The sequence below is a fragment of the Myxocyprinus asiaticus genome, chromosome 20 (assembly GCF_019703515.2).
Source record: "Myxocyprinus asiaticus isolate MX2 ecotype Aquarium Trade chromosome 20, UBuf_Myxa_2, whole genome shotgun sequence".
NCBI classification, from domain to species: Eukaryota; Metazoa; Chordata; class Actinopteri; order Cypriniformes; family Catostomidae; genus Myxocyprinus; species Myxocyprinus asiaticus.
In genome coordinates, this window is record NC_059363.1 from 20278246 (window position 1) to 20566603 (window position 288358).

Below are 288358 nucleotides of genomic sequence, written 5' to 3' on the forward strand. Positions count from 1 at the left end.
ACATACTAAATGATGTTTTATTGAAAATGTAAAAATGCAGAAAGTTTTTTGTTAGGGTTAGGTTTAGGGGTAGGGTTAGGGGATAGAATCTATAGTTTGTACAGTATAAAAATCATTATGTCTATGGAGAGTCCTCATAATGATAGCCGCACCAACGTGTGTGTGTGTGTGTGTGTGTGTGTGTGTTACACTATTTATAGAGGTAGATTGAGGAATACTAAAGAGGAGTGTGCACAAATCCAAAAAATGCATGAGGTACAGGGGGTGAAATTAGGTTTTTAAAGACCTGATGTACGCATTTAAGTGTTAATGGGCACTCAGTTCTGGAACAATGCTAATTCAGCTGGGTTTTTTTTTTTTTCTTGATCCAAAGCGTGTTAATTAGAAACAAACAAAGAAAGAAAGAAATCTCCAAAAGAAGTACAATAAACGATAGTAGTGTTTTTGATACTGGGTAGATAAATATCTTTACCTGCAGTAAGGAGTCATTCATAAGGAGTCATCTGTGTAAGCTGCATGTGCAGGTGTTGAGAACTTCTTCATTCCTGACAAATGATAGGATGCATTTTCAGATTGGGGGTCAGATCTCATGTACGGCTGCTTAGCTGCCTGATTGACATGCTCCTTTGAGGCCTAATAAAATGAGTGTGTGTGTGTGGATGGCTCTGACTAATACATGTAATAAAATGCTGTATCTTTAAATTCATATTCTTTCTCCCTTTTCTCCTTCCATCCTTCTCTGTATCTTTCCATGTCTCTGTTCTCTTTTCAGATCGTCTGGTTGCCTTATGCAACCAGACCACGTATTGTAGTCAGCACACGTTGGACTTTCTATTTGTTCTGTTGTGCATGTGTATGTGTGTGTGTGTGTGTGTGTGTGTGTCTGTCTGTCTGTCTGTCTTTCTGTCTGAAACAAAGACTGGGGAGTGTTATGGAAAGAAAGGCTCATCCAGAAAGAGAGAGAGAAAGGACAGATTGATCTAAAAATTAACAAGGAAAGCAAGTGAATTATCACTTCTATGGACATATGAAGAGAGCGTTTCTGCACAGTGGATGACAGCAAAACCAGGCTGGATCGGCATGGGAATTCATGCTGGTCTTTTCTGCAGGCTAGCAGCACAGGGTGAGCACAAAACAGGGTCAGCAGAGCAGGTCAGAGCTCTTTCTTTTCATGCTGCTAATCTCATGGATTCTCACTAATAATCATGGCTTTTTTTTTTGTTTGCATATGTTCTCTCTGTTATATCTAATGTGGGTAGTTTGAATTCTGCAGATGAGCCTGTTTATCACTATAAATTATAATATGTGTTATTTTCTATCTGTTTAGCCATCATTTGGAAAAACCAATGCTTGACTACCCTTCTGATCATACCGTCATGCTGTTTTGCCAGATACTTCATAACTAATGCAGTGTGAAAACAGGTGTTAAAAGTGGAAGGCATTTATAACTAAAGGAATGTGAGTAGCCACAATATGTTGGTGTGGCAGAGTTTGTTCTGTTTATTTTTGTGTATTCCAGTCTGTCCTTTATGTGTTTGTTTTTTGGGTTTCCATGCAACAGAAGTGACTGGATCAGGAAAAGACTGGAAATTGATGTGGTGATAGATACCATAATAACATCCTCTTAGCACATACAGTGATTGAGCAAAGTGTTATAATGTCACGGCAAGCAGTGTGTGGCAACGTGCACCCACCCCCCTCTCTGAAATACTTTTGAAGGTGGTTTTCTAGAGAGGTTGGTTAAGAAATATTCTGGGTTTAATGCAAATTAAGCTCAAACAACAGCATTTGTGGCATAATGTTGATTACCACAAAAATACATTTTGATTTTCTTTAAGAAAACAACATGACAACAACAGTCGAGGTTACAGTGATGCACTTGCAATGTATGGGGCCAATTTTTGGAGGGGTTAAAGGTAAAGAAAAGGTTAAGATGAAGCTTGTAAGTTTAAAAAAGTGCTTACATTAATTCTTCTGTTATAAAAGTTGTAAAACTTAATACGAGGTTTGTAAGCAATTTTATCACACTAAAATCATGTTAACATGCATGTTGTTTATGTCTTGTGGCCATACTTTGAAACAGGGAGTATTTAAAATTTTTCGGATTGGCCCCATTAACCTCCATTGAAAGTGCCTCACTGTAACCTCGATTTTTGCTTTTTTAAAGCAAAGGAGGGACAAGTCCAAATCATTTTTTTGTTGTAATCAACATTATACCACAAATGCTGTCGATTGATCTTAACTTATATTTAACCTGGAATATTCATATAATGACCAATTATACTTTGCAGATTCTCTTCAGACTCTTGTGGAAGAATTTTAGGCATGTGTAGAGTGTTCACGCATTAAAATGCCCTTTTTATTGCAGCACGTCATTCGACAGCCTCTTTTGTCCTTGTCTTCTATGAATATAAGTGAGTGTGTGTGAGACAAACATTCAGCTTGCTCCCAGACGTCTGGCTTCCTGTCTACATATAAAATGTCCTTCAGACTACTTAAAAAGGCATCCAATACCCAAAATCAATATTAGCTTCTATGGCAACATGCACACAAACCTACATTCAACGACCCAATATCATCAACGTATTTATGGTTACAAAACATCTAATCAGATTGCACACACACAACACACACACATACCTGTAGCTGATAGCCCTAGGACCTATTCAGCTGTACCACAAAAGATGCAACCACAGGATCGTCCAGGTTACTGTCTCCTAGCAACAGATGGGCATTCACCTCCACTGTGGTGGTTGCTAGGAGTGACGAAGCTTCTTAGATTTCAAAGGAGAGTCATCGGCTAAAAAGACATGCATGTATACATACAATCTCTTTCTCTCTTTAGATCTAACAGACTGCGTAACCAACAGCAGACAGAAACCTTGAGTCTGTTTCCACCGATGTGTAAGAGAGTGGATTGTACGTCTGTACTGTGATTTTTATGGAGTGAATATTCTAGAATCATGTGAGTAGAATCTTTTATATCAAATGTTATTTAAATCTGATTCTTTTCAGCAGATTCTAAGTGGTGGTGCTCAGCTTCACGTTTAACATCATCCCTAAAGACAGTCGGCAGCGTCTTGTGGCCATCCACTCAGCTGTGCATCGCAAAGGCTGGCCATTGACACGATGCACACTCCTGTGTCCATACTGATGGGGGTGGTGTTTGCACCCTTGGGCCTTGTGCTGGTATTCACTGCAGCGATCACACCTCAGTGGAGGGAAGGACAGGCGCGGTTGGGCGCAGCAGAACGGGGCGGAGCCACGGAACTACTCCTGCTCCGTTCAGATGGCCTATGGGAGAGCTGCCTGCAGGTGGTGCACTCTGAGCTGAAAGAGTGCTGGCCAGTTTCGGGCTCCTACCAGCGAGATGCACGGGTTCGACTGGTTCAGGGGATGGTGCTGTCATCTCTTTTCCTGTGCGGTGCTGGGATTGTGCTCGCGAGTGTGGGTGTTCGCTGTTGGACTGATATCCCTCTCAGGAGTGTAGCAGCTGCTGGTGGCCTGTTGGTGGTGCTAGCGGGCATGCTCAGTCTGGCTGCGTTAGGGGTGTACACTCGCCACCTCTCAAAGCTAGGGATCGAGGTAGACTCAACTGTATCTGAGATGCAGGAGCTGAACATACACAATCCACCTCGACTAACGCTACACCCGGCCGGGTCACTCTACTTTGGGTGGGTGGGTGCTTGGGTGCAAGTGCTGGGAGGGGCTGCACTGCTGTTTGGGTTCAAAAGTGTGCAGTGTCCATCCTGTCCCAAACAGAACCTCAAAGACAGTGCCGAGATGTATGAGGTGAACTGTTAGATCGTCAACCCCAGTGGGACATATCGAAGAGTTCATCCCTTAAAGGAAAGTTCATGTAAAGCTCAATTAACAGCATTTGTGGCATAATGTTGATTTTTCCAAAAAAAACAAACAAACAAAAAAAAAAACATGTCAACTAGTCCCTTGATAATAAAAAAGAAAAAAGAAGCAGCAAAAATTGCGGTTACAGTAAGGCACTTACAGTGGAAATGAATAAGGCCAGTGCATAAACACTAATTCAAAAGTATAGCTATAAAACCTAAACTTTATCATGCTAAAATTATGTTAACATACTGTTTATGTGTTGTACCTATACTTTTGAAACTGTGTGTATTTTAGAGCTTGGACGGCCCCTTTTACGTCCATTGTAAGTGCCTTACTCTAACCTCTTTATATATATATATATATATATATATATATATATATATATATATATATATATATATATATATATATATATATATATATATGAGGGTTGAGTCGAAATTATTTTTTTGGTAATCAACATTATGCCACAAATACTGTTGATAGAGCTTAATTTGTGATAAATCCAGAACATTCCTTTAGACTTTAGTTTACGTGACAGCCAAAAACCACGATTTGCTACTTGCTAGTCAGTTACAGATGGATTTTGGAGGAGGGACATTCTCATTCTAGAGTGCATTTGATTTGAGAATAATCTGTGTAGTGCAAGATGAGTCATCAATATTTTTGGACCATTTTCTCTGAAAACCAAAAAAGACTGTAACTTTTAAATCTGCTAAACGTTAACTTTGTCAACTTTTAGGAGTACACTACCATATTGATCAAAACTCCAATTTTGATTTTATGGCCTTTTCTGGTTCTCGTTTGTGGTGTCTCTATCTGCTTTGACATCGCTCAGATTTTACAGTTCATCATTCTTTTCAAAGCTATCATAAAATGAAAGCAATGTCACAAGCCTGTTGGCATTTTGCCTTTTCCCGCTAGAATGTGAGACATTGTCATATGTGATGTCACTTAAGGCTTATAGCTAATAAACATCTTTAAACTTGGACATAAACCAGCAGTATTTATTTATCTGTAATATAATGTGATATAATCTGTAATTAATAACTGTACTTTATAAATATTACATTGTAAATATGTGTAATACCTGGATATGGTCTGTTTTTCTGATTCAGTGTTTCAAAGGCTTATTTATGCCATGTGAAAAGTCAGACTGCTTGTAATATTTCAGTCCTCACATGTCTGTACTCTATGTATGCTACGTGTCCTGCTAACAAATAATGATTTTACGCTAAACTGCTTGTTTGGGTAAATATGTAGCTGCTTAGGAATCACCTGTACATTCCCACATTACAAAGAGCTGGGATCAGTTCACTTCACTGTGCAATGTCATATGAGTTTGCCTTTTCTGATAAAGTTTACCTTTTAACACCTGAGCATGTTTTGAATTGAATTTTTTTTTTTTTAATTATGCAGAATTAGACATCTAATCAGGTAGAACATTTGATAGATTTTTTTTTTTTTAGCAGGTTTCTAAAAAAATTGTGATCAATTAAAAAAATATAAAATTGCACGAAAACAGATGTGCAGCAGATATGTATGTCAGTAGGAAAACCTTAAAATTGTGTTACAGTTTAACAGCAGAGCAGTATTAATTTGCAGTGTTCGACTAAACAAATGTAGCTTTTTGCTAACAAATTTAATGACCGTTTAAACAATTTGCAGACTGACAGTCGTGGTGAGATGGTGAGGGTTTTACGCTGCATGAAACTTGCATCAATTTTACACTTTATTACTACATGGATACCTGTACAAGGCAAATGACAAATCCCATTCTAGACTGTTTCTTTCTCTAGCAATTATATTAATACAGCCTTACAAATTTTTTCTGACTTTATAGTTACGTATGCTTAAACTACTACGTATACATTGTACATGCTCTTTGTGAGTGAACAAAACAAATTGAAAACGTAAATAAATTATAATGGAAGTTTGGAATTCAAATTTGTCTAAAGAAGCATAATGACAATTGTGCATGTGCACACAGACAAAAAACATTTAACACTCTCTCTTTCTAGAGGTAAGTTCATCTCTTTAGGTTCTGTTTAGAAAAAAAAATGGCAGCTCATAAATTTCCCTTTTAAATTTTTTCATTATTCTAATTGTACTTCAAGCTACAGTATTTGGCCGGAGACTCATCAGAAGAGAATAAAACAAATCACACATTTCATCCAACAGGAAAATAGGGTTCGATACAGCAGCACATACTGTATAAAGTCAGCCATTACATGGCTAAATATACACACTCTTGGAATAAAAAACATCAAGGAAGGAACAGGTGGCCGGCGCATGCTACACCTTGTGAAAAAAACACAGGGCACCACTGTGTGGCAAGTCTGGGGAAATGACCATTGCTGGACACTTACTGTAATGCAAAGGCTCCTGTTCTATATCCATGCAAAATGAGGTACCATTTTCTTTTTCTTTTCTGTAAAATATATAGTTTTTGAGCTTGCTGAACTTGTTTTCAGGTTCTGTATTTCCACACAGACACCTTCATTCATAATAAAAAAAAATAGATAATTATAAAAGCAATACTTGCATGTCTCTCTGAGCTGTCTGAACACACCAAAAACATTCATAAAACCTTTTCTGACATACCTGATGAACAAACAAATATGCATCCTATAAACATAATTCTTGTACGATGTCTATTTAAAAGTACATACATCAGCATAACCATTGTCCTTTAACAAGTGTCTAAAGTTTGATTTGTTCTTTTCTCAGTAGTTCAAAATAAATTCAGTGATTGTTTATATTGAATGTACAGCAGAAGTAGGACAGTTGTTCTTGAAAGCTCCAGATGATTTTCACTTTTGACAAAAACATATTAAATATCAGTTCCGGTGACACAGCCAGTGCTCTGTCCTAGATGTGCAGCATTTCTGATCCAGACATTCCGATTTTCATTTCTCTAAGCTGTTTTAACACCGTTCAGGACTGAGCAGAAGGTAATGTGTTTGTTTCATATGTAAAAGTAGTTCTCTGTGGGTGTGGCATCACCCATTCCTGTAGTATGTGTTTGCATCTGCACAGTTGCATCTACAGGGGTTGTGCCTCCATCGTCAGTAAGCTCCGCATCTACCAACTGTTCCCCATCGCTCAGGCTCATTCCGCTTGCCTCATCGACACCAGTGGAAACGGTCTCTGTTTTGGGTGAGGCTATCTGTTTGTTCTCTCTCTCATTAGCCAGTTTTTCAATATCCTGAAACAGCTCTTCATTAAACTGCTTCCACTCACGGAACTTCTGCGCCGAAAACGTGGAATCTTCCAGGATCTTGTTAACAAGGTGCAGCTCCGCCTCCTTTGCCTAAAAAACAAACAAACAAAAAAACAGCAGCAAATGTGAAATACTGAAACCACCCTGAACCTTTTACCAATTCAGAGTAAATGCATAGTATTATACACTGTGTGCATCTATTCATGCAGTGTTATATTGTACTGATATGAGTTAGAATTAACTCAAATAAGAGTTCATTTTGGGTAAGTAGTGTGGACATACACTGGCCCCAGAAAGTGTTTGGACACTTAAGGGACACTTAAAAATGTCATTGCATTATATAACAAAACATCTAACCAAGTGGCATTTGCAAACAAATTAGGCTAGCCCTTCTCTTAAAAATAAATAAATGTCTTCACTTTCTGAACCATTTTTGCAAAGACTTTAAACCAGTTGTTCCCATGGCAATTTTGAATGGATGTAAGTTCACACAGATGTCCTAGCAGAGTAACTATGGACATGGTCAAAACAAAAATATATTTTTAAGTCTTTATTTTAAATAGTGTATCTATTGTTTTATAATTTCAAACCTAACAGATTTCTTTTTGTAACATTTGTGGTTTGAAAAGTGTGCTAGTGCTGTCTTAAAAAAAATAAAATTAAAAAACCAACCTGGTTTGATATTTTATAATCTAAAGCAATAACATGCATACATTTTTAAGTGTGGCGTAAGTGTCTAAAAATTTTGGGGACCACTGTGGTTACTTGTGACTATGTGTGTTTGTGTGCATTTGGTGTGTGTGAATACCTGACCTTGAGTGTGCTCTGGAGTGCACGAAGGGTGTGTATTTTATCGTTGATGACAGGGTTTTTGTTGCGTTTGATGAAGGATTTTCGGAGCTGGTCGTGAGTCACTGGCTGATTCTGACCAATCAGAGACACTCCTCCTTTCTTCAGGCTATGAAACATTTCATCCATCTCATCTAGACTTCCTGAGAGAGAGAGAGAGAGAGAGAGAGAGAGAGAGAGAGAGAGAGAGAGAGAGAGAGAGAGAAGGAAAGCGAGAGAGCTATAGTGTAATGATCAAGTTTGTTTTAAAAGTCCAGAACCTGTTGTATCTTAATAAAAGGCATTGTAATTAAAACAACTCTCCAATGGCTGTATGGATTTAAGGATACAAGATCTCAAGAGGCTAATAGAGTCCTCAACATCAGTTATGCTACATTATACCATCTTACCTGCAACTTTACTGCCCCCTGCTTGTGAAATGGTCATTGGCTCTGATGCTGGCGTTTTCTTACCCTTCGTTCGAGGGAGTGTATTTGATTCAGTTTGAGTTTTCTATGACACAATAAATGGAAAAACTCTGTTAACCATTTTTTGTTTAAAAAAGAAATAGAGGTACAAACCCATTTTTGGTTAGTTTATGTAGGTTAGTTCTCATCTGTTTTTGTGTTTGAATATATGAGGGCTTTAAATGTGAGTCTATGCATATGTGTGTGTGTTTATCCTTACTGTAACAAGCTTCTTGTGGTGAGGGTGAGGTGAACGAGAAGTTTCCTCCTCTGATTCTGTTTCACTGTAACAGTCTGACAATAGAAACACGTCTCATTAACCAGCATTGCCTGAACCACATCATAATCATCTACGGCCATCTTTACATTGCAAAGAGAGCACATCTGAAACAGCATACAGTATGTACCAGGGCTACTTAATTTCAGGGGCCAGATTATACAGATGCAAACTTTAGGGTGCAAATTTTTGGAGTAATCTTAGTCCTTTCAGTTCAATTGTAAGTAATATTAACATCAATTAACATGAACATAAGACAAAACTTAACCTTAATAGTCTGTGTTTATTAATTATTTTGTTTTATTTTATTAAATCAGGGGTTGTTTAAGGTCTGGCCATAAATCCCTTTAAAAAGGACTGACTAGAGTAAGCATGACATGCTTAAATAGTTAACAACTAGCCAACAAATAGTTTTTGTTAAACTAAAAAAAAGCAATGAGCATTTTAACATTTTAGAACTATTGTTTACAAATTAGGAATCCTAAAGAAAATGTCTATTCTTCCTGTTTCTCTATAATCCTACCATTCAGTTTGGAAAAATGAGCCTTTTCTTGTCCTGCCAATTTTTTGAACTTGCACACTAGTTGTTGTTGTTGTTGTTAAACTCATCACTGAGTGTTATTAAATTCACCAATGAGTGTCATGAAAATTACAGCTATGAATTATTAAATCTATAGCTGAGTGTAATGAAACTCACCACTGAGTGTTGTTAAATTCCCCACTTTGGACTGAAATCTTGCAATTACACAGACATTGCAGAACAGAGGTGGAATAATTGTATTTACACAATGAAATCACTAAAACAACGAATCACACACTCAAAAGCTGATTCTCAGGCACAGGCCACAGAAAACAGATGTACAGGCACACTCAGTAATTCTAGTGTTTATGTCATTTTAGGCTTACACTGACACCTAGGGGTGTGAAGACAGCATCAGTCAAATGCAATAGTTTTCAGTTACTGACGCCATTGTAGAAATTCACTATTCACAGTCAGCCATCATTCATTTAATCCACAACTGAAAGTGTCCAATAACAGGGCTGTTACTGAGATTAAGTCAGTACTAGTATTCAGCTGGTCATGTGATCCTAACATGGCAGCCCCCATGAGGGGACCTTCTCCATGTAGAATAAAGCTTTTATTAGGTTACTGATATCTCATTTGAGTGCTCACGATTTTACACGTTTCAAAATTACAATTCATTTCTTTCAGGAGTAAACCTTTTAATGAGGAAAACATTACTGAGTGCAACTTTAAGTGCATTTAATTTACACAGAACCAAAGCTGCATAACAGCTGCCTCTGGGTCAAGGGGTAAGACGCGTCACATCTTGGATATTTTTACAGCATTACACACTATTACTCATATTTGCTTTCTTTAAAAAAAAAAATAAAAAAAAAAAAATAAACATTTTAGCCTTTTTTTTCTTCTTTTTTTTCTTCAGATTTATGCATTTCAATTTCATACCAAAATAATAACTAAATTGTGTAATGTTTAACCAAATTAAGCAGATAAGACTTAAAATATTTTAGTATTTATTTCATTACAGTTTATTCAATTCAATTTGGCTGAATTTTGTTATGAAATTGAAATGCATAAATCTTAAGATTATTTTTTGTGTGCATCTTCAAATAGAATTTGGAGCCCAAATAGAGCCGCCTTAATTTGGCAGTGTATTGCCACCCTTATAATCCATAGAGCAAGCTCTCATAAATACTGTAACTGAAATGTGTTATTTCCCTACCTTCTTCACTGTCTTGACTTTGGGCATATTTCTTGTGTTTCTGAATGGCTGTGATTAAATAGTTAATCCATCTATTGAGACAGAATGAATGAGAGAAAAATATAGAGGTACAGAAAAAGTCAAAAACACTGATTTTTCTACAATCTACTGTATATAGGATCTAAGCAGTCCACAGTAATTGATCAGTGTAAGATTACGGCCAATAGGGGGCAGAGGTGACCTTTGAGCAATCCCAAATGCATAAAAAAACTAATGATGCAAGCTTGTTTGCTGTAGTAGAGAGTGATAACAGGTAGAGGGGATTCACATCTTCTCTAGTGCTGGAGACAGATCGACCCTGTTAACCTGTATGTCTGACTCTGAATGTCTGCTGACTCACTGCTTTACTGCAGTTCCTCTGGTCAAGTGCTGTTCAACAGGTCAAAGTCATTATGAGTCATTTCAGCACTGGGATTTCAATGCTCTTTAAACAGAGGCTGTCTGAGTTTATTCAGTGCAACTTGGCAACAGAATAACTGTACAATCTTGCCCAAATATAGTTCAAATGATTAGCACAAATCTCTTCAGAAGAGACAAACTTTACAACTTCAGAAAATGGAATACTTGATTGTGATTGGTCAATTGCAAGTCCCAGTAGTCAACCTACAAAAAGCTTACATACAGTTGGCTTTGCACATTAAACTGGGATAGGAGAAAGTATTTTAAAACGTTACACATTTCACCTTTATTATGGTATGTTACAGCATATAACACCTATTTACATTCAAAGGTCAAAGCACAATTATTTTGTGCATGAGGAAACATGATGAAACTGCAGGTGTGCAGTAAAATCTAATCATTGTGACATTTTGCAAATCGATGCTTGGTAAAATTCTTTCTAAGGTATAATGTCATGATTGAATGTCAGTAATATTTGTGGTCAGAGATGCTGGAAGAGAAAATGTGATTTGTTTATATGGAGCCACACTCACTTGCTCATATCGGTTACATTATCAGCAGCGAAGAAGAAATTTGTAAAGCGTTGATGGCGCATTTTAAATACACTATGAAAAAAACAGAAAGAGAGAAAGACAAAGAGAAAGAGAGATGACAATAATCATTAATCTTAGGGCAGAGGCTTCAGCAGCTTAATGAAAAAATGAAAACGTATTATCATCATGTTGGCAGGTTGTGCTGTGTTTGTGGGCTGTGGGGGAAGATCTGAGGAATGAAAAGTGTAATTGAGTAGTTCACACATCTCCAACTAACTGTCCTTTTGCCTCTGACACTCACACCCCTACAGCCAACCACAAACACTGGGACCCGAGGAACACAGTGACTTCTGTTATGTTTTAAGAGTGTGAACACCAACAATCACACTGAAAGGAGTTTAATGTCATTCAGTCCAGATACGACACTTCCTTTAAAGGAATATTTTACCCAAAATGTAAAATTCTGTTATTATTTACTCACCTTCATACCAGTCCAAACCTGCATGCTAATTATATACTGTTGAACATAGGAGACATTTTTGAAGAGACATCATGCAGCTCTTGCCATGCAACAAGTCATCGTGACCACATCTGTCAAGCTCCAAAAAGGACAAAAAGCACCAAAATAGCATCATAAAAGTACAGTTGTAGTCCATAATACTATGTGGTATATTACAAGTCTTCTGAATCCATACAATACATTTGTGCAAGGAACATACCAAAATTTAAGTTAAATAAATGAAGTTGAATTAAAACTTACATTTCTGTCTGTTCCTCACACACAGCTATATGCCTTCACAGACTTGGAATATAGTGTCTGAGTCCTGTGGACTTCTTTTATAGTGCCTTTGTGGTGTTCTTTGTCCTTTTTGGGGCTTGACAGCCGTGGTCAGCAGTGATGTTATACTTGAGTCCAGGACTCGGACTCAAGTCCCTTTACAAAAAATCTAAACTTGCCGCAAACTTGCCGCAAATTTGCCGCTTGTTATTTTCACATGCAAATGAGCTTTTGATTCGGCATAAATGTTTGCCAGAAGTTTACAGCTCTTCGTCGGTAGTGGTGCACCTCCGGCAAACCTTTGGCAACAATGGACAATTTGCCGCAAAGCTCATTTGCATGTGAAAAATTATCAGTGGCGAATTTGCTGCAATTTTGCCATGAACTCTCGTAAGGGTCTGACTCAGGTTGCGATATTCATGACTCATGACTTGTCTCGGACTTGAACACTAATGACTCGAACTTGGACTCAAGCATTGAGTACATTTTGACTTGGAGAAGAGAACATGTTACAAACATTGACTTGTGTGTTCTACCCAAGTTCACATCTTGCCAATAGTCAATACAAAAAAACGCTCCGTTCTGCCACTTCCGGGTTCTTTTCGCAGCCGAGAAAAGAATTGCGTTCAATGGGTGCGTCGCTTAATTTGAACAAAAAACTGAAAAGTGTTGTTTGTGAGGTTAAAACACCCAGTTTCCTACAGATCATTGGAGATTTGGGCTTCTTTAAATTTCCATTAGGACCGTTGGATCATGATAAACTCATCCGTCCCAGAGCCAGCGCTTGGAGCCTCGTCCGTCCCAGAGCCAGCGCTTGAAGCCTCGTCCGTCCCAAAGCCAGCGCTTGGAGCCTCGTCTGTCTCAGAGCCAGCGCTTGGAGCCTCGTCCGTCCCAGAGCCAGCGCTTGGAGCCTCGTCCGTCCCAGTGACAGTGCTTGGAGCCTCGTCCGTCCCAGAGCCAGCGCTTGGAGCCTCGTCCGTCCCAGTGCCAGCGCTTGGAGCCTCGTCCGTCCCAGAGCCAGCGCTTGGAGCCTCATCCATCCTTCCCAGAGCCAGCGCTTGGAGCCTCGTCTGTCTCGCCCTCTGATCCTCTGCCTCCTGCAGCCTTGCCCTCTGATCCTCGGCCTCCTGTGGCCTCGCCCTCTGATCCTCGGCCTCCTGCCGCCTTGCCCTCTGATCCTCGGCCTCCTGCGGCTCCGTTCGCTCCGCCTCCTGTGGCTCCGTCCGCTCCTCCTCCTGTGGCTCTGTCCACTTCTCCTCCTGCGGCTCCACCCGCTCCACCTCCTGAGACTCATGCAGCTCCGCCTCCTGTGGCTCTGCCATTCCATCCCCTGAGCCGCATACTGCTCCGCCTCCTGAGGCTCCACTTCCTGAAACTCCATTCCCTGAGCCCTCTGCGACTCCACTTCCTGAGCCGCATACTGCTCCGCTTCCTGAGGCTCCATCCCCTGAGCCTCCTGCGTCTCTGCTCCCTGAGCCCCATATTGCACCGCCCCCTGCGGCTCTGCTCCCTGAGTCTCCAGCAGCCCCGCCCCCTGAGATTCCAACATGCCACTCTGCCTTGTCGGGCCCTGTTCCACAGACCAGGCCTCCTCCCTGGCCCCCGGACCCCGGCCCCTTCCTGGAACTGTCTCCCTGGCTGCCAGACCTCACTCCCTTCCTGGAGCCACGGCCTTGGCCACTGGACCCCGCCCCTTTCCTGGATCCTCCTCCCCGGCTGCCGGACCCCATTCCAACCTTTGGGCTGCCCCATTGGTTCCCCCGCCCTCCCCCACTTGGCATGTTCACCAGCACTCTAATCAGCCACACCTCATTCACTCAGTGTTTATCGAGTCACCATCCCTCATCGCACTGCTAAAATCCCCTATATGTTAGTTGTTGTAGTTGTTCTTCTTCATTTTGCCTTCCAGTGTTATTCGTCTTTGTTTTGCCTTTAATAGTGCTCAGTGTTTTCTTTGTAGTTTTGTATATGCTTTTGTTTTGTCATTAAACACATTGCAGTTGGGTTCACTCCAACTCCCGTCTTCATCTCTACTTCCATCAAAAGCATGACAATTAGACCCAGTTGATCTGCAGCTGCTCTTGGTATATTTAAACTTTTCATGAAAGAATCACAAACTCTGATCTCAAACGGATGTTTTTATTTTCCAAAGTGCAATCTCTGTGACAGATATGAGGCCAAATATGATCTAACAATATATGAACACGACCCATGTAAGGTCTAACAGGAAGATCGGGACCCTGTCTGTCTCCACCACTGCAGTGCACAGGTTACTGTTTGTGAAAGGATATGTGAATAAAAATAATGTCACACTGCTAAAATGATGCCTTTGCATTGTCTTTGCATTTAAGTAACATGTTCAATCGAAAATGGCTATTATTAAGTTTGAATATAGAATGTTATATTGAAGTCAAATTACATTACTGTATGTGGGTTAATAATGTAAGCAGAAAAGATGCATACTGCATGTCTGATGGAAGCTTTCATTTTTATAAATATTTCTCAGGCTTTTTAAATATTACATTTCTCAGGCTTTAGAAGTGTGTTAAACATGTGAGGATATGTAATTATCATACTTTAATCATAATCATACAGGCATATTGAACCAAGTTAAAACTTGTTTAGCCAATCATTCAGAAAGACCCCACATATATTTCTTCACTGTAAACCATAGATATACATTTATAGTAACTTTTATTTTTAAAAGCGTATTTTACGACATAGATAAGGACTCGTTACTCGGATTTGTACGTAGTTAATGGGGACTCGACACGGACACGATATTGGTGACTTGGACTTGAACTCAGACTTGGGAATTGACTCGGACTCGAGATCTAGTGACAACACTGGTAGTCACTATAAACTTATTGTATGGCAAGAGCTTCACAACAATTCAACTTTTATGTTCATTAGATAAAAATAACAGCATGTGGGTTTGGAATGACATGAAGGTTAGTAAATAATTACATAATTTTTATTTTTGGGTGAACCATTACATTAAAGGAATATTTGGGGTTCAACATAAGTTAAGCTCAATTGAAAGCATTTGTGGCATAATGTTGATTACCACAAAAAATTATTTCAACTTGTCCCTTCTTTAAAATAAAGTGTAATTCAATGGGGCCAATATCTGAAGGGTTTAAAGGCAGAAATGTGAATCTTATAATTTTATAAAAGCTCTTACATTATTTCTTCTGTTAAAACTTGTGTATTATTTGAGCTGTGAAGCTGTTTAAATTGTTGTTTTTGCTGCAGACTATTTTTCTAGACGGACGAAGTTCTTGTTATTTGTGACCGACGTTACATTATCATGGCAACAAATTTGTAAAATTGGATATAACTTTGTCCAGAGAAGGTTTGTAAGTGATTTTATCACATTAAAATCATGTTTACACATATAATATTTACATCTTGTGGTTATACCTTTGAAACAGGAAATATCTGAATGTTTACAGATTCGCCCCATTCACTTATACTGTAAGTGCCTCACTGTAACACAGATATATGCTTTATTTATTTATTTATTTTAAAGAAGGGACAAGCTGAAATTATTTTTTGTGGTAATCAACATTATGCCACATATGCTGTCGATTGAACTTAAACCCAGAATATTTATTTAACTGTGAGTAATGCATGGCTTACCAGTGTCAGTAAAATGTATGTTGTGTTTTCTGTAAGGCAGAAGATACTCACTATTTCCTCTTGTGTTCTCCTGCACTCTCAATACTGTAGCTGCCAATCTTGAGTAACCCCTCAGCCTTCTCCTCCTGTATAACAACATGGATGGGATACTTTCATTAAGTAAAACTATTTCACCAGTTTTTGTTTCACACTATCAAGCATTGGATGGTTTCTACTTTCACTCTTAGCATGATACAGGAAATACCACCACTGTACAAAATGTTGATTTAAAGAGGGTTGAGCATTTTTAAATCATTATGTACATCATTACACATATCCAGACTGCTATCTAAAACTATGTTTACACCTGACACATACTTTACGCTGCAAACACAACATTGTTCCCCTTAAAATTAACGGAGCTGTCTACACTTCAAGCAACTGATACAGAGCCGGCAACCTTTTGAGGTGGTCTGGAGATTCTTTAAAGCTTCAACCGCAAGTGTCACGGCAGTGTAAACCTCACCAGAGGAGTCTCATTTAAAATACTTAAATTAAGACATTTAAAGATGTACCCACAAAAACATTCTGATAAATTAATCTAAGCTGTGCTGTTGGTTAATTTTCCTATATTATGCCAACCTCTTTATAAGTAAACTTGTACTAACCTGTTGACTGTTATACCAATACAGTGTTGGACCTTTTAGGACAAACCAAAACCTCTGCCATTTTTGAGTCATGAAGACATTTGCTTCTTTTCTCTTTTTCCAGAGCCAGCCATCACAGTCTGGACGGCCAAGCTCTCGGCAGGACACCCTCCTTCGGCTCATTGCTGTTCGTGTTCCTTGAGTATGCAGAGAGATCAGGTTATAGAAGTCATCATTTTGCAATTGTTAAAGGGATCGTTCACTCAAAAAATGAAAATTCTGTAATCATTTACTCACACTCACGTTGTTCCAGACCTTTATGGCTTTCTTCTGAGAAGCAAAAGGGATGTTAGATTTAGTCACCATTCACTTTCAATGTTGAAAAATAAAAAATGCTATTGAAGTGAATGGTGATTGAGGCTAACATTTTGCCAAACATCTCCTTTTGTGTTTGATGGAGGAAAAGTCATACGTTTTGGAACAACATGAGTAATGAGAGTTGGGTGCAGGCCCGGTTCCAGATCAAAATCACTGAGGGTGTTTCTGAAAATTGTGAGGGTGCTCTGTATAAAGTGGAGATGTATCGTAATTACAAATTTTTAAAATCTATTAAATCATGTTTAAATGCTACTAAAACAACATAAATAACGGTTTTTTATGTACAAAACATTTATTGCTTTGTTTTTTTTCGCATGATCTGTCGCTGAAAATGACAGCAAAATGCTGCGCCTGCAGATTAGGACAAACTGATTTGCACAATCATACATGTTTAAAAGTTTTGATGCAGCATTTTGTGTGTTCACAAACTGCAGGGATTTTTGTGTGTTTGCTGGGATTCAAGGAAATCTGCTTGCCAATTTACAGTATTAGACTTAAATATTCAATTGAGCAGAGGTGTGCAACTGTTTTGGTACAGGGGCCACATCAGCTGTTAAGTAGAATATGGAAGAGAGAAGATAAAAATTTCTACATAGTTGTATCTTTTAATCCCAGAAGTAGTAGTGCACTCATGCACTCAATGAATGATGCACAATTTTCTGAAGTGTATTCTGATGGGACCATTCTGCGATTGCTTGAAGTTTTGCTGCTACATTTCTATCACGTGTTAGTAAAACTGAATTAAGACTGAGTATAATTATTAATTGTTTATTTTACCATACTTCAATGCAGTGGTAATTTAGTATTCAATTTAACACTCTACATCAGGAGTCTGGTTTAATAGTAAAATCAATGGTTTGTTTGGCATCCCATTCAGCACACAACTGAATAAAACAGGCTGCATGACACTGATAAATGATTACTGCCAGATTAACATTCACATACTGGTGTGAGGGACTTCAGCATTTTACAAATAACACAAAGAACAAACATTTTCCTCTCTCACTTGGATTTGCTCGCGTGTTCCCTCCGCGTGCGAATGATGCGAAGATCTATTGGGATTTTACTAAAGTTCATCACTGAAAATGTTTGCTCGCAGACTTGGCACTAAACAGCACACGCAGCATCACGAATGGACACGGAGTGGCTGCATCACACTTTTCTTTGAGAATAATATTGCAATATTGAGCTCTTTAATGTTTTTTTCCGAAGAGGAGAGAGAGCGCATGCACTCGCATGCATGGTTGCCAGATTGCCTAAATTAAGTATGACATAAGGCAAAATATTTCCTATTTGTGCATGTATAAATCTCTGACTGGGGTGTTGCATCTATCATCTGGCAACCCTTAGCATATTAAAAGCTTGTGGATGCGCGATAGGTCCCAAAGCCAGATAAATGAAAGATCTAATAAAAAACGTTCATGATAAATTGACCCGCGGCAGCAGTTTGCCCTGGTCTACAATTGAGGGTGCTCTAAGGTTCGTTTGAGGGTGCTTATCACCCTCAAGCACCCCCATAGATCCGGGCCTGGTTGGGTGAACTATGCCTTTAAAATAATGTCTATGAAAAGACTAACTGTGAAAGTCAAATGAATAAATCCATGTTGTACCTTTAGTTGAGCTCTTCTTGTTCTCCTTTTCATCCTGTGGTAAGAAGAAAGTTATCACTATCTTCTGGTGTCATCTGATTTGCCACATTAACAACACTTTATTGTGAGATGCCTGAACAGATGCTTTTCTTAGCCAAAGTGACTCATAGTACACTCAAGTGTACCATGCTCAAGGGCGATAGATCATCTTAATAACTCTCCACATATAACAAGGGCTTGGTGCAAAAATGGCACTGAATGTTACAAAAATGCCCCAGGTTTTCTAACATTTGATATTTCATAATATTCTATTCTAGACCTATCCAGTTATGGCTTTAAACATTGCAGTGAGCATTTAACTTTGATTCATGACCTATTTAATTTAAATAATTAACAACATGCTTTGTGTTATTTGTTATATGTTTGTTTTATATTTGTTTTATTTGTTACATCATAAAAATATATTATATAGCAATCATGATATGAAATATGCCCTCATTAAAGTAAAAAAGAACCTGAAAATCAATTCTGGGAGCAAATTTCCTCCAATAAAAAGGTAACACTTTACAATAAAGTGCTATTCGTTAACATAAGTTAATGTTAGTTAATATTAATGCATAATGTTATTTAGTTATGCATTAGGTTTCATGAACTAACAATGAACAATTATTTTTATTTTATTTTATTTTTTATAGCATTTATTAATCTTGATTAATTTATATATACATATATATATATATATATATATATATATATATACGTAAAACTCTTTTTCCTTGTTAGTTCATAATGCATTAACTAATGTTAGCATCCACAACTTTTAAAGTAGTACATTTATTTGTGTAGAAATGTTATGTGGAAATTAATATTAACCAAGATTAATAAATGCAGTAAATGTATTACTGACTATTAGTTCATGTTAGCTAAATGCATTAACTAATGTTGACACATACAACCTTATTGTAAAGTTTTAGCCTACTAATAAAAAAAGTTATTTTCTGACACTGCTTGGAGGCTACAATCTTTGTATTACAAGCGAAGACCCTTAGTTATTACACCATTAATGTGTGTTTAATGTCAGTTAAATGAGTTTGTGTGTTCTTACTCTTAGTCCTGCCATGTCAGGAAGAGAGCTGGTGCTGGCTCTGTTGAGCTCCACGCCTTGTGGGGAAGGACTCCTCCTGCCTGCGGATGAGTCCACTTCCAAACTGCTCCTGCTTGAACGCTGAGAGTCTGCACCATTAAAGACAGATTTACACATAGTCTGTAAACAAAAGAACAATCCTACATGCTCTTTTACACAGAAAAAAATACCAAGAATCTATCCCCACTGAAAAGACCAGATTAGACCAGCATGACTTTCTTTCCATGCAAGTCCAGGCTGGTTTATGCTGGTTTAGCAGTTGCACTGGCATAGCCATGCCGTTAACTAGGAAAATTTAGCTGGTGAAGTTGGTTCTCAGGCTGCGTTCTACTTCAAATTTTTATGCACTTCCATTGCTAACTTCCCTACGTCTTGTGAACTCGGATGTACGTACGCTGAGCGAGTGACCACTACTGATGGAACCTGTGCAGTGGGTTTAATTAGAACACCCTAAACCCTTGAGCAAGTATTGACGTTGACTACCACCCCTGGAGCCGTGAGTTTGATTCCAGGGTGTGCTGAGTGACTAAGTGGTGTGAATTGGGCATTCCAAATTGGGGAGAAAAAGGGATAAAAAAATAATTTAAAAAGTGAAGTAGAACGCAGCCTCAGTGGGTCAAGGAATGGATGGTTGGCATGGTCCAGCCATGGCTCCCTTGTTGGTAGACACCATAATTATACCATTCTCCGGGCAATAAGCATGTTTCTCCAATGACTGCCTTTCAAAAGTAGTGTTGTTTTGGAGGGCTCTTGAAAGTGTGAAATGGATTTATATTTTCCAAGAGTAGATTACTGCTAGTAGATGACTGCTACTAGGTTTTAAAAGCTCCCAGTTGTTTTCTGATCGAAATGTAGTCAAAAGTTGGACAGTAAGTTACTTTTACCTGTCCCTGGCTGTTGCCGTTTTAAGGTGTTTGACTGATGTCCATTAGAGCTTTGATCACTAGAGAGCGCTGATTTATCCCGTCTGAAATGATGTGTGGCGTCTGGTCCTGATCTATGACACACACACACATACACACACACACATGTTGGTACGGCTATCCTTATGAGGACTCTCCAACGACATAATGATTTTTATATTGTACGAACTGTAGATTCTATCCCCTAACCCTACCCCTAAACCTAACCCTCACAAAAAACTTTCTGCATTTTTACATTTTCAAAAAAAAAAACATAGTGTAGTATGTTTTTTAAGCGAATTATGGGGACACTAGAAATGTCCTCATAAACCACATTTATAGCATAATACCCTTGCAATTTCCAGTTTGTAACCTTAAAAAAAACCACTCAAACCCATACACACACACACACACACACAGAGTATGAAGCAACATACAGAAAAATTTATACAAATATAGACACCACACTCTATGTGTTGCAGTGCTTGATAGTGAGTGCTAAACAGATGTAGCTTTAATGCTATGAAAGCTGACCCATACACACACATACTATAGTCTACATTCAAGTCCATTTCACCAAGGTACTGTACACACACACATACATACACGCACACACAAACAGACCTGAGATAGTAAAGTGCACTTACTGTATGTCCTCACTGTAGCTCATAGAAAGCAGTTATGAAACAAGAATTCAGTTTATGAAACAAACAGGCAGAGAAATGGAGACTTTCACTTCTTTAAGTAAGTTTAAAAGAATTATGAATCAGAAATATCTCAGCAATAAGCATCATGGTTTGTCTGAGAAAAGCAACCAAAACTATGCGAGACTTCCAAACAGGTTTGTTTATCTTGTTTATTTCACGGCTCTCTGGAATACTTAATACCGATTGGTCAAACACAGCATTCTGGGGTCATTTGTTTTTGTATAATGACCGCTAAACTGTATATTAGTACCTGGCAACTAATCTCCTACTGTGCTAATTTCATGTCTCTTATTGTGTTCTCTTTCTTCTCACATAATAACATTTTAACTCAAATCAATACTATCCATGTAAGTGTACATGTAAGTAGCCATGTAATAAGCTACTTACAGTCAGCAGGTCAATATCGCATAATAATGATGATACAAGTTCTTAACACCCTGCGTGCAATAATGACCGACTGACAATACATTATCCCTTACATAAGACCTGTAAATGCCATAATTTCTTTCCCCTCAACAATGATTCTTGAACAATGAACATCATATGAGAGGCTTTAAATGGCTCAATGATGTAAATGGCTGAAATGATGTAAAGTGAAAAGAGGAAATTCAAGTGAGATGTCCAAATTCACCTGAAAGACAGAGAACGGACAGAGGCCGCCACCCTCCCTAAAATAGAATGTCTCGCTTTCTCTTCCTCCTCTTCTTCCTCTTCGTCCTCTCTCTGAAAGAAAGAATCTTTGTGTGAGTGTGTGAGTGTGTGTGTGTTCACAGCCCCGTGGATCAGTCCCTCAGGGTCGCCAAGAGACTCAATAATTTGAAAAGCTACATGACTGCTCCATCACATATTCCCCACTGGTAACACACACATAGAGAAATACACACGCACATACAACAGATCAAAAGGCAAAAAGATCCAAACAAAGATGGTATATGTGTGTATGTTAGTTTGTTTATGTAAGTGTTTGCTGTCACAGGAGACTTGAAGAAGTGTCTCTTGAAAATGGTTAGGAAGACACTGTTGTCATGACAATGCTCCCAATAGACAAAAAGTTCAAAAGAAAATCAGATTGTCTCTTTATTTGAAAATGTTGGAATGGCCCTGATTTTAAAAAAGGAAATCACAAAGATGAAATGTGTGCATTGCTCATCAAACAAGTAAAACCATGTGTCGTCAATAAATCTGTTGTAAAGCAACCGCTAAAAGACCCAAGAGTGTAAAACGCTGGCAGCATCTCATATGAGGCTCATGTGTTTATTTGTAGTCTATTGTAGACTACCAACCACTGATGTTTTTAAAACACTTTGAAATAAACCTGCAGGATACAAAATTGGCTGCAACTTCATTGAGATAAACTGCCAGTCTAAAATAAATTGATCTTTAAAAATCTTATCATTCTCCATGTTTAAAATAGAAAATATATAATTAAAAAAATATAGATTTTGGAAATGCTTAAATGGACTTATTTTGAAAGTATAAAGGATGAAACTCCACAGTTCACACTCTGTACCTCAGACTTGGCTCTGCTCTCTTTCTGTTTCAGAGACCCTGGATACCTCCTCAGAACCAGAGTTACTCCATTTGGATTCTCCTCAAGTTTTTTAACAAGGTTTGTTCTGGTCCAGCCAACCTAGAATTTGAAGTATCAATTACACTGAATGAAATTTTTCAGGAAACTATTTATAAACTATTAATGTCTGAGTGTGTTTCGTCAATTTTTTTAGCATTTCATTTGACAAAGTTACTGTTGAACTTTATAGAAATCATATTTTCCCACTTCAGACCCAAAGCAAAAGGGCCATAACCATCAAAGACATTGGGAGACCACCACAGGGCGACATGTTGCCCCCTAATATTTAGATTAGTGGTCAACAAATATGGAGTTTTCAATAGCTGATTCTTTAAAAAAAAAAAATGTATCCCCTTTTCTCCCCAATTTGGCATGCCCAATTCCCACTGCTTACTAGGTCCTCGTGGTGGCGCAGTTACTCACCTTAATCCGGGTAGCGGAGGACAAGTCTCAGTTGCTTCTGCTTCTGAGATAGTCAATCCGCACATCTTATCACGTGGCTGGCTGTGCATGACACCGTAGAGGCTCATGCTATTCTCTGCAATCCACGCACAATTTACCACGCGCCCCACTGAGAGCGAGAACCACTTAATCCCAACCACAAGGAGGTTACCCCATGTGACTCTACCTTCCCTAGCAACTGGGACAATTTGGTTGCTTAGGAGACCTGGCTGGAGTCACTCAGCACACCCTCAGAACTTGCGACTCCAGGGGTGGTAGTCAGCATCAATACTCGCTGAGCTACAGGCCCCCCTCAATAGCCGATTCTTAAATTATTATCCCCAATCCTAAATATGAGGCTACATTAAAAGTATCAACTGTTGCTGAGTGACTCCAGCCAGGTCTCCTAAGCAACTAATTGGCCCGGTTGCTAGGGAGGGTAGAGTCACATAGGGTAACCTCCTCATGGTCGCTATAATGTGGTTCGCTCTCGGTGGGGTGCATGGTGAGTTGTGCATGGATGCCGCGGAGAATAGCGTGAAGCCTCCACACGCGCTATGTCTCCGCGGTAACACGCTCAACAAGCCATGTGATAAGATGTGTGGACTGATGGTCTCAGGCACGGAGGCAACTGAGATTCGTCCTCCGCCACCCAGATTGAGGCGAGTCACTACGCCACCACGAGGACCTAGAGTGCATTGGGAATTGGGCATGCCAAATTGGGGAGAAAAAATTTAAATTAAAAATGTCAATTGTTGTACTGTATACTATTACTAACTCGGAGCCTAATGCTAAAGTGCTACATTATTGAAACCCTGCCACAGTAAATTTGAAATTTGCACACTTGGAATTCAAATGTTTCAAAATTGGAATTGGAATTCTGGTAGAACAACGCAGTTTTGGTGTGCGTTGTCACACATTATAACTGAAAACATAATCTTTCCAAACATGTTTTGTGCCAACCCTGTTACATTCAAAATGTTTCAGGGTTCAATGTCAAAAAGCATTAAAGTTACATTAGTCTTTCTCTGAAGAATCAGTAATGTTTAGTAATTATAGTTCAGTAATAATAGTAATTATAGTACACCGGGCCACAAACTATTGACAATCCAATTTCATGGACAAAAGACAGCACGAAAGTTGAGCAACAGCGACAAAAGACAGCAACAGCGGGCAGGTCATCAAATGGATGGAAGTGACTTGTTGTGCTAAGCAGGGGTTCAGCCCATCTCATTAGAATCAAGTCTAGCTTTCTTTCTTATAGCAGTCTTTATGCAAATAACACAACATATCACTATTGGTGCTGTTAACCATCATAAGCACTGAATTGTTGACACTCACCACTATCTGGCCGTTGACCTGAATGACCTCATCTCCCACTAAGATCTTCTCACAGAACTCTGTGGGAGACTGCAAGACAGGATTCATGGTTATACAATACAACATAAAAGTATTAGAGTAGTATTTTACACACACACACACACACACACACACACACATACAATAAAACAGAATAAAACCAAAGGAATGTTTTGCAGTAAGAAGCTGCCCAGTAGAAGTTATACAGATAATTTGTCCCAAAATTTGTCCACAGAAATTTGCTACATTTGGTGACATCGATGATACCCTATATTCTATTCTTCTATTTAGATAGCTAAATAACATTTCTTTATTTGTGTGTGTGCATGAGTATTTGTGGGAAAAAGAATGGCTTTTTAGCAAAAATACTTTTTTTCTCCTTTTTATGGTCATTCATTTAGGAGGTCAAATTGAGCAGGAAATGTGTAAAATATATCACTCAAGATTCTCGTTTTGAGTCTAGACACCTTTAACCTAACCCACTTTATCTATAGGAAGTTATAATAGCATCTTCAAATTTGACTGAAATATGTGTGCTGTCAGTTCAGCTAGTTAGGGTCAATTCTATTTCAAGTCAGCTAATTAAAGAGATCAACTAAAATTCCCTGCAGACTTCAAACACACTGTTTTTTAAGGGACGATTTAAGTCTGTTTGTGCCTGAACAACCTTAAATTACTCCCTGAATAAAAGTACATTGAGAGAACAACATGATACTTTTCCATCTTGGTAAAAGATAAGAAGTGCTGGGTACCATCAACCTGTCCTACCTCAGCTGCTGTTCCAGAGAAAAAATTATTTCTGGATCCTGTGGTGGTGATCTCAATTTCCCATGTGAAAGAAATAATGTGTATGTCAAGCCAAGAATATCTAAACCTTAGTTAAACTGCAATTTAATAGATTGATATTGGGCCTTCTAAAGGAGCTAAAAATCTGGGCTGCTAATTGCTCTGTGGGCACTGCTGGCCCACTTCAATATGCCTGTGTAGTTAACACGCTAACATTTAGCCCTCCTGCCACCTACTGTAGATCAAATTGCCTTAAAGGGAATTCAAAGAGAAAGCAGAATTGAGGAAACATGCAGGAAACAGCAAACCTGCACTGGTCAATGAATCGACCTCAGTATCAGATGTCATCATACTGTAAGCAGGACATGAGTAATATTGATTGAGCTGAAAATGTACTGTAAGTACAGACCTCCTGCTTAAGGGGGAAAAAGGCAGTATTGTCAAACCTCAAGTTAACTGAATTGGTAGCCCTAATTGCAAAGATAATGATCTGTCATCATCAATGATTGTCAAAATGTGAAAGACCTTATCTCTCTTCAAAAAATTCACATACAACAATTTAAGTCTTCAGTCCTACTAAGGTTTTCATATTGTGAGTTCTTAAACAAACCAGGGCCAATTTAAACTAATTAAACAATTACAATTGAATAATTTATCAGTCCACAAACACCTTACAGAAGCACTTGTCTGTAGTAGAGCTACTTTGTGTTTGTGTCTTTGGTAATGAAAGGAAGACCTTTACATTATTAAAGTCTCTTTAAATAGCTCTAGCCACAGCACAATATCAGCTGAATAAAATACAAAATGCAAGCATGGCCTTAGATGAAATAGGCTGTTCTTTGTTTAGAGAGCAAAAGAGAGAGAATAACATAGAAAGATGGACAAATCAGAGTAATGAGCAAGCATTTTAACACAACGCCCTTTATACCAGTGGCGAATTCTCAGGGCCAGCAAAGCCTTCTGTGCTGGCCTAACATGCCAAATAAATAAATCTTTTTCATCCTTTCATTCTCAGTCACCTTTTTGCCTATGTATTTTTAATCGCTTTCCACTCTTAATTAATCTACAAACAAATAGAGAAAAACGAAGTTTATCCAGTCAGAATTTATTCCTTGATGCTTACAAGCAAAGTGTGACAACTGTTTCACAAACTGCATGCCCGAAGCAGCGTGTGAGTTTGAGCTCCACCCCCTCAGGCCTTCAGAATTTATTCTGAATCCCTCAACAGTGCAAATGAATAGGCAACTAAAGTCAGATTGTCAGATTCATCAGCCAATCAGATTGATTTATTTGTTCTTGGTGGGTGTGATCTTTAGGATATGTCCCGGTTGTGGCCTTCAAGCTGGCCTTGAGTGACGCAATCACGCTTTAAGTGATGTACGTAATTTGAAAATAAAGAGCGCGAGATCTTGCTAACAGTCGGCTGTCATTACTGCCGTTATCGCCATTGAGAAAGAGATCCTTATGGATTTAAAAACACGAGATGTTCTGCATGACCGTGCGATTGTTTAATTTATTAAACAGGAAAGCAGGACTGATTTTCACTTCAAGTAAATTGGTAAGTGCTTTTTGCATTGTTATAGCAACATCAGGAGTTTTTTAAGTGTAAACTAGGCTGCTTGAGCATTCAGTGTCGGATCAAGTTTTGAAAAGTAGTGCTGCGTTCCATTCAACTCGGAAAGTCAGATTTTACAACTTCCTGCTAGGAAAAGTGCAATGGAATGCATCTTTAAGTCAGAATTACAACTTGTAGGCTCGTGCAGAAATTCTCAACTCCGATTTCACCGAGATGCAGGGGCATGATGTCACACAAACATGTCGACACTCAGGAAGATATACAAAGTAAGTGATAAACATTCACTTTATTAAGTAATATCGATAAATGAGTTTGTTTCAATATTACATGATATTAAAGCTTGTTTAACAAACGCCTGCAGAAACAGGTGTATAAAACATTATAATCTCTTTTGATAATCGTACACCTGTAGCACAAATGCTAGCGCTGCAGCATTGTTTATCAGTTGGGTTGCTTGGAGACATCTCTAGTGAGAGTCAAACCCCTGCTAAGCTAACGGGAGTGTTGCAGTTCCAAATATCGGGGAATAGAATGCATTTATGGTTGGAGATATCAAGTAGGAATATCCCACATCCAACTTGCATGGAACGCAGCATAAACGTGTACCCTGACGAAACGAAATTTATTGCAAGCAACATTTAAATCGCAAATATTATTAGATAGATTTTTCCAGGTATTATAGACCTCCTTAGTAGATTCATATGAAAAATTATGATTTTTGAATGTCTGGTCGGGAGACGTTCATTTCACAAAACAGTCATGCTGCAGTTAAAATTAGGCTTGCTTGAGCATTAAGTGTCGTTTCAAGTTCTGGCTTTCGTGCGTGGACGTGTTTTTAAAATGTCAATTGGTGTTACTGGTTAGCTGCGATATAATGTATGGTGCCCAAAGGCATAGAGTGTCTTATTCATTGTGAAACTGTGTTTTCTTAATGGCATGAATCACACTGAAGGCCTAGACTTTAAATGTATGCCCCGCCACTGCTTTATACTAAGCATGATTCGATTTTATGACATTTGTAAAACTAAGCCAATTAAAACGTAGCAAATGATTCAAATTTCTTCTGATTCGAAAGTTCAGAAAATTACATCAATATTTTACTTTTGAAAGTTGGAGAGTAAAAGGGTAGGGTATAGGATGACGTGGAGATAGGGTGAGATACGTGGAGATGAATTAGTGTACAAAAAGGGAGTTATAATTGATAAGAAGCATTACCACGTGGTCTCCTGGTGAGGTTAGGTCCAGATCAACACTTTCCAGCTGTGCAGTATGGGTAAGAAGAGACACTGGACTGACAGTCAAAATCTCATCACACACTGATACCAGCTGACGACACTGCAGGAGAGAGTGATGGAAAAAATTTGAGAAAAAACAAATCTTATCATCAGGTTATTTGAATTGGCACACCTCTTCTAAAGTAACGAAGCTCATATGTAATATTATATTATTGAAGGTTCTCTATACATTTCACAGTGTACTGTATGTCATGAGAAGTCATTTTACTCAGAACCACTGCATTGAGATTTTACTGTAATAAATTTTATAATGTATTCACAAGAATAGTAGAACAATGATATGCATTACGATTGAAAACAAAACAAAAAAATACAAAACTATAAAGAGTTTATGTGATAAAATATAAAAATAATAAACAATCAAATAAATATATTTATAGAATCAAGAGATACATAGGCTACGTTCACACAGTCTTGAATGGGAATGAACTGCATTTCCTAACTCACATTGCCTCTGTAAATACAGCAGGAGACAGGAGAGAATAATGCCTGTACGAACAGGTAAAAAAGTCAATCCCATTCTCTAACCAGCAAGTAATGTAACTATAGTGACAGATTTCATGACAGTAAATATCAAGACTTTGTATTTTATCTTTAAGGATTTAATTGTTATTCTAGACTATTCTGCATTTTGGGATGCTGCTTTCATTATCTCAGATTTCTGGTCACAATCTTTCCTCTTTAGTTTTTTCCTTGTTTTCCCTTCTCCACTAAAACACTTGACAGGAGTTATGTCTCACCATACGACCACACAATATCCTAAATTATTGCTATTTTCTATAACCTGAGAGAGGTCGACAGTCCTAACGTTAGTGACTGACAGCAAAAAAATAAGCCACAACTTGTACTTTTGTCAGTGATGTGACAGCTCTCGAATGCAGTTCTGTTCATACAGTACATATTTAAGGAAGTTAAGCTCAAGCCTCATTTTCTTAAAAAAAAAAAAAAAAAAAGCAAAAATCTAGTTTTTTTACAGTGAGGCACTTACAATGGAAGTGAATGGGGCCAATTTTTCAAGGGTTTATAAGCAGAAATGTGAAGCTTCTAATTTTATAAAAGCACTTGCATTAATTCTTCTGTTAAAATTGGTGTTATTTGAGCTGTAGTTGTTGAAATTATCACTTTTACAATAGCTTTAGGGTTTTGGGGTTTGTTGACATTATATTGTCATGGCAATGAACTTGTAATATTAGATATAATTTTACACAGAAAAGGTTACTAAGCGATTTTATCACACTGAAATCATGTTAATACACATACAGTATTGTTTACGTCTTGAGCATATACTTTTAAAATAGCGAGTATTTTAATGCATTTATGGATTGGCCAAATTCACTTCCATTGTAAGTGTGACTGTAACAGATTTTAGATTTTTTTTTTTTTTTTTAAAGAAAATAAGGGGACAGGTCAAAATCATTTTTTGTGGTAATCCATGAATACCATGCAATTACAAGGAATGGGGACTGGAGCTCTGAAGTTTCAAAAAGGATGCAAAACCACCAAAAAAGCATCATAAAAGTGGTCCATACAACTCATCAGCTATATTCCAAGTCTTCTGAAGTCATATGATTGGATGAAAAACAGACTTAAAATCCAAATGCCAAAAATTGAGCTTAACTTGTATACTTGTATATAAAATGTGGTTGTCACTCTCTTTCATTACTGAACTTTGTGTGAACATTTAAGAAATATCACTGTCACAATAATGCTGTTGTACTGAAAATCAGTACGGCTGCGATTAGCCCACAGGCATGAGGATTGTGCGTGTGATATTGCTCATATACAACAGTTAAACAAGAAGTTTATAAAGTGTAACTTACATTTTAGACACAGTATGGCCAGTTATCATGTCTATTTTGCTCTAAATAAAATATTTTTAAATAGTTGCAAATGAAGCCAAAGCAGGATCAAAGCAAACCAAAGTAGGATATATGTTGAGGAAGCACAGACAAGCGGAGTGATGCAAACAGTGAAGCATCCCAGAGGTGTTATATTTAATATCAGCACTCTTGGAATGACACTTGTGCAATCAAATTCAAGGACCTGAACTAAATGGTGTATAAAAGGCTCTTTAGCACTCCAAACAGGACTGCCAATTCCATTCTACTGCTGTGTGAACGTCGCCATAGAAAGTCAGAGTTACAACGGAAACCCATAATCCCTTACAATGGAAATGATGTCCTTCTCCTTTTCATACACAGTGGTTTCCTAGAAGGGAAGAGAGACAGAGAGAAATGAGAACATTTACTATAAATGTACAGTAAGTGTTCGCTTCCACTCGCTTAGGAGTTTGTTTTGGTAGTGAAGGGAGAATCCAGAGATATCCACACAAATCTATTAAGGCAGAAAGGAGTTCTTCCAACCCTACTCACTATTGGGATGATTCAGCTCTTTAGGTCTCTCAATTAAACACTTCCTTAAACAGAGTGACAACTACACATTGCTAACATTTGTTCGCCAACAAATCACAACCCGTTTAATCCAAACTGAACTACAACAAGTGCCGAACGAGACACAAGAACAAGACTGCAGTGCATTGTCTCTTCCTTTCTCATACACTCACACACAAGACTGGAACATGTAGATCATGGGCTACTTAAAGGATTAGGGTGGACAGACTCCACTGAGAATCACTGGCAAACAGATAGGTGTTGAACCGATTAACCAAATCTTATGTAACACTACTAAAGATAAACACAGATTCTCAGTCTGCCAGACCACCAACAGATTCACTTCAGCCAATACAATATTCACTCAGCAATGAAAATAAAAACGAAAACAAGTAGAGGATCATATCCAACCTCAGATCTATTTGAATCAGCTGAATGAAATCAGAGTTAGTCCATCTTGGCATAAAATTCACAAGTACATACTTATCCAGTGAAGCTGATAGCAGTTCACCCCGGCTTTAACCAAACTGAACTCAGCCATGAAGGTGTGCTGGAAAGAATGTGACATAACACGCATCTGAAGAATTTTGTGGGAGGTGTGTGTGACACTGATGGCTCACTTCTCATTACACTGTCACTTCCCCTCTCAACAGAAATACACACACACAAACGTTTACTTAGCTATCTAAATGGGCACACCCAATCGATTTCTATTGTTTTTATATAAAGCTATTCACTATTACCACAGACTAACCCTAACCCTAACCCACACCGTAAACCCTTGAAAAATTGTACTTTAAATGAGAGCAATTATCTGCTTTGTTTGAAATGATTGGATAAGCATATGGTTATGCTCCCCGGGGGAAGGTGCCGTTACTATGGAAACGCATATAAGCGTTTAAGTGGATGGAATAACAGGAGAAAGGTCAAACACACAGTGTTCATGTCATTTTTAAATGTATTTTAGTATAATATCTTCTACAGTGATTCATTTCACATTAGCACCCTGTCAAAGAAAACTGTCAGACTATCTAATTACAGGTCATTTTGGTACTGTTTAAAGCACAGGTCGCCCCTTACTGTTAATCTGAGATCCGACCCACTGATATAATATACATTTTCTTATCTTAAACTGAATTAAATCTTAATCAAATTATGTAAAAGATGTAAGCTATAAAAAGATGCCCAATCAGGGACATCTGAAGCCAAAGACAATACTTGAATGAGTTAAAGGTATAGTTCACCCTAAAAGGAAAATTCACTTATCATTTACTCACCCTCATGCCATCCCAAATTATGATTTTTAGAAGAATATTTCAGCTCTGTAGGTCCATACAATGCAAGTGAATGGGTGCCAAAATGTTGATGCTCCAATAGGCATAATAAAAGTGATCCATACGACTCCAGTGTTTTAATCCATATCTTCAGAAGAAATAAGATAGGTGTGGGTGAGAAACAGATCAAAAAGTCATTTTTTGCTTTCCCTGCCCAGTAGGGGGCGGTATGCACGAAGAATGTGAATCACCAAAAAGAAGAAGAAGGTGAAATTGATCTGTTTCTCACCCATACCTATCATATCGCTTCTGAAGATATTGATTTAACCACTGGAGTCTTGTGGATTAATTTTATGCTGACATATGTGATTTTTGGAGCATTTGACACCCATTCACTTACATTGTATGGCCCAAAAGAGCTAAGAAATTCTTCTAAAAATCTTCATTTGAGTTCACAAGATGAAAGAAAGTCACACATCTGGGATGGCATATGGGTGAGTAAATGATAAGAGAATTTTCATTTTTGGGTGAACTATTCCTTTAAGAGAGAAAGAAAGCAAAACCCAGTGAGAAAAATTAAAATAGTCCCCACACAAAAGGAGCTTCATTCAGCTCAGAAGCCTTTATCTTGTTTTCCTATTAGTTCTCTACAAAGCTCATCATATCACACTGGTAATGATCATTACCTTTGTTTTCAACACTACAGAGAGATGGAGAAAGACAGACAGTCTTTCTCTGTGACAGAACAGATCAGCTCAGCTGTTGTTTATTTAGTGTGTACACATTTCTTACTTTTCCTCTCCCTCTCTTCTCCTTCCTCTTCTTTCAGTTTCAGTTTTTATTGCTAGAGCAAACCAAAGTATATCTTTCTGCCTCTATGCAGAAGTACGAAGCTAAATCAAATGCTCTTTTAGTGGGTCACAAGGCCTTAAGCAGATCTGAACAAACTAAAAAAAGATCTGCCTTGCATTCTCCATGGATCCATTTACACCTCTCCTAATATTCACATAAACAACACACACACACCCACGTACCCACACAATCAAACGTTTTGTTACTCCATGAGGCTACATTTGAGGCCACAACTGATTTTATTCAATTTAGTTCAATTTGACTGAATCAACCTGACAATATTAGGTCCAGCACTTTTAAAGGGTCACATAAGGTCAAAATAGCTCAGTCTCAATAACACCCTCAGAGTGACACACTGTGTTGGGTTAATCATATTCCAAGGATATATAAGCAGCTGCTTCCCTCACACCACTGACAATTCTTCTGGCATCCCTCCATCTCCCCATCTCCACCTTTAGATTTTATAACGTCAATACCAATTATTTTTCAAAATTGTAACTATATCAACCAGTGAACTCATGAAACGATTTTTATGTATGACATTGGCAGGTTGACAAATCTGTTTAGATTTGCCACACCAGAGAAACCTTTACTTTTATTCTACATTCTAGAGTAAATTTCCAAGCACAAAAATGGAAATCATGTTCATATTTTGGTATAAACTCTGCTATGGGGTTTAATATTTCTATGTCTATGTCTACCTCTACAAGTTCTCTCAATATAACATCAGCTATACAAGTCAGCAAACTGAACTTAAAAACTCAGAACTTAATTCCTGTGGCATGGGCTCTAGAGGCCGTCTACTGGGAGAGAGGATTTCTAAAATTCCAGGAAACAGACTTTTCATTAAATACAACATTAGAGAAGCTATTTCCTCTCTATACACAACAGCAAATATTGAAATATTATAGTAAGAATTGCTGAAGCAATAAAATAAAAATAAATAAACAAAACATATAGAAAAAGAGTATTAAAGGTAAAAACAAAATATAAAAACAGCACACACAGTACCTGTCTGATTGAATTGATAAAGTGGTGAATGTTTTTTTCAGTACCTCTGTGTGTGTGTGTGTGTGTGTGTGTGTGTGTGTGTACATGTTTATACTACATTGTGGGGACCAAATGTCCCCACAAGGATATTAAAACCTGAGATCACCTACACTGTGGGGCCCAGCCAACGGTTCCCATGAGGGAAATGGCTTACTAAACATACTAAACGATGTTTTTTTGAAAATGTAAAAATGCAAAAAGGTTTCTGTGAGGTTTAGGGTTAGGGGATAGAAATTATTGTTAGATCTGTATAGAATCCATAAAATGCATGGAAGTCTATGGAGAGGCCTCACAATGATATAAAAACAAGTGTGTGTGTGTGTGTGTGTGTGTGTGTGTGTGTGTGTGTGTGTGTGTGTGTGTGTGTGTGTGTGTGTGTGGGTGGGTTTGGGTGGTTTACGAGGACATTTTTTTAGGTTACAAACTGGTAATTACAAGGGTATTATGCTATAAATGTGGTTTATGAGGTCATTTCTAGTGTCTGCATAATTCAAATCGCTTAAAAAAACATACTAAATGATGTGCAAAATATAAAATGAATGCAAAAATGCAGAAAATTTTTTGTTAGGGTTAGGTTTAGGGGTAGGGTTAGGGGATAGAATCTATAGTTTGTACAGTATAAAAATCATTATGTCTATGGAGAGTCCTCATAATGATAGCCGCACCAACATGTGTGTGTGTGTGTGTTTCTCCTTTTGCTCTACATGCATCCCCAGCTCTCTTTTTCTCTACACCTCTTTAATCCATCCTTTAATTAAACTTTCACTCCCTTACTTCTTTTTCAATTCATTACTCCTCTCTCTCTCTCTCTCTCTCTCTCTCTTTCTCTCATGTGGATAACGTCATAAACTGACTGCTAATTATTCTACACTCCCTCACAGGCACTGCTACCAATACAGACAAATCCACATAAACACACATGTACAAACACAATCATATCTTTAATATAAAGATCTTTCTTAATATCTGGGTCAACCCTGGAGACACAGAATAAAATTCTCGCACCCCGCCACTGCCTTCCCATTTTCATCTACTGTCAATGCATACATGAATGACTGGTGTTGAGTTAAAGGAACAGTTCCACAAAATAAAAATGCTGTTATAATTTACTTACTCTCGTGTAATTTCAGTTGTACTCATATGACTTTTTGTCTTTGGGCATGCAATTACAAGGAATGGGGACTGGAGTTTCGAAGTTTCAAAAAGGATGCAAAAGCCCTGGAAAAGTATAATAAAAGTGGTCCATATGACTTATGCACTATATTCCAAGTCTTCTGAAGTCATACGATAGCTTTGGGTGAAAAACAGACTGAAATTTCGGTCATGCAGATTTGGAAAAACATGAAGGTGTTAAAATTATGACAGAATTTTCATTTTTGGGTGAAGTGTTCCTTTAACCACAACACCAGTCATTCATGTATAACACACATATGACACATAAAGTCACATGAATATATGATCAGAAAGATTTGCTTGATATGTTGACCTTTGGCTTCAGGTGACGATGGTTCATTTAAGATCAGGGGCCCACCTGCCCCCTAATACCTGTTCCAATGCTCACTTTTAGTGGCAGAGCACTTCTACAAATGTCAAAAGTTTATTAAAAGTTAGCAGAATGCACACTTTATTCCCAGAAACCTTTGAAATCTGTTGTGTTAAGATGAAACTCCCACTGTAATGATTAACAGAGAGTGGAATGATTTGACTTCAAACATGTCACCTTTTCTCTAAACTGTCTTCAGCTGTCCTGGGAGTTCATATGGTGATCTTAACACATAAGCAACTCAGTCAGTATCCCGATTGAATGGCTGTCGTTAGTACCCATATATCACGTCTAAACCAGCCTAATTAAACAGGGTCACCTTAAAGGGATAGTTCACCCCAAAATGATAATTCTCTCATCATTTACTCACCCTCATGCCATCCATGATGTGTATGACTTTCTTTCATCTGCTGAACACAAACAGATTTTTAGAAGAATATCTCAGCTCTGTAGGTCCATACAATGCAAGTGAATGGTGACCAGACCTTTGAAGCACCTAAAAGTACATCAGCATAAAAATATGGATATGACTCCAGTGGTTAAATAAATATCTTCAGAAGCGATATGATAAGTGTGCGTGAGAAACAATCCTCCCAAATATTGATTGACCCAATCAATATTTAAGTCCTTTTTTACTTTCAATCTCCACTTTCCCTTTTTCTTTCACATTCTTCTTCTTTTGTTTTTGGCGATTCGCATTCTTCGTGTATATCGCCACCTACTCGGCAGGGAGGATAATTTATGGTAAAAAAGGACTTAACTATTGATCTATTGAACTATTGTTTCTCAACCACACCTATTATACCGCTTCTGAAGATATAGATTTAACCACTGGAGTCTTATGGATTATTTTTATACTGCCTTTATGTGCTTCTTGGAGCTTCAAAATTTTGGTATGCTTTCAATTGTACTGTATGGACCTACAGAGCTGAAATATTCTTCTAATAATTCTTCGTTTGTGTTCAGTAAAAGAAAGGAAATCATACTTTCTGGGATGGCATGAGGGTGTGTAAATGATGAGAGAATTTTCATTTTTAAGGTGAACTATCCCTTTAAGACTGACTAGTCGACTAGTCATTCAGACAATCCAACAACTAGTTTGAAAATATGTAATTTTGCACATCAAGATCTGAGAACGAACATTCCAATAATCACTGATTGTTCAAGTATATTACAAGTAAGTTGGGAAACACATTCAATGTAGAAAATTCAAAACATGAATACATTTTTGTGCCACTCAAAAGCAGTTTAGTTAACTTCCCTAAAAACGAACAGTTGCTCAGTTCTATAATTGACTCCTGTATTGTCTAACCAGAATAGAATTGAGTCAGAAACATACTCTCATACTTTATTGACATTTTCTGTTTACCAGATACAATAGTGTCCAAAAGTCTGAGATCACATAAAAAATCTGAGATTCAATAGCAAATTTAACTTGGGAATAAACAGAAAGTCTCAGGATTTTAAACAGTTTGAAACAAAGAAAGGTTCTGACATAAAATTAATAAGAAATATTTAATATTCTGCTCAGTTACAATCAAATAAGCAGATTAGTGACATTGATCATGTTAACTCCTTTGTACAAAAGGTCAGATTTTCTTGCTTTCCACTGAAGCACACAAGATGCTCTTTGAAACATTCTCAAATCATGTTGGGATCACATGGATCATCAGGTTTTGTGATTATATTAAATTAGAAAAAAGCAAAATAGAAGCATTTACACTAGTGGTCTCAGACTTTTGGACCTGTATGTAACCAGACAGTCCAGGTTTTATTGTCTGAGAAAAACAAGACTCAGAAAGGAATAGTGATCCACAACAGCACTGGAGTTTGTACATTAACTTGTATTTTACTGCCGCAGGTCTTTCATTAAAAGAGGCCCTGACGGCTGCATAGGAAAGAGTTTACACACATAATACACACAGCATTTTGTTTGTATTGTGCACAGGAAGTATGCCAACAATGCACTTTAACTGGCAAAGATGACATCAGCTTTAGGAAAACGAACTTGCAGACAAAACAGCAGGAGACAGAAAGCAACTCTGGTGATTTACAATGTGTGTTTATCTGTGGATGCACAACAACTGTGTGTTTATGTGTGTGGGACAACCGACAGAAATGAGCTGATAGTATCACTTGCCAACATTCTTAGCGTGCACATTATGAATAAAACACACTTCTCCTTATTTCCACACTTTCCTTCCCCTATTAAGTAATGCTGTTTTCTTCTGTTGAAGAATGAGTCACATCATAAAAAATTCAGATTATTTTCTATTGTATTCCAGTGTGCACATAATCTAAAATAGGAAACATCAGAGGATGTATTATGGAAATTTCCCAACTCTTAAAGGTATAGTCCACCCTAAATAAAAATCATTTACTCACCCTCATGTTCTTCCATACCCATATGTAAAACAAAAGATGTTGGTAAGACCATTAGCCTCAGTCACAATTCACTTTTAATGCATCTTTTTTCCATACAATGAAAGCGAATGGTGACTGAGGCTGTCAGTCCTAAACATTCTACTAAATATCTCCTTTTGTTTTCCATGGAAGAAAGAAAGTCAGACAGGTTTGGAACAACATGAGGGTAAGTAAACGATGATAGAATTTACATTTAAGGGTGAAATATCCCTTTAAAATTTAAAGGCAGAGGTATGTGTTTTAAAAATTGCTTATCTGTTTAGTAACTATAGCGATTTCATTTACAAACACAGTACTTGTCAGATAAAATTTAATTAATATCACCAAGGTTGAAATAGAATCTACAGTACATTCTAATGACACAGCGATTAAAGTGAGTCAGTGTGTTGTGTCATTAGTGCGTGTGTGTTTGTGCACCCAAGTAAAGGTGACACAATGTTAAACTTGTAGACTTTTCTGGGTACATTTAAGTCAAATGAATGAGTGTGGTAGAAAGAGAGAAAAGTTATTTCAGATCAGAAGTTAAGAAGAAAATAATCAAATAGACTAAAATTAATATCCTACCGTTCCTGGTTCAGAAAAGATACTCTTCTGATAGAGTTATTATCATGTGACTGTCCGTAGTGCAACCTCCTCTCCTGTGCGATCACCACAGGTGAATAACACACGGCCAAAATGTCTTTCAGTTCCCTTAGACTAACTTTTAACGCCCCTCCTCTCTCTCTCTCTCTCTCTCTCTCTCTCTCTTTCTCTATCTCACTGTCTCAGCCCTGACTTTGTTGAGTCCAGTGCACACACACACACATAATGGAAAACATGTTTTTGTCAGCTTACAGGGAGTGTGGGTATATCAGGACCAGAACAAACAAACAAAACAATTATTTAGGCCAGCACAGAGGTAGACCTTCATATAATTTCCAGTTATGTATCAATGACTCTCACTTGGCCCACAAGTTTCCCTGTAGGTGTGTGTTCAGGCCTCATGTCATCTTTTATAGGAACAGTTTTGCATTTTTGGATTCTCTATTCCTTTAAACTAAGCAATATAATGCAATCACACTCACCTTGTGCACTGTGGTGTCCAAATCTTTACACAGAAAGATGAGTTTCTCATTCGGTGCATATCCAGTCTGCAGTGCGAACTGATATCTGTAAAAGACATACAACGTTGTAAAAAGACATGGATGTTGAGGCAGATTTAAGTTGGGTATTCATTGTGGATTGTTTTCATGCCTTGCTCATTATTTGAAATGCTGAAGTGTTCATTAAAAGCAGAATGTAAAACAGACACGATTAAAATGTTTTTGAGAACTTCAGTACCACAACAATCAAATCAATGAGCATCTGTATTGGAGAAATATTTGATACCCCCAGAACAAATGACTAATTTCCACCCTCCAAAAAATTGGAGAGAAATACCTTAGTTACAGCATTCAAACTCTTAGATAAACACGCCTGTACACTACTTTGCGCTCAAACTCATGGCCTGTATACTAACAGACAGTTAAACATTGCTCTATGTTTAAGACTCTTAGCCTGTAGATAAACACACACAAACTGTAGCTGTGAGTGATTATCACCTGTTGAGCAGAGACAAAAGTCCCTTGGCTGCTGTGATCACATCCACCACTGCTTGCAGAACGTGTTGTAACAGCTTGGTGGCGCTCTGTCCATCACTGGTATTAATGCGCCAGCGACCCTGTATGCTCATCTGCAGAGTGTGTGCCACCGCACGCAGTTTCTCCGTCAAACTGCGCAGGCAATCACCCCCAACACTGTATGTCTGCGCAGATACAGGAAAGAGGATGTTAGAATGAAACTTTTTATAATGGCATATGTTTTGAATGAAAGCTGCTTTTGCAAAAGAATATATAATCACAGTTTCCTTTCATTTCTTACATCTTATGCCAAAAACAATGTTTTTAAAGAAAAAATGTAATATTTACTTTTCTTATTCATTCTTCTCTGGAATGTCTGGCATGTCCCCCATCCCTCTTACTGTTCTCTCTCTCTCTCTCTCTCTCTCTCTGTCTTTCACCCACTGCATAACTAAGCTTCACAGATCTCTCTAAATCCTCAGTAACCTTTGGTACGAGTCTGCTTATTATGAAGTCTGCAAATTGTTCCTGCAAGAAACAGATTCAGTCCAATAAGCTGGGCCTGACGTTTGCTGTTACGACACAAGAAGGGAGTCCTGGCACCATCAGATCCATATTAATCCTTCCAGCAGGCAAAACATTTACAGTACATGGAGTACATCCACTGTCAGCTAAGTAAAAGCTCAAAGTCTGCAAACCAGCAATTAACACATTTATTTATGATCTGAAAATTATGTCAAATGCATTTATGTCTACTAACTGCACATAATCTACTAGAAACCCCTGACATTATACAGCTAAAATGCCAGTCTTTGATATATCTGTAAGGTCCATTGTTGGAATTTTAAGACGTATCTAGTCTTTTTTATCAAATACATGGTATAAGTACACTGTAAAAAAAAAGTCTATTGAGGTAACTTAAAAAATGTGCTTCATCTGGTGTGATTTAAAAAAAAATTGTGCAACATCTAAATGAACCATTTTTATTCATTCCAAAATTGTTGATTAATCTGACTAAATCAACATGACAAATTAGGCTGCAAAAATGGAAGTAATTTTTATGAGTTAGATCAAGTATAAATAGATAATTGAGGTAACAACTGCAGGTTGCTACTTTGTTCAGTGTATTATGAATCATAAAAACCACTGGACAACTTCTCTAATACAGCCCAGACACTGTTAGTAGGAGAATGTTCTCTGAGATTTGGCTGGCTGTTTTGTTAGTGTTAAAGGCCTCTGAGAATAGAGCTCTAAATTCAGCAGCATAAGCAACTCTCATAGACGTATTGGAATTCACAGAGGCAGAAAGAGAGAAAGAGAAAGAAGGAAAGAGAGAGTGTACTGTACAAAGCACTGCAGTGATCCTATGACTGGTTTAATAATGATAGTGTGACAGAGTCTAACTATTTCCTACCACTAAAGGCCGATTTATACTTCTGTGCCGAAACCTAAGGCATAGGCTTGCTAGGGAAAAAAGTTCTGGAAACAGAACACTTCTAATTTGTCAGCAAATTAAAAAGCACCTGGTAAGAGTTGGTTATATTGCCTATATGCATTGTAAAGTCTTTAAAACAACACCCATTTTGTGTTATTCGGGCAAGTAGTTATTTATTTATTTATTTATCCCCTTTTCTCCCCAATTTGGAATGCCCAATTCCCAGTACTTAGTAGGTCCTTGTGGTGGTGAGGTTACTCACCTCAATCCAGGTGGCAGAGGACAAGTCTCAGTTGCCTCCGCTTCTGAGACCATCAGTCCGTGCATCTTATCATGTGGCTCGCTGTGCATGACACTGCTGAGACTCACAGCATGTGGAGTTTCATGCTACTCTCCGCAATCCACGCACAAATTCCCACGCGTCCCACTGAGAGCGAGAACCACTAATCATGACCACGAGGAGGTTACCCCTGTACCTCTACCCTCCCTTGCAACCGGGCCAATTTGGTTGCTTAGCAGACCTGGCTGGAGTCACTCAGCACACCCTGGATTCGAACTTGTGACTCCAGGGGTTGTAGTCAGTGTCAGTACTCACTGAGCTACCTAGGCCCCCTGGGCAAGTAGTTATTAATCAATTTGATTATTTCTTTTTCAGCACGAAACGTCAAAAGCATGCCAAAATATTGATGTATTATTAGTTAAGCGACTCAAGAGCAAGCATACAGGCAACATGTATAATAAACAAAATATACCTAAATTTCAACATGTTCACATACTCATTTTTTGATCAACAATAATTTAATCAAATAATTTTGAATCCAGAAATTACATTGCTTGCATTGCTTTTGTTTATTTATGAAACATATAGTTAGCATTTTGGCTGTGTACTCACAGAACACCGCAGACACACCGATGCAGAACTATAAATGCAAACCAACGCGTTGGTCGCTATGCAGAGCCTATGCCATAGGTTCGACGCAGAAGTATGAATAAGCCTCAATTAATATCAGATTAGAAGTGTATCATACAATCAAATACACACATACTGTAGTCAAATACACAGATACTTACTCAAGTTAATAAATACTGTCATGGCTAAACTCAAGTCAAGTAATTTATATTTGTATAGCACAAATCATTTAGCAGCTTTACAGAAAACTATGCTGTAAGAGAAGATGATGCTGTAATGTCTGTCATGTCTTAAAGTCCTCATTGTGTGGTTTACAAAAAGAACACGATTGAAAATCATGCCTTAAAAATTATTGCCTTCAGGCCCCCAGTGAGCAAGACAAAAGTGACAGTGGCAAGCAACACAAAACTCCATTAGATATTAGTTTATGGAGAAAAATAGCCTAGAACCAGGCTCAGCTGGGGGAGCCAGTTCCCCTCTGGCTTGGCCAATCCAAATGTCACACAAGCACACAAACTTTATCCTTATGGGGAACATTTATATATACTGTTTATAATATAGACTAATAATAATCAGACTAACTCTAACACTAGACTAAGCCTTTAGGCATTTTTACACACACACATACACACACACAGTGCTCTAGAGTCCTACCAAAGCACAGAGTTTTTCCACAGATTCCAGTATGAGCTCCTGATGCCCGATTTTTTGCACTCCGAGTTTCGCCAGCCTGGCAGAGGAGAGCTGCAGCAGATCAGAGCCAGAGAGCTGCCACTCAGAGAATGAGTACCGCTGTAGAGAAGCATCTAGACCTGACAAACACAAAAAAGGCATTGCAAAGTTACTGATCTATAAACAGCAATATCTACATTTACTGTATATATTCTGTATACTCTAATCAGCCTGATCTCACATAAAATTTGGCAAGTGTGTGCCGATTTTGCTTTAACTGAAATCGGTATACGTTGACCGAATTTGAAAACACTGCCTTCAGAGGCTAAAGTGGTAAGAGCATATAAACAAGTGTGACATCCATTTATATTCAGGAGAGGTCCCAGAAGCCAGTTGTAAAAAAAAAAAAAAAATTCAGCTGAACAGGGTGTAAAACAGTGAAGAGAAATGCTTATTTTATTTAATCAACCCCCCAACCAAAACCCAAATCTAACCCTAACCATTAGTAGAGACAAAATGCAATGCAATTATACAGATGTGATTACTTCCTTGTTTGAATGGGGATTGAACTGTGGTCTCCCATGCAACTGACTCAACGTGCCACAAGGGAAAGTAATTGCGTTTCTCTTCACTGTTTTACACCCTGTTCAGCTGAAAACAATCCTTTTTACAACTGACTTCTGGTGACCTCTCCTGGATATAAATGGATGTCACACTAGTTTATATGCTCTAAAACACTTACCGCTTTAGCCTCTGGAGGCAGTGTTTTCCAATTCGGTCAGTGTATACCGATTTCGGCTAAAGAAAATCGGCACACACTTGCTGAATTTTTTGTGAGATCAGGCTGAAACATTAGTAGAGACTAAATGCAATGTTAGGGATAAAAATACAACCTCCTTATCACACTTGTGATTGTTTATACAAACGTGATTAATTCCTCATTTGAATGGGGATTGAACTGTGCTTTCCCATTGCTGCTGACGCAGCGCGCTACCAGTGAATGACTGTGAATAGTGAATTTCTACAATAGCCTCAGTATCTGAAAACTATTGCATTTGAATGATGTTGCAACCACAACACTAGGGATCAGTGTAAGTCCAAGATGACAGGCATAAAACAATGACTGAGTGCACCTTTAAAGAAAAGTAGTTTGTGATGCAGTGAGTAAGAGAAAGATGACAACAATTTATGAATAAAAGGAAACACACATAAATACCTTAAATACCATAAATACCATTATAATGGAAGGAAATGAATGGTGTAGCATGACAGTGTCCAGCACACTGAAGCTGTGCAGCCAGCTGTTGCTGCAATTCAAACACACACCTGCCGTGTATTTACTTGACAAAACTTTGGGATTTTTGCTTATTTTTGACATGTATTATTATGCTAATTTTGGAATGATTCATGTGAACATCTAGCTGAAGGATGCTGGTGCTAAATGGAATCTTCTTGTCTGTATATTGCTGTGTAAACTACTGTGTGCTCATACACACAAACAGACCAGGCTCAAATGGATCAGCAAATGTTTAGGGTTTAAGCTTATTTCTCTGAGCTGGTGAAACCCAAGGATTTTGTGCCCTGAAGGAAATTCCTTTGAGTTTGATTTTTATGCAACATCAACCAGTGCCAAAAGATCTGAGGCTCATAACCATCTGAAACTAGATTTTAAACTTTTCTAGATTTATAACACATGCACTGTATTATCTAGTATCATGAAACCAGTATACTGAAAACTCATAATAGAATCCTTTTTAATTAAGTGTAAACCAATAGCAAGCAGTGAAAAGATTTAGATAGCTATAAAAAATAAAAAATAACATTTTTAAAAAGAGGCAGTTTGGCTGTATTATACTAATAGAGAGTTTTGAAATGGGATTTGAATGATTTACCAAGATACAAGCTGATATATTTATATATCTATCATAGTCTAATTGATTAAGGACTTCAAAAAATAAATACATTCACTTAAAATGTACATACATGTATAATTGTAGCCCTGATTCATAAACGGCATTCATTCTAATACTTTAAGTTTTAGTTAATGCTTGTATTTCCCTGTATATCAAAGGCTTAACATTTACTTAATTGTTCCTATGAAGGCCAGGAAACAATTGAAACTATGTTTAGATCTGTTTGCAAAACTCCTCTTAAGAAAAAAGCAAGGAGATTTGATATTATGCAAGAAGTGTGGAATTCCTTGAGCAACCGGCTGTGAGAAACAATCAGTGAATCACAAAACTACTGTGAAACCAGTTGAAAACTAGTTATTGGAAGTTATGAGATATAGATATACAACGAAAACATTTGAGGGGGCGGAGTTCTTCCACACTATGACATACTTGATAGTATCAAGTCATATCTAAGACCATAAGATAATAGAAATACAAAGTAAAAACACAATTATGTTATCTAGGCTGTTGACGAATGTGCCAGATGAGGCAAAAGAATAGTAACTCTGCGTTGCATTCATAGTTACATTATTCACTTTGTTATAAACATTACATTACTAATGAATTACTATGTTAATAACAATAACAACGAGTACTGTACTCGCACAGAGAATGACAGCAGCAGATTTCAACAGTTTGTGTACGAGGAAACGAGAAGACGCACGGTGGATCTACACGACGTCTGTTTGTGAAGTATTTTCTCTCCTGTGTTCACCAGCTGAGATTTAGTTAGGAACAAGCGCATATCAACAAACAAACGCGCTTCCTGATTCCACTTCACACCTTGTCCTCCATAGGGATTTTTGTTGTTCCCGTTTTATTCGGCCATATCTCTTTGCCTACTGATAGAAAGTTACCTGTCGGTCGCTAACAGCACAAAAACAAACAAACACGCGCTGTTACCTTTGAGCCACTCGCTAACTCTCTCGGCACTCCAAGACGTTACAGACTCCATTATCTATTCAAATCCCTGAAGTGTCCTGAACTGGATCAAAAGAAAGAAAAGTGCATCCTGTAGCTGGCACACCTTCCCTCAGGTAAAGGCTGCGCAGTCAGCCAATGAAGTGCGGAGCTGCTGTCAGGCCGTGATTCTGACCTACATACTGCACCTTTCTAGGTTTGCAGGGAGGGGTTGATGAAACTGTCAATTTACCTAACAAAATGTTAACAAAAAGTCAAAATGTTGACTTTTGTTAGGTAAATTTAGTCAGATTGAATATCATTTTTGATGGAATAAAAGCAGTTAATTTAGATGCCAACGCATGATTTATTTATTTATTGTTATTTTATTTATTTATATATTTTTTTGGTGCAATAACAACGTTTTTCTTAGTTCTTTTTGGAAGTGTTAAGGGCCGTTCACAACAAAAACGTGTTTGTATCCGTCTTTCTAGGTAAATTTACATGCGCTAGGCTAGATGGGCGTCTTTGAATGTCGCGTCGCGTCAGGTAAAAAAAGAACACCTGCGTTTTGTTAAACGCGTTGCGCTGCGTCTAGGTTTTTTAAGAGCGATAACGCGTTCGGTGTTAACCGCCCCTTAAACAAGGGCGCAGATTTGGCTTGAACATTGGTGGGGCATTGTGAAGCATTTACATGATTCCATTGATCATGGTATAAATATGGGGGTTGTAATTGCTTGTTTTAGCACTTTTAAGGGAGAACAGTCATGATGAGTGGCGATCAAAAAGTGAGTTCCGAATGACCCTTGTTTTAAGCCCCGCACCATTTAGCCCTCCAAAGCTCTTCGAAGGGAACAGAGTATTGGCATGATCACTTCTGAATGGAATGCACCCCTGGACAACCCCAAAGCGAGGCAACTTTCCCATAAACATTGTACTGCGCTCTAACGCCGCCTACTGTTCGTGTGTGAAATGAGAACTTTGGGATCTGTTTTGCGTGTTTGTGTGAATGCATAATGTTTTACATAATTGTTCGCACATGATAAGTCATGTCTTAAAAATCATCATGCAGTCTTGGGTCAAATGGACTATATAATTTATGCCTCCCATTAAAACCCAGCATGTTGTTAAGAGAGTGCATCTCTCTGTTTATATGCGGTAAAATAAGGCTATAGAGAGGATATGGAATAGTTGATAGTGACTGCTGAAACATAAAAGGACTGCCGCTTCAAAAGCACAACAAGTGTATGATTTTATTTGCATTCTATTGTAGCGCAAAGAGGCGGATGAGCTTTGAGTGGCCTTATGAAATATATCCTTAAAGCTCTTGAACTGTTTGACAATAGTTTCACTGAGATATGGTGGCATTATGTGTACTGGGATGACCTGACCTGGAATATAATTCAAAATCCCCTGTTCTTTACATGTTACAAAGAATTAATAATAATAACAATAATAATAAATAATAATAATAATAATAGTATGGTAATGGTTGAATAAAATTGTTTAATGAAAGATTTTACTAATACAATGTTTGAATGTAATATTTATTTAGTATTCGGGGGCCTGGGTAGTTCGCTAGTTCGAATCCCAGGGCGTGCTGAGTGACTCCAGCCAGGTCTCCTAAGCAACCAAATTGGCCCGGTTGCTAGGGTGGGTAGAGTCACATGGGGTAACCTCCTCGTGGTCGCTATAATGTGGTTCATTCTCGGTGGAGCGCGTGATGAGTTGAGCGCGGATGCAGCGGTGGATGGCGTGAAGCCTCCACACGCGCTATGTCTCCGTGGCAACGCGCTCATCAAGCCAGGTGATAAGATGCGGGTTGTTGGTCTCAGACGCAGAGGCAACTGGGAATTGTCCTCCGCCACCCGATTGAGGCGAATCACTACGCGACCACAAGGACTTAAAAAGCGCACTGGGAATTGGGCATGCCAAATTGGGTGAAAAAAAAAAAAAAAAAAAAAAAAAATGATATATATATATATATATATATATCAAGTACCACATTTGCCAAGTGTATTGGTTCTCAGACCTCTGTATTTAAGTAGGCCTACAGTGTAAATCTGACAGATTCAGTCCCTGAGGCTGTCATCCTAACTCTCAAGCTCTAGATGGGTGAAAGAAATAGCCAAATACCATTCAGTCTTTTGCGTGCCTGAACACATCAGGTTCTACATGTTGACAATGGTAAATGTAAGAAAAGAGAATCACTTTTTTCCAGCACTTTTTATTTTTTTATTTTTTTACCATATTTTATAGAATTTTAGATTGCTTTGCCTATAGCACAACTGCATGAGACTTACTCTGTCTAGAATTAGACGTACAATTTGTTAAAGCGTAAATTTGTTACATTTATTTATTTATTTTTTAGGCTCAAAGTGATCTTATATTTTCTGTCTTCAGTCCTTTTCTTCTTTTCCATGTACTGTATCATTAAACAGTAAACTCAATTTCCATCCTTCCTTTTGTATGTTGCTCTTGCTTTATAGATGTTTGCTTTCATTTAGATGACTTCTAACAGGGCTCTGATCCTATCCGTTTTTTCATAATTAGATTTTACTGGTTATATTTCTCAAGGTGGATGCTAAGAAAAAAAAAATAATTATGAAACTCAAATGGAAATGAATTCACACCTGGAAGAAAGACAGAGTTTACGTCAAGTAATGCATATTCACATCAATCAAGCACTCTCTCCCCTCTTCCCTCCCTCACTCTCTGTCTCTCTAAAAGATACTGTGCTATTTCATTTTAATCTACATTAATGTATTCAAATGTGCTGTACAGTCCTTTGCCATTTCTAGTTTTGCATAAGATTTAAAAGCAGCTGTCTTGTGTGTTTTGCATACAAAATATGTTTCATGCAAATGGCTCTGAGATGTTTGAGTATATTTGGAGACTTTTCCATCCGTTTTCCAACAAAGGCCTCTTTAGCTTAAAAACACATTCAGAATGGCATACTATTTTTGAAAGACAGTAGTGTGCAGTATGTATATTTTGCACGGCATGCAAAGTTTCTGTATGCATGATTTATGGCAAATGACAATTTGCCAAATGTGTAGTATACAACTCGAGCACAACGTATTGAATACTGCATCCCACAGTGAAATTTAACTTGACCTTTCATTTGTAGTGGACAAATGAACCAGAAGCATCTCCTTCATGACTCATTATTTGATTGGATTGCCAAACGTTTGGATTGCCAAATCCCATCCCTAAACCTAACCCTGAGCAGAGTAAAAATTTAATCTTGGAGTAAAAAATGCAACCTTCGATTTTTGCTCAGCATTAACTCATGTGTGTGTGTGAGAGGCTGCTGGTGCATCAATAGTAACACAGGAAAAGGTAAATGCATTTGAACTGATGCAAAGATGTCTGATTGGAGATGGAGCTTGTCAGTAACTCGGCAGAATGGGGTCGATGTCAGGGAACTGGAACATTCGGTAGCAACATGTTGAGTTCCTGTGTGATCATGTTGGTCATACTGTAAGCAATATCAGTATACACTTTGTACTGCATACTACATCAATTGTATGCTACTAATTACTAATTTGTCATTTAGCTGACTTACACTTCCCATATTACTCGGATAAACACTCTAGAGCAACCTGAGGATGAGCGTATTTGTCAAGTGCACAAAGAGTTCATCCCTTCTTTTCAGTTACCGTCTCAGGCCAACCACAGTTTACTTTATACTGTCTACTACTTAAAAATGCTCAACACTTTACTTCTTATTCTTTCAGTGTAATATATGTACTGCCTACTACACTAAACAAGAGATGAACAGATTACATTGTAAGAAATAGTACCAAGGCTTGTCAGTGCCATGTACATAATGCAATTGTTGTCATTTAAGAATGAGATAATATACAGTATACAAAGTAAACAGAAAATGTACATACTGTGCAATGCCTGTACACCACATACTTAATTCCATTAAAATGAAGTTTTGAAAATAGTGTGAATTTACTGTTTCAAACACAGTGATTGACCATACACACATTATTATAGTTAATGTACATGTTCATGGAATTACAGGACTGGCATTATGCCACTCAGAACTGCCATTAAGATTTTCCTGTCGTCCAGTGATTGTTCAGCCCACAGCAGCTCTATGGCTGCTGCGGTCTGCTGCATGCCTTGTTTCACACCCACACACACAACCTACTGATTGTCCAACAATTCACATATGAGCATGGGTGTGTGTAATGTTGAGTGTTGGGAGGCGGGCGGGCCGACATCCTGGTGAATTGTGTGTGTGTGTTACTAAGGAGTCAGGGAGGGGAGCATATAGTTGTAGTAATTCAAGAAATAATAATATGAGCAAATGGTGAGAGTTTTGCATGCTTTTGCATGTGTAAGGCTGGGGGTGTATAATTGTAGTGTGTCTAAATGTAACATGCACAGCTGCAGTGTAATGTGTTAAGAATGAGTCATCTTCACATGATCTTTTATGTGATCCAGACAGGGACTCCCTGAGGTTATCGGGGGCGAAGTGATGCAGCTCTTTGGCTGGAAATCAGATCACAGCACAAAGCACACATTCTGAGCATCACTGAAATGCTGGATTCTCACAGCTAGTGGGGTCTGAATGAAACAGTAAAAGGTTTCGATTTTATGTAACAATTATATAAAATATTATATTATATAACATTTATGTAAAACATCTATTTTTGCCATATACCACCTAATTCTTGTAAGAAGTGTGCAAAAATGGTAAGAATGAACATCAAGAACGAGAGTTGTTTTTATAGCTTTGCAGCTTTGGAGATTTCTAATACTAATTCCATTAGTCGGTAGATTTAGCTCAACAATGCCACCTAAAGGCTGGTGATATATCGATATATCTGGCTTGAGTGGGTCTGGAATCTAGATGATTTGTATAGAGTTGCTTGAGATCTTATTGCACTTTGCTTGCTTTCTTCTGACACCTGTTGTGGACCTGTTGACATTGTTTATATGTCATTCCTGCCACAGTGCACAGATTGATGTGTTCAGATGTGAAGTTTTTTGTATATGTGAAACTGATGTTGACGTGACAGCCTTACGAGTCAAGAACATGCCAGTCTGGTTAACTGTTGGCTCCTTCCAAGTTTAAAAGAGTCACATTTAGTGATCAGACATTAATCTATTAGCTAATCAATTAACGAGCTAAAACCACTCTGAAATGCAGCTCAGATGGTACAGATGTAACGGTAGCCAGCTAGTACGTGATAGCTGCGTAAATAAACCTCACTCTCCTGGTGTTAAGAGATGCACTAGCCCAGGGGTGATGGCGGGAGCTGTGGCGCATAAGCTTCTGCTTTACGCAGATGATATTTTATTATTCGTCTCTGGCCCTACTAGATCTATGCCTTGCCTCCACGGAATTAATAATTCCTTTTCTAAATTCTCGAGATACAGAGTTAATTGGTCTAAATCCGAAGCTTTGGCTCTGACAGCGTACTGTCTGATAACGGCCTTTCAGCCGGGCACCTTCCAGTGGCCCAAACAGGGCATTAAGTATTTGGGTATTTTATTTCCAGCAAATTTGTGTGATTTAGTTAAGAGTTATATTTGACCCCTTAATAAAAAGGTCTTTGAGTGATGTGGGCAGGTGGGCTTCATTACATTTATCGATGATTGGGAAGGTTAATGTTATTAAAATGAATTGTATTCCAAAATTAAACTACCTGCTACAGTCACTCCTTATAAATGTCCCCCTCTCTTATTTCAAGCAATTTGATAGCATAGCGAAGTCCTTCATTTGGAATGGGAAACGTCCCAGATTACATTTCGGTAAACTGCATAGACAGATTGACAAAGGTGGGCTAGGCCTACCCAAGATTTTGTTTTATTACTATGCATTCGGTCTCAGACATCTGGCTCATTGGTCGCTTTCACCTGAGAGAGCCCCTGACTGGTTTTGTATTGAACAGGAAGTTCTTTCCCCTATTTCGCCATTGCAAAGCCTTTCTATCAAACTAATCGGAGAAGTTAAGTTACACCCCGTTATCTTGCATTTACACTCAGTATGGACAAAAGTGTCCAGAGTGTTTAATTCGGACATTTATTTAAATGTTGCCTCAAGCATATGGATGAACCCAAAAATATGTATTAATAAGTCCCCTTTCTGTTGGTCAGAGTGGATTGTGAGGGGGGTTTCTACGCTCGGTGACCTGTATGAGAGTTGAGTGTTGAGTTCCTTTGAAAATCTGGTTCAACAATTTGTGATCCCCAGAGATTTGTTTTTAGGGATTTACAGCTGTGACACCTGCTCTGAACTATTTTTGGGAGTAGCATACACCCCCCTAAAGTGGCAGATACTCTGGGAGTGGTGATTACTGCATTTGGAAAAGGTCATGAGGCATCAGTGTATTACTCCCTGCTAATTCAGAGTCTGGAGGACAGAGCTTCAACCTCTCTCAAGAGATTATGGGAGAAAGATTTAAACTTGGTATTGGAGGAGGGAGAGTGGGCTAGGATTCTAAAAAAATCAAGTCTGCATCTAGAGATGCAAGGGTGCACCTTATGCAATTCAAGATTTTACACTGATTTTATTGGACCACCTCTAGATTGTATAGGCTTGGTCTTAAAGACACACCCACCTGCTGGCGATGCAATCAGAGGATGAAGACATAACCCATGTCTTTTGGGGTGTGTTAAGATCCAGGAATTTTGGTTGAAAGTTCAGAGTCTTGTATGTGATGTATTGGGCACTCGGATTTCATTTTGCCCCAGACTCTGTATATTGGGCGATGGTGTGGTCATTGATGTTGAGAATAGGCACTTAAAGAGTTGGGTCCTAACTAGCGTCATGATCAGACAGGTTCTTTTTAAGGGGTTGGAGGTCTACTGGAGTGCCCTCATTTCATGAGTGGTGCTCAGAGATGGGGAATAAGCAGAAGCTTATGCACCACAGCTCCCGCCATCACTCCTGGGCTAGTGCATCTCTTAACACCAGGAGAGTGAGGTTTATTTACGCAGCTATCACGTACTAGCTGGCTACCGTTACATCTGTACCATCTGTGCTGCATTTCAGAGTGGTTTTAGCTTGTTAATTGATTAGCTAATAGATTAATGCCTGATTACTAAATGTGACTCTTTTAAACTGGGAAGGAGCCAACAGTTAACCAGACAGGCATGTTCTTGACTTGTAAGGCTGTCAGGTCAACATCAGTTTCACATATACAACAAACTTCACATCTGAACACATCAATCTGTGCACTGTGGCAGGAATGACATATAAACAATGTCAACAGGTCCACAACAGGTGTCAGAAAAGTGCAATAAGATCTCAAGCAACTCTATACAAATCATCTAGATTCCAGATCCACTCAAGCCAGATATATCGATATATCACCAGCCTTTAGGTGGCATTGTTGAGTTAAATCTACTGACTAATGGCATTAGTATTAAAATCTCCAAAGCTGCAAAGCTATAAAAACAACTCTTGTTCTTGATGTTCATTCTCACCATTTTTGCACACTTCTTACAAGGATTAGGTGGTATATGGCAAAAATTGATGTTTTACATAAATGTTATATAATATAATATTTTATATAATTGTTACATAAAATCTAAACCTTTTACTGTTTCATTCAGACCCCACTAGCTGTGTGTATCCAGCATTTCAGTGGTGCTCAGAATGTACTGCATTCCTTAAAAAAAAAAAAAAAAAAAAAAAAAAGCCATCTCTCCATTTCATTCTGTTCAAGGTCAGATAGGCTGAATTATCAAAGATTTGATGTTGTGGAACAGGTAACAGTTTGGGAAAGGCTCTAAGAGTTTGAAACCAAACATCAAGCATCAAGTGGGTTTTGTGGGTTTTAGTTTTTACTGTATGTCTGGAATAGAGATGGACGGCTGTACAGAACAGATACAGCAGTGTCAGTTTCAAGTATTTCCCTTGCATTATGTATAGAGGTATGCAGCTTTGAAGATAACGCTAACTTTTTTTTTTTATCAATGTGGTGGTACCTTTATATATCTGGTAGTGTATATTGAGGCTCTTGTAAGCAAGAATAAATCATATGGAGAGTCACCTTTAATGAGAAGTCATGCAATATAAGCATTAGCAGTGCAAGGACTATAACCGAGCACTAGCTGTTCTAGAAGACACTTTTCACCCAAAGAAATGTACAGCACATCAATTGTAGTGGCAGGCTAGCAGGTAGATTGCTAGGTCGTCACTGTAATAGCCCACGTCAGCAGCGACAGTAAAGTGTAAGACAATCGAAGCCAGCAAGGACAGCTAAGAATGGAGAGTGTATCTGATATCTATGTTTTGTACATACTGTAATAGCTGTTTGTAGACCACTGTAGCTCCGTGCAGAATACACACTCACCAGAGGGAGTGTTTTTAATGTCTATGAATGATTATGTTAGGGAAAAAGATAAATAAAAACATACTATTTAATATCAAAGCCATGATACATTTAGCATTTAGCAAAGACTTTCCAGTCTTCTTTCGTTACTATTTAAAGAGATAGTTCATCCAAAAATGAAAATTTTGTCATCATGTAGCCTGATCACCCTCGAGTTGTTCCAAACTCGTATGACTTTCTGTCTTCCGTGGAACACAAAACAAGATATTAGGCAGAATTTAGGCCTCATACACCATTCAGTATCATTGAATGAAAAAAAAAAATGCAATGATAGTGAATGGTGACTGATGATGTCAGTCTCTAACATTACCTTTTGTGTTCCACTGAAGAAATAACATCATGCATGTTTGGAACAACATGAGGGTGAGTAAATAATGACAGAATTCAAATTTTTGGAATTTTAATTCTTTAAGGCTGCCACTCTTTAGGATTTTTCATGTCTTTGTGTTCCATTAGGGATCTTACTCTTGATGTCTTTTAAAAATGTCTCGCTTAACACAGTTTAGTCTGACATGCCCTGCCTAATTCATTAGTGGATTTGAGGGCCATTAAAAAACATTTTTACAGAAAAGCTTTGCACTATCATTAGACTCAATGAAACAGTCCTCTATCATGCACACTCCATATCCACCCACTACCAGCTCATAAAGAAGACCATTCATACCCTGTTTTACTCTCCTTGCAATATCTGGCAGCAGATTCACCAGCACGCTGGCAGATGGTCTCTGGTTGCTAGTGGTAACCACTCTCAACGAGAAGCAACAGTTACTCTTCTCTGCTCCCTTTGAGAGAATGACGAAATCAAGAGGTACTGGCATATCGCAGCCTTTGTCAAAAAATGGGCAAGCCTGCAAGAAAATTCCAGTTAACATGACTGCACAACAGTCTTAGCATGATGCAAAAGAATATATTTGTGCCATCACTGGCCAATGCTTGGTTGCAAGTACCTATAAGTAAGTATATCGTTGATTCTCACAAAACCTGTTAAGAAAATGTCCTGGTCACATTTAACACACACAAAACAAACAAACAAACAAACAAAGAAACATTGTATTTGCCATAAAAGAAAATTAAGCCTATATGCAGGGTCATTAAGATTATTTGCATTGTGACATTATTTTAAGGAAACATTTTACTCCCCAATTTTCATTATTGCAACTTTTTCGGATGATTGACTTATACTTTGTTTTCAGTGATGATTCTCATTACAGTATTACAGTATAAAAAATATGCAGTTGTGCAATGATTTTAAAATATTAATCAGCAAAAATGAAAGGCAGTACCAAAGCAATTCCACTATGATGTATAAATACTTTACAATTTAATAATCTATAATTTTTTTCACATTGCAGTAAAGAGAAATTGGGTGGTAAAATGTGCAAAAATCTTAATGACTTTAAAAATTGGCTTCATTTTTGTACAAAATATACTTCCATACAGTACTTGTGTTTTTTGATTTTGTAGTAAAACTGGACGAGGACATTTTCTTGACAGGTCCACCTTTATCTGTTGCTGGAATTTTTCTGGTAAATAACACTTGATATCCACTGAATGATTTGCATTCTTTCTCAAAAGTGGCAGAAATGCCACCTAAAATGACCTAAATGCCCCACATAGTATTTAAAATGTGAAGGCAAAATATGCCACTGTGGTGAATTAATATATATTTTTTAAATTAATATATAATAGATTATCATAACTACATCAGTTAACACGAACACTGAACAATACGTTTTAATATTTCTTAAAGGTGCACTCAGTAATTTGTTCCTCATTAAAAAAGATTTACTCCTTAAGAAATGAATTGTGATTTTGAAATATATGTCTAAAATCATGATCACTCACATGAGATGAGGACTTCAGTTATATCAGTAACCTTATAAAAGCTGTTTTATTCTACATGGAGAAGGTCTCCTCATGGGGGCTGCCATGTTAGAATCACCTGACCAACCGAATACAACTTCCTTTATTTCAGTAACCAGCCTGATATTGGACACTTTCACTCATGGATTAAAGTAATCAAAGGTAACTGTGAAAAGTGAATTTCTATGGACCTTATTCACGCTAGCGCCATCTTAGATTTTTAACGGGAATGACAACGAGGGTGTGAGGGATAGACTTACCATCTCTTCAATAGGCACACACGGGATAAATCTGTAAAAATCTCCTTGATCACATCCGATTTTCCACAACTCATGTAGTCTGGAGTTTTTTTGTCTACTGAATGCTCTTAGAAAGATATTTTTTCAATGTGTTGTTCGATGCAAAAACACTTTAAATTGTAGTACAGCCCATTGAAGAGACTGTAAGTCTATCCCTCACAGCCTCGTTGTCATAACCATTAAAAATCAAAGATGGCGCTAGCGTGAATAAGGACTATATTGGCATCTGAAACGGAAAACGAATGATTTTGAGTGCAGTGCACCTTTAATGTTAATTTCAACATAGCCTACTGTAGAACATTTTAACATTAAATGTTGTATAGAAGCCTACAGGCTGCATATTACCATTAGTTAATGCATTGTGAACATGAAACATGTTAACTGTAAATTATTAACTGTAAATATATAAATTAACATTAAACAAGATTAATAAATGCTGTAAAATCATTGTTAGTTAACGATGCCTCGTGCATTTACTAATCTTAACGATTAGAGCCTTATTGTAAAGACATAAAGTAGTTGATTCCTCTCACTGGTTGTGCCCTTGCTGTTGTGAGCTTGCAGTAAAAAAGTGTCCAGACAGGGGCGTCAGCGGAGGGTAGTTGTAGAAAGGGAGAAAGGGGCTGGCCGAGGAATGTCTTCAAACCAATGACAGGCTCGAGCTCAGGCGCTTTACGCCGTGGATTCGAGTTGGAGCGGAACGCACTGACAGCAGCGGCTTCGCGTCTATGCCTATTCTTGCAGAAATCAGTCAAGAAATCTGCCGAGACATCCGCTGCATTACAACAACATCCGTTTTTAATTTCCTCGGAAGAGACGCGTTGCATCGCCACGACCGCAGATGTACTAACGCGAAGCACTTGTTCCTCTAAACCCGAGTCCACCTGAGTGTGTGAGAGTGGAAGAAAATTATTTATTTCCAGCAACGGACTGTGCTGCTCCTATTCCACACCGGGACCGGGAGGGGAACCCAACCACGTCATTTAAACAGGAATAACAGCTTTTATTTGTCTACGGCGCGGTTGTGCGCGTGCAGTTTGGACTGTAAAGTCGGGTCCGAAGGGACAGATTGTGTTTTTCCATTTCGAGCTCGGAATTCACGGGTTCAGAAGAAATTCCCGTCCACATCTGAGTAGTTTGGAGAGACTGAAGGAGCGCGCACCATGCCACTTGCTCAACTGGCAGAACCATGGCCCAAAATGGAGCTGGTGCAGTTGGAGACGGAGGTGAGTGGTGGTGAAATCACAGCTCTAAAATGAACTGACTTTCACTGATTTAATGTGCGACTATAAGGATTTGTGACTTATAGATATTTTCAAACGCCTTAAACAGGTTATCTGTTTGTAATCTCAAATCACAGTGGTACAGAGTTATGTAGGCATGGTTGGCACTGGCAGTCTTCACTCAATGCTCTGTTTGAGCGCGAGCTTTACGCGCAGCGCACTGAAGTCAGCGCAGGTCAGATGTTTTGTAACATTGGAGCTTGTATCATCCATATGTCAACACACATCCTCATACTGGCATTTAATAAAACTCCAATATAGGAATAGGTTTTTTGTTTTTTGTTTGTTACCAACTGCTCAGTGAACCGGCCCTTTCCCCAATCTCTTCAGTGTAATTTGGCTTCTCTTGGGCAGGGTACATGTGAAATGTTAAAGGAATAAATATAATTTATCTATTGTTGACATGCATGAGCAAACTTTTTAAATCACTTACACCGACTGAATGGGCATCAGATGCATCTGTCTGTTCTTAACACTCAAGGACTGTCCATGAAGATTGTTTCCTCTTTTATTTCCACATTGTTATTGGGATATTTTTTTATTTTTATTATTATTATTATTATTTTTTTTTTTTTTGGTGAACACAGTTGTTAAGGATAAATCTCCATTCCACAGCATAGAGAATCTAGTCTCCCAATAACAGTCTCATGTTCGTAATGATTCACATGCATCAGTACGCTGAGCTTAAGTAATAAACGTTGGGGTTTTGCAAAGTGTGATGTTTTTTTTTCTTCAAAACTTTACATTTCCTTTCTTTTTGATGCATGCAAAGATACATCTTTGGTTAGCTTGATCTATCTTTTGATCATGCACATACAGACAGACTGCGGTGTTAGCTGCACTAAACAGTGTACTTCTTAGTTACTTTGAGCCTAGTAGTACAGTAAACAATCTTAATTCACGTTTATTTTCATGAACAGCAGTGGAATTTGTGCCACTAACCTCACCCAGTGGCCCAGATTTATAATAAGGCAAGCAGAGACAGTATTGCCTGAGAGATTAATTGAAATGGACGGATGAAGATTTGATTTGTTATCTTGCTCTCAAACTGATTCTGAGCTCCTTTGAGATTCACATTAACAGGCAAATTGTTAAGATTGCCACAACTCTTTTGTTTCCATCGTTGTAATCTGTGTGATTCTGAGCACAAATGGACTTTTAACACAATTTCCTCCTGGTCGCTCAGCCCCTGTAATGGGTTCACTAATTAATCAGCCTACAGCAGGTTAGCTGCAGGAAGGAACATTTCTTCTCAGAACTTTGAATGAGGCTCTTTTTGCAGACAAGAGTGAAAGAGAAATAAATAGAAAGGATGAGAAAGTGAGGGTGAGAGAAAGAAATTCAGCAGAAACTAGTCTAAATTTTTTCATTTTGCAAGTGTACTGGTAGGAATCTTGCGAGAGCATTTAAATAAATCCCACAAGACTCTAAAGAGCTTCCCTAGACTATAGGCCAAGAACATATGCTGCACTATGCTGCATTTTAAAGGAATACATCACCCAAAAATGAAATTTCTCATCATTTACTCACCCTCATGCCATCCCAGACTTTCTTTCTTCAGCAGAACACAAACGAAGATTTGTAGAAAAATATCTCAGCTCTGTAGGTCCATACAGTGCAATTGAATTGTGACCAGACCTTTGTAGCTTAAAATTACATTAAGGAAACATAAAAGTAATCCATATGACTCCATATCCATATCTTTTGAAGCAATTTAATAGGTGTGGGTGAGAAACAGAGCAATATTTAAGTCCTTTTTTACTCTAAATCTCCACTTTAACTTTCATGTGAAAGTGAAAATAAACAGGCACCACATGTGACTTTCAAATGTAAAAGTGAAAGTGGAGATTTAGAGTAAAAAAGGACTTAAATTTTGATCTGTTTCTTACCCACACCTATTATATTGCTTCAGAAGATATTGATTTAAACACTGGAGTCTTATGGATTACTTCTATGTTTCTTTTATGTGATTTTATTTTTTATTTATTTTTTTTTTAGATATTCTTCTAAAAATATTTGTTTGTGTTCTGCTGAAGAAAGAAAGTCATACACATCTGGGATGGCATGAGGGTGATAATGAGAGAATTTTCATTTTTTGGTGAACTATCCATTTAAGTCATGTCAGAATGATCATATTTTCAAGTTGAATGTAAATTAACACAACCATAAAGTCATAATTACCAGTGGGAAACTTTTTTATTTATAATGATTACAGGGGGTTACTGAGATAAAGCGAGTAGTGTGAATGCTATTCTGAGATGCGGGTTGGTGCTGTTTTGGTGGCACGAGGGGGGACTTACACAATATTAGGCAGGTGGTTTTAATGTTGTGGCTGATTGGTGTATGGTCATGTTACAATCATAGCGATTCTAGGGACTCTGGGGGCCCTAGGCAAAAAAAAAATGGGCCCTTCTGCAACCCCCAGTGGTGAAATATCAAAGCTGGAGATTAAGCCTTTCTAATGATGTAGCTATATTTTGTTGTGATTAAATAAGAACTGTATGGAGAATAACATGCAGTGAATGTAAACAATACCCATCATGACTCACATGGCCGTTGACAATCTTTTCATGAGAAGGGATAATTCAGTAAACATTACAGATTCTGTACCAGTCAGCACTGTCATGCCTCTCCTCCTCTTTTTTTTTTTTTTTTTTTTCCCTCTCTTCTGACTCCCAGATTAGTACGTCGGACGTCCTCTTCATGATGCCTGCATCCTGCTCTTACTTGAATTTGATCATAGCTAAAGGGATGGGGCCCCCTAGGGGGGTTTTCAAAAATGTCATTCTAGTGTACTAAGCATTGCCAATCATTGGTTTCAAGTGTCGCTGCTGTGAACTACTGTAACACACTATCAATACAAATAAGGGGAACATGTTATTTACTGTATTTATTTTCTCAATGTTCTAACACTCCTCAAACAACAAAAGCGCTGTAGAAGAAAACAAAAACATTTGTGCTAGAAAAAAAGAAAAAAATTACATCTCGCCTTCTTTGTGGGTCTGGCCATAAGACTGTGGCCTATTTATAGTGCTCAAGCTCTGATTTGTAGGTGAACTCATTATCTAAAAGTGTTTTCACATGTGTCAGTGTGGCATAAGCACTGGATGTCAACCCATTTTATTTGTCTGAAAAAAAGAGAGAAAAGACTGTCACTTCCTCACTCAAAATGCACACTGCATGTAGCTACCAGATGCCCAGAAAATGTGAAGAACTACTGCAATTTAACAGAATAGGATTATTTAGGACAAACCACTGAAAAGAGTGAAACCAGAGGACTGTACTACTAAAAATCAATCCAAGACTTACACTGCAGATGTTTTATTCAAAGGGGTCATATAATCATAGATTTTTTTTCTATTATTGATTTTCTTTTCCCGAGGTGCACTTATATTTTAGCAAAGTTTTTGCACCAAAAACATTTTCTGTTTTTCACCCTTTTTCTGACTCTTAAAATTAAACAATTAAAGGTGCAATATGTAACAATTTTCATGTAATATTCACCTTTTTTTTTGCCAATGTGTGAACGGCTTGTAACACAACTTAAAAAATGAGCCCTTCCAGGACTTCCTAGGTTGCCTATTAAAGCCTGTAGACTGATTTTCACGCGAAGGGAGCGGGTCACTTTTCCCGGAAAAATCCAAAGGATGTGACGTTTATGCGCGCTCCCGAGAGCCTTACCTCAGTGCGTCTCTTCCGCTATTCAACAGTGACAACAAACTGCAACATTAGGTAAAGTTATCTTAGAGATGGAATCCAGCAAGCGTCCGGCTCCCAGCACAACACCGACTCCTACACAACTCTGAGTAAGCCAAAAAAAAAAAAAAAAACAGTTATCTACTGAATCCCATCTGGCCAAACGGGAACATGGTCGAGCGAAAACTAGAGTGAACATCGGCAGGGCATTTGATTCCTGGAGGGACATTCGTTCGGTTTTGGGGATCAAAACCGACCTTGAATTGGCGTTCTTCTTATTAGACAGGTAAGCTTACATTACTTGTGTAATATAGTGCCATAAGGATTGATCTGTGTAATTTTAGCTAACTTGATCTTGCCTGCTAACGCTGACGAATTGCAAGCTACCTTACTTCGTAACTTTCAAATAAATTCAACGATATTCTCTTTATACTAAAAGTCAGGTATACAAGATAAATTTAAGCAAATAAGCTGGTTTCTTATTCGTAGTACAACATATGACATACAAAACATACAATAGTGCAACAACTGCAGTGCAACAGTAAACTGTCTGGTATAGTTCGGTAGTATGTAGCTGTATGTGTGTATCAGTATGCTATGTTAGCTAATAAGTAGTTTTAGTTTAGTCTCAAAGTTTGTAGTAAAACAATCATAACTGTTTAATATTAATTATGCTACCTCATCTGTCAGCATGATGCCGGTGGATCACGTTCAGCCTCTTTGTACGTTACGTCATTGTTTTGGCTGATGCTCACTCGCGTCCCAGTGGAGTGTGTGGATGAGCGTGAGTACGAGCAACAGGTAGCTGGCTGCAGTTCACTTAACAGCCACAGGTGTCATTAATAACAAGGGTTTCTGAATCTTACATACTGCACCTTTAAGAAATAACATAACCTTTTTTTTTTTTTCTTTTTTTTTCTTTTGTTTTTTGGTACCTTTCGAGTTCAGTGGAGTTTTTAACTGACCCATCCTTTAATCTTTGCAGAGCCTACATTACATTGTGACAGGTTCACAAAAAAGCCATTCTGAAATGTGCCGCTGAAACTGGACTGAAATGATCCGGGATCTTTAAAATAAACCTCAGCCATTCATTTTCTAACATTGGGATTCTGCAGAAGCATAGACATAGTGGCAGGTGCTACACACAACTAGGAATTGCACAAAGTTTAAGAGATTACTCTTATCATTCATTTTAAAATTAACACTGGTACAGCTTCAGTGAAACTGTAATAACACTGTAAACTAAAAACATAAAACGAGCAATAATGATGGGGATAAAATATACTTTATTAAACATGAAAATAATATGATTAATTATGCAATATAACAATTACAAGAAGTCAATTTCAGAAGTCGTACATTTAGTAAACATGCACAGTAACTTCATAGCACAACGTAGATACATCGCGATCTGTAAACACACATGTAATGTTAGTTTCATAAAAGCATGACAACTCTACCAGACAAAATACTGTTTCCAAGCATTATAGCAGGTAAACAACTTCGCCAAACGGATAACAGATAAACATTCATCCAACCTGCCATGATGCTGTCCTGAACTGTGTGACTGTGACTGACTGAACTGAACTGAACAGCGTCCTTAGCCAGAACATAAGACAGCTGGTACTTCTTTCCTGTATTTACGGACATGACGTAATGACGCAAAGAGGAACGACATAAGCCAACGATTTTCCACCAAATCCGACCCGACATCTCAAAATACACATTTTTTTTATTTATAGGCTTACTGTAGTGAATTGGGGTAAGGTAAGGACATTGTTTTGAACACTGATTGTTGATGTACTTAATCAATAATGGCAATTTGTTCATTTTTAACCAAAAAAATCGTACATAGTGCAGCTTTAAGTGCAGAATAAGCTGGTTTTGCAGCTTAATTGAAATAAATTGTCTTTTTTCACTGAGGAAGTTTTGAGTTCTGAAAGTTACAATATGTTGTCACAGTACAATTAATTGTTTAATTTAATAGATCAAGGAAAAATGTATTCCACCTGCATGACCCCTTTTATCTTCTGATAAGGTTTAGCATAGCGCTGTGACCCATGTGATGGCTGCCTTGTTCACTGGGGCTTTGCAGTGATTGTGTTTATAATCATTAATGCAGAAAAAATATAATTGGTATTGTTATATCAAAACCCTGCTGCTACATGGAACCTGGAGTCAGTCTAACAGAGACTTCCAACCTAACCCTTTCAAGAGATTACACAAAGTTTACATTTTCAGTGTTGTGGAGAACACAGGAAAACACATTTTAGACTGTGTGCTTCCATTAAAGGACAGGAAGGCCATGTAGGTAGTGTTCCATGAGCTCCAGGAGTCATGGATTTCTGTTCTCACTCCATCTCAGGGATTTACTGGCATTAAAGTGTTTACCAGATTACAGGGTTTACCGTTATGTCGTCATGACAACAAAATCGTAATTGGAAATAACACATAGTCTTTTAAAGGAATGTAAGCAAGTTATTACAGTTTGATTAAAGATTACAAAGACAGACATTTTTTATTTGGAATAATGTGCTCACATTACTCATTCACAATATTGTAAGACCAGGAACATGCAAGATAGTAAATAGGATCCATTTTGATTTCATGTTGTCTTTAGTATCTTCTTGCTTTAAATATCACATACACACTGCGTCACATTGTTCCAGCAATTTACTTCGTAAATATCAAATGTTTAAAATGATCAGTTTGTTTCTGGTCTCATCTGTCAGTGTGTGCAGTGGTTTGAAATGAGAGAAGGCATAGTGCATGATGGGAGTAGGGATCTGGAGATATTATGATCCGGAACTCTGAACTAAGAGCCAGATTTCCTGCTGCCATTCCCTTTAAAATCCATGTCACCTGTTAATAGCAGTCAAATTCTCCCACCCTTGTCATGAAAAATAGTGGATCTTTTTGATTTCTCATCATGATTTTATTCATCTGTGATTTTCTTTGTCTCCTTTTTCCTTCCTCAACTCTGTCTTCCTTTCCTTTCATCTCTCTGTCTGTCTTTGCTTCTTTCTGTTTCCTCTTGTTAACTGGGCCACAATTATTCTGTCGACCTTAGTCTTTCATCTGTTACTTATAGAACTTTGCATGCAGTCTTAGCTACATGCAAAGACTGCATGCAACTGACAAACAAACAAAAAATTATTCACTAATGTTTCCTTTGTGTGTGGATTTGAATGTCTGATTCATCAATGAGTAAAGTAGAACTATAGAAAATGAAAATTCTGACTCATGCTGATTTTCTTTTTCATGCTATAGCCTATAGTATGCACAACATCATGAAACTTCAAACTTTTATTTCCTGTTTCTCATTCTTTTTACTTATGTGTTTCCACACAATTTTCCACATTTTAGAATAAATCAAAACTATAAAATAATACAAATGTAAGAATGGGATGTATGTAGTAACACAAAAAAATTATATTTTAAGGTAGTACTTAAATTTTCTTTTGCATTCTCTCAACTAACTTTGTGAAGGATTCATCTGCAATGTTTTTTAAACAGTATTGAAGGAGTTCCCATGTACGCCGGGCATTTGATGGCTGCTTTTCTTTTCTATTTGGCCCTTTTTAATAAAAATTAAAAAAAAAAGAATGTTTTTCCAGACTTCAACTGTCCAGTTGTGGTGAGCCTGCACCCACTGCAGCCTCAGCTTTCTGTTATTGGCTGACAAAAGTGGAACCTGATGTGGTCGTCGTCTTCCACCTCAAGGTTCGACATTTTGTGCATTTTGAGTTGCTATTTTGCTCAATGTTATTGTACAGAGCGGTTATCTGAGTTACCGTAGCCTTTCTGTCAGTCCGAATCAGTCTGGCCATTCTCCGTTGACCTCTCTCATCAACAAGGTGTTTCCGTCCGCAGAACTGCCGCTCACTGGATGTTTTTTGTTTTTGGCACCATTGTGAGTAAACTCTGGAGATTGTTGTGCGTGAAAACAGCAGGAGATCTGCAGTTACAGAAATACTCAAACCAGCTTGTCTGGCACCAAAAATCATGCCTATTTTGGTCTCGTCACTCCAAATTACAGTGTGCCAGAATCTGTGAGGTGTGTCAAGGTGTTGTCATTTGTGGCATTGGCACAGTAAAGGCTTCTTTCTGGCAACTCGACCATGCAGCTAATTTTTGTTCAAGTATCGTCATATTGTGCAACCACACCGTCTTTTTCCAGAGCAGCCTGTATTTCTCCTGAGGTTACCTGTGGGTTTTCCTTTGTATCACGAACAATTCTTCTGGCAGTTGTGGCTGAAATCTTTCTTGGTCTACCTGACCTTGGCTTGGTATCAAGAGATCCCCAAATTTTCCACTTCTTAATAAGTGATTGAACAGTACTGACTGGCATTTTTAAGGCTTTTGATATCTTTTTATATCCTTTTCCATCTTTATAAAGTTCCATTACCTTGTTACACAGGTCTTTTGACTGTTCTTTTCTGCTCCCCATGACTCAATATCTAGCCTGCTCGGTGCATCCACGTGAGAGCTAACAAACTCATTGACTATTTATACACAGGCACTAATTGCAATTTAAAAAGCCACAGGTGTGGGAAATTAACCTTTAATTGCCATTTAAACCTGTGTGTGTCACCTTGTGTGTCTGTAACAAGGCCAAACATTCAAGGGTAAACTTTTGATCAGGGCCATTTGGGTGATTTCTGTTACCATTATGATTTAAAAAGGAGCCAAACAACTATATGATAATAAATGGCTTCATATGATCACTATCCATAAATAAAAGACCGTTTTTTTGCATGATCAGTCATATTTTCAAAATCAATGCCAAAATTTCACAATTTCTGCCAGGGTATGCAAACATTTGAGCACAACTGAGATATATATATATATATATATACACACATACACACACACACATATATATATATATATATATATATATATGTGTGTGTATGTGTGTATGTATGTATATACAGGTGCATCTCAATAAATTAGAATGTCGTGGAAAAGTTCATTTATTTCAGTAATTCAACTCAAATTGTGAAACTCGTGTATTAAATAAATTCAATGCACACAGAATGAAGTAGTTTAAGTCTTTGGTTCTTTTAATTGTGATGACTTTGGCTCACATTTAACAAAAACCCACCAATTCACTATCTCAAAAAATTAGAATACATCATAAGACCAATAAAAAAAACATTTTTAGTGAATTGTTGGCCTTCTGGAAAGTATGTTCATTTACTGTATATGTAGTCAATACTTGGTAGGGGCTCCTTTTGCTTTAATTACTGCCTCAATTCGGCGTGGCATGGAGGTGATCAGTTTGTGGCACTGCTGAAGTGGTATGGAGGCCCAGGTTTCTTTGACAGTGGCCTTCAGCTCATCTGCATTTTTTGGTCTCTTGTTTCTCATTTTCCTCTTGACAATACCCCATAGATTCTCTACAGGGTTCAGGTCTGGTGAGTTTGCTGGCCAGTCAAGCACACCAACACCATGGTCATTTAACCAACTTTTGGTGCTTTTGGCAGTGTGGGCAGGTGCCAAATCCTGCTGGAAAATGAAATTAGCATCTTTAAAAAGCTGGTCAGCAGAAGGAAGCATGAAGTGCTCCAAAATTTCTTGGTAAACGAGTGCAGTGACTTTGGTTTTCAAAAAACACTATGGACCAACACCAGCAGATGACATTGCACCCCAAATCATCACAGACTGTGGAAACGTAACACTGGACTTCAAGCAACTTGGGCTATGAGCTTCTCCACCCTTCCTCCAGACTCTAGGACCTTGGTTTCCAAATGAAATACAAAACTTGCTCTCATCTGAAAAGAGGACTTTGGACCACTGGGCAACAGTCCAGTTCTTCTTCTCCTTAGCCCAGGTAAGACACCTCTGACGTTGTCTGTGGTTCAGGAGTGGCTTAACAAAAGGAATACGACAACTGTAGCCAAATTCCTTGACACGTCTGTGTGTGGTGGCTCTTGATGCCTTGACCCAGCCTCAATCCATTCCTTGTGAAGTTCACCCAAATTCTTGAATCGATTTTGCTTGACAATCCTCATAAGGCTGCGGTTCTCTCGGTTGGTTGTGCATCTTTTTCTTCCACACTTTTTCCTTCCACTCAACTTTCTGTTAACATGCTTGGATACAGCACTCTGTGAACAGCCAGCTTCTTTGGCAATGAATGTTTGTGGCTTACTCTCCTTGTGAAGGGTGTCAATGATTGTCTTCTGGACAACTGTCAGATCAGCAGTCTTCCCCATGATTGTGTAGCCTAGTGAACCAAACTGAGAGACCATTTTGAAGGCTCAGGAAACCTTTGCAGGTGTTTTGAGTTGATTAGCTGATTGGCATGTCACCATATTCTAATTTTTTGAGATAGTGAATTGGTGGGTTTTTGTTAAATGTGAGCCAAAATCATCACAATTAAAAGAACCAAAGACTTAAACTACTTCAGTCTGTGTGCACTGAATTTATTTAATACACGAGTTTCACAATTTGAGTTGAATTACTGAAATAAATGAACTTTTCCACGACATTCTAATTTATTGAGATGCACCTGTGTATATATATGTATATATATATATATATATGTATATGTGTGTGTGTGTGTATATGTGTAAATTCAGTCTAGTGTGCCACAACTTTTTACTAGTAGTGTGCAGTTTGTCTCCATTTCTCTCTCTCCCTTTCTCATAGGTGTGGCCCAGCAGAAGTACAGCATTACCTGATCTTAAGGTGAAAGTCGAGATTACATAATGGCTTAGTTGCATTTTCCTCCTGCTTAGAGTCACGCTTAAAAGAACAGTCTGACCTGCCCAGGAATTCTCAACTCCCACTTTATCTCCTGTCAATTGCATTGGTGTAACTTACCGGGGAAGTGAGTCACATGAAGGGACAGGTCAGAGGTTTAATATTGGTTCCTTCAGGGCCAGAAGAAATAAAATTTTTCCTTTTAAATGTTTTTTGTAATTTTTTACTGTTAAAGTCCCAGGGTTATTAAACTTTTGGATTTTTTTTGTTTAGTTATAATTTCTAGCTTGTCCCCTATTGCATCTATATGAAATAAACAATTAACTTTTTGAGGTTTTAAACTGATTTTACATAATGATGTGTGGAAGAGCTCATTTCTTGACCACCGGTGGGAAACATAATGGTAAAGAAAATGACAGAAAATTGAGGCAAATATTTTTAAGGTGATAAAAAAGTAAAAGTTTACTTAATTTTTGTAAATGTTACATATGATGTTAAAGTGTGTAAGAAAATATAAAAATGTATTTCAAATAATTTGTAGATATTTGTTATAGAATCATTTCCCCCTTGTCCCACTTTACCAACACTGCCTGAAAAAAAAAAAAAAAAAAAAAATCTGGTATTTGGTCATAAGAGGTTAATTTTTGCTTTTGACTAAGAGACATCCTTCTATAAAGGTATAATCTGAGGTTATGTGGCATTTGGATCATAATTAAGTGACCAAAAAAGAAAAAGAAATACAATATATATATATATATATATATATATATATATATATATATATATATATATATATATATATATATATATAAAAAATGTGTCACTTAATCAAAAAGTGTCCCACTTTGCCCATATTCACCCTATAGCTTTAGATGTGTATCAAGCTAAAAGTAAAATAAGTTTTTACAAGTTAATTTTAAACTTTTTTTAAAATGTAATTTTTATTTTATTTTAGTTCATTTTTGGGTTTAGTTTTAGTTTTTTCCAATCATTTCAGTTTTTATTTTTATTTCAGTTAACAAATGTTTTTTCATTTATCAATAATAATAATAATAATAATAATAATTCCTTACATTTATATAGCGCTTTTCTAGGCACTCAAAGCGTTTTACTTAGTATAGGGGGAATCTCCTCAACCACCAGTGTGCAGCATGATGATGCGACAGCAGCCATAGTGCATCAGAATGCCCACCACACACTAACCAATGGTGGAGAGGAGAGTAGAGTGGTGTAGCCAATTCAGGGATGGAGATTATTAGGAGGCCATGATAGATAAGGGCCAATGGGGGGAATTTGGCCAGGACACCGGGGTTATACCCCTACTCTTTACGAGAAGTGCCCTGGGATTTTTAATGACCACAGAGAGTCAGGACCTCGGTTTAATGTCTCATCCGAAAGACGGTGCTTTTTACAGTATAGTGTCCCCGTCACTATGTTGGGGCATTAGGACCCACACAGACCGCAGGGTGAGCACCCCCTGATGGCCTCCCTAATACCACTTCCAGCAGTAACCTTAGTTTTCCCCATCCAGGTACTGGCCAGGCTCAACCCTGCTTCGCTTTAGTGGGCAACCAGGCGAGAGCTGTAGGGTGATATGTTCGCTGACCAAAATGTTTTCATTTAGTTTTCGTTAATGATACTGACTCCTGCCATAAACTCATGCCATTGGTTGATCAGTGTTGCAGTGCACAAGCTCAAATTGTCACAGAGCCACACTTTTCATGATTATGGACACTTTTCGGGGAAATAAACGTATAGCTTACAGTATATGGCTTACTTATAGCTGTCTCTGCTTTAAACTGGGAACAGGAGAAAGTGTTTGATCATCCCTTCACCCTTAAGTCTGGCAGGGCTGCAGAGTTGACGGTTGACTGGGCTAATAGTACACATTCAGAAAAATCCTGTATTCCTTGTGAAAATAAAATTACTATGTACAATATTTTTCATGCCTACAGTTAAATGTCAGTCTAAAAACCTGCTCCCAAAAACATTACATTACAGTACAGGGTTTGTGATGCCACACAACGGATTCATGTTCAGTGTGGACAGACAAAATGCTTGTCACTTGAAATTTGATACATTGCGTCTGGTTAGGTGTTAGACTGTAAATCCTTTTTTTTTTTTTTTTTCTTTCTTTTTTTTTTTGGGTCCCTTAAAGTTGAAAAGGAATTGTTCACAGTGAATTGCAAACTGCAAGCCTCTAATTTCCATTCACATCTCCCTCGCTCTCTCTCTCTCTCTCTCTTTCTCTCTCACACACACACACAATGCACACTTTCTGTCACCTCTCTAAAGAACAGTTTACTCCCAATTACATGCAGGCTATTTCCGTAATAGGGTCACATTATGGGAGAGATGTAAAATGTTTTTTTTTTTTTTTTACAGCACTTTCATTTGCATTAGTCAGGAAAACAGTTTCAGGGTCACATGTAGCAAGCAGCCTCCATCAAGAGCCAGTTAAGTTGGTTTTGTTTCTTCAGTTTGCATTTCACATGCAGACTCCTCATCCTTTTGTGTGTGTGTGTGTGTGTGTGTGTGTGTGTGTGTGTGTGTGTGTGTGTGTGTGTATCTACTTTGTTCATTATGTTCAGAATACAGTTGAGTCTGTTTTTCCAGGAAAACAGAAGTCATGCTAAAGTTTCTGTTCCATGTATTTTAGCCTTTCATGCTTTTTAAATAATATCCTGAAAGAAAAAAAACAATATTGTTAGAGATGTTCGCACATGTGCTTTGCTGAGATTTTGTGTGTGTCTCTGTTTGTCACAATCAGTGTTTGTTTTGTGGTGTTGGGCTGTGCATGATGGTGTACATATATGTTCCTGACCTTTCCTGACCTCAACTTGAATTGGGTGAGAAAACCAAGGGCCGGACTTATCAAAGTCCTTTATCCGTTAAATGTGTGCAGTGTTAGCAGTGTGAATGATACCAGCACTGCTCTTGCTCCCATATCAGTGTCATTACAGATAGCTGGTGTTGACAGCTCGCTTTAGAAACCGACAGCTAATATCAGTTCTTGTATTACTGAGCTGATATATTAAAAGTAAAGTGTCTAATTTCTGCACCACTAGTGGCAACGAACTGAATTGAAAAAACAAGGACCGTTTCAAACAGGTTCCTTAAACACTCCCCCGTCTGCCACTGGTCAAACAGATAGGTCTGCCACAAACTCATACCATTGGTTGAGCCACTGTTGCTGTATGGCATGCTAGATTTTAAAACCAAATTGAGTTTTTAAAAAAAATATATAAATAAAATAATATATATATATATATATATATATATATATATATATATATATATATATATATATATATATATATATATATATATATATTTCTTTTTTTTTCTTTTTTTACTTTGAATATGTTTAAGTTACAAATAAAGAGAAAATGATATAAGAAGTAGTAGTTTTCATTTCTACAGTATATAATTCACTGACTGGATTATTCAAAAATAGGCATTACAGTATGGTTATTTAATATATAAACCAATTTTGCATTGATTTTTTTGGAAAAATGTAACTATATTGTGATTTATATTGTTATCATGATATAATTTTATTCAGATCATTTTTGGTCATTGTGGTGAGCAGGGCGGGCAGAGCGAGGCCGGGAACATAAGTGGTGAATGAGGTCCACCTGTGTGCCACACCGGTCTCGCATTCCAGTGAGGGGTGGCAGGAGTATTTAAGGAGAGGAGACAGAGGCAGACGAGAGAGAGAGACGCACAAAGCTGTCTGTGTGTGTCTGCATGTTTTGTCAAGCCGGCCCCAGCTTCCTACATTCCTTAATTGTTACTCTGGTGCCGAAACCCAGGAAGGAGGAAGGATGCGCTGTCAGGGAGTCCTCGCCGCTGACTGAGGATTGCGATGCCGAGGGAGTGCTCGATCCGGTGGCGCTGGAGCTCTGCATTAACCGGCAACCGAAAAGGACAGCTGAGGGGTCCAGTTCCATTGCCTGGTGTCATAGATGGAAACAGTACAGCGAGCTGAAGGCCAGTCGACGGTGTGTCCAGCGAGCCCGTCTCTCTCTGCTTTCTCCTCTCTCTCTCTATTCTCCCCCTCCCCCTCTCCTTCATCCTGTTCCCACTCCCAGGCACGTGCGGGTCGGACCCGGAGACCATCCTGACATGTCAACACCCCCTCCCTATTTCACAGGTCGGATAATTCCCCGACCTGAGTTTGGCGATGGGGGTATGTGTCAAGCAGGGCGGGGCCGAGCGGCGTCTGGGCAGTGCGAGGCCGGGAAGATAAGTGGTGAATGAGGTCCACCTGTGTGCCACACTGGTCTCGCATTCCAGTGAGGGGCGGCAGGAGTATTTAAGGAGAGGAGACAATGGAAGACGAGAGAGAGAGATGCACAAAGCTGTCTGTTTGTGTCTGCGTGTCAGTGGGGTGTATGCTGAAAAGTGGTGTTTTATTGTGTGCGGCTGAAAAGTGCAACAATAAATGTCTGCGTGTTTTGTCAATCTGGCCCCAGCTTCCTCCGTTCCTTAATTGTTACAGTCATATCGCCCAACCCTACATTTGAAGATGGCCAAAATTCTCACTCTTGACACTGTGCAATTTGGAGACAAATGAGTGAATTCCATTCAAAAGTGATCATCTATATGGCCTACTCAGTCCTTTATGTGGGTACTCTTGAGGGAGCATGGGATTACTGTATGAATGTACCCTTTGCTAACAGTCTTTTGGAAGGACACTTTTGCGAAAAGTTTCATTTTCTTATTTTAGTATGGAATGACTTCTTGAGTGGTGTTCTCGTTTCGCAGTGCACTTCACTTTTTCACAATTTGCCCAATGTCTCGGTCTCTGCAGTTACCACGGAAACTTTCTTTTCTCAGACCTCTTGTGCTTATTATCATCAAAAGTGACATTGGCAGTAAATCAGAGCTTTTCTGAATAAGACGAGTCTTCATAACTTCCAGAGTTACTTGAATAAATCGATCTGAAGTCAGTAGAAATGAATGAGCATCTGACTTGGCACAAGACTAATCCTTGATCTCTCTCTCTCTCTCTCTCTCTCTCTCTCTCTCTCTCTCTCTCTCTCTCTCTCTCTTTGCATTTTGTTTTTCGTTCTTCTCACAGCTGCCAGAAGTGCTTTTTTCCTTCCTCCCATTCTTTGGTGCCCCCTTTAATTTTAGAACCAAGTGGATTTTGAGTGGATTATTGAACTTTCAAAAACGTATTTTTTATTTTGATAAATTGAATGATTATTGTATGTAAAAAAAAATAGTGTTTGTCTAATATATTGTGGAAGAAATCTTTATTCACATGTCTAAATTTGGTAAGTCTTGTTGAGTCACATGTTCTTGTATAGGTGGCGTCATGCTCACAGGGAAGTTCGAGCACCCAAGAGAAAGTGCTTAATTGCATTAACTTATGTGCAGTTAAGACTTAGGTTTTGACTTAAAGAATTTACCAAACAAGCTTTTCATAGCCTATATATTCACTAGATGAAAGTTTTTGTATATAAAGATATTTCACCAGATGAGGTTTGATGAATAATGTTTATTTTTATTCAAAAGACATGAAGTTGGAGACACCATGTATGTGCTGATGGAGCACGGATCTGTATACTCAAATTTTTCTTTGCATGCCATCACTTCACTTTAGAACACTTACTTACCTAATCAAAATAAAAAAATATACATTGAAGTGAGGATAAACATATGGATGAATATTGTCAATGATGAAAGATTTAGATACAGCAAATCCCCAAGAGGGGTCAGTAATTTGTTTTTATTTCACCTCTGCTGTTACAAGAACTGTAGAATCTTCCAGCACTGGCCACAGTTTAACACGGAGGAATAATAAAAAAAAATCTATCAGCAACTATTGGCTAAGGTTTGAGGATAATCAATAGTTCCAAAAAGCAATTATCGGTACAGATTAATCGGTAAAACCGATGCGTCAGTCTGCCTCTAGTAGCTGAAATACATGCATTTAATGTTTTCATCTGTGATCACACTCTGCTGCATATCATCACAAACGCTGATTATAATCCATAGTGATTCTTAACTTGAAATATTGAGTAAGCTAACTCATACATTATGGTGGCATTTAACTTGAAATTTAATTGTTTTGGCTGAATTTAAAATTACCATGTAGATTAAACTTACTGTAACTAGCTAGCAAGTACTAGCTAGAACAGTGAATACTAGCATATTTAATGCATGCTAATTGATATTACATACTTTGATTAGCATAGCAATTGCTCAGTGAGTAAAGCAGTATCTGCATGCATAACATGTACCAGTCCTCAACCTAAGGTCAAGCTCCACTGTTCACCAAAAGTGGTAACATAACAGAAACTCTTCTAAATAACACACCAAAACATTAAACACCCATAAGTCTCCCCCTTTACATTCATCTTGCACAAAGACACTATATATAACACTTTATTTTAACATTTACTTCGAGTGCCATGCAAAGCATGCAGTGAAACAGAAATCCCCTGCCCAGTTTCAGTTCTATTTAAAGAGATAGTTCACCCAAAAATTAAAATTCTCTCATCATTTACTCACCCTCATGCCAACATCCAGATGTGTATGACTTTCTTTCTTTTGCAGAACACAAATTGTGATTTATAGAAAAATATCTCAGCTCTGTAGGTCCATACAATGCAAGTGAATGGGTGCCAAAATTTTGATGCTCCAAGAAGCACATAAAGGCAGCATAAAAGTAATCCATACGACTCCAGTGTTTTAATCCATATCTTCAGAAGTGATATGATAGGTGTGTGTGGGAAACAGATTTAAGTCCTTTTCTGCAAGAAATTCTTCTCCCTGCTCAGTAGGGGGCGATATTCATGAAGTATGTGAATCACCAAAAACACAAGAAGAAGAATGTGATGTGATCTGTTTCTCACCCACACCTATGGCTTCTGAAGACATTGATTTAAACACTGGAGTCTTATGGATTACTTTTATGTGACTTATGTGATTTTGTTTTAGCTTATAAATTTTGGCACCCATTCACTTGCTTTGTATGGGCCAAAACAGCTGAGAAATTCTTCTAAAAACCTTCATTTGAGTTTAGCAGATGAAAGAAAGTCACACATCTGGGATGGCATAAGGATGAGTAAATGATTTTTTAGGTGAACTATTCTTTTAAGGTCCTGTAAATTTAAAGGGACAAGGTCATTAAACACAAAACAATAAAACAATTCAGGTTACTTAAAAGGTGTCAGTTTCGTGAAGTCAAAAGAAAGAGACAGTTCTAAATACTCATTAAGGTTAATTTATTTGAACTCATTTTTATTAGTTAATTTTTCCCAACTCAAAACAATTAAGTATTTTGAACATTTGGGTTTACTGTGTACTCCTGTTATTATTCCGGCTAGCTCCACGTGACAGAGAATCAGAGAGAGAGAGTTGGTGAGTTGGTATGTTTGTCACCCCTCCACCATTTTGTATCAGCAAGTGTGTCATACCTCCGACTGAAGAGAGTAAGATCTCAGCAAAACAGTCGGCAATAAGCTAATCGTTGCACAATAGTTTTTATCTCTTCATACATGTTTCTCAACACGACTTTGGTAAAGTGTGAGCGGAAGGATAACTTAAAGGGGGTCACACACCAAACGCATCTGGCGGAAAACATGGTGAGTTCTAAAGCTGTCCACAGACAGATCGATGGGTGGATGTTTGGTTACGCTACTGGAGCCGGATGTAACGACACGCGGACTGTGATAAAGGCGTATTAGCTATCACTTACATTCAACATGGAACACAACAACAGTAATCGCCTCAATCAGAGATGCAGGTCATTAGCATTGAGCTGAAGCAGTTGCTGACATTGTCTTCAGACCCGCACTCCACCTCTTATAAAATACAACTAAATAACAAGCTGCAAATTCAATTTGCTTATTGAAAAAAGAACTGCCGCTAAGAGGACTAGAATCAGCTTTTGTGTGGGTGAAGTTTCCCATGATTTATGCCTCTTCAGCATTAAAGAATTTGCGTAAACACAACTGCACCCTTTTAATCCTTTGTTTGATTGTTCGTTTTTGGATGGCAGTGGCTGACTCTGATGCCCCATAAAAAAATAAAAAATAAATACTGGTGCATGAAGTCCCTGCAGAGGAATGTTTTGATTAGCATCGGTGTTGCACTTACAGATGACTAATTTATAGTTGATTCTACATATTAAGCTGGTATACAAGCAAATTTTAACATACAAATATGATGTGTGCAATTTTTTATGTATTAATTTATTTTTTTGTTTATTTGTGAGGTAGAGAGAGACAGAATGTCATAAATATGGCTGTGGAATGACAGAATTTCAGAGCTGATTATGGATGAGCACCGGAGGGGGAAATGAAGAGGAAAATACAAGGGCAGGGTTTTGCCTTCATTAAATTTTTTTTTTGGTAGTGCCCAAAATTTGCCCAAGGCAGATTTTATGATATTTAAAATAATGATGGCCCGCCACATTCTAATTTGTCCCACCACAGTTTCATAATGAACCGAAAATATTTTTACACTTCTCATAATAACATAAAAGATGTCTAACATTGTGTTTTGTGCCGTTGCTTCAGCAAAGCATCTATCACGCCCAGTCAGTCAGCTCACAGGGCTCGATATTAACATTTGTCCGCTTGACCGGGACAAGTGGATTTTGAAGGGGCAAGTTAAAGAGAATTTTACTTGCCCGACCAGACAAGCAGACTGATTAAAAGCTATATTTGTGATAGCTTAGGCTTGTGTCACTTATTAGAAAGTTCATATTCTTATTCTGCTGTTGAAAGTTATAAGAAGGTTGCCAGTTTGATCCCCACAGCCACCACCATTGTGTCCTTGAGCAAGGCACTTAACCCCAGGTTGCTCCGGGGGACTGTCCCTGTAATAAGTGCACTGTAAGTCGCTTTGGATAAAAGCGTCTGCCAAATGCATAAATGTAAATGAAAGTAATACAGAGCTTGTAATTTTATAATTCGCTAGTGATCTAGTAACAGCTGCGCCCTGTTTCAAGTTCAAGTTCAAATGTTTTTTTTATTGTCGTTCGACCATATACAGTTAGTACAGTACACAGTGAAACGAGACAATGTTCCTCCAGCACCATGGTGTTACATAAAACAACATAGGACAAACACAGAACCACATGAGACTACACAGACTGAATAAGACCTACACATTGCTACATAAAGTGCACATGCAAACGTGTGCAAAAAGTACAGGACGGTACAATAATTACTAAAAAGTAAACAGGACAATAGGCGCAGTAAGAGACAGTGAGAGACAGTGCAGCGCCGACCAGTACACATTTCTAATCCGAGTAGTGCAAAAAGATGACACTTTCTAAAAATGCCGAATGTAAACATACTATGAAATAGTGTTCTGTGGACGTAGCAGTTATTGAGGTAGCAGCCAGGTATAAAGTGACAATGAATTAAGTGCAACTCTGGACATGTGCAAAAGTTGGATGGTGTACGTGTGTGTGTGTGTGTGTGTGTGTGTGTGTGTGTGTGTGTGTCAGTCCAGTCTCTGAGTATTGAGGAGTCTGATGGCTTTGGGGAAGAAGATGTTACACAGTCTGGCCGTGAGGGCCCGAATGCTTCGGTACCTCTTGCCAGATGGCAGGAGGGTGAAGAGTTTGTGTGAGGGGTGTGTTGGGTCATCAATAATGCTGGTTGCTTTGCGGATGCAGCGTGTGGTGTAAATGTCTTTGATGGAGGGAAGAGAGACCCCGATGATTTTCTCAGCTGTCCTCACTATCCTCAGTAGGGTTTTGTGGTCCAAAACGGTGCAAGTCCCAAACTAGGCAGTGATGCAGCTGTTCAAGATGCTCTCAATAGTCCCTCTGTAGAATGTGGTGAGGATGGGGTGTGGGTGATGTGCTTTTCTCAGCCTTTTGAAGAAAGTAGAGACGCTGCTGGTCTTTCTTGGTAATGGAGCTGGTGTTGAGGGGCCAGGTGAGGTTCTCCGCCAGGTGAACACCAAGGAATTTGGTGCTCTTGACGATCTCCACAGAGGAGCCGTCGATATTCAGCAGAGAGTGGTCACTCTGTGCTCTCCTGAAGTCAACAACCATCTCTTTTGTTTTGTCCACATTCAAAGACAGGTTGTTGGCTCTGCACCAGTCTGTCAGCCGCTGCACTTCCTCTCTGTATGCTGACTCATCGTTCTTGCTGATGAGACCCACCACGGTCGTGTCATCAGCGAACTTGATGATGTGGTTCGAGCTGTGCATTGCTGCACAGTTGTGAGTCAGCAAAGTGAACAGCAGTGGACTGAGCACACAGCCCTGGGGGGCCCCAGTACTCAGTGTGATGGCAGTGGAGATGCTGTTCCCGAACCGGACTGACTGAGGTCTCCCAGTCAGGAAGTCCAGGATCCAGTTGCAGAGGGAGGTATCCAGGCCCAGCAGGTTCAGCTTTCCAATCAGATGCTGAGGAATGATTGTGTTGAATGCTGAGCTGAAGTCTATGAACAGCATTCGAACGTATGAGTCCTTTTTATCCAGGTGGGTAAGGGGCAGATGGAGGGTGGTGGTGATGGCGTCATCTGTTGAACAGTTGGTACTCTCGAAGCACTTCATGACGATGGGTGTGAGTGCAACGGGACGGTAGTCGTTAAGGCAGGACACTGAAGACTTCTTAGGCACGGGGATGATGATGGTGGCCTTGAAACATGTTGGAACGATGGCGCTGCTCAGAGAGATGTTGAAGATGTCGGTAAGAACATCCGCCAGCTGGTCTGCACATCCTCTGAGCACTCTTCCAGGAATGTTGTCTGGTCCAGCAGCCTTCCGTGGGTTGACTCTACGTAGAGTTTTCCTCACATCAGCTGTGGTAAGACATAGCACCTGATCGTTTGGAGGAGGGGTGGTCTTCCTCGCCGCCACGACGTTCTGTGCATCAAACCGAGCGTAGAAGTCGTTCAGCGCATCTGGAAGGGAGGCATCATTGTCACAGGCAACTGATGTTGTCCTGTAGTTTGTGATGGCCTGGATGCCCTGCTACGTGCGCCTGACGAGCGGTCTGTATGCTGGGATTAGTATAACAACATGTGGTCTGAGTAGCCGAGGTGGGGACGGGGCTCCGCCCGGTACATGCCTGGGATGTTTGTGTAAACAAGATCCAGCATGTTCGCCCCTCTCGTTGCACAGTCCACATACTGATGGAATTTAGGGAGCACTGTCTTGAGATTCGCATGGTTGAAATCTCCGGCAACAATAAACAGTCCGTCAGGGTGAGCATTCTGCAGTTCGCTAATAGCCCCATACAGTTCACAGAGCACTTCCTTAGCACTAGCACTGGGGGGAATGTAAACTCCGGTTATAATGACAGTGGTGAATTTCCATGGTAAATAAGAAGGTATGCATCTAACAGTCACAAACTCCACCAGCGATGAGCAGTAGCTAGAGACTAGCATAGAGTTCTTGCACCATTCCGTGTTGATGTAAACACACAAGCTGCATTTCTGAAATGAGAAACGAGGCGAGCCCATCTAGCTGAATGGTGGCATCCGGAACTCTGTCGCTGAGCCACGTCTCTGTGAAAACAAAGACACAGCAGTCTCTAAACTCACTTTTTTGTTCTATTATTTGTAATCTAATTCTATTCATTGCTGTTTTTTATTGTTATTTTATTACTGACTGTTTACTAGTCTTGAATAATTACTTAAGAACTAGAAACCATTCTTCCATAATTAAAATATTAGTTAGTGTTATTTTTTGTTGTAGTTTTGAAGCTGGTTTTGAGAATCATAAAATTTCACTAGCGACTACTGAAATTTGGGTATTGTGATAATGTATGGTCTTTACAGTACATGGTAGATCTTGCTGCAATAACATGATGAAAATGTAGATCTCATTCCATAGAAATGTGAGCACCCCTGCTGTGAATGATGGCGATGGAGGCTTTTCTTTATTTGACTACCAAACATAACATAAAATAATTATCATATGACAATAGCCTCCTTACCTACCCAGTGTAGTTTACATTTCTGTCGCAGAGAATTGAGTTGATTGCATAGGTACACTATTAGGTTGGGCATCGGTAATAATTTTAGAAAAATATACAACATAAACTTTGACATGTCACTTGAGCATGTAACTTAAATGTCATTTTTTTCTCTCCTGACAACTTGTTTACTCTGACAATTGAATGACCAATTTACTTGTCTGGAGGACAAGCACATGACAGTGCTTAACGTCAAGCCCTGGCTCAAATGTATGCTCTAGTTGATTTTGTGTTTTGACCATTTGTGAACTGCGTTAAACTCCATCTCGTTTATGCTTTGTGGGTGTGACTTTTTTGCTGTGTCATCACCATTCATATCTATACAAGCAATGTGTTTATGATTAAATTACTACTAGAGCACAGAATTGTTTACAAGAGCACAAAGTTCTTCATAGATCTAGCCTCTTAATTTTGCTCTCAAAGTGCACCGGATTGATGCATTTCACTTTAAAATGTAAAAAAAATTCTTATGGGGGAGCATGCCCCCAGACCCCCCTAGAGAGTCTGAGATGCACCCACCACAGTCTCACAAAATCCTATGGGAAACACTGCATCTGAAATGCAGATTTGCACTGCGAAAGCCTTGTTTTACTGGAGAGCATATGGATGACCATGCATTTCAGCCACCGCCATACCATTTTTGACCCGGGAAAAAGCCTGAAGAGGAAATGTTTTCTACATGTAACATTTCTTTACAGAATTTACATGAGTTTTACATGTGTTTTGTTTCTCATTGGGGTGTTGTCTGCTCTCAGTATGTGAAGGATTTTAAATAATGTGTCTCAGTGTTGACTGGCCAGATAAGCCTGTGAAAAACCACCATCAACTTTGATTATCATCATAACATTTCATTATAATTCTTGTGGTGTAAATGACTCCTGTCATAGTTTGAATAAGTCATGGGGGCCATTCAGACCAAACACGTTCTTGCACTAAAGAAGCGGAATGCAGCACAACGCATAGAACAGAATGCAGGTGTCTTGAAACACATTTTCTTCACAAGTTCTTTCTTCATTTACAAGTTCTTTTTAACCTGACAGAGCGTCTTAAAAATGTGGCGCTCATCCACAAGATGCTGAAAAAAACAGGGAGATGCAACACAACGGTCAAAGACGTCCATCTAGAGCATGTTTACATAGAAAAAGGGTAACATTTTACAAAAAGGTTCCATTTGTTAACATTAGTTAACATGGACTAACAATGAACAATACTTTTACAGCATTTACAGTAATCTTGGTTAATATTAATTTGAACATACTGTATACTAACACATTTTTTAAAAGCTGTATATGTTAACATTAGTTAATGCACTATGAACTAACATAAACTAGCTAACTTTAACTCAAATTAACAATGATCAATAAATGCTGTAAAAAATATACTGTTCATTGTTAGTTCATGATACTTAATGCATTAATTAATGGTAATGAATGGTACTTTATGGTAAAGTATTACCAGAAAATCAATTGAAAAACAGTGCAGACTGATGCAAAATGTTTTTGGTATGCATGCCAAACATTCCTGTCATTTTCACCACATATCTCACTTTCACCATGTCTCTCTCCCTCTCCTTCACTCACAGATAAAATTTGGTCATTATTTTAGAGAAATAGTTTCACAGATACAGTTCACTGACATTGGTACTATTTAATTAGTTGTCTGTATGGAAACAAAATACCCATAATGCACTTCTGCGTATTTACATAAATGGTAGAATAAACCTAACTTTCTTTTATTGGTGCTATACAGTGACCTGACTGAAATCTGGTTGAAATCTGTGTTTTAGATTTAGATCTGAAGATGCTGCTTGTGGGCACAACAGATGCTAAAGCACATTCTTACTACTATTGAAAAAGTGTGTATGTGAATATATAAGAAACCTAGTCTGTACTAATGGCCCAGAGCCATTGATTATTTTATCTAAACATAACACGTGTTTATGATTTTCACACCACAGCTGTGAGCCTTCAAATACAGCGCACACACTTGTGTTATGGTTTTACTAATGATAATAAGCCTGAGGATCCAGCTGTAAACATGCCTGTTCTGTGTTTATAGATATATATATATATATAGTTCTCATAATTCAGTTTTTGTCTTTCTCTTTCAGAATGGGCAGAGCACAGCTGAGGATGGAGTCAGCACAGCTGTTAAGGTAGGACCCAGCTGACCATAAATGCAAACACATTCTCAGCTGTTCGGGAAAGTTAGTTTTGCTCCAAAACATCTAGTGAAGCTCCATATTCTCCAGCCATTTCAGAGTCAACAACATTCCACCGGTTACTCTTGTCTATCCGTCATTCTGAGTTCATGGGTAATTTGTGCCAAACTGAGTCAAACTGCTGTTTTAGAATTTTTTTAGTGGTGCTTGTTAAGGCAATAAACTTCAGAAGTTGACTCGTCCTGCACCGTTTGTTATGTGAATGATACCTCAAATTGTGTGACTTGTTGAGAAGAGGTGTGCCAGTACTTTTATAAGCAATGGTTTTCTCTAGGTGGATGATAAAACAGATGAAATAACCCCTTCATTGAAGGAGGGATCCAAGCCTTGGCCAGAATATCTTTTGGCTTGGTGGTGGGCATATTTGACTTGCACCTATAAGCAACTGCCAATCAATGTCCTAGCAACAACTCAGAAGAAACTAGCAACCACAAAGGCATATGCTGAAAACCACATAGAACACCTTAGCAACCATACAGCAAAACCCTGCAACTACCCACAACAACCTAGCATCGTAGCTTTATCGAGTTTTGCACTGGCAAGCACCAAATATCTAGTTTTTGTCTCGTGGTCAGATGAGCAAATAATAGGATAAAGGGATCTGGTTTGTCATCTCTTTTATTCCCAACATTTTGAGTGCTGTATATAAGAGGTCTTCTGTCTGGCAGGTGTGTCTGGGGTGTATTGGCAGCTTTCTGAAACGATCAGTGGAACAAGTGCTAAAAAGGAGACAGTCAGGTGTTCAGGAGTGCAACCTCCTGGTTCCTGGCTCACAACTCCAAGGCCTCTTTGTGTATGTAGGGGGTTGGGTTGCAAATCGCCTATCTGTTCCAGGGTCCATCTTGATTTTTGCAGCCTGTCTGACTGTATGAAGAAAGCCTCTCTCTCTCTCTCCTGAATCCCAGTATTTGTTGTTTTTTGTGTGTAACATGAGCCTGATGTGATGGGGAGAGAGACAGTCTGTCTCCTATAGAATGTAATTTTCTCTCTGAAGAGTGAGTGCTCACAGCAGATCCGCAGTGAAGCTCAGTCAAGGAAGGGCCTGTAATGCTTTAGACCCCATAGACTGTGGACGGATATTTTGAGGCCTCTAAAAGACAAAATGACCTCACCTGAAGAATAGTTGAAATTGTCACTGCGTCTTTGTATTGGGTTAAGTGAATAACTAAGCCCCTATAGAATGTTTTGCAAAGCATTTTTTTTTTATTTTAAATATTGATTAATCAATATTAATTGGAGCTCTTATATAAAATGAATGGGAAAAATTGGAACACCCAATATGGCAGGTGTAGAAAGGGAAGTCCTGCCTTAGGTAAAAGAGCCAGTCATCTTTTAGAACATCAGTCAACTCGAGAATGCGCTTGCGCATTAGCTGGACTAGCCTAAAAAAATCATTATTTAGCATGATCTAAGCTAAAGAAGCACAATTTATGCAACTATTTTCTGATTGTACTGTTGATTTCAAATATTTATCATAATCTTGACCAACTTCTTTGGAAATTTTGATCTTTCCCCATTCAAGTCAGGAACTTTTAAGACACTTGTATTCACTGAAAATAGCTGTCCGGGAGCATTCCAAAGATGGCCGCCGAGTGGACTGACTTGCCTTGGAAGGGATTTTGCCTTAGTGTACATGTACAGTATATCACACTGCTCACCAAGCTGCACATGCCTTAGCGTCTTAGTTGAGCAGTTCTCTCTGCTAAGACAAAGACAATTTTCAGGTGAATCTCCCATGTCCAGGTCACATTTCACCCCAAAATGAAAAAGAAAATGAAACATATTTTTAGGAACATTACTTTTTTTCACGTTGTGACAAAATGCGAAATTCTTCGCTCTTCGCATGAGTCAATTAAGGAAGTGTAATCAAGCTTCTCTCATGAATGCACCATGGAGACTGCTGATGTCAAGATCTATAGTGAATAAGGAGTTTTGGTCTGTTTCTCACCCAAATCCAATTGTATCGCTTCAGAAGACATGGATTAATCCACTCGAGTCATATGAATGACCTTTATGCTGCCTTTTTCCTTTTTGGGGCTTGAAAGTTTTGGACCCCATTGACTTGCATTGTAAGGATATAAAAAGATCATACATCTTTAAAAATATCATTGTGTTCTGTCATATTCATTTGAGACGGCAATAGGATGAATAAATAATGAGAGAATTGTCATTTTTGGGTCAACTGTTCCTTTAATTGTAATGAAGATGATGTCATATACTGCTGCATAGAATTCAGCATATACTGTACACTGATAACAGACAGTATGAGCCCATGATTCATGAGGCCATTACTGCTGGCCCATTCACAGGCTTATCTGCTGTCACTGCTCCCCTTGACAAATGCTGTTGTTGTTGTTATGGGAAGACTTTGCTTACTTAACATAAATCACGTACATTTTTATTATTTCAGTTTAGATGGTGTAGTGTTTTATCTGGTGATAAAGTAAAATGTGATCTATGGTCTTCTATGATGAATATCATAAAAAATACAGTGAAGATCATCTGTTTTGTAAGGACAGGGACTCATAATTAATACAAGCTTGGATAACAGCTAATCTAAAAGCAAGGCCATGCTTGAACAAACAAAAGCACACAGACAACAGCCACTTACCCGCTAGCCATAGAGATCACACCTCTCCATTTAATGGTTGATTTTTTGTGAACACTTCAAAAGCCCTGACCTCATATCACTTGTCCCTGTTCTGTAATTTTTAGTGAATTTATGTGTGGATAAATGGATGGATGTCTGACTGTGAAGGGCTTTGTCTTTAGTGTCTTCGTGCTGTTGTTTGGAACCATCCTGTTCCTCTTTATATGTGGACAGCACGTGTTCGTCCATACAAATGGGTGATGAGTGCGAACAAGTGGTGAACAGATTGATAGAAGGAAAAGATAAATGATACCATGTCCAGTTCTTGATATAAAATAAAATAAAAATCACAGCAATGAATATAAAGTATCTTGTTAAGACTGAGTTTATCTAGATGCCTAGCTAAGCTGGATTTTATCGTAGAGCCTAATTTTGCATGTGTTCAGCTGTAGAACAGAGTCTGCAGAATCGATATTGTGCATGAACGTTGCTAATAATACCTCAGTTCTCCGATAGCCTCCCAGGAGAGGACAGGCAGGAATAAATAGCTGCTTGTCCAGGAATCTCTGTCAGCCTGGGTCTTTAGTTGAGCTGAGTCAAGCATGACATCAAGGCCGTAACCATGTCTTGAACACTGGGGGGGACCAAACCATTTTGGGAGTGGGGGTCATGGGTGTTGAGGTTAGAGTTGGTGTACTCGAGTTCGTACTCGGAGTCTGAGTCGAGTCTGAGTCACAAATCCAATTTTGATGGACTTGGACTTGTCACGGATTCGGATGCATTTTTACTCTGAATTGACTCGGACTCGAGCCTTTGGGATTTTTTTTTCCCAAGTCCAGCCGAGTCCATGGCATTTGATTTGTGATGCAATAAACAAAATAAATAAATAAAAATAACAAAACAGAAATAAATTGTAGCAAGCAGTTGTAGCACCCCCTGATGTTGTAGACGTAGCCAGAGTTTGTTTCACCATGTTGAGAAAACACACCTGCAGAGCGGCACACTCAGTCAACCAATACGCTTGAATGTTACTATGGAGACTACTGTATAACATCGATTACCGAGGTGGCTGGCACAACGAACACATAAAGACAGGTATGTAGCCAATGTACTAGAAACTACAAGGCAGTTTCGCACGGCACGGCATCTGACAACTGGTAAAATCGCACACAGCGTTTGTGCAGCCAAAGCGGTGCTCGCATCGTGGTTTCGTCGTGATTAAGAACTTCATTAAGGCAGGTCACCCACATCATGTCTCTCACAGTTTACTAAAGCAACATATAAAAATAAAAATTCAGGAAAATATTATTAATATTGGGCTATGAAGTCTTTTTAGGCGTAATGTTTCCACACATGTAGGCATCTGTAGTCTCTTGTGGTCCATTCAGTGTTGTCAACTTAAATTGGTCCTTGATGAATTAACTATAACTTTTTAAATAGTCAGGAAAAAAATTGTTATTGCTAAAGCAGACAGCAACTCTGAAAAACAGATAAACAGCACCTATTTATTGTTTTTCTATTTTAAAAGCATTAACGAGCTGCTTATAATATGTTCTTTTACAGTTGTTTCCACAATAAAATGAACAATGAATTATGAAGATATTTTGGGCAGCAAAATGTTTTGTTTAAAATGTAATTATATATTGGGTGACCAGACGTCCCAGTTTATTACACAGGACAGTCCCGGTTTTTGGTAGGGTCACTGATTTTTTTTCTTCTTAAATTAATTATCCTCATTGTCCTTCTCGCTATTGTCTCTGGTATTGTTTGCAGAGAAGAAAAAGTAATTTTGTTGCATCACATTTGATTTGACGATACATTCATTCTAGTCTTCAGCAAATCGGCTGAAATGTATCTGGTTACCATGGCAATGACGTCTTAGCGCTTAGTGCTCGTGCTCTATGTCGTCCTGTCAGTCGTGTAACTTCTCAGTGAGTGCTAATTACTAATGTGTTGACTCAAAAACGAAATCTCAGTATATATTACTTCTTTAGATAGGGATCATTTTAGATAAAACTAAACTAAATTGAAAGGACAAATTGAAAATGAGGTAGAAATAAAACACAAAATTTAAATTCGAAACAATAATAATGACTAACGCAGCTTTGACTTTCTTTAGTCTATGTTTGAGTGGAGGGGAAAAAGCAACAAATAATTGAAATGTCTTCAGAACGCAATAAGAAATGTGCTGAAGGACAGTTTTGTCTTCATACACCTAAAGCATATGCTTTCATTTGAAACCACTTTCAGCAGGAAACTAATCATAAAATGTGTTTTTGTTACATTTTATATTGACAATTGTGTTTTCTTAGATGTGAAATTTAAAATAAGCTTAAAATATTGATGTTGAGTTTACGGTTACAGTTTGAATTCAGATTCATGAACAGATTCATTCGGACTCGACTCTGACTCGGCCTGTTATGGACTCGGTCTTGAGTCCGACTAGGCCCCTTTTGGACTCGGACTCGATTGTTTAAAGACTCGGACTCGACTAAGGTGGTCTCGAATCCAACACTAGTTGAGGTCTCAAAAATAATGGTCCTTGGCCCTGTAAATAGTAAACGCTTTGAATGCGCTGTTTTTTTAAATACGACCAAAAATTAATAATTTTTGGTTTTAAAAGATACTGTATGTTTTTTAAGTTCACACAGTACAAGACAAACACTGTGTCTGCTTTGCTAGCAATATGCCAGTTTTAGTCAAATTTTCTTTCTTTTTTGTGCTGTATCAAAGAAAATACGAATATAATTTCAATTTCTTTTCATAACTAATGTATGTGTAAATTGACATGACATCATCTGGCAAGCAAAAAGAAAATACACAGAATCTTAAATCAATCTTTTCTTCAAGAATCTTAACACTGTTCTTTTTCATACAAAAACAGTTCATATTGACCACTGCTGTCAAGGTCCAATGAGAAAAAAAAAATCATTATAAAAATACCATAAAAGTAGTCCATACAACATATAGCTGTTGTATGGCCCCTGAACGCTTGGAATAAAGTGCACAAGTCATATGGACTACTTACAAGTCATTTTTATTTGTATAGCGCTTTTCACAACACACATCGTTTCAAATCAGCTGTACAGAAAATCATGCTTTAACTGAAAATTCAACTGTAATATCTATAAAGTCTTAGTCACATGTGTAGTTTAAATAAATATGATTGTAAATTGTGTATAAAAAGTAATAAATAAGTAAATAATTGTATAGAACCCCAGTGAGCAAGCTGAAGGCAACTGTGGCAAGGAACACAAAACTTCATAAGATTGTGGTTAATGGAGAAATAATTGAAATAACTACTGTTATGATGTCTTTATACTGAACCTTTAATAATGCTTTAGAGTGTTTGTCCTTTTTGAAGCTTGACAGCTCCTGCTCACTATAAATTGTTGAAACAGAGCTGCTTAAAATATCTAATATATTTTTATGTTCCCAGAAAAAATAACAGCATATGGGTTTTGAACAATGTAAGTGTGAGTAAATGAGTGAGTAAAAGTACATTTTCCATTTTTAGGTGAACTACTACTTTAACTGGTGGCTTATATTTTGAGCATAGACCTGACAAGGACATACTCTAAATAAAATAGTCTCTTATAAAAGAAGACTCTTAAGAGATGCTGTACAAAAGTCAGAATTAATTAGACATAAATTATTTTGAAAATCTTAAATTGATTGTTAATTATTACCTAATATTTGCATTACAAATACTGTATATGACACTGCCTTGCCACAACCTATAAACTCAATGGAAGCCTGAAGTCACATGTCTAATGTTCTAGTTCTAATCTGAGGGTGATAAGGTTCTACTTTGTGTTATAGATCATTTTCTAAGACAATATCAGTGACAGTGAATTTGCTACAAAGCTCCTTCAAAAGCCTGCCAGACAACCACATTCATTCAATTCCTTTAATATATACACACATATTCACTCTGTCTTAAGCCTGATATGCTGAAAATGGCTCCGTTAATGTTTTCACATTCAAAATTATGAATGACATACGAATCACGTACTGTACATCACATATTTTAAACTCAAAACAGCGAATTTCGGAAAATGGTGAATAGTTTGCACCCTTGGAAATTACTGTCGGTCAATAGGCTACATTTCAATCATAAAACAGTGGTCAAATATTGCATGTTTAGTTAGATACTTACTGACACCAACACTCTTAACCTGAACTGCTTGCTGTTGCGCGGTGCTGGAATAATCCATGAGGTTCCCGCCATCTGGCCATATCTGCTGATAGCTCAATCGGATTAAAATGTCTACATTCCAACACCTCAGTCAGGAAAAATATGATCTGAATGAAATGTCAATCCGATATCAAAGAAGTGCCAATGTAAAATACTCTGTTAAATACAAGAATAATTGTCATACAAACATTTTAATCCATATACTTTCATAATCACGTTTGAAATTCTACATTTTCGTTAGGTAAAGATAGGAGCAAACGCATAAAGTTATTTACAACTAATGCATTTGATTCTGTATACACGTAAAAAAAGTTTTTTGTTGAATTGCAGAGTATAGGGTACATACATATAAAACAGTACATTCAGAATCAGAATCACATTTATTTTTATTTATTTTTTAATTGACGAGAATCTGGGTATGTAAACATAAATGAGACATTTCAATTAATTGCTTAGTCTCATTTGCTTTTAAATCCAGTAATGTTGACTGAGTGGAAGATTACATTCCTCTCCCATTAGCTTCATAGTGGACAATAAATGGCAATGACTTTGACCGTTACACAGTATATGAAAGTGTTCTCAGGTGAGCAGAGGGTTTGTATAGAGGAATTCACATAAGCAAATCTAAATGATCTTTTTCTCATTGCTTGCATTTGGTGAATTATTTTTAAGGCTTTAGAATATTTCCCCTGCTCTCATCCTCTAGTTGGAACATGCAATAGGATGTTAATATGTTCCGATTTTGCATTGTAGTTTTGCATGAAGGTGTTTCCTTGTGGTTTGATTAAGTTTTTCCTCTCCTTTTTCCCTCTAAAACCTTTCTCTTTTTTCCGGCCAAACTATAACAATGGCAATGATAAATATTTGCTTACATGCCCTTTATAAAATTTTAGGTTTGGGAATCAACAGGGACCTGGCGATACAGTTTTATATTGACAGCTAGGCTGTGATACAATAATATTGCAATTCTTTATATTACATTGTGATATATTGCAAGCTTTCACTCATAGTTTCTCATTCATCTTAATGGGACATATAAAAATATTTATATGAAAAATTGAACCAAAATATTGATTGTTGGCATTAGAATATTGACAGTATTGAAAGGTACATTTTCACAATACTCTGAAATGGTGATTTTGGCATAAACATAATTTTGTCTGAAGAAGTATCAAGAAATCATGTAATGATGCACAGTCAATCTCATTTCTCCATTCTCATCTTCATCGCAGAGCTCTCCTCAGCCATCACTTGGATCCCAACATTACTTCTAGTGACTTGGGCCAATTTAAGAAGTAATTTCCAAATCTGCTGCAGAGATTGGAACACAATCAAAGGCTTGTGTAAAAAATGAAAGTGAGAAAGTGGTCCTGTGCAAGACAGTTCATCTTTAGAGAATATTTATCTATTCTGTGGTTGTACAGCTGAACTGCTATTATGAGTCAGTTCCATCTGATGATGTATTAAGCTTGTCATCTAACCTTGTGATAGAGTTCAGTCCTCTTTAGCTCTCTGGCTTAAGTTAAAGGGATAGTTCACCCAAAAATGAAAATGTTCTCACCCTCATGCCATCCCAGATGTCTTTCTTCAGCAGAACACAAACAAAGATTTTTTTTTTTTTTTTAAATATCTCAGCTCTGTAGGTCCATATAATGCAAGTGGATGGTGATCAGCACTTTAAAGCTCCAAAAAGCACAGACAGTCATAGTAAAAGTAATCCATACGACTCCAGCGGTTAAATGAATGTCTTCTAAAGCGATACCATCATGTTGGGTGAGAAACAGATCAATATTTAAGTCCTTTACACTATAATTGTCTACTTCCAGTCACACTACAATGCGCATCCATGAGGGAAATCAGTTCACGCTGCCTTTCGTGTGACATAATCACATTGGCAAGTTCAAATGAAAGCAAAACCAATTAAGCTTGTGAACAACGTTCTGTTCTAAATAAACCAAGCTGCACTTCTGGTTGTATCACATCAGTTCTTACTTGAACATGTTAAAGTGGCTATGTGTTCTAGGTCCTCTCATGGATACGCATTGGAGAGAGACAGAAAATAAACTGTTAGATTGAAAAGGACTCTCTGATGCACAGGTAAATGTCTAACTTGGATGGTGGATTGGGTTAGTGCTGGGGGATTTAGGGTTGGCTACTGCTGCGGAAATAACAAAAATACCCCTTCACATTTTTGTCATTACTTTCATTAACAAGATTTACACCTAATACGATGGTTTGACAGCACTTAACAGGGGGCGTTTTTGTAACGCCGACAGGGGCGTCGCAACGCCGACAGGGGCGTCACCCCCATCACCCCTACTTCCCGTGGCTGAGCCCCCATGAGCAGACCTACCCTATGTCCAAGTCTTCTTCTCTTTAGAAAAAGCACAAGCTATCAATTTCTGCCTACCACCTGTTCAGTGCCTATCCTTAAACCAAACCTCTAACAGATTAAGCAGGAGAGCGACATGAGAGGTGAGCTGCAAGACTGCGTCAGCTGTCCCTCCAGTGCCTAGCTTGGCCTGGTTTAACTCCCCCACTCAATCCCCCTCCAGAAACCCCTGGATAAGGACTGAGTGTGTCAGTAATTCCTCCCCACCCCTTTCCTCTTCTACATGCTACCTCACCACATATACCAGTTGTTCCCTATTCCTACTTTCATTTCTGCATGCCCCACTTTTCATCCTTCCTTCCTTAACCATAACCATAAGCTCCCTTTTTCTGCTTCCTCTGCCATTTCCTTAAGAGACTTCTTCAAAGCTGATGCAAAGATACCAATGTTTTTCAACAGGTGCTGCATTGATGTTCCAATAAACCCTTGACACCTGACCTTCACAGGGTAAGTGGCAGCCCTCCACCCATTTTCCCTGCACTTGTCGGGCAGATCAGCATATTTTAGCTTATTCCTCTCATAGGCTGCCTCCAGTCTCTCTTCCCATGGGACAGTAAGTTCAATCATTATGACTTTCCTAGCTGATACTGACCATAACACTATGTCCAGCCTCAAGGAGGTAATGGTGATCTCAGAAGGAAATTTAGCTCCTGGCCAAGGACACCCGCCATAAACCAATCACTACCATGTGCCAGGATTGACCTTTTCTCCCTCTGTGCCGTGCCTTGTGTGGCACCTATCTTTTTAACAAATACAATGTACTTCCTCTGAGGAGCATAATGGCCTTTGTTGGCCTTTTATTCTACACACCTCAAGGATCTCTGCCAGCTTTCGCAGAACCTGATCATGCCGCCACCTGTATGGTCCTTGTGCCAAGGCGGTCTTGCACCCAGCCAACATGTGCTGCAGATTTGCTCTTGGGGCCTTGCAGAGGGGACAGCTCTCCTCTTTACCATACTATAGAGACAAACTTCCAGAGCTTGAAAAAGTGTCATAGGTGGATCTTATTAGAAAACTTAGCCTGGCCTCCATCCTGACCCATGCCAAAAGCTCTTCTGACCTTTTTAAGAGTCTGTTTGTACATGCAGGAGTCTGGAGGATACTTGTGAGATCATCCGTACAGCTGAGCAGTGCTGGCAATCTCAACCAAGATTGTGCACAAATTCTTCGGGCCATCTGTCTGGCACCAATTAGGATGATCTCAAATGCAGCTGTGAACAGGATGGGAGAGATAGAACATCCCATCGCAGTCCCTTTTTCCAGTTGCTGCCAGCCAGTTATGTACTCCTGTGTTGCAAGCTCTTAATAAACTCTGGTACATGGAAAAACTCCAGTGCATAGCTGATGAGTGGTGTGGAACTGATCCATAGGCATTTGCCAGGTCCAGCCAGAAAACATGGAGGTTTTTCTTGTCTCTCTTGGCAGACTAGATCTGCTCCCATATTACTGACGCTTGCTCCACACATCCAGGAAAACCTGGTATGCCTGGCTTCTGGCTATGTATCCATTCTTTAGGAGGTAATCAGACATCTTCATTGCTACCACCAAAAAGAAAATCTTTCCCTTCACTTTCAGTAGAGCAATACTCCTAAACTGACTTATGTTGGTGGATTCCTGTTCTTTGGGTATAAAAATGGCTGCTGCCCTTTGCCATTCCAAGGGTATGCACTTCTTCTTCCAAGCAACTCTCAGTAGTCTCAATAACAGTTTAAGAAATGTTGGGCACCACTTAAACAACCTATAAGTTATCCCATTTGGGCCCAGGGCTGAAGTTGCCCTGGCTTTTTCTACCACTTGCCTGATCTCACTCAACTTGGGTGGAGCTACATCAATTCCCACTACTGGCTCCGCTGGCTGTGGGACATATCCAGGTGAACCTAGCGCGCTGTCTTTATGGGGATCCCCTAGTTGTTCTTTCATGTGATCTTCTAGATCTTGCTTCGGCATCACCAACTTTCCACTCCTCTTCGAGAAGATTTCTGGCAAATTTAAAATGATCCTTGACGAATTTCATCCTCTCATGCTCCCTCCTTTTCCGCTGTCAAATTCTCTCTGCCCTCCTCAAAACCAACAACCTTGCCCTTATGCCATCCCACAATACCTTCAAGCCCTCCTTCTCATCTTCTCCATGCCTTGCGAAGCTGCCTCTGCTCTTTCACCAGCTAAAGTATTTCCTTTTCTCTCCTACCCATCACCCTGGGACCACAGACATTCAAAAATCATAATTTTTCATATGAATCTACTAAGGAGGTCTATAATACCTGTAAAAATCTATCTAATAATATTTGTAATTTAAATTTTGTTTGCAATAAATTTTGTTTCGTCAGGGTACACAGTTATGCTGCGTTCCCTTCAAGTTGGATTTGGGATATTCCTACTTGATATCTTCGACCATAAATCCATTCCATTCCCCGATATTTGGAACTGCAACACTCCCGTTAGCTTAGCAGGGGTTTGACTCTCATTAGAGATGTCTCCTAGCAACCCAACTGATAAACAATGCTGCAGCGCTAGCATTTGTGCTTCAGGTGTACGATTATCAAAAGAGATTATAATGTTTTATACACCTGTTTCTGCAGGCATTTGTTAAACAAGCTTTAATATCACGTAATGTGGAAACGAACTAATTATCGATATTACTTAATAAAGTGAATGTTTATCACTTACTTTGTATATCTCCCTGAGTGTCGACGTGTTTGTGTGACATCATGCCCCTGCATCTCGGCGAAATCGGAGTTGAGAATTTCTGCACGAGCCTACAAGTTGTAATTCTGACTTCAAGATGCATTCCATTGCACTTTTCCTAGTAGGAAGTTGTAAAATCTGACTTTCTGAGTTGAATGGAACGCAGCACTACTTTTCAAAACTTGATCCGACACTGAATGCTCAAGCAGCCTAATTTACACTTAAAAAACTCTTGATGTTGCTATAACAATACAAAAAGCACTTACCAATTTACATGAAGTGAAAATCAGTCCTGCTTTGCTGTTTAATAAATTAAGCAATCACACGGTCATGCAGAACATCTTGTGTTTTTAAATCCATAAGGAACTCTTTCTCAATGGCGATAGCAGCAGTAATGACAGTCAACTCGTCAGACAGCTTGATCTTACGTTTTTCGCTCTTGAATTACGTACATCACTTAAAGCGTGATTGCGTCACTCAAGGCCAGCTAGAAGGCCTTGACCGGGACATATCCTAAAGATCACACCCACCAAGAACATATAAATCAATCTGATTGGCTGATGAATCTGACATTCAGACTTTAGTTGCTCATTCATTTGCACTGTTGAGGGATTCTGTAGATATTCTGAAGGCCTGAGGGGGTGTAGCTCAAACTCTCATGCTGCTTCGGGCTTCGGGCATGCAATTTGTGAAACAGTTGTCACGTTTCGCTTGTAAGCATCAAGGAATAAATTCTGTCTGGATAAACTTTTCGTTTTTCTCTATTTGTTTGTAGATTAATTAAGAGTGGAAAGCGATTTAAAAATACATAGGCAAAAAGATGATTGAGAATTAAAGGATGAAAAAGATTTATTTATTTGGCGTGTAACGCCAGCAGAGAAGGCTTTGCTGGCCCTGAGAATTCACCACTGGTTTCAATGTAATCAATTGTACAGCTTTCATTGATGTTGCGCTGATGTCTCAGAGGTCAAAGTGTTTTAGATTGTTTTTAATCATGTGAGTGCATGTAATACAGTGAGCACAGGGATGAGACTTTTCAGCGCGAGAGTAAATCTTCACTGCATTTACAGATATTATACAATATAGTACTATATTAAACTGTGTATAATGATGAATATAATGTATAATAATGCTAAGGGTCCTGACATTTGATAGTCCTCTTGATAATGCCAAATATAATGTCTGATTTCACCAGTAAATTTATACCATGGCAAACATTTATTGGATACACATTTTTGAAAAGAATAGTTTAGAAAAATGTAATCAGCAACAATAATATTTTAAAATGTAATATTAAATGTAATCAGTGACAGTGTACAAGCATATGTATCTAACATAATTATGTTAATCTAACATATCATTTCTGTTTTAAAAATAAAATCATATTTTAATAAAATACAGGAAATAAAATTGATTTTTTTTATCCGATTAATCAAATAAATAATCGAAGATTAATCAATTATCGAAATAATCGTTAGTTGCAGCCCTAAATGATATGTATAACAAGTGCTAAATTGGTACTGCCTCTTTAAGACATTTGCTCCACGAGCAAGTGTTTACGCAGGGTCGTAGTCCCCCCCCCCCATAATCAAAACAAGCAAGTACAACCCCCCCATATTTATACCATAATCAATGGAAAATTGCAAATTCTTCACACTGCAACACCCCCCCCCCCCCCCCAATTTTCAAGCCAAATCTACGCCCTTGTGTTTACAGTTGCATGAGCGCAGAGCACATTAACAAGAGATTTTGAACTTTTTGATCTTTTGGTCTCAATTTTGCAGCACTTTTACCTTCTAACAGACATCCAACAGGTGCGTTACTGGTCTGTAGCCATGCTGTAAAATGGATAATGTTGTGAAAACAGTCCGGGGAAAAGTTTTACCAAAGTCAGAGTTGACGTTGTTTAATTCAAAGTTAATGCCATTTCATGGTTGAACTAAAGCAATATATCAGTGACCTTCTACACCCTTACTCCCCAACCAGAGCGCTCAGGTCTTCTGATCAACTTCTATTGAAGGTTCCTTGTTGCCGCTATAGATCTAAGGGTGACTGTGCCTTTTATGTGATTGGTCCTAATCTATGGAATAGTCTTCCTTTCCATGTGAGGTCAGCTTCATCACTAGCCATTTTTTAATCTCCTTTAAAAACATATTTTTATTCTGTGGCTTTTGAATAGATCATTGAATAGGTTGAAGTGGATTAATACATGATGATGTTGTATTTAAATGTTTTTGTTTATTTTATTATGTTTTATATTTAACTTTAAATCAATCTGTTTTTATATATTTTGTTTGTTTGATGTGTAAAGCATTTTGAGGCAACTTCTGTTGTTTTAAATGTGCTCTATAAATAAAGGTTGACTTGATCCGGACCCACTACAGGCAAATAAGGTCGGTTTTCTTCAGGGCGTGCACTCACGAGACACAACACGCTTTAAAATACATGGCTGTATCCAGCTTTTTAATTGCCAGCTTCTTAATCACAAGCTTCTTATTCAGTAAAAGGATCGAGGCGCTCAAGTTCTTCTTTGCCACTACACAACTCAAGCTCTGGTGAGTAAAATCTCATCTGAATATTTACTCGCCAGTTGCTAAACAAAATATATATATATATTTTAGTTACATATGCGATTTGATTTACTCGCTATCTAGAGGGCTGTAATGCAATGAAATTCATATATTTTTTACACGTGGCTTAAGTGTCCAAATACTTATTGGAGCCACTGTATGTAGACCAACTCGTACTCAAATGCCTTCATGTGTTGTCATAGCGTTGACATTTTATTGTGGATTTTAGTGTCCCATCACACAGTCATGCAGTTGTATTTACCTCATACATAATTAATGTTCACATGAAGTGTTGCTCTGTTTTTGAGAAAATGCTGTTAAATTAATGAGCATTGCCCTTGTGTTTTTGCTGTGCACTGCTTTGCTGACTATATTGGCCTTGTTGTCATGGCATGGCAACAATGTGAAATTTCGATGCATTAAAAAGAGAGGGAGAAAGCGAGCATGTCCGTTGAAAACATAGCACGTTTTTGTCAGTTGTTGGAGATCAAAGGTTTTAATGAACATATGTTCATAAAAACTGAGTACTGGCACCAATTAGAGCAAATGGAGTCCAGCTATAAGAGTGTGAAATCTCTCAAAGAGTGAGAGAGGGGTGTTTGTGTTAACGTGAGAGGGGTTAATGACGGTCAAAGCTCTCCGTTGGTGAAATAAACATGCTCAGTGTGCACAATGATATAAACAGTCATATACAGTACAACCTTTTTCAGATTACTCTTAGAATATGTTTGTCAGCTTAAAGCAAAAAAAAAAAAAAAGTCAATATGACTCAATGCCACAGCCATTTGTTTAGTGAAATACGGCTGTTGACACAGAGACTTATTCTTGTGTTTGTTGAAGCTATAAATCGGGTCCCTCTGGACGTCAGACTCTTCTTTTCAGCAGAACCTTGCCTGACCCAGTTCAAACACAGACTGTGGGTCACTATGAAGGTGTGTTAATATTTGATAGCAGTGCTTGGGCTGATACAGTGGAACAAACTGTGGCTTCTCAGTCATGCACCACTAACTGTCACCTATATTTTAGTCATGTACTGTATTTACATAAATCAATTTTTGTGCAAGTTTGGAACAATATGAGGATGAATAAACGTTGACAGAATTTTCATTTCGGGGTGAGCTATCTGAGAGCTGTGAAATATCTTTGACATAGGGAGGATTTCACTTAGGAGCTTGAAATACAACACTTCTGTGTGAAAAAAGTGGTTTTGAATGACAGTCTGTCTGTGTGTCTGCGTGCTTGTAGTCCCAATGGAAAAGGGAGGGAGGGTAATAATGTCTTTTCCATTGGTGTAAATTTTATTAGTACATGCTCTTATGTTAGATAATGGCCTTTTAGGTTCGATCGGCACAGCTGGGGGTGCCTTACGCACTATGCAAGTGTGTATGTGTGTGTTTAGGCTTGGTGCACATCAAGTGTGTTAAAGAAGTCTGTCTGCGTGTTTTAGAGCTCTGTGTGTGTGTGTTTGAAGAGGGGCTTTGATATCACCTTCTGTGGCTGTCTGAAACCTCTTTGAGGTCATTCTCCCTAAAGAGAGTCTTGTGCTTGCTCATCAATTTTTCAGCAGTCGCGGCTGCTTTGTGGCGCTGCCTGACAGTGTTGTTATCTGATGCCCTTAGGCCTTGTCCACACTAATACGTTTTCGTTTGAAAATGCATCTTTTTCTCTTCGTTTTGGCCTTCTGTCCACACTGAGATGGCATTTTTGTCCACGAAAACGGAGCTTTTTGAAAACGCACTCCAAAGTGGATAAATTTGAAAACTGTGTTTTCGCGTTGTAGTGTGAACTGTAAAAACGGATGCTTTCGAAAACGATGACGCATTTTTAGACATGTGACCCATTCAGTCCAAAACAAGATGGTGGACGGCATTGTATCGCAGTTGTTTTGGCTACTCTCCAGTTTGATTGCGTTGTTAAAGATTAATGCCAGTTTGTACATACTTCAGTTTACATTTCTTCAAAGGAGACGGGATGTTTACTCGCAGCTGTTGTTCAGCGGCGTAACGCGAGGACAGTTGCATTTCAGACCGTACATTGCCACGACGTTTCAAAGAGGCGGAAAGTAAATAAACGCCTGACGGAAATGACGCATGTCGAAGCGTCTTACGTTTTACTCATGTGCAGTACAGGGACGTAAGCATTTTCAGACATTTCAGTGTGGATGAGCAACTTTTGGAAAACACTTGAAAACGCTAGTGTGGACGGAGAGCTTTTTGAAACGAAAACACCGTTTTCAAATGTATCCAGATTAATGTAGACGTAGCCTTAGCCTGAGCTGTATGTAGCGTGTTTTGTGCTGTAGCGAGTTTGTTTGGCAATCCATTCCATTTCATGTGTATGCTCCAGTTTTGTTTGTTTATGTACACACATTCCGTCTCCATTTTGAAAGCAGAACACCAAGATGACCTCAAAAAGGGCCCCCACACCTACAAAATTCCAAACTCCAAAAGTGGGATCCAAAGGTCTGGGACCACATTGAAAATATTGGAATCAGAATTGAAATTTTAACATAAATGTTTTAGAGGGAAAAGTGTTATAATTTTGAAACAAAGAAACATCATGAAAGCAAAATGGGGACATACCAAATGCAAATACTGTGAAATTGTGGGGTAAAAAAAATAAAAAATAAAATTTGTTAATCTTTTCACTCAAGTTGTTATGCTAATAATAAAATATTTGTAACTGTAAATAGAAGCATTTTCACTAGTTATCTCAGACTTTTGGTCCCCACTGTGCATAGATGCTGTTGTATGAATGCAGTCATTTCCACTGTTGGCTGTTGAGAAAAATGGGCTCTTGCTGTTCTCCTCTCTGTAGGTAATACTGCATTTATTTGAGTTCTTCTCTTAATTGCAGGAGAGGATTATACAGCTATGCTCTTTAACCCACTGCTCTGTGTCCATATGATCCTTCAACAAACCAGCCCTATCTCATTAGAATTCCTATGTTCTCTTACGTAATGTTTGATTCTAGCAAACGTACATTCTCTTACATTTGCATAGACACCGAAACGTACAATATTGACGTATTGACAGCATGTAAACGTCATCATTTTACATATTAACACCTATAGAAACTTAAAAATGTTTACGTGTGCTGTTTGAATGGATTAATATTGAATAATTCATTGAATTAAACAGTAAATTACATGTAATTTATAATCAATGAGATTAGTTAAATGTCATCACATTTAATGCAGTTAACATTATATGACATTTTAATGGTTTCATTCAGTTCTGCTGCCCTATACAACATTTTAAAGAATTATATCACTTTAACCAAGACTAAGACTTTAAAATGTTAAAATGAATAAAAACTCTGTAATCGTTTAATCATTTATTAAGCATTTAATTATATTTTTGTTTGCCATGGGACACAAAAGGGGTTTTCAGAATATGCCAAAAAAACAAAATAAACCACAGTAAAACAATAAAATTAATCCAAATCTTCAGACTGCTTTCTGCAAAGAACAGACCCAACTTAAAGCCTTTTATTCAACGATTTTCGTCTCCATCCGCTGAAGTGCCATCACGCCCACTGTAACCGTCAACCCGTGTTGGTTTCATTTTCAAAATTCAAAAACTGCCGCCTCAAGCATTACGACCAGCGGTTTTACGGCAGTGATGTTGAATGCTCATTGGCTCTCAAGTGTTTCGTAACCGTTTGCGAAATGCCGTATTCTGCGACGTATATGTTTGAATGATGAATGACAGCGCAGTTCTGGAGTGCATCAGGAGAAGATTTACAGCAATTAATAATTTAAATTCCACTCTTTAACTTACACAAAGCTATTGTATGCCATCAGGGAGCACATAGGATGCATCGCATTGCCCTTTGGACTACTTTTGTACTGAATTTTGCCATGTTTCTGAATAAATTATTGTGATTAAATTTATCTGCCTGTTATGTGTTTTATATGCTTAATAAATGGCTAATGTTAGGTTTAGGAGTAGGTGTGGGATTAGCATCTCTAAAATATATATAAATGAATATATTTTAACAAAAGTTATTGCTACTGTACATTAATCTACTTGTTACATGTTTTTATATTGTTGAAATGTGGTTATATTTAGAGGTTGGGGTAGGGTTAAGGGATCTAAAATATCTATAAAACAGTAAAATGTACAAATATATTTAATCAATTCACGTATTCTAATATAGTTGTAATGGATTTGTCAATATCTTACATTTCTAAAGCTGTAAATACGTAAAACAAATTAAGTTTTAGATGCTTTCAAACATCCATATTGTATGTTTTAGTGTCTATTCAAATGTAAAAACGTACGTTTAATGTTTTAAATATTAACGTACAAATAGCTACGTATATTAACGAGATCAGGCTGCCTTATCACTCTCAGCATGCATGAGTATGTTTGAGTGTGTGTGTGTTTGCATTGAAGGTCTTAAAGTGTTAGATCACCCAAAAATGAAAATTATCTCATGGTTTGCTTATCGTTAAACTATCCCAGATGTGTATGACTTTTCTTCTTCAGCAGAACCGAAATGAAGAACTTTATAAGCCGATTTCAGCTCAGTTTTGTCCACACAATGCAAGTAAACAGGTGCCATCAGGCTGCTGGCTGTTTGACGGTCCAAAAGACATATTTAGGCAGCATACAAGTAATACACACGACATTTGATTAATTAATTTCTTCTGAAGCAAATTTATAGGTTTGTATAAGAAACAAATTAATAATGAAAACATTTTTAACTTTAAATCATTGCTTCCAGCCAGCACTGGATTGCTGTTTGAAATGACCTAACTCTCGCGTGACGTTCGTTCCTCTGTTGGAAACAAAGCGCACGCCATTGTGCTTACGTCACCCGAAGGTAATGTGATGCGTTGACTGCTGGCAGGAAACGATTTTTAAAAAATAATAAATTTTTAATTATCTATTTATTTTTTATACAAACCGATCAGTTTGCTTCAGAAGACATTCATTGATCGACTGGAGTCGTGTGGATTACTTTTATACTACCTAAATATGCCTTTTGGACCATCAAACAGCTAGTAGCCTGATGGCATCTGTTTACTTGCATTATATGGACAAACAGGGCTTATAAAAATCTTCATTTCGGTTCTGCTGAAGAAGATTTTTGGGTGAACTAACCCTTTTTTTTTCTCTCTCGCTCCCTTTTTCTCCCCAAATTGGAATGCCCAATTCCCAATGCACTCTAGGTCCTCGTGGTGGCGTAGTAACTCGCTTCAATCCGGGTGGCAGAGGACGAATCTCAGTTGCCTCCGCATCTGAGACCGTCAATCCACACATCTTATCACGTGGCTTGTTGAGCGCGTTACCGCGGAGACATAGCGTGTGTGGAGGCTTCACACTATCCTCCGTGGCATCCACGCACAACTCACCACACGCCCCACCGAGAATGAACCACATTATAGCGACCACGAGGAGGTTACCCTATGTGACTCTACCCTCCCTAGCAACTGGGCCAATTTGGTTGCTTAGGAGACCTGGCTGGAGTCACGGGTGAACTAACCCTTTAATACTTACCCTTCTTTCGTCTTTTGTTTTTTCAGTCTCCATTCACTCAGAATAACCATTTTTCAAAGCAATACACATTAAAAAAAATAAAATAAATAGTATAAAAACATATTAGAAAACAGAAAGGAAATCTTGTGGTCCCTGAAGGGAATTTTGAGATTTATACAGTGGAGTTCAAAGGTCTTGTTAAAATGCTTCTATTTAGCATTTTGCAGTTACAAATTATATAATCAGATTTATTTATTTATTTATTTATGATTTCAGAATTTCTCAGTATTTGGTATTTCCCTCATTTGCTTTAATGGCAGCTTACACTCTGAGCAACTCGAGCAAATTTGAGCAAAACCTGATGATCTGTAGTCAGTAATATTGCAAATGTGCTGAAATTCTGTTAATGACCTTGAAATAGTGCAGAATCTTAAATGTTTTTCTTCATTTTCATTTTCACTTTTCTTTTGTTTTAATTGTAATTAATTTATTTAAAATAATTAATAAGTCAAATGTAATTATTTTTTATTAAAAAAATCCTGAACCTTTTTGTTTATCTGCAGGTTTTAATTAAATGTGGCCTCTGTATGGATGTGTAATTCTATGAAAATTTTATATGATATAAATGGGCAGATTGATCTCAAAGTGAATTTGGAAACAGTAGGTTGACTTTTCTTTAGCTGAAATTGGTCCGTGCTTACAAATATTGGCACTTGTAAGCTCCATTTTAAGGGTTAAGGGTTTAACCAGAGCTATATTAGGATCTTTGTAGTGGCCAACGTGTCGGTTTGCATTTATAGTTCTGTGTTGGTGTGTCTACGTCGTTCTGTGAGTACACAGGCAAAATGCTAACTATATGTTTCATAAATAAACAAAAGCAATGCAAGCAATGTAAGTTCTGGATTCAAAATAAAAAAATTAAAAACTTTGAATCAAAAAAAGTATGTGATCATGTTGAAATGTAGGTACATATTATTTATTATACATGTTGCCTATAGAAAATAAATGAGGAAATTACTGTATGTTTGCTCATGAGTCGATTAAATAATAATAAATAAATATTTTGGCATACTTTTGACATTCCGTGCTGAAAAAGAAATCATCAAATTAATAACTACTTGCCTGAATAATACAAAATGGGTGTAATTTTAAAGACTTTACAATGCGTATAAAATAACCATATAATGTAACCAACTTTTACCAGGTGCTTTTTAATTTGCTGACAAATTAGATGTATTCTGTTTCCATAACTTGTTAAATATGATTATTTACTCTACACAGACTGTCAAACATACAGTCAAATCATCGTGTCGATCGGAATTTTCAGGAGTAGAAAACAAAACATATTATTTCCCATATCAAATTAATATCAAGTAAAGGCCTGGAGAAAAAAGCTTTTTAAAATGTAGAATCTAAGGAGCCCCTAAGAGGACAGGGTGGGATTTTTTTTTTCTGAAATAGTTTTGCTTGCCCTCGCAATAAATTTTGCGTTCCATTTTAAATTAATTTACCATGGTTTTACTACAGTAGCCATATTTTGAACTTGATATTCCTAGTAAAACCATAGTAATAATACAGAAAACTGAAAACGATGGTAATAAAAACCATAATGTTGTGGTTATTATGGTTTTACTACAAATACAATGGTATTTAAGCAATAAAAATGAATTCAAATTGTGTAAAATAATTACGAGAATGTTTAAAATTTTAAAAGTATGAAAGAATGGGTTGATAGAAACATTGTATTGTGTATATATGTACAGTATATAAATGTACATGTGTCATGTAGAAATTAAGGAGTTAAAGCAAAACAATTGCAAGAGCATGCAAAACTTATTGTGATTGCATGTAAAACTATTTTTAGAAAAAAGCAAAATGGCTATATACTGTAACATTTATACATTTAACTTCACCCTAACAAATACATTATTTGAATCAAACTTAACCAAATTTAGCATTTGCTTTAACTGTTTAATTTCTACATAACACATACATTTATACAAAAATATATACAGAAATATACAATACAATGTTCCTATCAACCCATTCTTTCATACTTTTTAAACACCTCAATTTTAAACATTCTCTTAATTGTTTTACAAAATTTTAATATATATATTTTTTAGCTTAAATACCATTTGTATTTGTAGTAAAACAAAATTATTATTTTTATTACACTGTTAAAGATTTTCTCGTCAAAAAACAGTAAAGAACTGGCAACAGGGTTGCCAGCAAGTTACTGTAAAATTAACGGTGTCTTGTTGCTGAATTTAACAGCTAGATACTTTTTTAACAGCTACAGTATACAACTGTAATTTAGCAGCACATAGCTGTCAAATTACATACTGTCTACTGTTGTTGAAATTAACAGCCAAGTTCGCAGCATGCACTGCGACATGAAGAAATTACTTAGAAGTTTTACTATTTACTGGTTTATTTTGACGTTGTTGTTTTTTTTTTTTTTTTTTTTTGCAGTCTAAGTTACTTGTATTTTAATGTTCAGCTTTTACTTTTTTTACGTAAAAGTATGTTTGTTAATTGTCACCATTGTTGCGTTTTGTATGCCGAGAGTTGATTTCTGTGTGTGTCTTGTTAACAACTCGAGTTATCAGAATCAGAATGAGCTTTATTGCCAAGTATGCTTACACATACAAGGAATTTGTCTTGGTGACTGGAGCTTCCAGTGTACAACAATACAAAAACAGCAACAAGACATAGATAATAATAAAAAATAAAAAAATACAACTTATTATACACATACGTACAGACACACACATACATACATACACACATACACATGGGTAGTGCAAATCTAATACAATCTGTTATGTACAGTGTAAATGTTTTTCTTTTTTTTTTTTTTTCTTTTTCAGAGGAATGAAATGGCAGAAGATGTTGGATGTGTTGGATAAATATAAAAAAGACTAAACTGTATATTGCACATATTTATTGCTCAATGGGTCAGTTGGTGTTCATGAGTTATGCTGTAAGTTCATCAAAAACTCAATTTGCTGATATTATTTTGCTGAAATATCCTTTACTGTTTTTGCTTTTATGTTTGTATGTGTAATGCATCACTATTGCCACATATAGTGCCATTTGCAAGGTAGGATCAGATATTCAGGCTGACCTTAGGTTTTGTCTTCCATGTAGCACAGTGCAACAACTTGTGTTTTACTTAAACATAAATTAACTGGCTGGAAGAACATAATATAATAATAAAGAAGGTCCAAGGTGCCAGCTCAAGAGAACATTAATCACCATAATGGTGACTTCAAACAAAACACAACTATTGATAACAAAACAACAACACTAATTAAACTAAGACTTCTATTTAGTCTAAATATATATATGTATGTATGTATATATATATATATATATATATATATATATATATATATATGTATGTATGTGTATGTATATATATATACATATACACTATATTGCCAAAAGTATTCGCTCACCTGCCTTTAGACGCATATGAACTTAAGTGACATCCCATTCTTAATCCATAGGGTTTAATATGACGTCGGCCCACCCTTTGCAGCTATAACAGCTTCAACTCTTCTGGGAAGGCTTTCCACAAGGTTTAGGAGTGTGTTTATGGGAATTTTTGACCATTCTTCCAGAAGCGCATTTGTGAGGTCAGACACTGATGTTGCACGAGAAGGCCTGGCTCACAGTCTTCGCTCTAATTCATCCCAAAGGTGCTCTATCGGGTTGAGGTCAGGACTCTGTGCAGGCCAGTCAAGTTCTTCCACACCAAACTCGCTCATCCATGTCTTTATGGACCTTGCTTTGTGCACTGGTGTGCAGTCATGTTGGAACAGGAAGGGGCCATCCCCAAACTGTTCCCACAAAGTTGGGAGCATGGAATTGTCCAAAATCTCTTGGTATGCTGAAGCATTCAGAGTTCCTTTCACTGGAACTAAGGGGCCAAGCCCAGCTCCTGAAAAACAACCCCACACCATAATCCCCCCTCCACCAAACTTCACAGTTGGCACAATGCAGTCAGACAAGTACCGTTCTCCTGGCAACCGCCAAACCCAGACTCGTCCATCAGATAGCCAGATGGAGAAGCGTGATTAGTCACTCCAGAGAACGCGTCTCCACTGCTCTAGAGTCCAGTGGTGGCGTGCTTTACACCACTGCATCCGACGCTTTGCATTGCACTTGGTGATGTATGGCTTGGATGCAGCTGCTCGGCCATGGAAACCCATTCCATGAAGCTCTCTACGCACTGTTCTTGAGCTAATCTGAAGGCCACATGAACTTTGGAGGTCTGTAGCGATTGACTCTGCAGAAAGTTGGCGACCTCTGCGCACTATGCGCCTCAGCATCCGCTGACCCCGCTCTTTCATTTTACGTGGCCTACCACTTCGTGGCTGAGTTGCTGTCATTCCCAATCGCTTCCACTTTGTTATAATACCACTGACAGTTGACTGGAATATTTAGTAGTGAGGAAATTTCACGACTGGACTTGTTGCACAGGTGGCATCCTATCACAGTACCACGCTGGAATTCACTGAGCTCCTGAGAGCGGCCCATTCTTTCACAAATGTTTGTAGAAGCAGTCTGCATGCCTAGGTGCTTCATTTTATACACCTGTGGCCATGGAAGTGATTGGAACACCTGAATTCAATTATTTGGATGGGTGAGCGAATACTTTTGGCAATATAGTGTATATATATATATATATATATATATATATATATATATATATATATATATATATATATATATATATATATATATATATATATATATGTATGTGTATATATATATATATATGTATGTATGTGTATATATGTATATATTATGTATGTATATATATATATATATATATATATATATATATATATATATATATATATATATATACATACATATAGTATGTATGTATGTATGTATATATGTGTATATATATATATATGTGTATATATATATATGTGTATATATATGTGTATATATATATATATGTATATATATATATATATATATATATATATATATATATATATATATATATATATATATATATATGTATATATATATGTATATATATATATGCTGGGCAAAATGCACTCGTTATATTTATATATGTATATATAGTGGTATTTTTACCAGCTGAGATCGAACAAAGAGCTAATAAAATGTGTAAAGGAGTCAAAACAGCACCAGGAATTCCTCCGTTGCACACACAAACGAAGATATGCTGCAATGGCGGCTGATGGCGGTTCCGACGCCTGTACCGAACTGTAATGGGCAACATAGCTCATTTTGGTCCGTTTAGACGTCTTTGGTCCATGTTGCATTCATATATCAATCGAACCACACCAGAGTTCGTTTGGAAGCGGACCGAGACCCACTATTCAGTCCGCAATCGCATCAGAGTTCATTTTAATCGAACCAAACCTGCCAAGTGTGAACACACCCTTAGTGCGGTTCATTTGAACAAGTGTGAATGCTGTCACCCGAACATTGGTGCGCACCAAACAAGCGGACCGAGACCGCCTGAATAGTGGGTCTCGGTCCGCTTCCAAACGAACTCTGGTGCGGTTCGATTGATATATGAACGCAACATGGTCCAAAGACGTCTAAACGGAATTCCTGGCACTGTTTTGACTCCTTTACACATTTTATTAGCTCTTCGTTTGTTCTCAGCTAGTAAAAATACCACCATATATACATATATAACGAGCACATTTCGCCCAGCAGCCAGCATTGTTTGGATGATCGGCAAGTTTCAAAAAATATACATCATAAAAGCTGTCCAAACAGGTTGTGACTTTTTCCTGATGCCTTTGGTTTTGTATCGTTAGGTTCGGTGTTAAAAATGATAGTGTGAACGCTAAGCGAACCAGGACTAAATGTATCATTTTCTTTTTTGGTCTGGACCAAGACGACCAAAAGAACCGAACTACAAGTGTGAACACACCCTAAGATTTCCTTCTAATATAGTGACCCCACATGACACAGCTCTATGGATTGAGATAGCCTTATGGCACATCAGAGGATAATGTTATTTCTTTGATCTTTACTCCTAAATCAACCAAATGCTTGACTTATTATCACTGGAACTCTCCGCTTTAAAGGAATAGTTCACCCCCCAAAAATTAAAATAATCTCATAATTCACTCACCTTCATGCCATTCCAGATTTCTTTCTTCAGCAGAACACAAACGAAGATTTTTGGAAGAATATTTTTCCAAAAATCTTCATTTGTGTTCTGCAGAAGAAAGAAAGTCATACATATCTGGAATGGCATGAGTGTGAGTTAATGATGAGAGCATTTAAATTTTTGGGTGAACTATCTCTTTAAACACTTCCCTCAGGAGAAGCATGTCGTATCTAAAGTACCATATTACTACCATGTTGTTTTTGTTTTTTTGTATTTGTTGGAAATGTATCATGATAATGCCCATTCTTTGAAGGACCTTGGAGTACCAGGTAAATACCATGTTATATGAATAGTGCAATGTAGATTTAGAGGTGTACCAAGTGCCATGTTATTACCATCCCATCACTTTTCCATGTTTCCACTGCCAGAGTACTTTAGGCCACATCCACACTGTTTGGAAACCCTTTTTTCAGTGTCTTAACATCGTTTTACAAAGTAGAGTGTTTTCAAAGTCTTAATTTTCGATGGAGGACAACAACGTTCAAGTGTAGATGAGAGGTGTAAACATGCGAAGTCAATGCATTTTCAACCAATAAATATTGATGTGAACTTGGCCATAGTTTGAGAGGGGTATTCTAGAATTTCTACTTTTAACAACCCACATGCATACAAGTAATATAGGAACATCGTCCAGTAAATATAATGCAAAACAATTGACCCTATGTACATGAGTCAAGGATGTGGGCAGAACACTCTGTTGCCTTTTATACATTCGTGGTTTGGATCTATGACAAAATGCATGTATATTTTGTGTAACCATGGTGACGCAATGCAGGCAAGCTGGGGTTGAGTCTAGTAAGCTAATGCTTTGTGTGTGGATATTAGCCTTGAGCACAGGTCACACTCACTCATTCAGTCTTAGTAATTGCTCCCTCAAAGATGACAAACAGACTGTCTTCTGTGCAGCGAGGCTGTGTATGTGTCCCAGATGAACTGAAAGGGATAGTTCACCCAAAAAGGAGAATTCTCTCATCATTTATTTACCCTCAAACATGACTTTCTTTTTTCCGTGGACCACAAAAGGAGATGTTAGGCAGAATGTTAGCCTTAGCAATTACTTGTATCTTTTTTCAATACAATGAAAGTGAATGGTGACTGAGGCTACCATTCTGCCTCCTTTTGTGATACATGGAAGAAAGTAAGTCTTGCAGGTTTTAAATAACATTGGGGTGTGTAAATGATGACAGAATTTCAATTTTTGGGTAAACTATCCCTTTAAAATCCAGTGTTGAAAGATGCTACCTCCAAGCAGTCTGTGTTCATATTCTGTTGCGCTTTGTTTCTGTGCCTGACCGCAAACAGTTAGTGTGTGTGTGTGTGATCATGATCTGGTTGGTTTGACAGTCTAAATCTGTGTGTGCATCCTGCTTAGGCTTGCCTTTGGGAGGGCATGTTTTTCATTCCAACATCATCTGCTGTCTCCAAGGAGAAAAATATATACAGTCCCCCCCCCCCCACCAATCCTAATATGGCTAGCCATCACTTACCTGATATCAGCAATTCAGTGAAGACTACAGAACTAGACACACTTCAGCTGATGGGCTAATGAGTTTTGTAATATTAACAGACTAAGTAAAAAGAAAAAAAAAGAAAACATGAGAAAATGGAACATTTACACTTTGCATTATGATATAGCTCTAATAAGCTAAGTCTGGGATGTCATTTTTGTCTAGTGGCGCCACTGCTGTTGACTCAAAGTTAATATGATTCATTCAAAGTATGAAATTAATCAGGTCTTACAGTTTAGACTTAGAGGTGCTATACAAGGTCTTTTGTTCTCATGGACATGTTCAGTTCATTGTGTTTAATCTTCAGTGAAAGATTTAACTACCACACCCTGACATGTAATGTTTCTCTGCCTCTCATGAAACTTTTTTTATCATACTATGAATCACTTTTTACTTTATCTTTCTCTCTTGTCAGGCTAATACACACTTGCCCACTGGGAATGATGTGTCAAAGCATTTTCTTTCACCCAGCGGTACTTGTTGTTGTATTGCTCTTAATTTGATTGTTGAAGGTTCAGACAGAGTTATGAGAGGGCTAGATGGAGATTTGTGTGCAGCAAGAAATCACAAAAGCCCAGAGCAACATTTGATTTTGTGCATATGTGAGTGAGAGAGACAGCATCCTATGCAGTGTTAAAACATTTATTATTTCCCATACATACCAATGGCAGGTGAATTGAGAACATTTTTTTATCAGCTGTTTCTTATCGGCCATTATCGGACATATTTTATTTTTTTATTATCTTTATCTTTCTGACAATGCAATCATTTTCTATTTTCCTTACATGCTTTGTTTCCAGGCATGTTTGTGTCAAAGCGCAGGTCATCGCGTCACTTGCAGCATCATATACAAGATGAGCCAGTCTTTTCTCGGTGAAACTGCATCTGTCACAAAAATATACAGACAAATTGTGATTTAAAAAAAAAATGTATTTATTATTTTTGTTTTGGTGATTAAATGTGAGAAATATTCTTCATATCACAGGAGTGCTGTAGAAAAAAAACTTCTTAGAGCTTGGATAAATGTCTTATTGTAAAAGTATCTATTAGACAGAAGATGCATTTTAGAGTTGTGACATCATTCCTGTCACTTACATCGATATGGGTCAGACTATCATTCTTAAAACTCAATTTAAACCATGTAGTTTTAGTTTTAGCTCCTAATTATGTTAACTTCCAACTGGCCAGTGTTTTATTTACTCACCAAAGCCAATTTTTATTCTCATTTCGGGTTGAAGATTGTTAGTTCTGGACCCTGTTCCTACATCTGGAAGATGCATGTGTTGTTTTAATACAAACAGAAGACCAAACTTGCTATAAGCTTCAGCCTACACTCACATTATATATCCTGATGAAGTGTGTATCTCTGTGTTTGTGTTGGCATGCACTGACATGTTCTCCTGTCATGAGTGGCTTGGCTCAGTGTTCATAAATTTTCTTGCTGATCCACAATGCCAGCAGTGCTTCATTTCAGAAACGTTTCAGCATGACAGACTGCTGTGGTCTTACTCAGCACTACACAAGACACAGGAAAACCTCCTCTTCTTCTTTAAGGATTTCTGCACTTTCTTACAACTCTTACCCTTTCATCTTGTTTTTTTTACTCATGTTCGCATTCAAAGTCATCTGAACTGCCTGTGTTGTGTCTCACTCTTTGGAGTGCTGGGCTCTTCTAAGAGACTGGCATCCCTCTCTTATGCACTGCAGCAGAATCGCTGGTGCATTTTGCCCGTGTCATCAGCGTGGATTGAGGATTTCTCCCTTACTCTCAGCAGGATGACATCATTCTGTGTGAAATCATACCAGTGTTCTGTGCAGTGTTTTCTTAAGTTAATGTGTCTGACTGCAGTGCGGAATCCTTCAGTGAACAAGTCAGATGCACATTCAAACAGATTTCTATGTTTCTCTCTTTTGGTTCACACTTTTTTTTTCTAATTCTGATGTTTTCTTCATGGGTTTTAAAAATGGATAAGATGAGGAAGAGAGAGAAAATCTGGTAATGGAGAAATTGTGTATGAGTATTACTTTGTTGTGTTTTTTTCATGTTTTAGAAGCTGTTATTAAATCCAAAAATTATAATTCTCTTGTCATTTACTCACCCTTATGTCATCTCAAACTTTTATGACTTTTATTTCTTCTGCTGAACACAAACTAAGATATTTTGATGGAGATATGTTGTGTTTGTATCCATACAATGCAAGTCAATGGAGTCCAACACTTCCAAGGCAAGACAGCATAAAGGTAATCCAGATGACTCAAGTGGTTTAATCCATGACCTCTGAAGTAATGCGATCAGTTTTGGGTGAGAAACAGACCAAAATGTAACTCCTTTTACTTCATTTACAGAGCCAGGGCTGTGTATAAACACCGGATTTTGTTTTTCAGCGCACACAGAACGGACAGCTAGCGGACCGTGAAGAGATGTTCGTGGAATTTGACAAAGTGTATTGTATTAAAATGACTTACTCAACATTTAATTGCGCTTTCCAGCAGGCAGATAGTTCTGAATAACGGCCGCACATTCGGGAATAAAGTGATATTTGACCTGTCATCGTGTACTGTGAGACATCTGCCCTACCTCTCGTATCACTCTGCGATCTCTACAAGTAAGCAAGTTTATAAAATTATTTAAACTAAAAACAATATTTCATGTCCATTTATTCATTTATTTGGCAAGTAGTCTTGTAATAAGCAGGATAATGAGTAGTCAGATGGTCATTTTCGCAATATAAACACCAACAGAATTCCGAAGCAAACCAGAGGTTAAATCCAGCCAATTCTGGGGACTCCGCGGCCTGTTTCTTCTCGCATAATATTGTAATTACAACTCAAAATCATTATTTAATGTCCATTTTAATTATTTATTTGGAAAGTAGCTGTCTAATAGGTGCAATAATCTACAGTCACTCTCGCAAAATATACCCCTTTAAGGTGATGCAAACCAACCACACTCGATTTACTGGTATACGACATATGATTAGAATATTTGAATAAATTCTTTCTCCATTTTTCTTCTCCTAAAAACATTGTTAGTGCATTGATAATACAGTATTTTGCAGTATTTGTTATTGTCGTCAATAGTATGTTTTAATGTCTTTTCGTCGTCACATCGTTGTTGTTGATTGTTCGTCAACAATTTTTCCATTGGTTATTTAATTGATGATAGTAGACAGGAGGAAGGGTGAAAGCTACATGGAGTTTGTGCAATGCTCTGAGACAGAGAATTTTGTGTGTGTATCATGGTTCCAGTGATTAATGTTCATCATTCGTGGTGATTCACACAGACAGCAGAGTTTCTACAATAAAGGTAATCCTACAGCTATTGATGTCCACACTGCAAAAGAAATCCACTTTCCCTTGATCGCTTCCTCTGTCTCTGTCTTCCTCCAACAGCTTAGTGATATCTTTTTCTCTCACACACACTCGCTCACACACACACACACACACACACACACACACACAAACATTGCTTTTTTTGAGTTATTTTGTGTTATTAGTCTATTGCATGACTCACCGTCACTGCTGTTTGCATCTTGCAAGTATATTAATTATTAATTTGTTTATGTTGAGATCTCCTGTGTAAATTTGGTCTTAACTGGACTGGTGCAGAGATAAAACACTTTCAACCCAATCAGCCAATGACAGCTCAGCTGCAGTGGTTTTACAAGAACAAACCTTAAATAGATTTCATGTTGAATATCTACTTAATTTATTTGATCTGCAGTAATCACTGCTGACGATCTGGTCCAATCTGAAGGGCAGAGATTCAGTCCATCATGATCTCTGACTCTCTTTAAAATAATTGTTCTGTCATCATTTACTCACACTGATATCATTCCAAATCTTTTTTCTTCAGTGAAACACACAAGAGATGTTTATTAGACTGTCCAAGCTGCTCTTTTGCATACAATTAAAGTTGAATAGGAACTTGGATTGTGGAGATACAAAAATGACACTAAAACAAAAAAGTACTAAGGATGTCAATTTTCATACATTTTTACAGTAGACTACTGTTGGAATCAACAATCAATCAATCAATTAATCGTTAACTATAATACTGCAAAAACGCATGTGGACGACTCCAAATAATATGTGCATGTAGCCTACAGTTTAAATGTAAATTAATACTTAAGAAATGCAAGTATTGGCATTTTCCTCTTAAAATATTCTTTGTTCAGTGTATTTTAATACATTTAGGCTATGTTTTAGGGCTGCACAATATAACTTGTGTGTGTGTGTGTGTGTGTGTGTGTGTGTGTGTGTATGTATATATATATATATATATATATATATATATATATATATATTGTATTGTATATATATATATATATATATATATATATATATATATATATATATATATATTGTATTGTATATATTGAAATATTGCAAATGTACATATCATGATATGCATATCACAAGGGCTTGCGATAAAGGAATGATTCTAATACAGTAACATTAATGGCAACACAGATAGCAGAGAATAGACTGGGCTTACGCTTGTAACTTGTGTTTATGTGTGTGCAGTGTGTACAGGCACTGATCCCGTGTGAGTGCTCTGGGGCTCGAGATGTTCCCCATTCATTTTCTCTATTGTCATTTCAACATTAACAGACGGTTACACGAGAGAAGACACATTTCAGTCAGTTGCACTGTATCTTTCAACATACCAACTGATGTTCATGTTTCTTTTTTGTGCTATAAGTTGGAGAGAGAGAGAGTGTTGCGTCTCGCTCTTTTGAAATGGCCAGCTACCACAATCTGTCACACGCACCATGAAAGAGCATGAATACATTAAATTTTTTACATTTATGGTCTGTGTGTATATATCTCAAAGGATGGGTTTTAATTAATGGATTGTCTTGTGAAATTATTCCTCTCAGTTCAGCGCAGATAATTTTTTTCAAAATAAATGTCCCACATTGATTGAACTAATATTGAAATTAATACAAACTTGAATTGGTGTAAAAAAAAAAAAAAAAAAATATATATATATATATATATATATATATATATATATATATATATATATATATATATATATATATTATTATTATTATTATTATTATTATTTTTTTTTTTTTTTACAACCCAGATTATTTTACAATATCCCACAATATGGTGAAATTTTTTTACCAAAAAATAAAATAAAAAATACAAATAATTGAAGATGAATTTTAATATGTGCTACATAGCTAATTGTAAAACTGTACATATTATATGCAGTCTTATATGCAGTTTGGAACAAAAGACAAAGACAGTATGATTGTGATCTCTGGGATTGATGGTTAGTTTTTATTCCAATAAACTTCATCGTCGTCATAGGAATATCGTATCGTATATCGCATTTTCCAACAACTTGTTGCATTTTTCCTCCATATTGTGCAGCCCTACAATGTTTAGTACAAATTTGTGAATTACTGAATTACTGTTAACAATTACTTACACAGAACATATATACATATTTGAGTTCATCAAAATTTCACGTTGTGGATCATGGGATGTTTCGTACCTTTGGACTTATTTTTTTTTATTTGGAATTCATTCAAATCATAACATGCTGCGTAAACACTAGGGATGAGCACAGGTACTCGGACGTGGCAGCAATGATCGATCATGACAACCTGACAACTAAACACACACGTGTCAAAGAGGGAGCTTATTTTTAATTCTGAGATTGAATACGTTGTGATTTTTAGGGGTATATTGATTGTCAGAGACACCTCATAGCAACCAAACTGATACAACACTGCAATGCTACCATTACGATAATCAAAAGAGAGTGTAATTAACCGGGTTTTGAACACCTATCTCTGCAAAACGTTTGCTAAACACGTTTTATTATTTAACGTAAGAACTTTGACTCATTATTGGACATTATTCAATAAAAATGAATGTTTGTCACTGAACCTCCCTGGCATGGGTGCCGAAATATTTGTGTGACGTAACACACACCTGCATCTAGACGAAATGGGAGTTGAAGATTTCCGCACGAGTTTCCAAGTTAGAAGTCCGACATAAAGTGTCATTCCGTTGCACTTTCTCCAGTTGAAATATGGAAATTCCGACTCGCCGAGTTGAATGGAAAGCTTCATGAATCATCACAGCAACAACAATACGGAGTATCACGGCTTTCTCCACAGGAGCAAACACTTGGGGACGCACGCGCGCACACACACACACAAACACACACACACACACCAGGCGTGTGGCAGTGGACTCAACACATATACAGCAGGCGAGTGTTTCAAACAGCTCGACAGAGCGCATCTAAATGGAACAGAATGCAGCGTCTTCAAAACTGAACTTCAACTTAACACGCATATTAAAAACACTATGGCGTCTCCTGTTAAGCCATCCGTGATTTGAAAATAGACGGTTCAGAGTCACTAAAAAAATAGGTGCACGCTTACTAAGATTACTACGGTAACCTGAAGGAAGAACAGACAGACGCGCATTGTGCACATTCTTTCATTGAGTTGGGCAGCGAATCTTCACATAATCACAAAATATGGTGCATTATATTTTGATTATGCAATCTTTTGTACATTTTGTAATAGATTATTTTATAACAACCTAAAATAATGAATAGACAATACACTGGAACAGCAAGACACAATGCAGCAGCCAAAGACGTTTATCAGACATGTTATTATATATACAGTTATGTACATGTCACTGCCCTTCGAGTACTCGATGAGTAATTAGATGAGTACTCGAGTAGACAAAATGACCAAAATACCTATCCTTATTAAACACAGTACATAACATACTGCTTCTCTGCTGAGATGTTTGCTAAATTTGCCTTCGTGCTTTCCTGGTGATCACTGATGTAATTGTAGGTTGGGATAAAACAAGTAGACTGGCGAATTAACAGTGCTTGTCATGTTGTACTTTAACACACTATCACGGTGTATGTGTGTATCTCTGGTGTATCTATAGAGAAACAATGAATCTATAGAGAAACACTCCATGATTAATTACATTGAGCCTGCTTCATCTTTACAAGAGAGAAAGTGACGGATGCATGCCTGTGTTTCTTATTCTGGCTGCATTCAAATACGCTGGTAGCTGACTTGTTGCCTTGGTGTGAATGGGGCTTTACTGCCTTATCAGTTAACGGCTTAACCGACAGCATTTTAGATTGAATGGAACTCTTAAGGAAACTGGTCTCAGAACAGTTTGTAAGGCACCTTATTTTCATTCTACCTCCGTATACAGCCTCCGAAGGCAGCATTTTCTAGTTTTCGGACTCAGCTTCTGTGTTGCAGACAAGACAGCACGCAAGCGACAGTGTATCCTCTAGCGGCGGATGACTGTATAGGCAGTCTTTTCAGTGTCTGCAGGCATGATTACTGAATGCATTTGTGCTGAAATTAATCAACGATCGATAAGCTTGATCGATCAAATTCTTGACGTCAATTAATTGATCATCAATAAATCATTAGCATCCCTAAAAAGTACCCTAGAGAGAGCTGTAGAGTCGTTGACACATTCTGGCATGACACATAATAGTGAGATTTGAGAGTTATGGTGGAGATTTTCAGCAAATAATTATTAACATTTCAGGCTATTTATTACACAGTACTATTGTATGGCATCAGAAGACTTTGAATATATGGTCAGTACATCTCAAGTGGTCCAATAACTGTAAAGTTGGTTGCTTGACCACTTTTAATCTAGTGATTACCTCTATGTATTGGTATTGCAAACACCAGTATTTTCTATTTTTATTTTACTTGGTTTAACCACAACAGCCATCTTTGTCATGGCACACAACAAATTTTGGTTATACAGCTGTTTACGGAAACATCATAAACATTTTAACATCTCGGCTCAGGATGGTCCTAGCTCCTTGGAACAAAAACTGATCTCTAGAGCACATTACAAGTTACATGAACATATATAAACATTGTGCACATTCTTGTTCCTTAGACTTAGAACTGAAGTCCTAATGTAATGCTCAAAATTGCTCAAAGTTTCACTTTTAGGGTCAAATTATAATGGGAAGGGTTTGAGTATCAGTCTTAATTTTTAGGGGGTACCTAGGTAAGTATAGTGTGCATGCAGAACATTTCAGGTTTGAGACTTCTCTTATATTATCTTGAGCATTACATTAGGACTTAAGTTCCCTATATGTCACTCACTCGACATTGTGTCGATGTAGTGACACTAGGGGTCACTCTTGGGAGCCCCAAACACCTATGCTTTTTTTAAAAAAGGTCAATGAGAATTGGCGAGTGAAATTTGCATGCCACTCCCCGGACATACGGGTATAAAAGGAGCTGTTATGCAACCACTCATTCAGATTTTCTCTTCGGAGCCGAGCGGTTGTATTCAGTGCACTGAATTCAATTCCCTCCAAAGACGCACCTCAAAACTGCTGGATTTACGGCGCATTTCAGCGGCTTCTCCCCCTCTGCACCCGTGGAGTGCAGAAAACACCCCTGGTCGCTTCGGCAGAGCGAAAATTAGATAGTATATTCTAAAAGAGTATATTTTCATTCACAAAAAGAGCGGCACACATGGAACGTCTTTTTAAAGATGCCTTTCCGTTTGTGTGTTATTCCTGGTTGCGGTCGTTATCTCTCCGCTTCTGACGGCCAAGATCACTGTCTTAGGTGTCTGTGCACTGCCCACACGGAGACATCGTTCGTGGATGAGTCATGTCCTCATTGCGAGAACATGACCATGGCAACGTTGCGGTCGCAGCTAAGCCACCCCAACGGCTCCCCGCACTGGTCCTTCTACATATGGATTTAAGGCCACATCGGTTAGCACTGGGGGCAATTTGGGGACATCAATGGGACCACCTCCGCCGGGTATCCCCCCGCAGACCTCCCATTCCCCAGCACGCTCGCTTGCCCCGATCGGGCTCTCGCACGAGACCACCGTGCATCTCCGCACGATTCAACTTCCCGTTTGGAGCTCCGGAAGACGATGATTTATCGAGCGCAGCATCGGAGAGCGGGCTCGTCCAGTCTGATGCAGAGGCTTCGGCTGGGCTTCCTCCTTCGGGAAAGGTCGGCCAATCTCACGCCGACGCGGAAATGACGGACATGCTCCACTCTCCCCTGAACCCTCACGGCTCAATGATTGGTTCCTGGGCCCCTGTTCCTTTCTTCCCGGAAGTGCACGAGGAGCTGACAAGATCGTGGGAGGCACCTTTTACTGCCCGGTCCTGGTCTTTCAGCTCCCCCGCTCTCACTACCCTCGATGGTGGAGCGGCCAGGTGGTATTCGGTGATTCCCCCAGGTGGATAAGGCACTCGCGGTACAGTTGTGTCCACAGAGCGCCGCCACCTGCCGTGGGTGCCCGAAGCTCCCGTCCTGGGCCTGTAGGTTTACGTCATCCGGGCGATGAAGGTCACGGCACGGTCTCTAGGGCAGGCGATGTCCACCTTGGTGGTCCAGGAGCGCCACCTTTGGCTCAACTTGGTCGAGATGGGAGAGGCGGACATGGCATGTTCCCTTGACACTGCCATTTCCCAGGTTGGCCTGGGAAGCAGCCTTACAACATATCCTGCCCCGGTGCGGCTTAAGACCCCGCACCCTGTCTGCTCGTCGACAAGGGCGTCCTCTTGTAGCAACAACACCAGCTCTGACACAGCCTGCCCCCGTGGCCCGGCTCCAGCGTGGAGCCCTCCGTAGGAAGCAGATGCCACTCATCTCACGGCTGGCCACTAAGAACCTGAGGAAGGCTTCCCAGGGGCGAGGAGACCCACTTCTCTGGGGCTGGTTGACAGACCACACCATCCCCTGGTGGAGGGCTGGTAGGAGAATCTTTTGTCGCTGCATGCCCAGGAGGCTGCGGCACCCTAAAGCCTGACAAAAGAATGGTTCCCTCATCTCCTGGGTCACATATCCAGTGCGCACGGCCGTCGTCACGACCACTGTCCACCGTCCCATTTTGGCAGGTATGGCACTCCAGCAGCGGACCCCCTGCCCCTGTGCGCCCAGCTGTGGCACAAACGCGGCCACACGGGATTGGTTCCAGTGGACTACGGGGACAAGATTCCTCCTCCCCCCTCCTCGGCCAATCTTATGGTGGGCGGCAGGAGCCAGGTAAGTGCTTCGATGTCCCTGGACTCAACACGGCCACGGGGCTCGAGTCCCCTCAACATGGCACCTTGAGCTCTGCCCCGCCGTGAGGCCCCACCCACTGGTACGTCCGACGTGATCATTCCCTTGGTCCCCCTTGCCCGGATTTTGGGCAAATGGCTTGCGCTTTCCAACCCGTCGCGATGGCTGACCCGGACCGTCCGACTCGGCTACACGATTCAGTTCACCAGGTGCCCGCCCAGGTTCAGCGGCATCCACTTTACCTCAGTGAAGGGCGAGAACGCCGCTACCTTGCGTGCGGAGATCGCTACCCTTCTGCACAAGGGCACGATAGAGCCTGTCCCTCCAGCCGAGATGAAGAAAGGGTTCTACAGCCCTTAATCATAGCGAAGAAAGGTGGTGTATTGTGACCAATCCTGGACCTGTGAGTACTGAACTGGGCTTTGCACAGACTCCTGTCCAAGATGCTGACACAAAAATGCGCACTAACAAGCGTCCGGCATCGAGATTGGTTCGCGGCGGTAGACCTGAAGGATGTGTACTGCCACGTCTTGGTCTTACCTCGACACAGACCCTTCCTGCAGTTTGCCTTCGAAGGCCATACGTACCAGTACAAGGTCCTCCCTTCGGCCTGTCCTTGTCCCCTCGCATCTTCACGAAGGTCGCAGAGGCAGCCCTTGCCCCGCTAAGGAAGTGGGCATCCGCATCCTCATCTATCTAGATGACTGGCTAATCCTAGCTCACTCTCAAGAGTTGCTGTGCACACATAGGGACCTCGTGTTCCAGCACCTCAGCCGACTGGGACTTTGGGTCAACTGGGAAAAGAGCAAGCTCTCCCCAATTCAGAGCATCTCTTTTCTTGGTTTGGAGTTGGACTCCGTCTTGATGACAGTGCGCCTCACGAATGAGAGCAGGCAGTCAGTGCTGAACTGTCTGAAGGCGTTCAGACAGAGGACAGCGGTTCCACTGAAACATTTTCAGAGGCTCCTGGGGCATATGGCATCCTCAGCGGTGGCCACACCGCTCTGGTTGATGCATATGAGACCGCTTCAGCACTGGCTTCAGACTCGAGTCCCAAGATGGGCATGGTGCCACGGGACACATCGCGTGACCATCACGCCGATCTGTCGCCACCCCTTCAGCCCTTGGACCGACCGAGCAGATGTATCGTGGTTACAACAGATGCCTCCAAGACAGGCTGGGGTGCCGGATGCAATGGGCACACAGCCGCCAGCTCCTGGACTGGCCCGTGGCTGCATTGGCACATCAACTGCCTAGAGTTGTTGGCAGTACTGCTCGCACTGCGGAGGTTCCGGCCGTTGATCCAGGGCAAGCATGTGTTGGTCCGGACAGACAACACAGTGACGGTAGCATACATCAACCTTCAAGGTGGTCTACTCTCCCGTTGCAGGTCACAACTCGCCCGCCGTCTCCTCCTCTGGAGTCAGCAGCGCCTCAAGTCACTACAAGCCACTCACATCCCGGGCGACCTCAACACCACAGTGGATGCACTGTCACGTTAGGTTACCCTCAGGGGAGAGTGGAGACTCCACCCTCAGATGGTCCAGCTGATTTGGAGTCGATTTGGTCGAGCACAGGTAAACCTGTTTGCTTCCCGGGAATCCTCCCACTGCCCGCTTTGGTACACCCTGACTGAGGCACCCCTCAGTATAGATGCACTGGCACACCGCTGGCCCCTGGACTACGCAAATATGCATTTCCCCTAGTGAGCCTAAGGTCAGAGAGAACGAGGAGCAGGTCATCCTAGTAGCAACCTACTGGCCCACCCAGACGTGGTTCTCAGATCTCACGCTCCTTGCGACACCCCCCCCCCGATGAATTCCCCTAAGGAATGACCTTCTTTCTCAGGGATGGGGCACCATCTGGCACCCGCAACCAGACCTCTGGAATCTCCACGTCTTGCCCCTGGACGGGACGCGGAAGACCCGCAGTGGTAGACATGATCACTCAGGCTAGGGCTCCCTCTACAAGGCACCTGTACGCCTTGAAGTGGTGTCTGTTCATTTAAGTGGTGTTCTTCCTGACGCGAAGACCCCCAGAGATGCGCAGTTGGATCGGTGCTTTCCTTCCTGCAGGAGAGGCTGGAGGGGTGGCTGTCCCCCTGCACCTTGAAGGTGTATGTAGCCGCTATTTCAGCTCATCACGATGCAGTAGATGGTAAGTACTTGGGGAAGCACGACTTGATCATCAGGTTCCTGAGCGGCGCTAGGAGGTTGAATCCCTCCAGGGGCGAATCCCTCGTCCCCTCGTGGGACCTCTCTGTAGTCCTTCGGGGTCTACAGGGAGCTCCCTTTGAGCCCTTGGAGTCTGAGCTTAAGGCAATCTCTTTGAAGACTGCCCTCCTGACTGCGCTCATTTCCATCAAAAGGGTAGGGGACCTGCAGGCGTTCTCTGTCAGCGAATCGGTGCCTGGAGTTCGGTCCGGGTTACTCTCACGTGATCCTGAGACCATGACCGGGCTATGTGCCCAAGGTTCCCACAACCCCTTTTAGGTATCAGGTGGTGAACCTGCAAGCGCTGCCCCAGGAGGAGGCAGACCCAGCCTTGGCATTGCTGTGTCCGGTGCGAACTTTACGCATCTATTTGGATCGCACGCAGAGCCTTAGAAGCTCCGAGCAGCTCTTTGTCTGCTTTGGTGGACAGCGGAAAGGAAGCACTGTCTCCAAACAGTGGATCGCCCACTGGGTCATTGACGCCATCGCGATGGCATACCAGGCTCAGGACAGGCCACCACCTGCGGGGTTATGAGCCCACTCTACCAGGAGTGTGGCGGCCTCCTGGGCCCTGGCCAGTTGCACCTCTTTGGCAGACATCTGCAGAGCAGCGGGCTGGGCAACACACAACAGTCGTGTTCACAGACTGTGATCCCTGGATGAATTTCCTCCTTAGCCTTCTGGCAGTTGAGTTTGTGGAGAAACTCGCTGATCGGCCCAGTATGTGCACTAATGAGCCCCTGTACTGAGGTATGTTCTCCACATGTGCTGGTTCTCTGAAGGCGACCCCATGTGATATCTTCCGCAAAATCATTTCCCTGTTGGCAAACTGCGTCTTCCTTGGGCAGGAAGACTCGGTAAGACCACTCAAAATACCCCCCCCCCTTTGGGTGGGGTCTCCACGGTGACACCCCCTGACGCAGACACTTATGGCTCCCAGTCAGTTAACAAATTCCACTCTTTCTGGCGAGAAAAGAGAGGGAAAGAGGCCTCAGCTGGGCTAGCCTGTCCCTATAGTTGGGCAGTCGACTTGTTCCTGATGGACCGTTCGACGCTCATAAGAGCATTGGGGGAGGTTACGTGACAGCCTGGTGCGCTGGCTACGAGGCACACAGTGGTCTGCCCATCACACACCGCCAGTTCACGTAACACAATTCAGATAGTTGTGGCGTTTTGTATAGTGACCTTTAGTGTCACTACATCGACACAACATCGAGTGAGTGACAGATAGGGAATGTCATGGTTACTTTCGTGACCGCCGTTCCCTGATGGAGGGAACGAGACATTGACTTGCCACAACGCTGAACTACCCGCTGAAATGGCCGGGACCTGGTCTCGGCTCCTCAGCACAAAACCTGAATGAGTGGTTGCATACCAGCTCCTTTTATACCTGTATGTCCGGGGAAGTGGCATGCAAATTCCACTCGCCAATTCTCATTGGCCTTTTTTCAAAAAAGCAGAGGTGTTTGGGGCTCCCAAGAGTGACCCCTAGTGTCAACACATCGACACAAATTCTCGTTCCCTCCATCAGGGAATGGAGGTTATGAAATTAACCATGACCTTCTAAGTCATTGGAACAAGAATGTGCAAAATGTTTATATACAGTGGTGTGAAAAAGTGTTTGCCCCCTTCCTGATTTCTTATTTTTTTGCATGTTTGTCACACTTAAATGTTTCAGATCATCAAACAAGTTTAAATATTAGTCAAAGATAACACAAGTAAACACAAAATGCAGTTTTTAAATGAAGGTTGTTATTATTAAGGGAAAACAAAATCCAAACCGACATGGCCCTGTGTGAAAAAGTGATTGCCCCCTAAACCTAATAACTGGTTGGGCCACCCTTAGCAGCAACAACTGCAATCAAGCGTTTGTGATAACTTGCAATGAGTCTTTTACAGCGCTGTGGAGGAATTTTGGCCCACTCATCTTTGCAGAATTGTTGTAATTCAGCCACATTGGAGGGTTTTTGAGCATGAACTGCCTTTTTAAGGTCATGCCACAGCATCTCAATAGGATTCAGGTCAGGACTTTGACTAGGCCACTCCAGAGTCTTCATTTTGTTTTTCTTCAGCCATTCAGAGGTGGACTTGCTGGTGTGTTTTGGATCATTGTCCTGCTGCAGAACCCAAGTTCGCTTCAGCTTGAGGTCACAAACAGATGGCCGGACATTCTCCTTCAGGATTTTTTGGTAGACAGCAGAATTCATGGTTCCATTTATCACAGCAAGTCTTCCAGGTCCTGAAGCAGCAGAACAGCCCCAGACCATCACACTACCACCACAATATTTTACTGTTGGTATGATGTTCTTTTTCTGAAATGCGGTGTTACTTTTACGCCAGATGTAATGGGACACACACCTTCCAAAAAGTTCAACTTTTGTCTCGTCAGTCCACAGAGTATTTTCCCAAAAGTCTTGGGGAACATCAAGATGTTTTCTGGCAAAAATGAGACGAGCCTTAATGTTCTTTTTGCTCAGCAGTGGTTTTCGTCTTGGAACTCTGCCATGCAGGCCATTTTTGCCCAGTCTCTTTCTTATGGTGGAGTCATGAACACTGACCTTAACTGAGGCAAGTGAGGCTTGCAGTTCTTTGGATGTTGTTGTGGGGTCTTTTGTGACCTCTTGGATGAGTCGTCGCTGTGCTCTTGGGGTAATTTTGGTCGGCCGTCCACTCCTGGGAAGGTTCACCACTGTTCCATGTTTTCGCCATTTGTGGATAATGGCTCTCACTGTGGTTCTCTGGAGTCCCAAAGCTTTAGAAATGGCTTTATAACCTTTTCCAGACTGATAGATCTCAATTACTTTCTTTCTCATTTGTTCCTGAATTTCTTTGGATCTCGGCATGATGTCTAGCTTTTGAAGATCTTTTGGTCTACTTCACTTTGTCAGGCAGGTCCTATTTAAGTGAGTTCTTGATTGAGAACAGGTGTGGCAGTAATCAGGCCTGGGTGTGGCTAGAGAAATTGAACTCAGGTGTGATAAACCACAGTTAAGTTATGTTTTAACAGGTGGGGCAAACAGTTTTTCACACAGGGCCATGTAGGTTTGGATTTTGTTTTCCCTTAATAATAACAACCTTCATTTAAAAACTGCATTTTGTGTTTACTTGTGTTATCTTTGACTAATATTTAAACTGGTTTGATGATCTGAAACATTTAAGTGTGACAAACATGCAAAAAAATAAGAAATCAGGAAGGGGGCAAACACTTTTTCACACCACTGTATGTACATGTACCATGTAATGTGCCCTAGAGATCAGTTTTTATTCCAAGGAGCTAGGACCATCCTGAGCCGAGATATTGAGGTTTCCGTAAACAGCTAAATAACCAAAATTTGTTGTGTGCCATGACACAAAGATGGCCGCCGTGGTTAAACCAAGTAAAATAAAATAAAAAACTGGTGGTTTTGCAATACCAATACATAGAGGTAATCACTCAAAAAAATAAAAAAATGTTTTTAAAAAAAATATAGGAAAATTAAAAATGGTCAAGCAACCTGTATTGAACCACTTGAGATGGACTGACCCTAAAGAGCATAAATTACACAGACAACAATTGTTGTATTCTGCTAAATATCTGCTTTTGTTCCTCAAAAGAAAAAAATATGGGCTTGAATGATACCGTATGGGTGAGTAATAGTGCATTCTTGTCATGTTGGATTTACTGTAATTACAAGATTCCAACTTGTAAAAAGTGTTCACGTCTTCGTAGAACTTATTATTACAAGTTGTAAATATGGAGTTCTATAAAAGCGCCGACCTGACTGTCATTACGTCATGTAAAAAGAACCAATGTGGTAACGCCTCAACAGTTTTTCTGTTCTTCTGTTTGATATACTGTTTTATTATGCCATTGATACATGGAGAATTTTATTTTTTTGTTCTAAACCATTTTGCAAGAAAATACAGATTGGTGAATTAAATTAATGAATTCATGTAGTGATAAACATTTTGCTGTTCAGCAACAAAGCTGTTTTAGCGTTGTAAGTGTTGCCATAGAAACAAATAACTTTCGAGGTCTGAGGTTGTGAATAGCTCAAAGTAGAATCTATGAGTTGCCATCTCATAATTACAGTAATTCCGACATGACGTGAACTCACCGTAAATTATGACAATCTTCTGTTTTGGATGAACTGTGCCTTTAGTGACCAATCAGTTAAATCTGTGGATGTGTTGTATCCTGATTGGTTGCTAAGCCTCCTGTTATTGTTTCAATTGGCTCAGCAAGTTTTCTTTATTAGCAGCTGTTTTGTTTTCTTCTTCTCCAATACAGTAGTACAAATGTTTGATGTGAGAGGTTTGTTTAATCAGGTTAGTTTGTTTGTTTCATGCCATTTACACTTTGATGTTCGATGTTGGACTTTTGTTGATACATTTGTTTTTGCCGAGAACCTTTGATGTGGGTGGATTTGTGTTAGACATATTGTGCGGAGGCAGAAATAGATTCAGATGTCTGTAGGTGCTGAAATGTGTTTTTTTGTTTTGTTTTTTTTCACAGCTGTTTTGACTGAATTTAAGCATTTCCCCCCTCATGACCCTGCTGTCACTGTCAGACAAAAACTGCAAACAGATCTCTGCTTCGAGGCTCAAGGATTCCTACTGTGCTGTTGAACAGAATGCTGCGAAAAAAAAGATGATTTTTTCCACGCTTGTTACTCTCAGTTGTCATATGACGAAGTCTCTTGGCTTTATGCAGACGCTTAGGTAACGGTGGCCAGCTGATAGATAGCTGTGCAATGTGTATAAATCTCACTCTCCTGACCTCAAGAGGTGCACTAGCGACTGACGCTAGGGGCTGTAGCCTTTAGCCTTCTTGTTAGTGCACTTGCCTCCCATGCCGGAGATGCCGGTTCGAGTCCCGTACGGAGCGGGTAGAACAGGAGCGTCACACTTACATCATTACTATAGCAACCCATGTAGATACACAGGACATTGACTACATTGTCTAAACATATGGATCTGATTTCATGTCTTACCAATGAAAGATTGAATTTGAAATACAAATTTATGTGCAGATTTATGTGCAGTGTGAACAAAATCTTAGTATTCATTAGCATTCTGCTACCATCTTTAGAAAGTTGAGTTTTCATAATATGTCGTCTTCAAGTTCTTTTTCTTCTCCAGTTGTCAGTGTTTGTTGAGCGCAGTGTGGAGTTGAAGATTTCCTCTCAGTCTATACCTCTCTCTGGCTCTTGTCGTGTAAAAGTGACAAACATGCTGTACTGCGCCAGTGCTTTAAATTACACACAAACAACTCTACCCCATTCATCAAACAGCCTGAAGAAATGAGAAAAGTCAGCCAGGCTTAAAGATGCCCTTCTGTACTTCACATCCATCATCTGTTTAACTGCTCAGGACGCTGCTCTTCCTGGCCGACCTTCACACACTTATTTCAGGTGCAAGCGTGTTGTGATTTATCTTCACCTGAGATCTTAAACTACTGCCCTTGCTGTGAACACAGCACCCTTTTCCTTGCTTTACTCTGATTTATCTCCAGACAGTCTTTCTACCCTCAGATCATTCTGGACAAAGCCGTTGGTTTCAGAGGTTTAATCATTACCCTTTATTGGCCCTCTATGTCTGAGGTGTGTTCGGCCTGCTGAAAACATTATCACACCAGATATTTTTTATATTATTGGTCTTTATTGTAGGGTTGCTGATTGTTTAACAATAGCACACTGTGCTGGCTGTGTTGATTCAGCTAAAGTCAACAAGCCCAACGCTGGATTTTAAAACGCTGTCTGTCTGCTATCACGGATGCGTAAATCTCATCCATTCCACACAAAAGATAAAAGACTGTGCCAGGAGGATGGTATTGATCTAAAACTCCTTACAGACTCTGAATACAATTACCTTTCACCTGTGCCAATCAATGTAGAGGGTTCTTAGGGACGTTTAGCCTAAAAAGTGAAACTACATGTTCAAGATTGTGGGGTGGGGGGCATTGTAAGCATCAGGCATTAAAAAATCTACATCTAGGCTATCGATTGAATATTTGTTATATGAAATATTGGTTGATTTAAGGGCATTTATACATAGCTGTACAGCAATTTGCCATGACAAAGCATCTGTAAGTCATTCCCTACATCCGAAAGCACATGCTCTACCCTTTTGATGGATACTGCCTTTGATGAAGGACACCCTTCTCGGTCTGTAAAACAGAATGTTCTATAGGTATGCAGATGAGTAGTATGAATAGATTCTGAACATGCTTCATCTGGGAACATATTGGTGTTGTCCGTGACCCGAATATAAGATGTAACAACATTGAATATAATCTACTCTGATTTTGTTTCACAAGCACAACAACTTTCTTGGCATATATCACATACAGAAGAGCTGCCTGACATCTTGTTTTTAACTGGAAATGCATCCCATTTGTTATCATATTTTCAAAAGCTATGGCCAGTTGCACAGACCACTAATAACGTTAAAGCACACAGAAGCAACGCCCACTACATCCAGCAATATAGCTACTTGGTGACCTGCAGCGATTAATATAATTTCAAGATATTTTATCCTCTGAGGGGTGCACATGGCTCATAAGTACTTGTCTTGTTTTATTGTTTTAAATGACCAGCCAGCTGGGACAGATGGTTATTTGGTGCCCATAAGAAAACATGTAGCTGTAGTTATTGTAGCCTTTGGAGACCCTGAGGAGGCATTTATGGTGTGTTTTGGAGTCTGTGTGCATGGTGTTAAGAGTGCTCGGTTGAACAGAGCACGCTTTATGAATTAACGAGTGGTGCTCTTCTGCTCTTGGGGGACAGCATTAAAACGCACAGAGGGTTGTGTGTGTGCGTAAATCAGTTCTGTCTGGGTGGGTGTATGAACGTAAGCGTACGTCAGATTTTCAAGTGTGTGTGTAGGTGTGTCCAGAGTCATTGTGATGCAAGAATTAAGGTCATCTGTTTTCTTTTTTCTATGCACAGGTGTAAAGGACAGCAGCTCTGTGTGCTCTTAAAAATGAATTTACCCAGTTTAACATTATCCATATTGTTCTGATCCAATGTTTTATCTGGTTAAAACTAGTGGTGCGCTGATCAGGAAATTTGAGGCCGATACCAATCCCTGATATTTTAACACTGATTGGCTGATACCAATCCAGTCACCAATATTTCTTTTAAAAGTGCCCTTTGCCACACTTTTGCAAGTTATACTGATGTTTTATGATAATGCCTCACACTGAAAAATTACATTCAATTTACATTAATTGTGAAATGCTAACATTTATTTGAATTGAAAACAGTTTGGTTGTCACTATCAAAGATCATTGTGACATAATTGCAACCAGTAAACACCATGAGAGCATCACACACAGCAGAGATGCGTTCAAAAATAAGATAAATATATCCACTACAAGCTCCAAAACTGCTCCAGTGAGAAATCATTTGTATCTTTTGCTTTTTGTTGTAATGCAAATCACTAATTAAGCAACTGTGTGAAAACACAGTGCCATTTTTGAAGGTTAAACTGTTATTGCTGTTATTATTGGTATTGCAAGAAAAATAAATACCTGATTTAAGGAATACAAAGACAGCTTTATGGGTCTAAACTCCTGAAGTGAAACAGTCCAGTATCTCATACCAGTCTTCATGCAGTATAGTGAAGTATACTTTGAAAGGCTAGTGTTCGACTGTACACATACATTCGCAACTAAACCTGATTTTGTGCTTGCTGCAATTAAAATAATTTCGGCCCTGAATCTAGGCACAATTGGACGATCGCTGATCACAGATTTAAGACAATGATCTGCCGATCTAGATGGGTGGCCAGTCGATTTGTGCATATTTTGTACCTAATTGAAACTAGGGCTGGGCATTGATAAAGATTTTCCAATTTGATTCCAATTCACAAGCATTCAATTAGATTCCAATTTTATATAATTTCATATGGGTATATTTCAGTTATAATGTCCATTTTGCTTACAGCTAATGCTGTTAAATATACAGGGGAGCTCTAACTCGGTACATTACGAAAGTATTAATTTGACAAATTATATTTGTTTTTCATCATTTTGGTCACATTTTAGTTTTATAAAAATTTACAAATCCATGTATTCCATCATACATTTCCATACATACATTTTGTAAAAAACAATCAGTAGTCTCTTTAAGAAAACTGGCTATTCTATTTATACTGTCTTTAAATGAGCGCATATTAATGAGAATAGAGACAAATGGCTTCTTTTCGTCATCCGTGCTATTCGTGATTACAATGAAATTATTAAAAGAGATATATTAAAAGACACATTATACGAAACAACTCAAATCAAACTTTTACTCTTAATATGCAGTGAAAGGATGGTGAACTTCTTCTTAGCCAATAAGTTACTCGATCACTGGGGAGTGAAATCTGAACATTTACCAGCCAGTGGCTAATCACAAACATTTTTAGTCGCATAGCGCAAATTTGGGTCTCGTATGCGAGTGATTTACTCTTATTGTAGAAAGTTGCACATAGGCCTATAGTAAAAGATTGATCTTGGGATTTAAGGATTGATATTGAGATTGTTTAAATGAAGATTGCGATGCATCAGAAAATCAATATTTTTAACCAGTCCTAGGTAAAACAGTTGACAAATAACACCAAAAATAACTTCTTTTTAATAATATAATTAGATACATACATTTGAACGTTGTAACTACACTGAAAATTTGGAATTCAAATATTTATTTTAAATTAAATATTTTTAAACAAAGAAACATTAAAAATTCTGCTCTATTTCTAGGTCAAATTGTCATATAGGCAAAAAACAAAATCTGATTTCCTTGCAAGAAAACAAGATGCTCTTTTGAACATTATCATAATAATGGTGGGATTATAACATGGATCATCAACTCAAATTGTTATGCTGATAATAGAATTTGTAATGGCATAAAATAAAATGCAAGTATACAGCTAATGTGCATGACATTTTTAAGCATGTTTTAGCTCCATTGCTTTTCACTTAAATAGTCATTATACATGATTTTTTTAAAGTACAAATATTCCACGTAATCTATCAGTTAATGAGATCATAAAAAATGCATATAGGATAATTATACAATAATTAGAAAAATGTTGTTTAACATACAGTAGATTTAGCTAAAGTATAGCACTGCTGTCCCTTTGCATTTCAACAACACATATTGTATACGATACTTGTATAATACACATTGCATTTTTGCAGATGCATATTGTTATAAAGAGCCCTCTGATGCTCCCATGGCTCTCATCTTTAAACGTGTCTCCATCCTGACAGCAGTTTCCATGGTTACTCTGCTCATCCTCATCGCTACGGTGACTCCCGTTATATTTGACACCCCTGCTACCCCAATCTTCCATTCACACCTGACTTGTATAACTCATTCACAAATCTCAGACAGGCTCTACAAACAGGCTTCTGTCATAAAGCCGCCAGTGCTGCAGTTACTGTTTCTATCACTGATTCACTAATTAAACACAGATATAAACCTTCTGCATCTCCTCCCTGATGTAATGAATGTCTTAAAGTGAGAATAAAATGTAATTTTGAACGGCAACAGAAGCTGTAGTTTTGTGATATGAAGAAAGCTGTTCTCTTATGTGCTTTTCCGCTTTAAATTTTGTTCTGTTTGTTCTTTTCATGTAAAGTATTGTATGAACTTGTACTTAAGGGGAATCTGAGGTGTGTGTGTTTGTGTGTGAGAGAGTGTGTGTTTGTGTCACATGTGTGAACTTGAACAAATGCTGCCTTAAAGCTGAAGTGTGTACATTTTTGGGATGTTAAAATACTTCCTGTTGCAGCTTAATGTGTAGAGACAACTTGAATTTAAAAAAAAAAAGTGTAAACACTGTGGTGCTGTGGCAAATCTGTGGCAAAGCAAAAGAAAACAATTCAGTATTTTTGCATTTACATTTGGTGATGCTAGTGGCACAGAAATTACTCATTTCATCTTTAATGCTGTCAGATATTAACATTTGTACTTCTTAATGGGCACTTTCCCACCAGAGTGACTGACTTGCATATCTCAAGTTCAATAACCAGAATTGAAGGATTCATTATGGTTTCTCTATCCCTTTCTTGCTCTTTCACCCTCTTTTCATTTGTATTTTTTTTTTTTCTGTGCTATCTCCAGAGCACTTTGAACTTGGTATTCAGCTCACAAAGTCATGATCTGACCTTTATCCTTAGGAAGTATAATGTATTATGTGATATTGATCAAGATGGGATATTTGAATTTAAAATGAAAGAAATGTGTCCAAATCAATGAGGTAAACCAGTGGGTGTCTACAAAACAGTTCAATTATAATGCTCATCTCTTAACTAGGTACAAATTGTTCCATTATATTTATATTTATATTTATATTTATATATATATATATATATATATATATATATATATATATATATATATATATATATATATATATATATATACTTACATTTAAAGAGCAAATATGAAGAGCAGAATGAGTTTGTAGTTTCATTTATTTTTCTTCTATAAAATCTTGTTGAGAGATTAAACTGTTAAAAGCATTACAGTTCACAAAGTTTACTGTTACAATTATACAGTAAAAGCTTTCCCGTCTGTGTACTTAACTAGTTATTCAGATGTTTTAGTGGCAGAAACATTTGGATAAGAGAAACGAATTTACAAACCAATGAGCTCTCCTCTCCAATCTGAAACCACTGATTTTTAGCCCTTCCAGACTAGACATGACTCACTCCAAACTCTCTGAATGTATTTGCATTTTAACAGCCTATTATGTTTCAGTATTGAGTGTCAAACAGGCTGTTCACTTAAACAGTGAGGTTAAATCTATCTGCTCTTTCCAGTACTTACACCTATCTGATTTGCATATGTACTACCACTTGCTGTCCTTTTCCCCCATGTACTGCATAAGAATTATTTTTGTCTTACTATTTGACAAATGTCATTGGAGGTGATTCACAATCACAGTCAGAACTAATGATGGGTTGTACAAGAACAGTGTCAACATTGCAGTACACCTCAGAGAGCTGTATGACATTACAAAGCCTATGTTGATGCCCTAATTTTTTTTTAATTATTATTATTTTATTTATTTATTTTCATGAATTGGGAACTTTTTGTTGATGCTTTTATTTGACCCAAAACATTGTATGCTCTCTCACATGCTGGTACCAATTAAACGTTTTTGTTTGTTTTTGAGTTTCAGAAAATCAAGGAAATTTCCAGGCCTCAAAAAAGTCATGGAAAATAATAAAATCATAAATAATAAAATGCCAATTAAAGTCACAGGGAATGCATGGGAATTTCTATACTGCCCTGCAAAAGCAAGATGTAGTAACTACACATTTTGTCAAAACAACTGAGTTATAACTGAAAACAGGTCTCTTAGACTATGATCTGACCTGTGATAAACAGGTTTGGCTTAACTATGCTCACATTCAGAGAACACAGAGTGAGACAATTTTATAACTTTAAAGTGATTTTCTCAGATTCAGTATCTGATTGGCATGTTCTGATACCCTTGTTTGAGAATGAGTACAAGTACAGATACTTACATTTCAGTACTCACTGATGCCAATACCTGTTTTTCTTTCTTTCTGAATTTCATATCAACAGTTTATTTCAGTTTTATCATCTAAATGGTGTGTAAATAAATTAATTCATTAGAACTTTAATCAAATTAAAATAGAACAATTAATTTTCAAAATAATATTGTATTATTTTTATCAAATTAAGTGCTTTTATAAAGAACCACTCAGCAAAAACCAAAATACAACACTGATGCTCTGTTACTATTGATTTATTATTATTAGTAGTAGTAGTAGTAGTAGTAGAATATTATATAATTTCCTTTTTTCCATTTAAATTGAGCTTTTATTTTGGAGTGAAGCTCTTTCCATTTCTATGTGTTTTTGATGGTAGCTTCTCACTTTCAGAAAAGCAGGTTGCTACCTGACCCAATGTGATTATTAAACCGCTAAAGGCTGCCATTTAATTAAATAAATATACAGTCTGCATGTGCTTTGTGCTAAAAAGTGAATTAGCGCGCCGCTCGCTGTTATCTGCCACAAATCGAGCATGCGATGCTCATGATGGTGTTTTATGAGCCAAATAAGTGATGAGCAGCCAGCATCGGCAAAATACTGGCTGCTCACATTTGAAACGTGCAGCATGTGCAAACTATTTATTTGTCTCATTAAATCGCAGTATTTGTGGTTTAATAATCACACTAGGACATAATGTGATTTTTATTTGTGCACTGAATGTTTACAGAATGACATTTGTACGTCAGATGGTATCGTTTTTTGGTATTGGAGCACTTTTCCAAGCACAAGTATCGGACCGGATTCCGCTACCCATATCGGTATCAGGGCATCTCTAGTTTCTGACAGAAATGAACATCCAACCCCGCAATCTCTCTAAAATGATTTAACAAAATTCTTTTGACATGTCCTGTTCATTAGCAAGTTTTTTTTTATTGAAGATATCAGGATTAAAGCTGTTTTCAGTATGACTGCTGATGAACTTTAGGAGTGTGTATCCACCCATGTGCTTGCACACTGGAGTAAAGGTTGTGGAATGTTGTGGATTTGTGCAGTTTGTCATGAATGATCTTTTGCTGGAAATAAAGATGGCTCAGGGGTATGATCCTAAAAGTCATAATAAATTTTAGCCTTTTAATAATGTGATAGAACAGCCTTGTACTTCAAACACTGATATTTCTGTTGGCTACCCTTGCTGGAAAACAATCGGTTTAAACCAGCCTAAGCTAGTGTGCTGGTCTAAGATGGACTCCAAGCCTGACCAACTGAAGTGTTCAGATACCCTCTAAACCAGCTAATTGATCAGCTTGACCAGCTGCTGTGAGACCTATTTCAGCTGGCTAGAGCTGTTTTTTTCCTAGCAGAGATGATAAAGAAATCTCTAATGTGTATGTAGACTAAATCAAAGGTTTGTTTGATTCCTAGCAGATAATATCAGAAAAAGGTTTTCCAGTGGACAGATAAAGTCTCGATCAATAGAATCTGATTCTCCTTGATTGTACTTAAGAAAATGTGTGTTGTGCATTTGCAGAACATCACCTCATATGTCTGGGTCTTGAGCTCTGAAAGAACACATTGATCTCTGTGGGAGTATCTAGTGTTCAATATTGTCTCTGACAGTAATAAGATTGACTGAACTGAGCTGCTGTGTTTCGTGCCTCAGGTTATATAGATGCTTGTTCAGACTGAATTTACCAAGGATTGGATGGGGCTCAGATCAGATAATGACACAATACTCCTTTAAATTACCATGATATTGAACGAAATTGGTGTGTCCCTGATAATGAAGAGATTTCACAAATAGAGGATGCAGAGGGAAAGAAAGATGTTTATTTTATTTAACAGCAAAGGATTTACGAAGCCTACATTAATCTGTACTTTTAAGTCATATTTTGAGCTTTCTGTAAGTTGGAAAGGTTAAATACACTATTCTCTTTGAATTCTCATGTATTTAAACATACATAAATTACTTCTCTCTTCTTAAGTCTTGCATCAGCCACATTTTAGTACCATTGAAATTCCTGTTTCTTTTCACTTTTCTTCTGCAAGCACACTCTCGCACTTTGCAGATTAAGAGTTTATCCTTTTTAACTTTCTCTCCTTCCTCCTTCCGTTCTGTTATACTGCCGTACTTTATTGATGTAAGCCACGGGTTTTATGTCCATATTTAGTCATTTCTCATGAGAAAAGAACTTTTATGAGCCTTCAGCGTGCTCGAGTCCCTTGATTCCGCCGCACACAGCGCTGCGCTGCCTTCTAGCGGCCGGTTCCAAAACTGCGCCTACACTGAACACATGCGCCTTTCCAAATCAGCAGACGCTAGAACAGTTGTCAATGGTAGATGCAAGTGGTAGGCTAGATGTAACATGATTTCTATAAAACAAACTATGGTATTTTTGTAATTTTAACAGTAGACCTACTCCAAACAAATGCAAAAACGATAAATACAAAATATAAATATTTATAAATTGGAACAAAAATGAATTATATTCCCTCACTCCCCTAATGTAGCCTGTGACAAATTTAATAGAGCTGAAGTAGTGATATAATATTTATTATCAGTCTATTTCTGCCTAAAGTACAGTTAGTGTTACTATAGTAAATTCAAGGGTGGTGATGTAGAATTTTGTGCCGCATTCAAATGGTTTCCGCTTCTTGCGCCTTGCTTCTCACTGATTCTCGCAAAGCTGCGAGTTTAAGAGCTCCAGGTTGAAGAGCTTTGTGCTCTCGCTGCTCTGTCCATTGAGCCATATCCATCTACAGAGCCATACAGGTGCATTAGCCAAGGTTGTGCCTCCGCCTGTGTATTTGACGCTGCTAAACCAGATACTTCAGATGCGTCGCTAGACTTCAAAATCAGACGAACTGCGGTACAAATGCGTACTAACCTGTATAATTGAGAACCAACTGTCATACTCCAAGTCTAGATTAACATTTTAATGCAAAGAGGAACTTGACGATAGATTTGATTATTATGACTGATAAACCCCCCCCCCATTTGTAACCTAACGCCCCTTTCTCTACTAATTTGCTCTCAGCGCCCCGTGGCATCCTTTGAACGCCCCCGTTGAGAACCCCTGCACTAGAGCAATGCATGCCTCTTAAACTATGAAGTGCTCAGTCACTGACCACCAGTCCAACCAGACTATTGTCCGCTCATTACAATCTCATGTTTATTCACACTGTTATTGAGGCCTGTATACATAGGCCTATTCATGCACACTTTCCACTGATCAAAGAGGCAAGAACAGTTTTTCCCACTTCATGTCTGCCAATTAATTCTTAAGCCTCTTCTAGCCCTTTGGCAGGCGATTGGCATGACTGACACGCATCGCTTCCGTTCGTCATTTTTCTCGCAACGGCTCACAACCATACACACCAGCTGTGAGTGTCTTTGTTCAGAATGAGCAGTTCTGTAAAACCAGTGCAACAGATGGCCACACAAAGAGACCAGTCGCGTGCGGCTCCTGCTAGGAGACTCTGCAGCTCCCGGTGCTAAGCAACACATGCTGAGATGTGACTGTTGTGTTCAGATTCTTTGTAGCAGAGGTTTCATGGCGTGTGCAGTGCAGTGATTCCCAGCCAGGGGCATGTGTACTCTAGGGAGTACATAACCAGGTTCCAAGGGGGAACCTGGAAAGACTTTGCTTTGTTAAACTTATGAAGCAGAAATATAAAACATAAAATAAAATAAATTCAATAGATACAAATAATGAATCTAAAATCTCTAAACAACTGCAAAGAGAATTCTTCCCCGAACTGTCAAAGCTTGTGAAAGTCTCAGGCGTCTAAAGGGAGTGTAAGCTAGTCAACATGGTCAAATGAGTGACTCAAAATAAGTAAAATATTGTACCAACTACACCTAACTAAATTATAATATTTAAAAAATATCACCTTTTGGAAGGGACTTACAAACTTGACAGTCAATTCAAGATCATGTCACAGTAATTGATGTTCATTCATGGTCTTTTTATAAGCGTAATTAAAGGAATAGTTCACCTCTCATTCACTCACCCTCATGCCACATGTGTATGACCTTCTTTCTTCTTCTGAACACAAATGAAGATTATTTGAGGAATATTTCATCTCTGTTGGTCCTCACAATGCAAGTGAATGGGTACCAACATTTCGAAGCACAAAAAAGCAAATAAAGGTATCGTAAAATTATTCTATGACTCCAGTTGTTAAATCCATGTCTTCCAATGCGATATCTATATAATAGGTGTGGGTAAGAAACAAATCAATATTTTAGTCCTTTTTTACAATAAATTCTCCACCCAGTAGGTGCCAGTATGCACAAAGAATGCGAATCGCAAATTCTGAAGACATGGATTTATCCACTGGAGTTGATGGATTACTTTTATACTGCCTTTATGTGCTTTTGGAGATTGAAAAATCTTTGTTTGTATTTAGCTGAAGAAAGAAAGTCATAATACACAACTGGAATGACGTGAGGGTGAGTAAATTATGAATTTTCATTTTTGGGTGAATTATTCCTTTTAAGACCTCATCGTCACCCATCTCTAGAATTGTTTCACTTTTTTCAACTTTAGGGGCCAATAATGAAAATATTTGCGCTCTGAGGAGACTCTGAAGCATTTAGACTTGAAGAAAATAAGTTTGCTTACGTATATACCAATTCCTTTGAGGTGAGCAATCATCATTTTTAGATATCTTGCCCTAAACAAGACGTTTACCGCAAATAAAATTATTTTTTATTTTTATTTTTATTTTTATTTTATTTTATTTTATTTCTGCTTTGAAAAGGTAATTATGGGGGCTGAAAAAATATGAAAATGTTAAAATCTGAAATTAATATTTTACATACTTTTAGTTTTATGTCACCAACAATAAATAAGCAAGCTATGAATATAATTTGAGTATAATTTAAACATTTATGTCTAAATAATTCAGAAATAATAATTCAAAATAATAATTAAGGGGTAAAAATATGAAAATGGTAAAGTCCATATAAATATTTTACAGACTTTAAATTTAGGTCTTCAACTAATACTGTAAGCAAGCTATGAACAAAATCTTGGTGCAGCAACGGCCCTGTCTCATTTGACATGGACTGATCTCAACCACATTTGAGTGTGTAGAACATTTTAATAATATTAATAATAATGTTAAATGATATCCAGTAAAATATCACTTAACACATTTGGTGTTGATAAAGGGGCACTTGAGCGTAGGGCTGTCATGATTATGAAATTTGGCTGACGATTAATTGTTAAACAAATAATTGCAATAATGACGATCAATTGACTGTTTTAGGGCTATGACGATTAATTGTCTTGTTAAGGGTTTTAATGATTAATTGTCATATAACTGTCATATTTCTTAAGGTGTGCTTTTTTCTGCATGTGTGCTTTTTTCATACACCTTAAGAAGTCATTTTTACACATTTAACTTGAAACAAAAATCAAATAAAAAATATGTGGTTTCCTTATAAGGCTTTAAAAATGTATGAATGACATGAAAAATAATGTTTTAAATATCAAAATATTTCTAAATACTTAAAATGTGTCTCTTTTTGGTCAACTTGAGTTTTGGGCAATTTTACATTTATGCTGTTGTTTTTTGAACTCATATATTTTACATTATATATTTTTATGACTAATATATATATATATATCAATTATTACATTTATATACAGTACTTGTTGTTATATTATTAAATAGTAATATATTTCTGTCCTAATTTCTTCATTTTCACACGTTATTTTAATGTTCTGATTAAACCCACGAGCCCTTGTTTCTCATGAAGCAAAACCTTGGAGATTTCGTTTCATAATTTCATCACTCCACAGAAATGGAATAAGCGTGCGTCTCCTCCTCTGTGTCACTGCGTGAATGAACCAGCAACATTTGACATTACACGATCGTTTAAAGTGTAACAGGAGCGCTTTGCGTTCACTATCACAGTTTATACTTGTTCCTTTATATTTTCGCCGGAGTTTGGCGCGAGTATCTGCTGACGCGCCTTGTCAACAGACACTCGCGCCAAAATCCCGCTTGTGTTTCTGATTCTGAGCGCCTGAGAAGCTCCTCACGCGCTCTTCAGGACAGGAGCTGGTTGACGTCCGAGATGCGGCTCAGTGACGCTCGGACTCGGAGTTCAACTGAATGACACACATACGTTCGTGGCATTTATACAGTATATTTGCTAAAAAGTCTCAAATAACCATCAGACGGTTATTTAATAATCGCGAAAGGCCTACTTGAGCCTTACCGATGGTGCTGTGGACAAAGTAAGACAGAAAATGTTGGGAAACACTGTTTTTGGGTAACAGCTGTGCACAGTGTCTGACCAGTGGCTTAAATGGAACTAAAGCCAGTTACAGCATCACACCTAGTGTTATGCACTGTGTTTTTGTGTGGAAAGATGTCTGTGTGAGAAAGAGGGAGGAACAGAGTGACCCATGTTCTGACATGTGGTTTTTCTCTGAAGTTTCACCATTTCCTCCACTGTCATCTGAATACACATCTCTATTCTTAAACTCACGTTTTTTTCTACATTTCCCCATTGCTCATGACTCAAGAGGTCTGTGTTCTAGAGAGAGAGCTCATACAGACCTCGCTGAAGCCGCTGTTTTCATTGACATGGGTCAGGGTGGAGATGTGGAGGCATATCTTCCGCACCAAGCCACACATGCAACAGGCAAGTGTACCTGTCCTTTACCTGAGGGATTCGAAAGCTGGCAGGGGAGTAGAGAAGTGTGTTTAGGAGGAGAAGAAGAGGGGAGATGCGACTGATAGAAAACTGACAGAAAGAGAGGAACTGGAAAACGCAAAATCTCACTTTTCCGCTAACCTGCTAAGATATCACACCTGTGTTACCCACCTTGTTCAGATGTGGTTAGGAAAGTCCAGGCGTGTTTTTAGGGTTTCATTTGTGCTGTTAGGACTGAGGATTTTATTGGACATTTTAATGTTTGAAGATTAAATGTAGTTTTTGCAGCAGTTTTTATTTTATTAAGCGTGCACAGCCCTCATGTTTCACAGCTTTAAAAAATAAACATTTCTTTGTGTGACCGAACTCTGGTTTGACATTGTGAAACCGGAAACGTCAGGTTTATGATGCACAAGCTGCAGTCTGTAGCTTCACAAGTTGTTCAGCGTTGTGAAACACAAAAATAGTCTAGTTTTAGTTCAACTTAATATAATGGAGAGCATTAGCAATGTTAGCTATTACAGAAAAAGATGTTGGACTTATGACACCGGAAGTGTTTTTTGGTCAATAGTTTTTCTCCCCTTGCAGTTTTTGTTCTGGTACTGGTGATATTGAAGCAGTTTGAAAGTAAAATTAAAGATATAAGATAAGTGTCAGATGACATTGTGTGTTTAACTGTTAACCCTTGTGCGACCTTTGGGACATTTTTGTCTTTTTCTTTTTTGTTTTTTCGATCATTTTGGCTATGTTAAAGGAATAGTTCACCCAAAAATGAAAATTTGCTGATAATTTACTCACCCTCAGGCCATCCATGATGTATCTGAGTTTCTTTCTTCATCAAAACAGAATTAAAGACTTTTAGGATTTCATTTCTGGCCTCCTCCTCTAAACAATGCAAGTGAATATCCTCCATTTTTTGACGGTCCAAAATGCATATTTAGGGTGCATCAAAATAATCCACACGACTCCAGTCGACAAATAAAGTTCTTCTGAACCCAAACGATTGATTATTTTGAGAAACAAAACAATACTATATACAAATGTTCGCTTCCGTACATCTCTGTGACGTGCACTCATGAGAGGGATGATGTAAGCTCGTTGGTAATGTCACGCTTCACGTGGAGAAGTCGTCAGGAAGCGCGTCATTGTTTACAAGAGAAACTTGCAAAGACCACAGACCAAGCGCCGTTCACAAACCAAAACAGTCTAAAACAATTTCAATATATATATATATATATATATATATAACAAAAAATCTAAATAATAATAAAAAAACTTTTTTACTGCAGTAAATAACCATCCTTTATTTTGGAGCAATGCCATTGCGTTATCTACTTGTGCTTTTTCTTTAGCAGAAATATATAGGCTATATGACTGTCAGGAACTCAAGCCACACAAGTTGTAGTTAGTGAATCCAAGTGCGAGAGTGTGTCTCTTTATGTAATCTCAGACTGACCCGATGTTCAATGGGGGGCTTTTTGGGGGCCATGACATCTGTTGCGGTGCTCCCTGTTCTTCTATTCTAATCTTTTCTGTTTGCAAAAGTAATGTTTGGGAGTCTAACATTTACATTTCCTATTGACACACTAAAGCTGAAGATATAAATAACCATCTTAAGACAAATGTTTTTGTGAAACATCTTATGTGCCTAAGACTTTTGCACAGCACTTGTGCAACTTAATGGAGACATATGTGGCAGCGTTCACTAGCACGCCTCGGAACGCACCCTCAGCTGTCCCCCTCTCATTGCGCTGCCCTGTTTCGCCCTTCTCGGGCTAATGCCAGTTTTCAGTTCCATCCGTAACTCTCACTGAAAGTTTTTCTGAACAGTTTTTGAGCAGCCCGTGTCTGATCTCTCCTAAGGACGGCTACTGACTATCAAATGAGCAAGTTACAGCTCACGCTCTTGTCTGGTGTGAATCGAATTCCATTGTGTATCAAATCATTCTGAATTTGCAAAAAAAAAAAAAAAAAAAAAATCTTTTGAATCTAATCGAAAACCTATGGATCATCAGTCGAATAGATTAGCTTTAAACCCAAAGATTCACACCCCTAATTTACAACTTTTAGTTTTAAAAATGTATGTGTATATGTTGAAATTAACCTTCACCAAGATCAATAAGTGCTGAAAAAATACGTTAACTAATGTATTTAGCCAATTACCGAATACAACCTCATTGTAAAGTGTTACCATAACATATGCCACTGGCCAGAATAGGGTAGCAATATGGACCGGTTACATGAAGTTCCCTCATCCCTGAAAACCGAAATGTTGGATACATTTTAGTGTTTCAAATTTGCGTTAACTTTTGTAGGAATTTTGTTTCTACAGTATGTTGGGTCAGCACTTGATGTCCAAAGTAAAATCTGGTTCCTGAACTGTAACCAATTGAGAACCACTGACCTAATACACCTTCTGATACAGTTTCTTTTAGTTTCAGCATTGAACGACTATATTTTTTACCTTACAAAACCTGGACAGAGAACATTCTAGAATCCTTAGGGGCCCAACACATCCTTGCACTTAAAGCTAGATGGAGTGGCATGAATAGAGTAGAATGCAGGAATCTGAAGATGCATTTTTTTTCAACAGTTTAAGTTTTCTTTAACTTGACATAGGAAAATAGTTCGAAAAACCACACAAACGGACGCAAAAATATTTTCTGTGTGAACGGCCCCTTGGATGGTTCATCAGCGCACAGGAGTGGAAATGAGAGGAAATCAGGGTCATGTTGTTCTCAGTTTTGACACTCTTTTTGTTCACTTCTTTCTCCTAACCCCACTTGTACAGCACAAGTCACAGATCACCTGGGTAGAGAGAGAGTTTGCTGATATCACTGGGAAGGTAAGAGTTGCCCGAAGCATCTGAGCTTTTTGCTTCAACCTGCTTTCCTCACCAGCTGAGCTCTATCATGCTGTCTGTCAGTTCAGGGTAAAATAAGGTTTACCATTGAGGAAGAGGAGTGATGTGGAATGCCAGAAAGTCTGAACTTTAATGCTCTGGGTGTTTGTTGTTCTTTCAAATATGACTTCCTCTTGTCGGATCAGCCTGCAGCGGTCAGGGCCAGAGGAAGGACCTGTGTGTTTCAAAGCCACACAGTATTTTTAGCTCTGTTGACGGTGAGGGAGGAGAACAGCGAGAGGGGAAATAAGCAAGGCAATATGAGACAGGATGGGCATTTAGGTGTCCAGCCGATGGAAACAGACATTCATCTACATCTCAGACACACACAGTGGGGTTCAGTGGGAGTGCAAAATGAAAAGCTAGGATTCAAAATGTAATTTTAACTTTTAATTAAAAAAAGTTTTAGAACTTTATGAAGTAAAATGAATAAGAAATCACTAATCAAATAAGCAAATTTGTGTCATAGACCATGTTAAATACTTTAAATGTAATGGTCAGATTATCTCTCATGCAAAGAAGCACACAAGATGCTCTTGGAAACATTGTCAGATCATAATGTTTGTTGATTTAACATGGATTAACAGATTATAAAAATATGTTAATTTTTCAATTGAACTTTTCAACCTTTTACTCAAATTGTTGCTATTATCATTTGTAATTAAACAAATTATTAAATTATGCATAGCATTTTCACAAGTGGACTTAGACTTTTGACTTCTTTCTTTCTTTCTTGGTTTCTTTCTTGCTTTCTTTCTAAGATCTCTCTTTATCTCTTTGCTATTAGCCCTTCTGTCAAACTTGACTGTCACATCCTCTTGCGCTCTGTCTCTCTCTTTCTCTTTTTTTTTTTTTCTCACCAGTTCAGTTTTCAGGTCTTGGTCTCTTCCTTCCTCTTCCTGCCTGCCACATTTTAGTTTTCAAGTAAGGCACAGCACACACCCTCACATACACACACCAGAACTTGCTTGCTCCCTCTCTGAGATGAGTTTTGTCGACCGTGCCGGCCTGACTGCAGGCGGATGGGGGTAACAGTGGGATGCCCTGGCTAGAGGAGGGATGAAGAGATGGAGAAAGAGAGAGAGAAAGAGAAGAGGAAGTTTAAAGTCAGTCAGTTGTTGACACTCTACCTGTTCAGACGGCAGCACGGTAAGACTTTAGCAAATGGCACTCAGTCCAGTGAGGAGACAAACAGCACCACAAGCTCCGTCCATACTCCATCTAGTGCAGCTTCAACTGATGAGCACACACTGTGGATGGTCAGTACACACACATGCAGATCACATTGCTGTTTGAAGAGCACTTGGTATATGTTACGCTTTTTATTTAATTGGGCCACGACAGTTGTTGTCATGGTAAGAATCACTTGATAATCAAATTTGCATATTTGATAAGTGACCTGGAACTAGTGTAGAATTTAACATATTTCTTCTTCATTTTACATTATAATATGTAGTTGTTTTAAATGTTTCAAAATCCTAACAACATTTCTGTTTATATACAGGTTTAAATTTGATTTTTAATCCATTATTTTCAGTGTGTACTCAGATATTTGAACCCCACTTTACATTTCTGAGATTAACAGTGTAAATAACATATTTCAGTGTCATTTTATACTGTTAGAAGTCAAACACTCTAACACAGCTGTTAGCAACATGGATTTTGACAAAGTGCATCTTTCATGTGGTGTATGCACTGTATGTAGATTCTGTGCATGAGAACTTCTATGAGAGGTGTTGTAATGTGTTTCTAGAGTGCTGCGACACTTGGCCTTTTTTTAACGCTGACCTCCTGGTTTGAGTTGCTCTTTTAAACGGTAGTAAAACTGAAGCTTTGATGCACAAGAACCACAAAGAAAAAAATAAATTAATCTGAGGTAGGTTGCTAACCGGTAACCTGAGGTTACAGCTGGGCCTCATTGATTCATTTCCTGATCATCCACCATTTTACACTACAACACAATTTACTGGTTGACATTTAAAAAAGCCTGTAAAGAATATTCTTGAAGTTTTAATGCAATAGAATTTTAAGAATGAAGCTTAAAGTTGTAACAACAGGCTATATAGACTACTATGGAACTGAACAATTAGGCCTAAATAAAAAAATCAGCTGTAGTATCTGCCACTGTGTTAATGTAAAATTCCAATGAGGTAATATTTCCATTCGAATGGGGTTTCAGAGTGTGATTTATTTTTTTATTATTTTTGGTGAATTAGCAGTGTCACATATTTAGTGTGGGTTGTGTACAAGCAGCTGCTTTTGCAGATGGGCAATGAAGTTTGAAGTGTTAGTGTGACAGAGTTTGGTGTGTAAGTGTAATGGGGTTTTAATATGTAAGGTTAAGTTAACTTAAGAGGGTTTGATATGTTAGAGCAACAAGGTGCGATAGGTAAGTTTAGTGGGTTTGATAAGGATTGGAGCAACCTACTGTATTTTTCCACATAATTTCAGAATGCAGACTTTAATTTTGCTTTACTTAAGTTATTATTAATTTCCTTCTCTGTCTTCACTCTTAACTCTACTTCCTTGAGGATTTTTTTTTTTCACAGGGGAAATGTGACATTAAGAGATGATGAAATATATATATATATATATATATATATATATATATATATATATATATATATATATATATATATATATATATAATGTACTGATATATTCTAAAGTAGATATTTATTTTGTATATTTTAATGAAGGGTTTACTGTGTTGTTATCACTGTCCACTGAGAGGATCTGATGTTTAAGTGTTTGTCTCTGTGGCTTTAAATCACATGAGCAACTCCTCTCATCTACACCCATCAGAACTGCTGATCTTCTGCTGTGTTCATTCATTTATTTTATTTATTTGTCATTAAAAGTGTTATTAATTCAATCTTTTAATAGTAAGGATTTGTGACTAACATATGAATGATAATTTACTCAAGCAGTTACACCGAAATGATTAAATTAAAGGGATAGTTCATCCTGAAATGAAAATTCTCTCATTATTTACCCACCCTCATGCCTTCCCAGATGTGTATGACTTTCTTCTGTAGAACACAAATTAAGATTTTAAGAAGAATATTTCAGCTCTGTAAGTGAATGGGTAACAACATTTTGAAGCTAAAAAAGCACATAGAGGCTGTACGAAAGTAATCCATATGACTCCAGCGGTTAAATCCATCTTCATAAGCTATATGATAAGTGTGGGTGAGAAACAGATCAATATTTAAGTCCTTTTTTTTTACTATAAATCTCCACTTTCAGTTCCACATTCTTCTTTTGCTTTTGGCGATTCACATTCTTTGTGCATATCGCCCCCCTACTGGGCAGAGAGGAGAATTTATAGTAAAAAAGGACTGAAATATTGATCTGCTTCTCGCTCACACATATATCACTTCAGAAGACATGGATTAAACCACTGGAGTCGTATAGATTACTTCTATGCTGCCTTTATGTGCTTTTGGAGCTTCAAAAATTGGTCACCATTCACTTGTACAGAGCTGAAATATTCTTCTAAAAGTCTTTGTGTTTAGCACAAGAAAGTCAGGCACAGCTGAGATGGCATGAGGGTGAATAAATCATAAGAGAATTTCAATTTTTGGGTGAACCATCCCTTTCAATGTCTCAACGAACAATTGTGACTGGTGCGGGCTGAGGAAAAATATCTTTTAGGGTCTTGTATGGGAAATTATATGCAACTAAGCAGCGCTATATCAGCTTTTCTTGATTGCTTCTCTTCTGCTAGTTAATTTTCCCAGTAATATTACTTGTATGCCACAAAAGTGATTGTCATGGCATCTTGAACAATCAGAGATTCATTTCCAAGCTCCTACGCTCTGATTGTGCTCTGTACATGTTTTATGCAACCTGCTCTTCAACCAGCTAATTTCTGTGGTTGATATCCCTATTTCTCTTATGTGTTGCAGGAAGATGGAGATATCAAGGAGATCAACATCACAAATGTGGTTAAGGAGGGGGCAGAGAAGGCAGACCCCTCACAGTTCGAGCTGCTCAAAGTGTTGGGACAGGGGTCCTTTGGAAAGGTAACACACACAGAAGAAGATGCTTCTGTAGGGAAGACTGGAGACAATTGTAAAAGAAAAACGTTTTACATTTACTTTCATATTTCTCAGACTGGTACAAATTTACCTACTATCTTTTTAAATAAGAAATATTTATTTCTGCCTAACGTAACTAAAAGTAATAGATTTATAGTGAGAGACTAGATCATAATATTGAATTTAAGTCAAATTGTTAAAATCGCTTCCATTACTGTGGTGATTGTAACAGTTGTTGGCCCCCGAGGGGACCCGGGGTAGAATAGGTCCCTAGCACCCCCTTGCTGATCATAAGAGGCGACAAATGGGGCGACTTCTTTGCCGTAAGTTGCAACCCATGTCTGGGGAGGATGAGAACCTGGTATTTGAGGAATGTGTATGCTACGGCTGACTCAGATCCAACACAATACTTTGGCTTCGAATTCACATAGACGGGAGTTTGGGAGGACCCGGTCCAACCAATCAGCTAGTCAAGATGTACCCGAAAGGGCTTTGGCTTAGGGTCAATTGAGTCAAATTAATTTTTTGTTCCTTTTGCTCAAGTATATCACCCCTGTATCCTTGGTGCATATCTGGAGGATAACCGCGGCTCTGTGCATTACCCTGTTGGGCTCCGAGGTGGGTGAGGAGCAGGAGTGATGAAATTTAAAAATACAAACATGGCTTACAAAAAAAAAAAAAAAAAAAACGACGGATGATAGAACAAACATTGGATGATGATTTAGATACTGGATGTATTTACTCACAAAAGAGTGAAAATTGGCAGAGATTTATACTGCTAGAATCACAAATAACAAACATGCCTCTTACAAAATTGTCTCCATTTGCAATACAGAGAGTCATAACAGGCATAGCAGGAACAGTTAAAGACGTTAAAAAGCTAAGATCCGGACAAATCCTAGTAGAATGCTCCAAGAAAAGCCATGCTGAAAACATCATGCATGCAAATATGCTGGCAAATGTACCGATAAAGGCATTTTATCACCCATCATTGAACAGCAGCAAAGGAGCTATACGCACTAGAGAGCTACACAACATGGATGAGGCTGAAATAGCATCAGAATTAACTCAACAAGGTGTAATTAATGTCAAGAGGATCACAATCAAAAAAGAAGAACAGATAATTAAGACAAGCACTTACATTATGACTTTTAATAAACCCCAACCTCCAGAGAAGATTCAAATTGGATATGAGAGTGTACCGGTCAATACCTTTATTCCAAACCCATTGAGATGCTACAACTGTCAAAAATTTGGCCACAGTTCTGCTTTCTGTAAAAGAAAAGCAATCTGCTGCAACTGTGGAGAAGAAGGACATGAATGGGTTCAAGACCGTCAGAATGCAGCAACTGTTCAGCTAATTACCCAGCTTCAACAAAAGAATGTCCGGTTTGGATAAAGGAAAAAAAATCCAAAGAATAAAATGTGTTGAAAGGATCAGCTACGTTGAAGCACGTAAAAAGGTTGAGGAGTCCCCATCCTTTAATTTGAGGAAAACATATGCTTCTATGGTGAAACCAACCATGAGCACCACTGACTGTCAGACTGATTTGACGTGGGTGAATAGTGAGTAACCACAAAATGTCAGTAACAGAATTTCTAATCTAATTAAAAAGAAGAATCAAGGAACACAAAGTCAAATATTGACAAATCAAATCCAAGCCGAGGAAGACGAAAGATCATCAAATGAGCACAACCAGTCCTTAAGAGGGAAGGATACAGCAAAGTACTGAAAAAACTCAATCAACAAAATTGAATCAAGAAAGGAAAACACAAAAGACTGAATGTTTAAAGAATAACGATTTTGAAATGACAGAGACTACAAATTCCCGAAGTCGAAGCTTGTCTCCAGAATGCAAAGGTAAAGGGCAGATACTTGTCTTACCTACTTGAAAATGAGGAATCATATAATTCAGTGGAATTGTCGAGGATTTAAGGCAAACTTTTCAGAGCTGCAGCAATTAGCAGCTATTTTGCAAGTGTATCCCTGGACAAAGTTCAGTTTTCACAGCTGAAGCTTGTGCATTACTTCTAGCTCTAGAGCAAATAGAAAAGGAACAACAACGTCACGTTTTAATTTGTACAGATTCTAAATCCTGTCTGCAAGCACTTGAGTCTCTGAAAACTGAACATCCTACAATTATTAGCATAATAGGAAATGTGGACTCTTTAAAAAAAAAAAAAAAACAAGATTTTAATATTGTTTTTTTGTTGGATACCGGGCCATATGGGATTGGCTGGCAATGAACAGGCAGATAAAGCGGCTAAGGAAGCACTTCAGCTGGACATGACAGAATGTAATATACAGTACCAGTATCTGATGTTAAACCCATATTGAATCTGTACATTCACAACAAATGGCAAATGGAGTGGAATGAATGCATATATAACAAACTACATGAAGTGAACCCAGTACTAAATCAATGAGTTTATTATTTCCTCTTTGAAAATAGATTTGACCAGGTCGTATATACAAGATGTCGAATCGGTCACTCATTCATACTTATTGAAAGGGGAAGAAACCGGTTTGTGATCTATGTAAGAATTTCTTGAGTGTAAAACAGATTTTGATAGAATGTCCATTTTTAAATGATGTTAGACAACGTTTTTATTCAGAAAAATATTAATTGACATTTTTAAAAAGGTTTCTCCTGGAATAATTTTAGAATATCTATCACATACTAAACTTAAAGATTCTATATAATTGTTATTATTACTATTGATATTATTGTTATATATGTATATTTCTGTATATTTATTGTTTTTTTAGACAAAATTGTTAAATTATTGTAAACAATGTTTAAATTGAAACACTGTTGTTTTTGCCATGAATATAGCCATTGCTGCTGATATGGCATCAAATTATAAATAAATAAATAAAGTAACAGTTGTTGGGGCAGTTGTAACACTAGTAATTTAAGTGTGTTATTTCCACACTACTAGCGTCACAGAACGGAATTGCAAAAATAATGACTGTTTTCAAACAGGTTTCCCGAACACTTCTCCACCCATCTGCCATTGGTCAAAAACAGATGGTCAGGATGCTCAAACAAACAGAGGAATGTTGTTAATAGTGCCATAGTGTTTACATTTTTAGGGGGGAATCAACCTACAAATGTCTTTTTTATTGTTGTCTCTGTATACTAGGCTGGTTTAGGTGAGAGTATTTTACCATTGACAAATAACACACTTCAGTTTAAAATGACTATAAAGACAGAATATCAGCATGTATTGATTAGCTTTCAGCCTCATTCAGCTTACACTTTGGCTGGATTCTAGAGTAAAATGTGCTCTATTTGTGTGCAGGTGTTTTTGGTACGGAAGGTAACACCACCTGATAATAATGAGCTCTATGCCATGAAGGTCCTGAGAAAGGCCACACTCAAAGGTACAGCATTAGTACACACACACACACACACACACACACACACACATACACACAGGCTTCCTTTGCTAACAGAAACAACACTTCAAAATGACAGAACAACAGTTACTTACATTTTGCATTGTTTTCCTGGATTTTATTTTTCATTTTTCACTTGTTCCTAATCTAAAATTAAGAACTTCCTAAGCACAGATGCCCACCCTGAGAATTACTCTAACCATGCAAATAATTGCTCTCAGTTGTGACAGTTATGGGTGGGCAATATATACAAACACTGATGTTGAACTAAACAGAGAGAAGCTTAATTTATAAAAGTAAGCTTAATTAGATAAAATAGTAATTTGAATAATCAGTTAAGTTTTTTCATTGCAATGTATACAACTTTAAAATTATTGTAAGGCGATTACTTTAGACATTGTAATGCATATGGAAATTATTTTTGAATCTTGTTTTTTTTTTTTTTTTTAAATAAAATGTATATTTACTCCCTATTGATGATCTTTTTTAATTTTTACCAGTTTTTACCAATTTTAGTCTGCTCAAAGCTATCAAACATGATTTGCATCATCGATATACCTTTTATATGTAAATTGTGAGTGAATTTGAGCCTGTTTCCTCAAATGCAAATCTGAATTTATGTTGTTGTCAATAACTCCTCTGTGGGCACACTCGATTCCTGTGTTGTTTAGTGTGAACCCCAATGAGAGAAAACCCACCATGCTTACAGACAATTAGAGGTTTTATGTACCTTTTCACTGAAATCTCTGTTCCTCTCTCTTTCTTTCACTCTCATCCTTCTTTTTCTCCATTCCTTAAAGGAAAGTCCCTTCAGACATTACGGTCTGTTCTCAAGGAAGCTGATAACATCACTTCCTATGAGCAACATCTGCACCTGCTGAGAAAAAAAAACTGAAATGCATTGATCTCTATCACTTTAAAAATATCTTCATGCTTAGCTCTTAACTGATTGCCATTTTTTTACCATTTTACCAGTTATTATTTTAGAAAATTTTAATTACATAATATGTGGTTTTGCTTATTTTTAACTGTTTGGTTTTATCATTGTTGCTACAATCAGTTAAAGGTCAAGTTTACCCAAAAATGTAAAATTCTATCACCATTTACTCACCCTCCGGTCATTCCAACCCGGCTCACTTTTTCTACCATTTAACACAAAAGGAGATGTTTGGGAGAATGTTAGAATGACTGACTCAAACACCATTCATTTTCATTGTATGGAAAAAGATGCAATGAAAGTGAATGGTGACTAATGCTAACATTCTGCTTAACATCTCCTTGTAGAGAAACAATATTGTGATGTGTTTTTATTTATTTATTTATTTTTCATGGAAGAAAGTCATGAGGGTGAGTAAATGAAGACAGAATTGTCATTTTTGGGTGAAATATTCCTTTAATGTAGTTAATGTTAATAGTGTTGTGTTCATCATCTAAAGTGACCATGAGTTCACTGTCGACCTGTGGCAGATTACTGTTTTTTTGTTTGTTTGGTTTTTTTTTCCTTTTTTTTTTTTCCTACTAAACTTTAGTAAAATTGTTCTTATTACAGTGAGAGATCGTGTGAGAACTAAGATGGAGAGAGACATCCTGGCAGAGGTCAACCATCCGTTTGTGGTTAAACTTCATTATGGTGAGCTAGTGTGATATCCGCTTCAATGAAAAATGACTAATAATGATATGTCCCCTTCTTTAAAAGTCACCTAAAAAAATAATTTCAAGAAAGTGGAAGTCAGACTTGATGCGGTTTGTTGGAAGTGCCTTTCTGTATGTATTTTTATTGAGCTGTAGTTATTTAATGACTGTGTTCCTGACTAATTCTGATGCTATTATTGATGTGAAGAGTAAATGGAATCCATATTACAGTATCATTACTTTAGTACTGACTCAGAGTAATAGCATTAAATATTGCTATTAATGCTCTTGATTATTCTGATGCTCCTATCGATGTATAGAGTAAACAGGGCTTTTTACTGTACAGATTCTATGTAATTATGTTAGTAATGATTGCTATCGAATGAACATTGCAGTTATGTTCAATGCTATTACACATTAGTGCTTAATATCTTATATTGTCAAACAACCTGTAATTACATATTTATTTTACAGTAATTATTATAAGTATTTTTAATGTACTGTATAATAAAATGAATATTATGTATAATTTATAGTTTTACACAATAATCAAGCACTTAGGAACACTATGGTCCTAATAAAGTGCTCGACATGGTCTTCTGCTGTTGTAGCCCATCCGCCTCAAGTTCATCGTGTTGTGCATTCTGAGATGCTATTCTGTTCACTATAATTGTACAGTGGTTATCTGAGTTACAGTAGTCTTTCTGTCAGCTTGAACCAGTTTGGCCATTCTCCATTGACCTCTCTCATTAACAAGGCGTTTCCTTGTTTTTTGTTTTTGGCACCATTCTGAGTAAATTCTAGAGACTTTTGTGCGTGAAAATCCCAGGAGATCAGCAGTTACAGAAATACTTAAACCAGCCCATCTGGCACCAATAATCATGCCACAGTCCAAATCACTGAGATCACATTTTTTCCCCCATTCTGATGGTTGTTGTGAACATTAACTGAAGCTCCTGACCCGTATCTGCATGATTGTATTTATTGCACTGCTGCCACAAGATTGGCTGTTTAGATAATCACATGAATAAGTAGGTGTTAATGTGTTCCTAATAAAGTGCTCAGTGAGTGTATAATTGGAATAAATGTTTCAATGGAAACTTATCAGTAAATACAGAATTGCTCAGATTGACATCAGCGTTGATGCATTGGTTACATGCACAATTTCTGTGTCTGTGTGTGTGTCTGCAGCTTTTCAGACGGAGGGTAAACTTTATCTGATTCTGGACTTCCTCAGAGGGGGCGATCTCTTCACCAGACTGTCAAAAGAGGTTGAGAATATTAATAACAGCACAGTATCATCTTCTTTATCACAGTTATGTCTGTATTCACTCTCGCTCACTCCTTGCTGTTCAGGTGATGTTCACCGAGGAAGATGTGAAGTTTTATCTGGCTGAGCTGGCACTGGGTTTAGATCACCTGCACGGTCTCGGCATCATCTACAGAGACCTCAAACCTGAGAAGTACTTTATACACACACCCTAAACACTCACACAAAGATAGTCACTCCACATACTCTCAGTTAGGACTGCAAGATACTAAAACATGTACTAAACCTTAACAGTGGACAGGAGGCTTGCTGACTGCTAAGTGTTTAGATGCAGACAAGTTAGAACAACTACAAGGGATCGTGCTGATGTGGCTGCATCGGTTTTGCTCATAAAATGAATTTGAGATATTTGGTACAATCATTCACCCTAATTCTCTCTCTATTTTAGCATCCTCCTAGATGAAGAGGGACATATCAAACTCACAGGTACAATACACACACGCAATCTCTCTCTTTTATTACACACACACACACACACACATACACACACACACACACACACACACATAGTTTTTTGTTGTTGGCCTATATCACCATTTGTGTACAGTGTGTGTTATTCCTCAGTGAAATACTGCAGTATTCCACTGCATGATTATTATTTGTCCCTCTATCTGTCTCTGTTTCGCTTCAGAGGTGACCCTCTGCCTCTCCAGGGTATACAGAAGCGCACCAATTCAGCCATAATGTTTTAATTACATTTAATTACATGCATTAGTGTATGATTTTATTTATTTTTAGTTTGAATTTCTGTTTTGATTGTTTCTGATTTTTTCTCTCCCTATTAGATTTTGGACTGTGTAAGGAGGCCATTGATCATGAGAAGAAGGCTTACTCCTTCTGTGGGACGGTGGAGTACATGGCTCCAGAGGTGGTCAACAGGCAGGGACACACCCACAGTGCCGACTGGTGGTCGTTTGGGGTACTGATGGTACGTCCAGATTCATAATACTGACAGAGCAAAGCAGCCACAATGTCACTTGGTTTGTCTTATTTAGATTTTATTGGGTTATAATGAGTGTTTTCTGCTTGACTTTTGTATAGTTTGAGATGCTTACGGGATCACTGCCATTCCAGGGAAAGGACAGAAAGGAAACAATGAATCTCATCCTGAAGTGAGGATCCATAAAGTTATCCATCCACTGAGATTGGAGCTTTTTGATGTATTTTTTAACTCTCCTAATAGGAAAGAATACAGATGAAGACTTTTTGACCTAAACAATACTGTGAATTGTTTTGTTAACATAAACATTTAGAATAAATGTGTTTTATAGTAGGACTAGACTTAATCTGTGTTTTGGATCTTCAGGTGCAGCACTTCATTTCACTGGTGGGCCTAATAGGGAAATCTGTTGGAAGCAGTTAAATGAGGAAAAACTATTTAAACAGACCAATATTTAATTTCAATTCTGTCATCATTGGTTGTTACTAACCTGTCTGCTGATGTTATTTTCCATGGAACACCAAAGGAGATTTTTTTGAAGAATCTTTACACAGCTCTTTGCTATACAATGACAGTTCATGTTTACCATGACTGTCAAACTCCAAAAAGGACAATAAACACCATAGAAGTTCCATATATGTTGTCCATACGATCTGTACGCTATATCTCAAGAATTTGATATTCACTGAAAATCATCCCTTCTGCCGCAGCTCTCAAATCAAATATTGTGCCTGTGATAGGCCTACTTCAGAGTAGTCATATGATGTACCTTTATGGTGTCCTTTTTTGAGCTTGACTGACTATGAACTATCATTGTATAAAGATTCTTCAGAAATTCTCCTTTTGTGTTCTACAGAAGAAAAAAAAACATTCAGGTTCGGAATCACATGAGAGCGAGTAAATATTGACAGAATTTTCGTGTTGGGGGACTATTCCTTAAATTGTAATGGAACCCCATTTTGTATTAATGTTGATTTTGCCTATATATTCTGAACATTATTCAGTGTTTGTAGCCTGATCAACATTGGGGTTTTTCTGCAGGGCGAGGTTGGGGATGCCTCAGTTTCTGAGCACTGAAGCTCAGAGCTTACTAAGAGCTCTGTTCAAGAGGAACCCTACCAACAGACTAGGTAACACATACGCATAAATATATGCACCTTTCGTTTGTCTTATATATTTTTTGTGATTTTGTGTAATCTCTCACAAAACCAGCATTTTAATCTTGTGAAGGGCTTCCTTCTCTGATAAAGAATAATTGGTTGTATTTGAATGTATGTATTTGAAATTCGTTCAAAATAGTTTGCCATGACAATAATCTAATTTAAATGTGCTATTGTTTCACAGCAAAAAAGTTTTTTCTATTTTCAAACTGTACATACTAACTCTAACTCTGTAACTGTTCCAGGATCTGGGTCAGATGGAGCTGAAGAAATCAAACGGCACTCATTCTTTATGACGATTGACTGGAATGTAAGAACATACTGGTATACTTCTATTCAAGTGTCATCCTCACCACCAGTAAATCTTGAGTAAACCAAAATCTTTTTCCAATCATTTTCAGAAACTTTTCAGGCGAGAGATAAAGCCTCCATTCAAACCAGCCGTGGCCAGACCTGATGACACCTTTTATTTCGACTCTGAGTTCACCTCTCGCACCCCTAAAGGTTTGAGATCTAGAGTCTGTGATTGCATCAAACACAATGAATCCCTACTCAGATGTGCACCAGAAATGTTTGGAGCCTCGACATATAAACTCACTGAGGATTCTAAAGTTCTCACCCTCATGTCATTCCAAACCGGTTTGCTATTTTACGTGGAACACAAAAGGAGAATTATTCATCATATCTGAGTAGCTGTTTTCTGTGCAAAGAATTCACAAATCAGACTGATCAGTTCTGGAGTTCAACTCAATGACTCGATCGCAGCGTTTCTTGAGTTTACAGCTCACTGGAGGGAGAAGATCATCCTTGAATAATGATTTTGTTCCTCACGTTAAGCTATGGTATGGTTTCAGAAGACTTGGAATATAGTGCACGAGTAGTATGGAATATGTTTATGGTGCTTTTTTGTCCTTTTTTGGAGCTTGACAGGCATGGTCACTATGAACTCAATGGAAAAGATCAATGTGAAGATTCTTTTAAAATTATTTTTGTGTTGCATGGTAAAAATAACAGCTTACAGGTTTGGAACAATGTGAGGGTTGAATATATGACAGAATTTCCTTTTTGGGTGAACCATTCTTTTAGGCTGATGAAATGGACATTAAAACAAATGTCTCTCCATGAATAAACTAGCTATTGAACAGATGGCTGTATTTCTTTCTGATCTTCTGGGTGAGCTCATCTCAGTATATTCAGAGCTTTGGGTTGATTTTTCAAATGTCATCAGCAGTCGTATTTGAACTAATATGGAATATGAGTGTGGGCTTCATGGTTTCTGTTTATGCCTCTCTGCTTGGCCTTCTCAGATTCCCCAGGTGTTCCCCCCAGCGCAGGAGCTCATCAGCTCTTCCGGGGCTTCAGCTTTGTTGCCACGGCAATGCTAGAGGAGGAGGGCATAGAGGAGCCGTCCAAGCCCCCTCCACACCCTGTTGTACAGGTCAGTGATCACTATTAAAGATCCCAGACATTTGTAGATGCATTTATGCGTTTGGCAGACACTTTTTTTCCAAAGTGACTTACAGTGCATTCAAAGTATACATTTGAAGAGTTCATGTGTTCCCTGGGTAGCAAACCCACGACCTTGGTGTTGTTAGCACCATGCTCTACCATTCTAGCTACAGGAGCAATCATTGAGCTATAGAAAACCGTCCACCCCTTAAACAACAATTGATTTGCTGTGCTTAATGAGACCTTTATCTTTCCACTAGCTGCTGTATGACAGTATGAAAGGAACTGTTCTATGTTCAAGCTACAATCTATTACCACAGAAAATAATTTCGAGCAATGCACTCAGAATGGAAGTTTATGGAGGAAGCCATTGCACCAGGATAAATGTAAAAATACACACTTTGAAAGTATAGCTACAAGATTTTATCCACGTTAACATGAGATAATATCGCAAGTCATATCCAGTTTTTTTAAAAACTCTTTTCTCAACCATTTAAAGCAGACAAATAGTATAACTTTCATGAGATATGCAAAAGAAGGGACATTTAAGGGACATTACGAAACTGCAAAGTACTGTTTAAACAGAGCAAATTCCACCTAAAGCACAAACAACACATTTATGTAATATGTAATAATATAAGTGTTCAAACAAAAAAATGAGCTGCACATTAACTTAAACAAGTCTGTGCCTTCCACCATAGACTTCCATGGCAAGTGCATAAGAGCAAACATGATTTTTGTTTTTTACAAACTGAGGGATGAGTCAAAATTTTTCTCAGTGGTTATTGATAGCATGCCACAGATGTTATCAGATGTTTACTCAGCTGGTTAGCTGTGCCATACTGTAATTTCCTTATAAAGTGAATGTCAAATGGCTGACCACTAGATGGCAGCATTTCTACAGAAGAATGGCCATGGTAAAGTAGTTTAATGTTAATGTAGGATGTGACTGGTGGAAAATTAGTTCTTTGTGTGATTCTGCACTGTGTAATTTGCTTTATTCCATTTTGTTCTCTATTAATATGCCATTAGTGATATCATCATTCGCTACTATCCAGCGTGCTTTGTACTGAGTTCAACGTATAATAACGTGTGTATGAGTGTGTGTCTAATAGTTTTTGTGCCTGTGTTTGAATATGTGTAATTATTCATTCTTCAGTGATCCCATACTGTGATATTTTACTCTTTTGATATCGGTGCTTTGTGTGCGTGCTGTTCTAATTCTCAGTTCTCTGTTGTGCACCTGTCTCCAAGCAGCAGCTTCACGGTAAGAACATCCTGTTCAGTGACGGTTACGTGATGAAAGAGGACATCGGCATGGGCTCTTTCTCTGTCTGCAAACGCTGCATACACAAAGCAACCAACACAGAGTACGCAGCAAAGGTTAGAGCCTCGATCCCTTAAAGAGGCCCGTCTTAATATTGTACTGACTCTGAGGTCATTCATTGTATTTTATTCCTTTGACATCAACATTATTGGAAAGGTTAGTTTACCTAACCATCAGAAGCTCTATTTTTGTAGAATACTTTATCACCTTACATTCGATCCTTTTGTGTTGTCCAGAAATAACAAACAAAGATTTGTTACTTTGTGAAAACTGATGTTGTTGAGTAATCTGTGATTACTTTTTTCTATTTAAAAATAAGTCTTTTGTTGACAACATTCAGTTAAGACAATCAAAAGCACATTCTGATTGTCTTTTAATTGCATGTCATCATCAAAAGATGATCTGTGGTTTTCAGGTGACTGATACATGTCTTATATTCCTGATAGGTGATTGATAAAACAAGCACTGATCCATCTGAAGAGATTGAGATCCTGCTGAGATACGGCCAGCACCCCAACATCATAACTCTGAAAGATGTAAGTACGAACACTCAAAAAGCACCTTCAAGAAAATATGATATTTCAAAACGAACTGTAGTATAGAGGAATCTCCTGCATTATTGAAATTTGATTTATGCATAATAATCCAAACAGCGAGAAATACTACAACTCAATATTTTATTAATTAAATTAACCACCACCAAACTGCATAATGTCAAAATGATGACTATCTCTGTACTGTGTAGAAACAGAAATATTACAGGACAGGCAATGTAGTTTTGTTGGTAGATGTTTCACAACCTGAATAAGCAATATCTGAATGCATACAAACAGGGCAAAATTGAACCAGTGTGAAAAGAAAAAAGTCATTCAGTGAGGTATGTTATATTGCAGGTGTATGATAATGGAAAGCAGGTGTACCTTGTTACTGAGCTGATGCGAGGAGGTGAGCTGCTTGACAGAATTCTCAAGCAAAAGTTTTTCTCAGAAAGAGAGGCCAGTGCAGTGCTGCACACTATCACAAAGACTGTGGAATACCTGCACTCTCAAGGGGTGAGAAAACATGCATGCACTAACACAATCACATTATCTTGTAGATAGAAATCTTGCCTCTTGCACACAATCTGTCATCATAATGCACAGCTTGTGGCAGAACTTTGCATTCCCCCTTCTCTCTAGGGTGTTCCCCAAGGCTTTATCCTAGGCCCTCTTCTGTTTAGTTTTCAAAGTTTAATGTGATTTAACAGTGATTTTGACCTCATTCCCAGAAGAACCACAATAAAGATATGGTTCCTAACTCTAATATTAACCTGTAGCTTTTTATGGCATGCATTATAGCAGAGCCTGTAATATGAAAAAAATGGACTCAAATCAATTCACCATTGAACCACACTTCCCTGAAATCTTGCCCTAATGTAATTGTGTGTTTTCTGGTTTTCCTGCAGGTTGTGCATCGGGACCTGAAGCCCAGTAATATTCTCTATGTTGATGAGTCTGGAAATCCAGAATCTCTGCGCATTTGTGATTTTGGATTCGCCAAGCAGCTCCGGGCAGACAATGGCCTCCTCATGACACCTTGCTATACAGCCAACTTTGTAGCACCTGAGGTGAGCGCTTGTTCTTATGACGGACAGGGAAATGCTGTATAGACCAATTAACTCATTAAATGACCCATGTTTTGCACTTAATGATACTAGGTGAAAAGGGGTTCATTGAAATTGTGCTGACTTCCCAACAGCAAGGATTGGTAGCAAAGGACAATTTTTACTATCTGTCATGAAGTTCTCTGGTAACTTTGTGCTGTATAGTGGATTTTATGGTTACTAAGTTGCCTTTAATGAATTGTTTTGTGCTGCAGGTGCTAAAGAGACAGGGCTATGATGAGGGCTGTGACATTTGGAGTCTTGGAGTATTACTATACACTATGCTTGCCGGGTAAGAACACAAAAACACACACACACACCCTACATACAATACTGTATACCCATAAAAAAACACCAATACATATGGGTCTTTTTCTTATTTTCAACTTCCACACATAGGAACCCCATAAAACACACACACACACACACACACACACACACACAGTCATTTTCCATCTTTCGTTTTCTCTCAGTTTTACGCCATTTGCCAATGGACCAGAGGACACTCCAGAAGAGATTTTGAGTCGGATAGGGAGTGGCCGCTTTACCCTGATGGGAGGCAACTGGGACGGGGTGTCTGATGCAGCCAAAGTAGGCCATGACCCCACCCCCATCCACTCAGCATTTCAGACTGCTCTGTTAGGGCTTTCTTTTTTGAACACTAAGACATACTGTCCAGTCTTTTTGGAGTGGTGTGTTTCTATATTAACCCTTTTTCCATAATAGTAAAAGTTCTTTCACAAACACATATTTTTCTCTGTAGGATTTGGTCTCTAAGATGCTCCATGTGGACCCTCACCAGCGTCTCACAGCCAAGCAGGTTCTGAAGCATCCCTGGATTGTTCAGAGAGACAAGCTTCCCAACAGCCAGCTACAACACCAAGATGCCAAGCTTGTAAAGGTACAGCTGCCGAGACTTACAGGGCTACATAAGAGTTTTTAAGACTAGTACACTGTGTCCCAACAAACACCAACTTCCAATGGTTGTTGGGTTTTGTTGAATCAGTGTGTGTTAAGCCTGTAGGTGTTTGTTGGGGCAGTGTAAAAATAAGTTTTCCAACATTCTAAATCCAACAGTCAACATTAGATTTTTTTAAACTGTGGCGTTTGTTGGGGCAGTTGGAAATAACAGTTGTTCAACATTCTTCAACATTCTAAATCCAAGAGCCAACTTCAGATTGCTTGAAATGTTGTTCTTTGTTGGGACAGTGTAAACAGCCTGTATATCTCACTCTCTAAAATTACTGTTAACACCAAGGCATTAATTATCAGAATAAATAAGTCTTCTTCCAAATTACAGTATATAGCTGGTTAGTGTAAATGTAGACTGTTTGCAGTTGCCAAGTATGTACAACAACTTGCCACTTTAATACAGAATGTGTGCTTTAATAGTCATTTTTCAACGACTTCAAACACAGCTCATCCAATCAGAATTTAGAGTTGGAACTATCCATTCTACAATATACATTGTCCTACTTGTTTCCTCACAGGGAGCAATGGCTGCCACATACTCAGCGCTGAAAAGTTCCCAACCACCACCAGAGCTGAAACCCATTGAGTCTTCTTTCCTGGCGCAAAGACGGGTGAAAAAGCTCCCATCAACTTCTCTGTAGGGAAAGAGAGAGTGAAAACTGGAAAAGTACTCCTGCCTGAATGCAGTTTTGGAAAGGATGGATGGATGAAAGGACCACGCTGAAGCTCTACAGACTAAAGACAGTCTTTTCAACCTGCCTGTGAGCTGTCAAGTACGCTAGACAAGGAAGTTGATTGGCTGATGAAGTTTGAGGGTGGGGCCAGTGAGGGTTCTGTACTCAGGAGTGGGTGAATGTTTATGTTTGTGTGCGTGAGATTTCAAAGAACCGGGTAAAGGATACTGTTATGAAACAGATGATATTGCCAGTACTTTTTTGTCTTGGTACTGTAATCCCTAAATATCAACACTGCTGTATTCAGAGTTATGGAATGCTTGTTTTTTGCTTTTCAAGTTTTTGTTTTTGTTTGCTTTTTGTGTTTATTTTTTATATTTGTAGTTTTTTCAGCTGGATTATCACATTGATTGTTTATGATTTGCCTGTGTCCTTGAAGGGGACAAAAGTCAATATGTACCTTTCTTGCAAACTTTTCAGCTTTCCAGCTTTTCCCATAGTTCTCTCTTTGTCCATCATAAAGTTATCTTAGTGAAAGATAAAAAGCATTGTTCCAGGGTCATATTTCACCCAGTTGAATGAGGAACGGTTAAATATATCTTCCATAACAATCTGGTGAGCATGTTCACATGACTATCAACCTAACCGGAGTGGAGAATGGAGGTGCTTTCTGCATGGATTTGTACAATGCTGTCTTGTTGCTTTTTTCCCCCAACTTAGCACTTTTGCTTGGTTCCACTGTCAGCACTGGTGAAGACTGTTCAGAAAATGTCTCTTGTATGTTTATTAAAAAAGAAAAGAAACAAACAAAGTCTGAATGTGAGATGACATCTGAAGCTCGTGGCATGGAAAAAGTCGCTCTTGTACACCGGTGATTTTTCTGTGGTTGATTCTGTTGTTGTTGTTGTTTTGCTAAAAGAGAAGTTATTTTATAAAGACACGTTGAGCACAAAATGTCAAAATGTGACCGCTATGGAAATTATTTAATAATTGTGTATATTTTTACCTGGTCTGTCCTGTTTACTGTTCTGTCTGTGTTAAGAAGCCCATTGTGGTGGAATTATCGACTATATTGTTCTCAGGCTGTTCTTGGCAATGTCTTGCAAATTCATAAAGCCTTGTCTCGCTCAAAATTATTGCACCCTTTGCCAGTCAAGCTCATCTTTACTGTTTTAAGATGTGCTCACAGTATTGTTTTGTATTCCCCATCCCAAAAGTCTTGGATTATAAGCATTACTCCAACACGAACATTAGAAAATGTAGTGATCTAGAAAAAGATCTGGTTCTGATCGCAATTTCATTAGTGCAGTAAAATAATAATAATAAAAGCTAGTGAAGCTGACAACATGCCTTTTAAGATTCAGCAACAGACCCCTTTCACTCATGCAGCTGTTTCATGAAGCATTTATCGGAAGTTTAGAACACTGAAGGACCGGTGTGTTCTGGCACAATACCTTTGAATCCTAAGAATTAGGACAACATATACATTAAGTGTTTAATTGCTTTTTGAAATGTTAAAAGACAAAACCACATACTTCTCTTTAACTGTGCATTCTGTTTCACCCACATTTTCTTTGCTTTGTGTGGTATTTGGGGTTCTTCTTGTCTAATCTTAAAAAAAAAAAAAAAACATTTATTTGTGATTTATTTATCTTTCCTTGAGGAAAAAAAAAATGCTTTATTTGGCACAGCATTCGGTTGTATTACTGTGTAAATGTTTTTGTTTCTCCTGCCTGATGTTGGGGTGGGTAGGGTGGATAATGATATGGTGGTGTTTGTGGAAAGAGTGAATTATCACCCTTTGCTTCTACAGTTAAGGGTTTGAATTTAAGAACCTTCATCCTGATGCCTTTCTATTAAAAGAAAAAAGTAAACGTTCGGACTTGTCCATCTTTTGGTCTCTTTATATTCTGGTCTTGTTTCTTATTCTTTTGTTTAACAAATCTTTCATTTTGCAGTGACGGGTGAGTGGGTCGATCTTTCGCTACCTCATTGTATTTGGCTGTCTTTGGGCACATTACTTTTTAATACGCTCTATGGATTAACATTCTAAAAGTCAGACATAATGAGAGCTTTGTACAGTACGTAAGAATTTAGGCCACGGATGACGTTAGGATTATGAGAAAGTCTAAATCCACAATGAGCAAATGTTAAAGTGCTTTTATTTACAGTATCTCTGTTTGTTCACCTGTCTGTTTTTAATCCAGTCTGCTCAAACTTTCTTGATTTTCTTCATATTTTTCTCTTGCCCATCTGTATTCCTCCAGTTATCTCACATAATCTCTATACCCTCCCCAAGCATGAGGGGACTCGCATGAATCTGATGTTTTCAACAGTCATTTAAATGAACTGCCTGAATGAACTGATTCAGAAAGAATTACATTTCATATGAGATAATTTGTCCCTTTTAAGAAGAGCATTTCTTTAGTGCTTCAGTTCGCTTGGCCATTTTGTCACGCTACACTGCTACTTTGGAAAAAGTAGATTATTACTGTAAAACCTGCACTGAAATTTTTTTGTTAATTTGTAGTGCCGTTCCCTCCATTTAGTCAGTTAAACCTTGCACACAAGTTATGTGGACAAAAGTGAAATATCTTTGAAACACTGAACCTTTGAAGGAAATGTATGTGCATTTGAGAGTGCGAGAGACATCTTTTTGTTTTTTATTTTTTTATGCTGTGTAGGCTATATTTTCATCTGTACTTCAGGAACCCAGAATCTCAGATAAGTGGCCAGTGTCTTTTTATGTGTATTGACAAATTTGAGGCCTAACTGTAAAGGTCCAATTGTCCAAATAGTGTTTAACTGCTGTTTTCTCTACTTAGTGTATCTCCATCTTAGTCAAAGATAAAGGAATAGTTCACCCGAAAATGAAAATTCTCACATCATTTACTCACCCTCAGGCCATCCCATATGTGCATGACTTACTGTCTTCCGCAGAACTCAAACAAAGATTGTTAGAATATCTCAACTCTGTAGTTCCTCACAATGCAAGTGAATGGTGACCAAAACTTTGAAGCTCCAAAAATCACATAATGGCAGTGTAAAATAATCCATAAGACTCCAGTGGGTTAATCCGTCTTCAGAAGCGATATAAGGTGTGGGTGAGAAACAGATCAATATTTAGGTCCTTTTTTACTTTTAAATCTCCACTTTCACTTCCACATTCTTCTTCTTTATTTTTTTGGCAATTCTCATTCTTCGTGCGTATTGCCATCTACTGGTAGGTGCTGATCAAAGATGAAGATTATTGTAAAAAAGACTTAAATATTGATCTGTTTCTCACCCACACCTATTATGTCACTTCTGAAGATTTAACCACTGGAGTCTTATGTATTAATTTTATGTTGCATTTATGTGCATTTATGAACTTTAAAGTTCTGGTCATCATTCACTTGTATTGTATGGACCTACAAAGCTGAGCTATTCTTCTAAAAATCTTAATTTGTGTTCAGCAGAAGAAAGAAAGTCATACACATCTGAGAAGGCTTGAGGGTGAGTAAATGATGAGAGAATTTTCATTTTTGGGTGAACTATTCCTATAAGGAATCATTTTCTACTAAACTAATGCTGGCCAGGTGCATAAGCAACCAAAAAAGACTATCAGGTATAACCCAAAACTTTTCACTTCAAAGAGACAACACAAGCTTAAAGTCAATATGAAATCAAAATGGACTTTTTTGTTTTATGTTATATATATATATATATATATATATATATATATATAATATATATTATTTTTTTCATTGTTTTTTTTTATTTTTTTTTACTTAAAATTCATTCCTGGACTTATTTTGTGTGATTCATAGGTGCATAGTATTCCACTTAAAATATAATCTTTTATCAATATGTATTAACCTCCCTCATCTTTAAAACATATTTTCTTGTTAACTGATGTCACCAAGGCTTCTGATTTACAACCCCTCACCACAAACGGCCTGTCATATTTTTGTTTCTCATTAAATATCCTGTTTCACTCTGATATTTCAAATTATAGAAGTAAAATATTTTGCAAATGCTGTTTTCTGTTGAATTTAAACTGTATCAAGACTTAAACCCTGATCTTCAGTACAACCCCCACCCTCATGCCCATTCTATCTCTAATTTAATCATTGCAGTAACATCTACAGCACCTCATCATACAACATTATTGATGGAACGCTTGAGTTAAAAGCACAACACTGAGATGCTATTGCCCCTCCCACCAATAACTGCTCTAATCTCAGATGAATGGAGCTTTTAAACAGTTATTTAAAGCATGGCTGAGTGATTCTCGTTTGGCACCGTGTCCCAGCTTTTCTTCACCAGCCAAACCACAAAAACAAGGGCTCATCAAGTTATCAGTCATTCTTACTGCTTATTTCACCCGATTCTGCTGTCAGCATGTTTTTATAACCTGCTTAGATCATCAGAATAGAGTAGAATATCTTTATTGTGACATGACTGGGCCGGTAAAAACTGTTGCAGGTATAGCTTTAACCCATAAGACAGTTTGTGAATGTGCAAATGTAAAAGTATGTATAATGGTGTGCAATTTACATACAATATACACTAAACAAGACAATGAGCAATATAACGTTAAACTAACACTTTCACTTGACAATATAAAATGTTTTTTTTTATTTTATTTATATATATATATATATATATATATATATATATATATATATATATATATATATATATATATATATAATTTTACATCAACCAAGAGAGAATGCAGGGCTTTAAACCTGTGGCAAAATGCATCTTGTAGATTGTGACTCTATAAAAGCTTTCTTCAACATTTGAATTATTTATTGTCAGTGTTTGATGCAATCATTAGACAGGGGATGTTTGTGTGGATTTTCCTGTTACCTCTAGTGCCCTTGAGATCTGAGCAAACTTCCTTTGCAGTCTCTTCCCAGCATCACCATAATGAAGCAGCATACTGTATAGGCTGGTTTCACATTAAGCTTGGCTATAATGATGTGTTGTCAGGTTAAGTTTGGTCTTGGGAAATGGATAGAGCATTCTTAGATGTACAGATAAGAGTCCACACACATCAGCTGGGCTCTCATCTCTCAGTATGACAGCAAGCTTCAGCAATGCATGATAATCAGGTGTTACTCCAGCATTCGGAGTTTGATCCTTCGTCAGCTGTGAATTGGGTTAAACTAAAATAAGCACACCTGATTTCACAAGACAAAATACAGAAAAGTGTTAAATAATTGGAGTTTGACAAACTATACTGTCTCTGTCCTCTGTGGACGAGCTTTAAAGTTGTATGTGCTTTTGAAAGGTTTGATAAATCTGGCCCTGGGCACCCCACTAAATCCGGCCCTAGTTTCAACAATACTTTAACCCTACTGGGCCAGTGGGGGGCACTCCCTGCAGAAAACAAAAAGTAATATATACACTACCAGTCAAGTTTTGAAACACACATTCTTTATAATATATATTTTTTTTTTTTTCACATTTTAGAATAATAGTAAAGTCATTAAAACTATGGAATAACATAAATGGAACTATGGGAATTATGTTGTGACTAAACAAAATCCAAAATAAATCAAAACTGTGTTATATTTTAGCATCTTCAAAGTAGTCACCCTTTGCCTAGAATTTGCAGACATGTACTCCTGACAGTTAATTCTGCTCAAAGACCTCCCACAAACCATCTGATATCTGGCTCTGTTGCTAAGGGCAACAGAGGGAGGGACCAGGGAATAAGAAAAAGAGAAAGTGGTAAGTAGGCAAGAGAGAGATGGTGAAAAAAATACCCACTTTTGGGCTTATTCTCATTGCCTGAGCTGATGTAAACCTCTGTAAGGTAGGCTGAGAGTGAGAGAGGGAGAGGAGAAAAAGTGAGAAAGAGAGGGGATGCTGAGTGGGCAGGAATGCAGGAGCTGAGTGTCCAATCCGCTGCAGCGAAGTCAGCATCCCTTTGTCCAATAGAGTGTGACGAGTCTCCTCCTGTGTGAGGTAACAGCGCTGGTATCTTATTAATGAATGGAGCATCTCACAGGCAGCAACACGGCGCTCCAGCTCTCTCTCCCTGGACGGAGGAGACATCAGTAGCAGAACACCATTAGCACTACACATTTGGACAAAAATCAACAACTGCAACAGTGCACAAACATGAAGCACCAGCTTGAGGATGAGAACTCTGACAGTGATGCAGAGTCCAACATACATCAGGAATCTTCTCTCCCATCTGCAATGGAGATCCATCCCTCCTCTTCTTCATCTAACCTCCTCCTACCGTCGCCTTCACAACGGAGATCCATCTCCATGGGGGACTTTCGGAGAGTCCATGCTGGACAGATGGGCTCCGAGCCCCCCTCTGCAGCTGTCACTGCACCCTCCTCAAAGCTGGTAACCCCCAGCTCGAGTATGGAGTTTGAGGCTGCTCGCCGACGCCTCCTGGAGGTGGAGGAGAGGCAGCGTGTCATCAGGGAGATGGAGAGACGACTGGAGGAGCTCAGGGAGGTGTTTGTGCGCTCCGAGCAGGAGGCTGTGGAACACGGGGAGTTGGTGGCACGCATCACCACTGCTGCCCAGCAGGGCGAGCTATATGTGGCAGAGAATGGAAAGCGGCTGAAAAAAGGATTGCGGTTTAAACGGCACAGGCCCACTATTGTCTTCGCCTCCATGCTGGGACTGAGAACATGCCTCCCTTGGCCGGTCAAACTCAAATAGCAAAATGCATGCTGCTTCCTTGCAAGAAGTACTTCACCGCTGTCACTACGGCATCACTCTCTTCAGAACCAAGGATGTCAAAGGGTCATTTAATAGTTGCTGTTTGATAGGAAATGCTCTGAACTTTTTCTTTATCTGTAGATGTTGTTAACTGGAAATTTACATGGTGCTCCATTTAAACCGAAAGGCAGCCCATCGAAATGGTGCAAGCCTAATTTTTGCTGCTTGACTATGAGACATTGGAGATTTGCTGTTTTGTCTGAACTAGAGCTCTGTGCATGTGCTACACTTGTTTATAAGGTTGCTTAGTGATAAATATGCTTAGATAATGTGTGAATGACAGAGAACAGACAGAAGGGTGCTATTGCTCCAGAGGAAGTCACTCAGGTTTAGTTCCTTGTGATTGGTCCACAGAAGGAAAATTAAAATGTTTTTTTTTTTTTTTTTAACCTCCTGCTGCAGTAAGGTGAGCAAAATTAGAGTGTTTTATTTGTCAGAATTTCTTTGAACCTTTCCACCTGTCTTACTAAAGGGCCAAGGGACTCAAGGATCATCCCTATGATTGTAGGACCTGTAGGGGCCTGAGAAAAGTGGGATTTGTCAGGAGGTATGCACATGTTTCATTCCTCTCATTTGAGTGCCCAGATGCCCCCCTTTTGAGGGAGGAAAGGAGTGGTGATCACTCTCTCTCCATAAACATTCCATCTGTGGCCTCTCTCATTCCCTGTCGCCTAGCTACCTGGACCTTGATTTCATTTCCTTCAGAATGTATTTTCAAATCAACAGATCATCCAAAATTACAGCTCATGAATGAAAGATAGAGAACATTTTGAGGTTCTTGCTGTATAATTTCATTCACATTGCTAGTAAGTTTGAATATACACTAATAAGAATTCCTTTTGCAGTGTAACATGGACCTAGATAGTATATGCACCAGATTTTTGTCTACAGGATGTTTAGCAATCACAAGAAATAGTTAAAGGGACAGGTCTCCCCAAAATTAGATTTCTCTCATAATTTACTCATCCACTAGTTTTAGTTTTTGATGAACTATTCCTTTAACATAATAGCACTCACTTGATAATAAGTGAAAATGGAATGGCAAATAACAGGTAACATACTGGTTGCTATAACTTTTTTGGCTTCAGTTAAAATTGAGCATATTTAATAATGAATTGGATGTTTTCATAAGGCAACAGTGTACTGATAGAAACTTCCAGTCTCCTCTGCTTTTCCTCTTTCTCTTAGACCAAACGGCTCCGGCTCAGCCTCGTTTGAATGGTGAAGTGTGTTTTGGGACCTCAGGAAAGCACAGGGGAGTTCTATTCTTGGCTTGAACCAGTTAAGGCTGGAAGATTCTGAAAGAAGTGATGCGATCTGGCTAAACTTGTAGGTCTTTAGTGAGCAGAATAACCTTACCTAAGGCAGATAGATTTATGCAGTACTGTGGAGTAGGCCAGCAGGACTGTACATCACCACTGAGAATGTAGCCTGCAATCAGTTGGCACCTTGCTTCATTGTGTAACCTAGACTTGCTACATCATATCCGAAAAAACATTTAATCATTGCATTATAATATGCAATATGCCCATCTTTGTTTTCCACAGTTATAAAATGTTTAACAGGGGTCCCTCTTGTAGTAAGGTCTGCAGTATACTACTGTTTTCTTTATATGCTACTGCCTACCTGGTGCTTTTTTGTCTTTGCAGCTCTGTGTGACACCCACGCGTATCTGTGCGTGTAATGCCATTGCATTTACGTCAAGAGATATGAGGGGGCAGGCTGCCTGCAGACTGCAATCTTTCATTCTTTTATATCGATGAGGCATTGAAGAAACACAACAGAGGTGACTGATTCTGAATTCAAGGGCTACTTACACTTTTTCAGTGAAAGAACATCTGGGTGTCTTTGTTGATCTCCCTCATTTTTGGGAGGGATTTGATTTAGGCAGCTGTAGATTATAGTAGATTTAGGATGCATGACTGGCTGCTTTGAAGTCCCAAAGACAATGAACATCCCTGCCACATTCTTTAGCAACATATCAACTGCAAATTAAACTACATGTTGTAAATATTGATGAAAGCCTCTGATGTGGGGACATAAAGCATTTTCAACATAAATAAAGGCTGCTTCACTGGAAATCTAGCAAGTTCCCCTGCAAAGATTTACCATTGGCTACCACAGTTTCTGCCCAAATACTGTCGTTACTACAATAACTACCATTATAGCTTATCATGGAATCTCCTTTAAACAGTGTCAGATGCTTTAATCTTGCATTTAATTTTTTGTCCTTCTTTTTTTATGACAAGGTGGCTTGTAGTAAGTTAGCCCAATTTAACACCAATCACTGTCAGTTACCATGGTAAAGTTTCAGAAGGGTCTTTAGTTTGTAGAAATGTGTTTCTCACAGGCATTTATTACTAGTCTCAAAAAGCTATGTAGAGTTGCATATTCATTAAATGCCTTATTTATCTCCTTTACTGTACATAAAGTTGTGCTCAAATGTTTGCATACCCTGGCAGAAATTGTGAAATTTTGGCATTGATTTTGAAAATATGACTTATGCAAAAAAACTGTCTTTTATTTAAGGATAGTGATCATATGAAGCCATTTATTATCACATAGTTCTTTGGCTCCTTTTTAAATCATAATGGTAACAGAAATCACCCAAATGGCCCTGATCAAAAGTTTACATACCCTTGAATGTTTGGCCTTGTTACAGACACACAAGGTGACACACACAGGTTTAAATGGCAATTAGTTAACCTCAGGAGCTTCAAGGAGCACAATACCACGAAAAATGAGCTGCATGGTCGAGTTGCCAAAATTTCACAATTTCTGCCAGGGTATGCAAACCTTTGAGCACAACTGTATGTGGTTCATTTACACTCTATTGTAAAAGGACACTTCAGCCTGAGTCACTCTTAAGTGCTGATATTTGCACTGCACCTTTTATGAGTTTTGCTATGACAGGTATTAAAAAAATAAAATAAAAAATAAAAATGCTTTCCCAAAGATCTTTTTGTGCCCACTCGCTGGATGAATGTAAAGTCCGTCCTTTGTATCCATGTCTCATGAGGTCATCCTATGGGGTTTCATCATGAGACTCTAAAAGTATAAATCTTTGTAAACAGTTTTGTATATCCTGCTTTGTTTTGTTGTGTTTACTTATTTATATAAGCTGATTCATTATTTGTTCTCTCAGTTGTAATGTAACATTCTCCCTGCTTACTGCTCTTAACTATTAAGCTTGTATTGCTTTTCTGGAAAAAGACATTTAGTGGGGTTTACAGACTCTTTTAACTTTAAATTTAAGCTTTGACTGTATTCTTTTAAATGCTTCTGAACACTATAAGAATGTATCACACTTTGAAATCATGTATTTAATGTGCTTAGCAAAGTTTTAGTCAAGATAAAACTGCATTTTTTCTTTATCTTTAAAAAAAATCACCTGTTCTGTAATTACTGTTATGTAAACTTTTGTTTCACAGAGCAAGATTCAACAGTTCCAAAATACCTTGTGTCTTGTCTAACAGGGAAACAGGATATTTTAATGTTGCTGTATGCAGAAGCATCTTATTGAATTTTTGCTGCATAATTTGTTCAGTTTGCTAAAAGAGAAAGAAAGATGACGAAAACAATTCCATATGCTTCGGTGCATTTATTGATAATACATTCAATCACTTTGGTCTTACTAGAATTAAATATTGAACGTTAGAAACATTTTCACAGACCTTTTAATGAGCCCACTTGAATGTGTAAAATGCTGATCTAATATCAAAGAGAGAGAAACTAATATGGCTGGGTCTATTTTAAACAGTCAGTCTCTCAGCAGAATTGTATAGGTCAACTGGCCTGAAGGAAATCTTGATCAAGCACAGCATAGAACAACAAATTCTGCTGAAATAAGTTCCAACCTCCTATAGCCTTCTGGCAATCTGTCAGGTATCAGCATTAGAGGAAACACACTGCTAAAGTCAGTGCACCTCACATACAGTAGTTATTTACACAAAGGTCAGAAACATGGGATTGATTTTAAATCAATTCCAAAGTGTCTTAAAGGAACAGTTCACCCAAAAATGAAAATTATCTCATCATTTACTCATCCTTATGCTACTCCAGATGTGTATGACTTTTCTTCTACTGAACTCAAATGAAGATGTTTAGAAGAATTTCTCAGCTGTTTTGGTCCATACAATACAAGTGAATGTGTGCCAACATTTTGAAGCTCCAAATATCACATAAGTCAGCATAAAAGTAATCCATTGGACTGCAGTGATTAAATCAATGTCTTCAGAGGTGATATGCAGGTGTGGGTGAGAAACAGATCATTATTTAAGTCCTTTTTTACTTTAAATTCTCCTCCTTTCTCAGTCAATCTCCACTTTAACTTTCACTTTCACATTCTTCTTGTGTTTTTGGTGATTCGCATTCTTCATACATATCGCCACCTACTAGGCAGGGAGAAGAATTGTGAGTAAAAAAAGACTTAAATATGAATCTGTTTCTAACCTACACTTATATATCACCTCTGAAGACATGGATTATCCACTGGAGTCATATGAATTACTTTTATCATGCTTTTATGTGCTTTTTGGAGCATCACAATTTTGGAACCTATTTACTTGCATTGTTTGGGCCTACAGAGTTAAGATATTCTTCTAAAAATCTAAATGTTTGTTCTGGGATGGCATGATGGTGAGTAAAAGATGAAAGAATTATCTTTTTTGGGTGAACTATCCCTTTAAGGGAAAAAGATACCGGGAAAAACTCAATGAGTGTTCCATGATATTATAGATTGACTCCTCAAAAAAACAAAAAACAAAAGGGATCAACCAAAATTATATGAAATATCTTAAAGATACAGTTGAAGTCAGAAGTGTACACACACCTTAGCCAAATACATTTAAACTCAGTTTTTCACAATTCCTGATATTTAATCGTAGAAAACTTTCCCTGTCTTAGGTCAGTTAGCATCACTACTTTATTTTAAGAATGTGAAATGTCAGAATAATAGTAGAGAGAATTATTTATTTCAGCTTTTATTTCTTTCATCACATTCCCAGTGGGTCAGAAGTTTACATTCAATTTGATAGTATTTGGTAGCATCACCTTTAAATTGTTTAACTTGGGTCAAAACTATAGTTTGCTAATATGAAATCTGTGGAGTGGTTAAAAAATTTGTTTTAATGACTTCAACCTAAGTGTATATAAACTTCTGACTTCAACTGTACAGTCTGTCTCTCATTATGACCAGGTGCAGACACACTTACAGTACCTCAGAACTCCTCAGTTGATGTAGTGGAACAGTCTACATTTACTTGGGAAGCAAATTGCATTAGATATAAAGACTGGTTTTCAGATAATATATCCTAAATTATTTTTCTTACCCCACTGTCGAATAGTTTTTTCTTGTTTTACGCATAAGCAAAAAAACAAAACAAAAAAAAACATATTTAATATATTTTTTTTTAAATGCCAAAGGCAGAAAAATAAACTTAAGTCAAGATATATTCTAAAGTCGTAGTGTCTTAAGTTTTACTAAAGTCTTAGAAATGTTGGTTTCTTATCTTGTTTTAAGGATGTTTAGATATTTTACTGAAAAATAAGACAACAATACTGATTAAGAATAGTTTTTCTCGATATTTTAAAAAAAAGACTAATCTAAAATGTTTTAAAACAGAATTTCTGGACTTTATTTTTTTTTTTTTTGGTGCATTCTAAATCTGATACACTCTTCGGACACTTCACAATACTCGTAAATATTGGTGCTGAACACCAGCAGAATTTATTCTAAACATACAACGTTAGTGACTAAGATTATGGCTCTTGAGAGCAAAAGAGCATCCATTAGTTACTTCATTTGCAATGTAAACACAGATTAGTATAAGCACTTATGTTGTTGTTACGTGACATGACGTCTTGCATAATATGTATTAACCCATAATGGCAAAAGCTATGACACTAGAAAAACCTTGACCTAGAATAACCCTGATCCTATGGCTGAGCTTAGTCCAGTGAAAAGCTTCCCCTTGGTGATTCTTCATACAAATAAATTATGAAATCCAAGTGTTGTGTTCTCAGATGACCTATAAAATATTGTATATTGGTGTATAATATTGATAAATATTGGTGATTAAACTGCTGAGAAAGGAAATTTATGGTTTGCGTACTTTCCTGAAAGTCAGCCATGATTTAGTGTCAAGGATCTAAGGATATCTCACATATTTCATTTCCCATACCATAATGCAAACCAGTTTGATTTCAAAGGGGCAGACAAATTTATCTAAATATAGAACACAGTATCAATAACATAGTACAAGAACTTTCTCTTTAGCAAGCACCAAGGTGTATTTTATCTCCATTATTGCAAAATTGTCATTAGCACAGTTAACTTGAGCCAGTTAAAAAGGCCTCCTGTGAGTAAATTAAGTTTGTATGAAACAATTTTAGCCTGTGGATCATCACTGTGTATATCTGTTTCAAAGCTTCTGTTGAACCTGAACCTTATAGCATCATTCCGTACTGACCCCCTGCCCAGTGATGATGTAAGACCTGTCAATTATGCAACAGCTCAGTCGGACACTAAGAGCTAACGATTCTCAATCCGTAAAGAACTTGAGTGCTAGCAACCATCCATTAGGCTCATCCCATGTGGAGGACTGACACTGTTAAAAGTGAGGCACTCTCAGTAAAAGGTACGGATATGGATCTACACACTCCCACATATACATCTCCATGGATATGTGTGTGCATAATCTGTTTGCAAAAGATGCTACTCTCTTAATCTAGGGATTTGAACAATTTTGCAGAGGAATAAGGATAGCCTGTGTGAATGTGCATGGATTGTAAGGGGCTTATATATTCTAGAATAAGACCCTTTTCCCATTTCTCCTGACAAAAACTTAATGCAAGATCTTTAAAAAAAAAAAAAAATATATTCTGTAATAAACCTATAGGTTTACAGTAAATGCAGTGGTTTAGACTTGGATTTGAATCAAAGTCAAGAGACTACACAGAAAATAATTTAGAGTAGGGTTTACTTAAAAAAATCTAGGAATTTTCACACCAAAATTGCTATTAAATGTAACAGACCATATTTTCAAGTAAAGGCTATACACAATTCTTTTAAAGTTTACTTTGCAATACTCTGTTTCAAGTAAATTTTATTCACTCTCTGTTTGTTCATTTTACTCAAGCAATATATCACTGAATAAAGCCATGCTTTTTAAAAAGTGTAATAGTGTTTCAATGTGTTTTTTAATGGCATTTTAGTTGTTTTGTTTTTTAACCCTTGTGCTGTCTTTACATTTTTTCCTACTTTGGTGTTCCCAAAGATGACTGGCCTATGAAAATTTGCTTATAAATATCTCATTATGCTATATTATCACCAAAAATTGGATTAGATCTTTTGGTTCTTTTTAAAGTACTTAGTCATGTACCATATAACAACACACAGAAGCCTTCCACAGGAAAGCTTAATGGATGTAATCTATCAGCCAACATCATCTTACTGTAAATTATGTTATATATGATCCAGTGCTGCGCACTTGGTACACAAAACACAATGATGGTCACAATAAACAGATCATTAATGGGTAATTGAGTAGAAAATGAACTTCAGACTTCACAAAACAAGAAGTTGCCAAACATCACACAATCAATGATAAAAAATGGTGTAAGTCGACTTGCAAACAGTAAAACTATGCAAGCTTATTAATTATTCAATGTTGGGAATACCAGCTTCGAAAAGTTCGAAAGTACAATTTACTTACAGTATGTCATTTACCTGTGAAATTTACACAAAGTAGCAAATAAATATGACAATGTTTTCTACTTTAGGACTGGTACATGATGATGCATTGTAAAGATAAACAATTATAATATTTACTTAAAAGCTAGAACATTAATTTTAACATGTTTGAATTAAGTACAAATGTAGAATTTACTTAAAAAGCTATAGTGTGAACTTGAAGATATTAATTCAATGTAGGAGGTACAGTCAGATTAACTTGCATACTGCAATGCGTCAAAACGAGACAGTACTTTACATATGTCTTGCAAACTTTTAATAGTCACTTTCCCTTCTATAAAAAATAACAGATGCTGAAAAAAATGTCAAAAAACAAAACACTAAGACGTTGTCAACAGACTAGAACAGACATTTCTGAACAGTAAAAATATATAGTTACAGTGATGCACGTTTACAAAAGAACTGAGTTCAACAAGCACTATTTACAAGCAGCATTTCCTTTTGCCTCTTGCTTTCCTAAAACACAAAGTCAGCAGAATAATTTTGGACCTCTGGTGCCAACAGTACATACTTTCACCTCTGCCCAAAAAATAATTCATAGAAAGTCAATACGATGGCAGAAGGGGAAATATCTGTTGTGTATTCTCAGCTTATCAAACATCTATACAGAGTCTGCTGGTTTCAGACACATGCCAAATGCTCCATAAAACCATCTCAGTATGGAGAGGGGACCCCATGATTACAATGATGACTGACACAATACAGTGACAAGAATGCATAAATAAACAGTAACTGTGGGCGTGAAGTACAGAAAAAAAAAAAAAAATTCATATACAAAACTGACAGAGACTTTTCCACACTAGCACTGAATATGTGCACTTCATATAGTGCACTTGTGGTTATTTTTAAAAAGTTGTTTTACTATAGAATTAACAGAGGGATTAAATACAATGCAAGCATTTGCTCTTTGTTGAATCTCTGCTCTGAGATTTTATATGTGTAGGCACTGAAAAAAACACTAATATTTTCTTAATTTTGGCATTTGAGGTGCCACATAACATTAAAGGGATAGTTCACCCAAAAATAAAAATTCTCCCATCATTTGCTCACCCTCATGCCATCCCAGATGTGGATGACTTTCTTTCTTCTACTGAACACAAACGAAGATTTTTAGAAAAATATTCCAGCTCTGTAGGTCCACTGAATGCAAGTGAATGGTGGACAGAACTTTGAAGGTCCAAAAAGCACATAAATGCAGCATAAAAGTAATCCATAAAACTCCAGGGTTAAATCCATTTCATCAGAAGCAATATGATAGGTGTGGATGAGAAACAGGTCAATATTTATGTCCTTTTCACATTCTCCTACTTTTGTTTTTGGAGACACGCATTCTTCATTCTATCACCACCTACTGGGCAGGGAGGAGAATTCATAGTAAAAAAAAAACATTCAGAAGACATGGATTTAACCACTGGAGTTGTATGGATTACTTTTATGCTGCCTTTATGTGCTTTTTGGAGCTTCAAAGTTCTGGCCACCACTCACTTGCATTGTATGGACCTACAGAGCTGAGATATTTTTCTAAAAAACTTCCTTTGTGTTCAGCAGTAGAAGTAAAGTCATACACATCTGGGATGGCATGAGGGTGAGTAAATGAGGGAATTAAAATTTTTAACTATCCCTTAAGATTCTACCAAAAACAAGGCAGATAAAATAAGAATCATGCACATGAGCTGAAAAACTACCTGTCTATGTGGCTGTGGGTTAATGTGTTTTTATTTGAAATCTGTCGACTGTTTTTTGTGCATGGAAAGGCTGGACAGTGTATGTACTGTCTACTGTACTGTACTGAGTTGATGTGCTCTGAATTTTTTTAACAACCGAAGTATATAGGCCTTAAGAATACTGAATTCTGGGCTTTTTGGCAAAACACGGACTACAAAATATTTTTGGTCAGATATTTAACATTCAAATAATATTCTGATGTTCTAGTTGAGGATTCTGGAAATTGATTTGAGAAGTATTTCACACACTGAATGTTGTTAATTGCCGTAGATCTAATTTCAGGGCTGGATGTCCGGGAATCAGCAGTAATAGGAGACGTCGGTGCACAAGAGACAGACAAAACAGAATACATTACTCAGTCTTTTACTCAAAGTCTGGTGGACCTAGTGTCTGACCAAAATTAAGCTTATATAGCATTTCATAATGCCTGACAGTATAAAACAATGTCCAGACAGCACAATTACACTGAGTTACTGAACTAACCACAGGCAGAGCACCAGGAAATGAGTTTAGTGCCTCCCAGTCTGGGCAACAGTCTCAGACAGGCAAACTCCAAGGGCATCTGATTGGCTTTTTTTTTCTTGCGATGATCTGAATTTCTATGTAGTCTAAATGATTTTACATCAGTATCAATAACAAGTGCTGTCTTTTAATTGAAAAACAAAGTCAGCGAGATTTGGCTTTCACAAACGCAACCAAAAGCTGAATGGCCTACTTCCCTTTTCTGCCTATTCCAAAGTCCAGTCATTCATGGGCCGTTTACAATATACCTGCCAAAACCTTCAATCCAGATAAACAGAACTGAAATACATTATGAACAGCACTGAAATGGATCAGTGGATCAGCTTATTGCATCCAATCCACTCCAGTATTTGAACTTTTCAGCTCTAAGTGTATACCAGATACAATCTCTATAGCTTCTATGTCTAGCGGCTCTAAAGTGGACTTGGTCCACTTGGTGTGATGTTAACATTCATAGAGATTCATTCTCCTATTTGATGTACATAGTTGACTGGAAATGAGCCACTTCTGGATGGTTCTCCCTCTATATGGCCAACCTGGGAGGGAAATGTAAATGTTTACGAAATCAGTGAGGAACTACTGTAACCCATTGGTATTTTAAACATTGGTAGTTTATTCACAGGTATTGGCAAACATCATAAACAGAAAATATGTGTAGCTATATTTACCTATCAGCAGAAAGACTTTGTTTATCCCTGGGATTAAGTGGTCTGCACTAAATACAGGTGTAAACAGGGTCCAAAAGGTTTAGTGATCTGATCACAAAAACCACATACAGAGTAGGGATGTGTGGAAGGACTTATTTCACTGACGTTTAAACGTAAATTTTGGTGTTGTTTAGTCGACTAATCTAAAAAGAAAGAAACCCTCAGAAAACAGTCAAAAAACATTGTGTGTTCATGCGACCCATTTAAAATTCTTCATCTATTCCAATAGCCATATCCAACAATAAATTCGGCTGAAGCGTGGCATTTATCTGACACGTGCATGCCTTGCATTATGATCATTGTACATTCAATATAGATCATGACACACATTAACAGAATCAACGTTAGTGAATATAAGCATATTTATTGAAAACAACAGAACAAAAAGGCAGTGCAGGGCCAATAAGAGCAAACCTAATAGTTTGTTCTAAATGTAATTCGCAGAGTAAAATTTACTTAACATATTAAAACAGTCAGGACATTGTTGAAATTAATTAACAGATAAGCCAAATCTACGAGAGAGGAAAAAAACTGAAAAGTTGTGTGTATTTGACATGCATTATGATCTAATATGAAAACTGTTAACCAATAACAGTTACGATCTAAAAAATAATAGCTAGGATAGAAAAGAATTGGCCTGTGAGAAGTGTTCAATAAACCTAATGTACAGTATTGTTCTAAACATGATGTGCACACAGAATAAAAGATAGTTTATCCAGTTAAGCAGTGGGCACATCGTTGAAGATAGCCTTCTTAAACAGCAGGGTAAAAAATTATTGGCATACCTTGCCTAAAATAGTAACTTTCTAGGCTACTTACTCAGAGCATATGTTTTTGATGAGCAAAATTAACATCAACAAGGTCAGGTGAAAGACTTGGAGCCAGTTTGGCGGGAAAATAAAATGCAAGCACGAACAGATTTAAACAAGACACAAATGTGAAAACATCCATAGCGACTTGCAAGCCAACTTTTTGGATATCCGCTTCCCACACCACCACTGAAGTGATTTCCATAGCTAGTTTGCTTGTCTTGCGAGAGGACATTTTCCTGCGCATGGCGCAAGTGAGAGGGGGAAAAAGCATGCGCGGCCTGAAGTGAAAAGAAACTGTATTCATCTGTTTCAGATATCCTCTTTTGTAATAACTGTATAATTAATAATATTTAAAATGTAATGTAAAATATAACATAAACATGACAGTAATTTAAGAGCATCCTTTGTAAAAACAAAGACAAACATAAATGTGTAAATATGTTGAATAGTTTAATGGGGAAAAATACTGACCGACTAGTAATTTCAGTGTCGACTAGCTGCCTTAGAACTGTTTAGTTGACTAGACTCACATATCCCTAATACGGAGGTAAAAAACAACAACCTATATTTGTTGTTCATGCTGTATTTGTATTTTGTTTTTTTACTTTTTTGCACTTTTTCATCATTCAGTAACACTGACATAATGAGCGATGTACACATTCCTGAGACCCTTCCCTACGAAATCCGAACACAAGTGGTCAAAGGAGATGCATATGATTGACCAGGTGTTAACAGCGATGCGTGTCGCCTGACCACTTGTGATCGGATCACCTGAGACGCATCTTAATACCAGGTGTAAACAGTGTCAAAGAATGTGTGCGCTAGTGCATGTGTACTTACCCACCAGTGTGGGTCATCAGTTGCCATCACTATTATGACCTCATTCTTAAAGAAAGCCAACTGATCCTCACCAACCGCTCTGCAGTCCACTAAAGCTCTGACCTTCTTGGGTCTCTGCCTATAAGAAATCTGACACCCACACCCACAAAAATGAATGTGCTAGCAGAGGTGTCCACAAATAAAGGAATATTGAATTGCATAAAATATTGGTATACATATTATGTAAATATGTAAATGGATAGACATATCACAAAAGTCCTTATTCTCAAAACAGTTATTTTGCAAGATTTTTTTTTAGATTGTACTACATAATGATAATTGCATGGCTTGTTACCATGGCGTTTTTGCGTGAGCGAGGTGGCGGCAATAGGATTGGCACAGTGGCACTGATGTTGGCATTGGCATTAGCTGGAGGCGGGGCTGGGTTGGGAGCTCCACCCACTGGACAGCAGTACAACTCCTCCTGACTGCCTGCACATCCTGGAGATGGTACCGAACACTTTCCCTGACTCCCACTGCTCGTGCGCCGATATGAGGTCGTCTTCTCTGAACTGCAGATGCACACACAATATTTGAACAATTAAGAATCAAAATACTGTTATATTATCTTGTCTCCTTTTGCACTATGTATAATCTCGTGTTGCATGTACGAATGCACAAAACTTGCTGTATTTTATGTATGTATAGTATGTAGTAGTATGTAGCATCGTGGTACTGTGCAACATAAAATTTTGTTTTCTTGTATGTTTCAACTGAAGCTGGGGAGAACATTTTGTCCCATCTGAGCCACACACAACACACACACAAAAAAAAATCATAATTACTCATAAACATCAAGACTTTAATGGATGTTATGGAAACTGTCTTAGGCTTCATACCTTTTATGAGTTTGTATTCATTGAAGTATTCATTGGGATCTAGGCTGCTGTATATATTATAAATTACAACCAGTTAATTTAACACAATTTTATTGTTCTTTTTTCTAGTAACTACTAGATGACAGTATAAATCAAATCTTTTTTCATTTCTGATATATTTCTTATTGAATCCGGCTGCATAGTATAAAGTTTTTAATACCATGCTTCATAGATACTAAAACAGCACAGACTTTGTGATGAAAACCTTTCAAGGAAGCAAACATGTAAATATGCTATTTGCACCTCAGTGTAAATAATAAAATACTATTTACTTTTGGGTGTTTTCAGTGTTGTATTCTTTTTTCACCATGGTACAAATGGCTAAGTATGCACCATGATGTAAATACTATTTGTACCCCACATGCTATTTGTACTCCAGTGCCAATTTGCACCTTAATGTAAAATGCAATATGCTTCTATTTGGATAATTATAATTCCATATTTTCAATGAACTAAGTCTGTTTCTGCTACTGAAGTTGACTGTCACATTGTCTGGCTCCAACAGACTACTGTGCAAATAGCTGCGCAATGCCAGTACAATATGGACCTGGGTACAAAATTAAATAATTAAAACCTCAAGGTAAAATAATAAGGAAACTTGTAAAAACATGGTAACATAAATATAGCATATTCCCACAGTGATCAAAATGGATTTTGAATTTGTAACCTGACAGGCCCTCTCTGACTCTGTGGAGAGGTGGAGTGATTTTTGCTCTCCGTCCCAGAGGAAGGTTGTCCCTCCCAGGACATCATCTGTCTCTGTCCTTTCGCTGCTCCAGTACTGAGAGCACGTGCAGGTGCCTGTCCCGAAGGCTCCATCACAGGGGAGGTTCTCTGAAGGTATCCAGAAGGATGGGAACGCTGGTGGTGGGGTGCGTGAGTCTCTGGAATACAAACCGAGATCTGAGGATCTGATCGACCTGTGGGGACAGAAATTATCTTTGACTTGGCTGCCGCTTGTCTGCAATAAATCTACAGGGTTTGTAAATCAACTACATAGACAGGGGAGCCTATACCACAAAATGTCATTTCACTGATTAGTTTTGTTTATCAGGAGATTTATGTTTGGTTATCAATTGCTACTTCAAAGACTACCTAGTTATTATATATTTTCTGATTAGCTTCATAGTTTAAAGGTGTGAACCCAACAAACTCCATGGTGTGAACAAACTTGTACAAAAACTAATTTAAAAGCTATCAAACAAATACCTCACCTCTCTGTATTGATTTAGCTGGCAGGGGAGGTGGCATTGTGCCACCAGAGGGGGCGCTGTTGTTGGGTGGATTACGATAAAGGAAGTCAATATTCTCGTAGGTCCTTGCTGGACTGCTTTTGCCAAAGTTCCAAGCAGACGAGAAGTGCCCATTACTGCCTGTAGGGGGCAGCGGAGACCGTGAACCCTTAGGATGCGGACTAACCTAAACAAATAGTTATTACACATTATCATACTGCAGCACGCTTAAGACTCAAAACTGACACGCTTCAAAGATCGTTTGCACATCTAAATCACTTTTACTTTCACGAGATCCTTTCATGAACATTTATATAGCTATAACATAAAAAAAAAAAAAAAAAAACAGTCATCTACATCATAAACTTTCAAACACGGTTTTATATGCATATACATGTTACACATACCCTATCATCCAGATCATCTTCACTGTCATACATGTCCTGTGGAGTCTCCCACGTGTATTCAACATGGATCTGGCAGTTAAACTTCCCACTGTGGGCCAATTCCAACTAAACACACACACACAATGTACAAACAGTACACAGCCAATTCAATGACTCAATGAAACTGTTATTTCACACTAGTGTTCTATCAGTGAGAGCAGACAAAAGTACTGACACATGGACATCATTTCATATTCAATTCCAGCTCTAGTTTTTGTTTTGTTTTAGGACTGTAATTAGTGAAAGGTCAGCCTCAGAGTGTGGCCATGATCCCTGACCCTTTTCATTATTAATATAGCATCATTTGTGATGTTTATGACAGCTAATCAGTTTGCTTTATGTGATAATGATACTACTATATAGAGAGGTGAGAGGAAGTTCCACATGAAAACAGTGTCATATGCAGGGTTGGGGAGTAACGGAATACATGTAACGGGATTACGTATTTAAAATACAAAATATAAGTAACTGTATTCCACTACAGTTACAATTTAAATCATTGGTAATTAGAATACAGTTACATTCAGAAAGTATTTTGATTACTGAAGAGATTACTTTGCATTTTATTGTCATTTGTTTCATTTAATATTTAGTCCTTTCAGATGGAAAAATGTATACATATAAATGATGTGATCCAAAGTGCATTTGAACAGCGGTGAAACACTTTCTTATGATGTGTTACATTCATACGAGCAGACAGAGAAGTACGTTTGAAGTAAGTTTGGAGCAGAAGAAATAGAAATAAACCTTGTGTAAATTGTCAGCTTTACACTAAGCTAAAATGCTATTTCTAGCCATTTTACATGCACGTTACCAGGCACAATCATATTTTATCATCAAGAAAATTCACGTTGCATCATAATTTCTTTTTTTCTAGTAAGACCTTTGATATTAGGGCAAAAATCATATTTATGTTAATAAGTTTTGTATTGTTTTCCTGTAAAAAATATCTAAAAATCCTTAAAACAAGATCAGTTTGATTTATCTTGCTTTAGAAACAACACTGCATAAGATATTTAGGTTTTTCAGAGAATGTATTTTTAACGTGTATTTTGTCTTACTGTACTGGCAGAGTTTTTGTAGTCAAAACAAGTGAAAAAAATCTACCAGTGCTGAAGAAGTAATCCAAAGTATTTAGAATATGTTACTGACCTTGAGTAATCTAACGGAATACGTTACAAATTACATTTTACAGCATGTATTCTGTAATCTGTAGTGTAATACATTTCAAAAGTAAATCTCCCAACCCTGGTCATACGAGACTGCAGGATATTAAACAGGAAATATTTAATTCAGTCAACATCAAGATAATATCTCTACAAACACATGCTCACATACACACACACTCCTGCCCAAGTCAATAACTGTTTTTATTGTGGAGTATGTAATAATGCTCACCAGCTCAATACACTGTGTGTGCTGCAGTCTCTTGGCAATGTCAAGTGCAGTCTCGCCCGCTGAGTTCACTACAGGACAGTTAGAACAATGGATCAGGTCAAAAACAGGACACATGGAACTAATAAATTGACAAATGAAGTCGAGATCCTTCCTGAATCACTGTGGATGTGCGAGGTTAGCTAAAGCTATTTAGGCATTTCAACAGTATTGTTCAATTATCATTTGTGCTGTATTATGAGGTTCTTCTGTTATTATTGTGATACCTGTGTGTAGGCCAGCCTTTGCTTTGAGCAGCAGTTTCAGGCACTCTGATTTGCTGTATAGTGCACAGTAATGCAAAGCTGTGTTTCCTTCTGCAGTCTTCTTTTCCAGGCAGCCACTGAGAAAACACACACACAGACAGAGGTCAGCTGATAATTTCAAGGACTATTTGTCAGTAAAAGGAGGTGACATCTTTGTTGCTTGAACATTTTCTATTAGTTCAAAACAACAGCAGGAGGCGCTTCATTCATAGTGACTTTAACATGATTAACGTTACTAACATTAACGCGACTGTCATAAAATTTCATTATTAAAATGAGGACATGTTGTTCGGTGGCTGGATGCTCCCTGGATGCCTGGAACTAAAGGAAATGAAAGTGTTTAGATCTCTGAAAAATCAACCACAAATGAACACATGAACCGCAGCAGTGAAGCAAGACAGCTGGATAAGTGCAGTACTAAAATCTGTAGCACACATCTTATCTCTGGTAGGTGAACAAAATATATGCCAAATAATTGTAAGTTTGATGGGTAGAGCTCTATAAGTGACTACAGATAGCTCCCATTATAATGAATGAAGCTGCGCAAGTCATTTACTACTACATTTACTCATTTAGCAGATGCTTTTGTCCAAAACGCCTTACAAATTAGGAACACAAAAAAGAAATCCTTAACTTGTCCGCAGCTCACGCAGACAGCTTTATTGAACGGCTTCATTGATTATAATCGTAGCGATCCAATATTCCCGATCTCTCCTCTGAGAAAATAATTGTGAGCATCTAAACTACGATACAATTTCATCGCCTCTTTAGCGTAGATGCTCAGTATCAACAACATGTCTGGATAAGTCACTTCAGGTAAACGTTTGATGTTCTTTGAGAAAATATGTTAATTCGGAGGGATATTTAATGATACTGGAAGTACTCCCAGGCCAGTAGCATTCTAAATCATTTGTTTTCGTTTACATCCTTGAAATGGTATACTGAATGCTGTTATCGCAAGGCTGTGTTCACACAGCAGGACTCGTTTATTAAATAAACTTTTTGTTGTTTCTGGTGTAATGGAAGTTGCAATCTCTAATATTTACTTATGTCATTGTCACTATGGTTACAGGCATTAGTTAAGGCTATCGCAAGAAAAGGGGATTGACTTCAGTTAATTGTTCACAGCTTTTGTTAATTTCCATACAACATCTCCTGTAAGCTGTTGTATGAACAGGACAATTCAAGAGTCACACCTGTTAGCAAATATGGTCCCAAAACCTAACTGTGTGAATGTTGCCTAATACATTTGAGCATCTATCTCACCAGTTTTGAGCCAAAAAGTCCACCAAAGCCAGAGAAGTCTTCTCTGCCAGTCGCACGGCTAGGTGAAGAGCGGTCTCCTTCAGGTCCTGTGAGACACAGGGTGAAAATGAGATGAAGCTACATGCTGCTGCCAACATGCTACTGCTTTGAGAAAAAAAAAGTGCTGTTATTCATCATGCCAATAAATCACACTGCACCGCAGAAAGAGTGATGGGGAAGATTAATGAATTAGGCTGCGAGTTACCATACTACAATTCTCTTCAATATGTTTGTGACTCAGCCACTTACTGAAACATAGTCAATTTCTGACTTAGAATAATAGATATTTAAGCCAAATAACTCTCTCACTCATGCACCCACACACAATACAAGTGAAGCAGTCATTACACGGCATGTGTTCACTTCCTGAGTGGGCAGAGGAGAGGGGAGATCTGATTAGAGATGGAAATAAGAGAGGAAATACAGAATTACAGAGCAAGAGAGAGAATGATTTATGATAGATGACAACTAACAGAACTGATCAAGGAGAAATGAAAATACAATTTTATTCAACCATACAAAGTCTCATATGACAGACATACATCTTTGAAAGCTCTAAATCTTTAAAGCATCTCAAGACATGTCTAAAGCATGGACTGACAGCATGTATCCAAGCTCAGAGATTTGATTACCTTTAAATATTCATAAATGGTGTGCCTTTTATGGTGGACTTTTGTCGGTAATTACGTGTAAAGGGGTGTTCACACATTCAGCAATCTACAGCAAAAAAGTGACCTGATCTTTTTTTCATGAGCAACAGCGACTGTGGCCGTGTCCAGCGATGTGACAAAGACAAGTTTAACTTTAAGCATAGAACAGATCTGCTATGTGGCGACTAAGCTCACAAGGAACGAAAGACCTGGTCATCTCTAGTGATAAATCTGCTGTATGTGTGAACAGGACATAAGGGTATGAGGCAGTGGTTTTACTCTTTGTTGCATAGAGAAAGTGTGTGTGTCTTACCTGTCCTTCAGGTGTGGCTTCTGGTTTCGAAAGGTCCTTTCCTTCTGCATAGAGCTGCAGCAGTGACATGAGGTCTTTGCTCTTAACGGTGTCATACACACGATACGGTTCAGAGTGTTCTTTTGGGAGAACATAGCGGTGTTCAGCATACTTTGCCACAATATACTCCTTCCTGGCTGTCCTGAGAAAGAGACACAAACACATTAAGCATGAAACAGTACAGAGAATGTTGAGTGATGGTTTATTTTATATATTAATAATGAATGGAGCTTTACGTGTGAACTGTGCAGCAGCACTTACATGTCACTCTTTGGTAGGGGCTTGATCAAATCATTGGGCAGGTTGACTTCCATGATGTCATTAAATCTGGAATTTCCAATGCTCACTGCAAGCTGTGTATCAAAATAAAAACCCAATGAATAAACACTCATGCAAGAAGGTCTAAGTTTCCAATGAAACATGGGCCTTGGTTTGGTCATAGACATTTGAATACTGCAGTCATATATTCAGTGGTGTGTTTAAGCTGTAGTTTGACAACACTAGCTACAAAATAAGATTCATGAATGCACTTAGATTTAGGAATATTTCTGCTGTACTGTCAGAGGATAAAAAGTTCACATAAACATGAACAGATGAAGCCAAAAACAAGTCACTTGTGACAAACTGCTGAATCACTCCCACGGTATTATGGGTAGGTTAGAAGTTCAATATAAATGTTTTTTTTTATTTATTTTTTTAACAAAAACACTGGACAAAGATCAGTTACAAGGTGAGTAATGGAAACTGAATAACCTCAGTAAATGGCATGACATCAAATGCTTATGAAGTTAAATAAACAACAGCCTCCAATTCATATGAATGACTTTCAAAGAGAGTGTGCGAGTTAAAGGGAGATCCACTTAATAGTTTACGTGCATTAATGTGTGTTTACCAAGAGTTCAGAGGTGCTAAGCACATCAAGAGTTAGAGACTGAATTCGTGAGTGATGTACTCCGAGCTCGCGATGGATTCCTGAACACTCGATACAGGTGAGGATGCCCAGGTTAGTAGAGAGCCAGGTGGGGTCTAAAGAGCAGAGATAAACACCTCACTTAGACATTTTCTCTGTCAGATTTTAGCTATAAACACCCTCTGCTGACCACAGAAGTTTGTTTTTATTCGTAACAATAATGCAGGAACTCTGTACAACAAACATGCTTGAATATTTAACTGTTCTCTTAACCAATGTTAATGAATCGTGTATGCAAATCTCAAATACACATTAGTGACAAATTAACCTAAATTATGCCAAAATAAAATTAAGCTTTTCTCTTTGGCATCTTGATTTTAAATAATGTCACACTTAGCATTTCAGAATTACAGCAATCTACAATGCCATCTACTGTTTGGCATTATAACAGTATTGGTGACTTTGTAACAGTATTTCTTTTTTATATCTGAATATGTCAGTATCTGCAATTGAGACCTGGAGCTCCGCAGTCGCAGCAGGCCTCATTGCCGGGCAGATTTCTCAGGCCAGAGATGACAGCTCGGACGAGCTCCTGCAGACCACTGTCCTGAAACTGCAGTGGATCACCCCCGAGAGCTGTGTTTAAGGCCTCCTCCTTACTGTTCTGCAGCACAGACACCCATCTACAGCAAGAGAGAGAGAGAGAGAGAGAGAGAGAGAGAGAGAGAGAGAGAGAGAGAGAGAGGGAACAAATAGGTAAAAAATAGGAGTGAGTTCTTATCACTGCCTACATCTAAAACTGAACACCAAAAGATTGAAACAGTAGGGTTCTGGAGGTAAATCTCCTATCATCTGCAACGGGACTGTACCTGTAGTTAATTCCTTCATAAAAAACAGTAAGTACACAGTCTTGTACCTTTTTTGCCAATTTTCATATATTTTTTTGCTTCAAATCAAAGTTTGTAATGTTGTGATTTATGTTGGAGCTGGTTGGTTTGGTTCATGGCTTAGAACTCTTTAATGAAGAATTTTTTTAAATACCAACAGGGAAAATGAATGGGAAAAATACTTCAGAGACGGCTAAAAATGTGGCTAATCACTGTTGCGCTTTGTGACATTTCAAAAACATCCGTTGCATCTTTAAGTAACTTCATTATATTTCTTTATCCCTCTTTTGACTCTTTTTCTCTCTCTCTCATCATGAGGAGCAGGTTTTGAACCGGCTTTCTCCTACATGTCTGTGCATGCTGTTTGCAGTGTTGATAGAGATTTCTCTGAACATGGGTGAGTACAGATTCAAGCACTTACATCAAACATTCCTGCTCATCCTCAGTCTGAAAATGGTATGTGCGATTGTCTGTAAGAAAAAGAGAGTGTGTTAGAACTGTGTGGGCTTTTATGCAAAAGGTACATGGAAAAAACAATCCTGATCTTCAGGAACTAAATATCAAACAAGCCACTCAATACACTTACTTTTCCACATACAAAGACTGTTCCTCAGATTTTTAATTTACATACTTCTGCACACCTACATACACTACACAACTTGTATGGCTCCATGCTTCATGTTACACATCACACAACTTTGTTTGGTTAATTTTACCATCAAAAAGCAAGTCATTTCCCCAATTGTACTTAACAGGATAAACGAACAGAGCTTATTTCTGGTAGTGTACATTTTTAGCTTCAATAAAAATTCTCTCCTCTTTCTCTTTGCAAACTGCATTACATTTCATAAATTGTATATCTGTATCTCTTTTTCTTTTCAGACATTTTTGTTGAAAATCAGGTTAATCCTTTCATGTACTTTCACACATGTGAGCGGGGAACTTACGTGTGACTAAATCAAACGTTCTCTTTTCCTCAGGGTTGGGCCGCACCTGACAGGTCAGGAGGTTGAGCTTTGCTGGTGGTCTGTTGATCTGAAAGAGATCACAACATGCTCAAAACACAGCATCCATTTCCCACAGTTTATTTTAAGACTGTTTAAGCAAACATGCACAGGATTTTTCATAGTCATATACATGAATGACAAACATTTCTTAAAAAGAATGATGTTCAAATAATTGCTCTAGCGCCTCCAGGCATAGGGAGCAGACTTTGTGTATCAATACTATGTGAGCGCACTATGTGCTTAGACAACTGCAGCTTCAGTTAACTGCAAACTGCAAGCATAAATGAAAGCTGTAGAGAGTCAAACTCTCTAATCATTCTGTGTGCATGTGTGTGCAAGTGTAATTTCACCGTGCTATGTGAAATGGTGAGGCAGCCATATTTAACCCCACACTTCCGCTTCTGCCAGACCTTTCTGATCCTGAAACACAAAGATCATCATGACAAAAATCAGGATGCTACAGTGAAACCTTTAAAACAAACTCGAGAATACTGCTCCTTCTATGCCATGAATAATGTAAGAAGAAATTCAATACGTTCCGAGCAGATTTAATGTGATGTTTCGGAGGTCAGTGGAGAGTTCTTTTGATTCAGAAGCTCTCCAGTGAGGTTAGAACCAGTAATCACTGACTAATTTGGTGTTGATTCGAATTTGCTGACTGATTTTATAGTTTCACACACAAAGATAAGTGATTAACCACATCAGCTTGGTGGGATGTAGGCATGTTTTTGTGTGTGTTTGTATGTGCAGAGCTGTAAGATGGGCTCAGAGGTTTTTAAGAGAGTGTAATGCAGCCAGAGTCTAAACCACACTTAATAGAGAACATCTGTATGAGGAACAGTGTGACACACACACATTTACAGAGAAACACACCCTTTCTCTTAATCAGAATCACACACTCTACTTCAGCTGCAGGCCTGAGATCAGACTGAAGCTTCATGCTGCCAACTGATCTGATCCTCTCACGACATTAGAACTGATTCCTTCATCTCATGTGCTCTCAGTATCAAATAAGGGACATATATATTACTGCGCACACTGAGAGGTGCATGGAGAGTTTTTCCAGAGGAACACACAGAAATACCCCATGTGACCTAAAGCAAACAGGAGCTGGATATTGCATCATGTCTGGAAAACCTTGAATAAGTTATGTTAATGAAATTGAATAGGGGGTTTGTTGTTTTTTTGGAGTGTTTGGGGAGGCGGCGGCGGGGGGGGGGGGGGGGGGTTTGAGTTGAGGTTCGAACTTATTGCAACTTCTCAACTTTGTAAAGTAGTTGCTAAAGTTTGGAAGTTTCAGAGAATATGCATCTTAACTCACCCATCGCTTTTCTTAAGAAGAAAGCCAGATTTCTCTGTGCCATATTTCTTATTGCCTTGAGGCTGGTGGATGCTATATCCATGGCCAGAGTTCTTCTTGTTTAGAAAATCCTATGATGAAACAGAACAACACATTCATCATCACCATCATTACTGCTGAACTTCACTGGAGTTTCAAATGTCTAATTATGGCCACATATAGGCCTTTTTCTAGTACATTTGACTACAGTCATGGAAATATATTACTTTGAACTAGAATTATTAGCATTCTGTGAGTCATAGTGTTGTTACCTCTTTGCCATCCACCTGTAGTTTTGTTCGAAGACTGTCACGCAGTTGAGAGAGCTGCTTAACTTCCTCATCCTGTTTGTGCCGAACCTGTGAAACAATCACATAAAGATGAGGCATGCCGTGATTCTGAGCAGTTTGTTTGTTGTATCTGGTTAGTGAAAATTAGTTATGGACGTAAACCCATACAGTGGTGGCCAAAAATATTGGCACACTTGGTAAATATGAGCAAAGAAGGCTGTGAAAAATATGTCTTTGTTCATCCTTTTGATCTTTCATTCAAAATATCCACAAATATAGATCTTCTAATGGTTATCAAACAATTGCAAACACAACAAAAGTTTTATCAAAAAACAAATATTTTTGTCAAATATATGTGTGGTACAATTATTGGCACCCTTTTATTCAATACTTTGTGCAGACTCCCTTTACCAAGATAACAGCTCAGAGTCTTCTCCTATAATGCATAATGAGGTTGGATAACATGGCAAGGGATCCGAGATCATTCCTCCATACAGAATCTCTCCAGATCCTTCAAATTCCGAGGTCCACATGGTGGACTCTCCTCTTCAGTTCACTCCACAGGTTTCCTATGGGATTCAGGTCAGGAGACTGGGATGGCCATGGCAGAACCTTGCTTTTGTGGTCAGTGAACCATTTTTGTGTTGACTCTGATGTGTGTTTTGAATCACTGTCTTGCTGGAAGATCCAACCTCATTTTAAGATTTCTGGCTGAGGCAGTCAGGTTTTGAAATCTTTTATCTGTTGGTATTTGATAGAGTCCATGATGCTATGTATCTGAACAAGATGTCCAGGACCTTTTGCATAAACAGCCCCACAACGTTAAAGATCCACCACCATATTTAACCACGGCCATGAGGTACTTTTCCATATGGCTACCTCTCTGTGTGCGCCAAACCCATCTCTGGTGTTTGATGCCAAAAAGCTCTATTTTTGTTTTATCTGACCACAGAACCCGGTCCCATTTGAAGTTCCAGTAGTGTCTGGCAAACTGAAGATGCTAGAATTTGTTGTTGGTTGAGAGCAGAGGCTTTTTTCTTGAAACCCTCCCAAACAACCTGTGATGTAGGTGACGTCTGATTGTAGTTTTGGAGACTTTCTGACTCCAAGACCCAACTAATTTTTGCATTTCTCCAGCTGTGATCCTTAGAGAATTTTTGGCCACTTGAACCATCCTCCTCACCGTGCTTGGAGACAATATAGACACATGTCCTCTTCCAGGTCGATTCTTAACATCTCCAGTTGATTGGAACTTCTTAATTATTGCCCTGATGGTGGAAATGGGTATTTTCAATGTTTCAGCTATTTTCTTACAGCCATTTTTCATTTTGTGAAGGTCAACAACCTTTTGCCACACATCATAACTTCTTTGGTCTTACCTTTTGTGATAGATGACTAAGGGAATTTAGCTTGTGTGTTACTTCATATTTATACCCCTCTGAAACAGAAAGTCATAAATATACTTCAGATATATTTTACTCATAAGAATTTCTAAGGATGCCAATTATTGTGCCACACATATTTGACAAAAATATTCGTTTTTTGATAAAACTTGTGTTGTGTTTGCAATTGTTTGATATCCATTAGAGGATATATTTTTGTGAATATTCTGAATGAAATATCAAAAGGATAAACAATAAAGATATATTTTTCACAGCCTTCTTTGCTCATATTTACCAAGGTTGCCAATATTTGTGGCCACCACTGTAAAACATTTGATACAGGAGCCGTTACAGATCACAGTGACAAGTCCAGATCACACACACTGTTCTGGGTAGAATGAGCTTTTAACATCAGTTTACACCTATACGGAGTGCAGTGAATACAGGCTCACCTTGGAATAGGGCTGAAACGATTAGTCGACGTTATCGACAACGTCGAAAATAAAAAATTGTCGACCAAATTTTTTTTGTCTAATAGTCGTTTGATCTTAATGTAACATAAGATCATATGAAACTCTAATGATTGCACACAAGAGCAGCACTGCAGCACGCGCCTGACTGAGGAGAGGAAGAAAACACATCTCACAGTCCAGACGCACTCTAAACTTTACAAACAGCTTCAGGTGATGTAGATCGCAAAGTATGAGGGAATTATACAAAAATACAAAATAAGTAAATACAGAAGCACTCTTGTTGTGGAATAAACAGAGCCGGAGCTGACGCTCAGCTTAAGCAAAACTTGCGTGTCGAGCGTCTTTAGAGGAAACACGCCGGCGTTACATCTTAAATGCAGTTCTATTTAATGCGTTATAGCTTTATTAAAGTTCAAATAATAAGGAAACTGGCATTTCTCTGTGTGGTCAGCGCCTCTTCTATGAGTTGCGCGAAGTGTCCCGATCTAAGGGGGAGAGATTGAAACTGCACCCGGCTGAGGTACACTCTGTTGCGGGGACGCTCATACCACGAGTGCGCGCACTTAATGCAGCTAGATTATAACGTGATCATGATGCTCGTGATTTATTGAATCATAATATATGTCACTGTGCATTTCTTATCGTGAAAAAAATTGGCAAAACGCAGCTTTATTAACGAGAGAGAGTTTGTTTTTTTGTGAGTTAAAGATGGATTTAAGTGAACAGAAAGGTGAGAGAGGGTAGTCTTCACCCCATTATACACTGCAAAAAAAAAAAATTTTTATTTGTTTTTGTTTTGGCTTGTTTTCCAATATAAATATCTAAAAATCCTTTAAAACAACGTACATTTACTTTAGCAGCTATACTGCAGAAGAATTATAATTTTTTATCTGAGAATATATATTAAAAAATACAAATATTTTAAAATATCTAAAAATCCTGTAAAAAAAGATGCATTCACCTGAGAAGCAGCATATAAGATATTTAGACTTTTAGAGAATAGAAGTGTATTTTGTCTTTACTGCACTCGCAGAAGTATAACCAAGTGAAAAAATACTTATATACAAAATACACTTATATTAAAGATACATTCTCTTAAAGCAAGTCTAAATAGCTTATATGTTGCTTCTCAAGTAAATGTATCTTGTTTTAAGGATTTTTAGACAATTTTAAATGGAAAAAAGACAAAAACACTTGATAACGATAGGATTTTTTGCAGTGAATTTCTTTACTGAATTAAGCTTAATAAAAAGTATTTTTTCCCTTTAATTCAGTGACTGTCATTTAGAGGTATTTTTAAAAGATGATTTTGTCCTCTTTATTGTTAGCAAGCATGTTTAATACAACCTTTTAAGTCGGGGCACAAGCTGAATAGTCGGTTTAGAGCTAATGATTAATCATTGCAATAATCACCCGAATAGTTGAATAATCGTTCTAATAATCGTTAGATTAGTCGATTATCAAAATAATCGTTAGTTGCAGCCCTACTTTGGAACACATTCCTCTATTTTTCAGTACCAAACCAAACAGCCAGGCATCATTTATTGCTTGAAGCCAGTTGGAATTATGGCTGAAAATTATGCCTTGGCTCTCAGTACAAATTTCTTCAGCCAATTTCCATTGGTTTCTTTCTTTCCTTTTTTTTTATAAAAGGAAATATTTCTCTGAAAGCTGGATTGTACTTGTTTCATTTTTTAGTTTCATTTCCTTTTTGTGCTAACTGCTGTTTGTGATTTGTTATAATCAAGTGAGAACAAGTTAAAAACGTCACCTCAGTACCGCTACCAAACCAGTTATATCATAAAACACGGTCATCTCAACATCAATTCCACATGCCTCAGCCTGCATTTCCATAACAACCCCAAACGCACAAAAATATCAAGGAAAGCTAAAGATAATTTAATGAACACGGTTATTGTTGTGTGATATGTCAAACTAATCCAGATCTAAAGTTATGAAACAGATAGTTCCAGCCCTTGATGCTGATTGGTTAATACAGTGTTCCAGTCATTCTAAAATATACAATATAATAACCACTAGGACACAAAACAACTGTTCACCTACCTATTGTGTATATCACTGTACAACACATCTTCCATTATTGTTTACATGTCAGGGATTAAATCTTCTAGTGGAAAGATAGTGCTTTAATGAATTTGCTTAATAATATTAAATTTTAGTGTAAAATGTATCCTTAATATTTGTAACATTTAGCATTTAACAAGCAATAATGTCACTCGAGGCTGTGCTAAATTGTTAATATCAAATCGTGGCTGAAGGGACTGCAGGCACTCTGCTGAGCATCATCCGTAACAAAACCACCCTTATTGCTTATTACTAGCATTCTTTATTTATCATACCTGGAAAATTCTAGAACATCAGAAGGTCAATTCTGTTCAGTTAGGCTTTAGAACTGAAAGAACCTCTATACAACCAAGACTTGCACACATTCATATCATTATATCCACCAGTTTGCTGCTGTTAAACTGATGATTAATAATGGTTAAGACAGCTGAAAGGGTCTTATGATGGTTCTTGGTTTATTTTTTAGGAAGGCTGCAGGGAGAGGAATCGAAGAATCTAGACTCAATCAATATAATGTGTGTGCGGTCACCAACACAAGGTGGAAAAAAACTCAAGGAATGTAACAGGGAATCTTTTAAACTAACAGCTTCTACCAGACCAGACATGTAAAATCCACAACGAAGTTATAATCTTCCTCGTAAAGAATTTAAAGAGTCATATTTTATCATGTTAAAACTACTCTGAGGCCATGACTAACATGAGAAAAGAGATATTTCAAAACATAGAAATTATGTGTGTGTTTGTGTGTGTGTGTTTTTGTTATTACCATATGTACAGAGGCTGCTAACTTCTCCACAAATGGACCAAGATTCTCTGCAGCTTTTAGGCCATCCTGGAAAAAACTGAACAAACAATACGAGAGATTAGCTATCTTACATAGAAATGACACCACTATACACACCCTCGAAGCCACAGAGAGATTTCAGCATTTTGATTAAAGACTATTGTTGAGTGAAGAGTAAGATTTAAATCTTCACAGATCAGTCAATCATTCTGATCTGTGATTTTTTTTTTTTTATATAAAGAGTTTTTTTTCTCTGGAGCCAGTTTTTGTGACCCACAGCTTGGTGATATACTAAAGCCAAGTTGGGTTGAATTTGGTTCTGAAAAGAAAGCAAGTGGTTCTGGGTCCAGTGGTTCTGAATTAATTAGTACATACTTAAGTTGAGCTTGGAAGTACTTTATCAGGCTCTGCAGCAGGTCTGGACTTTGACGGACTTTCATCTCTTGAAGCTTCAGTAAGTACTGTCAAAACAGAGAAATAAAATTAAGTTGGTCATTTGTCAATGATGAAAGGTTAATTGATTGTCCCAGTGTTCTGACTCAGCACAAACAAAAAGTAGATGAATTTAGCACAAACATGATTTAAGAACCGAAAGAGGAACTAAATTATCTGGTGTTGATTAGTTTTCTAGAAGTCATCACACATTAGCCTTTAGCAATAATATTTTAAGAGCAAAAGACTTTCTTCTCAAAGCTTCTCAAAGTGGTCAAAGGAGCTGCTGGAGGTCAAATGTTGCCTCACATTCTATGTTCTGTTTCTAAAACACCATTTTAAATAGGTGAGAATTTACTTTGTGTAGTAACACATACTAGAACTTTTCTGAAGTTAATGATGGTCACGTGCTCAGTCAGTTTTTGGAAGAAATAACGAATGTCTCCACTATAAAGAGAGAACAAAGTGAAAACATCTGGAGTTCTGTGGCTGGGAAAAAGAGCGCTATAGGACACTGAAAATCCCCCTCTCTTTCATTATTCCTCTACTTCGTCCTTCCCTTATTCTTTCTATTACCACAGCTGGGTTCAAGCACTGTAGCCCAAATTTCCCCTGCCCTGGTAACTGCCACACACATGCAGTATTTGGAACTTGGACGTGCTGCCAACAAGACATGTGGTAAGGTAGTAAGATCATTAATAACCACACACACACACACATAAAAATGTTTAGTTGGCTATCGAAATGAGGCTATACTATAGACTTCTATTGTTTCATACAAAGCTATTTATAATTACTATAAACTAACCATAACTCAACCCCAACCCCTAAAAGAAACCTTTGATTTTTCGAGTAAAAAATAAATGCTTTTATGTATGAATCATTTTTCCAAATGAGGACATTCTCAAAACTTCCTAAAGGGAGGTTTTGTCAGATTTAGCTCACTTCTGGGGACAAATTTGTCCTCAAACTATCACTAAGTACACACACTCACATGTACATACATTCAAACAGGATTTGAACAGGATCACAACTCAACTACACATAAATTTCTTAGTTTGAGGTGAGTTCAGACACCACAACAGACTTTTTGAATTTATAAGGAGTGTGTTTAACACTGTGGAGAGGTTAACAGGTGGTAGAGGAATGACCTGCTTAGACACATACACATACTGTACATAGCTGTACTAACCGCACTTACTCTCCATAAGACATTCACAAAATGTGGTCTTGGTCCGGTTAAATGTGCACGTTTTATAGTCTGTTAACCAGCCACCCTGGCCGAGATGAAATACACAAATCATTACCTCACACATCTGCAACTGGAAGTTCCTCCTCTCTCTTTCCATGTCCTCCACTGTGTTTGTCCCTTCCAGCCGGATCAGCCCATGTTTCTGTTTCTCTCTCCTCTCCTTCTCCAGCTTCCCTCTGAAAAACACAGAGAAAGAGGAATGAATATGAAAAAGGAAAAAAGGATTTTATAACACACTTAGTGGTTTTTATAACAGGATTTTATAACACACTTTGCATGTGGAAATGTCTTTCAGACACCAAACTGAAGTCTTACGGCCTGATTATACTTTGGTTGTCCGCGTTGCTGATCACTCCGCTCACAATATTCGTGACCCAAAGCCGGTTTTCTCAACACGCGGACGCGGCAAACTTCTGTGCGCATTGCCGGCCATTGTCTGTACTAATAAAGTATCACAAAGCAGCTGTAGTGGGAATGCGTCAAATGCGTTTGTATTCGCTCACTGTCAGAAGAGTATACTCAGAAAGGCAACGCGGTCGGCCAGGCGCAATCTGATCCGGAACACAGGAAAACAAAGTATACCCGGGCCTTTAGGTTCAATTCAAGTGCTGGTCTTGGACTGAAGGTCGCAGGAATTTGTGATCCATGAGTAGGATCTGTCTCTGAGAGTCACAAAAGTCATTAAAACTCACATTTTAGCATCATAATCCTTCCAGCTTTTCTCCATCTGTTTTTTCAGCTCCTAAGATAGAGAGAGAGAGAAAGAGAGAAAAAGAAAGAAAGACAGCATTATGAATAGTGGGTTTTGTAATGGCTGATACGATATCTAGAGAGCAGGTAGGCCGATGACCAATTTAAAGATTGATTTTAAATGAATGCCTATTTTCCACATTATTTACTCAAATTTTACTAAAATAAAATTTACATTATCAATGGACAAGGCTCTCAGTACAAATTTGAACTGACATAGGGCAGAATGTCCACTTCATTTTATCGGCCAAGTGGGCACAATTACATTCTACCAGTTAATTGGCCTGGGCTGCATTTCCCAAAAGCATTGTAAACTTAAGTTGAACGTAGAGACCATTGGCGCCAATGGTTTCTATAATCTACTTAGGCTTACCATGCTTTTTGGAAATGGGGCCCTGGCTGATATATCAGACTATCATTAATTCACAGTGTCTATTGTCACAAACGCACACAAACACCCTGTGTTTATGGATATGTAAACACACACATTTAAATGCTTTGCATCACCCTAAAAATTTATGCAATAAAGAAGGCCACCTTGTTGTGGAAAATTTATAATTGTGTAATATGACTGTAATGATGTCAGGGTGTGTATCCTACATTCTTAAGGTGTAACTTGATCTAAGAGAGCTGTTGTACATCTCACTTAACTTACAGGTTAAACTCATAAAAAAAGGTGTGGCGCAGGTATTGTCTGTCTGACACATTACAATATACAATAATCCAAAAACAAACTTCTTCTTTAAAAACAGCTGCCACATGCCAAAGTTAGTCACAACACTTCGTCCAATGAATAAAACATGACACATTGTTTTAGACTCTTTAGAAGCATGACTCAAACTTCCTGCTCTTGATCAACCTCTCTAATTGATTTTAATGATGCTGAATTTGTGCAGTTGGTAACATTTTTGACACATTTAGTCCAGTATGCAGTAGTAATCCAGTAGTAGTCCAGGAATAATGTGACGCAGGTGTCAGTATCACTCACCAGCCTGCTGTCTTTCAACTCTGCCTTCAACATGTTTTCAAGAGGGAATGAGATGATGTTGTTCAGGTTATGTACCTACAGAGAGAGAGAGAGAAAGAGAGTGAGAGAGAGAAAGAGTCAAAAACAGCATCAATTCAGGCAGACACACATTAAAAACCAAACAGGCCAGCAGATCAAATGTAACAGAGACAGAAGCCAGAGAGAAACTTAAAACTGAAATTCCATAAAGTCCTTTTTCAAAATGAGTGCTCACATTTTTAGCTGGCAAGACATATACGTTTATAGCTTTTCTATGGCTAAATGTCCTATAAGTACGGTTTTCAGGAGGGGTGAATGGACACAAATCATAAATCTGCATTTTAAAAATTCTAAATCTAGAACTCTGTTTGGGATTTCTCCTCTGCCAAGCACAATAAAGTGCTGAGTGAGTATAAATCTTCCTTTGGAAAGAATGTGTGAGAAAAACCAACTCCAGGAAGAGAGAGGAATCAGAGCGATTTATTTAAAGAGGCCCTATTATGCTTTTTGGGATTTTACCTTTCCTTTAGTGTGTAATATAGCTGTTTGTGTATGTAAAAGGTCTGAAAAGTTACAAAGCACAAAGTCCATGCAAAAGGGAGTTATCCTCTCCCACAGACAACACTGCTCAAGAACTACAAGAAATGGCTGGACTGTAGTCCAGTCGTTTCTTCCGTAAAGTATCTACATCACTATGTAACACATTTGCATAATGCCCGCCTAAAGGCTACTTTGGCCCACCCTCAAACAAACGTAGTTATAGCCGAGGCCAGGATGAGTTGGGTTAGTGTTGTCGCCATGTCAAGAAGACGCCATTTTCTTCACTGCAAAAGCAAAACCTCTTTGTTTAGACTTCCAAAGACAGACGAATTGAAGAATCAGTGGTTAAAATTTATTTTAATTATTGAGCAGTACAACCACAACCAATGCCGGATTTTCAAGAGGGTTACTCCTGAAAGATGGTGCAGTTCCCACTTTGTTGGGACAATCTGGCGCTTCAGAATCACAACCTGTAAGTATGCTTGATTATTTGTGGATTTATCTGCTACCGAGAGTTCAAATGTGGAGTTTTGTGTTGTAGCTATAGTGTACACCCAGTGCACAGCTGTAGGCCTCTGCTAACCTGCTAGCTAATGTTATTGTGTTTAAATAGTTTTGCTTATCAGCTGTGGGCCCACTTTTACCTACAATTGTGTAGAGATATGCAGATTGTTTGTCATTCTTACTATCATGAATAGTGATCAAGTGTGGAAATGGATTTATTTTTTACAAACGGTCATTTTAAGTCTGCAATCCACGGTAGTGCTTGGCTAACCTGCTATGTAATGTGATTGTTTTGGTAAGGGTTTACTATTCAGCTGTGGGACGGCTTTTACCTAAAACTGTGTAACAAAATGGTCGATTTTAAGAGTCTTATATAATTATATAATTACAAGCTGTAATGTTACGGCTGCTATCCACGGTTGTCCACGGCTAACATGCTCACTAACTCTAATATCCCCGGTAATGTCCAACCGGGAGTAAGCCTCTGTTCTCCGTTCATATCTCGGGCAAAAAAAGTTCAGCTACACCCATTCCAGCAAAAGATGACTAACGTAGATGCACTACGTGTCTTTTACTTGAAGCTTTGTTAGGTTCACAATAATCAAAGTACTTGTAAGAAAGCTACTAAATTAAAACTTACCACTGTGATACATCCTGCTCAAGTCATGCTTGTGAAGGTGGTTTGGGTCGATCAGCTTGTTCTTCCAAACTTTCATTATTGGACTCGGGCTAGAGCTGGTACAGCAAAACTTGGTTATGGTAAGGGCCGTTACATTTCAGACACACGCTCTACGTGGTTGACCAATCACAACAGACTAGGCCAGCTGACCAATCAGAGCAGACTGGGCTTTTCGGAAAGGAGGGCTTTAAAGAGACAGGACCTAAGGGTACGTTTACACGTCAACGATGTACTAAAAACAGAAAAGGTTTTCCTTAGCGTTTTTGAAAAGTTTCACGTACAGACGACAACGCTGTCAAAACGATCCCCGTTCACATGGATCCACAAAAATGACTAAAAATGCTGTATTATGCATGCCAGGCCAGTAGTTGGCGATGTCACTTTGTAAAGAAACACTACGCGCCTACGCAGATAAGCATTCTTCCACAGTGCGGTGAATACAAACAATGAAGGTGGCAAAAGCATCGAGCAATTTTGTCTGGATGGACGATGAGGTTGCTTTATTACTACAATTACTTTGCTGGAGAAGCATCAATAAACTCAAGATCTCGAGCAGCAAAAACACAGTCCTGTAGTCCGCCATTGTAGTTTTGAATGTCTCGCGCATTGTTTTGAAGTACTCGCACGCATGCCTATAGACTGAACTCTCAAGATTATTCAATAAACTCTGCTCATTTTTACCATCACTGCGTCTCTTGCCGCCTTCTGTATTCCCCCTGCTGACTCTTGGGCTGGTAGGAGAGTGAGTTAACATAAGCTGTTGATGTTGACTGGTTTTGGATATCAAATCAGAGTTCTGTCTATGGATATCTTCTGACAGAGAGAGAGGTCTTGTGTACACTGGATCTAACATGCATTTTCACTGCCTCATGTTTTCATATTCTAAGCATATCATTGAATACTGTACATGGCATCACATCTCTGTCTATAGGCTATATACATAAGCGGTGGGTGAATAAATTGCAGGGTAAAGGTAAATAAATAACATTTAAAATACAAATACGTTTTTCCCATCTGAATCCATACATACATTTCAAGATTTTCAAATTCCAGGTTCTGCCTACTGTACAATGTTCACACTCCGTACAAAACACTCCAAATGAATAAATTGTTGATTATTGTTATTTGCACAGACACCAGTATTCATATTGATAATTATACATCTCAATTTGATGCCTATCAATCCATCGTTCTTTATATAACACGTAATACGTGTGCGCATCACGTCATCGTTTTCACAAATTCGCATTTTTGTATGTTTACAAGGAGATGATAACGGCATCGTTTTCAAAAACTTGCACTTTGAAACCTGTTTTCAAAAGTTTGCGTTTTCAGGCCCCAAAAAGCCGTTGTTGTGTAAACGAACAGCCAAAACGCATAAAAAGTTTTCCATTTTTAGTTGAAAACGTTGTTGTGTAAACCGCCCCTAAATCAGAGCGTTTGAGCCAGAGGATGAAAATAGGTTTAGCAGAAATTTACAGTATGAAAAACATTTTGTTTTATTAACATTAAAGCATGTAAACCTATTCTAGTAGAAAATAAAATCATGAACCTGTAAATTTTTTTGTGATCAACTATTTTTTATTGATTTTATATAAAATAAACCTGTAAATTAGCATAATATGGGCTCATTAAAACTAAGGGTGACATTTCCCAAGAGTTCTAGTAGATATTCAATATCCACATGCACTTTCAGAGACAAGATCAGTAGCTGGGTTTCCATCAAAATGATTAAAAACTTTTAAGCGCATTTCTAAAAATTCAACAAAAAAAAAATATGAATCGTTGCACGTTTCCATCCACTACTTCATGCGCATTATCTTGAGGGAGCCGCCTTGTTATAATGGAGTAGCTGAATTACCTCCTTGCTTTGGGGAGAGTTTTATTTGCAGAATTGGAGAATTTGTACCCGTTTATTAAATGGTGCCAGGAAACCGTGCAGAATAAGTGTAATAACTGATATTATGAGGGCTGAAATTGCTGCGTTGCCAATACGAGACCAGTCTCCGCCTACCTGGGAGCGCCCGCGCTCAAAACTGTTCTGGCTGATTGTGAGAACAGTTGTGGGTTAAACAGTTCAGAATCTCAAGGGCTATGTTTGAAGACTTGTGTGCCAAGGTCTTATCTTTTGTTGGGCTAGTCACATCAAGCTATCGGACACTCATAACACGTGCACGAATGGTCAAAACATGTCATAGTTTTGCGAATAAACTGTTTCTATCACCTTAATGCACATTTTAACTAATGCAAAACTCTAGAAAATCCACCTCCTCCTAGCACATTAAATTGTATGCGAATTTTGAAAGTTTATTTCCATATTAAGCGTTTCTACTCAAGATTTTGTATGCGCAATTTCAAAATGCACATACAAATATTGGTCAACTTCAGGTAGATCGCCAAATCGGCTCAGTCAACCGCACACACCTCACAAATACAAGCCGTCAGCTCCCAAATTTTTTAGACAATTTTTAAAATTATCGGGAGGTAGTGACCTGCTCGTAAGCCGCTCGGCTCCGCTCGTAATTCCTCTCACACGATGCGAGCCAAGACCACACGAGCACCAACGATTTCTACGCAATCTCTCCCGACCGGAAAAAAGGTCGGCAGCTCGAACGACAGCTGAAAAATACATAATAGGACATAAACAGCTGCTTACATCTACATGGCATCAAATCTTCTGACATTCAGCCCCGCCCATTACCCACGAACAGACCCAAGCAAGTGACTCAGATCATCAGATGTAACTTCACTGCAAAGCATTCGCCTTCATCAGAACAGCTCTTCCATCCAAACAATCTTGTTATTCAACAGAAGCTGCCACAGCAGCTCATTTGTTTTTGCAGTATTGACCACTACCACATTAAGTGTTATATTTTTACTCTGTCTTTCTTTCTATACTCTATTTGCTGAAGCAGTTTATCTGCTTCGGCACTGTATGCATGTCAAACAACTCTCTACGACAGCTCATATGTTCTCTTATCTAAGCAGTCCATCGCATAAGCCTGCCTCCGTGAACGGGCGATGCTCCAGCTTCATGCCACCTGAGCTCTATTACAGCTTCATTTGAATGCGAGGGAAACAAAAGATTAACAATTTAATTAAATCATCATTCCAACGCTCCCCAGCATTTCAATCTGGTTCTCCTGCACAGGTGATTCCTGTCAGCCTCATTACCTCGCCGCGCAGCTAGTTAAGGGCGTGATCCATTCAGTGATTCTGTTTGTCATCTTCTAACATGAATACCACAATTGTTCTCCCTTCAAAGTGCCCTTCGGAGTGCGATTTATCCCATTCGGAAAACTGGGGCAATCATACAACAGCAAACTCCTTCCAATCAGCCGATACTCTGACAACTTATTTTCAAACGAGTGCAGACATTTTAGTGCGAGCTCGCTGCCGCGCAGCACCCGCTCTGACCATTCCACAGCTCACTGCAGTTATACACAGCCTCTGTCCGAACGGACACGAGCCGAATTCAGCTCTGCAAGAGGTGGATAATGCACCGCATTCCAACTCATTCATAATCATTCTGCAAATGTGTCTTGCCTCCTCTCAGCATTCGAGTTCGCCTCACCGCACATCCCTGATTACACAAAGCAAGTGCTTCTACAAACTTCCACTCATCTCTACACTATAACATGACTTTCCCTCCTCCCGCCAGGACAAACAATTCATGCAGGTAAAATCAATCTAGCATTTTATTTTACAGACAGTCTTCTCTACTTTTGCCCAAATCATTGGATTACAAACTTTTATTTACAAGCTTGACCATACAACTTAATTACTGCATGATTTTAAAAGCCTTCAACAATCTGTCATAATTTTTCGCTCCACCCAAGTTTAAAGTAACGGCATGGATTCAGCTTGGCACCTTGCTTATACTCCAATATTTCAGTTTTTCCAGTAGAATTTATTGCAAATGCGGCATCTTTTGGGTCGTGTGACCAAACCTCCTATTACACTGCAAACAGCGCAAATACGCTGTTCAAGCGCTGCAACTGTGGCATCTTAAGGGCCATACGACAAACTCCCACTAGGCTGCAAACAGCGCACATGCGCTGTCCAAACGCCACAAATGTTCAAATGCCACAACCGCGACACGTCTTTCAAACCATGCGTCTCAGCCTCCATGGCTCCTTAACCCATATTATGCCACTCATACCAAAAGAATCATTGCCCACCTAGCAAATGACAACAATCAGGCTGTTTCAGGTCTTCCCTAAACAGTTCACCATAGGCCTGCATCTCCACATCAATCAGTTTCATTCGAACATTCGCCTACTATACGCCCTCACGTCAAATGCCATGCTCAACCCATTCGTAATGCAGAGTTCTTGCTTATTTTGCAGCATAAACTTTTAATACGAAAACATGGGCCCTTCCTGTTAAACGCAGTGTGAGTCCGTGCTCAAAAATTCATCCCATTCATCCAGCCGTCGTATGCTGCATGGGCCCATGCCTGCAGATCCAGTTGCTTACAGCTTCGTGCGAGCTCAATAAAATTCAGCATAAACATTCTCACATGAATCGTATGCTCTCCCATTGAATGCTGTGTGGTCCCACGCCCGAGGATTCAGCCCGTTCGTATCACAAACGCACATGCAAGCACGTATCCTGACAATGCCTCAGTTTTTCCACGCAACCTATTCTCTTTGCCAAAATCCATCCCTCTACCCCTTCCTATCCATAGGCCACTAAAGCGGATTCCCACGTGAGGCTGCCTCCACTGGAGAACCCCGCTCCAGACCCATTCCCCTCTTCACTTTACCCTCCTCCCTTCTACCATTTTAATCTCTCCTACTCTGGAACCGTTCCCTGCACGAGGCTGCCTCCGCAAGCAAACTCCATCCCAAATCCCTCCTCAGCTAACCATAATTAAAGCAGAATACATTCCAGGCTCAAAAAAACACATTGCTGACTCTTCCTCATGTTTCTTTCAGAGATCCAGAGCCTCGTCCCCAGAAACGAACCCGACACCAAGCCCAGTTCCTCCCCGTTCAGAACTGAAATTCCTAGAAATCACCCTCTCAGACTCCTTCTCCATGCCCCCCCCAGGACTCCATTCTTCAAGCCATTCCACCCGAACCCTACAAACATATCAGATATCTTGGAAATGGTTCAAAGATTTCCACCTAAATTACAATCTGCCATTTCCCATTTTTTATCTCCTCTTTGTATCCTCCTTCGCCTCACACCTCAACAAAACCAAAAACCTCTGCCCGTTACTATTAAAGGGTACCTAAGTGTCATCCATTTCTTCCACAAATTAAATTTTTTGAAAAAATTCCCCCACAAAGAGCCATCCCCAGATCTCACTCCTCGTCAAGGGCTTTCACAAATCCAAACCCACCAGAATCGATACCAGACAACCACTGACAATCGATCTACTAACTTGTTGCCTAAACACTCTCCATCAGGGCTACATTTCTCGAAACACCTCAAAAAGCCAAGACGCCATGTTCATCCTTGCTTTCTTCGGCTGCCTCCATTGCTCCGAACTCACCACCATGACAAAATTTGACCAAAAAATCCATCCCAATGTTTTGGACCTCTATATCCTAGACAACGACACAATCAGATACTTCATCAAACAAAGCGAAACAGACCAAATTTTCATTTTCAACCTTCCTACTCCTATCCAGCCCTTCCAATCGCTAGCACAATATCTACATTACAGAGAATCCCAAACCAAAAACCCTCTATATCCCCTCTTTGTGGACAATAAAAAAAAATCAAGCAGCATCCCGATTCTGGTTCCAAAAACACCTCAAATTCGGCCTGCTCAATTCCAGAATTTCAGATAAGCCATACTCAAGCCATTACTTTCGCATAAGCGCCGCAACCACAGCATCCCACAAAGGCCTGCGTGAGCACCAAATACGATTACTAGGTCACTGGTCATCCAACGCATATCTCAGCTACATCTGCACAAACACATCAAGCCCTAATTAACTAATCACAAATATTCACATTCGGGGTCAGGAGGACGCTTGCTTCATCCTTGTCTTTCCAATAGGCCGGCCCCACCGTTCGGACGCAGAAGGGGTCCACGCCGGCCAGTCAGGAAGCCCCCACAACGCAGGATGGGCCCGCCTTAAGCACTCAAGGGCTCTGCCGTTCGAATCGCAGTGGGGGTTCTCCCGCTCGAATGCAGTACAAGCTAACTCAAGTTTATTTGCATCGTGGGCTCCCCCGTTCGAAGTGCAGTGAGGACTCCCCCATTTGAATGCCGTGAGGGCCCCCCATTGTCCGGAGGAGAAGCTTAGGTCATACTTTTGAGCGGCTAGGATACATGCCTCCACTCGGGGTAATGTTGCCCGATCGCAAGGGAGGCCCCTGCGCTCGGGCGTGACAGACTTCTCCAGCGCAATCCCATCAAGGGCTCTCCCGTTCGAACCGCAGAGAGGGTTCTCCCATCCGAAAACCGAGTGAGCTTCCATGTTTATTTGTATCGTGGGCTTTCCCTGTTCAAAGCTCGGGATGACTCCCACGGTCGAATGCAGTGAGGGCTCCCGTTCGATCGTGGGATAGGCCCGCTTGCTTGAGCTGCTGCCATGCCCCTTCCCTCGCGGTTCACCCGCCTGCCACACAGGCACATACGTCGAACCAACCAAGCCTGGAGGGAGACTTAAGGTAGGTATGGGCAGCTAGGATTCATGCCTCCGTCTGGGGAAACCCCCGCGTTCGGGCATAACGATCTGTCCAGCACTTCTCAGCTCTCTCAGAGCTCATTTCCATGTGGCCGCAACCACCACTGTCTTCAGTCTTCAGCCTATTTTTATTATCCATCTATCCCCCAAGTGGACTCTTGTGTGAGGCTGCCTCCACTAGCGGCCCCCGCTCGTTCTATAATTTTTTGTCACTAGCGGTGTGAACAGGGCTTATCCCTCACAGCCTCATTGTCATACCCATTAAAAATCAAAGATGCCGCAGGCGTGAATAAGGTCTACCATCGTACTAAAGTACCTAATATCATAAGACAGTGACTTCTGGCAAAGCCCTTTTGCAACCTGGTCTCAGACAGAAAATATGACTCTATATAAATTTTTGCTTGTTATACGTGCCTACAGATACAATTACCTGCAGTTTCCAGGAGAAATGAACACTAGAGGTGCTAGAACAACTGTGTTTTATTCATTTTCACACAAATCATGACTTTAATGGCTGATTATGACTTTATAAATACTTATATTTCTCTCTATTACTCAGACTTTGCTATTTTATGATATCCACACACTTTTCCTCAAACACATCTTTTGAAAAAAAAATGCATTTTAATGCTTGTATTACAAACTCACCTAAATATATACATTTATTCCAAATTAAATAGCTTGCGTGGTAGCTCACCTGATAGGGTGCCCAACTTAAGAGTCGGAGGTCCATGGTTCAAGTCCAGCCATGAACTCAAGCTGACACATGACATAACAGTCATAAAAACAGCACAAGATGCATGCTACAGAAAATATGCTTTTTCATTTCGCTTCTACATTTTAAAACACTAATGGTTATATTTAGGCACTGATAAGGTAAGGAAGTCTTTTTTAACTTATCATATATATTTTAAAACACTAATGGTTAAGTTTAGGCGTTGATTTGGTAAGGATGTCTTTTTTAAACATTTCATTTATATTTTTAAACACTATTGGTTAAGTTCAGTCAAACGTTTTAGGTAAGGGAGGTATGTTTTTAAAAGAAATATCTAAAATTTCCCTTAAAACCGCATCTGAACACAACACCATTTTACTTGCTTTTGGCGCCCCCAGCTGGACATTTTACTGGACACCTGCCAAAATTGATCTACAGCATGTACATTTTGAATAGCATAAATTTTGTCATGTTCACGTATATTTCATGAGTCCAGGCTGTCCTTTTAAGTGACTTTGTGAATCATCTATGTGAATTAGTTAATTTACATGAACCGTCCGAAGAAACCGAATAACTAAAATGAATTGAAGTTCCCAACTCCAAATGTAAGTGAATTGTTAATTTTAACAGTTTCATTTGCAAGCACTGTCCTGAAACAACCGATTCACTTAAATGATTTGGATAACACTATATCGGCCATTGGCCATCCTGCTACTTAGATAATGACACTGGTATCATATGGAACAACTTTAGGTCGATCACTAAAAAAGACATTTAAACTCAAGCAAACACATATTTACACTTAGACATCCACTAACCTCAGTACAAATTTGTGTGTAAATTTAACATCATTAGGGGGCCTGGGTAGCTCAGCAAGTAAAGACGCTGACTACCACACCTGCAGTCGCAAGTTCGAATCTAGGGCGTGCTGAGTGATTCCAGACAGGTCTCCTAAGCAACCAAATTGGCCCGGTTTCTAGGGAGGTTACAGTCACATGGGGTAACCTCCTCGTGGTCACTATAATGTGTGGTTCTCGCTCTCATTGGGGCATGTGATGAGTTGTGCGTGGATGCTGCGAAGAATAGCATGAAGCCTCCACAAGCGCTATGTCTCCGCGGTAATGCGTTCGGTAAGCCACGTGATAAGATGCGCGGACTGAGGGTCTCAGATGCGGAGGCAACTGAGATTCATCCTCCGCCACCCAGATTGAAATGAGTCACTACGCCACCACGAGGACTTAGAGTGCATTCCAAATTGGGGAGAAAAGGTTGATTTAAAAAAAAATAAATAAAAAAAATAAAAAACATCATTAGAGAGTGATCTACTTATGGTGCTGAATATGGATTTATAAACTTTTACTGTTCAAACAAGTGAAAAGGACGTGTTACGTATAAATCTTCATGAATATGAAAAATTTGTCTCTCTCTGAGGGAAAGTCATGGCCTCCAGCACAAGGGCGCTAAATCAAACTGAGTTTATTTTCTTAGCCGAGTTACTGATGTATTTTTTAAGCTGAGGTTCCTGTCCCTGGTGATCTTTTGAGTGACAGCCCGTGGTTAGGTCCAGTCCACTCATGCTCTTAGATCTGGAATAAATTACTATCACCGTGGAAACTATCAGTGGGAGGGTTTCGGGTGCTGTGGTTTGAGGGGCCCTCGCCTGCAGCTGTTGAACCCATGCAGACACACACAAACACTACCCCTCCAAATCCCCTGAGTAATTTGTACAGCTGTAAATCTGCTTCTTATTCATGCATTTTTAAGAAGAAAAGCCTCACAGACACACACCCAAAGGTGCTTTCTGAACAGTACTGAAAGCTAGAGCAGCGCTTGGTTAAATCTTGACTGAAGGTGATAAAATCGTCACATTGGCCTTGAATTATACAAGTAACGCATCACTGTGCTTTATACTGCACCGGTAAGGGGCTGTTCAGACTGAACTCTTTCTTGCACTGAAAAAGCTAGATGCAGCGCAACAAATGGAACAGAATGCAGGTGTCTCAAAATGCCTTTTTAAAAGTTGAAGTTCTATTAACTTGTCACAGTGTCTAAAAAATGCAGTGCTCCTACACGAGATGCTAAAAAAAACAAAGCAGTGCAAGCAACAGTCAAAGACGTCCGTCAAGCACGTTTGCATAGAAAAACAATTTAAAAAAAAGAAACAGGGCAGACAAACACAAAAACATATTGGGTGTGAATGCCCCCTAAAATGCTCCCTAAATTGCAGATTTAAGATCCTGCAGAGACCAGGGGTGGTTTCCCAAAAGCATCGTTAGCCAAATATGGTCGCAAGTTCCATACTTGCCAACATAGTTCAATGATTTGGTGTTCCCGAAACCATAGTTACAATGAACGTTTGCAAACAGCATCGCACAGTTGTGAGTTTGGAACTACAGCTCTTTATCTTGTGGTTGGAAGCATAGTTCCTTGTAAGTCTGCAATGTGGACATCATTTGACTTCGCAGAGGCTTCTATATCTTTCATTCCATATATACCTTTTAATTTTTGTCAAGACTTTTACCACATTTACATGCATTTAAGAAAATGACTAAATCCAGGGTTTTGCAGAAAGAAGCGTTCCGAACATGTAAATGTAAATGAGCTATTATAATTTAAATCATGGAAGTTATTACTCCGCCCCCAGCGTAACTTCATTAACAAGTAATAACGACTGCTCTATATTGTTGAACCAATGTGGTTCAAACGATGGATGTACAACACATAGTTGTGAATAGTTAAGTCATTTCTCCAACGACGCATCGCACTTCGGTGGTTAAGCAGTGAGTTACCTCGTTGTACAGGAAACGCACTCCAGTTCAGCTGATGTGATGCAGATATAGAATTTAATGAAAGCAAATGAGATGTTCACAAAATTTCTGAAATCAATAAAAAAACTACACAATTTACTCAAAATTCACACAAAATATTTAAAAACAGAAACAGCATTATCCATTGATAAGGACATTAGTAGTTTTTGGAACTGACACAGCAGGGAACTACAAGTTTTGTTAGCAGGTGCCATTATCAGCTAAGTATCTGCCGAATAATTGGCTTTTTCAAAGTTCGCAGCTTTAGTACAGGATAGCATCCTGCTCACCAGGTTTTTGAAGAGCGCAGTGATCTCTCGTGTGAAGACGGCAAGGTTCAGGAAGCCTGTGGAGATCTCGTTGTCCTGTGTCAGGTGACTGTTCCCCAGGTTCTCCAGAACCTCAATGTACTGCTCCTTATTCTCCACGTGATCTGAGAACACAACATCAGATAAATGAACATCAAGACAATCTAGCCATTGAGCAAACAATCCATAGAAAACATATATAAACATTTCAAATGCAAAGCTATTCCCAAATTCTCCAGAAAATAAATCAGGATACAAAATAGATCAGAAACTGTTATATAACCCAATTGTACACACTGTACATTTAACTGTGCCAACTTTTAACTCTCTTTTAAAACTTGTAAACCCCTCAGTACATAAACAAATGAATAAAGGAAAACAGGATTTTGAGATACTGAGGAGTGACAATGAAAGCAGCTGAAGCACAGTGAGCTCCTGGCAAAAACACCAAAAACACCACAGATCAGAGAGTTCTCAGCTCCATGGTTTTAAAATAAACAGGTATATTCAGATCAGAGCCAAAGCAGCAAAGACATACCATCTTCACAAATGATGATCTGTAGGAACACATGCTGGGCTTTCCGAGGGAATGAATCAATTTACTCCGAATGGTGCCAAAAACAAAAAACTTCCAGTGAGCGGCAGTTCTGTGGATGGAAATGCCTTATTGATGAGAGAAGTCAACAGAGAATGGCCAAACTGGTTCGAACCAACAAAGTCTATGGTAACTCAGATAACCGCTCTGTACAATTGTGGTGAGAAGAATATCATCTCAGAATGCTATTCTGAGTTGCAGGTTGCCACTGTTTTGGTGGCATGAGCAGGTGGGTTTAATGTTACAGCTGATCAGACTATATATATTTACATTTACGCATTTGGCAGACGCTTTTATCCAAAGCAACTTACAGTGCCCTTATTACAGGGACAATCCCCATGGAGCAACCTGGAGTTAAGTGCCTTGCTCAAGGACACAATGGTGGTGGCTGTGGGGACTGAACCAACAACCTTCCGCTTACCAGTTCAGTGTTTTAGTCCTCCACGCCAGCGCATTTATATACCATTTATCAACCAGATAAATATAGAAATATCTCTTTATACTTCTCGACTGCTAAAATGTGATGTTTTTTTTATAATTTTTTTGCAGACTTGCATTTAAAATTAGGTAGTTTGATTATTAATTTCCACTGGTAAATGTCCTTTGCCCATATGATTATGAAATAAGGTTCTTGATGAAACTTGCTGTTAGCCAGGTGTAATAAGTATCCCTAAAATACACCTTTTTGTGTTTTACAATGTTGTTGTCACAGTTGTTTAAAATTACTTTTGAGCTGTTTCCATCGCTTTGCAATTGATCCGAGAGAGAGATGGATTAAACCGACACTCGTTTGCTCTTCCTTGAATTCCCGGATGTCATCCTCAAATTTTGTCACCTGAATTTCTCAACCCATATTCAACATCCTGAATATTGAGACCTGAATTTCACAACCTGAATTTTTTGTTAGGTAAATTCAAACAAAATATTTTCAAATATTTAAAATTAACAGCAAAATGTTTAGATAACATCAAATTACACTCAGTCTTTTTTCAAGATCATGAATTCGGTGGATTTTTCAAATTCAAGATCTGCTGATATAATTCTGATGCCATACGTTTGGACCTAAAAATAATCTTTTCAATGTAAAATCAGTTCTTTAATTAATGGACTTGCAGGATATGGTGTTAGTTTTATCTTTCAAGAGTGGAGAAGGGGGAAAAAAGAGGTTCACATATGTGCCAGAATTTAGCATCACATTCAGAAAAATTAGGGGGATTTTTCAAGAGTTGGTTAATCGAACATCTAGCAGTCACTTCCTCTTCTGTGGACTTCAATCAACAGTGTTATCCAGTGAGTCAGTCTGGCTCGAATAATACTCCACTTTATTCACAGGGGCAAAACACTCTGAGAACCTGCCTTCCCTGATCTGGAAACAGTTTTTCTCGCTTCCATAGGCATCTGTAGACACTGTAAGACACAGTTTTAATTTGTATTGTTAATTTATTCAATGATATGTTTGATACCCGAACTGTTCCAGAGATGGTTGGTGAAATCCAAATGAGCCTTGAAAGAGATTGTGTTCATGGACTTATATTCCAGGTTCAATACATAATGTTAATAATAATGTTGATTAATACAACAAATAATTTTGTCTCATCCCTCCTTATCTTTAAAAAAGCAAAAATCTGGGTTACAGTGTGGCACTTACAATTAATGGTCGACCGATATATCGCAGAGAGCCAATAAATCGGCCGATATTCTGAATTTTTTAATTATCCCGTTTGGCCAATTGCTTTCTTAAGGCCATGAGGGTGCAGAAAATTGCCTGCTTGCATGTGAAGGGCGTCTGAGAGATGTAAACGACCAATCACAGTTCATTTTGTTGTTACGTGCCATCATGTTACTACAATAATAGACTAGTGTGCAGCAGAGTCTCATTTAAACGGTCTACATATCAGAGCCATGATGCTTTCAAGTCCTCGCCTGTTTCCTTCTCATCTCTCTCCTCAACAGTTCCCTGTATTTTTTACTGTCTTGTTGTGGCATGGGGCTGTGGCCATGTGTCCGTCTGCGGAAGAAGGGAAAGCAGTAAGGCTCGTCACCTGGGCTGTAATTATTCTAAAACCTGTCTCTCATTATAGCGATGGTGGAGGGAGACCTGATAAGGCATGCCAGAGCATCAGAGTGGGAGACAGAGACTGGCTAAGAGCAGTTGTGTTTGAATGACTGGCAGTGAAAAGCAGAGACTGCATAGTTTGAGGAGATATTAAAAGCCCTGTTTGAGTTGACCACTGGGAGCAGTTTCTTTTGTTTGATCTAAAGTGGGTGAAGAAAATAAATACTCAAATGTTCACTGTCTCCTGACTCCTCCATTGCCCACTTTCACAGTGGTGCCGAAAACCCGACTTTGGAGGCCCCTACTCTCCAGGGAGGCGCAGCTTGCGGTACAACAACTTCCCGCCTCCAGCCTCCTTGACTACCAACATCTAAAGAAGGCCATCCAGCAACGGGTGGGTCGTTGCCCCAGTGTCAGTCAGTTGGTAAATCCACCGGCCACCCCAAAAGTGCCATTGCACCCTCTGCCGTTGATCGAGGTCCCCTTCGAGAGAATCCTCGATCATGGACCTCGTCGGGCCATTAGTGCGGACTGCATGTGGCCATCGCTTTGTATTAGTTCTGGTGGACTATGCAACATGATATCCGGAAGCAGTGCCTCTATGCAACATCTCAGCATGTAGTGTTGTGGAGGCACTCTTCAAAATTATCTCCTGAACGGGGGTTCCAAAGGAAATCCCCACTGATCAAGGCACAACATTCATGTCACGTACACGATGCGAACTGTATGAATTATTAGGCATTAAATCTATTTGGACCACTGTTTATCACCCGCAAACCGACGGGTTGGTCGAACGATTTAATAAGACCGTGAAAAACATGATTCGTAAATTCGTACACAAAGACGATAAAAATTGGGATAAGTGGCTCGAACCCCTGTTGTTAGAAGTACGAGAGGTCCCGCAAGCCTCCACAGGGTTTTCCCCATTTGAGCTACTGTATGGGCGTCGGCCGCGTGGTGCGCTCGATGTCATATGGGAAGCTTGGGAGGAAGGACCTTCGAATAGCAAAAAACAAATTCAATACGTTCTTGACCTTAGAGCAAAACTCCACACTTTGGGGAAGGTAACACAGGAGAATTTGCTCCAAGCGCAAGAATGTCAATGCCGACTGCACGACAGGGGCACTCGACTACACGAATTCAAACAGGGAGATAAAGTACTTGTATTGCTGCCAACTTCGAGCTCCAAATTACTCACCAAGTGGCAAGGACCCTTTGAGGTCACACGACGAGTTGGCGATCTCGATTATGAGGTTGGGCGAACGGATAAGGGAGGGGCATGTCAAATCTACCACCTCAACCTCCTCAAACCATGGAGGCAGGCGGTACCTGCAGCCTTGGCGACGGTAGTTCCGGAAAGGGCGGAGCTCGGGCCAGAGGTAACTCTCAAACCAAATTCATTCACCCCTTGTGGAGATCACCTCTCACTGTCGCAGCTTACAGACATTGCCCGGTTGCAAGCGGAATTCGCAGACGTGTTTCCAACCCTTCCCGGTCACTCGAACCTTATAGAGCACCATATTGAGACCACTCCGGGGGTGGTGGTTCGTAGCCACCCCTATCGTCTTCCTGAACACAAGAAAAAGATTGTTCAGGAAGAATTAGAGGCAATGCTTGAAATGGGCGTAATACAAGAGTCGCACAGCGATTGGGCCAGCCCAGTAGTTCTGGTATTGAAGAGCGAAGACTCGGTCTGGTTCTGTGTTGACTACCGGAAAGTGAACGTGGTGTCCAAATTTGACGCTTATCCAATGCCGCAAATTGATGAGTTACTCGGTCGGTTGGGCGCGGCTCAATTTTACTCGACACTGGACTTAACAAAGGGTTATTGGCAGATCCCTTTAACTCCAATATCCCGAGAAAAAACTGCTTTTTCCACACCGTTCGGATTACACCAATTCGTGACGCTTCTGTTCGGTATGTTCGGAGCCCTGTCCACTTTCAGCGCCTCATGGACAAGATCCTCAGACCACATCCAGTATATGCCGCTGCATATCTAGACGATATCATCATTTATAGTAATGACTGGAGGCATATGCAACATCTGAAGGCTGTCCTGAGAGCGCTGCGACAGGCGGGACTCACGGCCAACCCAAAGAATTGTGCAATTGGGTGGGTGGAAGTTAGGTATCTGGGGTTCCACTTGGATCACAGGCAGGTGTGTCCACAGGTTCATAAAACCACAGCGATCGCAGCTTGCCCGACGCCCAAAATTCAGCCCAAGTTCAACCTTTGAAAGCCTCAGCCACATCTGTGTTAGTGTGAGCATGTCTTCAGGAACATTCAGTCCACTGCCAACAGATCTCTTTTAAACTGTGTCATTGTTAGGTTACAGGGAGATGCACACAGACAGACACACAGACTTAATATACAGCTCTCTAAATAACCTAGGCAGCAGATCCATTCATTAAAAAGACAAATAAGAAACTGATGTACAATTAAATGAATGTAAAGAGTCAAAAGAGAGAGAGACTCAAAATCTAAGCAATTTTTTGCACATCTCTACTAAACAAGCCATGTTATTTGACATATTATTCATGTCTGTGGCAATGTTTATTACCTGTTATGTAGTTTAACTCTTTTAGGGAACCCCTAACTCAAACCGTGAGCAATAGTAGTGATGCTTGTCATAGCAAGCACAATTAATAAAAAAGCAGATTTTTCTGACCTAAAATCTCCACAGAATCTGGACTCAAACACTGCCAGCTAGAATCTTGTTTGATTACATGTTTGTTTCCACCAGGATGAGTAAAGATATTGTTGGACACTCTGAAGAAATAAATCTGCTTGATGCTGTACAGAGGTAAAGGTTTACAATCTCTGAACCACATAACAGCATTTGCAATAGGTACAAACCGCAGCTCACTTTATGGAAGGATGAGGATGGAGAAAAGAGGTGAATCAGAGAGCGTGGTGATTTTATCAGGTTCAGATAAGAGCTTGCTCAATCCTGGACCAAGCTCCCTCTCACAGGGGCAAGAAATTGAGGCCCCTCACTAGTAGAGTTACCGGAATGAAGCATCTGATTTTGGTTAAAAGAGAAAAAGGAATAGAGAGCATGCAGGATGGGGGAAACAATGATAAAATATATGTGGTCTCCTTTGCGTTTAACTGAACAGTGACTTACAGAATTGAGAAACAGGGCAAGCGGCGTCAGAAATGAGAAGCTGGCAGATCTGAGACACATTTCCCAGAAATCATGATCATTCCAGTCAGTACTTTTGTAAGCACAACAAAACATCATAAATTGTGTACTAGCCAGGTTTGCGGTGCACTTTCTCATTTAAGAGAGGAAGAATAGATCTAAACAGATATCCCCCTTGATGTTTCAGTGTATTGTAAAGACACTGGTTTATATATGGTAAGAGAGTCCAGATGTGATTTTGCGATAAGTTTCAGTGTAATGGTCTGAGTGAGACCACAACTTACAGCCAAATTGCTAACAGAGGTCAAACCAGTGGCTAATTGCATCATGCAGGATAAACAGACAAAAGGCCAAAGTATACTTCGGTTTCCCAAGTGCCAGTCCTTCTTGCACACAGTGTGCGTGACGCAAATTTCTTCATCAGCACAGTCAGCACAGACAGTCCTTGTCTGTGCGCATCATCTGCGCATGTGCCTGCCGTTGACTGCACTTCACAGAGCAGACATTGTGTGCATGTGTCAAAAGAGTATACTTTAAAAGGCTCGACCGTGTGCGAGACAGAACAGCAGCAAAAAACAAAGTAAACCCGAGCTTGAAGGCAATAAAATTGTGAACTGTGCATGTCTGTGTTTAGGTCTATAACATTCAGGAGAACTCTTGGGTTATAAAAAGAGAATGGAGAAAGTTTCAATGACTCTTTTTTTTTCACACTCTGACTCTGTCAAAAACAGGAAAAGCACACATACACACAATCTGCTTTTTATTTGAGCTCAGTGGCTCTGATGTCACTGCAAGCCTGGGCCCCACTTTCTGTTATCTTTCATTTGTCTGACAGAGAAAGAGAGAGAGAGCCCTCACAGCAAATTTTTGTCAGGGAAATGTTAAATCTCACAACAAACTGGGAATCTGGGAAATGGTTACCAGTTCTCCCTTTTATTTGCATATTATTTAATTTTTTGGTTAAAATAAATGTAAAATAAATATGGACAGTTGTGCTGCATCATGACCATGCAAAGATCAGGGTGTGATGTAATGGATGAAAGGTCTGACCTAAGCAGTCTCAAGGTCTATACAGAGCTACAGAGAACCAGACGTTCTAAAGACTTCCAAAAACCCACTTCATATTTTGCCCCAAACTCCCAGAATAAATCTTTCTGTGTATCTTTCTTATGTACATTGTTTAATTGCCATGTATGGGTTCATAACATCTATATCTTAAACAAGAAACACAAAGAATCAAATGATAATGCAATGGCACTCACTGAGTCCAGTGTTGTGGATGGCCTTTACAATTTTCTTCATCCGCTGTAGGGACATCTGGTCCTGTTCCAAAGACTGGTGCAGGTGAACAGAGAGATGAGAAAGACATTAGTATAGACATACATCACTATTTCTATGAGCTGCACAGAGAGCATTTTATAATGAATGTTTTGTTACATTAACTACTGATCAATATGGGACAACATTCAACTGTTTCTAGTGGAAAAAGCATCAGAATAGTTCCATCACAAGTCATGCAGCTGTGACGATGCCTGTTAAGCTAATAAGCTGTGAGGCACAGGTGACTGAAAGCAACCCAGCCTTCCAAAAGACAACGGAACCTCCTAATGACTCACAACAGACACTGTTTACAGTAAAGAACCGGTGTAGGAGCCACACCTCCGTGGGAATCAATCCTGTCTGTATTTACAAGGCAATATCAGAGGTTTATGGAGGAGGATGGCTAATAAAAATATTGTTTTGGTCCACTAGGTTCACATCAGTCAGTTCAAGCTAGCCACTTTGGTAAGAAATTAACTGCTCTGAAAGTGAAATGAATATAAATGTAAAACTTTATCAGAAATTCTAATAATAAAAACTGAATAGTTTTAAACTACATAGATTTCTGACCTAGCAAAATACTGAAGTCTACTGTCTTCAGACTTCGAGAAATTGTTTAGTCTATTTAACACAATAAATCGGTGTCATGACAAAAAAAAATTGGTTGTGTTCTGCTCTGTTGCCGTCTATGGCTATTTGGGCAACATCCAGGACACATGGTCTCATGGGATCCTGCAAAGTACAAGAAAATCAGTCTCACACTCCAAACTCGAGACAGTTTAATGCTTTGTTGACAGACAGACATGTGGCACACACTTGAACGCTTGTTTATATCACTAACAATATTTTTCCTAGTTTCTTGCACATTCAAAGAAATGAATATGCTCTTTGTGTGTGCACTCACAGATATTTGTACATTCATGTTCTTCCAAAGAAACATGACGACTTGCTTTAGGCCTATTTACTTCCTTGTTTTTATTTTTCCTGGTTTCCTGGTAAATGCGTACATTTTTCCAGTTTATCCAGCTAAGGGCAAAAACTACCCAACACTTTAACCTTGAGGTTAACTCTTATCAAGAGAGCAAAAATCTATTTATAATAAATATTATTCTACTACTCTAGCTTGCTACATTAGGGAAGCGAGGGAATATCATTCATTTTTGCTACAGATATGGCAGTTTATAAATGTTTAGATTTTGTATTTATAGTTTTTAAGTGTTTAGGGTATTGTTTTCAATTACAAAAATGCCATAGTTTGTTTTATAGAAATCATGTTACATCTAACTTTGGTAATGAAGATCCATGCTTCCTTGTGGTTAACATGGTCTTGTTACAAATAACACTGTTAAAACTATTTAAAAACTATGGTGCATTTTAATAAGGGCAAATGCAAAATAGAATAAAGCGCTTTAAAGCTTGGAATTTTGTGAATTATGGACAAAGCTAGTTTTCCTTCTGCGTAAAATCTGTTCTCTTCTAATGCTTTCACTGACTTAGATTTTTTTAACCAACATCAGTCCTGATCATAACTACCAAATATTCATTCATTTTCAGGATTTTAACCCTTTAAATGTTTGTTTACATAATGCCACTGTTGTTTTTTACACACACACACACACACACACACACACACACACACACATTTCTCAATACACACATACAAAACACACTCTGACATCCATACCAACACACACACAATTTTAGCTGCATCATTTATTCAATTGGCCTGCAGTGCTCTATAATACAGCAAACAGAAAATAGGAAAAAAGCATGTATTTGCTCCATAGGCTAAACATGAGAAAAATGGCACCATCTGGTGGAAAATATTACAATTTAAAATTTTGAAGCCAGGGCTCCAGAATGAAAGCATAATACCATAGAATTCATGATTTTATGCTTTAATGGCACTGGGATCAAATATTGCCGTTTTAATGGGTTTCAATGGGGACAATTTTGTCCTGAAGGTCCTGAGTGTAACTATTTTGTGTTCACAGTGTATTATAGATGTATTTTAGGAACTGAGGTTGAAATATCAAAATTCCCCCAAAAATACACACCTTTGGCAAAATTATCGAAAAAACAAAAATGAAAAAGACAAAAATGTCCCAAAGGTCGAACAAAGGTTAAGTCACGTCAGAAAACTCATCTCTTTACACTGGCCTTTGAGTCTGACAAATGAAATGTAGGACATAGTTTTGGAGTGTCTGTATTTTAGATTACTGGTGTTTGTGTATGTGGTCATTTTGAAATATGTTTTAAATTTTATTACTGTGAAGTCAACTCTGTTGTTTTAAATGCGATATAAATAAAGCTGAGATTAAAGCGCAAATGCTGTGATTTTAATTACATAAATATATATTTTACATGTGCTGTGTGGTTCACAATGGATAAGTGCTCTGCTCTGTCATCTCCTATAATGTGAATATTTCTCAATGTCTGTGGAGTTTCTAGTGGATGAGCGGTCGGATTTATTTAAAGTACGCAGCTCGTCCACAGTAAGATTACAGCCTTTAGCGGTTTAATAAATCACACTAGGACATGTCACGATTTTAATTTGATTAATTGTCAATTTCAAATGTACAAGGAGTAACAGAGCACACATTCAAAATAAGCCTGTGAGCATTGTAAAGCTGTCGTGTGTCAGTCATACTGCGCACTAGTACAGGGTAGAGTTGGTGCTTGGTACTACCGGTACTGCAGAAACACTGGTATTGTTACATCTTTTTTATTTTAGTATTGACTTGGTACCTAATTACTGGTATTTTTGACAACACTATAACAATAATGACACTTTTATTATTAGATTCAGTCTTTATCGTTTATAGGCAACAGACCCCCACCCCTCACTGGTGCTACCAAATGAGGTACTGGTGTCACTAAGACTATGTTCAGACTGCAGGCAAATCTGATTTTTTCAGGCAGACTGTCCGCACTATTAATTGCAAGTGATCAAATCAGATTTGCGTGTTCAGACATAACCAACCTATCTGCATGGGTTACTTTGGTAACGACGTAGGCGTACCCACGTGACGATGCTTTCAAAACAGATGCGGGAAAAACAGAGGTGCATCATCTCGCTATCCAAATAAGCGCCCTGTCCAGTCGTGGTGCAGAACTCCTCCGTCGCACAAGAAAAACTCAACGACGGAGGAGACTGGTAAATATTGTGATGTTCTGTGCTGCAGTCACCGATTTTTGACATCATCCTTGTGTGTCGCGTTAAGAGTGACGCAAAAGACCATTTGAAATCCGATTTGAGCAGCCAGAGCGTCCGGACTGAGATGCATCTGAAAAAATCCGATTTAAATCGCATTTGAAACCACCTCCCGATGTGGTTTGAATCAGATTTGGAAAAATCAGATTTCATGTGGTTTTTTGCTGTCCAGACTATCAAAAGCTCATCTGGATACAATCTGGATTAGTGCCCAACCGATATATCAGTCGATATTACAGACTGTCAGTGCAGTCAGTAATGTAGCAGATTGAAAGATAAACAGAACATCTTTTTGCAGCTCAGCAGTAGGGCTGTAACTAATGACTATTTTGATAATCGACTTATCTAACTATTATTAGAACGATTATTCAACTATTTGGGCGATTATTGCAACGATTAATCATTAGCTCTAAACCGACTATTCAGCTTGTGCCCCGACTTAAAAGGTTGTATTAAACATGCTTGCTAACAATAAAGAGGACAAAATCATCTTTTAAAAATACCTCTAAATGACAGTCACTGAATTAAAGAGAAATCATGTTTAATTTAGTAAAAATTTCACTACAAAAAAAATCCTATTGTTATCAAAAGTATTTGTCTTGTTTTCCATTTAAAATTGTCTAAAAATCCTTAAAACAAGATACATTTACTTGAGAAGCAACATATAAGCTATTTAGACTTGCTTTAAGAGAATGTATCTTTAATATAAGTGTATTTTGTATATAAGTATTTTTTCACTTGGTTATACTTCTGCGAGTGCAGTAAAGACAAAATACACTTCTATTCTCTAAAAGTCTAAATATCTTATATGCTGCTTCTCAGGTGAATGCATTTTTTTTTACAGGATTTTTAGATATTTTAAAATATTTGTATTTTTAATATTATATTCAGCATTTTCAGATAAAAAAAAAATTATTATTCTGCAGTATAGCTGCTAAAGTAAACGTACGTTGTTTTAAAGGAGTTTTAGATATTTATATTGGAAAACAAGCCAAAACAAAAACAAATAAAAAAAAAAATTTTTGCAGTGTATAATGGGGTGAAGACTACCCTCTCTCACCTTTCTGTTCACTTAAATCCATCTTTAACTCACAAAAAAACAAACTCTCTCTTATTAATAAAGCTGCGTTTTGCCAATTTTCTTCACGATAAGAAATGCACAGTGACATATATTATGATTCGATAAGTTGCCATCACGTTATAATCTAGCTGCATTAAGCGTGCGCACTTGAGGGATGAGCATCCCCGCAACAGAGTGTACCTCAGCCGGGTGCAGTTTCAATCTCTCCCCCTTAGATCAGGACACTTCGCGCAACTCATAGAAGAGGCGCTGACCACACAGAGAAATGCCAGTTTCCTTATTATTTGAACTTTAATAAAGCTATAACGCATTAAATAGAACTGCATTTAAGATGTAACGCCGGCGTGTTTCCTTTAAAAACGCTCGACACGCAAGTTTTGCTTAAGCTGAGCGTCAGCACCGGCTCTGTTTATTCCACAACGAGAGTTCATCTGTATTGACTTATTTTGTATTTTTGCATTATAATTCCCTCATACTTTGCGATCTACATCACCTGAAGCTGTTTGTAAAGTTTAGAGTGCATCTGGACTGTGAGATGTGTTTTCTTCCTCTCCTCAGTCAGGCGCGAGCTGCAGTGCTGCTCTTGTGTGCAATCATTAGAGTTTCATATGATCTTATGTTACGTTAAGATCAAACGACTATTAGACAACGAAAATTTTTGTCAACAAAAATGTATTGTCGACGTTGTCGATAACGTCGACTAATCGTTTCAGCCCTACTCAGCAGACAACGGTGCGGTGGTGGATTGTGTCTGTTGAGTGTTGATTTCACATTATGCTATTACCTAGTTGGTGAGACATAATGCTGGAAAGTAAAATAAACAACGTCCGTCTTTTACTCTCCGTGACAACGAGCTTATAGCTATCTAGCTAATCATGTAGCTACTTTCATTGTTGTCAGCTGAGTGGAAGCTAATGTGTAAACATGTATTCACCAAACTGTTTTGTTCAGGATTCACAGTTTGGTACCCCCTTCAGCCGAACAATTCCAGTCATAGCATTTGCAAAATGTAATATTTAAAAGTCTGGTTTTCCACCGTTGAACGTTTCCCCTGAACATGTATAGCAGAATACGGTGTAACACCGCTGCTTATCTGTTTATCTTGACTCTGCAATATTAATACAGTCAGCAATTGACTGATACTAAACAGTACTGATGTTTATTTAGCTATTTCTTTTTCTTTTTCTTTATTCTTTATTTAAATAGTCAGCATTTGACTGATACTAAACAGTAATACTGATGTTTATTTAGCTATTTATTGTATTTTTATTTATTATTTATTTAAATAGTCAGCATTTGACTGATACTAAACAGTACTGATGTTTATTTAGCTATTTATTTTATTTGTATTTATTCTTTATTTTAATGGTCAGCATTTGACTGATATTAAACAGTAATACTGATGTTTATTTAGCTATTTATTTTATTTTTATTTATTCTTTATTTTAATGTTCAGCATTTGACTGATACTAAACAGTACTGTTTATTTAACTATTTGTTTTATTTTTATTTATTCTTTAAATTTAATGGTCAGCATTTGACTGATACTGAACAAACAGCACTGATGTTTATTTAGCTATTTATTGTATTTTTATTTATTCTTAATTTTCTCAGTGTTCATTTCTAAAATTTGATGACAATGTATAATAATGTCAAATATTCTTTAATAAAAATATTTGTTTAAGAAAGCAGCCTTCTGAGTACCTTTGCATATGACGATATGACATCGGTGCAAAATCGGTGAACAATCCACATAGAAAAGGTCTGTTTTCATTCCAGCTCAAAAATTAAATATATCGGCCACCATATCGGTAATCTGTGAATTTTCCCCTTATAAAATTGGTATCGGTCTAAAAAAATCCCATATCGGTCGAGTTCTAATCTCGATATGCAAAAAATTTTAGTGGCAGTCTGAACATTGCCTAACTGTAGAACTTGGTGACACTGATCTCAAATGTTTGTTTGGAGCACTGACTTGACCCAGCCCATTTGCGCTTTGTGCGCTCAATTTCGTCAAACCCACTTGCACCTAGATTTAGCACATGCTGGTGAAATGGTAGCCAGCTGGTACGTGATAGCTGTACAATGTGTAAACCTCACTCTTCTGGCCTTAAGAGATGCACTAGCGACCGAGGCTTGAACAGTACATAGCCTCCTTGCTAACGCATCCATCTCCCATGCCGGGGATCACCGCTTCGAATCCCGCTCGGGGCGGGTCAAGTAGGACAGTTGTACGAAAATTCCAAAACTTCATGGCCATGCCCATTTACTGCGCTTATGATTTTTCACATAACGCTGTGTTAGCGCTAGTGCTCTTAAAATAGGTCTTAAAATAATGTTTACATCATGTGGCTATACTTTAAAACAGTGTGTATTTTAACGTTTATGACCTGGAACATTCAATTCCATTGTAAGTGCCATACTGTAACCGCAATTGTTTTATTTTATTTTATTATTTGGTTTTTTTTAAATAAATGAGGGACAAGTCTGAATAATTTTTTGTGTTAGTCAACAGTATGTCTTAAATGCTGCTGATTGAGCTTAACTTAAACCTGAACACATATTGACTCCTTTAATGGAACAATAACTCGTGACATCATGGGATGTGCAGCACCAAGGAGCTCCGCAGAGGCAACAGAAAAAAAACACACCTTATGTATGACTGTATACAGCTTTATCTAGGGCACGCTGTAGAGTTCAAGTGTCTTTGTAGTGTTGCCTGCACTGTATGGTGCCAAAAACAAAGACACATGCCACATACAAGCAGACAGAGACATGTACAGAATACACATACGTGCCATGTTTTAATCTAATTAATATTCTAGAATCATAAGTGCTTGCCGCAAACTCATCTGTCCTTGTGTGATCCGAAGTGTTTCTGGCTATCATAGGCCACCTCCTCCTCCAGATTATTCAGCATGCTGCAAACCAGAGTTTCATCAAAAACAAACTCTGCCTCTCAAACCAAAACAGTCCTTCAAAAGCTCAACTTCACAAAAACACATAAATTCACACACATGCATTGCCACAGGGCCTCAAACATACTTAAAACTTCCACTTCGAAGCTTTGAAAGACTGTAACACAAACACACTCAGAACTCTGTTTACACAAATAATCTGAACACATCTGAGATATCTACCCCATCAGGACCTGAGCTGACTGAACTTTAATTATCCTGAAAACAATTACTACCACACACACATCTCTGACTCATTGAAGGAAAGATCTCCCACAACACACAAAATTCCCAATGAATAACTGAGGGCAAGTTGTTCTAATGGTGAAGTTTCCTTGGAACCTTAAAATTACTTTCAATCATAAATGATATTTCCACAAACTCCTAAAGAGTTTCATAACTCTGTGTGCTATGAATGTTGGTTAACCAATAGTTCTAGAAATAGTGAAACTCTTTCAGCAAGACTTTCAAGACAGAACTGAACACCAATAGTAAATGACGAGAGAATTTTCATTTTTGGGTGAACTATTCTTTAACACTACTGCTCAATGAAATGGTGCAGCTGCTAAAGACTGTGGGGTGATTTCACTGAAGAGTCTGTTTGAAGTGTGTTTGTTCCCCTGCCATTCCAGTCTCACTGTTAAGGACTGAAGCATTGCAGCCAACAACTCTGCACATTCCTCAAGGGTCTGAATGTCTTGCTCCCTTTTCCTTGTTGTGAATCCTGTACTGTCCCACACCAGGAGCCCATACAATGAGCAATTGGGCAATACAACAACTGGTGTTGATTAGCAACAATCTGTTGAATGGCAAGAGGTCAATTTTGCTGTCATGCAATATGGTACGGATTTAATATTATGTTTACACACAGCTCACAGTTGATATTATGTGATGCTGTTTAGTCAAATTTACCTCAGATATTGATATTTGGTGCAGACACATACCTCAGATTATTTATTACTATTAAGGTAGAACCTGCAGCTGTAAAACAGTGGAGGCATGTCATTCTACATATCTCTATGAGAATACTATTATTTCTGTAGTAAACCCGTTCAATCCTGTAGTTTAGCTAATTTAAACTCTTTGCAATTAGCTAAAATCTCGTTAGGTTGCTAAATTTCAAAGACATGCTATCGTCATCTAAAAAAAACAGTCTTTAAATATGTGCATGTGAAACTTTCGTATTTCACTCTCACATATATGTTGCTTGTGTCCGGGATTTGTTTCCGTAAACACACTGAGACTGGCACTCAAAAGGTGTCGTCCACCTGCGCAGGTAAACATGCGCGTTCACGCATCCTCACCTCCTCAAGCGCGCACACAGTGCTCCTACAGTCGTTCATTTTTGACTGAAATCCAGAGCTTCCAGGGGACGACAGGTCTTCTTTCGCCAATGAAACGAAATCCGAAATGCTTATTTTCTCCGGCATGTTTCGTCTTAAAATCCAACAGTAGTAACCGACGAACTTGAAAGCTGAAAAAAAAACTAACTCCGAGAAACAAGTTCACGCGAAGTTCATATAAAGTCGTTTACATCCACCAGTGAGCGTGATTTCCACTGAAAGAGAATTAAAAGTTGTTTCATATCTGCGATGAAAGGTGTGAGCGTCCGTCCGCCGTGTTGCTGGAGAGAATCTCGGGAAAGTTGATCTACTGTCTTTTTCTGTGCTGCACGTGCATTCAATAGCGCGTTCCGCGTCCAGATTGTGCGCGAGCGGGGAGGGAATTAATTCCAGCATCACGTGGGAATGTTTACTGGGTGCGAGGAGAAAAAGTGAAGTCTAGTGCAGTGGTTCTTAACCAGGGGGCCAGGACCCACTAGGGGGCCTCAGCACACTTCCAATGGGGCCTCAAGATTTCTTAAAATGAATTTAAAATAAGAAATATTAAAATAATTTTAAATTATAAATGCTAACTTAATAACATTTAATAACTTAAGATGTATGCCAACAAATTATAAACAGACTCTTTCTGAAACTTCAAGAATAAAAAATTATTCATGATTAATTATTTTAATCAGACACGTCTAGTTTCGGGTGAGGGGGCCTTCAAATATTGTCTTGGACAGTGGGGGGTCTTGATTGGGGAGTCAAAAATTATTATTATTATTATTATTTTTTGACTCTCTTCCCTGCTTCGTTTAACTAAAAACTAGGAATGTGACTAGGTTGTTTTATACATATGGCTACACACATTTTTTGCTTTCCTCTGTGTTTAGGTTTTTGTGCCAGTGCTCATTAATGTTTTCCTGAAATTTTATATTTTTATTTTTTTTTTATTTTATTTTTTTTTAGTTAAAATAAGTATTTGGGTTGTTGTAAAGACAGTGTATTGTGAGCTCTATTCAGGGGCTCTAAATGGAGCAATGTAATATGATGGTGCCAGTGGAAAGGATTGTGCACTTTCCTTCTTTATTCAGGTGTCAGCAGCAACAAGCTATTTCCTTAAGACTCACTCTTGGTGTGCATGAATGAACCTGCTTCATCTATTTCATTCTAGAGTTTAAATAAAACCCACCCCAGAAAAATAAAATAAAAGCTTCACAAACACAATTGCTGCCTTTTCCAGGATTTGAAAAGGCACATTGAATAGTGCTGCTTTGTTGCTTTAGAGCAGCTTTACAAAGTCCGGATGACAAAAAGACAAAAAGCATTATTTTCCACATCTCTGTAGAATAAAGTTATGTGCCACCGTTTGCTGAACACCACAGCCTTTTTTATAACAAAAGTATAGAGAATTGTCTTTCCCACTTTCCCACCTTACCTGTTCCTCCCTGGGCCTCCAAATAGATGTGCACCTTATCGTATCCTTTAACAATACAGTATACTATTACATCTGATGCAATGTGCTGGAGTTTATCCCCTTGGGTATGCATAAGAATTTCACAGTTTATAATTGGTTTATTACTTAAAATGAGTAAATTAGCCTTATATGGACACTATAATTTGCCTCATAGTATACAGTAAATGCCTGAGAAACAATAGACCCCGTGAAGAGTCACAAGGCCTGTTTTCTGTACACAGTCTTGGGGAGCATGAAAACTGCAAGCTTTGACAACAAGTTTTGATTAGAAAAATGAACATATGCGTATGTACTGTGTGTCTACTGCTTTAAGTCTTGTTTTTCCTTAAGGAATTAGTATATTTGGTTTGGTGACCTTAATTTCTGCCAGAAATACTCCATCCTGCCACACTCAATGTTTCTCCAAAACACACACACACAATTTTTTCTTCATATTTTGTACTGGTTTCATGAGTTATTGTTGATGTAATAGAGGTTTTGTTGCCAAACAATACTCTCTTTCTTCCTCTGGCTGTGGCCCCTCTTTGTGTGGCTGCTTGTGTTTCTGTGAAAGGCTCTGAGATGAACATTTGAGTTTAACTGGGTGGACGTTACTACTCTGGGGGAGGAAGGCTGGGGTCAGAGAAAGAAAGTGGGTGAAAAAGAGAGAAAAGATGTTTGTGTGCATATGGAATAGTGAAAGGTAGTGTAATGAAAAGTATGGAACAAGTGAAAAAGCAATTTAGAGTACTTCAAAAGCAGTTTCTTGTTTTGTTCGGCAAGATCTAACCAGCCCTCTAAACTACCCTTGCATTATTCCTCTCACTTCCATATCTTGAAGTTGCATTCAGTGTTGCCACATTGTGCTGCATGTTCAACTGGCTGGCTTTTGTCCTTCCTCTATTGTTACGTTTCTTCAAAATCAGCCAATCGCCTGTGTCAAGGGGCTGAATCTGGAATGCAGCTGATCCAATGGGCCGTGGAATGGGGCGGAGTCTGCTGTTGCTGAAAGAAAATTGAGGCGTGTTCCAGGAAAGGTTATAGCACAGACCAAAATGATTCCCAGCAGACAGCCCCTCCCATCCAAAATGACCAAGATCTGTTGACTGTAGAACAGGAGAAGGACTATCATTTATCCAGTCATGTCAGCTCTGGGAGACCACATTTACGGTAAAACACTGCAAAAGATAGAGATGGAGGGAAGACAGTGGAGAGGAGGGATGAGTTTTTGATTTAAGATGGTAGATATGCCATCTCTCAGAGAGGGAATAGAAATGCTCAAATTATCAGTGAAGAAATTATGTGATATTTAGTAAAACAACTTAAACAGTTGGACTTTGCTTCCCCAGTAGGCTATACACAAGCATACACAGACTTACCACCCAACATATTCATAAAACAAGCCACAGAACCTCCCTTTCAAGACGCATTTCATCACAGTCTGTTTTCAAACTGGTTTGGAAGTAATTCCTGTTTCTGTTATTTTACTTCATGGTTATAAATGTTTTTTTGTGAGGGAGTGACTGTCCGTCTGGGCAATTCAAATTCCTCCCCTGGAAACTCTCCTGTGTAATGCTTGTGTGCAAACCTGTTTGATGTAGACTTGTTTGCCCCCCCCCCCCACATGAATCAAGATTGACCTCTTAAGAATGTTATTGTAATATTACTGCCATACTAAGGCTAAACACAGTGACTACACATTTAGTCAAAACTGAGTTATGACCAAAATCGGGTCTCTTAGACCAGGGGTTTCCAAATATTTGATACTGGCGGGAACCTCAAATATGATGGTCACAAATATGACCCCCTTTGTGAGAACAATAGTAAGCTTGATATTATAAAGACAGACATGATTGCAAAATTAAATAATTGGCTTTTATATTGTCATTGTACTGAAACCAAAAGAAATTATTAAAATATTACATGGAAATATTTACTTTTTATTAAAGGAATGTTCTAGGTTCAATACAAGTTGAGCTCAATCAACAGCATTTGTGGCATAATGTTGATTACCACAAAAATTAATTTAGACTCCTCCCTCCTTTTCTTTAAAAAAGCAAAAATCTTGGTTCTAGTGAGGCACTTACAATGAAAGTGAATGTGGCCAATTTTTGGAGGGTTTAAAGGCAGAAATGTGAAGCTTATAATTTTATAAAAGCACTTGCATTAATTCTTCTGTTAAAACTCATGTATTAGTTGAGCTGTAAAGTTGTTTAAATCATAATTTTTACAGACATTTTAGGGTTTTACGGTTTTCTGACATTACATCGTCATGGTAAGTAGTAAAATTGGCCATAACTTTACACAGAAAAGGTTAGTAAGTGATTTTATCACTAAAATCATGTTTACACGCGTATCCTTTATGTCTTGTGGCTATACTTTTGAAGTGAGAATTTTAACGTTAACAAATTGGCTTCCATTCACTTCCATTGTAAGTGTCTCACTGAAACCAAAATGTTTGCTTTCTTTAAAGAAAAGGAGGGACGAGTCAAAATAAATTTTTTTGTGGTAATCAATATTATGCCACAGATGCTGTCAATTGAGCTTAACTTGCATTGAACCCAATATTCCTTTAAGTTGGTTAGATGTATACATAAGCCCAAAGAGAAACATTTTCACAATTAATTTTAACTGTATTTGTAGAAATATTTATTAATAAATAAATATTTATTTCACAATAAATATTGTTCCAACGCAACTATACAGAGAATAGTGAAATGCAACTCTTATTTCTTACCAATAAGATTTTTCTTTTTTCATAATATATCTAATTAAATGCAGATTTATCTGTATTTTATTTTTACAGTTGTCTGAAAATACACCTATGGCTGTAAATAGAATAAACTAAATCTCATGATTTAAGAAGTACATTTTAATAATGTTAAATATAACCTTTTAAATGTGTACATTAACCTTTAAACACATAACTTACAAGATTTCAGTAACATAATCAGTCACTGGTTAAATCAGTCGTCTTTGACAATTAATGGGTAGTAATATTAGGTATTACTCTTAGTGGTAAATACAAGCTATCTTAGCCTTACAATAAGAGGTCAACATGTAAAGCAAATAGTGAGCACAACTATCAAGTTATTGTGCTAATATAAGTCTTTCAATAGGTCTATGTGAGTGTGTGTGGTCTCCCATGATGCAGCTATAAAGTGAATGAGATGATCAGAGGGCTAGTCTGAACCTGCCTGGATGAAATTGACAAAGATTTTGAGCTTTATAAAACACAACACATAACTTTAAAGCTTATCTGTATTTAAGCAGCAAACCATGTAATGTGTGTGGAGAAAAAAAAAGTTGCATGAACAGAGAAAAAGAAAACACCACATACCACAAAAAAAAAAAAAAAAAACATTTAGTTTTTATCTATATTATTTTGAAAGGTTTTAAACATTGTATACTACTAGAATCATGGATTAAAAAAAAAACAAAAAAATGCTTATCTGACCTCCTTGGTTAGCTGCAAATATGTAAGAAACATATCAGACAACCTATCTTTTCTGTGTCAGTCTTGATGTTCCTGTCACTTTCACATCTTTATGGAATTTCCTTATTTGACATGTTAACTAACTCCCTAGCTCAATGACTGCAGGCAAAACCAGTTTTCACATAATACAAGATCAAGTCAGTAACTTTTAACAGAAACTCCTTTATTAAAAAGAATCAAAACGTTACACCAGGTCTTTATTCATTTTAAACATCACAATATATCAAAAGCTAAGTGCTGCCTGTTAAACAGACGCTTTCAAAAATGACATCCTGAGACAATAACCAATTTCCTTCAAATACAAAAACTATAAATACAAAATTATTCTGTACAATTTTAAAAACATAATACTTATTTAAAAAGTGAAAACGCAAAAAAAAAAAAAAAAAAACAAAAAAAAACCCAAATCCAAAACATTTCATTATGGACTACAACCAAATGCACCAAAAATGCCAAATCTTAGTACACACATCATGCATATACACACACACACACATTTTTCAAGTTTGTTAGGACAGGACAGATGTCCACATGTGGGACAGTTGCATAAAGCAAAACCCAGGTAAATGTTTTGTACACCCTCCCACAAGGCATAAGTTATCCATAAGTTAATTAGACAAAGATCAAATCTGATTACTACTGCTCTTAAATCCAACCCAAAGGCACCTCGACAAGTGCTGTATAGATTTTGGAAAATGATTAGAATTTCAGGCTTAAAGTTCTAGAATCCTAGGTTGACAAATCTAGGTGTGTGGTAAAAATCTATAATTTTAAGGCCAATGTTCCAGCATCCTATGTCTTTTTGTTCAGGTTTTATTTTTTCTCAGTCTGACTGAGAAATGCTTGCAGAACACACTTAAACTGGGTGTGGGAATGTAGTTTTAAAAATAAACTTGTTCGTTTTCCATATTGCCTCCCAAACCAGATATGTTCTGCATTGTAGATGTTTTTTTTTTTTTTTTTTTTTAATTTGTAGTCTACTTCCGCAGCAATAAAAACTACCATTCAGGTGAGGTAAGAATCCCTACTCCACACACAAAAAACAAAGTTTACTTTGTATTCCCAGCAGTTCATGGAGTAGTTCAGTGTTCAAACAGAAGGTTTCTGCCAGATCCCCTTAAATATGCCTTTACTACAAGAGTGGAGCAGAACACCCTGAGAACTTCACCTTAATGACACTGGGGGAAAAATTATTCTACAGTCATTGAACAGACCTAAAATGTATCAATTTATCAGTTTGAATAAATCATTTGGTAAATTTAGCTGCCAAATATGTACATTCTCTGAGGTTTCTACTAAACAGACATGCATGTCAGTGTTTAAAACTCAGAAATTATATAGTATCTACTTATTCAAGACCTGGGAAAAACCACTGCTACAAGTACAAGGCACTACCTCACTGTGGTTTAATTAATCTAAAAAATGGAGGTAGAATGAACAGACAAGCACCCATTTCTAAAAACCCAAGCACTGCTTTCATTTTGAATAGATGATGACTAAATCTGAATAACCTTTTAGAAACAGCTTTTCAGATCTCTGCCTTACCTGAGTCTAGATTTGTTGAGTCTGGTTATGAAGCTAAGATACAAACCTTATGACAGTTCACATGTCTTCAACATACACATCCTTTAGCACTTTTGCCTGAGGGCAGGTAGAAAGGGTCACACAGCCCTCTACTGGCAATGTTCAACAGTACTACAATTGTTAAAGCTCAATAAAAGCTTTTAAAATTACCTGAGTTCCATTCATCCCATTTAAGAATTACTCACAATAGATAAAACAGTATGTTCTAGCTCATACCTAGACACAAGGCAGTTAGAAGTTATTTTGGTCAATACTAAATAAAGTTACAAAGATCAACAATTTGCCAATGGGGAAAAAATACAAAATAAATTGTAATATCACCTAACAAATAATTGTAAACAATATAACTAAACAATAAAATACCTTACTAATTGTATGACTCACAGAAAAAATATGGCTTCATAATGTATCTGAATTACACAGATATCCACTAGAGGGCACATGCTCACTTTTTAATTAAAGTATTTCTAATCATAACATGGAAGTAGTTAAAACAAGCAGAGGCTCCATTCCTAATTCAGTCATGGATCATCATGGTTATAACCAATTAGGCCAATTCAGTAGTGCACTTTATGCTACAACTTCATTCTATGTCAAATTGTGAAGGTGTCTTGTAATGTGGATCAGTGTCTGAATTCAAAAATTCACACAATCAATTATTGTTTAATCACACTGGAACAGGACCCCTGACATTAACGCCTCATGTTTTGAGCAGATCTCCCAGATCATATGTGTCGAAGAAGTCAGATACACCTTCTCCATCATCCAGACTCCAGAGGTAGTCATCATGAGTGAGCTGAGGAGGGAAACTAACAAAGGGGACGGAGGGGTCAGACGTGAAGGCCGTTCCTGGCAGCTGGTCGTCTGTGATCTCCATAAGGCTAGGAGGCAGACCCAGAATCCCTTCCACATCAAGTAGGGAGGTGCTACCATTGGTGCCTGTCATTGACGGCTGTGGCTTTGACAGCGAACCTGTGCAGAAGTAGTAGAACATCAGTTGAATCTTTGATCAGCCTGTCATGTTTGGTTTGTTCTCAAGTGAAGTGTTTAGATGAATTTGACTTCAAACATGGAAAATATTCCAATATATAAGAGTAAATATTTTTTTTCTCAGTGTACAATTTTTGGGGGCATAAAATCAACACATTTTGCCCTGTTTGCTGCCTTTCACAGCTGAGGATATTAGTTAAATGAAGGGCTTAGGACTGTGTGCGCTCTTATGGTGCCATCAACCGATGAGCAGTTGAATGATGTCATTGTTACTAAATGTCCCCCCCCCCATTTGACTGTAGGACATTTAAAAACTCCTGACTCCTAAATGGCCCAAATGACAATGCTCAAAAACAATGACGCACATAACCATCTCTTTAGTCTTACAAACTCTTGCACACAATGTCACCACTAGCAGTTACTTAACTTAAATGGAATAAAATGGGCCATTTCACACTGGCAGTACTAAAGCCTGTTTTAGGTACTTTTCTCTGGGTCTAGTGCTTTTCATTGCTTTCGCACCGAAGGGACTATAGTTCCTTGAAGCCGTTTTAGAGGACATTTTTAGCTCGTACTTGGGGTAGGTACTTTTGGGGTGTATAGGAACTGTGGGACACTCTTTTTTAAGTGAATGAGTGAGTATTTTAGTACAGTAATTTATGCTGAGTCCTAAAAGCCTTTATTGTTAAAGACTGTGTTGAAAAATAGGTTTATAGTGCATTTTCAACATGTTGTCCACTGAGTTCAGCGTGGGCTCTGTGGTTAAAGCGCGCTTTCGCTGCCTTGTCTCATCTCTCCGGCTGCAGAATGGAGCACCGCATGCACTCCTCGTGCCTAGTTTAAACTGTAACCTGAAGACACAAACTGCATCCGAAAACTGGTAAATGCTGCCTTCGGAGGCTGTATAAGGATGGATGAAGGTAGGATGAAATAAGGTGCTATTTAAACTGTTCAGAGAGTTCCATTCATTCAAAAACACTGTTGTTTAAAGCATTAACTGATAAGGCAAGCTGCCTACGTTTTCCAATGCAGCCACAATTTGTATAAAACAGCCCTAAACAAACAAAAGTGTAGCTTCGATCCCGGCGTCCTCCATCGGTGTTGTTGCTATTGAAATGAGCAAACAAATAACGTCAGAAAAAATGATCGATACTAGATGACATCACTACAGTGGTTCCTTTTGTGAATGTGAATGCAACAGAGGAAAAGTCTCCTTGGGTGTTCCGTTCCTCATAAGAGTTCTCATCTAGAAATTTACTGAGGGAAAAGTACCAGGACTGTAGGTGGGGAAGGGCCTAAAGATCCAGTTGTGTTACATTTAAAAGTACACTTATTTTGGCACATGCCAGACCATTTTAACACTTTTTTGCTGTTTGTTTTCCTGTTCTTTAAAAAATAAAGTAAGCTCAGGGCAATGTCTCACCCTCTGCTGGCTGGGGTTTGGCAGGTGGAAAGAGAGAGGGTGTGGTGGCACTGGGGGTTTGTGGGTAATCTTTTCTGGGTGTGGCATTCTTGATGGGACTAACATCATCCAAACATTCTTCAGGACACAAGTACACCTCGATTGGGCCATTCTTGCTCTTCAGGTAAATCTGCAGCGACCCCTGATGATAAAAAGTAAAATGTCAAACAAACATTCCTTGCAGGCAGGAACAACTGAATGTTGAACATTTATTTCTATTACTATTAATTACTATTTGATGGTTTCTTAAAAATAAATAAATAAATAAATAAATATATATATATATATATATATATATATATATATATATATATATATATATATATATATATATATATTATATATAAAATAACTGTAGGAAAGCAATGCCTCATAATTCCATGTATGAGGAAGTATAAGCACAATCAAGATCCTTGATTTAAAAAATCTTATGTTCTTGGATTTAACAACTCAAACTTATCTAAAAAAAATAGACATAAAGAGACGAACCCTTACAGAACGCAAATGGGCCCTGACATTCTAGGCCTTTTTAAATCTGCATAGTGAATTATGCTGATTGCTACAGAACCAAATCACACCAGAAGATAATCATTTTAATCAACATAATCAGGTAGATTTATTAATTTTCAGTAAAAGGAAATACTATTACTGACCCCGGATGCCTCTGGAATTTCCAGTTTGGTTTCAGACGGAGCTTTTACAGCGATCACAGTTTCATTCTTCAGGCTGACTATGGAGCGAATGTCCTGATGGGTCACATATCCTAATGTGCGCTTGAGTTAAGGACAAAAAGCTTTTAAAATGACTTTTCTTTACATTTTTAGCATAGCGTGTTATTTTATTGGAACTGAACTATAAAGATTCAAACTTGAAGAGAATTGCAAAAATTCTGATAGTATCTATATTTATGCTGCGTGAATTTTGGCAGCAGGGATGCAAGCAGTTTGCACAGCATGTCTGAGCAGGTTCACAAGCGTTTTCTTTACAAATGACAAAGTGACAAATCGCTCCTTCACATTTCTTCCCTGTACAAACACACACACTGAAAGGATATCTTTGGTTGTCCTTGTTCTCTGTGAGTTCTCGTAGCCGCGCTGAGCTGGACTGAATGAGGTCGTCCAGAGCTTTTTCCTGCCTGTCTAGCTCAGACAGTTCTTTTCTCAGAGTGCTGGCCTTCTCTGCACCACTGGCTGACCCCTCAAACACACCACTGACCCTACAGCACACAGAGCACACACAGGACACTCTGTTTGAAACATGCATAGACAAGCATGAAACCAGGCAGATCAAGAAAAACACAGCATCAACAAAGGCCTTAATATGAATAATAATAATAATATCTGTCATTAGGTAAAACAGAAGCAGCACTCTGCACTCAGTAAGAGGAAAATTAGGGTTCAGACCTTTAAGAAGTTGTGTCAAAAAGAAAAAAGGGGCCCTTTAAGAATGACACTGCACCATCTTAAAATAATAGTTCACCCAAAAATGGTAATTCTCTCATCATTTACACACTTTTATGCTGTCTCAAATTCGATTGACTTTCTTTCTTCTGCAGATCACAAACGAAGATATTTTAATGGAGATATGAGGTGTTTTTGTCCATACAACACAAGTCACTGAGCTCCAACACTTTTAAGCTCCAAAACAGACATAAAGGAAGCATAAAGGTAATTCATACAATTCTTTAATTTAAACTTCATTTAATTTGGTAACACAGCAAATAAGAATAGCACTGCGCTGAGCAGTACGCAATGTGCACTGAGTAGTGAATAGGTGAACAGGTGTAGCGTCATACGGTGGCACATTTGTACTGCTTTAACGCTATAAGTTTGTTCATGATTGCTGCTCAAGTGTACAAGTAAAAGCATAAGATATATTATTTACATTATTGTTTGCTTATATTAATGCTTTAAAATTTTAATGTAATAATCATGTTAATTAAGCTCTGTTGATATATGTTTGTGTATCTGAGCATGCTGTGATATAGCCTATGTGTAAAACAGGTCATGTGTTCAATGAGATGTTAAAGGTGTCCATAGGAATGATTAGTTGTTTTTTTACTGGCATATGTGGAAATATCACAGTGTGGGACAGGAGGATGACAGCAGCCAGGCAGGCATTTCAGATGAGTAGGTAAGAATTAAAATTGTCTGATAGGGAAGAATGTTTGATATGATACACAATATAGAAATATTTCAGAAAGTGAATTTTATTTGTCTGATTCAATTTTCAATTTGAAATGTTATTATGCACTGTGTAATGTTTTGTAATTAAGCATAATCTTTTGATCATAAATGCTTGGGGACTCACAGTCCATTATAGCCTAAGGTTAAATTACATTATATACTGTATAAATATATATATATATATATATATATATATATATGAAGAAGCATGCCCTAGGTTACCTTTATGCTGCCTTTATGTCCTTTTGGAGCTAGAAAATATTGGACCCCAATGACTTGCACTGTATGAATATAAACACATCAAACATCTATGAAAATATCTTTGTTTTCTGCAGAAGAAAGTCACACGAATTTGAGATGGCATAAAGGTGAGAAAATGACGAGAGAAATATCATTTTGGGTGAACTATTGTCATCTGAGCCCCATATGTATGAATCTTGTCTTTTAACCAAACGTTGAACCTAAGACACACTTACAGCCATTGGATGTTGTTCTTGGATTTCTTGCGTATGAGCTGCACTCCCTCCAGAACATTTGTGATGTCATAGATGCGTCTCTTCTGAACCTCCAGAACCTCCGTGGCCCAGTTCAGATCTAGAACCCCGTCAGCCGATTCACTCAATAAGCCAACAAATTTCTTAGTCAGCAGCCCAAGAGAAGTGTCATAACGAGTGCGCTCACCAGGAGACTTGGGAGCTACAGAAAGAGAGAAAGAAATTGAAAGAAAAAGCAAGAGAGAGAGAGAGAGAGAGAGAGAGAGAGAGAGAGAGAGAGAGAAAGAGAGAAGCAAAAGGGTTATTTAGCTCCTGTTCTAATCAGGGGAGCAAGTGTTTTTAACAGGTATGTCTGCTTTTCAAACCATTAAAATTAAGGGCCCTAAAACATTCAACATGTGGAAACTCAAGTCTTAAATAAATAAAAGTATCTTTCAGCACTGAATTTATCTACATCAATACAAATATTTTCAATGAAATGCAATCAGAATAGGGGCTTTGTTCTAGATCAGTCTGTTTTACTCACTTTTGGGGCTTGGTACCCTCACAAATGCCAAGTTTCCTTTCCCTTTTGGTGTGCGAAATTCAGGGAGATACAGTGGCTCTTCCAGATCTAGCCTCCTCTTGGCCTGAAACATACACACACACACACACACACACAAAAGAAGACAAGAGAGCAGTGAGGTGGTTTTAAAGTAAAGGTGAAAGTTCAAAGACATAATTCCTTTCAAATCCCTTTGGAAAAAACTGATTATCAGCATTTGAAAATGATTACTGTAAAAGGTTAAATGATTAGCCTACTGTGACCAGGTATGAGAAACATCTCATTCTTAGATAGATATGTAAATTCAGTTTTTACACCAACTATTTGAGTGAACGTAGCTACTGAGGTTCAGCATTGTGCCATAGTTTCCAAGAATGTTGCAATGCATTTACTATTGTGGTTTGTGATTTAGACCCTGAAAGATCCTCGGGTCAGCCAGATGTGCTGGTGTCCCCCTAAGAAAGGAAGGAGCGTGTTGAAAAGCTCTGGCAGTGAGACACACTTGAATGAAAGTGTAGTTTGAATTGTATTTAGGGCTGGGCGATATATCAAATATTAACGATATAATCAAGATAATTTTACTGACGATGTAAAATTGACCAATATCGTGAATATCGCGATGAATTTAATGTGTTTTAATTTGGCCATTAAGTTTCATAAAGAGTGCATCAGTAGACTAATTTCACGATCCTTCAGGGCTGCACAATTAAACAAAAGAACATCAAAATGGCGAGTTGGTCATATGTGATTATTAATCCACAAAAGGCTGTGATTTAAAGACAGATAAACATGGTCTGTGTGCAATTCAGAACAAACCAGTGATGCGCTGATCTGTGTGCACACACATGGTGGCGCTCTCAAAGTAATGCAGGTTTAAGCATTTGCACAATTCTAAACATTAGTAACAGTTACAAGTTATTATACAAATCTACAAACATGTCACAGAATAATAGAATAGGAGATTACAGTGTTTCAGGAAATGCAGAACATTGTAAACTGTCAAATACACATTGCCATTTCTGTGTCGAAATAAAAGCTCCTTGTGAAGTTGAAGTAAATACGATAGCAATTTCTGTGTCAAAATAAAAGCCCCAGGTTAAGATGAAGTGAACAGAAATATATTACTTTTGTATAACGCAAATCTAATAATCAGAATAATAACAATAATTCAGCATTATATTATAATCGACCTGACTTGCCCACAGTAATAATTTAGTATTATGCAGTGTTCAACTGGGGTTTCAAAAATAAGTCAGTGAAGTAGCTTTGCCCACCTTGTTCTAGGGCTGGGTTGAAAATATTGATTTCCCGATTTTAATCGATTCTCATTTTGAAGAACCGATATCGATTCTTAAATCCCAAGAATCGATCTTTTCGTCTGTGCTGTTTTCAGTTGATGCGTGAACAAAACTTCACTAAACATTATTTGTAGCGCGCCTACCATATAATAATCACAATAAGCTTTGTGCTTTGTTAATTGTGATATGAAACAAAGTCTCAGATTTCAAATTCTGTCAATTTTATCACGAAATTCGAACAATAAATACAGTTTTGACGTTCTTTAATGTGGCGTGACAGATCGCTGTAGCCGCCTCAGTTCAAGCGGCAGTGCAGAGTGCGCATGAACCAATCATCTCTTCCGCTTTACTACTAGTTATAGAACGAAATAAACATGAATGAACATCTTAAGGTATGTTGAAAGATACAGTACAGCTTACTGAAATGTATTAGCTCTCATGTAATCACCCAATCGGTGTTTCAATCGCGAAAAGACATCAATAAAACAGCTTGTAAACAATGTGTCACGTAACCCTTTACCTCAGGAAAGTCAGTGTCCATAGCTCAATAGTTAGCTAGAAAAAATAACTTTAGAGAGGAGAATTTTGCTAAATATATGCACTATATTACATATTCATTATATTCTTACTTAACCTGTTAGTGATGTCTCATTTATTGTATGTTTGAATAAATCTGTCATGAAAACAGCCACCGTTTAAATGTTTATATTTCAACAATGAATTGGAGTAGAAACATAATTATATAATTAAAAAGTTGATATAAAAACTGCCTTATTTAAATGTAAAATGTTTGTATACAACTCAGTTTGTATTTGAGTGTTGATTATTATATCTAAAATAAAGAGAAACTGAATTTGGACTCTGTTGTTTATTTTAACCTTTAATATTATAGTAATGTACCAACTGACAGGGATCCCTGTATAGTTTACAGCATTAGTTGAGAGATTGTTTTCCTTAAGAAAATTGGCATGTACTGTAACTGATATATATCCAAACGAATCGATATTGGATCGAATCGAAATAGAATTTGAGAGCTTGTGAATTGAAATCGATTCGATTCTTGAAATCTGTGTCAATACCCAGCCCTACCTTGTTCACTCACAAAAATGTATTAGTAAAACATATGAAGGTAAATAATGCTTTTTTATTAAGCTACTATGTATCATTGTGTATGAAATATAAATATTAAGTGCATATCAATGAAAATGATTGAATTTCATTATCCCTTATGTTTATTTAAAGGTGCAGTATGTAACAATTTTCACGTAATATTTTTTTTTTGCCAATGTATGAACGGCTTGTAACGCAACTTAAAAAAATGAGCCCTTCCAGGACTTCCTAGGTTGCACATTAAAGCCTGTAGACTGATTTTCATGCGAAGGGAGCTGGTCGGTTTTGCCAGGAAAATCCAAAGGATGTGACGTTTATGCGTGCTCCCAAGGGCCTTACCTCAGTGCTTCTCTTCTGCTATTCAACAGCAACAACAAACTGTCTGCAACAAAAGGTAACGTTTTCTTAGAGATGGAATCCAGCAAACGGCCGGCTCCCAGCACAACACCGACCCCTACACAAACTCTGAGTAAGCCAAAAAACAAACAAACAAAAAAAACATTTATCTACTGAATCCTGTCTGGCTAAGCGGGAACATGATCGTGGTCGAGCGAAAACTAGAGTGAACATCAGCAGGGCATTTGATTCCTGGAGGGACCTTTGTTCGGTTTTGGGGATCAAAACCGATCCTGAATTGATGTTCTTCTTATTGGACAGGTAAGCTTACATAACTGCAAAGCATGTGAAATATAGTGCCATAAGGATTGATCTGTGTAATTTTAGCTAAACTACAATAACACATTAAATGAATGCTAGACAATGTTCAAGATAATGCAAAAAGACCCATTCATTAGTGTAATGTAACTTGGTTATACAGAAAATATATACTTTCTATTATTATAAAACAATAGTGCATCGATATTTAAAAATGACAGTTGTGATGGAATCACATCAGTACTGAATTGTGTCAACACAGTTATAATGTACAGTCTATTTTATAAACAGCTACTGTCATCATCCACCAAATTTAGCTAACAGCTATTGATAAATCTGGCTAGCTAGCTAACGCCGACATAGGCTATCGTATAAATGCAGTCAATGCATCATGCAAAGAAAAGTGATTACTTCAAACTACAGTCTCGCATATTCAGACCTATATCCACAATTTGTTTTAGCCCTGTTCCAGCACTGGAGAGTCAAATATAATATATAGTCTCAAAGTTTGTAGTAAAACAATCGTAACTGTGTAATTTTAATTATGCTACCTCATCTGTCACCATGATGCCGGTGAATCAAGTTCAGCCTCTTTGTACGTTACGTCATTGTTTTGGCCGATGCTCGCTCGCGTCCCTATGGAGTGTGTGCACGAGCACAAGCAACAGGTAGCTGGCTGCAGTTCACTTAACGACCACAGGTGTCATTAATAACAAGGGTTTCTGAATCTTACAACCTGCACCTTTAATGAAAAACTAATTATTAGATTTGTATTTAATGTCTTTAAAATATTTAATCTACTTGGCTTCAATGGCTGTTTGGATGAAATGATGGTTCCTCTGATAAAATTTTTGAGCCATTTTAGAGCAAATACATAATTATCGAGATATACACTGGGGACCAAAAGTTTGGGATAATGTACAGATTTAGCTGTTTCGGAAGGAAATTGGTACTTTAATTCACCAAAGTAGCATTTAACTGATCATAAAGTATAGTCAGGACATTACTGATGTAAAAAACAGCACCATCACTATTTGAAAAAAGTCTTCTTTTTTTTTATTTATCCCCTTTTCTTCCAATTTGGAATGCCCAATTCCCACTACTTAGTAGGTCCACGTGGTGGTGCGGTTACTCACCTCAATCCAGGTGGCGGAGGACAAGTCTCAGTTGCCTCGCTTCTGAGACAGTCAATCCATGTATCTTATCACGTGGCTCACTGTGCATGACACCGCGGAGACTCACAGCACTGGAGGCTCATGCTACTCTCCGCGATCCATGCACAGCTTACCACGCATCCCACTGAGAGCAAGAACCACTAATCGCGACCACGAGGAGGTTACCCCATGTGACTCTACCCTCCCTAGCAACCGGGCCTTTTTGGTTGCTTAAGAGACCTGGCCGGAGTCACTCAGCACATCCTGGATTCGAACTCGCGACTCCAGGGATGGTAGTCAGCATCAATACTCGCTGAGCTACCCTGGCCCCCCAAAAAGTTTTTTTGGATCAAATCTAGACAGGCCCCATTTACAGCAGCACCTTATACTTGAGTAATCATGCTAAATTGCTAATTTGGTACTAGAAAATCACTTGCCATTATATCAAACACAGTTGAAAGCTATAAAGTTTCGTTAAATGATGCTTAACATTGTCTTTGTGTTTGTTTTTGAGTTGCCACAGTATGCAATAAACTGGCATGTCTTAAGGTCAATATTAGGTCAAAAATGGCAAAAAAGAAACAGCTTTCTCTAGAAACTGGTCAGTCAATCATTGTTTTGAGGAATGAAGGCTATACAATGCTTGAAATTGCCAAAAAACTGAAGATTTCATTCAAAGGTGTACACCACAGTCTTCAAAGACAAAGGACAACTGGCTCTAACAAGGACAGAAAGAGATGTGGAAGGTCCAGATGTACAACTAAACAAGAGGATAAGTACATCAGAGTCTCTAGTTTGAGAAATAGACACCTCACATGTACTCAGCTGACAGCTTCATTGAATTCTACCCGCTCAACACCAGTTTCATGTACAACAGTAAAGAGAAGACTCAGGGGTGCAGGCCTTATGGGAAGAATTGCAAAGAAAAAGCTTTTGAAACAGAAAAACAAAAAGAGAAGGTTAGAGTGGGCAAAGAAACAGACACTGGACAACAGATAATTGGAAAAGAGTGTTATGGATCTTAACCCCATTGAGCTTTTGTGGGATCAGCTAGACTGTAAGGTGTGTGTGAAGTGCCCGACAAGACAGCCACATCTATGGCAAGTGCTACAGGAAGCGTGGGGTGAAATGTCACCTGAGTATCTGGACAAACTGACAGCTAGAATGCCAAGGATCTGCAAAGCTGTCATTGCTGTACATGTAGGATTTTTTTGATGAGAACTCTTTGAAGTAGTTTAAGAAGTTCTGAAAAAAAAAATTCAAATTGTAATAGTAATTTTTTCACATTACGAATGTCCTGACTATATATTGTGATCAGTTGAATGCCACTTTGGTCAATAAAAATACCAATTTCTTTCCATAAGAGCAAAATCTGTACATTGTTCCAAACTTTTGGCCCCCAGTGTATATTGAATATCGTCAATAGGCTGAAAAATATCAAGATACATTTTTTTAAGACATATTGCCCAGCCCTAATTGTATTGCACTGATTAAGAACAATCCCAACCCTTGAGTTACACTGACTCACTGCTTCCTCAAGTGCCCGAATGCAGCCTGACACTTAAAAACCATCCCTATACAAAAAACATGAAGTTCTTGCCCATTTCTTCTTTATCTTGAGTGGAGGGAGACATTCAGACCATTCACACTAACACCACAGACATTTCATTCAAGGGTCACTTTACCAAACTGCTAATCCTGTTCATTCAATCATAGAAAGAGTTACAAATAAACACACATACACACCTTTAATACTGTATAAACAACTGGAAAATTAAGGACGAGATTTTGAGAAGCATGACAGAGCACAAACATAAAAATCAAAAGAGAAACTTGTTTCAAGACAAAGATACAACCGCTGACAATCTGACAACCAGATGTTATAATTCACTGTTGAGTGTGATAGGTTTCAAAGTATCTTAGAGCTTGACATGACTATTTGTTTTCTGAATTGTTCATTTTTTTCCTTAAAACTTTTAAGGAGGTCATGCCCTGAACAATTACACTTTTTTTTTTCTTCTTTTTTTTTTTTAATCTTTAGCATTCCACCATGGACAGGTGGGCTGTTTTCAAACCGGTTAAGAACCCAAGTTTGATCTCCACCATTTTTCAGTCCACACATACATTAGACACAAACCAGTCCAGCAGGCTAGCTGTTATTAGTTATAATGTGCATATTGCCAAGATCTTTAAACAGTTCCTTTAGAGACTGAAAGCTTATGAACTCAAGACTACTAAATTGAATACCAGAAGTTAATCTGCACTGTAAAAAATTTTATTTTACTGACATTTACCATAAATAATTACAGATTTTTTCTGTCTTTTTCATAATAAGAGAATATGTCTGTTAAATACAGAAAAAACAAGTTTTTCAATAAATCTGCAGTAAAAGTACAGTCAAAGTCTGTAACTTTAAATTATAAGAATCCACCATTTTATAACACAACTGTACAATTTTTTTTTATGGTTTTAAGTGTTAATTTAGAAGATATCAGTGTAAAAACACAGTTATCAGTGTAAAAACACTGACCAATAAATTGTTTGTTTTACATTTTTCTTGCTCTGTGCGCATTTATTTAAACACACAGAATTTTGGTATTTACGCATTGCTGTAAATTTTAAGTAATAAACACATTATAAAACCTAATGCAAATCAATTTTACAGAACAGTTCTATAAAATACTTCCAATACAGTGTAATAAAAAAATACGACAACTGCAACTTAACAGTAATTTTCCATTTTCCAACATTAAATGCATGGTAGTTCCACATCAACAAAGACATTACATTTAACTAAAACAGTAGCTTAACATCTGCATTTGACCAAACCTGGACTTATGGTCAAATATGAATGATTTAAAAGTAAAAATATATTTGGACAGGGATATTTTAATCTCTACGCTCTAGCACAATACTTGTTTTTATTATAATGCACTGGTACTTCATACACACACAGAAACACCCACCGGGAATAAAATAATAAAGGATATTTTGATTCAAATAATGTAATAATGACAAACTGTTAAAGCTAGGGTGTGCAATCTTTACCAGAAACATTTTTTTGTTATACTGGTTGAAAGTCTCTTCACATCCTGATAGCAATCAATAATTTAAGTGGTCTAAATGTAAAAAAAAAAAAAAAATATATATATATATATATATATATATATATATATATATATATATATCTTCTGTGGAAGGGACAGGACTAAAAAAAGTATCGACTAATTGCATTCGGTCCGATTGTAATGATAGGATGTACTTCCTGTTTGTCAATCTATATTTGCATACTGCCGCGCAACTTGTTCGCGCAGACAATCACACGTCATCAGCGCGGGTTCCTTGACGCTGTGCAGAGCGAATGCGAGAATGGAAGGCGAACCGCAGCTACCTTATATTCCTCCTGAACCACCAGTAAAAGGAAACAAGGAAAGAAAGACCGTGTTAGAAACTTCTATAGCGAAAAACGTCTGGATCAAGAGCGTGCTAAAAGCAGAATTAACATTGGCGTTGCTTTTCCACGCTGGAGGCAACTGCGGCATTCAAAGTGTCTGAAAAATGACGCCATGGTTGCTGTTTTACTTTTGGACAGGTAATTACATGGTTTGATTTGTTTTTGATGTATTTTGTTAATGTAATTAAGTATTTAGCTCATGTAGTTTGTGTACATTTACGAATTATCTCAACGCTAACAGCAGCTACGGTGTAAAATGAAACTTTTTTTTTTTACATGAGGTAATCTGAAACCGTTGCGATCGATTCCACCAACACGTCTCTCCTGGCGCTTAGACTCTGCTCTGTGTGTGTGTGTGTGTGTGTGTTCGTGTTCGTGTGTGATAGAGGAGGTGTGGCTTTGGAGACCCCTCTGAAGCGAGGGCGGGCTCTATGCTTTGCTAGCTTGCTAACAGCTAGCCTCTCTGGATTACACACCCTAGCTTTAAGTAATTCGTTACCCCTCTCTTTAAAAAATTTGGTAAATTGTAATATCATCTTATATTTGGCAGAATACAACTTTATTGTAAACCACAGAAAATGAGGTCATCAAACAGTTCTGTGTTGTGATTGGACAAAATCGTTGTTGCCGGAACTGTTCAGCCAATGAATGCCCGAGAATCAGTTGTTTGAATCTGAGCGCCAGCTGCGCCGCAGGAGAGCTGTCTGTCTGAAGAAGGAAGAGACAGCCTGGCTGCACAGAAGTCCATGTTTACGCCAAGTGTTAATGTTTAGCATCAACTAAAGGTAATGTCTTGGTTTTATTTTTGTCAAATATTAATATGCTTTGCTGGGAGTGAAAACGGCTTACTTTGTTTTTAGTTACTTTATTATGAATAGTGGCGTTCTGATGTCAAGCTAGTGCAAGGTTAAGCTAAGTTGTCAAAGTGTACAGATTTAAGCTATCAAAACAATACCAGAGCTGAAGTTTTAACCCCTTTAACGAGCTGAGGGACTTTCGTCTTAGAAATGTAATTTGATGGTGCATCTGTTAAGTTCAATACAGGCAAACAAACATTACTAAATTTGTAGTGGTCATTGTTGTATTATTGAGCTTATTTTTTATGTGCTAACTTGGCAGTAAAAGTGAAAGATGCAGTTAGCTCTTGATAGAAGTCCAAAGAGCTAACGTTACATGTGATTTATTGTTATAAAGCTGACTAAGGAAATAATGAAAACCTTGTTAAATTTGTGTGGCATTTTGACACAGAAAATGTGTGGGAAACGTACATAAATAGTCATTACAATTAACTCTTATAGTGAATAGTGGATTTTAACCCTTATCTTATTTCTGTGCTTTTTGTCTTCTGTTTTTTTGTCACTTCTGTCACTGATATGTCAGAAAACCTCAGTTCAACCCAGTCATCAGGACCATATTTCGCTGTGTTCCCACATGTCTTCAGAAGATTCCTACAAGCAAACAGACGTGACCAAGGTATGTTTTTTGGTTGTGTTCACACAACATTAGAAAATGGAATAACCAAATTGATGCAGGATGAAGGCTGGAATATTAGTGCTACAACTACACATACTATGATTCAATATTTGTAATTTATTTAATTTCAAAAATTAATTAATTTCAGATTTTTACATTACAATTGTATGCATGCTAAATTGATCTAAAAAAGTGCATAGGATGTGTCAGAATTACTGTACACAGGTTGCAGGTTCAAACAGCTAAAAGTTTGATTTGATCTTTTCACAGACGAGGCGGTGGCCACTGGTTTAATGATGGCTAACAAGATCATTGAGAGAAGCCGCCCACAGTGTCCAAAGCCTGGAGTTATGGAATTTTCTTCCTTATGGATGCCTCCTAAGATGAATGACATCTTTCTCAGAGTTAATGTTAAAACTGTTATGAAGTGACGGCTAAGGGTGAGTGAATTGAGACTGAAGAAAATTAAAGTGCACAGTGATAATGAACAGTGACATGTCATTCTATGAGATATTTGATGTGATCATTTCATATAGTTAAAGGTGGGATATGCGATTCCATGACAAATACCATGATATAGAGCGAACAACGACACAGCAAGTAATGTAACAAACGTTAGCTAGGTAGTGGGTTAGCTTAGCTAGGTTGCGGGTTAGCAAACTGTCTCTACAGTGGCTGCTGCGAAGCTAACAGCCAGACAGGATGAGACGGTTTCCCAGAGCCAGCAAACCAGCTCCAGACAGCGATACTCACAACTCTCCTGCTACTATAGCTAACATCACAACAACAGCATATCTTGGCAAGCTAGAAAGTAAGCTGAATGTCCGTGGGCAAGTAATGTAACATTCCCTGACACACAAATCATGGCTGGAATAGTGTTGTGTGGCTCGGTCCGAGCCACTTTGTTTATTTCCCATTTACAGAGCCAGGGCTGTGTACAAACACAGGAGTACTTTTTCAGCACACACACTGAACGGACAGCTAGCATACTGTGAAGAGATATTCGCTGAATTTGACAAAAAGACGTGTATTGGATTAGAATCGCATACCCCACCTTCAAAGTCCCAATCCCTTAAATGTTTTCAGCACACTTTCCATCTTACTGTTGAAAATGCACTAAACAACTGTGTGTAGGCCCCTTTTAAGGACTGTATCAACTGTTTCAGTATTAGGTTCTGTGATTGGCCCTTGTGCTTTGTATTGGGGGTGGGGGAGAGTATATGTACAAATATTAAGAACACTTTACCCTATTATTTCACCATTTTAATTCTACTTAATTCTTAATTATATGTGTGTGTGTGTGTGTGTGTATATATATATATATATATATGTATATGTATGTATGTGTGTGTATATATATATGTATATGTGTGTGTGTGCGTATATATATATATATATATATATATATATATATATATATATATATATATATATACACAGTTGTGCTCAAAAGTTTGCATACCCTGGCAGAAATTGTGAAATTTTGGCATTGATTTTGAAAATATGGCTGATTATGCCAGTATTTTCTGATAACATGCTGCATTCATCTTGCCATCAATTTTCACAAGATTCCCCGTCCCTTTAGAGCTCACACACCCCCAAAACATCAGTGAGCCACCACCATGCTTCACATTGGGGATGGTATTCTTTTCACTATAGGCCTTGTTGACCCCTCTCCAAACATAGCGCTTATGGTTGTGACTATTTTGGTCTCGTCACTCCAAATTACAGTGTGCCAGAAGCTATGAGGTGTGTCAAGGTGTTGTCGGGCATATTGTAATGGGATTTTTTTGTGGCATTGGCGCAGTAAAGGCTTCTTTCTGGCAACTCGACCATGCAGCTCATTTTTGTTCAAGTATCGTCGTATTGTGCTCCTTGAAACAACCACACCGTCTTTTTCCAGAGCAGCCTGTATTTCTCCTGAGGTTACCTGTGGGTTTTTCTTTGTATCACAAACAATTCTTCTGGCAGTTGTGGCTGAAATCTTTCTTGGTCTGCCTGACCTTGGCTTGGTATCAAGAGATCCCCGAATTTTCCACTTCTTAATAAGTGATTGAACAGTACTGACTGGCATTTTCAAGGCTTTGGATATCTTTTTATATCCTTTTCCATCTTTATAAAGTTCCATTACCTTGTTACACAGGTCTTTTGACTGTTCTTTTCTGCTCCCCATGGCTCAGTATCTAGCCTGCTCAGTGCATACACGTGAGAGCTAACAAACTCATTGACTATTTATACACACACTAATTGCAATTTAAAAAGCCACAGGTGTGGGAAATTAACCTTTAATTGCCATTTAAACCTGTGTGTGTCACCTTGTGTGTCTGTAACAAGACCAAACATTCAAGGGTATGTAAACTTTTGATCAGGGGCATTTGGGTGATTTCTGTTACCATTATGATTTAAAAAGGAGCCAAACAACTATGTGATAATAAATGGTTTCATATGATCACTATCCTTAAATAAAAGACAGCTTTTTTTTTTTGCATGATCAGTCTTATTTTCAAAATCAATGCCAAAATTTCACAATTTCTGCCAGGGCATGCAAACTTTTGAGCACAACTGTGTGTGTGTGTGTGTGTGTGTGTAACTACGCTATTTATTTCTGTTAGTCAGACAATGTCTGTCATCAAGAGCAGCTTAATGCTTCATTTGCAGCTCAGGGGGCAGAGGGAGTCAGGTTTGACACACAGTGCTCTTTTTATTGAATTGAATTGTTTTGAGTCGTGAATTAAGAATCAATTTAAATCTAATTGTAACACCAAGAATTGGAATCAAACTGAATCATGAGATTGCCCCAAATTCCCACCCCTACATGGCAGTACCACCATGTCCAAATAATATTTTCCCCATGCAATCCTAATCTGAATCTTTTAATAAATGTATACTGATACAGTCCATACTACAGATAAATTGAGAATTATATAGAAGGTAATTAGTGCCGTTATTCACATTATTGTTTATATTTTAGATACATGTTTTTATAAATCTTTAAAACCTTAGAAGCATTATTGTAAAGATCCACAGTAACCATTTCTTTGCTTCCATTTGGTGTTTATTTTGAATGGTAGGTTCAGTTGTCATGATTGTTGAATTTCAACTGTCAAAATAAAAGATTGAAAGCATGTATTGTTGTTGTGCTTTTATTCTTCTGGCCAATAGCTTCACATTGTTTTAAAAGAGCAGTAGTGTATTGGTTGGTATGTATTTATGTAAAATTCAAGTACACCATTCTTTTATCTACTGAAGTAAAATGTTCACATAATTAAGCATATTGATTCCTGTATAAAACCTGTAATTTGAAGAACAAAAGAACCACAAAAATATGTATACTTATAGGAATATATTGTAAAATTGGTAGACATTAAGGTGGTTTTAACAAACTTAAAATGTTATTACATCCCAAGCACTGTAAATTAATTGGAAAGTGTTGCATATTTAATGGATTATTTGATTTTAGAAATTTAAAATTGTCTATGAATTTCTGTGAATATATTGAATGATCACACAAAATAAAAGCTTAGATCTGTAAACACACTAACCATAAACTTTTATATAGGGTTAATTACATGTAATTTGACATTATTTTTCTGTATTTAACCAATAGAATCCAGTGCTGTAACAGTGAGATCTCATGGATAAACAGTACATCGTAATAGATTGTAGGCAGGTCAACCAATATTTAACGGTTATCCACTGTAAATTTATAGGTTAAGAACATTTATTGACAGATTACCTCTGTTGAAAATGTTTAAATAAGATTTAAAAAACAGTAAAGTGACTTTCATTTAAATAATTTTCCTTTATTTTACTTTTAGAAATGTGTACTTTGACAGGTGCATGTTGTAGATTGATTGAATAATTCTATGAAACAACATAATTCTGCTGTTATTTAAAAGATAGCAACCTTCAAATTGTGGGTTTTAATTGTATTTATGCAGTATTTCCTTGATTTTATTACATTTTAGAGATGTTTTCTAACAATAAAAATGTGTAATTCTACTAAAATTTGGCTATAAAATTACAAAGAATATATACAGGGAAAAGCTGTAATTTTACAGTAATCCATTGTTGAATTAAGTATAGTATTTTACTGTAATTTTATGGTAACTGTTTGGCAACTTTTGCTGCCAGACATTTTACTGTTTTTTTTTTTTTTTTTACAGTGTGGATATTAGTGCCTGTTGTAAAATGCAAACTTATGTGTTTTTCTTAATAGCCCAATTCATCCCTATTAGAGAAGTGCAGGAAGACCTAATAAGAGTGAATGGAACAGGCAGTAACACAGCTGTTGCTCACATATCATGTCCCTCTGTAAAGTAATTGCAGGCGTTTTCAATTCATATTTATACATCAGCTTTTTAAATCAGCTTGAAAATTAGCCGTGACAGAAGCTTGTAGCATGTTATGAATATTTTATAGAGTAACCTTCTTAAAAATGTTATAAAGGGTGGCAACTTAAATACTATACACAATATATATTTAACAGGCATTGAGCATGCAGAGCTGCCTACCCATCTTGTGTGTGTCTTTAAAAATGCTTGCATTGTTCTGACCTAAACGACATCTACACCTGTCACTGACATCTGGAACTGCTGAGCAGGTGGTTGGGTTTCCTTTCCTCATTCATTTTCTTCTGCTCCTTTTTGGCTTTTTCAAACTTATCTGTCTTACACACACCTGCCCCTCTTTACTTTTATGTATTTATGCAAGAGTCAAGACCACAAAGGGATAGTTCTCCCCAAAATGAAAATAATAATATTATAATTCTGTTATAATTTACTCAACCTCATGCTATTGCAAACCTTTTGCATTTTTTTGGTTTGGTTTCTCAAAACAACATCTCGTATGTGTAAGAGCTTGTGGTTGGTTCTGCCTATTTCCGGTGTCAGTGGGAAATGAGAAGTGAGAAATGCTGGCTCAGATCGTATGGTGGAAGCTGAATCATTCACGTCTAAGCACTGGTCTGAGAGCAGCTTTACCTTCTAAAATCCTAACTTTGATCACTATTAAGATTATTAGTTTGCTTTCTGATCAGCAGATCTGTATCAAAACTGGTTAAACCACTCCAGACCAAGGAGTTTCCTAAAGATATGTAAATCCATTGTCTAAGCTACTATCATAAACCACAGCACATTTGGGTGAAAGGTATAGGTGTATGTTTGCATTTGTGTGTAGGCACAAGAGAAAACGACTAAGGTGCCATTGGCTCCTAAACTAAAACATTTAGGAGCCAAATGGCTGTTTTAGTTGCCACATCACAGAATTGCTCGATTTAGATACCAAAATGCTGTTGCTGTTCAAAAACAAGATAGAAAGCCAAAGAAAAGACATTAATCGGGTTAAATATATATACTGTATAGTTGAGTGCACAAATTTTCATTCCCCCTTTGTCTCATAAATTTTCACACCCCTTTCTGAATTTATACAGATATAGGAGATAAAAAATCTTTTTTTATTTAATACTGCCCTTCAGAATCTACGTAACAGGTATTTACATTAAGTATAATATGCATATAGTAGTGTGTTGCCTTCTTGAGCATCAGTGAATGTTTGCACCTTGTGTAATAGTTGTGTATGAGTCCCTCAATGGTCCTAAGTATCAAAAGCTGGATCTCACTACACAAATAAATTTTATATACTGTGTGTATGTATATATATATATATATATATATATATATATATATATATATATATATATATATACACTTTATATATGTGTGTGTGTGTATGGGAATGCATATATTACATTGATTTATATATATATATATACATACACACACACATACAGTATTCACTGATCAGCCACAACATTAAAACCACTGACAGGTGAAGTGAATAACATCGATTATCTTGTTACAATGGCACCTGCCAAGGGGGGGATATATTAGGCAGCAAGTGAACAGTCAGTTCTTGAATTTCATGTGTTGGAAGCAGGAAAAATGGGCAAGCGTAAGGATCTGAGTGACTTTGACAAGGGCCAAATTGTGATTGCTAGATGACTGGGTCAGAGCTTCTCCAAAATGGCAGGTCTTGTGGGATGTTCCTGGTATGCAGTGGTTAGTACCTACCAAAAGTGGTCCAAGGAAGGACAACCGGTGAACTGGCGAAAGGTTCATGGGTGCTCAAGGCTCATTGATGCGCATGGGGAGCAAAGGCTAGCCCATCTGGTCTGATCCCACAGAAGAGCTACTGTAGCACAAATTGCTGAAAAACTTAATGCTGGCCATGATAGAAAGGTGTTAGAACAGTGCATCACAGCTTGCTGCATATGGGGCTGCGTAGCCGCAGACAGGTCAGAGTGCCAAAGCTGACCCGTCCACCGCCAAAAGTGCATAAAATGGGCACGTGAGCGTCAGAACTGGACCATGGAACAATGGAAGAAGGTGACCTGGTCTGATGAATCATATTTTCTTTTACATCGTGTGGACAGCCTGTTGAGTGTGTGTCATTTACTTTGGGAAGAGTGGTAGCAGGATGCACTATGGGAAGAAGGCAGGCCGGCAGAGGTAATGTGATGCTCTGGGCACTGTTCTGCTGGGAAACCTTGGGTCCTGGCATTTGTGTGGATGTTACTTTGACACGTACCAACTATCTAAAGATTGTTGCAGATCACGTACAACCCTTCATGGCAACAATATTCCCTGATGGCAGTGGCCTCTTTCAGCAGGATAATACGCCCTGCCACACTGTAAAAATTGTTCAGGACTGGTTTGAGGAACATGACAAAGAGTTCAAAGGTGTTGACTTGGCCTCCAAATTCCCCGGATCTCAATCCGATTGAGCATCTATGGGATGTACTGGACCAACAAGTCCGATCCATGGAGGCCCAACCTCGCAACTTACAGGACTTAAAGGATCTGCTGCTAACGTCTTGGTGCCAGATAACACAGGACACCTTCAGAGGTCTTCTGGAGTCCATGCCTTGATGGGTCAGAGTTGTTTTGGCGGCATGAGGGAGACCTAAACGATATCCAGGTGTTTTTAATGTTGTGGCTGATTGGTGTATACAAATAATGTGTAGATAGATAGACAGACAGACAGATAAAGTCTATTGGATTTTGGGAATTTTTGATTGTCTGCAACTGGAAAACCGTTGGTCTGATCAGTTAGAAAAGACAAAGCGTCATAACAGCTTGAAGTTCTGTGCCAAATTTGGTGGATAAAGCTCTAGGAGGAGATCCAATTAGAAATGTTGGTCTTCGTTTAGGGATTTGGGAAACAAAAAACAAAACAAAAACTAAACTAAACCAAGTCTGTAGAATAACAGTATGTTGGCTTTGTCAAGTCAAAATAATTAAAACCTGTTGATGCTCATTGACCCCACTCATGGGTTTGACTTTACTTTGCTTAAATTAGTTCACATTTACCATATAGTGTGCTGTTCAAAATTGTTCATAATGTTGACAAATTATACATCTTTATAATATGTCAAAATTATTAACTCTTTTTTGACTAGACTATATAGTATATGTGAACTAATTTAAGCAAAGTGACATCAGTTCGGGGGGGGGCATGCACATCAACAGGTTAAACACACCCTGACTGGGGTCGATCAGCCTTGTAACATGCACCTGATGAGACAAATTTTTGTTGGATGAAGTTCTTTTTAATCTAATGCTGAGTTTTAACACTGCTCAGTTCATCTGGTACATGTTTCATGTTTCCAGAGATGTTCCAGTGTTTGAATTCACTTCCTCTGCAGGCTCTTTCTTTAAAGCGTATTACATGTCAAGTCAACCCTCCCCCTTCGTCTTCTGCTCTGAGTGGCCTTTCCCTGAATTTCTCACTAACTGGAGATGGAGTATGAGGAGCTGTAAAGGGCACTAAACTGTTACAGTGTAACCTTCCGATTAATCATAATATGAGATGTTTTTAAACAATCATATTCTGCCTGGGAAAAAAAAAAGAAGGTTTCTGTACGCCTACACATAGATACACGTGACAGGAATGACCTACAAACTCCACACCTGTGCCACTCCCAAATGTAAAACACATACACACTCTCTCTTCCCACAGTGTAAAGTGAGAAAGGTCATTCTGCATTAATGATGATGACATAGTCCGAAGTGTCAAAGTGAAATAGAGGCACAGGCAAAGAGGAGAAAGGGGGAAGTCCAGATGAAAAGGAAGAGCGTGGAGGACACTTCCGAAATGCAAAACTTGCTCATACGGGGCTAAGTGGAGTGATCTGTATAACACAGAACTTAACAGCTAGGGCTGTTTTACACTGAAACCACTCACCCACCTCGCTGATGCAACACCTGGTTACCGGAGGCTCCGCAGGGGAAGATGGATAAATTAAGATAATGAAATGAGGTGATAAGAGAAATATAATCTGGGAGAACTTATAAAGTCTGAAATATCCTGAACTGTCTCATACTTTATTAATAAAGGATATGAAACCCATAAATCAAAAGGTTGGTTTTACTACGGCACATGATTTGTGCAAAAACAGAGAACATTGACATATGTATCTACATATAAGAATGTTAGTTACTGTTAATGACCCTGAACTAGTATAAATTAGCTATGATAACTATCAGCTTAAGGCATTAATTGATTTATATTTTAATTGTTATTAATTGTACTTACACAAGGCAAGTTAATTTTAGAAAAGTTAGCTTTAGGGGAACTGTGTTTCTGCAGAATTCAAAAAAATTGTTTATAAGTTTATGAAGTTATCTGAACAGAGGTTCAAAGGTCTGATAGCAGAAGCGAGAGCTTCAGGTTTGGCTGTCCTGTCAAACTGAAAGGGGGAAAAGTATCACTCAAGGGAGGGGGAAAAAAGAGTGAAACTCTTCAAAGCAGGAGATATGACTGTAGCACACTGCTGTGAAAAAAACAACTGAAGGGAAAATAAGGGCTGTTCATGTCATGTGGAGATTCACTAGATACACAGCTAACAATTAAGCATTATGTATTTTAATAATACAGCCTACATGGGGAAATAAGGAAGTTTGGAATCACGGATAAATTTTGTAACAAGACCAGCATTCTGCCCAAATCTGACCAGTGAGAAACCATTTTGAGTTGATCAGGTGTCATATCCAACCCAGAGAAGCTTCTTTAGATTTATCTCAGAGTTATTAAGGCATGTGCATCAAATCCTCCATGCAGACGCCCAGTCTGTTATCAGCACTGCCCCATATACTTCAGTGTGAGCCTGTAATCATTTCTTTGTTTATCAGCTGCACACAGTGGAGTTTCCTTTAAATGTGCACTTGGACGGTTCCTGGAGCAGATAGTGTGACCATGACCTTTTCAACAGGTTACGCTTGTGAGACAAGTGTACCACGAAGAAAGTGACATCATAATGACAACTACAGCTGCATCCTTTAAAAGCATTCTCTGTCATGTGGCGGGATTTTAATAGGTGATTTTTAAAGGAATGTTCCGGGATCAATACAAGTTAAGCTCAACTGACAGCATAAAAATTTGATTCGTCCCTCCTTTTCTTTAAAAAAAAAAAAACACAAATCTTGGTTCCAGTGAGGCACTTACGATGGAAGTGAATGGAGGCCAATTTTTTAACATTACAATACTCACTGTTTCAAAAGTATAGCCTCAAGATGTAAACAATATGCATGTAAACATGATTTTAGTGTGATAAAATCACATACTAACCTTTAATGTGTAAAGTTATAGCCAATTTTACAACTTCGTTACAATGACGACATAATGTCAACAAACCCTAAAACCATAAAATGACTGTAAAAAATCGCAATTTAAACAACTTTACAGCTCAAAATATTTACAAGTTTTAACAGAAATAATGAAAGTACATTTATAAAATTATAATCTTCACATTTCTTTGTTTAAACCCTCAATAAATTGGCCACATTCACTTCCATTGTAAGTGTCTCACTGTATCCTCGATTTTTGCTTCTTTTAAAGAAAAGGAGGGATGAGTCGAAATTAATTTTTGTGGTAATCAACATTATGCCACAAATGCTGTCGATTGAGCTAAATTTTTATTGAACCCGGGACATTCCTTGAAGGAGGCAAACTCATTCATATTTAACAAAATGAAGAGGGGCACGTAGGTAAGTCTTGGCCCCAAATATCTGAATACATTGTTTTGATAAATCTGTATTTTCCTGTCAAATTTGAGGAGCATCGCTTGGGACACCCTTCCCCTGGCCAGCCAATATACATATACTGTCCGGGTCAGAAGCTATAAAGCACCCCTCCCCCATCCATCAGCCTCTACCACATCCCCATCTGAAATAATATAACCATTAACCTAAAGGTCCTGTCTGTCCAAAATGACTAAAATATACATGCAGTGCTGTGGTCATGCTCTCCAATTACTGGCCTGTTTTATTCATTTAGGAGGAACTGGTTATAAAGAGTACAACAAAGTTGGCACAAAAACCTCCTGGTGGGGCCACAAACTGCACGCTTTTACGTTCAAAGATGGATTTTACAGTGTAATTGTAGCTGTGGGTTAGTAACTGATATATTACTGTATTAGTACTTGAAATAGCAAGCATGCATATTCATGATGTTGCAGTGAGAGCTTGTGCATGGGTGGTGGTGGAAAGAGGCTTACCGGCAGCCGGCCGGAGGGGGTTCGCACAGGCTTAGCTTCGGGTCCGTGAGGGGTCGCGTACAGGCAGCTGGGTCTCTGCTCCGCAGCTGTCGTGTTGCCGATTTGAGTGAAGTATCCAGCCGGTATCGAAGGCGGGCTCGCAAGTCCAGTGTTGAAAAAATCTGTCCTCATCCCGGAGAACATATTTTTCTGCTGGCACGAGAATCCAACGACTGCACCACTTCCTGAAGCAGGAGAAATCCCTCTGGGTATCCGAATCATTTTGCACGCGAAATGAAAGAAAACCCGCGAAAATGATGCAGCTCGAGCAAAAGAAACTCGTAATTACACCAAGCTCAACTATGGTTCACTGCTGAACGAAGCAAAATAAAACAAAATAGGCAAACTTCGCAAATGCAACAGACAATTTGTACTTAAGTATAATAAATACTGTCAAATACTGAAGATAAATAATGCGTTCAAAATAACAAAAACAGAAGTATTACTGCTTTGGTACCAGTTCTCTCTCCTAGGGCTCTTTGTTGTAGTTGCACGAGAGTAACTTGCACATAAAATAACTTAAAATTAAACATATATTAAAATGTCCAGCTTTCTTAAGCTTTATAAATCCACGTTTCAAAAACAAATAAAGCTAGAAAATAATGTTGTTCTTTTTGTTTTTGCGCAAAGCCAGTGATGGTGAGAAATGTGTCTATCTGTCTGTATGTCTGTCTGTATGTCTGTCTGTAATCCCTCTCAGGCAGAAGAGCTTTTCTTTTACATTAGCTCAACAGAGGAGGGCTATTTTAGCGCCATATTACGTCGCGCGAAATTTGGATCTCCCGCGGTTTGAAGCGCTCTGTGATTGGCTGACGGCACGCCGGGGCTCGTTCGATTCTGAATATATTTACATGCAGTTAGTTCCTAGCGTTCTTCCTCTTAAAGAGACAGCGCGGGTTTGTTATATCCCTTTTGCGAACAAGGGCGTTCATACACAGTAACAGCGTTATCAAACATCACCTAGTTATATTTAAATTTAGTTTTACAACTGAATTATCATTTAAGTTAATCACTTAAAATACAAATTTGTTCTGTGACTAAATGCCCATGATAGCTACAGTTGTATTCTGTAAACAAGAACAAATATAGAGAAACAAACAACAAAGCATGAACACACATTAAAAATAAATAAATCACAAAAATCTCTTCTTAAAAGAATACCTATATTGTGTTTCTATGGTTTCTAGATGTGTCACTGTCACACACAGATCTTGAATGCCAACGATTTTCAACAGCAAAATGAGAAAATTGTTGACACTGGTGTAGCCTGACTCAGTCTATGAAGGAGAAAACAAGCATTCTGAACTCATAAACAGACCCACAAAAAGGAACAGAACACAACAGAATCCTTGTGCTTAAAAGGGATCTTATCATCTGGCACAAAGAGTAAACCCCACCATGCTTCAGACGATTATTGAGACTCTCCCACCCAGCCATTTGCCCAGTGATTCACTGATGGTTTTACAGTACTTCCTCCCAAATATAATAGTGGTAGTGAAGCAATCATATCCAGGTCTTTAAAAAAGTACAGATTGATGACACACTGAATCAATGGATGTTCATCATTCATGAAATGTAGAAAAACTAAACATTCAAAGGGTCCATATACTGCATAGTTTAATCTCTGTTACCGTGTCCATTACCCAGACCTCTGAGTGTTGCATTTAAAGAGATAGTTGACTCAAAAATGAAAATTCTGTCATCATTTACTCACCCTCATGTTATTCTAAACCCATTTGACTTCCAGTCTTCTGTGACATACAACAGGATATATTAAACAGCAATGTTGTGTAACGTTTCTTTTAAAAGCAACTCATTAGAATATTGCGTTACTCCTTAAAAAAAGTAAAAAATTAGTAAAAAAAAACATTTTTATGGAAAGTAAATCGTTACTTTTGCATTACTTTTTTCTCCCAGCCACTTTCTCTTCAGCTATGCTATGCATTCCATACAAATAAGCCATGCATTGCATACAAGAGACATTACAGGTCATGCTAGCTACTGTACAACACTCATGTCAAAACAACATAGTAAACAAACAGATATTTAGAAAGTAGGTCTTCACGTCATATTTATAATAAAGAATAAATAAAATGAATATGCATGATTTGTTTTTCAATAAACATGGCAGCCAATATGAATAATGAAGAATAACCACTGTCTTACCTAAAGTAGCAAAGTCCAACACTTGAACCTGCATCAGATCTGTCATTGTGTGCTGTGCCCATCCACAATGCCAGAGTCAACTTGAGATGTTTTTTCAGAAGTCAGGATAAAATTCAGTGGGGAATGCCAGCATAACATGTTCAAGGAATAAGTCTGATGTATGAATGAATATTTTTCACTGAAGTCATCTCAGTGCACGCTTGTTTTGAGTTGATCCACAGTGCGTACAGACACCACAACTGTTGATACGACTTGAATAGAATCGTTGCTACCAAAATGTAATAAAAACGGTTTGTTTCATGAATCAAACTTCTTGTTTATTATAAAACAAAAAAGTAGAATATTTTTAGAAACTAAAACATTTTCTCTGCGTACACAATCGATGTAGAGCGTTGCTTGGAGCCACTGATCCAGAGACAATCATGTAGTGGTGGTGAGTGGCATAGGTGGCTAAAGCACATAACTGGTAATCAGAAGGTTGCTGGTTCGATCCCCACAGCCACCACAATTGTGTTCTTGAGCAAGGAACTTAACTCCAATTTGCTCCAGGGGGATTGTCCCTGTAATAAGCGCACTGTAAGTCGCTTTGGATAAAAGCATCTGCCAAATGCATAAATGTAGTGGCCAGTGGAAGACTAGTCTTATAATCGCTCTGCCTGAACACGTTTACTGATTTTTTATTTTATATTTTTTAATGCAGTGTGTATTAACACATGAATCAATCGCGTTTCACTCAACCAAATGACAGGCGATGTCTGTATCTAAAATGTGATTGGCTCTTTTACCAGCAAGGCTGGACTTCCTTTCTACATCTATTGACTGTTGGGTGCTAGAGCTTCTTTATTGGGCATTCCAGTTTCTCCCATTCATTTAAATAGAAGTGACTCATTTCTATCTGCTAAATGGTCTCCATCCTCACACCTATATAAATACAGTGCCAGTCATGCACTACATCTCCTCCCTGAAGTTTCACGCTTTTAATCTGGATTTCTCGCAATACAGGGGCAGCAGAGGTGTTCAAAAGCAACGAGTTAATTTATTTAAAAAGTAACTCAGATATTATGGTCTAAAATAAAAAAAGATTGCGTTACTTTACTCGTAAAAGTAATATGATTACGTAACGCGTTACTTTTATCGCGTTACCCCAACACTGTTAGACAGTAACTGTCACTATTCACTGTGACGAGGAGGAGGGTGTGGCCGGGCTGTGAAGCTGCACAGCCGGCGCTGAATCAGCTGATCAGCGGGAGAGCAAGATACTGTAAAGGGCAGCCGGAGATGCCAGTTTGAGAGAGAGAGAGTGATACATGCGGCAGCGTTGTGAGTATCTGTGTTCATGTTTGTTTTATGTTATTTTAAGTTTAAACATTAAAATTTATGTTTACTGTTCAGCCGGTTCCCGCCTCCTCCTTGCCCGTCCTTTAACTGTTACATTCACTTTCACTGATTCCCCAGTACCTTTAAAGTGAAGGTGACAGAGGATAACATTTTGCCTAACAACTCTTTTTGTGTACCGGTAAATATTACAGTAAACATTCAAGCAAACAAGTAAACATTCATTAACACTTTAGGTATCATGAACAAATGATAAACAATGGTTTTTCAGCGTTTTTAAATCTTGGTCAGTGGTAATATATATATACGTATATACTTTTATACATTGTTAGTTAATCTATGTATTATGTATGTTGACATTAACCTCAATATTAATCAAGATTAAGAACTGCTGTAAAAGTATTGTATGTTCGCTTTTGCAGTAACTACAACCTTATTGTAAAGTTTTACTAAAGTGTACATCTACATGGATAAGTCCATGGGATAAATGGTTGTCAGTCTAAGAAACGTTATCTGATAAAAAAAAAAAAATACTACTAATATAAAAAAATTATAATAAAAATTATATTATATATATATATATATATATATATATATATATATATATATATATATATATATATATATATGGATAGATAGATAGATCTATAAAAAAAGAAGAAGAAAAAAGGAAAGATATAAAAAGGTAAACATCACTGAATAATCATATACTTTTAACACATTCAGAACAGATTAGACCTATAGATATTTGCTGTAACACATTCAAATAAATCTATATATGAGTCCTTATAAGAAAGTCCATCAAGAAGTAATTTCTACAATTGCCAATTGCTTTTTCGATTAAGATGATTGAATATAGTCAGCGAGTTGGTTCATGAATTAATTAAAAACTGAATGACGTAACGTAAATTTTCTCCACAAGCCGACCCAAAATTCATTTACTTACATGCCACACGGAGGCGCCAGTGCTTTGTCTGCTCTGCAACGTTATACGGTGCATGTTGATTCTTTCTTGAACACTGGGTGTCGCTATAATACATATTATGTTTGATAACACAGAACACACGTACTTAATCGGCTAAATCATAATTATTGAGATGGTCAGCGACTTTAAGATGAAACACTTCAACTGAGTTCTAGGTCTGTGGGCAAATCGGAGTCTTTTTGAGAGAGAAAATAAGAAACCACAGACACTCAGAAGACAGTAGTGTTATATATAAATACATACAAGTGACTCACATTTAAACATTGTTGCATAACCCTGTAACAAATCATATGCTATACATGAAAAAGTACATGATGACTCTATGTGGAAAATTAGTAGTAATTTATTATAGTTTTTGTTTTGTTTTTTTCACTATTAACAGTTTGCGTTTACTTTCATGTAGATTCCTGCTATTATCGTTTATAAGCACTTTCCCATTTTTAGTTTTAATCTGTTATGATGTGCCATATAGTAAATTAACTATAAATCCAAACAGTTAAAGGGGGAGGGGGAGTGCAGGCCATCAGTTTACTCTTCTTTATTTAGATAGAGTAATTGTAGTAGTAACAAAAATACCACTAGAGAACATACATTATCTCTGCAGTACATCTCCACAAGGTATTTATTCAGGATACCTGAAGCTATGAAGACAGTAAAGAGTCTACATTCAGTCATTTAAGAAAAACTACTGAACTCCACATTTCTCATTTTATTTGTATGATTTATTTTCTTGTGTAAAAAGAGTGAGTGTACAAACAAAACACAAAGGAGTTTATGAAACTCGTTGATTTGACAGTCTGTAGAAATAGACAATCCCCACAAACATATACAATCCACTCTATATTATAGAGCTCAAATTCTGCTCCACATGTGTGTAAATTCATATAATCCCACTGCCTAAAGCCCTTCCCACCCCATAGCACAAAAAAACCTCAAGCACAATATATACATCATCCCAGTGATTGAGTCAATCACTGAGACCAAATGGCAGCCATGCTGAAATGTGGAAATGTTTTCAAAAAAAAAAGGGGAGGGTATTCTCCAAGAATGGCTGGGAAGGAAGGGTGTGTGAAGAGATATTAGTTGGTCCAAATAATCAGGAATGTAGCCAGTACAAAATATACAATGTTCAATTGTTGCCACAAAAAATAGGAACGATTAAGAAAAAAATCTGAAGGCTTTTCTTTTTTGTGATCTTCAAAACTCCACGGCTTTGGTTTGTTCAAGTGTCCAGTGACCAAAGAATAGACATCTCGAGAGGGGCGCAGATTGCTTTCCCACACTCTGAATAGAGCCTCACTCCTTCACCCGACTCACCCCTTCACTCTCTTTTCTTCCATAAGTGGAGGAGAAAGTTTCTATCCCGCACCTGCAGCAGATGAGAGGGAGAAAGTTAACTCAGCTCTCTCTCTCTCTCTCTCTCTCTCGTCTCTCTGTCTCTCTGTCTCTCTGTCTCTCTGTCTCTCTCACACACACACACACACACACACACACACACACACAGTGGATACAGGCGGATTGCAGACAGTCTGGCGCCAACTGGAAAACTTAAATTTGCTGGAACTGATATGGGAATCTGAGCTTGTTTGCTGATTGGCATGATGAGCAAAAGAAATGAGGACGCTGAACAGACTTTGTTATAGCTGTCTGACTCTATCGAAATGAAATTAACACAACAAATGACTAATTAATTAGTAACCGTCTACTAGCAACTAGGCCTACTGCTTTTCACAACTTTGCAACATTTGACTAATGTAATGTGTTAAAAATAAAAGTCAAACAAACATAGCTAATCTATTTCAGATTATTAAAAAAAGGAAAAAAAGAAAGAGAGAAAGAAGCTGAAGTGTACCAATGAACGTTGTCATTCATCTGTCCTAATGGCACAGAGCTCCATCCTCTTTGGAGAAATTACGGGTCATCTCTGAATTCTAATGAGGGGGAAAGAGTATATTTATTCATATTGATTTCAACTAGATTACTATTAATAAATCATAATCGTTATAAACAAGAAATACATCTTAACGACTTGTGATGACGCGCTCACCTTCATTGACATGAACAAGTCGGACGCGTTGTTTGTGTCCGTCTCGTTTTCCAGTGCTATCTGTAAATCGAAGATGTAATCTATTACATGCTGAAGAATCTCCACCTGGCTCACGGACTTGTTCTGAGGGATGCTGGGCACCAGCTCTTTGAGTTTAGAGTAACAGTCATTCATGTCGGACAGCTCCTCAGAGGGACTCTTGCAACGGTTGATGGAGAGGCTCTGCTCTGAGACACAGCAAACTGCCTCATAACAGCTTCTGACAGACCGAACGGGACTGATAGCCTTCATTCTGGGTACGTGGTCTGAGGGAACGTTTGGCTTGCTAGTAGAATCCAGCTGTAGCGGTATCTCAAGAACTCCTAGGTCCGGAGAGTGAGATAAATGTATGTAGTTGTCCTGCTTTGTTGATATCCAATGTTCGCCTCCTTTCTCGTCTCGCGCTCACTGAACTATGGCAGCGTGCGAAGGCAGGCAACTCGTTTTAAAGCGCTGCTGTGTGTAGCACCGCCCCCTCCTCACATAAACCAACCATCATGTTCGGCTGAGCCAATAAAAAGAGGCGTATGAGCTTATGAGCCCCGCCCTATGCAAATACTTAACTAGTCATTGGAACCGTTGGCATGTCACTCAGAGAGAAATTGGTGGAATGAGGAAGAGCTGTCAGAATACCACATATTTTTTTGAGTGTTGATTTTGGGTCAGTGAACCTAAACGGAGCTGGGTCAGTTAGAGCATTAAATTAAATATAAACTTACTTAACTTAAAGCTGAAAAACCTTTTGAAAAATAAAAGTTAGGAACTGGATTCTCGCACACTGTACATTATAAACGTGTGATTTATGCAAATACACAATATAATTAAATAAAAATTTAAATAAAATCAAGTGGACACATTTGGAGCCAACATTTGCGTGAGGAAAATGCAATCATCCGCATAGTTTAGGCAGAAGTGCATGATGGATAAAATCCATAAATATAATATAATAAGGTAGCCTGCCCTACTCCCGTGACCAGAAGACACACTGGCGTCGAGAATTACATCCTTAAGAGACTGTAACACACACACACACATTAGATTAAATTTCTTTACCTGACATAGGCTACTTTAAGACCCGCGAAGTAAACAGTCTTAAGTAGTTGGCAGACTACCTCTCTTTTCTCGTGCCTGGCAAAGAAAGCGTAAATTTAGATTTCGTTAAATGTAGTAGGCCCATATCAAACATCTCCAAATATTCTCACGATGATGGAAATATTAATAACCAACCGAGGAACCTCTGAAAACAAACCACTGCGCGCGCGGTTTTCCTACATTCTAAAAGTGGCACTCGTTATCTATAAATAGATCATAACTATACTTGTCTCCCATGCCTCTTTATCATGTAAAGAGGAAGCTTTGCAAGTTACAGCCAAACTACAGACTGACTCTCTTTCCAGTTTTAACCCAGTGCATTTTTAGTTTACATCAAAAATGTGTCTCCTCTTTTCTCACAGTGCTGTTTTTGTGAAGGAATGCGCTGGCGGGCCAGCTGTGTGTCCTGTCCCGCTCCAGCTGTGTTGATCTAACGCGCGAGTCCCAGACAGCCTGGCGCCGGGCTCCTGACGTCATCCATTCACGCTCTCCAGCGCGCACCCCCATGGGCGAGAGAGTGGTCTCGGCCGTGGAGCCGCTCTCATTGGTCAGTACAGCTGTCAATCAAGATGTAAGCACCCACCCAAACTCTCGCGCACAGCTGGATTTACATTCACTGAAAAGATGCGCGTGTAAAAGGCCTTCAGTTTGGCTAGATTAGTTAAACTAATACAAAAATAGCTCTCTGTTTTCTCAGACTGAAATAGCATAATAGTGAAATAGACCCAACAGGTCTAGAAAGTAAGAAACACATTCCTGTTTTGCTTGAATGGAACATACAGTATTCTGTAATTCACCTTTGTCGTGTTCAAACTGGTAGCCTATTAAAATGTGAGTAACTTATTAAAAGTTGTGACTGGCTAGTTCACACCTTTAATTCATGTGGGTGCAACCGGATAAATGCACGTCTTTGCAGGCCGTGCTAAGCAATTGAGCGCAAAATTTGACCTGGTATTTTGACGTTGTCCAAAGTGCACGACTGCAAAAAAAAAAAAAAAAAAAAAATGTAGGCCTTAATTTTCTGCCTAAAGCAAACAGCAGGGGAAGATGCCCTCTGCAGGTATGCTAACAAATGAGCTTTGATAAATAGAAATAAAGAATGAGAAAATAGGTGAGCTAGAATAAAAGTGTTGGATTTTTGACAACAGAAAATAATATAAATATTTAACCATCTCAGAGGTTTGTATAGAGAGCAATTGAGCTACAAGGCAACTCCCTAAAAGTTTGGTTGGCAGAGGTCACTACTTTAATTCACCAAAGTAGCATTCAACTGATCACAAAGTATAGTCAGGACATTACTAATGTAAAAACAGCACCATCACCATTTGAAAAAAGTCATTTTTGATCAAATATAGACAGGCCCCATTTCCAGCAGCCATCACTCCAACACCTTATTCTTGAGTAATCATGCTAAATTGCTAATTTGGTACTAGAAAATCACTTGCCATTATATCAAACACAGTTGAATGCTATTTGGTTCGTTAAATGAAGCTTAACATTGTCTTTGTGTTTGTTTTTGAGTTGCCACAGTATGCAATAGACTGGCATGTCTTAAGGTCAATATTAGATCATAAATGGCAAAAAAAGAAACAGCTTTCTCTAGAAACTCGTCAGTCAATTATTGTTTTGAGGAATGAAGGCTATACAATCCTTGAAATTGCCAAAAAACTGAAGGTTTCATACAAAGGTGTACACTACAGTCTTCAAAGACAAAGGACAACTGGCTCTAACAAGGACAGAAAGAGATGTGGAAGGTCAGATGTACAACTAAACAAGAGGATAAGTACATCAGAGTCTCTAGTTTGAGAAATAGATGCCTCACATGTCCTCAGCTGACAGCTTCATTAAATTCTACCCGCTCAACACCAGTTTCATGTACAACAGTAAAGAGAAGACTCAGGGGTGCAGGTCTTATGGGAAGAATTTCAAAGAAAAAGCCACTTTTGAAACAGAAAAACAAAAAGAAAAGGTTAGAGTGGGCAAAGAAACAGACACTGGACAACAGATAATTGGAAAAGAGTGTTATGGATCTTAACCCCATTGAGCTTTTGTGGGATCAGCTAGACTGTAAGGTGTGTGAGAAGTGCCCGACAAGACAGCCACATCTATGGCAAGTGCTACAGGAAGCGTGGGGTGAAATGTCACCTGAGTATCTGGACAAACTGACAGGTAGAATGTCAAGGATCTGCAAAGCTGTCATTGCTGCACATGGAGGATTTTTTGATGAGAACTCTTTGAAGTAGTTTAAGAAGTTCTGAAAAACATTTCAAATTGTAATAGTCAATTTTTACATTATTAATGTCCTGACTATATATTGTGATCAGTTGAATGCCACTTTGGTGAATAAAAGTACCAATTTCTTTCCATAAGAGCAAAATCTGTACATTATTCAAACTTTTGTCCACCAGTGTAATTCTTAGTATTATTTTTGCTGCATTGCCAGTGGTTAATATATCATTTTATTCACGTTTTATTTTATTTGTTAATAACATTTGTTTTCTGCATTTTGACAATTGTTGTTTTAAGTTTATTGTACTTATTTTGCCCTGCTTTAGAAATACAAATGTGCAGTTTTTGATCATGCCAAAAAAAAAAAAATAAAAAAATAAAAAAAACTCCACTAAACTTATTCCCTTATAATGTGACGTACATCATGTGCCTGGTGGACTGACCTCTCATGCAGCCTTTTGATCTCTCATTAGCTACGGCAGCATTTGTTCAACCTGTGTCAACACCTTGATTCAAGATAAAACTAGGCTACATCAGGATTTTAGGGTGTGTTTTAACAGGGAGAAATCAGTCCACAATGTACAGATGAGGACGTTTTTCAATCTCATTCTTGTTGGCTATATTTGACTGCGGTGTCAGTAGATCAGGTGCCTCGGCGCTGGCGGGAAGAGGTCCGGCACAATCGGGGCTCTTTTTCATTGCATGGGAGAATGTGGCAACTGGCGTCAGTGAGTCTGCCCTGCTCCGTGTCCCCGCCCTCTGCTTGCTCCTGCTCCTCTGTGCAGCTGGACGCAGACAATCAAGCCATCAACAATCACCATGCATAATTAGCGCGGCCATCCTCCCCTTCCCTCCCTCATCACTCCCAAAGCAAATCTTTCAAGGCGTTTTTTTTTTCTCTTCGTCGACAAAGACTCTCTACTTGTCCATTGGCAATAAGGGATAGCCGAGGGAAGACGAAAACCTCAAGCAATGACCCAAGAATATGCGCCAAAGAGAATTGAGAGATGTGTAAGACTGCCAGAGGACTTAATAAATCTCAGCGTCACGACTGTGATCACAGAAAGGAAGAATAAAGAACAAGTTTTGTATGACACTGACAAATAATATTTCTCATAGTTAAAATTTTGACCTTGCTAAAAATCTGTTCCCTGAGAAGTCAAAAATTGAGAGTGAGATTTGAGAGTGGAGAATACAGAAGGCTGTAAAAGACATGTATTGGAGGAGGGGCATAGAAATTATTTGGGGACTGAAGCAAGAGGTTTCTGTTTGTTGAATGGACCATAATCAAGCTCAACACGGTCTCATGACAAGTTGTAGCCTAATAATAGTATGATATGGCAAAATTGTAAGAAATCATATGACTTAGCTCGAACAAAATCATACAAATTTTACTCCTGAGTTTAACCCTATAATCCAAACCTAAGCCTAATTTAAGTCTAAACCCTTACCCAAAGCCTAAACCTAACCATAATTTTAATAGGAAAATCTGTGACTACGTTTACATGGACACCAGAAAGCGGGTTATTGCGAGAAAACAGCGTTCTGGTTTACATGCACTATATAAGTGGCGTACACTATGTACCACAGAGGAAAAAGAAACATCTGGGTAGCCTGGGTAGCTCAGCGAGTACTGACGCTGACTACCACCACTGGAGTCGCGAGTTCGAATCCAGGGTGTGCTGAGTGACTCCAGCCAGGTCTCCTAAGCAACCAAATTGGCCCAGTTGCTAGGGAGGGTAGAGTCACATGGGGTAACATCCTCGTGGTGATGATACGTGGTTCTCGCTCTCAATGGGGCACATGATAAATCACGGAGAGTAGCATGAGTCTCCACATGCTGGGAGTCTCCGCAGTGTCATGCACAATGAGCCACGTGATAAGATGCGTGGATTGATTCTCAGAAGCAGAGGCAACTGAGACTTGTCCTCCGCCACCTGGACTGAGGTGAGTAACTCTACCACCACAAGGTCCTACTAAGTAGTGAGAATTGGGCATTCCAAATTGGGAGAAAAGGGGATAACCCCTCCCAACATAAACATAAAGTGTAATCCTTTTTTGGGGGGGGGTAGGGATTTGGCATGTCCAATTCCCAATGCGCTCTAGGTCCTTGTGGTGGTGTAGTGACTCACCTCAATCCGGGTGACAAATCTCAGTTGCCTCCATGTCTGAGACCATCAGTCCACGCATCTTATCACATGGCTTGTTGAATGCGTTACTGTGGAGACATAATGCGTGTGGAGGCCCACGCTATTCCCCACGGCATCCACGCACAACTCACCACGTGCCACACTGAGAGCCACACTGAGAGCAAGAACTACATGTGACTCTACCCACCCTAGCAACTGGCCCAATTGGTTGCTTAGGAAGCCTGACTGGAGTCACTCAGCATGCCCTGGATTCAAACTTGCGACTCCAGGTGTGGTAGTCAGCGTCTTTACTTGCTAAGCTACCCAGGCCCCCCATAAAGTGTAATCCTTTCCCCAAACCTTTAATAGAAAAATGTATTTTGTGTACCTCGGACGAAAGGAAACATCAGGGTTTGGAATGAGACGAGGGAAGCCTATTACAGGGTAATATTATACATCAGTTATTTGAATTGCATAAATGAATATGGAATGAGGAACAAAATTTGGTCACAGACTTTTTATTTCTTAAAATAAACTGTTGGGATAGGAGGCTAAATGTGATGCCTGTAATGTATTGATTTGAAATTCTGTTTGATTGATTGGTCTGAATAAATGTTGTATCTTTCGTACGAACCAAGTTGTACGATATTTTACGTTTTCGCCATCTCACACAAATCATCATGAATTAATAAACATGTGACTGTTGGTCAAAGTAGATGCCATTATTTTGCAATCGAAAATGAGACTGTGAGGGTGTTGTAACTAGAAATCCATTTGATAATTAAATGTGGCATCTACCTTGACTATGGTCTATAGACCTTATTCAGAGTAGCGCCATATTTAATTTTTGATGTCTATATCCCTAACAGCAATGAAGGCTATTAGGAATATATAGCCTACCTTGAGTTTCTTAAATGGCATGCACTGTATAAAGCTGCATATATGTCCTGGATCATATATAATTTTCACAATTCATGTTTTTTTGTTGACTAAACATTTCTGGAAAGATGTTTTTTCAATGTTTCATCACCTGAATGACCAACTCCAATTTAAACAACAGTAGAACCAGTTGAAGAGACTGTAAGTCTATCCCTCACAGTCTTGTGAACAACTGTGAATAAGGTCTATTGCATGTGTGTAATGCATCTTGCTGCATCAGTATCTTTGTGTGTTAGAAGGACATATCAGTTTTTCTTGGAGAGACAGAGACAGGGAGAGAGGGTTTTTAGAATGACTGTGCTCCTTCTAAAGTTTAAGATGGTGGTTTATGTGGAAATAAATAAAATCACCATTGTCAGAGCTCTCCAGGACAGTGGGTGAAGCATAAACCCACGCAGTGCCAGATTACCAGATCTATGTCCTTAAATGGCATAACTGGTTATGTTTGCATATTAATTCTAAGGTTATGTTGGGCTACACAGTAGGCAGTTATACTGGGGTCAAATGTATGAGTATCACACAGAATATGCACCGACTATAAAAACAGATTGAGAAAGGAGTTGGATGTAGATGACAGGAATGTGAGAAAAAGAGTAGGGATGAAAGAAGAATAAACAAGGGTGATATGTTGTGAGACAGAGAGGGAGAGAAAGAGAGAGAGACCACTGGGAGTCAAACCCAGGCCAAAAGACCTCTTGTCCTTTCAGACATTGTTTTACCGCAGACACCAAGTGTCTGCATGTAAATTAGATACAATGTGCACACATTTCTTTCTGGGTCAAAGATGTTCCAGCGTCACCAAATGTTCTTTTGGTCTCTCTACTTCAAAATACACATACGCACATACAAATTCAATGTTTTTTTTAACAAAATAGCCATTGAGAAACAAACAGCTGATTTCATGACATGGCCTCCCTCCTTTTGCTGTTCCAATCCAGGTCACTGCCCTTTCTCTGCTACTTCAAGATGCTACACACTCACGCACAATAAGGGACCTGATTTTAAGCCCCAACATGGATAGACAGTCAGTTAATTAGACATACGTAACTAACCTCTTATCCTCTCATATATCATCATTTGCTTCCTGTCCCACTACACACACATACAGTATGTATGTGTGTGTAGTGGGACAGGACACAATGACATATTGGAGGTTCCTGTGTGACTTTGTGTACTATAAGAAAATGGAAATAATTGCTAGGGGGTTTGCTTTGCATAAGAGATCAGTGTTCAGTGTGTCATATAGAAGTACTGTATATTCAAAACCATTTAATGGTTTAAATTCAAGTTGTGGTGGAGCGCAGAAACACAAAAATGAAAGAACAACCAAAATAAAACAACCAAAAAACAAACAAACAAACATTTAATTAAAACAAAAATCTGCATCTTAAAACCCATTTAAGGAAGAGAGGATACTGAATTTGGGCATTTTTGACAACCATTCAGAACGCTCTAAATTAGCCGATGTATTGCATTTATACATTGAATAATTGTGAAGCACTAGATGGATAGATGGATACATAGACAGGCATACATTATGGCCCTTTAGGTAAAACAGCAAAAGGTCATTGATGTAATTAAAGGTCATTGCATTAATTGGTTAATTTTTGTAAGACAGTATGGAAGCTAGCACAGAAACAACAGTAAGGCTCAAGAGGTCAATGGCTCTTGATGTGGTTATATTCTCACTAATGTCAGGGAGACAGAATGAGATTTTAGGGGTTTTGGTAAAGCTAAGCATACATCAGTTCTGCATTCCCAGTCAGAGAAGGGGGGATCTTTAAAACACAGAGCTGATGACCTTTGACTTGTGAAGAGGCCATATAGAGACAAGCACAGAGCAATTAAGATAAGACTCACAGTGAGAAACGACTTCACTATACAAACTGTCCATAGTGTGAAACACTTCAAATAAACATAAACATCATTTGCACTATGAGTTAAGATGGGCTGATTATGAGTGTTTCGGGATGTGAGAAGATGTTAATGTGATCGGGAGTTTGTATTTGTGGATTTGTGTTGTGTGATAAAGAGGCACGTTTAATGGCAGGATTGTGTGTGTATTGTTTGTTCTGTAATGGGTGTTAAATAACCACAGAGATGCTCACCAGTGTCAACAGATAGAGTTAATTATCAGCTCTTAGACGTCTACCAAGGTCTGACCATCAGTAATGAGAGAGAGAGAGAGAGAGAGAGAGAGAGAGAGAGAGAGATAAGCAGGAAAAGCATAATAATCATGCAATGTTTACATATTATGTAGAAAGATTTCCCATCTATTAGATGAAAAGAATGAGGCTTTGTTCCAAAACCTAGTGAGCTGCCTACATAGGTATAATTTTAAGGTAAAATAGGCATGCTCCAAGAGATAATGGCTGCATCCTAAATGTAGGCATGCTGACTTGCTGCCTAATTGACAGTGTTTTTGAACAAATGGAACTCTTTAGCTAACTGGTCTTAGAATGGTTTGAATGAGAGAAATTGGAACGGCCAACGCCTTACAGGTAAAAGAGCAAATCACCTTTTAGGTACAGACATTGCCTGTCAGTCAACTCGAGAATGGGCATTAGCTGAACCAGCCTGAAAAATAGTGTTTTTTAGTGTGATCTGAGCTAAAGAAGCACAATCTATTATATCAGAATCAGAATTAACTTTATTGCCAAGTATGCTTACACATAAGGAATTTGTCTTGGTGACAGGAGCTTCCAGTACACAACAATACAAAAACAGCAACAAGACTTTTAAAAAAATAATTAAAATTGAATAAAAAATAGATAAATATTGAAAAGAAAAAAGTATATATAGAATACACAATAGACAATATATATACACCACACACACACACATATATATATACACATACAGGTGCATCTCAATAAATTAGAATGTCGTGGAAAAGTTCATTTATTTCAGTAATTCAACTCAAATTGTGAAACTCGTGTATTAAATAAATTCAGTGCACACAGACTGAAGTAGTTTAAGTCTTTGGTTCTTTTAATTGTGATGATTTTGGCTCACATTTAACAAAAACCCACCAATTCACTATCTCAAAAAATTAGAATACATCATAAGACCAATAAAAAAAACATTTTTAGTGAATTGTTGGCCTTCTGGAAAGTATGTTCATTTACTGTATATGTACTCAATACTTGGTAGGGGCTCCTTTTGCTTTAATTACTGCCTCAATTCGGCGTGGCATGGAGGTGATCAGTTTGTGGCACTGCTGAGGTGGTATGGAAGCCCAGGTTTCTTTGACAGTGGCCTTCAGCTCATCTGCATTTTTTTGGTCTCTTGTTTCTCATTTTCCTCTTGACAATACCCCATAGATTCTCTATGGGGTTCAGGTCTGGTGAGTTTGCTGGCCAGTCAAGCACACCAACACCCTTGGTCATTTAACCAACTTTTGGTGCTTTTGGCAGTGTGGGCAGGTGCCAAATCCTGCTGGAAAATGAAATCAGCATCTTTAAAAAGCTGGTCAACAGAAGGAAGCATGAAGTGCTCCAAAATTTCTTGGTAAACGGGTGCAGTGACTTTGGTTTTCAAAAAACACAATGGACCAACACCAGCAGATGACATTGCACCCCAAATCATCACAGATTGTGGAAACTTAACACTGGACTTCAAGCAACTTGGGCTATGAGCTTCTCCACCCTTCCTCCAGACTCTAGGACCTTGGTTTATAAATGAAATACAAAACTTGCTCTCATCTGAAAAGAGGACTTTGGACCACTGGGGAACAGTCCAGTTCCTCTTCTCCTTAGCCCAGGTAAGACGTCTCTGACGTTGTCTGTGGTTCAGGAGTGGCTTAACAAGAGGAATACGACAACTGTAGCCAAATTCCTTGACACGTCTGTGTGTGGTGGCTCTTGATGCCTTGACCCCAGCCTCAGTCCATTCTTTGTGAAGTTCACCCAAATTCTTGAATCGATTTTACTTGACAATCATAAGGCTGCGGTTCTCTCAGTTTGTTGTGCATCTTTTTCTTCCACACTTTTTCCTTCCACTCAACTTTCTGTTAACATGCTTGGATACAGCACTCTGTGAACAGCCAGCTTCTTTGGCAATAAATGTTTGTGGCTTACCCTCCTTGTGAAGGGTGTCAATGATTGTCTTCTGGAAACTGTCAGATCAGCAGTCTTCCCCATGATTGTGTAGCCTAGTGAACCAAACTGAGAGACCATTTTGAAGGCTCAGGAAACCTTTGCAGGTGTTTTGAGTTGATTAGCTGATTGGCATGTCACCATATTCTAATTTTTTGAGATAGTGAATTGGTGGGTTTTTGTTAAATGTGAGCCAAAATCATCACAATTAAAAGAACCAAAGACTTAAACTACTTCAGTCTGTGTGCATTGAATTTATTTAATACATCAGTTTCACAATTTGAGTTGAATTACTGAAATAAATGAACTTTTCCACGACATTCTAATTTATTGAGATGCACCTGTACATACATATAAACACATACATACACACACACATACACACATACATACACACACACATACACATACGTAGTGCAAATCTAAATACAAATTGGTTATGTACAGTGCAAGGGAATGTAATGGCAGAAGAGGTAGGATGTGTTGGATAATATAAAAAGACTAAGCTAATTATTAATTATTGCTCAAAGGGGCAGTTTTAACTGTTCATGAGATGGATAGCCTGGGGGAAAAAACTGTTCCTGTGCCTGACAGTTCTGGTGCTCAGAGCTCTGAAGCGTCGGCCAGAAGGCAACAGTTCAAAATGGTAGTGGGCAGGGTGATTGGGGTCCAGAGTGATTTTTCCAGCCTTTTTCCTCACTCTGGAAGTGTATAGTTCTTGAAGGGGGGTGGGCAGGGGGCAACCAATAATCCTCTCAGCAGTCTGAACTGTCCTTTGTAGTCTTCTGATGTCTGATTTCATAGCTGAACCAAACCAGACAGCTACTGAAGTGCAGAGGACAGACTCAATGACCGCTGATTGAACTTCCTCAACTGACGAAAGAAGTACAACCTCTGCTGGGCCTTTTTCGCAGTGGAGTCAATGTGGGTCTCCCACTTCAGGTCCTGTGAGATGGTAGTGCCCAGGAACCTTAAAGACTCCACTGCTGCCACAGTGCTGTTTAGAATGCTGAGGGGGACAGTGTTGGGGTGTTCCTCCTAAAGTCCACAATCATTTCCACTGTTTTGTGCATGTTCAGCTCAAGGTTGTTTTGACTGCACCAGACAGCCAGCTGTTTAACCTCCCTTCTGTATGCAGACTCATCGTCATCTCGGATGAGGCCGATGACAGTGGTGTCGTCTGCAAACTTCAGGAGCTTGACAGAGGGGTCCTTGGCGATGCAGTCGTTGGTGTAGAGGGAGAAGAGTAGTGGGGAGAGCACATATCCCTGGGGGGTACCAGTGCTGATTGTACAGGTGCTGGAAGTGAATTTCCCCTGTCTCACAAGCTGCTACCTGTCTGTCAGAAAGCTGGTAATCCACTGACAGATAGACGTGGGAACAGAGAGTTGGTGTAATTTAGTCCGGAGAATAGCTGGGATGATGCTGTTGAAAGCCGAACTGAAGTCCACAAAAAGGATCCTTGCATATGTCCCTGGTCTGTCCAGATGTTGCAGGATATGATGCAATCCCATGTTGACTGCGTCATCCACAGACCTGTTTGCTCGATAAGCAAATTGAAGGAGATCTAGAAAGGGTCCAGTGATGTCCTTCAGGTGGGCCAACACCAGTCTCTCAAATGACTTCATGACCACAGACGTCAGGGTGACAGGTCTGTAGTCATTAAGTCCTGTGATTTTTGGTTTCTTTGGGATGGGGATGATAGTGGAACGTTTGAAGCAGCATGGGACTTCACACTGCTCCAGTGATCTATTGAAGATCTGTGTGAAGATGGGGGCCAGCTGGTTAGCACAGGATCTAAGACATGCAGGTGAAATGCCATCTGGGCCCTGTGCTTTCCTTATCCTTTATTTTCGAAAGAGAGGCTCACATCATCTTCACAGATCTTAAGTGCAGGTTGAGTAGCAGGAGGGGGGTTGCAGGAGGTGTTGGTGTTTGTGTGAAGTGAAGGTCAGAGTGGGTGTGGGGTGTGAGATTGGGCCTTTCAAATCTGCAGTAGAACACATTCAGTTTGTCAGCCAGTTGTTGTTCCACCACAGGGTTGGGGGTAGGAGTCCTGTAATTCGTAAGTTGTTTCATGCCACTCCACACTGATGCAGGGTCATTAGCTGAAAACTTGTTTTTCAGCTTCTCAGAGTATCTTCTTTTAGCCACTCTGATTCCCTTATTCAGTGTGTTCCTGGCCTGATTGTACAAGACTTTTTTCCCCACCCCTGTAAGCATCCTCTTTGGCCTGACGAAGCTGCGTGAGTTCCGCTGTAAACCATGGTTTGTCGTTGTTAAATATTAAATAAGTCCTAGTAGGAATGCACATATCCTCACAGAAACTGATATATGATGTAACAGTATCTGTGAGCTCGTCCAGGTCTGTGGCTGCAGCCTCAAAAACACTCCAATCAGTACAGTCAAAGCAGGCTTGTAGTTCCAGCTCTGCTTCATTGGTCCATCTCTTTACAGTCCTTACTACAGACTTAGCAGAATTTTAACTTTAATTTTAATTTCTGTCTGTAGGTTGGAAGAAGATGAACCAGACAGTGATCAGATAGTCCCAAAGCTGCTCTAGGAACAGAGCGATATGCATCCTTTATTGTTGTGTAGCAGTGATCCAGTATATTTCTGTCTCTGGTTGGGCATGTAATGTGCTGTTTGTATTTGGGCAATTCACGTGTGAGGTTTGCTTTGTTAAAATCCCCAAGAATAATAATAACTGAGTCCGGGTATTGTTGTTCTGTGTCTGTGATTTGATCAGTCAGCTGTTGCAGCACTGTGTTCACACACGTGTTTGGCGCGATATACACACTCACCAGAATAAATGAGGAAAACTCCCGCGGCGAGTAGAAAGGCTTACAGTTAATAAAGAGCGCTTCCAAATTAGGACAGCACATCTTTTTTAACATTGTTACATCTGTACACCAACTTTCATTGATGTGAATGTTTAACTGCCTCTCGTTTTCCCCGTTAACTCCGCGATGCGATCCGCTCTGAACAGCTGAAAGCCCGGCAGATGTAACGCGCTGTCCAGAATGGTTTCACTCAGCCAGGTTTCTGTGAAGCACAAGGCAGCAGAGGTTGAAAAGTCCTTGTTTGTGTGGGTGAGGAGATGTAGTTCGTCCGTTTTGTTAGGGAGAGAGCGGAGATTCGCTAGATGAATGCTCAGCAGCGTTGTTCGAAAGCCCCGCCGATGGATTTTGACCAGCGCACCAGCTCGTCTTCCTCGCCTGTGTCTCATAGCGTGTTTAAAAAACACAGCCGCGCCTCCGACTAAAATGTCAAACAAAACGTCCGAATATTCAATGTTCTAAGATTTTATTGCTGATTTGAAATATGTTCTTTGATCGCAATCTTGACCAACCGTTTTAGAGATTTTGGTCTTTCCCCATTCAAGTAGATAGGAGCTGTACTTGTTTACATTTAATTTAAACAATCAAATGTGAGTCGAATCTCCCTCCTTCTTTGCGTGATGGAGTTATTAATGTAGCAGTGGCGGCTGGTGCTTATTGTTTTTAGTTTTTGCAATGTTGCTACCAAATTAACCTCCCAAATGCTCAAACTGCTACTTAAACAGTGACATTTTTTTTCTCTCTCCTTTTCTCCCAAATTTGGAATGCCCAATTCCCAATGCACTCTAAGTCCTCATGGTGGCGTAGTGACTCGCCTCAATCCGGGTGGCGGAGGACGAATCTCAGTTGCCTCCGTGTCTGAGACAGTCAATCCGCCTCCGTGTCTGAGACAGTCAATCTGCATATCTTATCACGTGGATGGTGAGTGCGTTACCACGGAGACATAGCGTGTGTGGAGGCTTTATGCTATTCTCTGCGGCATCCATGCACAACTCACCACGTGCCCCACCGAGAGCGAGAACCAAATTATAGCGACCACGAGGAGGTTTCCCAATGATACTCTACCCTCCCTAGCAACCGGGCCAATTTGGTTGCTTAGGAGATCTGGCTGGAGTCACTCAGCACGCCCTGGATTCAAACTCTCGACTCCAGGGGTGGTAGTCAGCGTCTTTACTCACTGAGCTACCCAGGCCCTCAACAGTGACATTTCTTTTTTTTTTTCTCCCCAAGTTGGAATGCCCAATACCCAATGCGCTCTAAGTCCTCGTGGTGGCGTAGTGACTCGCCTCAATCCGGGTGGCAGAGGACGAATCTCAGTTGCCTCCGCATCTGAGACCATCAATCCGTGCATCTTATCACGTGGCTTGTTGAATGCATTACCGCGGAGACATAGTGCATGTAGAGGCTTCACGCTATTCTCCACGGCATCCACGCACAACTCACCACACGTCCCACCGAGAGCAAACCACATTATAGTAACCACGAGGAGGTTACCCCATGTGACTCTACCCTCCCTAGCAACCGGGCCAATTTGGTTGCTTAGGAGACCTGGCTGGAGTCAGTCAGCACGCCCTGGATTCGAATTTGCGACTCCAGGGGTGGTAGTCAGCGTCTTTATTCGCTGAGCTACCCAGGCCCCTTCAGTGACATTTCTTAATGAGAATAATAAAGCTCAAAACTATTTTTGCATGGGGCCTGGGTAGCTCAGTAAGTAAAGATGCTGACTACCACACCTGGAGTCACAAGTTCGAATCCAGGGTGTGCTGAGTGACTCAACAAGCCACATGATAAGATGTGCGGATTGACTGTCTCAGACATGGAGGCAACTGAGATTCGTCCTCCGCTACCCAGACTGAGGCGAGTCACTACACCACCACGAGGACCTAGAGCGCATTGGGAATTGGGCATGCCGAAAAGCAATGATTGTGTAAGAATGGCCACTGACTGCGCCATACTCCCGCAGCTCCTGCCCAGCTTTGGGAGTTGTTTGGTTTTAGATGTGAAAGTTGCAGTAATCTCAGCTGTGGTCTCTGGACAGGTTGGTGGCAGAGGAAAGATTGTTTAAGGTTAAAGACAGACAGAGAATCACACACTCACTTTCACCCGAAAAAACATCACCATATGATTTGCGATTCATCTGCCTCGCTTCAGCTTCTGTATTGCTGTAACCTCTAAATGACATTAAACTAACATCTGGAAAATGTTAGCCGTCACCTGGCCCGGGCTTTGTGCCGTAATTTGAGCTCAAGTCATGAGCGGTGCGTGATGTTGTCTCTGAGTCTTCTCGAGCGGGTGCATTGCTCTTGATGGAACCATGAAGCACCGCTCTCACTCAGTGGGGGACCTTAATACACATGCATACACAATGGCCCAAATACGCTATTTTGTATGTTGTTCTGTTATTGTGTCTCTGTTTCTCATAATGGCCCATAATAAGCACACCAGCACAGCTGCCGTGTTTTGGAGATGGCACTTCCTGAGGGAGTGTTCTGCCGAGAAATAATGACGGCTTTGATTGGACAGTGGGGGAGAGTGGCAGTTCCTGCTCTTTTGTTCCATTGTGCAGGAGATGAAATGGGAAAAGAGTGTGAGCGAGAATGTGTATGCTTGTGTTGGGAGATTATACACAGCTGTTGGAGATGTCATATTAAAGAAACACTTCACACACACACACACACACACACACACACACACACACACACGCATATCTTTCTGCACTCCCCTGACAGGCCAACACCCAAAAACTGTCAAACATTCTCACTTCAATCAGACAAACATTGGCACAAACTGTTTTATCTAGGATTTTAAAAGACAAATACACAGGACAGGTGTGTGCAAATATCTCTGTGTAATTTTAAACAGTACAGTAAGTGAATGCACAAGACATTAATGCATGATCTTTATCAGCCTGCTGATCATTATAATTATGAAACGCAAAGTGAAATGAATTGTATAAGCAGCTATAAGCATCACAAATCCCCACAAAAATGGGTTATACAGATTAGTTTTAGCATTAATGCATAGTTGAATGACATTAATACAGCGAGCTGGCATCCTTTACAACAAAACAAAACAAAACAAAACAAATAACACCTATATTTTTAGGTGACAGCAGCATATCATCTCTCTTTCTCTGTCACACACACACACATTTTTTTTTTTTTCTGTTTCAGTGAATTTTCCATTAGAGTCTGCAAAGATCACAGGTTGGGTTGTTTCCTGCCGCTGCAAGAGTGCAACCACAGCAGCTAACCAGTATCTGTTCTCACTGCAGCACATAGGGCATTAATAACACACACACATACACACACACACATACACTCCTTTTAACCTCAAGTACAAGTTCTGTATGTCTAAGTTTTTCAATCTTTGCTTTATAGGTGACTGCATTACCCAAAAGTCACACCGCACACACACTTGCACACATGTAGGCATATACGTATGTACAGGTATATAGCCTCATGTAAGGGGGTTAGAGGGGAAAGGAGGAGGTGAGAACCGGCTTGACAACTTAAATAATAGTTTAATAATAAACTTAAGCAAAAAACACACAAACATAACCACACACAGGGCAGCTGCCTGTAATTCTCTCTCTCTCGAACTGTTGTCCCCGGCCGCCTTTATCCCTCGCGCGCCCCATCAGGCTGATTGGGACCGGGCGTGCGTCATTCCAGCCCAGCCCCGCCCTCCTCGGCTCTACACCTCACTATCAACGTCTTTGACTTTTGACTTTATATTTTTTTGTATTCCAGGTTCTGAACGATTACCACAAGCCAAACAAAATGAACAGAAACAACTCATAAGTGTAATACCCTGACTTACCATGTAAATATGAATATGTATATGAATGGCTGTTCCTTTCCACTGCTTTGTGTTCTTCCCAGGAAAATAACATTTTTGTCATCATTTATTCCCCATCATGTTGCTCCAAACCCACATTGCTTTCTCTCTGCCGTGAAATACACAAGCATAATTTTTGAAGAATATCCTGGCTGCTCTTTTCCATATAATGAAAGTGAAAGGGGTCAAACTCTAAATGATGGTGCAGTGCAGGGGGGAGCTACATTGAAACTGTAGCTTCCCAAGCTACAAACATCTCATAACTTAAAGTAGTTAAACTATAGACAAGCTACTCTTTAAAAAAAAAAAGTCATGGTTACTATGATATTATTATAGTAAAACCATGGTTAATTTTTACAAACAAATAGGATGATAAGATTAAATTAACAAATGTATATTTAACAAACACTAATAAAACCAGAAAACACCCTATGTCCTATACATTAATCAAAAATATAGTGATAAACAGCAATTAGCTAGATATTTTGCTTAAAAAAGAAGGCAAAGTCCCTTTAAGACTGCAGAATGATCTCACAGTGAAATGGGAAACAAATAGGCTGACTTTTCTTTAGCTAAAATCTTTCTGTGCTTACCTAAATGCAAAACACTGTCTTCAGTGGCCAAAGCGGGAAGTGTTGTTGGGCATATGGGCACTGGCCGTATGGCAGTGGTTCTCAACCCTGTTCCTAGAGGACCCCCAACACTGCACAATTTGTGTATCTCCCTTTTCTGACACACCCAGTTCAGGTCTTGGAGTCTCCACTGACGAGCTAATGAGTTGAACCAGGTGTGTTTGATTAAGGAGATATCCAAAATGTTTAGTGTTTGGGGGCTCCAGGTGCGGGGTTGAGAACCACTGCCGTATGGGCACATGTGAGCATTTTCCAGATGTAACATCCACGGAGGGGAGACAAAAGCGAGTTGTTAAGCGAGTTGTTTTCAGCTGTACAGGCTGTAATACAGTGAAGAGGAATGCATATTTTATTAACTGTAAACAACAAAGAGAAGATGGAATGGTATAAATCGGATTATTCTGGAAATTATTTATGCCACAAACACAAGTCATTTACATGTTTGCAGTTGTATATTTTACACATACAGATTGATTTTATGCGGTGAATTCATTTTGCTGTTCATTACACCCTTTCTTTGCTTGCATATCCCTGATTGCAGGTTTGCAATGTTTTTGGCCATATTTTTGGCCATATTTAGGCGCAAAAACAGTGCCAAAAGTGTAAGCGCAAAAAAAAAGGAAGTCAGAAGAATACACATCAAATTTACTTTGTGTTAATACGCAATTGCAGATTCACAACACATGAATTACACTTATGCAAAGCATTAAAGTATTGCTAATATTTGTTTCTTATTCTTGCAACTTGATTTACACCTTTACATAACGTTCTGTGTGCATTCAATGTATTTTTGAGTTACGCTTTCACAAACCTTACACTGAGCATGCAAATCATTTTTACCTTCACTATTTTACCTTCATACACCTGGTTCTCAAAACGTGTGTCTGTGGGTGTGTGAGAGTGTGTGTGTGCCTTTAGACTTTAGCTAAATGAAGCACGGAACAGAAGGTGTAGTTTCTTGAAATATTAGGGTAATAATTGGACAAAACAAAAAAGAGAACCATGCTAAGTGCTAAACATGCTAAGTGACCATGCTAACTTGCACATATGTGCTTGCTGACTTGTATTGCTTGTTCATCTGGCTTTGCTTCGACAAACATTGGTGAGTCACGCATACACTTTCTTTCAATCTAACAGTCATCCTACAATCCTTCCTCCATCTCTCACTCCATATCCACTCATCAAAGAGAGAGAGAGAGAGCAGAGGATGACTGGAGACATTTGGTCGTTGTGATCACCCACCGTGAAATTGGCCCTTCGGCATGGATGATCGAACGTAAGTCACAAACGGTCGTCGGTGAGCTGTGAGGTGTTGGATTTCTGCGTTTATTACTTATAAAGAAGCAGTGGGAGGGGAAACTGGACCCAGCCATGAGAACTTAAACAGGCTTGTGTCTGTCAGACAGACATCACAGTCAGCTCAGTGTTGCAGGATGGAATTCAGTCCAGCTCAATATCTCTTTCTTAAGAAAGAAATTTATCTAGAAAAACTAGAACTAGAAAAAAAAGTTTGTCAAGAGAAACTTCATTTTGAAATGTAACTAGTGCAAGTAGTATGTTTACACTGAAAATGCAACAAAAAGAAGGATGATGCACTTTTTCAACCGTTAAAACGGAGTGTGGAATGTTGAGCTGTGTCGCAAATGACACAATATACTTTTTGCACTTACAAAATATACTATGCACTTAGCCATTTAGTGTATGAATTTTCAAAGTGTAGTAACATCCCAAATGGAACACTTAACGTTTTTTTACTACACGGAAGTGTTTGCCATTTTACAGCTGACGGAAGTGACGTTTCAAACACAAGCGTTGTATTGCCGCTAGCTTTAGTGCGCTATCCACCCTCAGATCAACAATTATATCTCAATAATATACACAATCACACAGCATGGTATGATGGTAAAGCATTTAACTCACTTTTGTAAGGTGCTGTCTTCACAGAAGTTTCGCTAGTTGTCATATTCTCCATTATTTACAATTGTTTTGCTAGATCACTATCGCTGAATAGTACATTTTGTAATGTACATAGTGTATAGTGTGTCATTTGGGACACAGCTCTTATGTCATAAAGTTTTGGGATAAATGAGGATGACTAAATTATGACAGGATAAACTGTCCTTTTAAAGTTTGTCAGATGTCTTGTACACACATGACTGTGTGGCAACACATAGCTCCAATACCATCATTAAGTTTGCTGATGACACGACGGTGGTAGGTCTGATCACTGACAATGATGAAACAGCCTACAGAGAGGAGGTGCACACTCTGACACATTGGTGTCAGGAGCACAACCTCTCCCTCAACGTCAGTAAGACAAAGGAGCTTGTGGTGGACATCAGAAGAAAAGACAGAGAACACAGTCCAATCACCATCAATGGAGCACCAGTGGAGAGAGTCAGCAGCTTCAAGTTCCTGGGTGTCCACATCAATGAGGAACTCACATGGTCCATCCACACTGAAGTCGTTGTGAAGAAGGCTCATCAGCGCCTCTTCTTCCTGAAACGGCTGAGGAAGTTTGGAATGAACAGCCACATCCTCACACGGTTCTACACCTGCACTGTAGAGAGCATCCTGACTGGCTGCATCTCCGCCTGGTACGGCAATAGCACAGCCCACAACCGCAAAGCACTGCAAAGGGTGGTGCGAACTGCCAGACACATCATCGGAGGTGACCTTCCCTCCCTCCAGGACATATATACCAGGCGGTGTGTGAAAAAAGCTCGGAGGATCATCAGAGACTCCAGCCACCCGAGCCATGGGCTGTTCTCACTGCTACCATCAGGCAGGCGGTATCGCAGCATCAGGACCCGCACCAGCCGACTCCATGATAGCTTCTTACCCCAAGCAATCAGACTTTTGAACTCTTGATCTCCCACGATCAAAATACATCAGCACTGCACTTTATTACTCTTACTCTTATATCTCACACTGGACTGTCATAAATTATATTATTATTATATTATATTTTCTCTTAACAACTTACTATCAACCGACAGCCTGAATGTTAATACAGTACAATACAACCTACTGTACATTCTATATATACTATATATACTTTTTTTATTTCATTTTTTTATTGAATAATGTGTATCTATATTGTGTGTATTGTATACTGTACATTGTATGTTATTATTTGTATATTGTGTTGTGTGTAATTATGTGTATATTAGACTTTAAATTGTGTTGTGTTAATTTGATGTTTATTGTAAATTGGTATATGTCTCATCACTGTCACGACTGCTATGTTGATCGGAACTGCACCCAAGAATTTCACACACTATTGCACTTGTGTATATGGCTGTGTGACAATAAAAGTAATTTGATTTTGATTTGATTTTGAGATTTAATTAATTCACTGAGTTAAAATAGAGTTTGAACCCTAATATTCTTCTCCTGAAATGTTCACCTAAAAATAAAAATTATCTCATCATTTACTCACCCCCATGCCATCCCACGTGTTTGAAAGTCATCCACATCTGGGATGACATGATGGTGAATAAATAATGAGAGAACTTTAATTTTTGTGTCAACTTTTCCTTTAATAAATTAAACAGTCTTTTTGGGAACTCTCCTTCTTTCTCCCCCCTTTCTCTCTGACTTCCCATCGGGCCAGTACATGGTTCATTAGGTCGGGTGAGACCTTATCTTGTTTGTTTGACACGCTATGCTACTTTTTTAGACAACAAATTAATCAGTGCCTGTTCAAAATTGGTAAATCTACTCAAAGAGCAAGCCACAAGTCAAGCTCGCAAATTTGATTGCCAGTAATTTACAAAAGTCATTCATTTGTAATAAAAACACTTGACCATGTCACACATACAGCCACAGTTCTGCCTGCACTGCCATTATATCTCACTTAACATAAATGTAAGATTATTTTATTCATAGGGGAGACTGGGGCTAGTTGTCACACTGTTGTTAGAAAGGCTCTCAGTAACAACAAGATTTTAAAGGAATACTTCACCAAAATGAAAATGCTCTCATTATTCACTTACCCTGATGCCATCCCAGATGTGTAAGACTGTCTTTCTTCAGCAGAACACAAATAAAGATTTCTAGAAGAAGATAGAGCTCTGTCAGGTCCTTATAATGTAAGTAAACAGGTGCCAGCACTTTGATGGTTCAAAAGTCACATTTAGGCAGCATAAAAGTAATCCATGCAACTCTAGTCAATCAATGAATGTCTTCTGAAGCAAATCAATACATTTGTGTAAGAAAATAAACCGATAATTAAAACATTATTAACTTTAAAAAGCATTTCCTGCCAGAAGTTGACGCATTATGAATCGTGACGTAATCACGTCAGCAAGTTCACACAAGAATTCGGAAAGCGCCGTTTATTTTCAACAGAAGAATGAATGTCACGCGAGAGTTCGGCCATTTCAAACAGCATCAGAGCCCTGGACGGAAGTGCCGATTTAAACGTTTTCATTATTGACTTGCTTCTTACATAAACCTATCAATTCACTTCAGAAGACATTCATTAATCGACTGGAGTTGTGTGGATTAATTTTATGCTGCCTGCTAAGTGCTGGCAACCGTTTACTTGCATTATAAGGACCTGACAGAGCTCTATCTTCTTCTAAAAATATTTATTTGTGTTCTGCTGAAGAAAGACAGTCAGACACATCTGGGATGGCATCAGGGTAAGTGAATAATGAGAGAATTCTCATTTTTGGTTAAGTCAAAGGTCCAAAACTACACACATGATTGTTATCACTTTTTTTTGTTATTTTGTTGGTT

General features: G+C 38.4%; 6 protein-coding genes across 21 annotated transcripts; 2 read left to right on the forward strand and 4 right to left on the reverse strand.

Moving 5' to 3' along the window:
• The first annotated feature begins 887 nt into the window (after positions 1-887).
• Positions 888-4079, forward strand: LOC127411278 (claudin-23-like). 8 transcript variants are annotated; one of them, XM_051646731.1, is made up of 4 exons: positions 888-1152; positions 1328-1458; positions 2846-2919; positions 3019-4079. In XM_051646731.1, exon 4 carries the CDS (start codon positions 3130-3132, stop codon positions 3802-3804), a length of 675 nt encoding a protein of 224 aa, XP_051502691.1. In that variant the 5' UTR covers positions 888-1152; positions 1328-1458; positions 2846-2919; positions 3019-3129; the 3' UTR covers positions 3805-4079. The 8 variants fall into 8 exon arrangements, with proteins under 8 accessions (XP_051502691.1, XP_051502688.1, XP_051502692.1 ...); XM_051646728.1 differs by having other exon boundaries at positions 888-1458; positions 3016-4079; XM_051646732.1 differs by lacking the exon at positions 1328-1458 and having other exon boundaries at positions 3016-4079.
• Positions 4080-5568: 1489 nt separating this feature from the next.
• Positions 5569-45316, reverse strand: LOC127411072 (connector enhancer of kinase suppressor of ras 2-like). The gene is made up of 20 exons (XM_051646429.1): positions 45157-45316; positions 42284-42441; positions 39267-39469; positions 38751-38835; positions 30320-30361; positions 28074-28193; positions 24479-24547; positions 22637-22756; positions 21758-21849; positions 20402-20514; positions 19479-19606; positions 18395-18428; positions 16428-16603; positions 15832-15905; positions 11361-11432; positions 10390-10460; positions 8588-8661; positions 8311-8413; positions 7886-8064; positions 5569-7162 (listed from the first exon to the last, which is right to left on the reverse strand). Exons 1-20 carry the CDS (start codon positions 45206-45208, stop codon positions 6818-6820), a joined length of 2310 nt encoding a protein of 769 aa, XP_051502389.1. The 5' UTR covers positions 45209-45316; the 3' UTR covers positions 5569-6817.
• Positions 45317-56341: 11025 nt separating this feature from the next.
• LOC127411424 (ribosomal protein S6 kinase alpha-1) lies at positions 56342-162979 on the forward strand. Of its 5 annotated transcripts, XM_051646979.1 has the most exons (23): positions 56342-56904; positions 81439-81483; positions 142419-142472; positions 146441-146557; positions 149879-149960; positions 151525-151605; positions 152799-152878; positions 152964-153070; positions 153326-153363; positions 153723-153865; positions 153979-154049; positions 154919-155007; positions 155283-155347; positions 155439-155541; positions 156345-156475; positions 157744-157869; positions 158260-158349; positions 158707-158865; positions 159258-159419; positions 159671-159747; positions 159929-160046; positions 160219-160356; positions 160946-162979. In XM_051646979.1, exons 1-23 carry the CDS (start codon positions 56842-56844, stop codon positions 161066-161068), a joined length of 2262 nt encoding a protein of 753 aa, XP_051502939.1. In that variant the 5' UTR covers positions 56342-56841; the 3' UTR covers positions 161069-162979. The 5 variants fall into 5 exon arrangements, with proteins under 5 accessions (XP_051502939.1, XP_051502940.1, XP_051502938.1 ...); XM_051646980.1 differs by lacking the exon at positions 142419-142472 and having other exon boundaries at positions 56343-56904; XM_051646978.1 differs by lacking the exons at positions 56342-56904; positions 81439-81483 and adding an exon at positions 139472-139615.
• Positions 162980-177100: 14121 nt separating this feature from the next.
• LOC127411420 (arf-GAP with SH3 domain, ANK repeat and PH domain-containing protein 1-like) lies at positions 177101-227651 on the reverse strand. 5 transcript variants are annotated; one of them, XM_051646970.1, is made up of 26 exons: positions 227273-227651; positions 218659-218731; positions 211583-211725; positions 199380-199454; positions 198334-198383; positions 197697-197817; positions 196333-196418; positions 195940-196015; positions 191216-191302; positions 190926-191035; positions 189955-190024; positions 189545-189632; positions 189019-189067; positions 188227-188393; positions 187693-187826; positions 187062-187153; positions 186762-186942; positions 185760-185845; positions 184455-184570; positions 184192-184259; positions 182755-182859; positions 182330-182534; positions 181783-181999; positions 180533-180749; positions 180199-180327; positions 177101-178375 (listed from the first exon to the last, which is right to left on the reverse strand). In XM_051646970.1, exons 1-26 carry the CDS (start codon positions 227396-227398, stop codon positions 178301-178303), a joined length of 2946 nt encoding a protein of 981 aa, XP_051502930.1. In that variant the 5' UTR covers positions 227399-227651; the 3' UTR covers positions 177101-178300. The 5 variants fall into 5 exon arrangements, with proteins under 5 accessions (XP_051502930.1, XP_051502929.1, XP_051502928.1 ...); XM_051646969.1 differs by having other exon boundaries at positions 181783-182035; XM_051646968.1 differs by lacking the exon at positions 177101-178375 and adding an exon at positions 178383-179636.
• Positions 227652-233191: 5540 nt separating this feature from the next.
• LOC127411426 (transcription factor E2F2-like) lies at positions 233192-259950 on the reverse strand. The gene is made up of 7 exons (XM_051646983.1): positions 259204-259950; positions 239488-239590; positions 238944-239163; positions 237334-237497; positions 236935-237047; positions 236243-236423; positions 233192-234801 (listed from the first exon to the last, which is right to left on the reverse strand). The coding sequence occupies exons 1-7, from the start codon at positions 259462-259464 to the stop codon at positions 234530-234532; spliced, it is 1314 nt and encodes a 437-aa protein (XP_051502943.1). The 5' UTR covers positions 259465-259950; the 3' UTR covers positions 233192-234529.
• Positions 259951-264740: 4790 nt separating this feature from the next.
• LOC127411434 (DNA-binding protein inhibitor ID-3-like) lies at positions 264741-267293 on the reverse strand. Its single transcript, XM_051646996.1, has 3 exons — positions 265776-267293; positions 265581-265659; positions 264741-265097 (listed from the first exon to the last, which is right to left on the reverse strand). The coding sequence occupies exons 1-2, from the start codon at positions 266064-266066 to the stop codon at positions 265606-265608; spliced, it is 345 nt and encodes a 114-aa protein (XP_051502956.1). The 5' UTR covers positions 266067-267293; the 3' UTR covers positions 264741-265097; positions 265581-265605.
• Positions 267294-288358: the final 21065 nt, after the last annotated feature.

Excerpts from the sequence above, each read along its gene's own strand:
- LOC127411278 (XM_051646728.1), top strand. The coding sequence starts at position 3,130 with ATGCACACTCCTGTGTCCATACTGATGGGGGTGGTGTTTGCACCCTTG.
- LOC127411072 (XM_051646429.1), bottom strand. The coding sequence starts at position 45,208 with ATGGAGTCTGTAACGTCTTGGAGTGCCGAGAGAGTTAGCGAGTGGCTC. Across the intron at positions 15,906-16,427 it reads ATTGGTATAACAGTCAACAG|GAGGAGAAGGCTGAGGGGTT; the intron begins GTTAGTACAAGT and ends GTTGTTATACAG. Across the intron at positions 11,433-15,831 it reads GGAGAACACAAGAGGAAATA|TGTATTTAAAATGCGCCATC; the intron begins GTGAGTATCTTC and ends TTTTTTTCATAG.
- LOC127411424 (XM_051646977.1), top strand. The coding sequence starts at position 143,597 with ATGGAGAAAGAGAGAGAGAAAGAGAAGAGGAAGTTTAAAGTCAGTCAG. Across the intron at positions 153,071-153,325 it reads AGAGACCTCAAACCTGAGAA|CATCCTCCTAGATGAAGAGG; the intron begins GTACTTTATACA and ends TCTCTATTTTAG. Across the intron at positions 159,748-159,928 it reads CTATACACTATGCTTGCCGG|TTTTACGCCATTTGCCAATG; the intron begins GTAAGAACACAA and ends GTTTTCTCTCAG.
- LOC127411420 (XM_051646967.1), bottom strand. The coding sequence starts at position 227,398 with ATGCCGGAGAAAATAAGCATTTCGGATTTCGTTTCATTGGCGAAAGAA. Across the intron at positions 189,068-189,544 it reads AACGTTTGATTTAGTCACAC|ACAATCGCACATACCATTTT; the intron begins GTAAGTTCCCCG and ends TTTTTCTTACAG. Across the intron at positions 180,750-181,782 it reads AGTCAGAGAGGGCCTGTCAG|TTCAGAGAAGACGACCTCAT; the intron begins GTTACAAATTCA and ends GTGCATCTGCAG.
- LOC127411426 (XM_051646983.1), bottom strand. The coding sequence starts at position 259,464 with ATGATTCGGATACCCAGAGGGATTTCTCCTGCTTCAGGAAGTGGTGCA. Across the intron at positions 239,591-259,203 it reads CCCCCTCCGGCCGGCTGCCG|GCCAAGAGGAGGCTAGATCT; the intron begins GTAAGCCTCTTT and ends TGTATGTTTCAG. Across the intron at positions 234,802-236,242 it reads CAAACCCCAGCCAGCAGAGG|GTTCGCTGTCAAAGCCACAG; the intron begins GTGAGACATTGC and ends ACTTCTGCACAG.
- LOC127411434 (XM_051646996.1), bottom strand. The coding sequence starts at position 266,066 with ATGAAGGCTATCAGTCCCGTTCGGTCTGTCAGAAGCTGTTATGAGGCA. Across the intron at positions 265,660-265,775 it reads ACTTGTTCATGTCAATGAAG|AATTCAGAGATGACCCGTAA; the intron begins GTGAGCGCGTCA and ends CCCCCTCATTAG.